The following is a 288,358-nucleotide window of genomic DNA, read 5'->3' as shown; positions in this document are numbered from 1 at the left end:
TGAATTTTCATGCGAAGGCTAATGCTCTGAACTTGTTCTCCTAGAACTCTAACCACATCATATAAAGCTGATAATCTATCTTCTATTTTTTTATCTATATCTTCTTGTGTTCCCATTACTTTAGTAACATTATATGACAAGGAATCTACAGCATGAGCAGCTTGAATGGATTGTGCTAGAGATACAGAAGCAGTAACAGCAGTTGCTATAAGGGTGATTAAGGATACTATACCCAGAATAATCAGGCTCACACTTCTTTTAGTGCGGCTAAGAGCCGTGTTAATGCGTTGTAGCAATTCTAAAGCAGTCTCGTCATACCAAGCTTCAGTTATTTCAACAGGTAGCATTACAAAAGCAGGTTGTTTTACTATTAAAACTTGTTCTCCTTTTGCAACACCTCTTATGCAATTGGTAAGTATGCAATTAGAACAATTTAAATGATAAATATTTGATGACAATGTTATTTCCATAAGGCCTTGTATCAGCATGAATGGGTAAGGGACACAAGCTCGGGGATATAGAAACCCCGTAACTCCTACATTACCATATTTACTCCCACTGACATTGGGTTGCAAATATAGACTATTACCATGACCAAAAGCAGCCAAAAGTTTCCACAGTTCTGTTTGAAATATCTGAGCAGTGTTTACAGAGAGAATGGGTGGATGCTGTCCTCGATATTCAGGAAAATTAGGCTTTCCCCCAGGTGCCCAATCCCATAAAAAGGTGGTATTGGCATTGTTTATGTTGTACACCGACGCAACCCGGGCTCGACATAAAGTCCAAGGAATGTCTATTCCCATGCGGATGCTTAGATGTTTGTCACAAAACGGAATGTCGAGAGGTCCCGCCCCGTCACGGTGCGATCTTTTTCCGGTTTTTTCATCGATGCCAGAAATAGTCACTCGAGGATAGGATATATCAGCTGACACCTGTATACAGTGAGGATGCTGTAATTGATAAGAAAAGCACATAGGATATTGCATAGTAAGACCAAAAAAGGAAATATTAGCTTGCTGAGGGGAAATATGAGTATCGGATTTTCCTCCTAAAAGACTTGTGTCGTTGACATAGACAGGTACTATTTCTTTATCCCAGCCTAATGATTGAATCATAGGCGGGTCAGGGATGTATGCCCAAAAAGCCGTAGCCTCTCCGTTTTGTATCCGCTGTAACAACAACAATAACATGAGCAAGATATTGGTAGGTGTTGCTGGAGGTTGTACATGAGCCTCATTCCAAGCATGTCGCATTAACGCTTCAATCTGCCTTTGGGTAGGCAGCTCACTCGCGGGCTCATCCAATGTCATGCGGTTCATTTGATATGTTAGGGAGTTCCTCCGTCGCGCGTACCAGCCTCTCCGGGATCCAGCGCGGCGCTTCGGCATTCTGTGGAAAAACACAAACATGTCCCCGTCCCCATATTAATACAGGGTCTGGCCCATACCACAGATTGGTAAGTGGATCCTTCCATCGTACAAGTGGTTTTTTGCAGGAGGGCCGTTCTCCCCAAAAACGTTGGGCTGCTGAATTGCCTTCTGCGTCTAAAGTTAAAAAGTTTAGAACAAAAAGAGCATGATTTAAGGCGTTATGCGGTGAGGGACTATACAGTTCATTCCCCTTTTTTTGTTTTAATAATTGATGTTTAAGGCGTTGATGGGCTCGTTCCACAATACCTTGTCCCTGTGGATTATATGGAATTCCTGTCTTATGATGAATTTGAAAAGAAAGACAAAAACGTTGGAAAGAACGGCTAGTATAACCGGGTCCATTATCAGTTTTAAGGGTGTGTGGGGTTCCTGAAATAGAAAAGCAAAAAAGCAAATGTTGAATACAATGACGAGTTGATTCTCCAGTATGAAGGGAGGCCATAAGAAAATGGGAAAAAGTGTCGATAGAGACATGAACATATTTGAGACGCCCGAATTGAGGAATGTGAGTGACATCTGTTTGCCAAAGGTGATTAGGGCGTAAACCTCGAGGGTTAATTCCATATTGAGGGAGAACAAAGAATTGAGGACAGGTAGAGCAAGATTTTACGATTTGTCGTGCAGCTTCACGGGAAATCTTAAATTGCAACCGTAAAGAATGACTATTTTGGTGATGTAAGTTATGAGATTTTTGAGCCGCATCGATAGCTGATTGAAAAAACACCTGTTTAGTAAGAACGTCCGCAATGTGATTGCCTTGTACCAGGGCACCAGGAAGGGTGGAATGTGCACGAATATGTCCAAAAAAACACGGGTATTGACGACGGTGAAGTGCCTGTTGAATTAATGTAAATAAGTTAAGAACGTCAGGAGAGGTTGTGCCAATAATTGGAACAGTTTCAATCATCTGTAAAGCACCGACCACATAGGAACTGTCTGTAAATAAATTGAAAGAAGTGGGTACAGTTAGTAATGCTTGATGGACTGCAAATAATTCTACAACCTGGGCAGAAGAGAAACTGGTATGCGTATAATAGGTTTGATGGTTAATAATTAAAGCTGCAGTACCATTAGAAGATCCATCTGTAAATATAAGTGTTGCTTCAGGAATGGGTTGTCGGCGAACTATTTTTGGAAAAATAAAGGCATGAAGGCTAGCAAATTGTAGCAATTTATCAGAAGGATAATGATGAGTAATCCGTCCTGGGTAATTTGCGAAAGCTATAGGCCAATTATCTGAAAATTGAAAAAGCCAATCTTGTTGTTCCAAAGCATAAGGAATACAAACGAAAGGGGGTTCCATACCAAAATATTGGATGGCTTCATGACGTCCTTTTGCTACAATTTTTGCAACAAGCTCATAATAAGGAAGCAAATGTTTAGTTGGAGTAGCCGATAGATATATCCATCGCAAAGGCTTATCTTGATAAAGAACCCCTGTAGGTGCTCGTGGGGTGGAAAGTATATACAGACCCCATGATCGTTGGTAATCAAGATAAGTAATCTGTTGTTGTCTAATAGCTTCTTCTATTGATTGTAAGGCTGATCGTGCTTCTAAAGAAAGTGTTCGGGGTGACGCAGGGTCAGAGTCGCCTTTAAGGATGTCAAATAATGGTTGCAAGGTGTAAGTGGGTAATTTTAAATAAGGGCGTATCCAATTAATATCTCCCAGGAGCTTTTGAAAATCGTTTAGAGTTTTCAAATGATCAGTCTGTAACTTGACTAATTGAGTACTATAAGCCCGAGGATATAGGGAGAAGCCCAAATAATTATAGGGAAAGTGAGTTTGAATTTTTTCATCAGCTATGACAAGACCATTAAGACTCAAGTGTTGTTTTAGAATAAAAAAGGCTTGATACAATAGATGTTCATCAGCATGAGCTAATAATATATCATCCATATAATGCACTAAATATAACTGAGGAAAACGCTGACGAACAGGAGCTAACGCTGCGGCAACAAACTTTTGACACAATGTAGGGCTATTAGCCATTCCTTGTGGAAGGACTCTCCATTGATAACGTTGCATAGGCTCTCTAAAATTAACAGAGGGCAAACTAAAAGCAAATCTTTTACAATCTTGGGGTGCAAGAGGAATAGTGTAAAAGCAATCTTTTAAATCTATAATAATGATAAAAAATTTGTCAGGTATAGCGGAAGGAGTGGGTAGCCCAGGTTGTAGGGCTCCCATATGCATCATTGTTTCATTTACCTTACGAAGGTCTTGTAGTAATCTCCATTTTCCTGATTTCTTTTTAATAACAAAAATTGGGGAATTCCATGCAGAGGTAGAAGGTTCAATATGCCCAAGTCTCAGCTGTTCCTGCACCAGCTGTTGTGCGGCAGAAAGTTTTTCTTGTGTTAGGGGCCACTGATCAACCCATACCGGTTCCTCAGATTTCCAATCAATAGGATCGGCATGTGCCACAGGAGAATCAGAGGTCCCTAGGGAAAACACCCTAAGCCTTTTCGACTCTGATTAGATTTTAAATCAGGGGGTAAAATGATGCCTTGATGTTGTTTGCCTAAACCTTGGTTAGGGAGTAGACCCTGATCTAACATTAAATCTGTTACAGTGGGTGAAGGACTATATAAATATACACCCATTTTACTTAATATATCACGCCCCCACAGATTAACTGGAAGATGGGGCAGAATATAGGGTTTAAATTGGCCTGAATGGCCGTCTTTATCCTTCCAAGTAAGAAGGGACGAACTTTGTTCTGGATTAGTAGTTTGGCCAATACCTTGAAGAGTAGAAATGGCTATTTGTTTAGGCCATGTAGTGGGCCAGTGTTTATCAGAAATAACACTAATATCAGCCCCGGTATCAAGCACTCCGCGGAAAAGCTTACCATTGATGTGCAGTTCAAATTCTGGTCGTGCCTCGGTAACATTTTGCACCCAATAGGCGTCAGAGGACCCGAAACCTTTGTCCTGACGATCTCGGTTAATTGTTCTTCCTTGTATAACTAATGGAACTAAAAGGAGTTGAGCTATACGTTGTCCTGCATTAATTACAATAATTTTATGAGGAGCGGAGGCTAATATTTTTATCTCTCCGGTATAATCAGAGTCAATTATACCAGGATGAATAAGTATCCCTTTTAAAGACGCACTGCTACGCCCCAAAAGCAGTCCAGCAGTTCCTGGAGGTAAAGGCCCAAACACCCCTGTAGCAAGGGTTTGAACCCCCATCTCCGGAGTTAATACTGTGTAGGAGGTGGCACAGAGGTCCAATCCCGCGCTGCCTCTTGTGGCTCGATAGAGGTCTGCAATGGTTCTTTGGGAACCTGCAGTGTTGCCCCATAACATTGTTTCGGGGCCAGGGGCTGGCCCCTCACCCAGTTTCCCGAAAGCGGAGGTAAGGGATTACCTTGAACATCCGTCTTAGAACGACAATCTCGAGCCCAATGCTTTCCTTTTTTACATCGTGGACATGGAGTAGGAGGATTAGCAGGAGTTTGTTGCTGTTGTTTTTGGGGGCACATTACGGCCCGATGACCAAATTGGCCGCAAACAAAACAACCTGAATTACCTGACTTTTGATATCCTTTTCTGTTCTTGGCTTGTTGCTGAAAAAGTACCTCTTTAATGCCTTTTCCTTGTAAAGCCGCTGCCATGGCAATGCCTTGCATATAGGAGGGTCCAATGTCAGCACAAATGCGAATATAATCAGACAGATCTGCCTTCTTTCTATAAGGTCTTAAAGCAGCTTGACAGGCAGAGTTAGCGTTTTCAAAAGCCAATTGTTTTGCTAATACTATCCCAGCCTTTTCATCTGACATTATCTTACCTATAGTATCTAAGAGTCGTGCCACGAAGTCCTGATAAGGCTCATCAGGTCCCTGTCGGACTTTTGAAAGATCTTCTGTCTTAGTACTGGAGCTAGGAAGTTTTTTCCATGCCTGTCTGGCTGCGTTTGATATTTGTGGATATGCACCAGGCAAAAAATTAAGTTGAGTATTAGTAGCCTGGAAAGCGCCTTCACCAATTAACATTTCATAGGAGGTTTGTATACCTTGCTGCCGATTAATATCAGCTATGTGGGCACATTGTTCAAAATATTCAGATTTCCATAATAAATAATCTCCCCCTGAAAGACAAGCTCTAGCTATTTGTTTCCAATCATTTGGGGGTAGATTTTGAGTACCCAGATTTTCTATCATAGCAATAGTGAATGGAGCGGTAGGACCGTATTGTGAACAAGAGACCTTTAACTCTTTCAATTGCTTGAAAGGCAGTGCTTCATAGAAACGCTGGTTATTATTTTCAAAGACAGGAAAAGCAAGGGAAAAATCGGAGACAACCTCACCAAGTCGTTGTGCTTGTCTCAATGCCTTTTGTAGCGGAGACACCATCTCAGATGGAGGAGGAGGAGGAGGCCCCGGAGGGGGATCGAGACCAGCAACTACGGAAGGAGCATAGGCAGGAGGGAGAAGGGGAGCAGAAGGAGATTTTAAACTGTTACTAGGAAACTTAATTCCTAAGTTCTGCAAGGCAACAGTGAGATTTTTTATACATTCAACTAAATCATCTTTAGATGTTGACGCCCCCTTTTCTTGTGCCAAAAAACCCCAATCTTCTTGATGGTATTTAGCAGCCTCTTCATCTAATTCTGCCTCATCTGTGGAGGAAAGTGAATCATCATTTTCTGGCGGACGCGATAAGTTACAAAAGGGAGGGTCACCTTTAATTCCCTTGGGAACAGCATACGTGGGCTCCGAATCAGGAACATGAAGAGGATTTTCTTCCTGTTTTAATAAATTTCCTAAACGTTTTAATTCATCATTATCAAAATCCAAGCAATCCCGAATTAGTGTCCAAAAAGATAAAGTTTCTACAGGAACCTTTTCAGGGCCATGTAAAGTATAATGAGCCCGAATTTGTTCCCCTACCTTTTTCCACGTCTCTAAGCTCACCGTGCCTTCTCTGGGGAACCAAGGACAAACTTCTTCAATAAATGAAAGAAAATTGGTTAATTTAGGTTTAGAAATAGTAATTCCCCGGTGTTTTAACATTACAGATAGCATATGTACAAAGAGTTGACGACTATGCGTCTGTCCCATATTTATACTCTCAACGATATACCTTACTGCTCCTTCCTTGATAGTCGCTAGTATACCTATATACTCACTCTTTTCGACTTAATATGAGCAGTGGCGAGGAGAAGCTGTCGATCTCGAGCCCCACGTTGGGCGCCACCTGCCGCGGCCAGCACAAGCAAGAGTCGCACCTGCAAGGGGAGAGAAACGGAGCGTCCCCGCGTGGAAAAAAAAGAGAGAGAGACAAAAGATGGGGTTGAGAGGATCAGACCCACTATGTCTGATGCCTTCCTTTATTAGGCCACGGTATTTATAGGGTAAAGTACGTGACTTAAGACATGTATAGGGATATTCTTTAATCTCAAAATACAATCACCAGACCCCTATAAGTACTCTATCTTTTAAGACATGTTGCAAGAGCTAGACCTCCTGGAGCAAGACGGCCTGGAGCCTTAAGGGCTGTAAAAATTCCTGAGGGTGGCGGGACAGGGAGCTTAGGTCAACGCCTAAGGCTCCGCATACCTGCGGAGCAGCTCCCAGGATTTAACCCTTCACGGGTCGTCCCCCGCACCTTTCCATAGAGAATGCTTCCATCTACAATGTGTGTCAGTCACTCAGTCACGTCCGACTCTTTGCAACCCCATGGACCCCATGGAGACCACCAGCCTCCTCTGTTCATGAAATTCTCCAGGCAAGAATACTGGAGTAGGTTGCCATTTCCGTCTCCAGGGGAATTTCCCATCTCAGGGATCCAACCTGGGTCTCCTGCATTGCAGGTGAATTCTTTACCATTCGCCAATTGAAGCGAATATGAAGATGGGGGAAGCCCAAATATCAAGATGAGGGTACTGGGATTGAACCCAGGGTCTTATACATGCTAAGCATGCACTCTACCACTGAGCCACACCCCCAGGCTCCATCTACAATACAAAGGGTATAGTTTAGTGGCTAAGAATATGGGCTTTGGAGTCAGACTACTGCCAGTGTGAGGAATCCCACCCGTGACAAGGTCATGCGGAAGGAAGTCTGACAAAACACAAGGATGTGATCGGCTTCAGGGATTCCCCTTGGAAATTCCTGAGCATCCACCTACCAAGACCAGAATCTGCCTGCTTTACTGTGTTATGCTTTCCACCTATTCTTCTGTCATTAACAGGGGACTGTTCCCCCCTACCCCCACCCCCGCCACCCTTTTCTGGAAAAAATTAGAGCTTTTAGATAATAAATCTCCTGGGCATAATACGAGTGTTTCAATCCAAAAACCCCTCTGATGGCTTTTTAGTCTGCCTGCAGGACTCGTACAGCTGCGCATGTGATTGTTTGAGGCCTCCTGACTGCCGGAGGCACAGGAAGCTTAAAATATCCTAGGAATGTAGGGGCTTCCGAGGAGTCAAAATCATTAGAATAGGACTGATTAAAGTTTCATTTGTTGAGCCAATACTTGCTGCCAAATTTCATATTCTCTCTTTTTAGATATAGTTGGTATATAGAAAAACAGGTAGTAGACCTGGTATTTGCAACATTAGATCTTTGAGTTAAGTACTTTCTTTTTTATAACCCACTGCCCCTTTGTTCTACAGGAATGTAACTTTATTTAGTACTTTGAGGGTGACACAGAGTAAAGAAAAAAACACTTCAAGGGAAAAGGAGTTTTCTGGTTGATAGACAATTATCCAGGAAGAGAGCCATAAAAATGTTAACAAGTCTCTTGGCCAGAAGATAATGTAAACCACCTGAGACCTTTTGTATATGGGAGGGTTTGCAAAAAGAAAGCCTTGTCTCAATGAAGGTCAGGACTGCTGCCCCTGTATAACTCTGCATATTCCATTATGTACAACTTGGGGTATATAAGCTGATTTTGAAAAATAGTTTTTGGAGTCTTGCACCGATGCTAGGCTTCCCCATGTCGTTCTTTTCTCCCCTTTTCGGCTGAATTCCCATCTGGAGCAGGGAGGCTCACCACGTCTACTTACTTGCCCTGGCTGCTAAGACCCACGCAAAAGGGAGCCTAAGGCGGGGCACCCTTCGATATTCAAGTGGGCGACGATGGCCCAACATAGATGGTGCAAACCTCTTGTCTTGAGGTTTTATTGGTTTTCCCCATAAACCAAGTTATTCAGCCTCTTTTTCTCCACTTAAATTTTCCTACTACACTATTTCTTCCTAATCTAATCTTATATCTCTAAATAAATAAGTTTCTCCTTGCCAACGCCGTCCCCGCTTCGAATTCCCTGGATCCACGGGGGCTGGACCCCGGCAGACTACCTTAATTAGAATTCTGCTTTCACAACTTCCTGGTTGTGTGAGATTCGACAAACAAGTTAACAACTCTTGCCTCAGTTTTCTCACCTACTAAATGGGGTTGGTACTATTACTAAGCTCACATTATTGTGTTAGCTACTGTGAGCATTCATTGGATGAATAAGGAATACTTTTACCAGAAAATAGTTCCTACTTTTACATGTAAGTGCTAGCTATTATCCTATTATCTTCTTAGGTAAGTCTTCTTGTCCCGTAAAGTGAAAATGTGATTCATGAAGCGAAGGCAACGTGGTGAATCACTGGATTCACATATGTAGACTTTGCTTCACCCAAAGAGCATGCATTGTCTTCTCTGCCCTAATTGGCAACCTTATTGTGTCCAAGTGAGGATATTAAGATTTTTAATATCTCTGTTCCTGCATTCCATTAAAATATAACAAAAACATTACAATAAATAAAAAGATCTGTTGGCAACAATCTTTAGAATATTCCACAAAATAAGTCAAATACAGTAGTGAACCTCTCTCTCTCTCTCTTTTTTTTCCCCCCATATGAGAATGGAAAATATCTGACATCCATGTGTATGTTTCTGTCAGACAAAACTAATCCACCATGGGGCTCTTTCCCAAAGACTTCAGATTTGAACACACACTTCTCATCAGAGTGGTTCAGAAAGATACTACCTTATTATTGGAGTTGATCCATATATTGAAAACTATTATTTAGCTATTTTCTTATCTGTTAACTGTACTATCGCTCTATCATACATGTTCAAAAATCTCAGAGCCATCTTCAATTTCTTTCTCTCCCAGGATAGAGCATTAGTTTCAATATCCAGCCAATTATACTCCTATAATGTCTTTTGAAATGGCCTCTTTCTCTCAGTTTTCATTGTCTTTGCCTTGGTTTGGGCTTTCATTGCCTCGAACTTAGGCAGGGGCACCGACTTCTAAAAGCTTCTCTGCCTCAAGTCCCCTTCAGGTAATTCTTCCCAAATTGATTTTCTAAGAGTACAGGTTAAATCATGTCATTCCTTCCTTTGTGACCCCTCAGTGTTTATTCTATTTCCAGCACAATTATGGCCCAATCTACCTGGTATTCAAAACCTCCCAAGATCTGCTTTCAACTTCCATCTACAACTTTATCTCTAAAAACGGTCCTTGAATCTAGCCACAGTTTCTGCACTCCATTTCTTCAACGTGGCTTTTAATTATTCAGTCCTTGTTTGTTCATGACTTGTCTCTGTCTCTACATTTATATATATGCTCATCTGTCTAATATCTATGTCTCTATAAAGTACCTCAAACAGTTATTTCATAAGAATATATTCCATGGATTTTTATAGTGTACTGTATATGTTACCTCATATATAGTTATATATCATATTATATTATAACTAGTTATGCATAACTCAAACTCTAAAGGGAAAGAAATCATGGGCTAGCAAATATTTCTGAATGTCAACTTTGTTTATATCTGCATTTTCGAGTGTATAACCCATGTATTGCCTACAAATAGAGATGGGAGAAAAAGTAGAAGGTGAAACAAACTAGTTTTGCTTTTTTTTTTTTTTTGCAATATTGTGGTGAAAGGGAAAGCGTTAAGTTACTTAGTCATGTCCAACTCTTTGTGACCCTATGGACTGTTGCCCACCAGGCCCCTCTGTCCATGGAATTTTCCAGGCAAGAATACTGGAGTGGGTGGTTATTCCCTTTGCCAGAGAATCTTTCCAACCCAGGAATCAAAGTCAGGTCTTCCTACATTGTAGGCAGATTCTTTACCACCAGAGCCACCAGGGAAGCCCCAAACTTGTGATGATTCTGATCAATTATTAGGTGGAAGAGAATAGGAAGATGTCTTACTATTTCATGTAAGGAAAGAATTTTGTGTAATTTTTAATTTTTTAAATTAACATTTCTTTGGCTCATGCTACACAGCTTGTGGGATTTCAGTTTCCTGACCAGGAACTGAACTTGGGTTATGGCAGCAAAAGCCTGGAATGCTAACCACTAGACCACCAGGGAACTCTTTTTTTTTGTTTTGTTTTAGCAGTTTTTAATTATTCAGGTTCTGACCCTTTCAGTACAAATATGGAATTGTTTGATCTAATAATAAAGTTATTTCAGTCTCACTATGTATATTTCTCTTCAGTAACTAAATTTTATCTTTAATTTTTAAAAATAATAGTTTATTTCAATATAGCCCCACTAAGAGCACCAATTGGAAACATCACTGAACTAGCATTTCTACAACTGGTTCAGGATAGTAACTGGCCTCTAGTTTTTATTTCAGATTTATGAGGGCAAATGCTTATCACTTTCAATCACTCATTTTCCTGGCATTCCTCCAGTTTAATTTAAAGCTGCTGCTGCTGCCGAGTCGCTTCAGTCATGTCTGACTCTGTGAGACCCCATAGACGGCAGCCCACCAGGCTTCCCATCCCTGGGATTCTCCAGGCAGGAACATTGGAGTGGGTTGCCATTTCCTTCTCCAATGCATGAAAGTGAAAAGTGAAAGTGAAGTCACTCAGTCGTGTCTGACTCTTCATAACCCCAAGGACTGCCTACCAGGTTCCTCCGTCCATGGGGTTTTCCAGGCAAGAGTACTGGAGTGGGGTGCCATTGCCTTCTCTGAATTTAAAGCAGGACAACCAATAAAATTATAGATCAAGGGGTCATAAGAGAAAGAGAATATAAATCATTTACAAATTCTGATAGTCTTTCAATGACCCCTTTCATCCTTTAGTCTTCATATGACAATGAATGGTGTAGATGCATGATTTTTTTCAGTTAGCAATTTAGACATTCTGCATGTGTCTACAGTATTTTTTCAAACAATTTTCAGTTCAGTTCAGTTCAGTCATTCAGTCGTGTCCGACTCTTTGTGACCCCATGAACCACAGCATGCCAGGCCTCCCTGTCCATCACCAACTCCCAGATTTTACCTAAACTCACATCCATTGAGTCACTGATGCCATCCAACCATCTCATCCTCTGTTGTCCCCTTCTCCTCCCGGCTTCAATCTTTCCCAGCATCAGGGTCTTTTCAAATGAGTCAGCTGTTTGCATCAGGTGGCCAAAGTATTGGAGCTTCAGCTGCAACATCAGTCCTTCCAATGAACACTCAGGACTGATCTTTAGGATGGACTGGTTGGATCTCTTTGTAGTCCAAGGGACTCAAACAGTTTTATGCACATGTAAATAAAATTGATGCACCTAAAAGCACTCTTAAATATTTGTAAATAGGTAATAAAATTATGCTCCTCTAAATCTGAAAGTGGTGATGATCATATAAGAAGTTAGCTAGATCTGAAACTAGAAGACTATTCTCCACCTTGAGTAGCTGTGGGATGCTATGAAAGACTGGAGTTTCTCATAGATTAAAGCAGAGAACTTGTTACTGAAACCAGCATAAACAGAAAAGGGAAGGAACTCATTTATTCAATTTTCCTACAAGAAGGGAGGAAGGACTTAAGCTGTAGGCACATGAAGGAGATGGGTCAAGAAGCTTCAAATGCCACTTCCCATGTTGCCAATACACACACATATATGCCCATAGATGCAGTGTTTTCTGTAATTCATGCAACAGGTTTCACATAGTCAAACATTCTCTTCTTAAAATTTCAGAGCAGCAGCCATCACAGTATTTTCCCATTATTATTATTATTTTTGCCTTTATTGGGGAATCATTTTACTTTCAGGAAGGAAAATACAATAATGTAAGGTATAGATTTCAAATCCTTAGTTCAGTGGATAGATCAGAAAATGTATAATGAATTCGAGTTTTTAAAAAATGGACATAGTGATCATATAAAAGTACACAAGAGAAATATTTTGGTTTGTTTTTCATAATTTGAAAGGTGCAGGGACTGTGTATATGCAATGTAACATTAATTGAATCTTCTCTAAAGTTTCATACATTCTTATAAGATTCTTATACATTCTTATAAGTCACTTTGGATTCTCAGCTATTAAGCTTAACAGACAGTTCATGAAACAAGATATCAATTGGACAGTTAACACAATATAATACCATCAAACAGAGTTAAGCACTCAAATCACTACAAAGTCAAGACTAGTCTAGCCATTCTTGGCTAGATGTGAAGTTCACCACTCTAGTAGACGTGGCTACACTCTGGTGAACTCAGAAAGGCAATCATTATATGCTGCTTTTTTGGGAGTTACAACCAGTACAACACGCAAGACTTGGAAAAACAACATCAGTGGTGTCCTCAGGCTGACAAAATTTTTCTTAGCTTGCCAAATTCTGTCAGTCTGTTTCCTTCTTATGCCTTATCATTTTGCAGTTCATCCTAAGTATAGAATATCCATTAAGTAGTCTTGCTACAAATCAGACACTACAGATGATATTTGAACATTTCCACTACCTAGCACTTAAAATGTTAATTCATTCTTGCCCAGAAGCAAATGGAACATCTGGAGCTACTTCCAAGTGAAGTCACGAGTGCAGTTTGCCTTCTGAATAGGAATGTGATGGGTGGGCTAGAGGGTAAACCAGTGGCATATGTGGCAGAAACCAGGCACAGTGGAAAAAAGAAGCAGAGATTTTAGTAACATGCTTCCTAGAAAAAATGGCTAAAATAGTCACTAGATCATTTCATTTGCAAATGACTCTCATCCACTTTAAAGACAATTTTGAAACATTGACCTGTGACTACTGAATAAATCAAATTATTCATCTGTGGTGATGAGGAATCTATTAAAGCTATCACAAGGTAACAATTTGCATCTTTCTCACACCATATGGCTTGTCACTACACCCAAAGTTGGGCACTTGAGTTCAAACCCACTGGAAAAGCTGTAGGCATTAATGATTAGAACTCTGGGCTGCTTATATTCATAAAGAGAAGAAAATAAAAGGAGACATTAATCTGAAAGGTATGAGATATTGTGGATAGTATTAAAAATGAGGATAATTTGATAACAATTTACAAATCCACACTTAATAGCCAATAAGAGACATTATTGTTCATGCAACACATATCAGAAATCTTGGGACCTAGGTTTTTGAATTTCTATATAAACTTATTTTCAAATAATTCTAAAGTTCAGAGGTAGAAGACAGTCTTTCTGAAACAAGAAAGGAGCTCCTTTATAGCTCAACTGCCACCCCTTTCAGTGTTGATGTCACAGAGTGATACTTTTATAGATTGTGTGTGCAACCATATTAACTGATAATATTTTAAATGCATTAGTCTTTTATATTATGCAGAAAATAAGATTTGGAATGACAAAGCAAGGTTACAATAATATTAGCTTTTACACTAACAATCTTCTTTCTTTCTTTTTTCTTTAAAGCCATTAGTCTCTGAAATCAGGTAGGGAACAAAATGTGAAGTTACAAACCAGTGTTATAATATTTCCTTCTCTAATTGCCCATGTACTTATCTTTACTGAAATCTTTACTTTCCCATACAGCTTCAATTTACTATCTAATGTAGTTTCACCTTTCCTTGCAGGACTCCTTGAGTGTTTCTTACAAGGCAGGTAGAATGGTCATAAACTCCCTCAGCTTTTGTTTATCTGCAAATGTATTAATATCTCCCTTACTTTTGAAAGAGAGTTTTACTGGATATGGAATTTTTGGCTGAGTCTGCCACCCCCACACCCCCCACCCTTTAGGATTTTGAATACATTGACTCATTGTCTTCTGCCTTTCAAAATTTCTGATTAAAAATCTGCTGATATTCTTATTGAGGATCCTTTTTCTGTGTGTGACAATTTGCTTCTTTCTTGCTGCTTTCATGTTGCTACTCCTGATGATGTCCCTTAGGTCTCTTAGGCTCTGTTTGTTTTTCCTCAGTACTTTTCTTTATGTTTCTCAAACAATCATTGTAATTATTCTATCTTCAAGTTCACTGATTCTCCTTCTGTTTGATCAAATATACCTCTGAATTTCCCTAATAAGATTTTTATTTCACTTGTTATACTGACAGCTCCAGATTTTCTATTTTGTTTCTTTTAAATTTTCTATCTCTTTACTGACATTTCCGTTTTATTTATAGATTGTTTTATTGACCCTTTCCACATCTTCATTTAGTTCTCTGAGTACCTTTAAGACAACTGCTTTAAAATCTTTGTCTAGTATATCTGCCATTAGGTCTTTTTTCACAGTTTCTATTTATTTATTTGAATGCACCATGCTTTCCTGTTTCCTTGTATGCTCTGTGATTTTTTGTTTATTTGTTTGCTTGTTTAATATTTAAATCTAATAATCTGTATGTGTGCTCACTCACTCAGTCAATTCTTTGTGACCCCATACACAGACTGTTCAGTTCAGTTTACTCACTCAGTCGTATCCAACTCTTTGCGACCCCATGAACCGCAGCACACCAGGCCTCCCTGTCCATCACCAACTCCCGGAGTCCACCCAAACCCATGTCCACTGAGTCGGGGTTGCCATCCAATCGTCTCATCCTCTGTCATCCCCTTCTCCTCCTGCTCTCAATCTTTCCCTGCATCAGGGGCTTTTCCAATGAGTCAGCTCTTCACATCAGGTGGCCAAAGTACTGGAGTTTCAGCTTCACCATCAGTCCTTCCAATGAACATAGACTGTAACTCTACTCTATCCATGGAATTTTCCAAGCAAGAATACTGGAGCGGGTTGCCATTTCCTACTCCAGGGAAAATCTGATAATATAGTACTATGACTCTGGAAATCAGATTCTACCTCTTCCATGGGTTTTCTGATTTTGTTATTTCTTTGGTTTATTTGATTTTTATAGGCTGTCTCTTATGCCAAGGATCAGCCTGAGGTGTAAAGTTTTTCAGTTCTTTTCTGATTCTTTCTCTGGACATGTATGGTTACTCTCTGCTTTTCTCTGCTTATGTAAGTTGTTTTTGAATGTTCTAGTCTTTAATGTGTGGTTTCTAAAAGGGGAAAAAGCAAAAAAAAAAAAGAAAGAAAGAAAGAAATTCTGTGGGATGGGAGAACAGTGGCCCTTTAAATCCTCTAGAAGTCACTTCACCTCAAGGGGAGGGGTGCTTGTGAAAATGGGGGAGGTGCAAAAACAATGGCTGCCAGCCTCTTTGTCTGCACAGATTTCTCTGTAATCAGAAGCAGAAACCAGTGACAAAGAAGAGCTTCCCAATACTTAAAGGGCAGGGTTCTTTCTGCCCACACTGACTTCCACAAGCTGTGTGCAAGCTGCTCCTTGTGCATGTGTGTGAACACATGCGCAGCTGCTTGCCTACCATGAGGCTGAGGGAGGAGAATGGGCAGCTGCTACTTGGCTATGAGATAAAATTGACCAAAATCAGTGCAACTTACCAGCCTGGGTTTTCCCTGGAAGTTGCAAGCCTTCAACAGACTTCAGACTTCCAAACTAGTTATATTAGATGGTTCTGCAAGTGTAATTATTGTCTAGGTAGGGAGATATATTCTTAGTGCTAACTACTTTACCATTTTCCCATAATCTTCTCTAGTTTCCACATCTTTTATCTGTATATACATGTATCTGTATAATAAAACATTGCAGTACATGATTAGGCAAAATTGAGACTGACTTTTTCTTTTTTAATATACTGAAGGCAGCTATTAAAAGTGAAATGCAAGAGAATAAAATGGTAAAATTTCATTAACTGATAATATCACTTAAATTTGGTTATCAGTTTAACAACAATGCTCATATACCATGAGTTGCCAAGGTGAATCTCATTAGAGTTCAATAATAAACAATGTCTGTTGCCAAGACTTTTATTTATTATAGCTCAGTTATAGATAGAAACTGAATTTTTAAAAGCAGAAATGATCATTTAAAACGGTTGTGTTAAGTGATTACCGAATAACACAGGGTTTAAAACTGAGATAGATTTCAGATGGCAGAGTATTAGGAGAAGAGTCTTTGAGGAGAGTGGTGCTTGGCCCAACTCTTAATGGAAATAATGAGCAGAGAGCATATTGCAAACAACATTTGAAGTGTGCCACCAGTGTATAAAGAACTGCATAATTAATTTCTAGCATTCTTTCTTTCCCCCTAACAAACTAGATAGTGTATTCTATTTTTTAAAAAATTTTATCCCAAATGAATATCTCTCATATCTCATTTCCCCAGATCCTTAAGTATGAATGACTAGTTAATCTTGAACTACAGGGTATTAATGCAATAGAAGCTCAAAGATGAATTAGAATATGGCTGCATTTTGCCTATGTGATCGTAAGCAAGTTGTTCAAGTGAAAACCTGAGACAACTGAATCTACCCTTTTCATGTGAACATTAAATGTGACAATGCATTTAGGTTGCTTGACCTTTCATCGCCTATGTATATATTCATATTTTACACACGCATGGCCCTTTCTGGAATTTTGACAGGTAGAAACATTCTTTTCTAACAGTGTTCCTCGGAAGTAAAATATTAAAGACAGATGTGTGCTAAATTGCTTCAGTTGCGTCCAACTCTTTGTGATCCCATGGACTGTAGCCCTTCAGGCTCTTCTGTCCATGGGATTTCCCAGGCAAGAATACTGGAGTGGGTAGCCATTCTCTTCTCCAGTGGATCTTACCGATCCAGGGATCAAACCAACAACTCTTATGTCTCCTGCATTGGCAGGCAGGTTCCTTAACACTAGTGCCACCTGAAAAACCCTTAAAACAGATATTCATGTTGTATATTCATATATTTGAACTACTCTCTTTTTGAGCACAGCACAGTGGACTATCCAGGACACAAGGACTTGGCCTAAAAAGGTTTCCCACAATTCCAGACTATGATAAAAACCAAAATATGTAAGAAACCAAGCCAATGGAAACTTTGAGCTATAGAGGGAAGCTCAGGGAAGAAGTAGCCATTAAAAACTTTCAGTAGCCTCAAGGATGGTAAGGATAAAGAAATAAGAGAAGAAAACTGTGGACCAGGAATTCAGTAAATTAGAACAGAACTTCTTAGAAATCAACATTCTGTTTGTACTTCTCATGACATAGAGGGGCTAACTTGTTGAAAATGCTGGGGATACAGAGAATATTTATGCAAAAATGAATTCCACTAAAGAACACAGCATATAGTGAAATAAAGATATCAACTAGTTTACAAACTGTAACTTTGAAATAAATGCCAAATTGTAGCAGACTCTCCCCATGTCTATACTTGAAAATAGGCTTCCTTGGTAGCTCAGTGGTAAAGAATCTGTCTGCAACACAGTAGACACAGGAGACTTGGTTCAATTTCTGGGTTGGGAAGGTTCCCTGGAGGAGGGCATGGAACCCACTCCAGTATTGTTGCCTGGAGAATCCCATGGACAGAAGAGTCCTGTGGGCTACAGTCCATACAGTCACACAGTCAGACATGACTGAAGGGACAGCATACAGGCACACATACCTGAAAGCATTAGGCATGCTCTAGAGTCCAACAGTTTAACCTGAAGCATCTTCCAGAATTTCTAGAGTGTGTTTTTAACTATGTTACTTGTATCACAGCCTCTATTCATTCTTCAGAGGCTTCTGACAGAAAAAAATAAAAATAAAAAAAGAAGGTGGGGGTGGAATTCCTATTCCCAAATGATACATTTACCCACTGCTCATCATCTTTTCTGGCCATGAATTATTCTTTGTATGTTATATAGTTACTTTATTTCTATTTGGGTACCTTTTTCTTTCTTTTTTTCTTTTTTTTTTTTCCATTCTGACCTCTGGCCTCCTTTTTTGCAAAGAATCAATTCAGTTTAGTTCAATCGCTCAGTCATGCCTGAATCTTTGCGACCCCATAACTGCAGCACGCCAGGCCTCCCTGTTCATCACCAACCCCCGGAGTCTACTCAAATTCATGTCCACTGAGTCAGTGATGCCATCCAACCTTCTCATCCTCTGTCGTCCTTTTCTCCTTTTGCCTTCAATCTTTCTCAGCATCGGGGTCTTTTCCAACTAGACAGTTCTTTGCATCAGGTGGCCAAAGTATTGGAGTTTAGTTTCAGCATCAGTCCTTCCAATGAACATTCAGGACTGATTTCCTTTAGGATGGACTGTTTGGATCTCCTTGCAGTCCAAGGGACTCTCAAGAGTCTTCTCCAACACCACAGTTCAAAAGCATCAGTTCTTCAGTGCTCAGCTATCTTTATAGTCCAACTCTCACATCCATACATGACTATTGGAAAAACCGTAGTTTGACCAGACAGACATTTGTTGGCAAAGTAAAGTCTCTGCTTTTTAATATGCTGTCTAGGTTGGTCATAACTTTCCTTCCAAGGAGTAAGTGTCTTTTAACTTCATGGCTGCAGTCACCACCTGCAGAGATTTTGGAGCCTCAAAAAATAGTCTATCACTGTTTCCATTGTTTCCCCATCTATTTGCCATGAAGTGATGGGACCAGATGCCATGATTTTAGTTTTCTGAATGTTGAGTTTTAAGCCAACTTTTTCATTCTCCTCTTTCACTTTCATCAAGAGGCTCTTTAGTTCTTCACTTTCAGCCATAAGGGTGGTGTCATTTGTGTATCTGTGGTTATTGATATTTGTCCAAGCAATCTTGATTCCAACTTGTGCTTCATCCAGCCCAGGGTTTCTCGTGATGTACTCTACATATAAGTTAAATAAGCAGGGTGACAATATACAGCCTTGAGGTACTCCTTTCCCAATTTGGAACCCACCAATTGTTCCATGTCCAGGTCTAACCATTGCTTCCTGACCTGCATACAGATTTCTCAGGAGACAGGTCAGGTGGCCTTGTATTCTCATGTCTTTCCTAATTTTCTACAGTTTATTGTGATTCACACAGTCGAGGCTTTGGCATAGTCAATAAAGCAGGAATAAATGTTTTTATGGAACTCTCTTGCTTTTTCAATTATCCAACAGATATTGGCAATTTGATCTCTGGTTCCTCTGCCTTTTCTAAATCCAGCTTGAACATCTGGAAGTTCATGGTTCATGTACTGTTGAAGCCTGGCTTGGAGAATTTTGAGCATTACTTGGCTAGCGTGTGAGATGAGTGCAATTGTGTGGTAGTTTGAGCATTCATTGGCATTGCTTTTCTTTGGGATTGGAATAAAAACTGACCTTTTCCAGTCCTGTGGCCACTGCTGAGTTTTCCAAATTTGTTGGCATATTGAGTGCAGCACTTTCACAGAATCTTGTTGTACAGAATATTCTTATGTTATAGATTTTATAGATATAGATACATTATTCAGAATAGATATATACAAAATGTTCCTTCTTGGGACTTTTAGGGTAGCCCAGTGGCTGCAACTCTGTCCTCCCATTGCAAGGGCAGAGGCAAGGCTGATCCCTGGTCAGGGAACTAGATCCCACATGCTGCAACTAAGGTTTCACATGCTACAATGAAAGATTCTGCATGCTGCAACTAAAGATCTTCCATGCTACCACAAAGATCGAAGATCCTGTGCCTCAACTAAGACCTGAATAGATAAACCTAAATCCAAATAGATAAATAATAAGCAAAATAAATATTTTTTAAGTGTTTCTTCCTGCTTCCTCCTTATTTTGCTTAGGTGTGTCTGGACTGAATGAATGAAGAATATCTCAAAGAGGCTGTTAAAAACGTTTTTTTTTTTTTTTTCCCCCTCTGCATAGCAGAGAATAGTGCTCCATGTGAAATGACCAAACTTTATATTGTTTGATACAATAGTTTTTTACCCATCATTAAGTTTAATATTGGAAAGAGTCTTAAAATATGAGAATATTATAACATATATTTAGAGACAAGAAAATAATTATATATTTGTAGGTCAGTCAATGAGTTCCTAAATCACATACCATCAGTACTTTAACTTTCAGGTGAAACACTGGATTTTGCTATATAGAATATCCAATACATTTAAATGATCCTACTTTCCAATACAGGGAGGTAGTTAGAAGCAAAAGGTTAACTATCACAGTGGCAAACAGAGATTTCAGAGTCATAGGTCCAAGTCCAAGTTCTGTGATTTACAGATTTTGTGACCTTGAACGATTAATTAACCTCCTTTAAGCTTTAGATTTCTGTATGTCAGGAAAATAGTTTAAGGCTATTAGGGGAAAAGAAATAAAATATTTATTTCTGGACTCCCTCCTGTGCAATCTGAGCAGAAGAGTTCTCAATGCATTGCCTTGGGGAGTTGGGATGGAACAGGAAGGAAGTCAGGAAACTCTTCTAGTCTTTGGTTTTCAACAGCTTTGTCTACTACTGAAAGGTTAGGTAAGGAGACTATGCATTGTGGCTCTGAGACCAAAACACACAGAGAGAATGTGATTTTAAGTAGAAAGAAAAACAAAAGAGTGACATTTAAGATGGATTTAAGGAACATCTCTACCATGAAGACCAGGGCCCTACCTTCCACTCTCAATCCCTCAGGCTGGTGGCTGAGGTTGGATATGCATAACTGGGAGGAAAAATTGAGAGACTTTGACAAAAGTGTCCAGAGAGATTAAGGGCTAAAAATTTACCATGTGTGTAGAAACAACCAGGAAAATATCAGCAACATTTGATCAGCAATTGAGTAAAATCAAATTCCATACATGGTTCAGTCTTCTCCAAACAATCATAGCAAACTACGCTTCACACCAGTGACCTGTGGCCTCAGGAGCCAGCTCCTTGCCTGTGACACTCAGCACAGTGATTCCAGGCCTACCCTGGGATTTTGTGAGAGAGGACTGCCTGTGTGGATTCAGTTGGGTTAAGTCATCTAGAGACTAAGGTCCCAGTACAGTAATCAACCCCCAAATATATCCCAGGATATTGTATGTGATGGGCTTTCCAGGTGGCACAATGGTCAAGAATCTGCCTGCCAATGCAGGTGATGCAAAAGATGTGAGTTCAATCTCTGAGGCAGGAAGATCCGCTGGAGTAGGAATCGGCAACTCGCTCCAGTACTCTTGCCTGGAAAATCCCATGGACAGAGAAGTCTGGTGGGCTACAGTCCATGGGGTCACAGAGTCAGACACAACTGAGCAACTGAGCCCACACATTGTATGTGACAGGAGGAATAAGGGAAGTTCTTCATTTCTAACTGGGTTAGGCTAACAGAGCAGCTTTATTAGGATTAGTACTAGGATTACATTATATTGAGAGATAGAAACAGCAGCTATAGATATAAGCCAGCATCCATATATGGTGAAAATATGGTATGCTAAATATGAAAATATGATACCAAATATGGTATCAAATACATGTTCAATAAATGACTTTTGTTGTTGTTGTTGTGGACTATTTTTAAAAAGTCTTTATTGAATTTGTTAAAATATTACATTTAACGTTTTGTTTTTTTGGCTGCAAGGCATGTGGAAGTTTAGCTCTCTGACCAGGGATTGAACCCTCAGTTTCTGCATTGGAAAGCGAAGTTTTAACCACTGGACCACAATAAAAGTCCTGACATCTTTTTTTTTTTTTTTTAAATAAACTGCCTTTGCCATCATCATCGTCACTGTCATCACCACAGATAAGAACACCAAAGTCTACAAAGGAGAAAAGTAACTTCTCCAACAGCACGTATCATATAAGAATGCATTGGAGAAGTACTGAGTGATGAGAATAAAGATCCCTGAGCTGGATACCAAAGTTCTGATGTACTGCGGTTAATTGTCCAAGAAATTACACAGTTCAGCTTGATGTATGTGCAGCTTTCACATTGAAAACGAAGACAAACCTCTCAAAATACAATCAGTTGTGCTCTGTATTTGTTTTATGCATTTAATTTTCTGATTATCAGAACATTCAGCCGTCATACCTGATGAATGCCAACATCTGCTACTCCATATTTAATTTTCCTAAAAGGAAAAGCTCATCTGTGTGCCAGAGTGTCAGAAACAAGAATATTGAATGTGTGTGTCTGGAAGGCAAAGCTGACCTTTGTTTCTCTGGCCAGGAGAACCTCTTTGATTATATATCAGCCTATGATGGGTCAGCTTGGGGCCCCAACTGGATTCTCATGAATTTAATCAGCTGGATGGTACCAGTTCTCATCAAGAGACTGAGATAATAAATACCAACATGCTTCTCTCCCAAATCTAAATTATTTGTATTCAGGACAATATAGCCAGAGTGGTCATCGATTGTTCAGGCTCACCTAGATAATTTTTATACCCTATTTTGCATCTTTTGAAGTCTACAGAGGCTTTCAGTGCAAAAAAATAAATAATGTTCAGCTTCTCTTATAGCTAGAATGTGGATATGTAAGTTGGGTTCGGCCAACCAGTAATGGCTGAGGCAGCTTGGTTCTGTGGTCTATGTTATTGCTGGAAGCTTCCAGAATGCTGCAGAGGTACAAGGTTATTAGTGATGACAGCAGCTCTGTAACAAGTTGAATCTAAAGTGTGGTCTGGAGCATAGAGAACAGGCTTATGTTTGCCAAGGATGAGAGGGGTGAGGGAGAAATGGAGGGGGAGGTTAGGGTTAGTGGATGTAAGCTATTATATATAGGATGGACAAACAACAAGGCCCTACTGTATAGCACAAAGAACTGTATTCAGTATTCTATGATAAGCCATAATGGAAAAGAATATTTTAAGAAAAATGTATATATTTGTGTGTGTGTGTGCACATGCAACAATCATTTTGCTGTGCAGCAGAAATTAACATATTGTAAATTAACTATTCCATAACAAAAAAACACACACAAAAAACAAAAAAGCACAGTCCAGAAATTGTTCCTATTAATTTAGCTTCCAGCAAATGCTTTTAGTCTTTCCCAAGATTCTGCACAATACTCAATAATTGTGTGAAATCTCTTCTAACTATAAAGAAAAATTCACAAATATGTAATACAGTAGTGATAAAGTGTTCTACCAACCAAGGACTTTTGAGTTGAATTCTTTGCTTTTACAAGAGGGTAAGGGACTGATAGGGCTTCACAGGAGGCCTTAATGGAAAAGAACCTACCCACCAATGCAGGAGATGTAAGAGACTGGGGTTCAATCCCTCCAGGTCATAGGTTGGGAAGATCCCTTGGAGAAGTGCATGACAACTCACTGCAGTATTCTTGCCTGGAGAATCCCATGGACAGAGGAAGCTGGCAGGCTACAGGGTCACACAGACTCGGACACAACTGAAGCAATTTAGCATGCACATGCACAGGGGACTGAAAATGGGCTTCTGAATTTAAAGAGAGAGTGAGAGAGAGAATTCTTATCTTTCTTTCAGCTCTACTTACCCCCTCAAACCTGAAGTTTCCAGGCCCTCACCTGGACAGAGTTCACCTGTAGCCTCACAATTCAGCAACCTCAGTTCAGTTCAGTTGTTCAGAGTCAGTGTCTGACTCTTTGCAACCCCATGGACTGCAGCACACCAGGCCTCTCTGTCCATCACCGACTACTGGAGTTTACCTAAACTCATGTCCATTGAGTCGGTGATGCCATCCAACCATCTCATCCTCTGTTGTCCCTTTTTCCTCCTGCCTTCAATCTTTTCCAGCAACAGGATTTTTTAAATGAGTCAGCGCTTCACATCAGGTGGCCAAAGTACTGGAGTTTCAGCATCAACATCAGTCCTTCCATTGAATACTCAGGACTGATCTCTTTAGGATGGGCTGGTTGGATCTCCTTGCAGTCCAAGGGATTCTCAAGAGTCTTCTCCAACACCACAGTTCAAAAGCATCAATTCTTCAGTGCTCAGCTTTCTTTATAGTCCAACTCTCACATCCGTACATGACTACTGGGAAAACCATAGCTTTGACTAGATGGACCTTTGTTGGCAAAGTAATGTCCCTGCTTTTTAGTATGCTATCTATGTTGGTTATCCTGGAGAAGGAAAAGGCAACCCACTCCAGTATTCTTGCCTGGAGAACTCCATGGAAATAGGAGCCTGGTGGGCTACAGTCCATGGGGTCACAAGAATTGGACATGACTTAGTGACTTAACTACTATTACTAACTATGTTGGTTAAAACTTTCCTTCCCAGGAGTAAGCCTCTTAATTTCATGGCTGCAGTCACCATCTGCAGTGATAATGGAGTCCCCCAAACTCTGACACTATTTCTCCATCTGTTTGCTATGAAGTGATGGGGCTGGATGCCATGATCTTAGTTTTCTGAATGTTGAGCTTTAAGCCAACTTTCGGAGAAGGCGATGGCACCCCACTCCGGTACTCTTGCCTGCAGAATTCCAGGGACGGGGGAGCCTGGTGGGCTGCCGTCTATGGGGTCGCACAGAGTTGAACACGACTGAAATGACTCAGCAGCAGCAGCAAGGCATATGAATCATGAGTTAACTTTGATTGTATCTTTCTCTTCCTTTGTTCAGACTAGTTTCAGGGAATTTGGGGAGGTGGGTTTGGGAGAAGCAGCTGTCTCCTAAGAAGAAATAGTTTTATTCCCTGAATAAGAGGAAGTTGATACTGAGCAGATTCAAACAACTGATTGATTCTAGGTATACGAGGATGCTCTCTGCTTCCATCTTGCTGTAGCCATGATATAACCAGGGGTGAACCTGATCTCTCTGAGTATATTCTCTAATATGGTGCTTTTTCAACAATTATTAAGATACTGTGTTAGACAGATGACTTTGATCTCTGATAAAATGATATTAGATAAGGCACTTTGAAAGCAAGCCTACAAGGCAGCTAGAGAAGATGGTTAAAGGATGATACTTTTTACAGGACAGCTGCCTGATTATTAGAAATGCTAGCACCCTCTCCATGCTCTTCAGGTTTTAGAAGCTAAACTAATTCATTCCCTTGTCTTCTCCACTTTTTTTCTGAGTACCTTGAACCCATTCCTTTCTACCATGAAAATAAGAACTTAGGGAAACAATGCAGATTAGGAGGAACTGGTCTATATTAAAAATAACTGTAAGCAGTGACAGATTTTATTATTTTGGGCTCCAAAATCACTGTGGATGATGACTGCAGCCATGAAATTAAAAGACGCTTGCTCCTTAAAAGGAAAGCTATGACAAATCTGCTGCTGCTAAGTTGCCTCAGTCGTGTCTTGACTCTCTGCCACTCCATAGACAGCAGTCCACCAGGCTTCTCTGTCCCTGTGATCCTCCAGGCAAGAATACTGGAATCGGTTGCCATTTCCTTCTCCAATGACAAACGTAGACAGCATATTAAAAAGTAGAGGCATCACTTTTCTGACAAAAGTCCATACAGTCAAAGCTATGGTTTTTCCAGCAGTCATGTACAGATGTGAGAGCTGAGAAGGGGTTGGCAGAGGATGAGATGGTTAGATAGCATCACTGACTCAGTGGTTATTAATTTGAGCAAATTCCGGGAGATTGTGGAGGACAGAAGATCCTGGCCTACTACAGTCCATGAGGTCACAAAGAGTCAGACACAATTTAGTGACTGAACAACAATCCTCTCGCTAGGCTCCAAGTTTTAAGAGGTCTGTAATTATTGGTACTGTTATTATTCTTTTTATCACCACCAGAAAAGACTAAGAGATCAAATTTACTGAAGAAGTTAAGGCTTGAATGTACTAAACATGTACATCTGTCCAAATGCATTTATCCTTTGTGCAGGCAGAATGGGACAGAGTCACACTCGCACTTGTATGGTTGTGCGTATGGACCTACATGTACTTTACAATCACTTTTATCGGTAATAAACTCTTAATTATTCAGAAGGAGAGGAGCTACACCAGGTACAAGGCAGGTAATCCAGCTAACTTATGGCACCAGAGCACTTACTCTAATTTACACTTTACAAACAAGCCTAAATATATCCTCCCCTGAGCTGAAACAGTAATTCAGCTTGCACTCACTGTGGAGCTGAAGGTAACATTCTCTTTCTGAGGTTAGAAATTATGCCTAATAAATGCAATGTTTCTCTTTTGTAATGCTAATTAAAACAAAGGCTGAAAGAGACAACCAATTTGTGTTGTTTATGCTGAACTACCTCCACCGCCCTTCATTTTCATCAGAACAAAATACCAAACGGGCTTTGGTTTGCACAGAGCTTTACCTTTGTTCCCTACATTTTTATATGCAACACTTTAAAGAAAGAAATATTTGAATGTGATGTTAATTGAATGCTAATTGTCAGGTTTAATCCAGCATCTTATAGATGTTTATATACCACTGTGGTTTGGATACTCAGTGAAATTTTAGGTGGTGAATCTGTCTGCTAATTTATTGCTTAAAATGAGAACCTTCCTGTCCCTTAGCATGATGTAATGGAAATAGCCCTGATTTGGGAGACAAACGATGTGGACATGGTAATGATACTTGTCTTGACTGCTGGTTAAACCCGGGATTTGGATCAGGATGTGATTATGTTCTGTCTTTAAACTGAGGATTTTTTAACATGTCATTGTTATTTTCTTTCTTATTAAGCATAGGATGAGCAAGTAATTTCCTCCTGGGTTGTTCCAGAGAGTTTGACTTGTCATGGTGTCGTAAAGGAAGTTGCTATGGCACCTAGGCTTCTGCCACTCATGGTACAGAGGGCACCAATTTCTCTCCTGATAAAGGGAGTAGAATAAACAGTTACCTACCTTAACAGCAGCGCAGGCAGAGCCAGCCAGGGGGCAGCATCCACAGAGGGGAATTCAAGCTCCAAGGAGACACAAACAATGATTCCACTCTACTGCTGATTCTACTCCAACGCCACTCTAGACTCATTTCCCTCTACTTGACTGTCTCTAGCTCCATCTACATTTCTTCAGGTGGCCCATTTCGTTTCTTTCTATGGCTGAGTGATAATCCATTGGATATATGTAGATGTATCTTTTTTGTTCGTTCCTCTGTCAGTGAACATTTAGGTTGCTTCCTTGTCTTGGTTATTGTAAACAGTGCTGTGGTGAACATTGAGGCACATGTATCCTTTTGAATAGGCAAAAAGGAGGATTTGCTTCACAGCATTTTGATCAAAAAGATGCTGTGCTGATAGGAGATCTTTGTTTCAAACATTTATTTTAGTAAATAAGTGTCAACTAAAATTAGATATTTATTTGCTAAAATTAAGTAAATTAAACACTTTATTTCAGTGTTTGCTCATATTTGTTTACTTATCTCCACCCACTTTCCAATATCAGAGTACATAATGGGAGATTCTATGGACTGGACCAGGGATACCCTGGGGACCTATGTAGAGTATCTGAGGTCCATCAAAATCCTACAGGACCGTCAAAGTCCATTATCAGAGGTACAGAAGCAACAACCATTGTGGTGGTGGTGACAGTTGTGGTAAAATTAATAATAGTGCTATCACCAGTAGCAAGAGCTAACATACATGGGAGGGATGTACTTAAATTGTACGAGGCACCAAATTATGTATTTTATACAGATTATTTCATTCAATCCTTACCCTAACTCTATGATATAGATACTATTATACCAATTTAGTGGCTTCCTAGGTGGCTCAGTGTTAATGAATTTGCCTTTACCAGGAGACGCAGATGTGGGTTCGATCCCTGGGTCAGGAAGATCCCTTGGAGGAGGAAATGGCAGCCCACACCAGTACTGTGTGGGAAATTCACAGACAGAGGAGCCTGGCAGGCTACAGTTCATGGGGTCATGAAGAGTCAGACACTGCTTAGCAAATGAGCATGGTAGTATACCCATTTAACAGATATGATATCTGAACCTAAAAGGTGTTAAATAGTTTTCTAAGGCTGTATAGCTACTTGGACAGTAACCAATATCTGAACTTCTTTGAAATGGCATAAAGACAATATTTTTCAATGGTAAGGGGTGCTTTAAGAAGACTGAGGCTAAAAGTGAAACTAACTCAACAAATTCAAGATGTACTGAGGAGAATAACCACTTGAGTCAATCTGAGAAGACAAAATTAAAAATGAACTGTGGCACGTATGGAGAACAGCATGACAGTTCCTTAAAAACTAAAAATAGAACTTCCCTGTGACCCAGCAATCCCACCATTGGGCATATACCCAGAGAAAATCATAATTCAAAAAGATACCTGCACCCCAATATTCACTGCAGCACTGCTTACAATAACCAAGACAAGGAAGCAACCTAAATGTCTATTGACAGAGGAGTGAATAAAGACGGTGTGGTGCATAGAGACAATGGAATACCACTCAGCCATAAAAAGGAATGAAATGGGTCATTTGGAGAGGTGTGGATGGAACTAGACACAGCCATACAGGGTAAAGTAAGTCAGAAAGTGGAAAACAAATATCATATGTTAATGGATATATGTGGAATCTGAAAAAAAAATTGGTAAGATGATCTTATTTACAAAGCAGAAATAGAGACAAAGAGAACAAACACAGGAACACCAAAGAAGAAAGGGGGTTGGGATGAACTGTGTATTAAATCCCCCCACACGAGCTTTAGACACAATTTATTACTCTATGCTCACTTCTGATCAAAGTTGACTTCACTAGAAATCTAGAATTGGGGTTATGAAATACTAGAATCTAGCTTCTTATGAACAGTAAAAATTCAAGTTTTCTTTTTGGGAGATTCTTTCTTACAGACTGACTACAACAGAGCAGGAGGAAATTTCACATTAGTTCTAGTTTCTATTTTCTTATCCTGTCTACATTCCTGCTTCTGAGTTTCATAAGATATCTTAATAATAACATCCGGATTAAAAAAATAGCCAGTTTAGGTTGGTTTCTATAACTTGAAAGAAAAAAAAAATACATCAAGTGACACAAGGGATTTAAACAGCATGGTTTCTCACAAAGTATATTATTATTATCATTTTGAGGAAGAGGCTAAGGCTTTCTCAATAACACTTTCTCATCCTTTATAAGATTGTAAGGTAAGGAACTTTGCCAAGTCGTATAATGAGCAGACATCTGGACTATGTAAATTTCACATAACTATGTAAGATTAGATTCTGGAGCTTAATCAGATAAGGTTTATTCTTTTCAAAATGCTGCTTTTTCAAAATGTAGGATGTGCCAAATTTCATATTATTAAATGCACAATTTAAAAATTCAAAGATGAAGGAAGAGCAGTTGATGCAATCTATCACCTTTTCCAAGTATAAAATTTGGTTTTAATTATACTAATTAGAAAATAGACTAAAAACTGTGCACATTTTCCACAAGATAGTAACATAACTTTTTATGTTTCATAATCAGTTACAGAACTGTGAAATTCCCCACTGGTATCATTGCTAATATATATGCCTCATACTTAAACAAACTTTAGCTCTGATAAAATGCCCACTTGCATTTCTTTGTATGACACACAGGGATTAAAGGATAAGTAGACTCTCATTGGAAAAGACCCTGATGCTGGGAGGGATTGGGGGGCAGGATGAGAAGGGGATGACAGAAGATGAGATGGCTGGATGGCATCACTGACTCGATGGACGCGAGTCTGAGTGAACTCCAGGAGTTGGTGATGGACAGGGAGGCCTGGCGTGCTGCGATTCATGGGGTCGCAGAGTCGGATACGACTGAGCGACTGAACTGCACTGAGACTTTCATCCAGTGTGTGTTCACTCTGCTGCTGCTGCTGCTGCTGCTGCGTCACTTCAGTCGTGTCCGACTCTGTGCGGCCCCGTAGACGGCAGCCCATCAGGCTCCCCCGTCCCTGGGATTCTCCAGGCAAGAACACTGGAGTGGGTTGCCATTTCCTTCTCCAATGCATGAAAGTGAAAAGTGAAATGAAGTCGCTCAGTGGTGTCTGACTCTTCGCGACCCCATGGACTGGAGCCTACAAGGCTCTTCTGCCCATGGGATTTTCCAGGGGAGAGTACTGGAGTGGGTTGCTATTGCCTTCTCTGGTTCACTCTGTAATGTAGTAGTTAATCCTGAAAACAGTTACCTGCTCTTTGAGAATATTATCATCTATGATTTCAGTATGATTGGTTGTTGACTGTATCTAACAGTACTGCTGTCTTGATTATGCCACCATGTAAGTTTCTGGTTCCCACCAACCATGTTTGTATCTGTTGAAGCCATCATGCCATAGTCAATGGAGATACGACCCTTGAAAGTATCTAAATGATTAAAATTCAGTTTTTACCTATTTTTCCATTATATTAAAATGACTGATGATCCTAATACCTGTATTTACATATTTAATTCAGCCAATTTTGATAGAATCTTTCAGATGGACTGAAAAAATATGTAGGTTATAAGATACACATGAAATTCACTCTAGGGTAGTGTTTCTCAAACCAGGGAGAAAATTTTGCTTCTAGAAGCCATTACCAATTTTCAGAGACAATGTTTCTGATGTAAGTAGGGTGGAGGACTAAGACTGGTATCTAGTGTATGAAAGTCAGAGATGCTGCTAAATAGCCTCCTTTAAAACACAGGGAAGAAACCTTCTACCTACAAAGGTAACAGTACTGAGGCTGCAGAAACTCTGCTGCAGGGGAGCCCTCTATGTACCCTAAGCAGGCATTTTTAGTTATTTGGGTCAAAGACTGAGTGAGATGTGAGACAATGTCTTGCAGTTACTCATGGATAGGAAATTGCATGGTGATGTCAGATATGAGTCTCTTGGAACATAAGGGCACTCTAATTAAATAAATCGTCTTTTGATCAAGTTGCTTCTCCTGTGGTCAGATCTTGCAATTTACCTCAGAAAGAGAAGTAATATTTTTTCTTTAAATTTAATGATGGTTATTGAGAAATCTCAAGAACAAGGGGAGAACAGTGAATATTACTAATCAATGAATTAATTGCTTTCATACAGTATCAAACGTTAGTCTCAAAGTACTTATCAGATTTTTTTTTGTTATTTACATACTGTAAGATGTATTAATTGTGAGAAAAATGGGTGACTTTACTCCAACTTTGCACACGACAATTATGAGTCTCATATGGGTAAAGAGCCAGGACCCTGAACTACTTTTGCAAATAGGGTAATTTAATTGTGTAACACTTGAAGTGTCATGGCCCTATGCAAGAAAAGATGATTTTCATTTGAAATCCAAAGCAGGAACTGACTCAGCTCATTACAGGGTGAGACTATAAACTTTCCCAAGGGATAATGGGGCAGAAAAATGTTGATTGTGACAGAGAAGGTGACACATGGAGACAAATATTTCAGAACACAAAATAGCTGCAGTACAGTGAAGCCATTCCTAGCCTGAAAAGTAAAACAGGCAGCGGCTGTTTGCGATTGGAAGGTAGCAAAATCTCCATGGTAATTAAATGAGAACGACTATATTTAAAGTGGACTCTATGCTGATGTTGGTCATTTCCTTTTTTATGTGAACATTTGCAGATAATTTTTGGTCTATGCTAGCTCAACATTCAGAAAACTAAGATCATGGCATCTGGTCCCATCACTTCATGGGAAATAGATGGGGAAACAGTGGAAACAGTGTCAGACTTTATTTTTGGGGGCTCCAGAATCACGGCAGATGGTGACTGCAGCCATGAAATTAAAAGACGCTTACTCCTTAGAAGGAAAGTTAAGACCAACCTAGATAGCCTATTCAAAAGCAGAGACATAACTTTGCCAACAAAGGTCCGTCTAGTCAAGGCTATGGTTTTTCCTGTGATCATGTATGGATGTGAGAGTTGGACTGTGAACAAAGCTGAGCGCTGAAGAATTGATGCTTCAAAAGCATCAATTCAAAAAAAAAACACAGTTCAAAACTGTGGTGTTGGAGAAGACTCTCGAGAGTCCCTTGGACTACAAGGAGATCCAACCAGTCCATTCTAAAGGAAATCAGTCCTGGGTGTTCTTTGGAAGGAATGATGCTAAAGCTGAAACTCCAGTACTTTGGCCACCTCATGTGAAGTGTTGACTCATTGGAAAAGACCCTGATGCTGGGAGGGATTGGGGGCAGGAGGAGAAGTGGATGACAGAGGATGAGATGGTTGGATGGCATCACTGACTTGATGGACATGAGTTTGAGTGAACTCCAGGAGTTGGTAACGGACAGGGCGGCCTGGCGTGCTGTGCGATTCATGGGGTCGGAAAGAGTGGGATATAACCGAATGACTTAACTGAACTGAACTAAAGGCTCAGAAAATGTTAAAAAAATATGCCCTAGTGCACAGTGGGAAGAATAGCTGTGACACTAGAAAAAATGTGATATAGGAGATATACTTACTTTCCTCACCTTCATGAGCATTGGAGTACCATTCTGATTCAGATCCCTGTCATCCCTTACCAAAATTCTTGGACAAAATGGCCCCTAATGGTTTGGTTTGTCTACCTTCAGGATGCCTGTCTCTTTCTTTCACACTTACAAACACACACAATTTTAAATTGAAACCTGGTGACTCAACAGTAAAAGAATCTGCCTACGATGCAGGAGGCATGGGTTCAATCCCTGGGTTAGGAAGATCCCCTGGAGAAGGGAATGGCAACCCACTCAAGTATTCCTGCCTGAAGAATTCCATAGACAGAGGAGCCTGGCAGGCTACAGTCCATGGGGTTGCAAAAGTCAGACACAACTTAGCAGCTAAACAACCACTGCCACTGAAAGGCAAATTCATCATTCTAATAATTTACATATATGTCCCCCCTTTTCACTGCTTTTCATTATTTCTGTTCTAATAGTGTGCTGCTCAAATAATTATTAATTGTAATTTGTTCTCTTACTATATAATAACATTTCTGTTTGCTTTATAATCTCCACTACTAGAATTTTTATGGATGTATAATTTTCAATATAGTTAATATGTCACAAATTTATTACTGATAAGAACATGTTAAGGAAATCCTGCGTATTGCTTTTCCCATTATTTTTAGATAAATATGCTCATTACAGTGTTACTTATTCTGAGCAATTAAGAAGTTTCTAAGAATTTTCCAACAGAAGATCAGGATTATATGGTCAACATATATAGGACTTCTCCCCCACTGTTTCATAAAAATAACCAAACTGTTCTCCAAGAAATGATATATCAGTTAACATGGGATTCTGGTAATACATGTTTTTAAGTATCTCCATTTGCACTTACCTTTACTGTTAACTTTTACTTAATTAAAAAATTAACTCATTAATTTTAAATTATTAAGTTTACTATTAACTTCTATTATTAACTTTTATTAATTTAAAACCATGATTTCCCTCATGGTCTAGTAGCTAATAAGTGTCCATGCTCCCATCATAGGGGGACCAGGTTCAATGTCTGGTCAGGGAACTATTAATAGATCCCGCATGCTGTAATGAGTTTGCGTGCTGCAACTGAAGATTCCAGGTGCCACAACTAAGGCCCAGTGCAGCCAGCCAAATAAATAAATATTAAAAAAATAAAACAACATTTTTACCTTAACTGTTATATTACAGTTTAGCATTGTGAGCCTAAAGATTAGGTCTACCTTAGAAAAACTCATGAATACTCAAGGTTTTGTTTGCTATAATTTTTTGTTTGTGACCATTCATCAAAAATAACTGCAAATCACATATATGCAAAACTCAGTGACAGTCATACAAAGAGGAAAAACATGTGGTCTCTGATTTATATAAGTTTGTGACTGGTAGGAATGCCAAGTTGTATGTTCAGATAACTATGATGTTGTGAAATACAATAAACGACAGAAGATAGATGGTTATAGCAATGAAAGTTTAGTAATGCAGAGTAAATCAGAGAAGCCTTTAGGAAGTTATAGCATTTAAGCTGGCCCTTGAGAAAATACTAATTTAGGAAACGAAGACAGGACATGCAAAATGGAAGAAGGCTTGTATCCTCTAAAATTATAGTGCAAAAGTGTGGGTACTTGTGCAGTTTCTAAAGTGGTATAAAAGCTTTCATCACATTTTCAGAGCCATCACTAACTGCACCACTATATATATAGTGGTATATATAGGCTTGTAAGGTATATGTAAGTAGTAAGTAGAGGGAAGGACGGAGAAGGCAATGGCCCCCACTCCAGTACTCTTACCTGGAAAATCCCATGGACGGAGAAGCCTGGTGGGCTGCAGTCCATGGGGTCGCTAAGAGTCGGACACGACTGAGAGACTTCACTTTCACTTTTCACTGTCATGCATTGGAGAAGGGAATGGCAACCCACTCCAGTGTTCTTGCCTGGAGAATCCCAGGGACGGGGGAGCTTGATGGGCTGCCGTCTATGGGGTCACACAGAGTCAGACACAACTGAAGCGGCACAGCAGCAGCAGTAGAGGGAAGGAATTCTAAGATAAGCACATATTTATTCAATTTATAAATTATCAGGGATAAAATTAGCTAGTAACACCCAACATCTTGAGTTTCTTTTAGTACCCAACGTTTCAATTTATTTTGATGTTAATGCTTGAGGAGGTAGATTGAAACTCATCCCTTGGTGAAAATAATGTCTTAGTCATGATAACTATATTTTTTCTTTAAAACTTTTTTCACTTAGTTTTTTGCTTTTCCATATAGATCTTTTGAAATAGACTCAACTCAAATCCCATAAAGGAGAATATCACGTACGTACACACACACACACACACACACACACACCTGTTAATAAACTAGTGGATGTGGTGGAATTCCAGTAGAACTAATCAAAACCCTGAAGGATGATGCCATCAAGGTGTTGCATTCTTTAAGTCAGCAAATCTGGAAGACCCAGCAGTGACCACAGGACTGGAAAAGGTCAATCCTTATCCCAGTTCCCAAGAAGGGTAGTACTAAAGAATGCGCTACCCTTCAGACAAGTTGCACGCATCTCCCATGATATTAATGTCATGCCTAAAATCTTGCATGCTATGCTTCAGTACTATGTGAACCAAGAATTTCCAGATGTCCAAGCTGGGTTTAGAAAAGGAAGAGGAACCAGAGATCAAATTGCCAACATTCACTGGATAACAGAAAAACCTAGGGAATTCCAGAGAGACACCTACCTCTGTTCCATTGACTATGCCAAAGCCTTGGACTGTGTGGATCATAACAAACTGTGGAAAGCTCTTAAAGAGAGGGGAATATCAAACCATCTTATAAGAAACAGTCAGAACCCTGTATGGAACAACTGATTGGTTCAAGATTGAGAAAGTACTAACACAGGGCTCTCTGCTATCACCGTGTTGTTTAACCTATACACTGAGCACATCATGAGAAATGCTGGGCTGAATGAGTTACAAGCTGGAGTATCAAGATAGCGGGAGAAACATCAACAACCTCAGATATGTGGATGATACCACCCCAATGGCAGAAAGCAAAGAGGAACTAACGAGCCTCCTGAGGGTGAAGAAGGAAAGTGAAAGAACTGGCTTAAAACTAAAACAACAACAACAACAAAAGAAAAACTAAGACCATGGCATCCAGCCCTATTACTTCATGGCAAATAGAGGAGGAAAACGTAGAAGTAGAGACAGATATCCTCTTCATGGGCTCTGAAAACACTGTGATGGTGACTCAGTTCAGTTCAGTTCAGTCGTTCAGTCGTGTCCGACTCTTGGTGACCCCATGAATCGCAGCACGCCAGGCCTCCCTGTCCATCACCATCTCCTGGAGTTCACTCAGACTCATGTCCATTGAGTCCGTGATGCCATCCAGCCATCTCATTCTCTGTCGTCCCCTTCACCTCCTGCCCCCAATCCCTCCCAGCATCAGAGCCTTTTCCAATGAGTCAACTCTTCACACGAGGTGGCCAAAGTACTGGAGTTTCAGCTTTAGCATCATTCCTTCCAAAGAAATCCCAGGGTTGATCTCCTTCAGAATGGACTGGTCGGATCTCCTTGCAGTCCAGGGGACTCTCAAGAGTCTTCTCCAACACCACAGTTCAAAAGCATCAATTCTTTGGCGCTCAGCCTTCTTCACAGTCCAACTCTCACATCCATACATGACCACAGGAAAAACCATAGCCTTGACTAGACGGACCTTAGTTGGCAAAGTAATGTCTCTGCTTTTGAATATACTATCTAGGTTGGTCATAACTTTTCTTCCAAGGAGTAAGCGTCTTTTAATTTCATGGCTGCAGTCACCATCTGCAGTGATTTTGGAGCCCAAAAAACCTGAGGAACGGTGGCTGCACAAGCACAGGAGGGCCTAGAGAAGCTATCCCACATTGAAGGTCAGGAATGGCGGTGGTAAGGAGATACCCCTCTTCCAAGGTAAGGAGCAGCAGCTGTGCTTTGCTGGAGCAGCTGTGAAGAGATACCCCATGCCCAAGGTAAGAGAATCCCAAGTAAGATGGTAGGTGTTGCAAGAGGGCATCAGAGGGCAGACACACTGAAACCATACTCACAGAAAACTAGTCAATCTAATCACACTAGGACCACAGCCTTGTCTAACTCAATGAAACCAAGCCATGCCTGCAGGGCAACCCAGGATGGGCAGGTCATGGTGGAGAGGTCTGACAGAATGTGGTCCACTGGAGAAGGGAATGGCAAGCCACTTCAGTATTCTTGCCTTGAGAACCCCATGAACAGTATGAAAAGGCAAAATGATAGGATACCAAAAGAGGAACTCCTCAGGTCATTAGGTGCCCAGTATGCTACTGGAGATCAGTGGAGAAATAACTCTAGAAAGAATGAAGGGATGGAGCCAAAGCAAAAACAATACCCAGGTGTGGATGTGACTGGTGATAGAAGCAAGATCCGATGCTGTAAACAGCAATATTGCATAGGAACCTGGAATGTCAGGTCCATGAATCAAGGCAAATTGGAAGTGGTCAAACAAGAGATCGCAAGATTGAACGTCGACATTCTAGGAATCAGCAAACTAAACTGGACTTGAATGGGTGAATTTAACTCAGATGACCATTATATCTACTACTGTGGGCAGGAATCCCTCAGAAGAAATGGAGTAGCCATCATGGTCAACAAAAGAGTCTGAAATGCAGTACTTGGATGCAGTCTCAAAAATGAAAGAATGATCTCTGTTCATTTCCAAGGCAAACCATTCAATATCACAGTAATCCAAGTCTATGTCCCAAACAGTAACGCTGAAGAAACTGAAGTTGAACGGTTTTATGAAGACCTACAAGCCCTTTTAGAACTAACACCCAAAAAAGATGTCCTTTTAATTATAGGGGACTGGAATGCAAAAGTAGGAAGTCAAGAAACACCTGGAGTAACAGGTAAATTTGGCCTTGGAATGTGGAATGCAGCAGGGCAAAGACTAATAGAGTGATGGTGACTCCCGCCATGAAAATCAAGACATTTGCTTCTTGGCAGGAAAGCTATGACAAACCTAGACAGTGTGTGAAAAAGCAGAGACATTACTCTGTCAATAAAGGTCCATATATTCAAGGCAACTGTCTTCCCAGTGGTCATGTACGGTTGTGGGAGCTGGACCATAAAGAAGGCAGAGCACGAAATAATTGATGCGTTTGAACTGTAGTGCTGGAGAAGAGTCCTGAGAGTCCCTTGGATCAAACCAGTCAATCTTAGGGGAAATCAATCCTGAATACTCCTTGGAAGGACTGATACTAAAGCTTAAAGCCCAGTATTTTGGTTATGTGATGCGAATAGCTGACTCACAGGAAAAGTCCATGATGCTGGGAAAGACTGAGGGCAGAAGGAGAAGAGGGTGAGATGGCTGGATGGCATCACTGATGCAGTGGACGTGAACTTGGCAAACTTCAGGAGATGGTAAGGGACAGAGAGGCCTGACGTGCTGCAGTCCGTTCGGTCTCAAAGAGTTGGACATGACTAAATGACTGAACAATACACACACACACACCTATGTATATGTGTGTGTATGTGTGTGTGTGTGTGTGTGCATGCATGTACGTGAAGTCCGTGCATTGCAACAAAAGATCCTATGTACTGAAACTAACATCTGATGTAGCCAAATAAAGAAGTGAATGTTAAAAATTTAGAACACTAAGATAAATATTATTTAATAACTTCTACACAATGGTAGAGTTGAACTTATCTCTGGAAATCTGCCTCCTAATTCCGTTCCCTTTATACTATATTACCTGCCCTGAGGCCAAAGTTACTTGGAGTTCAGGGGTTGGAATTATGGGTTCTTAATATACTTGAAGGTCACTACTTTAATGCTACTTCCATCATCTCACATTTCTTGCATCTACATTCCCTGTGCCTTCCCCCATTTCCTGGTCTTTTGCACTTTGCTCCTTCTCCATTTGTTTTCTATTTCTTTTTTATTTTTAAGAACTCAAAAATCATTTAATTTTTTACTGTAGTAAGAACACGTAACATGATATCTACCTTCTGAACACAATTTTCAGGGTACAGCACAGTGTTGTTAACCACAGATCCAATGCTGTAAGGCAGATCTTAGAGGTCATTCATCTTGCAAAACTGAAACTTTATATTGGTTAAACAGCAACTCTCCCTAGCCTTTGACAACCATCCTTTACTCACTGCCTCTGACTTTGACTATTTTAGATACCTCATATAAGTGGAATCTTGTAGCATTCGTCCTTCTGTGAATGGTTTATTGCACTCAACACAGTGTCCTTCAGAGTTACCCATGTTGTTGCATATGGCAGGATTTCTTCCTTCAAGGCTGAGTAATACCCGATTGCAATATCCCAAGGCTATAGATATAATACAGATATGTATCATAAGAAATCTGTCTCCCGTATGGGTGGATAAAGAAGATGTGGTATACACACACACACACACACACACACACACACACACATATAATGGAATATTACTAAATCATAAAAGGACTGAAATTGGGTCATTTGTAGAGATGTGGTTGGACCTAGTGTTTGTCATACGGAGTGAAAGAAAGTAAGTCAGAAATAGAAAAACAAATACCGTATATTAACACATATATGTGGAATCTAAAAAATGGTACAGATGAACCTATTTGCAGAGCAGAAATAGAGATGGAGGTGTAGAGGACAGATGTGTGGACACAGGGTGGGGAAAGGGAAGACTGGGTGAACTGGGGGATTGGGACTGGCATACACACGGTACTCTGCATGCAATAGCTAGCTGGTGGGAACCTGCTGTACCGCACAGGGAGCTCCGCTCGGGACTCTGTGATGACCTAGACGAGTGGGATGCAGGTAGGGTGGGAGGAAGGTCCAAGAGCGAGGACATATATGTATGCATACAGCTGACTCATTCATTGTACAGCAGAGACTAACACAGCATTGTAAAACAATTACACTCCAATAAAAAGTGATATCCATCTCTTTTCTTACAGGGGATTTGACTCATTTCCCTTCTATTTCCAACCACCATGCTACTTGATACCTGATGATTATAAGCCCTTAAGCAGATTTCTTCTTGTAAAATGTCTGTCCCTATGCACATGTCACTCCTTCATTTATAGGATTCTTGGAAACTAACATGATTAATCTCTTCACATATAAGATGTGGAATAGATTGCAGGTATTGTGTATTTTTTGAACTAGAGAACTGAGTAACCGGAAGGGAAGAGATCTGATGGACCACTGAAGAATGTAATGGAAGCACAACTATGCATTTCTAAAGTGTCTCAAATACAATGAAAAGAAGTTGCCTCTTGACAATTTAATGATACAGAATAGAATAAGTTGGTAGAATTGTCATTCGCAAATGGAAAATTGGGGTTTATAAAATTATTATTTGATCTTGGTTATTATTCAGCTCTACTGTAAATTCACAAGATCTTTAGCACCCTGGGAATTCCAAATACATATATTTTGTCAGTCTTCAAAAAAAAATTCAGGTTTTATATTGATGTCTGCCAATGATGCTGGGAAAGTCCATGATGGAACAGGATGTGAAAGCTTCTTCAATGTTTAGTTTATGAGTTTAACTATAGCTTCTTCTCAGATTTATTTTTTACATTTTCTCAAGGTGGAAAACAACTCTTGTATAAGCTTAAAGTACACAGTGTTCACATAGTCTGTCAAAAAAATTCCTTTGACAGTGTTGATAGAAGAGTACATTTTTTTTTTTTTTACCACTGCGAAGAGTGCTTACTACTTTTAGAATTTTACCTAATTCTCCCACAACAAGGACCAGATAAAATGAATCCATATCTAATTGTGAGGATAAATGACCCAGGTTGATGCTTCTTGGGACACCCCTGAGAAGACAAGCATGGGGTCATCAGGCGCCAGGTAGCAGCTAGGCATGCCTAGATTAAAAGTTTAACATCACAGGAGTTGGACTAGCCATACAGTTGCCATGTCATTAAGCTCCAGGTAAGGTAAGGTAAGCAACTTGCCTGGGTTTGCTAGCATTTTCCACATTTGGTGCTGAATACCGCATGTGCTGGGAAGACATTCAGTTCTGGACAAATTTAATACATAGAATGTCACTGACTTAAGATGATGCAAAAGCAATACTCATTCAGTAGAAAACATACTAGGAATTTTGATCTTTTTCAAGCTGGTGATAGGTGGTATGATAATCTCTCATGATGCTGGGCAGGGCAGCAAGCCTGCAGCTTGCAGTCAGCCAGGTGATCACAAGGGTAAACAAGCAATATGCTTACCTCACAGCCATTCTGTACTCAACCATTCTGCTTTTCACTTTCAGTACAGTATTCAATTAATTACATAAGATATCCAACACTTAACTATAAAATGAACTTTGTGTTAGATGATTTTGTCCAACCATAGGCTAATGTAAGTGTCCTGAGCATATTTAAGGCAGGCTAGGCTAAGCTATGATGCTGGGTAAATTAGGAATATTAAATTCATTCTCCACCTATGATATTTTCTACTTACAGTGAGTTTATTGGGCACATAACTCCACTGTAAGTCAAAGAATATCTATAAAGCATCCAAGTAAATATATTAGTACACATATATTTAACAGTTGGAAAGAATATAGAATAAATTGTAATTCTTATTCACAGTGGTTGGATTATACATTTCCTTTTTTTCTTTGATTGAGATGGAGGGAGATGCCAAAAAGTGAACATTTCTGTAAAAAAGCAATATTTTTTAAAACTTAGACATTCTAAATGGTACAGTTTTGTGGCAAAGCTCATTTGCATCAGTGATAGCATGAAAATATTTGTAGTGAGAGTTTTTAGTGAGAATTTAATCAATATTTACATATTTCTTTTAATTGAGACTTTACGTGTATGTTTATTCAGCTTTAGCAAAGCCAGATCCAAAAGTGGTACAATTTCTGTAAATCTGGTCATGCACTTTAACACAGGCCAATTTTGTTTGGTCAGCTTTTGGAGTCTAATGACTACCAATTCTCACTTTCCATTTGGCCTTGCACAAATCAATTTCCCCTTGGAATCTCAATTTCTTGTCCTTTCAGATATAGGGATGAGAGTAAATGGGTTTCAGAGTCTCAAATATTCCATTTTTTGTTTTTCTATTTTTGTGTAGAAACAAATTATACAACCCTGCCTTTATACCATCCAAGAAAGGAGCAAGGAAGTGGCTCTGGGGAGGGATGGAAACGAAGAAAATAATAAAAGTCCCATAAATCACACAGAATGTGCTGCAAAAAAAGTATTGTGATGCTCTGAAAGAGAAAACTGCCCTTAGTTGGGGCAGGATTTGACCTTTTAACCTTTTCTGCAACTTTGACTCCCAAGTTCACATAATCCTTCTTCATGTACTAGAACATACTAAAAATTGGTTAAGAAATGAGATCGTCACTGAGGTGCAGAGGTGCCAGGGCTCCACAGATTCCAAGAAATAAAACTGACTTGGCTAAGACCATAGACAATGGTGGCTTGGAAAAGATTTACTGAAATTTGGTCTTAGGATATTTCTACAATGCATTAAGAAAAGACAACAGAACAGAACAGAAGCATAGGCTGGGAGCACAGGAAGGGGAAAGGGTGAGAAGATTTCTGACACAGATGTGACTCTGATTGTTGGAATATGCAGATCCCACACTGGAGTGGAGGGTTACTGCCATTATGTGTTTGAAACATTTATTTGCTATTTCATTACGCAACAGGCACTTGTTGAACATCTATTATGTTCCAGACAATGTGTGAAGCACTGAAGATACAGATACCATGAAAGGCTTTGAAAAACTGATGGCAGAAGAAAAGAAACTAACAAGTATTATCACAATGATATGTTGTGAACAGCAGGATAAATATAAGTTTTTGAATTAAAATTTTGGGGAAAAAATTTGGAGGGAAGCAGAGTTTTTGGCAGAAATAATTATTTGGCAGTGTTTCAAGGGAGAAAAGATCTACGGTGTACACCATACTAGAAAACTGGAGCCGGTAGTCAACCCAGGCAATTTGTTTCAGAATTCATGTCCTTAATCACTCTGCTGTGATCCTTTATAACTATCAGTAGCTGTCATTTTCTAACAGTAATAATAACAATAACTAAAATGTATTGAGCATTTACATGTATACTCACACTTAATTATCACATTTAATCCTCATTACAATTTTATGATGTAGGCAGTATTTTAATTTTTATTTTCAAATGGAAAACAAATTAAGAAAGATTAAATAACTTGACAAGGGTCAACAGAGCTCAAAGTCACAAATCCAGGATCCCAGCCCAGTTCTGATTAACATTAGGAACTATGCTTTTAATAGCAACTTATATTATGCTGCTGGCATGTCACATAAGCCATTTCCCCTCATAATCTGGGCCTCCTTCCCTCCTATTGAGTATATATATATGTCTAGTAGATGTTTCAAATTCTGATTTTTCAAATATGTCATCTTTATATGAAAATATTAATTCAAATTTACAGTGTGTTTATGCTATTATGAATTATGCTACTTTAATGAAAGTACATTTAGTTTTGACTTTTTGTAAAGTATTCTGTGAATGGAAACCGCAACGTTTATACACTTGTTAACGTATATACACAAGTCCATTTGCTTTGAGTCAAGACTACAAGAAGGCTGACACAGGTCACTTTGAAGAGGTCAGAAATAGATATTTATTTGCAATCCACAGTTACCATGTATAACAGGGAAGATTGTCTCATGTCCTCTGATCAACCCATTACTATTCCCGGAATAATTTATGTCCTTTGACCTTCACCTTGTTGCTGCTGCTGCTGCTGCTAAGTCACTTCAGTCTTATCCGACTCTGTGAGACCCCAGAGATGGCAGCACACCAGGCTCCCCATCCCTGGGATTCTCCAGGCAAGAACACTGGAGAGGGTTGCCATTTCCTTCTCCAATCCATGAAAGTGAAAAGTGAATGTGAAGTCACTCAGTCATGTCCGACTCCTCAAGACCCCATGGACTGCAGCCCACCAGGCTCCTCCATCCATGGGATTCTCCAGGCAGGAGCACTGGAGTGGGGGCCATCGCCTTCTCCGGACCTTCACCTTAGACCTTTCTTAACATTTTCCAAAGAAGACTTTCCTGATACTTATTGTTACTCATTCAGTTTCCATCTTCCCCACCTAACTAAACACTTCATTAGGGCAGAAGCTTTATCTGACTTGTTCCCAACTGTATTTCCAACATTCAACAGTGTATGATACCCCTACAATATGCTTTAAATTGAACCATGACTCTTCCCTTTCACATCATCATGATTTCTCATTGTCTGCATTTCTACTCTGACTCTTTAACAAACACAGAGCATCCCACAGAGTATCTGGAGGGACTTTTTAAAAGCATAAAGCAGATCATACCACTCCCTTAAAGCCTCTAGTGACTTCCATTTGCACTTGGCATAAACCCAAGCTCGGTAAGCTAGCTTAAGCAGAAAGATCCTTTTGTCCTCTTCAACTTTACATCCTCCACTGGCACCTTCTTCACACAATCCTCCAGCCATGTCGATTCCTCAAACAAACCAAGGCTACGTTCTCATTTCCAAACATTTGATCCTACTATGTGTAATGAAACATTCTTCTTCCTGATCTTCACTTGACTGGGTACCTCTCACCATACAGGACATACAGTATAGTTCACCTCTCCAGAGTGGTCTTCTCCGATAACCCTTTCTAGACTCTCTACCCCCTTGCTCAGCTGATCTTATTTACATCATACATGTCTTATTAACTAAGAAAATAAGATGATTTTGATAGTGATATTTTATTTCACCAGAATGTATACTGAGAACAGAAAATCTGACTACCTTCTTCAGAGCACTTGAAGAGTTCAAGGGTTAATAATGCCTGCTGCTGCTGCTGCTGCTGCTGCTAAGTCGCTTCAGTCATGTCCGACTCTGTGTGACCCCATAGACAGCAGCCCACCAGGGTCCCCCATTCCTGGGATTCTCCAGGCAAGAACACTGGAGTGGTTTGCCATTTCCTTCTCCAATGCACGAAAGTGAAAAGTGAAAGTGAAGTCTCTCAGTCATGTTCGACTCTTAGTGACCCCATGGACTGCAGCTCACCAGGCTCCTCCGTCCATGGGATTTTCCAGGCAAGAATGCCTAACAAATAGCAAATAGATATTCAAATGGTGATGGACTTATTTCAACATGAATATAAGTATATCCTAGAAGTATGTTCACATGAAGTACCACTGATAAAAGGCCAGGTGGATAAGTGGACCTCAGGTCATGCTTGGCTTCAGATGTTCACTATGTCTTCTGTAGGGGTGATAAGTTCTGCCTCTTTGCCTATACTCTGTTGCTCTACATGAACATGCAATATCAGTTAATTTTAATCATATTTTCTCTCCTAGAAATGAATATTTAAATTGAGTACACAGTTACAAGAGGCAGCTAGAACAATCTATTTGAAGGAAATAAAAGCAGCAGAAGCTCACAGACTGAGATTTGCTCAGCTAGCAGTGTCTGCTTTCTTATGCCCCACATACTCAACGCATGTCTTTTACATGTGGAAGCTTATCAGAGTTGTTTTCTGTTGCTAAGAACCATAAGACTGCCATGTCATGAGAGAAGTATGACCTCGAGAGTTTTAGGTGGAGCAGAGGAATTGCAAGATCAGGAAAGTTGAGTTGGGGTAACAGGTGGACTGTTGAAATTGTGTCAGAGGTGTTTCAATGACTCTAGTAGATGCTGAGATAGTTTAAGCAGGATCTGTATTTCTGTGGGCAAACAAGTTTTATTTAAAGGGGCATAAAGTGACGGACAATAGGAGGCATGACAGTGGCCTCCAGTTAGTGTTTCAGGTGTACTACAATATTTTTTTTTTTTTGGAAAGCAAAAAAGATAAACTATGAAAAATAAATCTCTTTTTAAAGTTTCTTGTGATTTTTTATTTTTTTGTATCATTCTTACACTTTAAATAATGCTTCTGAGTAAGTTTTCCTTAGATCTCCTATTTACATTTTATATAGTCAAAGAATGCAAATATCTCTAATCTGCTCCTCTAAAAATGTATGATTCACAATCAAAATGAGCTTCCTTGGGACACTCAAGTCAGACTTCTCTTCTTCTTGATAAGCCCATGTTTCCCCAAAGTCTCTATGACTTGGGTCAATTGATTATTGACACTTAATATCTTCGTTCTTCAGATGGGGATTTGATATAAGCAGGGCCTACTTAGAACAAAGGCAGTTTCATTATGCTGGATAATTACATTTTTGGATATAATTGTCTCCACTGGGATCTCATGAAAATCTAAAGCAACAGAATTATTAAAAGGCTATGGATAGCCTTCTATTAATCAAGATGGTTTTTAATAGAGAAAATTTCTATAATAAAAGAAAATGTTTCCTTGTATCATGTGTAACTATGAAACAATGATTTTCCTTCTCCCATTCATTTACTCCCTTCCAGTTGTGTTGTGTTTAATTACAGCCCAGGTAGCAGTTTAACCCTATTAAAGCTATTAATATAGGTAGGCAATTAAAATTCACTTAACAGATAAGAGTTTCCTTTATATGCTTGCTTCTCTCTTAATTATAACATGGAGAAAACAGACCTTCAACATCAGTATAAGAAAGATTTGTATAGTGTTTTCTGGTTTATAATGTGCATTCACTTCTATTTACTCACATGATTCTCTCCTAAAATCTGTGCTAAATATCAGTATCTCCATTTTGAAAGTAAACAAAACAGGGCTCAGGAGTTATAGGATCATGTAGTCATCAAATGAAAGAGCAGGGATTTGAAGTGAAGTTTACAGTGTCTCAAAGTCCACATTATTTCCCCTAAATCATAGGAAAGCTATGGCCATATAAGGCTAAATTGTATTTAGAGAGAGAAAAGAGTGGTCAATAAGCCAATTCCCCTTGCTCTACTTTGGAAAAATAAGTTGCTATTTCTCATTGAAATAGTTAATCCATTGTCCTTGTAGAAATCTCATACTGATGTCCCATCAGTAAATAGTCATCTCAAAATAGACTTAGAGTCTCTAAATTTTATCTCATTTTATTCTTGTTACTATTATTATTTTTTAGGATAAGTAAGTATAATCCTAACAGTATAATCCTAACAATAATCAGATACAGTGATGAGCGTCTTATACCCACATGACTGAAAGACAGATGAAACCAGGGAAGCAGGTTAGTATACCCCACTCAATCATATCATTTCAAATCTCCAAGCTGACTTGCAGCACACAGCAGCTTCTAGTGGTTCATGGAAGGAGAACAGTAATCCTGAATGTTATAAATAGGTTGTTTGGTCAAGATATTGACAACCTAATTGAAAAATATATATCCTACTGTTTCACTGTTTGCTAGCCAGAGAAATGAGACAGAAACCCCAAGGAATCACAGAAGGCTTCATATGACCTGCCACTTTGACTTATGTAACCGCATTACCCCAGTGAATGAAAGACCTTGTTTATTTTTAGTTTCTTATTTTTCCCATCAACTTGGTCTATGAGACAACTGTAAACAACAAATGTTGAGAAGACAGAAAAAGTTGTTAAAACTTTCTTGGCTCAAGTCTTCATATAGGTTCTTTTTAAAGAGACAGGAAAGAAAATTGTTGGTGCATCTTTACCTTTCCCAAAATCCACGTGAAGGAGCAGGGAACATTTCCATGGTTGCAAATAGAGTACTGAAGCTGCTAGTGAACAAAATTAAGGTTGTTTAAGAGAATGGGGCCTTGGAGTGTCCTTCGCATTCTGATTGATTCATGACTAATATCTATATCTGTGTATATTACAAAAGTGGAATTTATTGACCAGACTACTTGGTCATTCTAAACCATGTATTGAGCACTTTAGAGAAAGTAATGGAGAGATTCACACTTGAAGGAAAGTGAGAGGCAGTGATAATGAGTGCCTATGAAATCTCGCTACTCAAAGTGGGCTTCACAGAGGAACCACACAGACACATTACATAATTTCTCTAAGCCAGGTGTCCCCAATAATGGGGATCTCATGCATGATGATCTGAGGTGGAGCCGAAAGAAACAAAGTACACAGTAAATGTAACACTCTTGAATCATCTTGAATCCATCCCACCTTGCCAGCCCTGGTTCATGGAAAAACTGTCTTCCATGAAACAAGTCCCTGATGCCAAAAAGGTCAGGGACCACTGTTCTAAGCTATAGAAAGGAAAAGTGAAAGTCTCTCAGTTGTGTCTGACTCTTTGTGACTCCATGGAATTCTCCAGGGCAGAATACTGGAGTGGGTAGCTCTTCCCTTCTCCAGGGTATCTTCCCAACCCAGGGATTGAACTCAGGTTTCCCGCATTGCGGGAGGATTCTTTACCAGCTGAGCCACAATGGAAGCCCAGGAATATTGGAGTGGGTAGCCTATCCCTTCTCCAGCAGATCTGCCTGACCCAGGGATTGAACTGGGGTTTCCTGCAGCTCTAATCTATAGTTTTCTTCTATTAACTGGGGATAAATCATATTTACTTTAAGTCTTGTCATGAGACAAACACAAATATATCACTCCTCGTATATCATGTCCAACACTTTCAAATCATGCCTAACTAACCCTACACCTGACACTATTTTATAACCACATTACTACTGTATCTTAAATTAATATTCTTAAGTTCCTTTTGGGCACACCTTGCAATTCTTCCCCCAAGCTTCTTGCCATTATGTCTTTTGTTGTTTAGTCTCCAAGTCATGTCCGACACTTTGCGACCCCATGGACTGCAGCACGTCAGGCTTCCCTGTCTATCACCAACTCCCAGAGCTTACTCAAACTCATGTCCATTGAGTCAGTGATGCCATCCAACCATCTCATCCTCTGTCATCCTGTTCTTCTCCTGCCTTCAATCTTTCCCAGCATCAGGGTCTTTTCCAGTGAGCCAGTCCTTAGTATCAGGTGGCCAAAGTATTGCAGTTTCAGCTTCAGCATCAGTCCTTCCAATGAATATTCAGGACTGATTTCCTTTAGGATGGACTGATTGGATCTCCTTGCTATCCAAGGGACTCTCAAGATACTTCTCCAACACCACAGTTCAAAAGCATCAATTCGTCAGCGCTCAGCTTTCTTTATAGTCCAACTCTCACATCCATATATGACTACCAGAAAAACCAAAGCTTTGACTAGATGGACATCTGTCGACTTAGAGATAACTAAAATATTCATTGTTCTTTCTTTTAATTAATAACAGTACCTGAGCTTTTAGTGAAACTAATGTGCTTAATTAAGATAAAGGAAAATAAAACCAAATGCATAAAAACACTACATTTGAAAGCAATTTCATGGAAGTCCCTTTTGGCAACTTCTGTTTGCATCAGATTGTCCAGAACCTTGACACATGCTCCTGCTAAACTGAATAGAGGGTGGGAGATATGGAACAGCAGATAGAATAATCAGTGGACACCACTATCTTTGGTACATTAACTGATACAAATGTTTTCAACTTTTTCTTGAGTAAATTTAAAAAAAAAGTGTTACATACATTTTGCCACAATAACAAAGACAACATAATCAAAGTTAAAAAAAAAAAAAAGTACCTGAAGCATTGGAACTTGAAGCCCTCTGAAGAAAAAATGTGTGTGTGTTTTTTTTTTTTAAGAGAAGTCAATATAAATAAGAGAGAAGGCTTTCAGAAAGAATATCTTTCCCTCTTTCTCCCACATCCTGTATAGAATGTGGGTATAATGCCTGGAAACACATCATTTTTTGCTTCTTTTTGAGGGGTATAGTTGCTTCTGGGCTTCCCTGGTGGCCCAGAGGTAAAGAATCCACCTGCCAATACAGAAGACACAAGGCTCGATCCCTGGATGAGGAAGAACCCTTGGAGAAGGAAATAGTACTCCACTCTACTATTCTCACCCGGGAAATTCCATGGCCAGAGGAGCCTGGTGGGCTATAGTCCATGGAGTCACACAGAGTTGGACATGACTGAGTGACTAAACAATTGTTGCTTTACAATGTTGTGTTAGCTTCTGCTGTACAATGAAGTGAGTCAGCTCTATGTATACATAGGCCCCCTCTTTCTTGGACCTCCCCTGACCTCCATTCCATCCATCTAGGTCATCGCAGAGCATCCATCTGAACTCCCTGTCCAATACAGGAGGTTCCCAATAGCTGTCTGTTTTACAAGTAACAGTGCAGACACGTCAATCCCAGTCTCCCAGTTCAGTCCCCAGCGTGCCCACACATCCATTCTCTAGGTCTGTGTCTCTATTCCTGCTCAGAAAATAGATTCATCTGTACCATTTTTCTAGTTTTACTGTGATCAACTAAAGTGAGGGAAATTTCAATTAAACTGCAGAAATGCCAGACCTTACTGACTTTGGTTGGTGAACCAACGATAGCAGCCCCATATTTGGAATGAATGTTGTAAGACCTATAGGCCCTTACTTATTGAAGCTGCCAGTTCTTAAAGGTGTAACCATTCCTAGTGAATACACTTAGTTATTCGGGCTGTACTGGATCCCTAACAAACTTCTGTTTCCAGAAACAAGTTCCAGTCTCTATGATACAACTCTTAAGTTGGTTAATCTTTTTCCTTTAAAGGCTCTGAATTGAGATGCCTATCTCTTCTCAGTTGCAATTCACAGAGCCCAAATAAGTAAGGAAACAGATATGATTTCTTGTTTAACAGAGGCCATCTTCAGAGTAGGCTGATTGTCATAGGAGAGTACTGTATAGGTCACCAAATCTTAGAGCCTGATATTAGGAAGGGCTCTGTGGTTACCTGATCCAGTGTTTCCCAACCTGATAACATAAGTATAAACACTGAGTATCATAAGGTGTTAAGGGGGGGAAGGCAGGAAAGGAAGGAGGGAAAGAGAGAGAGATATTTCCTGGCTTCTCTCCAAAACAACAGAATTCACGGTAGGAGGAGATAGTTGATGGCAGGCAATCTGAAAGAATAAGACACACATTTATTTTTCAGAAACTTCTCCAACGGGGTCAGTGGTTTCCAAGGTCAATCTGACAGTTGAAGGAACGTAAGCCCAAATAAGGGAATTGGCAAAACCTTTGGGGTCAAAGTGATTGATGGCAGAATCAACATTACAAACCTATATCCAGGCTACCTATCTCAGATTTATTCCACTGAGTGCCTATCTGGTGAGGTTTTGGGAGATATTTCTCCGGGTCCCTTCTCTGTGAGGTAACTGAAAACTGAGTATTGGACTCTTATTTGCACATCTCCCGTGCATATCTTGCATGCATACAATAAGACCCAGGTTTTTTTTTTTTTTGGTCTACCTATTAATAGAAAGTGAATGTGAGGAGGGGAAAATTCAGGAAATGTTAAGACCCAATATGTGAGGTATGTGAACGTGAAAGTCGCTCAGTAGTGTCCAGCTGTTTATGACCCCATGAACTATACAGTCCATGGAATTCTCCAGGCCAGAAAACTGGAGCGGGTAGCTTCCTTCTCCAGGGGATTTTCCCAATCCAGGGATTGAATCCACATCTATAGACCTCATTAGATTTCTTCTTAGTTGAGCAAAGTAAGACTCAGTCAGTTCAAGAAAATTATCGAAATTCACAAAGCTGGAGAGCAACAAAGCAAGGGTTACAAATAATCTGAACGCCTTCAACCTTTTGTTGCTTTGTCAGTAGTGTGCAGTTACTAATGAAGGACACGGCCTGGTGCACACACTGTTTAAACAAATATAGGACTACTGAAATTGCGATATGAAATCCAAATCAGCCTTGGTCTTCTTTACTTGAATGTCCCTCAAAGCAAACTGAAGACTACGTGTCAGAGCTAGATATTATAATTATTTATGTCCAAGTTAGAAATCATATACTTATTTGCTTAACATTTGCACTGAGCTTGCAAAAAGCAGAACCTCCATATTGATACTGTTTTCAGGGCCTATATTTTGGTTTTTCTTCCGTATTCTCCCCTAAATTGCAGCCCACAGTTCTCCCAACTGTGTAGAAGTTATGTCAAAAGCAAGAAGATGAGAAAAGACAGTATACCTTGGAGTACTGATACCAGATTCTTTCCAAATGAAATGGTCAAACATGAACTTCTAGACAGAACAGTTTTGCCAGGGGTAGGGACAAGACATGATAGTCAATTAAGATAAATATTTTTCTAAGCCCCATTCTGCCAGTGTTACATAATTGTCAGTCCTTTCTACTCTTCCACAGAATCAGATAATTATTTGATGAGTAAATTTTGATTTCCCAGCTCTCAAAGAGAAAGTCAAACTCTGTGATTTTGCAAGGGGATATAATTTACCAAAGTCACATGAGGGCACCTCATTCTCTAGTTTAGAATGATGAAGCAGAACCTAATTAGAGTCCCTAGTCCTGCTCCTACCCTCATAAAACTCTTTCTACAGCAGCAAGAGCTTTAAAAAGTGAATCAGATCCGAGTCTTCTTCTCTAAACCCTCCACTGGTTTTCCATCACTCTTCATATTGAATCCATACTCCTTCCAATGGTCCATGGTGTATGACAATTTGGCCTTGAAGCCTTCCTTGCCCTCTTGTCTAATCCCATCTGCCTTTTTTTGCCCCAGTAAACTCACTTTCTTTTCTTCAACACAATGAATTGGTTCTGTCTCAGAGTGCCTCACTATTCTCCCTTCAAGGAAAGTTCTTCCCATCTCTCTCCCTGGGTGGTTCCTCCTGCTCAGATCTCTGGACCCAAGTTCCTGCCACAGGGAGACCATCTCTGTCCACCTAACATCTTCCCCCTTTAAAAAAAATCTGAGAAAATATACCTAACATAAAATCACCATCTTACCCAAATTGTAATATATAGGTTATAAGTGTGAAGTATATTCATGTGAAGTATATTCACATACTTGTGGAACCAGTCTCCAGAATATTTTCATCTTGCAAAACTGAACTTCTGTGCCCGCTAAACAACTTATTTCTCTCTCTTCAGTCCCTTGTAACCACTATTGTACTTTCTGTTTCTGTGAGTCTGACTACTCTAGATACCTCATACAAGTGGAATTGTGCAGTTATTTGTCTTTTGGGGATTGGAATATTCCCCTTAGCACTAGTCCTCAAAGTTCATCCATATTGTAGCATGTGTCATAATTTCCTTCTGCTTTAGGCTTAATAATATTCCATGGTATCTATTATCACATCTTGCTTATCCATTTGTCTATTGTTAGACCTCTGGGTTACTTTCACCTTTTGGCCTTTATACACAATGCAGCTATGAACATGGGTACACAATAGATATACCAAATATCTATTGGTAGGTCTAATTTTTTGAGGAATTGTTTTCTTCTATGGTAGCACCATTTCATATCAATACCAACCGTGCACAAGTGTTTCATTTTCTCCACATCTTTGCCAACACTTGCTACTTTCTATTTTCATTATAGCAGCCATTCTAGTGAATGTGAAGTGATATTATGATTTTGATTTCCCTAGTGATTAGTGATGTTGAGTATTTTTTTGTGTGTGTGTTAAAGGTTGATATATTTTCTTTGGCAAAATGTCTGCTTAAGTCCTTTTTAATGATTTCATGACAGCCTGCATCTAATACTGGTAAATGTAGGTTGTTCACAGTGTTTTTCTGTTATAGTTATTGATTCAATAATACCATTGTATATAAGTAATGATTGGCAATTCTGATATTCCCCCTAGAAAAAAACTTTTTGGAGGAGAATTACAAATATTAGATCAAGATGTATAGACATTTTATAAGATCTTTTATAAAATTTTATATCTGTAATATGTAAATAAATAAATAAGAAACAGGTGGAATTCCAGTTAAAAATTAGTAAGGGGCAGATAATTGACAAAAGAAGAAACAGTCAACAAGTCTAATGATGTAAAAATGTTTTGACCTCATTAGCAGTCAAGGAAGTGCAAACAGTGAAAAGTTATTTGCAACTAGTCGAATTGTAACCTTTTCCTAAAAAACACTGTTGGTATTGATAAGATGTGAAGAAACTGGCATACTTATACACTGCTGGTAGAATGTAACTATTTGTGTTTTTCCTAAGGATAATTTGATAATGTATATCAAAAGCCTTTAAAACCACCCTTTGACCCAATAACATCACTTCTAGAAATTTAGTCTCAGGATTTAATGATAATTAGAGATGTATACAAAACTTTGCTATAACAAAGTTTTGATAAGAGGAAACCCCTGGAAATGATTAATTAAAACATGGTCCATCCAAAGCAAGGAGACCATGCAGTATGTCACAAAGATTTTGATTCATGCTTCCAACAACTTTTCAGAAGTGATGCACCAATTTGCACTCCCACTAGCAGGTTATAAAAGAAATGCCTCAACTTTAAGGACACAATAGTAGGGTGTTATGTGCAAAGCTGAAAAAAAAAAAATATATAAGTAGTTCCTAACTTAAGAGATAATGAAATGCCATCCCATCTTACCCTAACTCACTAGAATGTTTGCCATTTCCTTTCTGCAAGTTGCCTTTATTCATGTCGATAATGTGGAAAATGTGGCATTATGAGACCTCTGAAATTCACACATTAGTCTGTTCTATGCTTGTTATCATTATTTAGACACAATTTTGAAAGCAAATACAGGGATTCAATCCCACCATCATCTGGAAACAGTAATGACTGATATCTTCTCAACTGAGCATGTTTTCTGTCTAGTCTTGGAACAGGTCAAAGCCAGAGACTGATTCTGAGAAAATTTTGAGAGAATCTGAGATTACTGATTGTCTTTGGCAATTTAAGATTCAAACTTTTGGGTTTGCATCACACTCTCAAATATTGTTCTAGAATTTCCTGTGGCATTATGAAAGGGATTAAAAACCAGCCATGGATAAGACAGTGTTATTAAATGTAACCTATCTCATAATGTCTATAAAAATAATTCACGGCCATTTCACTATTCTCTGGGTTGCCATAATGCCTTATGCACCAGTTGGTTTGCAGCCAGGGCAATAAAGGACACTAGTCACTCCATTACTTCATATGTAAAATGTGAATACTGAACTGCATTTACAATTCTCAAACTGAGTTCCTTAAAGTCACAAGGGTGATGCAGTAGAGTAGGTTATTCTATTTTGGGGGGAGTGGGGGATAATCTATCTAAGATCCCATAAACTGCATAATCCTTTTTTTCAAAAACAGCAATAATCTTGGAAATTACTAGACTAGTCTCTTTCTGAGTCTATGGCTCTACGCTTTCCCTTCCACACTTCATTACATGTAGAAGTGGCTAATGTTCATGATAGTACAGGCAATAGAGAAAAGATGAATTTCTAATTATTTACATATTTTTCTCTTTTTAAGTGCTGATATGTATTTTCATGATACTCGTGTTACCTATATAACTTACAGATATATCAGCTGGAGTTTTCTAGAGCCTTTCAGATAGATATCATTAAATCCACTCTTCCATCCCAATGGGAATCCAAAGCCCTCTGGTAGGCAGATGTCAGCCAACAAATGTTGGATGGCGAACAAGGGAGAGTAGAGAGTGGCCATCCCCTGATGACTCTGGTTCTGAACCAGCATCTGCGTACGCTGTCTCCATTCTGAAAAGTATTAGATGAAATCATTTTCTTGGATCTCTTAGGAATCTGGTTTCACAGAAGGAACTGCGTAGTATAGTTTATTTTATAAAATATAGAAGAATGGGCTTCTGCTGGGATTGTGGGAGTTGGGGCATAATAGGAAATCGGCTTAATCACAACCACAACAATATAAAAATGCACATTAAATTTATGGCCTTTAAAAAAGGTCATAAAAAAAGAGAAAACTATTTTTTGGTCATAAGTGCCTATTTCATATTCTCTCAAGATGAACTTCCTTTTCTTTTTTCCTCATTTCTCTTCTTTCCGCACTCACATGTGGACTGCAAGGTAGTTAGTAGCTCTTCTTACTAAATAAGGAGGAATCATTCATTTCCCCTGCACTTGTCATGCTGTAATCTACTGCAGCCCATCTTTATACATCCAAACCAAAAGCAAACAAAGCTGGAAACTCCCTGGTGGTCTGGTGGTTAAGTCTCCAGCTTCCACTGTAGGGGTCCCTGACTAGATCCCTCTTTGGGAAACTAAGATTCTGCAAGCTATATGGTGAGGGTAAAAAAAAAAAAAAAAAAAAAAAAGCCACACAAAGAGACTCAGAGATTTTCCATTTAACGGGATTCACTCCTTCACAAAATATTTTCGTTGTAAATAATTATGTCTTAATTTTATGGTTTTTTTTTTTTTACTTATTTTAAAAAATTCTAAGTTTTTTAAGGAAAACCCATATATGATACCCATAATCCCGAATCACATGGTTATTATCATACCCACCAGAGACGATCGGAGGGCTCAAACAAAACCATGTGAGCATTAGGAGACCCCACAGAGACTGAGCCAGACCTGCCTTTGAGTGTTTGAGTGTTTCCTGCAGAGGTACAGGTCACCAGTGGCCTGCACAGGGGCAGGGGCTCTGGGTGCAATAGACCTGGGTGTGGCATAAGCCCTCTTAGAGGAGATTGCCACTAACCCCACCACAGAGCCACAAGAACTTACACAGGCCTGGGGAAAAAGACTCTTGGAGGATACAAACAAAATCTTGTGTGCACCAGGACCCAGGAGAAAGGCACAGTGACCCCAAGAGAGATCGACCCAGACTTGTCTGTGAGTGTCCAGGAGTCTCCAGTGGAGGTGCTGGTCGGCGGTGTCCTGGTACATGGTCAGGGGCACCGAATGTGGCAGCACATGTGTGGGATCTTTTGAGGGAGATCACCATTATCTTCATTACTTCCACCATAGCAGACCCCAGGTAAATAGCAGGGAGGGAACACAGCTCCACCCATCAACAGAAAATTTGATTAAAGACTTACTGAGCATGGCCCGGCCATCAGAACAAGACCCAGTTTCCTCCACAGTCAGTCTCTCCCCTTAGGAAGTTTCCATAAGCTTGTTATACTTATCCCTCAGAGGGCAGACAGAATGAAAATCACAATCAGAGAAAACTAATCAAACTGATCAGTGCATTTTCTTGGCAAAACTCTATTGGCCTTTGCCCTGCTTCATTCTGCATTCCAAGGTCAAGTTTGCCTGTTACTCCAGGTGTTTCTTGAGTTCCTACTTTTGCATTCCAGTCCCCTATAATTAAAAGGACATCTTTTTTGGGTGTTAGTTCTAAAAGGTCTTGTAGGTCTTCATAGAACTGTTCAACTTCAGCTTCTTCAGCATTACTAGTTGGGGCATAGACTTGGATTACCATGATATTGAATGGTTTGCCTTGGAGATGAACAGAGATCATTCTGTCATTTTTGAGATTGCATCCAAGTACTGCATTTTGGACTCTTTTGTTGACCATGATGGCTACTCCATTTCTTCTGAGGGATTCCTGCCCGCAGTAGTAGATATAATGGCCATCTGAGTTAAATTCACCCATTCAAGTCCATTTTAGTTTGCTGATTCCTAGAATGTCGACGTTCACTCTTGCGATCTCTTGTTTGACCACTTCCAATTTGCCTTAATTCACGGACCTGACATTCTTTCTTAGAGACTTCAGAACGGGCTGGTTGGATCTCCTTGCAGTTCAAGGGACTCTCAAGAGTCTTCTCCAACACCACAGTTCAAAAGCATCAATTCTTCGACACTCAGCCTTCTTCACAGTCCAACTCTCAAATCCATATATGACTACTGCAAAATCCATTGCCTTGACTAGACGGACCTTAGTCGGAAAAGTAATGTCTCTGCCTTTGAATATGCTATCTAGGTTGGACATAACTTTTCTTCCAAGGAGTAAATGTCATTTAATTTCATGGCTGCAATCACCATCTAGGTAATTTTGGAGTGCCCAAAAATAAAGTCTGACACTGTTTCCACTGTTTCCCCATTTCCCATGAAGTGATGTGGTCCACTGGAGAAGGGAATGGCAAACCACTTCAGTATTCTTGCCTTGAGAACACCACGAAAAGTATGAAAAGGCAAAATGATAGGATACTGAAAGAGGAACTCCCCTGGTCAGTAGGTGTCCAATATGCTACTGGAGATCAGTGGAGAATTAACTCCAGAAAGAGTGAAGGGATGGAGCCGAAGCAAAAAACAATACCCAGGTGTGGATGTGACTGGTGTTAGAAGCAAGGTCCAATGCTGTAAAGAGCAATATTGCATAGGAACTGGAATGTCAGGTCCATGAATCAAGGCAAATTGGAAGTGGTCAAACAAGAGATCGCAAGAGTGAACATCAACATTTTAGGAATCAGCAAACAAAAATGGACTCGAATGGGTGGATTTAACTCAGATGGCCATTATATCTACTACTATGGGCAGGAACCCCTCAGAAGAAATGGAGTAGCCATCATGGTCAACAAAAGAGTCCAAAATGTAGTACTTGGATGCAATCTCAAAAACGACAGAATGATCTCTGTTTGTCTCCAAGGCAAACCATAAACTGCTAGACCATTCAGATATGACCTAAATCAAATCCCTTATGATTATACAGTGGAAGTGAGAAATAGATTTAAGGGACTAGATCTGATAGATAGAGTGCCTGATGAACTATGGAATGAGGTTCATGACATTGTACAGGAAACAGGGATCAAGACCATCCTCATGGAAAAGAAATGCAAAAAAGCAAAATGGCTGTCTGGGGAGGCCTTACAAATACCTGTGAAAAGAAGAGGACTGAAAAGCAAAGGAGAAAAGGAAAGATATAAGCATCTGAATGCAGAGTTCCAAAGCATAGCAAGGAGAGATAAGAAAGTCTTCTTCAGTGATCAATGCAAAGAAATAGAGGAAAAGAACAGAATGGGAAAGACTAGAGATCTTTTCAAGAAAATTAGATATATCAAGGGAACATTTCATGCAAAGATGGGCTCGATAAAGGACAGAGATGGTATGGACCTACCAGAAGCAGAAGATATTAAGAAGAGGTGGCAAGAATACATAGAAGAATTGTACAAAAAAGATCTTCACGACCCGGATAATCATGATGGTGTGATCACTCATCTAGAGCCAGACATCCTGGAATGTGAAGTCAAGTGGGCCTTAGGAAGCATCACTATGAACAAAGCTAGTGGAGGTGATGGAATTCCAGTTGAGCTATTTGAAATCCTGAAAGATGATGCTGTTAAGTGCTGCCCTCAATATGCCAGCAAATTTGAAAAACTCAGCAGTGGCCACAGGACTGGAAAAGATCAGTTTTCATTCCAATCCCAAAGAAAGGCAATGCCAAAGAATGCTCAAACTACCGCACAATTGCACTCATCTCATATGCTAGTAAAGTAATGCTCAAAATTATCCAAGCCAGGCTTCAGCAATATGTGAACCGTGAACTTTCTGATGTTGAAGCTGGTCTTAGAAAAGGCAGAGGAACCAGAGATCAAATTGCCAACATCCGCTGGATCATGGAAAAAGCAAGAGCATTCCAGAAAAACATCTATTTCTGCTTTATTGACTATGTCAAAGCCTTTGATTGTGTGGATCACAATAACCTGTGGAAGATTCTTCAAGAGATGGGAATACCAGACCACTTCACCTGCCTCTTGAGAAATCTGTATGCAGGTCAGGAAGCAATAGTTAGAACTGAACATGGAACAACAGACTGGTTCCAAATAGGAAAAAGGAGTATGTCAAAGCTATATATTGTCACCCTGCTTATTTAACTTCTATGCAGAGTACATCATGAGAAATGCTGGACCAGAAGAAACTCAAGCTGGAATCAAGATTGCCAGGAGAAATATCAGTAACCTCAGATATGCAGATGACACCACCCTTATGGCAGAAAGTGAAGAGGAACTAAAAATCCTCTTGATGAAAGTGAAAGAGGAGAGTGAAAAAGTTGGCTTAAAGCTCAACATTCAGAAAATGAAGATCATGGCATCCGGTCCCATCACTTCATGGGAAATAGATGGGGAAACAGTGGAAACAGTGTCAGACTTTATTTTTTGGGGCTCCAAAATTACTGCAGATGGTGACTGCAGCCATGAAATTAGAAGAAGCTTACTCCTTGGAAGAAAAGTTATGACCAACCTAGATAGCATATTCAAAAGCAGAGACATTACTTTGCCCACTAAGGTCCGTCTAGTCAAGGCTATGGATTTTGCAGTAGTCATGTGTGGATGTGAGAGTTGGACTGTGAAGAAGGCTGAGCACCGAAGAATTGATGCTTTTGAACTGTGGTGTTGGAGAAGACTCTTGAGAGTCCCCTGGACTGCAAGGAGATCCAACCAGTCCATTCTGAAGGAGATCAGCCCAGGGATTTCTTTGGAAGGAATGATGCTAAAGCTGAAACTTCAGTTTTGGCCATGTCATGCGACGAGTTCACTCATTGCAAAAGACTCTGATGCTGGGAGGGATAGGGGGCAGTAGGAGAAGAGGATGACAGAGGGTGCGATGGCTGGATGGCATCACTGACTCGATGGACGTGAATCAGAGTGAACTCTGGGAGTTGGTGATGGACAGGGAGGCCTTGCGTGCTGCGATTCATGGGGTTGCAAAGAGTTGGACACGACTGAGTGACTGAACTGAACAGAACAGAGAAGGGAATGGCAAACCACTTCAGTATTCTTGACATGAGAACCCCATGAAAAGTAAGAAAAGGCAAAAGTATATAACACTGAAAGATGAACTCCTCAGGTTGGTAGGCTCTCAAGATGTTACTGGAGAAGGGTGGAGAAATAACTCGAGAAAGAATGAAGAGACAGAGCCAAAGCAAAAAAAAACAACACCCAGTTGTGAATGTGATTGGTGATGGAAGTAAAGTCCAATTCTGTAAAGAACGATATTGGTTAGGAACATGGAATGTTAGGCTCATGAATCAAGTTAAATTGGAAGTGATCAAACAGGAGATGACAAGAGTGAACATCAACATTTTAGGAATCAGTGAAATAAAATGGACTGGAATAGGTGAATTTAACTCAGATGGCCATTATATCTACTACCATGGGCAAGAACCCCTTAGAAAAAATGGAGTTGCCATAATAGTCAAAAAGAGAGTCCAAAATGGAGTTCTTGACTGGAGTCTCAAAAATGACAGAATGATCTCTATTTGTTTCCAAGGCAAACCATTCAATATCACAGTAATCCAAGTCTATTCCCCGACAAGTAATGCTGAAGAAGCTGAAGTTGAATGGTTCTATGAATACCTACAAAGCCTTCCAGAACTAAGACCCAAAACAGATGTCCTTTACGTTATAGGGGATGGAAAGCAAAAATAGGAGGTCAACAGATACCTGGAATAACAGGCAAAAAAATGAAGCAGGGCAAAGGCTAATAGAGTTTTACCAAGAGAACGCACTGGTCATAGCCAACACCCTCTTCCAACAACACAAGAGAAGACTCTACACATGGACATCACCAGAGGGTCAATACTGAAATCAGATTGATTATATTCTTTGCAGCCAAAGATGGGGAATCTCTATAGTGTCAGCAAATACAAGACTGGGAGCTGACTGTGGCTCAGATCATGAATTCCTTATTGCCAAATTCAGACTTAAATTGAAGACAGTAGGGAAAACCACTAGACCATTCAGGTATGCCCTAAATCAAACCCCTTACAATTATACAGCAGAAGTAACAATATTTTTAAGGGATTAGATCTGATAGTCGGAGTGCCTGAAGAACTATGGATGGAGGTTTATGACATTGTACAGGAGGCAGTGATCAAGACCATCCAAAAGAAAAAGAAATGCAAAAAGGCAAAATGGCTGTCTGAGGAGGCCTTACAAATAGCTGTGAAAAGGAGAGAAGGTAAAGGTAAAGGAGAAAAGGAAAGATTATACCCATCTGAATGCAGAGTTCCAAACAATAGCAAGACAAGATAAGAAAGCCTTCCTCAGTGACCTGTGGAAGGAAACAGGAAACAATAGAATGGGAAAGACTAGAGATCTCTTCAAGAAAATTAGAGATACCAAGAGAACATTTCATGCAAAGATGGGCACAATAAAGGACAGAAATGGTATGGACCTAACAGAAGCAGAAGATATTAAGAAGAGGTGGCAAGAATACACAGAACTATACAAAAAAGATCTTAATGACTCAGATAACCACGATGGCGTGATCACCCACCTAGAGCCAGACATCCTGGAATGTGAAGCTAGGTGGGCCTTAGGAAGCATCACTATGAGCAAAGCTAGTGGAGGTGATGGAATTCCAGTTGAGCTATTTCAAATCCTGAAAGATGATGCTGTGAAAGTGCTGCCCTCAATATGCCAGCAAATTTGGAAAACTCAGCAGTGGCCACAGGACTGGAAAAGGTCAGTTTTCATTCCAATTCCAAAGAAAGGCAATGCAAAAGAATGCTCAAACTACCGCACAATTGCACTCATCTCACATGCTAGCAAATTAAAGCTCAAAATTCTCCAAGCCAGGCTTCAGCAATACATGAACCATGAACTTCCCGATGTTCAAGCTGTATTTAGAAAAGGCAGAGGAACCAGAGATCAAATTGCCAACATCCGTTGGATCATTCAAAAACAAGCGAGTTCCAGAGAAACATATACTTCTGTTTTATCGATTACACCAAAATCTTTGACTGTGTAGATCACAACAAGTTGTGGAAAATTCTGAAAGAGATGGGGATACCAGACCACCTGATCTGCCTCTTGAGAAATCTGTATGCAGGTGAAGAAGCAACAGTTCGAACTGGACATGGAACAACAGACTGGTTCCAAAGAGAAAAAGGAGTACATCAAGGCTGTATATTGTCACCCTGCTTATTTAACTTCTGTGCAGAGTACATCATGCTAAATGCTGGAATGGATGAAACACAAGTTGGAATCAAGCTTGATGGGTGAAATATCAATAACCTCAGATATGCAGATGACACCACCCTTATGGCAGAAAGTAAACAACTAAAGAGCCTCTTGATGAAAGTCAAACAAGAGAGTGAAAAAGCTGGCTTAAAACTCAACATTCAGAAAACTAAGATCATGGCATCCGGTCCCATCGCTTCATGGCAAATAGATGGGGAACAATGAAAACAGTGAGAGACTATTTTTGGGGACTCCAAAATTACTGCAGATTGTGACTGCAGCCATGAAATTAAAAGACATTCCTTGGAAGAAAAGTTATGAACAACCTAGACAGCATATTAAAAAACAGAGACATTACTTTGCCAACAAAGGTCCATCTAGTCAAGGCTATGGATTTTGCAGTAGTCATGTATGGATGTGACAGTTGGACTGTGAAGAAAGCTGAGTGATGAAGAATTGATGCTTTTGAACTGTGGTGTTGCGAAGTATCATGAGAGTCCCTTGTATTGCAAGGAGATCCAACCAGTCCATCCTATAGGAAATCAGTCCTGAATATTCATTGGAAGGACTGATGCTGAAGCTGAAACTCCAATACTTTGGCCACCTGATGCATCGGACCCATTAGAAAAGACCCTGATGCTGGGAAAGATTGAATTCAGAAGAAGAGGACGATCACTGACTTGATGGACTTGAATTTGCTACTTGATGGACACGAGTTTGTGTAAGCTCTGGGAGTTGGTGATGGACAGGGAAGCCTGGCGTGCTGAAGTCCATGGGGTCACAAAGAGTCAGACATGGCTGAGTGACTGAACTGTATTGATGGGTCATATTTCAAGCAAGCAGAATGTTGTTCTACTCATTATTAAACACTTTGTTTCAAATAGTTTTCCATAGGTATTTTCTCCTTCAGTGACCTAATTGTTTCTTTTAATAACCTTCTACCTTGATCTCAAACGATTCTCTATTTTAAGTGGGCATTGAAAAGTTTCAAATTCATTTGTAAAAGCTTTATTAAGTTTAACAGCAAAATCTCATAAGTTTGGCTTGGTTAATCTATCAATTTAAGGCTCATTAAGATAATGGATGACAAATCTGGAAGAGGATGCCTCTCTTTTCTTTGAAAATGCTTATAAAATCAAGCTCTCAGCTGTTTCCCCATTGTATGCTGCTTTAGAAATGTCAGGCAAGTTTTAACTGTCAAAGCCATCAAAAATACTGCTGAAATTGCAAAGGAAACAATGACTCCCTAGGGAAAACACAGTAAACTGTAGGACCCAGGAGCCTGCTTTTTCCACAAGAAGGGAAGTAAATCGTGAAAGGGCAAAGCCGGAGAACCACCTTCTCCCATGTGAAGTCTACAGAAGATTTATCAGTGTGGGGCTTTGTAGCGAAAGACAATACACTGTTACAACATAATTGTCTTATTAATATAAAGACTCTCCTTGCTTTGGGGGATCTTTTTTTCTACTCTCTCCTGCCCATCTCTGCCAGTTGTGTCTTAGCTAAAAATTCAGAAAATGTCTCTTTGTCTCTCCACTCCCCAAATTCTTTAATTGACTTCTGGTGAAGATTTTCCTTGACACAGTGCAAAGAAGATGATCATCTGAGTGAAGTAAACAGAAAGTTCTGGAGGCTGGATCCAATCCTACATAATGAAACTTCTAATAATTGTCCAGATGCTCTGGATGTTTCAAGGTTTTCCTGAAAGCAGAGTCTGAGGCAAGGTCTTTGTTCTCACTGTTGACTACTCAGGGGGCTCAATCTTTCTAGCTAATTTTGTAGTACTATGTGGAATGTGTCACTTTAAAGGATGACATATAGAAACATTTGTCCATGACTCACATCAACATGGGTAGAGGCTGACCACTTGGCATGCCAATTCCTTTATATAGTTGGGTTGTTCCATGTGTCAGCTGAACTAGTTCCCAAGAATTTGGCCAAGGGCCCAAAAAGGTGAAACTAGTGAAATACAGCAGAAATTTTAGATACAGTATTCTCACGAAACATGAGACATGCTTCTCTGAAATCAGAGATTGATCTGAGATATGTGGCACATATTACCAAATGTGTTTGCTATAGTGTTCTTCATATTTTACCTATTATAGACTTAATAAGTAGTCCTATAGCACCCTGAGGATTAGAAATCATTTATGTCAAGTGTACACACTGCGAATAATACATGAAGGTTGCTCAGTAAAGACGTCATAAGTTTGGAGTTTTAAGCATAGCATTGAAAGTCCTTTGCTGGCTAACATTTGGTTTTCCTCCGTTATCTATTCCTGATTCCTCTTTAATGTGACCATTGCCCTAATCAAACTGATCTATTTAAAGTCCAGAGTCTTTCTTCTTGATAATATTTATGGATCTAGTATCTTACCAAAAAAGCTCTGGATTTTGCTGGACCTATCAGAGAAGGGAGAGTGAACACTTACAAGCAGCTCCAGTTCATAAAATGATGCTCATAATTTTTTGTCCTGAAATGCTTAGAAATCTCATTTTGTTAAAATCAGACTAACAACACAGCGCCCATTAATATCCTGGTCATTGACAAGTTCAATGGTTGTTTTAAATTTCTCCTTTTGTGAATAGCTGGTGGAATTTGATGCAGCCGGCTTCACTCTTTTCTTTAAAATGCTCTAGTCTCCATTCTATTCTACCCGAGTCTCTTTTATTTCTGTCTATAACTCTTTGTTTTCTTTCAGACTTCTCTACTTTGCCTACTCCTTAATTTTAGTGTTGACCAACATTCCATCCTTGGCCCTCTACTATTCTCTGCAAGTTCTTTCCTAGAGAGCATGGCAATGGAAGAAATCATTTGATCTGCAGATTATTTGGAGGTCTTATTATAAACGGCCACCTGCTGACAACAATGCACTAAATGCTTGAACTAGTTACTTATAAGCTGAATCCAGTAAGAAACATGCCTTATTTTATCCATGTAGGCTTCCAGAGAAAATGGAATATATCACAAACAATCCAGATTTTTCTGCTCCTCAAAAAAAATTGAGACAAAACTAGGTCAACATCTCTGTACACAAAAATGGTTTTGACTGAATGGCAGCCTTCTAACTTTAGACAAATGAGCTCCCCAAATATGTATACATATCTACTTCTTTACCCATGTATGCTTTCATTTTATTCCTCACCACTTTCTGCAAACTTTAAATAGGATGATAAAGAACAGAAAATAAGATAACTTTCTATCCAATGTAACTTCAGTCTACTATCCTATCATTAACTTCATGGTCAAATTAAATACTGTTAATTGGTTCTTCTGAAAGTCTGACTATCCTTGGATTCCTTGACTTCATCTTCCTAACTTTTCATACAACATTGGAATTGTTTCTTAGTCTTTTTTTTCTCTTGAATTCTTAGTCTTTATCCCCAGTATCCTGAAACTACATCCTTAAATTCTGGCATTTGTTAAAGATTTATTTTTGGAATAATTATTGATCTCTACCTATCTATCTGTCTGTATATTCACTTGTAGATAACATTTGTGGAGACAGTCTGCCTTAGGGAAAACAGCCCTGGATTGGAGTGATGCACTGTATGTCCTAATCTTTTCCTGAGTCAGTAAGTAAGCCCTTTGGAAATCACTTCATTCCTCCGGGGACTTTGCAAATTAAGACTTAGTGTTAAAATAGATTATCATGAAGGGTTATTTTGTCTAAACAGTTCTAATTTTCCTACCTTTTTAACCTAGAGAAGCTAGGTTCTCAAAGTGGAGAAGGTCTCCTAAGTAAATTTTAAGCAGATTTATGGTGCAATTTACTGTGCTTCAGACAATTTTATGTAATTTTACATTTAAATTCCTAATAGCCCTATTTCAGAGTTCATTGACAGTTCAGATATTTTTGACAAATACTTACATCCTAGTAAATATAACTGGGCTGATATGCTTTTCAAAAACTCCTTTTCCCTCATGTATGCCTGAGGGAAATTACCTTAGAAGTGAAAGAGTGGTCTCCAAGGAATTAAAGCTAAACAATTCTAAACAATGAACTATATCAAACCCTTTTTTTTTTTTTTTTTTTTTGCAACAGAGTTAGAATAAAACTGCCTGTTTCTTCCAGGTTTCCCCAAGGGGTCAATCTCAGAATCTGGGCTTTGATCTAATGGTACTGACCCTCCCTAACTTTCAATTCTCATTTTAGAGTACCATAATGCTTCTGAGAGGAAAGAGGTAGAAATAGCCCTCTGGTGGCTTTGAAAAAATGCATTCAACATACCTAGTACAATCCTAGACATAAACCAATAACTCGGTGCATATAGTTTTTTTTGTTTGTTTGTTTAATCCTTATTATTTTCATCACTGCTCAGGCTTGTATCTTTAGTTCTGTTGTAGCCAATGACTATGAGATTCATTGTCAAGTTACAGAACTTCTGTTCCAGGGATGAATGATATTCATCACCAGGTGTTTGTGCAGATTCAGTCCTAGGAATGGTATAGCTTTATAACATATATCATCTGTGGACGTGCCCGCTGCTTTAATTTATTTGGGCCTCAGTTTCTCCAGGAGATAAAACAAGGCATTTGCAAAGAAAGATATTTCATTCTAGTCAGTCTCTCTTTCTCTGTTCTATGATTTTAGCATATTTCATGGAGTTTTCTCCTGGCATGTAAAGAAGATTCATGTCTTTATTTCCTATAAATCCTAAAGTTCTGTGATTTATTCCCTTAAGTTTTATGAAGTAATTACTTGCAAGAGCTCTTCCTTGTATGAACTGTAATAAAAATGACTTAAGAAAAATGGTTAGTCTTTGCATAAAATTAGGCAGAAATTAAATTAAAAGGCAGGACATCTGTTCATTTTTACACCAAGCCTTTGAGGATGTTCCCAATGAACTGCAAAGTTTGTGATGATAAGGAAAATTGGGACAAATTTGATTTCTCTAATTGACCTTTCCTACCTCCATGACATGGATGGCTCCATTTCCTATTCTCTGCCTAGTCTGAGCCCGAACTTCCAATTGTGATGCAGAAAGTTCTACCAGTTAATGCATCAACTGGTTCAAGAGGAATTTTCTCTCTTTAAACAGATCTTATGAAGGAGAAAAAGAGTAAAATATAAGCTTATGCAGACAGAATGAACTATAATAGCATCATTAATTGAGTTTTTAATTTATGTAAAGACCTGCATTTACATTTATATTCATTAATTTAATAATTCTTTAAAACAAAACAGAAATAAATCCAAAGGGTCATTTTGAGCCATGGAATCATCTTTTTCAGAAAGGTACCAAAAGACTGACTGGTTCAAAATTGGTAAAGGAGTATGACAAAGCTGTATATTCCCATCCTGTTTATTTAATTTATATGCAGAGTACAATATACAAAATGCTAGGCTGGATGAATCCTAAGCTGGCATCCAAATTGCTGGGAGAAACATCAACAACCTCAGATATGCAGATGATACCACTCTAATGGTGATGTGAAGAGGGACTAAAGAGTTTTCTTGATGAGAGTGAAATAGGAGGGTGAAAAAGCTGGCTTGAGGTCATGGCATCCAGTTCCATCACTTCATGGCAAACAGAAGTGGAAAAAGTGGAAACAGAGTCAGATTTTATTTTCTTGGGCTCCAAAATCACTGCAGATGATGACTGTAGCCATGACATTTAAAGACACTTGCTCCTTGGAAGGAAAGCTATGACAAACCTAGGCAGCATATTAAAAAGCAGAGATATCACCTTGCCAACAAAGGTGCATCTAATCAAAGCTACAGTTTTTCCAGGAATCATGTGTGGATGTGAGAGTTGGACTACAAAGAATACTGAGCACCAAAGAACTGATGCTTTCAAATTGTGGTGCTGGAGAAGACTCTTGCTAGTCCCTTGGAGATCTCTCAAGAGAGCAAACCAGTCCATCCTAAAGGAAATCAACTCTGAATATTCACTGGAAGGACTGATGCTGAAGCTTAAGTTCTAATACTTTGGCCACCTGATGCGAAGAGCCAACTCATTGGGAAAGACCCTGATGCTGGGAAAGATTGAGGGCAAAAGGCGAAGCAGTTGCAGAGGATGAGATGGTTAGATAGCACCACTAACTATGGTCATGAATTTGAGCAAAGATAATAGAGGACAGAGAAGCCTGACTTGCTGCAGTCCACGGGGTCTCAATGAGTCAGACAAGACTTAGTGGCTGAACAACAACAAACCACCAAAAGACTGGCTAAAGATATGAGGTAATAAGATCTAAAATTAATGAGCATCTATTATATGTAGTATATGATGTGTTTTTGACCTAATTTTTTTCCTAAATGTCAGAAGATCTCATGAAGTATAATATCATTAATCTTAGCATTTTAGATTAGAAAAATAATATGAAGACAAGTAATTAGCTCCAGGTCACATGACAAGGAAGTTCACATTGTATTAAAGATTGATAATTAATTATAATCTTGCCTCTCTAAGGTTCAGAAACAGATATCGCTCCACAGTGCTTTCCATGCCAGGGGTGATTGCGCCTTCATGGAGATATGAGTACATAGGGAACATTTTCTCTAATACTGGACACAGAAGCATTTGCTCTTATAATATCATCATATAATTTCCAAGAAAAACAGAGAGGAATAGTGATCAGAGGCTATTTCTGAGACTGATGTAATCTGGAAGGAGGTAAAGACAAAGGCAATATTGTCATTGAATTTTAATATAACTATAAAGTCACTTTGTTTTTTATAGGTTCCTTTGTTATATTCTCAGCATGTTAGGGAAGACTGGGCTTATTTCTTTTATCAAACAAATTTCCTCCACAACAGAAAACCATTCACATAAGAGAGGTAGTATTTTTTTGGAAGCATATAAACCAATTTTACAGATTACCAAGTATTTTATAATTCCATTTCCTTCTTCTAATGTAGTCTGGAAAAGGAAAAATAGGTGATGGGTATAGCAAGGGAACTAAAATAGCAGAGAAGGTGAAAAAGAGTGAGAGAGAATAACTTCAGGAAAGAAAAGTTTTCCTGCTAAGAACCCTGAGAGTTCAAGGAATCAGCTGGCAATGGTCACTGCTGAAGGATTAATACAGAAGGCATCTGCTGGGGACAGGTGGCAGCCCAGCAGAGAGGGAAACAGAGGCATTTGGTATTGGAAAAAGAAAATATAAATAAAAATCTTTCAATCCTACCCTTCTATTTTTGCAAGAAAACAACTGCTTGGTGTGTATTAATGCCAATATCTCTATTTTCAATGAGGATAGGAATTATGCAAGGCAGTAGCCTCTATGTGTTATTAGCATATGAAATTTTGTTCAAGAAAATGATGTAATCCAAACTGTTGATACATAATCTGATGCTATATATAGCAGGCATTCCCAGAAGTGTTGAGAGGAGAAATGCCACCTTACGTAGAGATTTTTAGAAACTGTGACTAGAAGGAACTGAGCGAAGTATGCTGGAAGGAGTTTCCTCACATCAGCAAACCAGGGGAGAGAAAGGGGATTCCCTTTACAGAAACAATCTTGTAAAACAAGGAAGAAAAAAAAAAAACAATTTTTTTCTTTATTAAAAAAACAAAACAAAACTGGTATAGTTATTTTATAACCTGTTAGTTTCTGCTGTACAATAAAGTGACTCAGTTATATGCATGCATATTTCCCTCCCTCTTGAACCTCCCCCCCCCACCCAGCCTCCTATCCCACCCACCTCGGTCATCACAGAGCACTGGGCTGAGCTCCCTGGGCTGTACAGCAGGTTCCCACTAGCTAGCTATGCCACTCACGGTTAGGTTTACCTATCAGTCTTACTTTCCTTCCCCCTACTGCGTTCACAAGTTTATTCTCTACATGCGCATCTCTACTCTTGCCCTGCAAATAGGTTCATCTGTACCACTTTTCTGGATTCCACAAATAGGCATCAATATACGATATGTGTTTTTCTCTTTCTAACTTACTTTGCTCTATATGACAGACTCAGGTCCATCCACATTTCTACAAATTACCCAATCGTGTTCCTTTTTATGGCTGAGCTGAGTAATATATACGATAGAATATTACTCAGCCATGAAACACTCTTGCCCACCGAGACTCTAACACCAAAACTCTTCCTGCCTTTACCAGCACAGGGGTGAACACCTCATTGCCCTCACAATCCCGTTGACACCACCACTGATGAAGCAAAGTTCTGCTGAGGATTCTCCCAGTCCCTCTTTCTGGATAATATCCTCTTCAAGCCACATTTTGATTATGAATTTGTCTATTTCTACTGCTTTAATTATTTGCTGCAGGAAGTATAGCTGATAAACACATTTTTTAAAAGGGGATGTAAAAAGTAGAAATCAATAGAAATATAATGATGAGGGTTCTCTATATAGGGGTATTGACAATACAAATCTGTAATTTTTGTTTGTTTCTTAAACTGATTTTTTTACATTGGCATCTAATCTATGACTATATTACCAAGTGTCAAGTGAGACCTCCTTTGAGTGAGTGTCCTGTGGTTTTAAAAATTTTGTCTTGCTGCCATGTGACCTAATCTTTTGATGCTGGGCCAAGATAAAAATATCCATGTTCCAAGAATTTCTGGGAGATCCAAGAAACTTTATCTTTTGAATTTTTTTTCTTTTCTTTTGCATTACATTTCTACCTGGCTATTGCAAACTAACAGGAAACAAATAGCCTTATTGCAAACAGCCCTATCCACAGTGCCTATCGAGGCATTGGAAGTTACTAGCTCACACTGGGAATCCTCTCATGAGCACTGGGGATCTGGTGTGTGTCAAGACACACCCTCTGTGCAGGCCCAGGTCCCTGGGATTGAAAACCTCGACAGACAAACACAAACACAAACACTCTCTATGGGACGAGAGTGTTCTGGCAGAGCCAGGGACTGCATGCTTGCGACTGAAGCCTGTACCTGCCCTGGGAGAACTTATCAGTGTCTGTCTTCAGACAACAGTGTCCTAACCTCGGTCCTGTGCTTGAGTGCTCATCTGGCTCTGGAAGACAGTTTGCTCTCCTTTGAAACAGATATGCAGGTAGCCAACAGGCACCTTAGGACTTTTTAGGAACAAGGTGATAAGAGTATATGAGACGGGCTCTGGTCAGCACCAAAGAAATGTGATTAAAACCAGCCTTGAGCCCCTAGAGGCCTGGCTGGGGAGCTCCGCATGGAAAGGGGATCTCTGTACTTTTGGCTTTAGGGAGCCTGAGTTATTAAGCTATTGTGTCCAAGAAATTATTTTGGCAGCCCATTAGCAGACTGTGATAAGGAAGAGAAATGGAGTTCCCTACTGTGTCACAATACATCAACCCTCAATATTGAGAGCAACGTGATTACCTTTTCTGTCTCAGTATTGCTTTGTTTCTAGGCTAACTTTGACTTCTTTGGTTTTACTGCTTAAAGTGGTAGGTTCTATCACTGGAAACAGCTTCGTTCCATGTACAAATTAAATGGTGGGCAAGCTTGAGAGTCCCTTGGACTGCAAGGAAATCCAACCAGTTCATTCTGAAGGAGATCAGTCTTGGGTGTTCTTTGGAAGGAATGATGCTAAAGCTGAAACTCCAGTATTTTGGGCACCTCATGCGAAGAGTTGACTCATTGGAAAAGACTCTGACGCTGGGAGGGATTGGGGGCAGGAGGAGAAGGGGACGACAGAGGATGGGATGGCTGGATGGCACCACTGACTTGATGGACGTGAGTCTAAGTGAACTCCAGGAGTTGGTGATGGACAGGGAGGCCTTGCATGCTGCGATTCATGGGGTTGCAAAGAGTTGGACACGACTGAGTGACTGAACTGAACTGAAAGCCCATCATATATCTTTGTCTCATTCAGCCTTTTTTGGGATCAAAAATAACTAGGCACTGTGACAACTCAAACAATCTCATTTTCCCAGGATCTATGTAAAGATGCGGTATAAATATATACAGGAAGAGATGCATAGAGGCTAGAAATGGAGTTCCCAGAGCATACAGATATATCAATGTTTCAAGCATTATCCACTGAGACAACATAGGGCTATGAACTCTGATATACCTACTGCTTGACAGATATAATTCCATACTAGAGATAAAACTGCCAGACTCACAAAATCATAGTAATCCCAAAGAGTAATGTCCCTGAGTTAGTACCTTTTGTTCCGATTCCATCTAGTTACTATCTATTGCCTTGTTCCAAGGGCTTCCCAATTGGCTCAGTGGTACAGAATTCTCTGCCAATGCAGGAGATGTAAGAGACTTAGGTTCAATCTCTGGGTCGGGAAGATCCATTGGAGGAGGAAATGGCAACCAACTCCAGTAATCTTGCTGGAAATCCCAGGGACAGAGCAGTCTGGCGGGCTATAATTCATCGAGTCACAAAGTGCCTTAGTGGCTGAGAATACGTACCCTATTTCAATTGTCTCCCCTGTCAATCATATTCTAAAAACTTTTCCAGGTGTAGGGAATACAGTGATGGATGACATACACCATGACGTCCGCACATTCAAGGAACATCCGTTCTTATAAATGAAGCAAACAAACAATCAGTAAGTATATAACACATTTGTCACCCACACAGGGAGAACAATGAACTCTGGCAAGAAGGATGAAGAATGCTGAAGGGTTGCTGCTGCTGTTGCTGCTGCTAAGTCGCTTCAGTCGTGTCCAACTCTGTGTGACCCCAGAGACAGCAGTCCACCAGGCTCCCCCATCCCTGGGATTCTCCAGGCAAGAACTGGAGTGGGTTGCCACTTCTGCTGAAGGACTAGAGGCTTTATTTTATATGGGATTAACAAGGAAGTCTTCACCAGCAAAAGGGGCATCTTAACAGTGGTCTGAAGAAGTGAGAAAGTAGTCTTTCTCACTGGAGAAAGAATGACTCCAGCAGTGTGTGCCCAGTTGCTCCAGTCGTGCCAGACTCTCTGTGACCCTGTGGACTGTAGCCCACCATACTTCTATGTCCCTGGGGATTCTCCAAGCAACAATTTTGGAGTGGGTTGCCAGTTGCCATGCCCTCCACTAGGGGATCTTCTTGACCCAGGAATTGAACCCAGATCTCTTCTGTCTGCCGCATCAGCAGGCAGGTTCTTTACCACGGATGCCAGCCTGAAGAGGGAAAAAGCCGGAGCTCTTCTGTCAATCAAAAAAAAGGAATGAAATAGTGTCAGTGAGGAGAAGTGAATAAGAGAGAAGTGAATAAGGGAGTGAGGGAATAAAGGGTGAGGGGCAATATCAGAAAGCAGCTGAAAGACAAGGCATGTGGAGGCATTTGACCGTTGCAACACACTGCCTTTGCTCTGAGATGAGACTTTGGAATGTGTAGAGCAGTGGAATTCCATGGTTTGATTTACATTTGTGACAGGATCATTCTTTCCAGGAGTTTGACAAAAAGGCCACAAAGAAATGAGGTGGGAATGTGATGGGGAGGCAATAAAATATTTGTTGTGGAGAAATTAAAAACCTTTTTTGGGTGAGTTTGGAGAAAATTCACCAGAAGCAAGGAGAGTCAAGTTTTATACTACAACAAAGGCACAGAATAATGATCACAATGATAAAATGAGAGGAGGGATAGAATTTAGTACATGGGTGGGAGGATTGACTTATGTGAGAAGACAATCTAAATTAACTGACAGAATGCAGACCTATATAGGGGACTGTACAGAGAGATGTATAAACATGACGATTTGGCCATGTGGAAGTCCTAGCTGCATTTTCTTAGTGAAATAAAAGCAAGGTTTTTAGCTGATATATGTGGACTCTAGAAAACGGCATAGATGAATGAATTTGCAAAGCAGAAATAGAAACACAGATGTAGAGAATAAAAGTATGAACACGAATGGGGGAAGAAAGGATATGAAATGGATTGGGATTGACATATATTCACTGCATGCATGCTAAGTCACTTCAGTTGTGGCCACCTCTTTGCGACCCTATGGACTGTAGCCCTCTAGGCTCCTCTGTCCATGGAGTGGGCTGCCATTCCTTCTCCAGGCGATCCTCCCAACGTGGGGATCAAACCAGTATCTCCTATGTCTCCTGCATTGGCAGGCAGGTTCTTTACCACTAGTGCCACCTGGTGTAAAATAGCTAGCTAATGAGAACCTACTGTATAGTGTATAAGCACAAGGAACTCTACTCAATACTCTGGTGACCTAAATGTGAAGAAAATCCAAGGAAGAGGGAATATAGGTATACCTGTGGCTCACTTAGTTTGGTGTATAGCAGAAACTAACACAATATTATAAAGCAACTACATTCCAATAAAAAAAAAGATGTGAAACTATTAAAAAATGGTTGTTGATAAAGTTCACATTTTGTGTATTTTACAGCTCTTTACAATCCTAAATTAAGCCAACTCCTTCTCTGTGGGAAAAAAAAGAAGAAAGAAAACAAGATTGTTATCCAAGAATGAGGATTAGGGAGGTCTTATGCAGTTGGAGCCCCTAAATGCTACAGTAGATCAGTGGAGAAATAACCCCAGAAAGAATGAAGGGATGGACCCAAAGCAAAAAAACAATACCCAGTTGCGAATGTGACTGGTGATAGAAGCAAGGTCCAACGCTGTAAAGAACAATATTGCATAGGAACCTGGAATGTAAGGTCTATGAATCAAGGCAAATTGGAAGTGGTCAAACAGGAGATGGCAAGAGTGAACGACGACATTCTAGGAATCAGCGAACTAAAATGGACTGTAATGGGCAATTTAATTCAGATGACCATTATATCTACTACAGTGGGCAAGAATCCGTTAGAAGAAATGGAGTAGCCATCATGGTCAACAAAAGAGTCTGAAATGCAGTACTTGGATGCAATCTCAAAAACAACAGAATGATCTCTGTTCATTTCCAAGGCAAGCCATTCAATATCAGTGATCTAAGCCTATGACCCAACCAGTAACACTGAAGAAGCTGAAGTTGAATGGATCTATGAAGACCTACAAGAGCTTTTAGAAATAACACCCAAAAAAGATGTCCTTTTCATTACAGGGGACTGGAATGCAAAAGTAGAAGTCAAGAAACACCTGGAGTAACAGGCAAATTTGGCCTTGGAATATGGAATGAAGCAGGGCAAAGGCTAACAGAGTTGCCAAGAGAACACACTGGTCATAGCAAACACCATCTTCCAACAACAAAAGAGAAGACTCTACACATGGACATCACCAGATGATCAACACTGAAATCAGATTGATTATATTCTTTGCAGCCAAAGATGGAGAAGCTCTATACAGTCAGCAAAAACAAGTCCAGGAGTTGACTGTGGCTCAGATCATGAACTCCTTATTGCCAAATTCAGACTTAAATTGAAAAAAGTAGAGAAAACCACTAGACCATTCAGGTATGACCTAAATCAAATCCCCTATGATTATACAGTGGAAGTGAGAAATAGATTTAAGGGCCTAGATCTGATAGATAGAGTGCCTGATGAACTATAGATAGCAGACAGGGATCAAGACCATCCTCATGGAAAAGAAATGCAATGAGGAGGCCTTACAAATTGCTGTGAAAAGAAGAGAAGCCAAAAGCAAAGGAGAAAAGGAAAGTTATAAATATCTGAATGCAGAGTTCCAAAGCATAGCAAAGAGAGATAAGAAATCCTTCCTCAGCAATCAATGCAAAGAAATAGAGGAAAACTAAAGAATGGGAAAGACTAGAGATTTCTTCAAGAAAATTAGAGATACCAAGGGAATATTTCATGCAAAGATGGGCTCGATAAAGGACAGAAATAGTATGGACCTAACAAAAGCAGAAGATATTAAGAAGAGATGGCAAGAATACACAGAAGAACTGTACAAAAAAGATCTTCACAACCCAGATAATCACGATGGTGTGATCACTCACCTAGAGTGAGACATCCTGGAATGTGAAGTCAAGTGGGCCTTAGGAAGCATCACTATGAACAAAGCTAGTGGAGGTGATGGAATTCCAGTTGAGCTATTTCAAAACCTGAAAGATGATGCTGTGAAAGTGCTGCCTTCAATATGCCAGCAAATTTGGAAAACTCAGCAGTGGCCACAGGACTGGAAAATGTCAGTTTTCATTCCAATCCCAAAGAAAGGCAATGCCAAAGAATGCTCAAACTACCTCACAATTGCACTCATCTCACATGCTAGTAAAGTAATGCTCAAAATTCTCCACACCAGGCTTCAGCAAGATATGAACCGTGAACTTCCAGATGTTCAAGCTGGTTTTAGAAAAGGCAGAGGAACCAGAGATCAAATTGCAAACATCTGCTGGATCATCGAAAAAGCAAGAGCGTTCCAGAAACACATCTATTTCTGCTTTATTGACTATGGCAAAGCCTTTGACTGTGTGGATCACAATAAACTGTGGAAAATTCTGAAAGAGATGGGAATACCAGACCACCTGACCTGCCTCTTGAGAAATCTGTATGCAGGTCAGGAAGCAACAGTTGGAACTGGACATGAACAACAGACTGGTTCCAAATAGGAAAAGGAGTATGTCAAGGCTGTATATTGTCACCCTGCTTATTTAACTTCTATGCAGAGTACATCATGAGAAACACTGGGCTGGAAGAAGCACAAGCTGCAATTAATATTGCCAAGAGAAATATCAGTAACCTCAGATATGCAGATGACACCACCCTTATGGCAGAAAGTGAAGAGGAGCTAAAAAGCCTCTTGATGAAAGTGAAAGAGGAGAGTGAAAAAGTTGGCCTAAAGCTCAACATTCAGAAAATGAAGATCATGTCATCTGGTCCCCTCACTTCATGGGAAATAGATTGGGAAACATTGGAAACAGTGCCTGAATTTATTGATTGATTTATTTATTTTGGCTCCAAAATCACTGCAGATGATGACTGCAGCCATGAAATTAAAAGACGCTTACTCCTTGGAAGGAAAGTTATGACCAATCCTGAAAGCATATTAAAAAACAGAGACATTATTTTGCCAACAAAGATCCATCTAGTCAAGGCTATGGTTTTTCCAGTGGTCATGTATGGATGTGAGAGTTGGACTGTGAACAAAGCTGAGCGCTGAAGAATTGATGCTTTTGAACTGTGGTGCTGGAGAAGACTCTTGCAAGTCCCTTGGAATGCAAGGAGATCCAACCAATCCATCTTAAAGGAGACCAGTCCTAGGTGTTCATTGGAAGGACTGATACTGAGACTGAAACTCCAATACTTTGGCCACCTCATGCAAAGAGTTGACTCATTGGAAAAGACCCTGATTCTTGGAGGGATTGGGGGCAGGAGGTGAAAGGGTGGACAGAGGATGAGATGGCTGAATGACATCACTGACCCGATGCACATGAGTTTTGGTGAACTCCGGGAGTTGGTGATGGATAGGGAGGCCTGGCGTGCTGCAATTCATGGGGTCGCAAAGAGTGGGACATGACTCAGTGACTGAACTGAACTGACTGATTCACTTTGATCAGATGGCTTTTTTCTTTCAAACCTCTTCCTTTCCCCAGGCACCCTTCCTGGGATGGACAAGAGGCACCCCCAGCCCTCTGCCAGTTGTAGCCCTGGGACATCTGGGTTCCTCAAGAGCTTACCAAGCAATACTGAGTGAGTTTGCTCAGGAAAAGTCACTGGGACTTATACTGCAGTCATATTATGAAACTTTCAACATGAAGTGATTTTTTTTTTTTTTCCCAGCCAGAGGTGCCTAACCTTCTTTAAATGTTCTTCACAGAAGCAATCAGATCCAGAATTCATATCTTTAGAAAAGCACCCTTCCTCTTTCTCAAAGCAAACCAGGCACGTAAGAAGCATTTTTGCGATAGCCAGCCAGCTAAGCCACATAAAACTGGGCCATTATTGCTTGTGTCCTTGTAGGTATTTTAGCCTTTAAATGGTGATACTATCATTTTAATTAAAGCCAAGTTTTCTTCAGCATTCAATTCAAAAAGAGACTGCAAAGTTCCATTCTACAATAGAAACTAAATCCTCAGTCCACGAGTAAAACAAAGTGTATATACGAAGGTAGACAGAGTTGGATGGTTTCAAAATTTGATGGTGGGAGATTGATGTTACAAAGGCATAACAGAGATACTCCCAGGACTATGAAATTATACTCATAAAATTCCTTTTATGAGGCATATGATGAAATACAGAAAAAAATCTAAAAATCAGGGACCATGTAGGGATGAGATAGACCTTGTGGAAAATCTTACCCTATCGGCTTTTATCTCTGAGTGATATGAGCAATTTAATTAATATGCCCATTTTAGACATAGGATACATAGATACTGAGATATGCAACCTACACAGTACTGGAAAAAATTAATATAGACCAGAGTGTTACAATATCAGCATTATTCACATGCACAGCTGGTAGGAGGCAATCCTGTACATCATATTAATAGAATGTACAGTGGCATCCCTGGCCTAAACCCGTGGATGTCAGATGTACCTCCTAATAGTAACAAACAAAAATGTCATCAGGCATTGATGACTGCCCCCTGGAAAGGTAATATAAACCTTGTCCTTGATGGAAAACCACTGCTACAGATAAACTACCCAGCAGAGTTTATGGAACATACTTGTAGTCCTGCAAAGAAAACTCAATAAAAAACCCTAGAAAGTCAGACCTTAGGTATGCAGGCTTCAGTAGTTGTGGCTCTCAGGCTCTAGAGCACTGACTCAATAGCTGTGGTCATAGGCTTGGCTGCTCCATGTGTAGGATCTTCCCAGACCAGGGAGGGAACCCATGTCTCCTGTATTGGCAGGCAGACTCTTTATCTTTGACTCGCCAGGGAAGCCCCCTGTATTATTCTTGAAAAAAAATTTGGATTTGGAAACTGTGGGTTCACTTTGAGCAGCTATGCACTTAAATGCTTGCCTTAAAAAGGTTTGTCTTCCAGGAGTTTTCAGTGATTTGCAAATTTCTCTATGAAAGCTTAACTTTTTTGTGGATAATTTGTGGCATACGTGGAGATGGACCTATTTATAGATGAGCCAATAGTTTCGGGGTGGCAATGATATATTTTCCATCTTGTTTAAATCTTAACAAAAGTTTGATCTTTCAGAAACATCCTTGGACTCCTCGTCTCTTTCTGAAAAAGACTTACTTTGATACCAGTCTCCTTACAGTGAGTAAGAAACTCTGGCATATCTGTTTATAACTCCCTGCAGCTTACACATCAGATTGTTGTACATACTAAAGATTTAACTAGGTCATATCATTTTTGTGTTCCTGAATTTCAAATGTTAATATTTCATTGGAGGATGTTCAGTTAAAGTTCTCACCCCACATATTTTGTGACAGTTGATTATTTGTACTATTTAATCTGTGACATTCTCTTTCAGTATACTCATTATGTCAATGATATGTCTCACTCCTACAGCTTTGCAGGGTAGGTTTCAAATTCCGTTATTGTTGCTGAAGGTTTATTAACCCATTTTCAATAAAGCAGTACTCTCTCTTTTACCCTGAAGATGCCTGTGGTCTAGCATGATTTACCATATCCTAGGGTCAGGTTAGAAATCAGACACTCAAAAAATCTTGGAGTCAGAAGGAGAGCTAACATTTATAAAACATCAACAACAGGCCGAATGAAAATCTTCCTCATACTTTTCAGCAATTCTGTGCTGTAGGTACCAGCAATCCTGATTTAAAGGTGATGAAACTAAGGTTCAAAGGAACACTGGTTGGTTACTTCAAAATATAGAAGCAAACTTCCTATCTATAGGTCACCAAAAAAGTGAAAGTGAAAGTTGCTCTGTCATGTCCAACTCTTTGGAACCCATGGACTATATGGCTTGTGAAATTCTCTAGGCCAGAATACCAGAGTGGGTAGCCTTTCCCTTCTCCAGGGGATCTTTCCTAACCCAGGGATTGAACTCAGATCTCCCACATCGCAGGCTGATTCTTTACCAGCTAAGCCAACCAAAGCACATGTATTTCCTTAGGTTATTCTGAAATATTGCAAAAGAGAAAAGAAAATAATAAAAAAGGTCTTTGTTGGGAAAATAAAGGTCAGGAACCACAGGACCATCTGGCTGTGGTCTTACAAACCCATGGAGTTTATTAAATAATAATCGACTACCGATTTATTATTAATCAAAGGCATACACTACCCACAAATCATATTTTTTGTTTGTATGAGAAAGTCAAAGTTATCAGGCTTAGTTCAAATGAGAGCACACATATTAACAAAAATACAAGGGTGCTTTGATTGGCACATCCCCATTACATTTATGACTCTTAATAGATTTTTAAAATTTGCTCTAGAAAATAGTGTGAAGAGCCTCATTGTTAGCTCTGCAGACTTCTTTTTTTTTCTTTTTTTTTTAGGAATTTAGGAACTTGACTTAGAACCAATAACTGGTTGACTCTCTACTTATTTGAGTAAATGAAATTTATTTTCATTAAATGTCGTAAGACAAATTCTGTTCCCCTAGATCATTATTCTCATGATTATTTCGTCCCACTTGCCTCTTCTTTCATAACCAGAATGCAATCTAACATTAAATCAATTTTATTCTTTTAATCTTGCATATATATATATATATATATATATATATATATATATATATAGAGAGAGAGAGAGAGAGAGAGAGAGAGAGAGAGAGAGGCTTCCCTCATGGCTCAGACAGTAAAGAATCCACCTGCAATGTGGGAGACCTGGGTTGGGAAGATCCTCTGGAGGAGGGCAAGGTAACCCACTGCAGTATTCTTGCCTGGAGAATCCCCATGGACAGAGAAGCCTGGTGGGCTATAGTCTATGGGGTCACGAAGAGTCAGGTATGACTGAATGACTAAGAATAGCACACACACACATATGTGTATATATATATATATATATATATATATATATTCACAAAAAGTATTATTATGAAATCTAAGACAAGAAGTCAGAATAAAGAAAGGTCATATCTAGCCAAAGGAATTCTAGATAATTTTTCTCACTTTACTTAAGACAGTTTAAATGAGAAATCCTTCTCTAATGAATTAAAATGTGTACTCATTTTAGAAAGCTGCACAGGAATAAAATAGAAGGGAAGGAGAAATGCGTTGGCTTTTATAACTCAACAGTTAAGGGATAGTTTGCCTTCCACTCAGCTGGATCTAGGTGCTCTAGAAATGCTTTCAGGGCTCTGCACATCTTTCTGCATTTCTTGATGATATTCTCTTCTGTGGAGACTTCATTCTTAAACAGACCTTCATCACACAGTTTGGAAAATAATCAAAAGCACTAGCAGGCTTAAGTGGTTTTGAAACTTGGATTTCCAGATTTAGTAGATTGTGTCTTTGGAGATAACTCTGAAGGGTATTCCTCTAGTCTCGTCTACCACACTTAGACCAGTAGTTGTGGCCAAAGGGTTATCATGTTTGCTCAAAACCAAGTTACTCATTCACACCCACAACCATAAGTGCACTGTGATTGGCAGTCTCTAAAAGCTATGCGATGGGGGAAGTGGCAATTCCTTAAGCTAAGGGAAACAGGGCAAACATCTTTCCATTATAGCCTTCCATAGAAAAGACTACTGAGATTATAAAAGGACATTTATTTGACAAAACACCATCACCTATTCAACAACTACAATTTGCTTAAGATTAAACTACCTCTAAAAATAAAGACCACATATTTTATTTCCTTAAGCAGTTAGAACGTATAATGTATCTCTTTTCCTAACACAGTCAATGGAAAATTATGTGGCCTGATCTCTCATGTAGTAATGATCATATCAATGATACTTATAATATCATTACCAATGCACCTTCCACAAGAGCTGCCTCAAAAAATCTTGCTTTTACTGTCAAAATCTTTTACATGTTTCTTATTATAATATGTAGTTTAAAGCTTAGAAAGGTCGATTCTCTAGGTGAAAATCAGTTTCTACATGTGGTTTCTGTTTCTTATTTTAGATTCCCTTGGATTGGTAGCTAGCAAGGAGATATTAGCCCAATGTCCCTCAGTCCCTGAAGGAGAAGGGGGGAACAATTTGCATTTTAACAAGTACCACTGTGTACTAAGCATCAGGGATGAAAGAGAGTGAAATTCAGATGAATGAGTTACAGGTTACCTGTCCTCCTCAAGTTTTAATCTTTTCTTCATTCACCTGCATTTATTCATCTCTCAATCCCTAAGCGTCTAAAGCAGCTCCAGGCATTGACAGAGGTTCAGGAAGATGTACTCATTTCTCTTAAGGAAGGAGAGCCTGACAAGAAAATCAATGATTATAATGCAGAATATCAAGTTCACTGATGGAAGAAGTAGAAGAGAAGAGGAGAACTAATCAAGCCTCAAGAGGTTCCATGAAGTATTTACATAAGGAGCGATGGGAGCCAATTCACAATGGACCTCTTACACGCCTACACATCTTTCTGAGTATGCAAAAACTGCAAGGCCCTGCTCTTGATGGTTCTTTCACCCAGATCACTTCTCAGGATTGAGTATGTAGTTACAAATTCTGAAAATAAAAAAAAAATACAGCACAGGAATGCACTATGGGACCTGCACTGCACCTGGTATTGCTCTGTACAAATTGCTTACATTTGCTATAAAAGGAGAGGAAATGTACCGAAAATGATACCCACTAGTATGGAGATATATATGTACAAAGTGTTTCAATGTAGCATTGTTTTCATTGTTTGTAATCTCCTACATCCCTTCACATGGAGGAGTTGTTGACAAAATTGTGTATATTTACAAAAAGAACTACTGTTATCTCCAACATTATGAAATTCTATGAACCAATATGGAGAGATTTCTAGGTATATTATTAAGTGTAAAAAGTAATGCATATAAAAGTATCTTTAGAAAAAATAGGAAAATATATTTCCAGCTGCTCTTTTTTTAAAGGTGATGAAAAAATAAACAGAGACTGGTAGAATTGCTTAACTACAAGAGGTTGGTTAAAACAAAGTGAAAATGATAGAAGAAATGTGGAGAATGGATTAAGAGACTTCTTTGAACATACCTTTTATATAATTCTGACTTCTGGAACCACGTTTTGGAATAATGTTTTGCAAACTCAAGAATTCCATGTTTTAAAAAAAATCAGCAGGACTGGACATAAACTGCAGAATCACAAAACAAATAAATCAAACCATATTTCAAATGACTAACATAACCTCATTGAAAGAGGAAAACAGAAAAACAACGTTTGAATATAATATTTATAGAACTGTAAACAACTGTTGGACTCTAATCAATGGTACAGGTTAATAATTCTGACACTAGTTTCTGACTTTCTGTATATTATAGGATTAAACAAATTAGCAAATATACTATACACATCTACAACTTAGTTTCAAATGATTCAGAATAAAATTTGTGATTATGTTTATATGTATTTTAAGGTCAAATACTAATTAAAAATAAGAGGCATAATTTTCCTTGATGAAAATAAGGAAACGGGACACTTTCCTTTTTTAGAACATTTATTTTAGAGACTATGTAATTGTAGGTTCTTTCTCTGTCATTTTAAAATGTATATAAATCTTTCAAAAGGCTAAATATTACTCTTACCAGCTGGAAGAAGATGCGATTATATATATGAATATGACATAAATACGATTTATATATGACAATATATATGCTGCTGCTGCTGCTGCTAAGTCACTTCAGTCGTGTCCGACTCTGTGCGACCCCATAGACGGCAGCCCACCAGGCTCCCCCGTCCCTGGGATTCTCCAGGCAAGAACACTGGAGTGGGTTGCCATTTCCTTCTCCAATGCATGAAAGCGAAAAGTGAAAGTGAAGTCGCTCAGTCGTGTCCGACTCTTCACGACCCCATGGACTGCAGCCTACCAGGCTCCTCTGTCCATGGGGTTTTACAGGCAAGAGTACTGGAGTGGGTGACATTGCCTTCTCCGACAATATATATGAGGGTGTTACATTAGATATAATATATAGAATATGTATCTATATATAATATATGCAGAATAATATAGCTTATTTAGTCATGAGAAAAAAGGAAATCCTCTCATTTGCAACAACACATCTGAGAGCCTCATTCTAAGAGAGCTTGAGAGCACTATTCTAAGTGCAAAAGTCAGCCAAAGACTAATACTGTATGAGATAATATATGCAAAGAATCTAAAAACTGAACTCATAGAAACAAAGAGTTGAATCATAATGGCTGCCAAGCACTGATGGGTAGAGGATATGGCGAGATATATTGGTCAAATTGGACAAACTTCAGTTATAAGATGAGCAAGTTCTGGGAAAGCTAATGTACAGCATGGTGACTACAGTTAACAATTCTGTATTATGTCCTTGAAAGTTGCTAAGAGAGTTGATCTTAAAAGTACTCGCTGTAAAAAAGAAATGGTAATTATGTGACTTAATGGAGGTATTTAACTAACTCTACTGTGTTAATCATTTTGTAAAACATAAGTGTATCAAATCATTATCTTTAATGATATATGTCAATTATACCTCAAAATAGCTGAAAGTTTGTTCTTTTCTTTAAGAAAAGAAGATTTCTTGTGCTACCTATGCTATCATTTCCTCTCCATAAGGCACCCTGTTGCATATTTACGCTTCCCCTGGCCCTTCTATCTGTGGATCTGGATCTTGAGTAATCAGTATGAGTGGACAGCTTTTAGGAAGAATTTTAATGAATGTAGCATGATCATATCAACTGATATTATTAGCATATGTGTTAACAAAGGCTTGCAATGAAGCAGGTACAGTGAGTGAGAAGAAATCGCTCTTAATAAAGTAAAAATGATCACAAAGAGAATGAGAAAGTAGGATTCTTGACACTTTCCATGTCCCAAAGCTTGGAAGACTACGTCAGGTCTCAGACCTGTAGTTGATGGTATAGTTCTAGTAGGGACAGGTATAAATGATGTTTTCATCAAGAAGATGACTGAAGCATACTTTACAGGAGGAGCAACACTTCCTGAATAGCCAAGGGGCTGCTAACACTGTAAATCCTCTCAGTTAGACCATATCTCAAGTTTCAGTTTTAGACATATGCATTATCTCATGTAGCCATATTATAGAAGTGAAAATAATGTGAAGGTTAAGTAAGTGAATGAAGTTCAGCATACTTAATACTGCACTTGGTGTGTAACAAATATTAATATTTTAATAGGTAGCTTATTATTATAATGAATAGATGATGATTCTATGGTTACCTACAGAAGACACTGAATAACAGACATAAATAAAATATCCCTAAACCTATCAAAGTTCTTGCAAGATGATGAAAAACACTTACACTTTAGGAAGCAGACTCGGAAATGTTAATTGACTTGCCCAAGGTTACACACTAATGATTGATGAAGCTGGAATTTGAGTTTATATCCATCTCAATACAAAGACAGTATCTTAATGGCATTTTGCATATCTATACAGAACTCTATCATCATTCAAGTGTCTTATGCAGCCTAGGCAAAAGTCTCTCCTCCTTCCCATGTGGCTAACCAGAATAACTTCAGAGTATTTGGTTCACACACATAAGTGTCGTTTTCTTAAAACAGAATTTCTGCCTTTTAAATAGGATGAATATGCTTTCTCATCTCACAAGTATATCTGCGAGAGACACGGTTAAGCCCTGACATCTGTTACTAATTTATGACTTTAGGGATCAAAACACTTTAAAAATGGATAAAGCTCAATCAGATGTGTTTAGATGGGGAAGTTAGGAATAAATAGTTCCCCTTTTCTATCCCCACTTAGCACTTAATAATAAATCACTGTTATGCACCAGCCTCTGACAAAGGTTGTACACATTTTGTCTCACTTACTATTTTAAAAACACCTTCTCACTTGGTTATTTTAACATAATAAATATTTAAAATGTAAGACCAGTATTATATCTTTACTAGAGGAATTCAGAATCTTACTTTCAGTAATCACGTTTGTGCACACACATATGAACACACACACAAATATCATGCCAGTAATGAACTTCTTAACACAAGTTCAAGACACCCTTTGTGAAGGAAGAAGAACAAAAGTTGCCAATCTAATAGTTAACTGATCCTCACCTTCTCAAAAGATGTGTGTCTAGATTTTGGGTTATTCTCACTGGTCTTTATCATTAATTGATCAAGACAAATTATACCTCCTTGGACCAAAGGAAACTAACCTCTCTAGTCTTTTCTCACATTATATCATGTTTTTCCTCTTCATCCTATTCAGTTTTGTTTCACTAAGCACCACTCTGAACAAAAGTGAAATATGTTAAAAAAGAATTGATACCAATAATAATAATAGTATAGTGCTTGCAACTAAGAAACTTATGAACACATTTTAACTAAACTATCATACCTCATTTAATCCTTACCATTTTATATATGGAAATGTGAGGTGAGAGGATTTTAAATCATGCAACTATAAGTATCTACATGTAGAACTATTAAATCCAGATCTTCCTTACTTTAGTTGTGATATTATTGAGCTTTCCAGTGGTTATTTAACCCTAGTCATTTATTCCAGCTAAACAACACTCAATATTTGGAAAGAGTTACTGGTATATATAAATTCCTGAGGAAGTATGACATTTTTTCAAAGGAAGTATGATAACTTTATATCTCAATATAACCTATAGGCCAGGTTCAAACTGGGATTCAGGTCACCAATAAAATATTGAAAAGTATCAGTCACTCAGTCATGTCCAACTCTTTGTTACCCCATGGACTGAAGCCCGACAGGCTCATCTGTTCATGGAATTCTCTAGGCAAGAATACTGGAATGAGTAGCCATTGCCTTTTCCAGGGAATCTTTCCAATCCAGGGATCAAACCCAGGTTTCCTTCATTGCAGACAGATTCTTTACTGTCTGAGCCACCAAGGAAGAAATAAAATATTAATAATCATAAATAATTGGTCATACATTGATATCAAATTTCACTTGTTAGAATATTTAGGTGATTAAGACTCTCAGCTTTCAATGCAAGAGGGTGCAAGCTTGATCCTGGGTCAGGGAACTAAGATCCCACACACTGCTAGTTGCAGCCAAAAAATTAAGAAGTAAAAAATAATTGATCATTGCATAATGATTAAGAAAAAGAAAAACACTACTCTTAGCCAGTTGGAGTTTGTAGGTCTAATAAAACCAATCTAATTTTAATTATTTTGAAAGGTTTTTATCTGCAACAAAATTGCCTAAAGAGGATAAAACAAATATGTCAGAAACCTCAAGGAAAAATATGTGTCACTTAACCATTAGGGAGACAAGGGGGTAAAAACTGCATTTATGAAGATACTGATTTTCTAAGATCTACATCTTTCACTGGCAGTTAAGTTTATAAATTATTAGAAAAATCAGGAGAACAGACTCTTTGCTTTTAGAAGTTGAAAGGATGAATAATGATCCTAATTATTCATTCATTCATTCATTCATCTATCCATTCATTCATGATTCATTTGTTCATTAAATATATATTAAATACAGTGTGCCTGGCACTGTGCTAGCTGTTCCAGAAGGATCAGGAAATCAAACAGGTCCATTGGACTGGGATCTCAGGAAGGACTTCTGACTTTGGGGTTTGTCTGGATGGGGTTGAGTCTAATGGTCATGGTCTTGACATGAATAGGTGGCACTCTTCAACTAGGTAACTTGAGAATAGTGTTAAAACAGACTATTTGAAAAGCCTACCAGTAGCATTTAGAAAAAGAAGATAACAGACAGTGTACTATGACAGGGCATGACACAGTGGAAAGATATTACTACCTCTAGGCTTGAGGGAACAAGGATAGAGATCATTTGCCACAATGCTAAGAAAGGTTATAAGAGAGCTGCCCAAAAGAGCTATGGCCATGAATAGCCAGATCATGGAAATATAGGAGTGAAAGCACCTGAGGAATAAAGGCCTCAATTCACTCTCCTATTACCCTCTGATTTTTCCCATATTTCTCATTACTCCAATGCAACCACAATTGGAACATAGGAAAATCCAGTGAGGCACTGTCCACATTAGCTTTCTGGGGCAAACAGCAAGGAAAGATAAAGAGAGAGTAAGGAGAGCTAGATGGAAGAGATCCAGCATACTGAGTGAAACATTTACATACATGGAACTTAATTTTGCTCCCAGGCATGCAGGCAAACAGCATTTTCTGTCTCCTCTATCATCTCCTGGTGGCTCAGACAGTAAAGACTCTACTTGCTGTGCGGGAGACTGTGGTTCAATCCCTGGGTTGGGAAGATCCCCTGGAGGAGGGAATGGACAGTATTCTTGCCTGGAGAATCCCATGGACAGAGGAGCCCGGTAAGCTACAGTCCATGGGGTCGCAAAGAGTCAGACAAACACCATCATCTCCACCCAACATTTAGCAATGTATAAAATATGCTAGAGTAACAAGCAAATCCCATGGACGGAGGAGCCTGGTAGGCTGCAGTCCATGGGGTCGCGAAGAGTCGGACATGACTGAGCGACTTCACTTTCACTTTCATGCACTAGAGAAGGAAATGGCTACCCACTCCAGTGTTCTTGACTGGAGAATCCCAGGGATGGGGGAACCTGGTGGGCTGCCATCTCTGGGATCGCACAGAGTTGGACACGACTGAAGCAACTTAGCAGCAGCAGCAGCAGCAACAAAAAAGTAATATGCTGTTCTCACTTTTGAGTTGCACTATAATTACCTTTTTAAAACACTACTGTGGTTGTGATCCCTGATGAAAAAGGTCCATCTTTGTTTTGCTAAAGTTTCAAGTGAAAGTGTTAGTCGCTCAGTTGGTTTCCAATTCTTTGCGACCCCATGGACTGTAGCTAACCTGCCAAACTCCTCTATCCATGACATTCTCCAGGCAAGAATACTGAAATCGGTTGCCATGCCATCCTCCAGGGGATCTTTCCAACCCAGGGATCGAATCTGGATCTCCTGCATTGCAGGCAGATTATTTACTGTCTGAGCCACCACAGAAGCCCACAAGTGTCCAATTAATTGGTATTAGTATTATTCTGAAATTAAAAATACCTACTGATGCTCATAAAATATTCACTTTTATTTACCTTAAGGCGTTTGTTATGTGTAATTCTAACTTATTATTATATATTTTTAGTCTATAAAAAATGTTCGTGGCACCTTTGCTTCATGCACTAAATAAGTTGGGGGACTATATATATATATAAAATTTATTTATTTAATTGGAGGAAAATTACTTTTCAATACTGTGAATGTTTTTGCCATACATACCCAATATATTTATCAAAAGTGTAAGAAGCTATTAACATCAAAGGAAAAGATCTGGTTGAGCACTATACTTAGTATTTCAGCATCAAATGCAATCCCCAGAACAGGGAATGTATATGATTTTCAAACTATTAACAGTATGGTTAATATATCCATCCATTACATTATCAAATTTCACTTTGCAATAATTGATGTTTGCTGCAGAATGTTCCCTTTGCAAATTTTATTTTGAATGCTAAACTTAATCTTATAATTCTGTGATAATTAATATTTTAATGGACATGGAAATAAAAAGCAAATTTTCTTTCATCTACTTATGTCACTCCCCAGAATTAATTCTTTAAGTTTATAGGTGTTATAACACCTACCCAGAGTGACCATTTTAAGGACTTCATCAAGAGAAGAAAACTCCGATGCTCAAAGACTTTGGGTATCTTGTACATTACCCAATTACTAAAGTCAGACATTAAACCCAAAGATTCTAATTCAATGGACTGCTCTCTTAGCTATCACCCTATATTAGTTTCATGCAAATATGATTGTATTTATTTGTCAAAGCATATAGATCTATGTCATTTTTATAAGCTGTACATTACATATTTTTAATGTAACACATTTTGTTTAAACAGTGAAAATCTTGGAAATAATTTAAATGTTCAATATATAACAATTACAATGTCACAAGGAATGTCCTTATACATTTACTGTTAGAAATGGGCAAAGATGTTTCTAGAATAAATTGGCACTTGTAGATTTACTAACAAAAAAGCTGTGTGAGTGTAAACTTTGATAAATAATCCTCAATTGTTCTCTGAGAAAGTTCAGTGAAGATATATTATCAGCGGTGATGTTTGAGAATTTACATTTCAGCATATCTGCTTCAACACTAGGTATTACACATCAGCTATTTTTTTAATCTATATTAGTTGGATTCATTTGGAAATGTAGGATAGCTGTAGGTGTCTCAGAAAAACAAACAAAAGACACTGAAATACTGATAATAATTTCATCAATAAGTACCTCTCGACAGCAGGAAAAAAAATGCCTTTCAATGTTTTTTTACTATGACTTTGAAACTATTAATACTTCAGAATCTTTGAGACTTTCCACTGACATATTTGTCTGTGGTACATGATTTTTCTCACTGGCAGAAAAGGAAGCAAGAAAATATCACTTAAACACCTCTTTTCAAATAAAATAGCATAAAATGGTAACAAATGAAGTTTCCTTTTAGATGCAAGCTGTCCGCCCAGAATATGACCTTTCCTCTGAACTTTTTTCTCATGCTGCCCTAGAGAGAGCCATATAAAAGAGCAAGGACTCAGTAGAATCATGGTGAGGACTGGGGGTCGTGTGCACATCTAAGCCAAAAAGACACCAGACAGCCTCTTTACAACAAGAAAATACCAGCTTCCAGACCTGCTTTTAGATTGCAAGTATGAAAAAACAATGCTGAGAAACCACACTGATATCAAACTGTCCCATAGCTATTACGCCTTGTGACAAAAGCGTGATATATGTACCTTATGGCCTATATGGATACGGAAGACTGGAAAAGAGCAGTATGGCATATTCACTTTGCTTAGGAGGTGGCTTGACTACAGGGATTCCTCAAATCATCCACGACTGTCTGCTGCATCACATTATATATGCATTTTTTTAAAAGAGGAAAAAGTCTAGTGACGTGGAATATTACTATCAGCTGCAGTTAATGATGCTTTCTTTCTAATTTAAACGTCTTCAAATTTGGAAATAAACTATAGATGCGCTTTAGGGTTTTTTTTTTTTTTTCTGTAGAAAACAATTCTTGGTTGAGTGTAATGCTGTAAAACATTTATCAAACCAAGTTACAAATAAAAATGAAGACAGAAGTCTGACTTCTGTACAGTGGCTGTGGGGTAGGACACAGAAAAATCAAAACCAGCCACCTGTTATGGACTGAGACTATGGGAGCAGCAGCCGAAGTGCCCTTTTATCCTGGAGTGACTTTGATGGGTCTTGAAGCTCCCTTTGTCCCTCAGCACTCTAAGTATCAGAATGGAACAATTTCAGGAACTGAAGTGGGGTAAGTAGCAGGGGTCAGAGTCAAGAACAAGAGCCAAAATCAAGCACAAAGGGAAAGTCCTACATTTCTCCACTTCATGAACCCACACTGCTAGTGAGACAAATGGTCGTTAAGTTAGATTTAAAGCAACAGAATCACCTAGGTCTGATGTCTAGCATGGCCTCCTCAGTGTTAACATTCTCATAAAACTGAAATAGGACTGTCAAATATTGTCACATCGCAGCCACTTGGTACAAATAACCTGTCTGCAAAGGTTCCGGTTCTTTTGGTAGCCTTGCTGGCTGCCTTCCTACCTAGCCTGACACAGCCACTATCAGAGGGAGGAGTCAGAAGAGGAAAACGTACAGGCTGAAGAAAGGAAAATACTGATGTTATTTTGCTGATGTTCAAGTTGTGTTTCTTCAGTCTGGCACGACACTGAGTGTCTCACTGCAGCAACATGCCCATTCCCTTATTAAAACCCAGCTGCAGCACTTTTGCTTGTGTGTTCACGGGCTAAATTCAGTTCACTTTTTCCTACAAAATCAAGATAAATTTACCCCACTGAAGATCATGGGGAGTACTTTAAGAGATAATAATACTGCAAAGAGCTAATATTTATTAGGAGCTTCCAAAGTTCCAAGAAATATGCAAAATGCTGAGATGAGTTTTATGATTGTCGCAGTTACTCTGTGAGGCAGATGCCATTATCCTTGTTTTTTAAGTGAAGAAATGAAAGCTCAAGGAGTTGTAAGTGACTGGCTGAATCACAATGAAAAGAAGCATTTAAGCCGGCATGCAAACCCAACTCAATTTTTAATCCCTAAACTCTGACCTTAATCCTAGACAAAATGTTTTATCACCTCAGGTTCCAGGATACTTCCTTGATTGTGTAGATATTATATGTATGTATATATGGTGTATGTATCATTTACAGCATATGTATCATTATATGGTGTTGTGTTGTGTGTGTGTGTTCAGTCTTATCCGACTCTTGGTGACGCCATGGACTGTAGGCCTCCAGCCTCCTCTGTCCATGTGATTTCCCAGGCAAGACTGCTGGAGTGGGTTGCCATTTCCTACTCCAGGGGATCTTCCCGACCCATGGATTGAACCTTCCTCTCCTGCATTGGCAGGTGGATTCTTTACCACTGCACCACCTGGGAAGCCCCACTATACGGTAGCTTCATGCTAGTGTCTTTTTACTGTCATTGGACTAGAAAAGAAGAAAAAACTACCATGACAGACAGAGATAATCCTTAAAACATTTTCTCTTTTATAAAGTTTCAAAAATATTGAATGCTTTCCATATTATCACTAATTATATTAAGAGATTTGTGGAAACAATGTAATGGTTTCATGTAGCATTAATGCGCTAATGGATGTGCCAAGCTATTATTGTCATTAAAACTGATAAGGTATTTTGTCTTTAATGGCTTTCAATGTGCAGCTCCTTGAGAATTTTTAGAGTCCATACTACCTCGTGTTTTAATATAAGCTCTTCCTGTTGACTTGACATTTCACAATTAAATGGAAAACACTTCGTGACTAATGTGTTTAAAAAGTCGTGATCAGTATCTTATAGAAAATAATAAGTCAAAATTTTGGAGTGTGTTTACTGACTTGCAGTTGTCAAAGCCAATTAGTATTTAACTAGGGGGTATATTTTGTTCGTGATTTGGAAACACCTTACCTATACAAAGGGTAATGGAGGTAAAAAGTAACAGTCAAGTTTTGCTTTCTATATGAAACAACTATTTCAAAAGTGTTGGAAAAAGAAAAGCATTAGTTTGTGTCTGACATTTGTGTCCAACTCTTTGTGACCTCATGGACCATAGCCTACCAGGCTCCTTTGTCCATGGAATTCTCCAGGCAAGAATACTGGGGTGAGCTGCCATTCCCTTCTCCAGGGGATTTTTACAACACAGGGATCAAACCTGGGTCTTTTCCATTGCAAGCAAATGTTTTACCATCTGAGCCACCAGAGAAGCCCATTGGAAAAGGAAAGAGACCAAAGGAAAAACAAAAAGAAGAAAGAGAGAGAGAGAGACAGATAAATTATTACTGAACTGGCTCAATCTGTTCTTATTTTCTAGAATCTAACAACTAATCCTAGAATTACAAGAATGTTGTCATTATAGGCTACTCTCTATCAAAATATGCAAGTGGATTTATTTCTCTTGTTTTGACTCTAACAGTCATATTGTAGATTGATAATTATAGACACATTGGTTAAATACAATGTGATATCAATCATAATAATTAAACAAATATGTTTCTCTGTGTGTGTTCAAGAAAGAATCATCTCTATTTCTGAAGGAAATATTTGTACCTGAGCTTGTTCTAAAGAAAGCCAAAATTTCTTTAAAAATCTCATAACAACCAACTATAGTACTATCCTAGAACACTGATAAAGAACTTGGAATACATTTGGGTAAACTAAATAGTTTGATACTCATAAAATTTTCAAACTTGAGAATTAAACCTGTTGGAAAAAGCCTTCTGAAACTATGTACATGAATAAGACTCTACTATGTAGATTCTCTACACAGGGAACTCTATTCCATGTTCCATAGTGAACTAAATGGGAAGGAAATCCAAAAACGAGGGTATATGTGTACATATGTGTACATATGTATACAGCTGATTCACTCTGCTGTACAGCAGAAACCAATACATTGTAAAGCAATGATACTCCAATAAAAATTAATAAATTTTTTAAAAATGTGTAACTTACAGGTAAAACAATTCTCTAGTTTAGTTACTTCCAATAATTTTCTTATGGATGCACAAGTTCAGAAAATACTATGGTCTAAATATTTAATAAAACACAAGAGCATTAATATTCACTTTAAGACATAACACTTTTTTGAAGAGCAATGAAAATAATTTTCCTCAAAGTGTGGCAAATGCTCAAATTAATTTTATCATGATCAGAGATGCTTAAAACACTCTCCATGCACATTAAAAGTACTCACCTCTTCTTGTTTTGCCTATTTAGATCTATATTCAATTTTGACTATCTTAATTTCATTTCTAACAATTTAAGCTTAATGAGTCATTTCCAATGAGTCAACTCTTCACATGAGGTGGCCAAAGTACTGGAGTTTCAGCTTTAGCATCACTCCTTCCAAAGAAATCCCTGGGAGGGATTGGGGGCAGGAGGAGAAGGGGACGACTGAGGATGAGATGACTGGATGGCATCACTGACTCGATGGACGTGAGTCTGAGTGAACTCCGGGAGCTGGTGATGGACAGGGAGGCCTGGCATGCTGTGATTCATGGGGTCGCAAAGAGTCGGACACGACTGAGAGAGTGAACTGAACTGAACTGAACTCAAGCTTAATGAAAAGATTTCAAGAAATGACAGTGTCCAAATTAAATTTTCAGAGAAATATCCAGTATTATCTTGGATTCAATAGGTTTATGAATTGCAATAATGGGCAATAAATGTGTCTGATACATCAAATACAGTGTGCAGACACAGTCTCTGGAAAGTTTGCCCAAAGTAGCACAGCACCAGATATCAAGTCCAGGGAAGACACATAACTTCTGTGTCTGCATCTAATAAAGACCAATACTGGGCAAGGGCTTTATCATATCTAGACCAATGTAGACATTAGGTGACTAGATCAGGTATGTGGTCTTACAACCAGGAGTTCTTCAACACAGAGTAAGAAGTAATTCCTCAAGGACTGACTGTGAGTGACACTTCATTAGGTGCTAAGAACACAGAGATAAATATCTAAAGATATGATTTTAGAGATCTTAACATCTGACTGAAGAAAACAACAAGAAAATCAACCATCTATAAACATCATGGTCACCACACTATTAGCGAAATAAGAGTAAGGGATTCATCATGAGCTAGGGATATAAAACAGGAAAGCTGGAGTTAACAGAGTTGGAAAGCTGAATCCTTTTGGTGGCAATAGGATGATGGGGGGAGGGGCTATTCAATAGGCAGTAGAACAAGTGAAGCGTTGCAGTCACTTATGAAGATGCTCTGCCTTATAGAGAGAAATGGGGCTATGCTGGATTCTCCCCATGCTCCACACTCTAAATTCCTGACTGGACCTCTATCGTACAGAAAAAAAAAAAAAAAAAAAGGAAGCCAGGTAGTAAGGGAGACTAGGAAATGTAGATTTCAGGATGCTTCCCTCCACCCAGGACAGAAAAAGTACAAGGAAGGTATGAGAAAAAGAGAAAAAAAATGACTTTGACTAGTGCAGACAAATTACTTAAAATCTCTCAATTCTGCTAAAAGTTATCCAATGGCTTCCCATGGCATTTAAATTGACATATGAAACCCTCCTTACCCCACCCCCACCCCCCCACACAATCTATTTATTCCATTTCTCATAGATTTCCCCAACATCTTTCAAGTAGCATCTGGTAATCCCAGTGAGATTTTATTTTCATTCTTTTGTCAGATGCTTCCTGTTCAAGACCTACTCTTCTCGCTTCTTGGAATGGAGTTCCTGGCTCTGCCTGGTTGATTCCATACTGCAGTGTACATTTCTGTTTAAATACTCTCTCCTAGTAGAGTTCTTGGTCATTCCGTAGAGTTCTTCCTGGACCGCTGGTCAAGAGCAGTCCCCTATCCACTTTCACAATAACCTCAATGTGTTTCTATTCTTTGCAAAGCTCTTTTATTGTTTAATATCAAACAATGAATTCTGAAGCAGTATTTTAAAATTTAAAAACAAGAATGTTTGCCTGTTCCTATAGAATATAAATTCCATGTGAACAGGGACTTTACTTCATTATTTCATATCTAAAGAATGCCTCTCACACAGTTGCTCCTCAAAGTATATATTTTTTAATAACTTGGGTGAATCAGTGCGGCTAGTGAGAAATATCAGCTATGCTTTGTAGGAAGAAATTGAAGTTCAGAAAGGTTAAATATAATGAGATATGTGAATTTGCATAGTAAACGCTTAATTTTTTAATTTTTAAAATTGAAATATAATGATGTACAATATTGTTTGTTTCAGATGTACGACATAGAGATTTGACATATTTATACCTTATGAAATGATCACCAGCTCAGTAACTATCTGTATTGTACATGCATTTTAACTGCAGAATCTAAAATAAGAAATTATGCAATCAGAAGAAATTTTCTTTCTTCTTCATGCCAAAGAAAAAGAGAAAGATAGACTTATCTGTATAAATCTGTCTTACCTTCCAGAATGATAGTGGAAGAGAATATTTCTAAGGATTTGAATAATTCCTCAATAAAATATATTTTACTCTAAAATATATTTTATAGCAATACTTTAGAGGACAATCTCCTTATTTAATTATAGAGATATTATTACAATTTTGATTCATTTTATTATTAAGATTTACCAGGATCGTTGTGATTTATTAATGATAGGAATTTATTTCTTTAGGTTGGGCAATTTATTGTAACGTATGCAAAGCATGATGTATGGTTTCCTTTTAATGTTTATCATCTATCAGATCAGATAAGGTCTTGTAATCTGAATAGGAAGTCCCAATATCCTTTCATATTTTCACTTTTTATTTCTGACATTTCTTCTTTCACTACTCACAATGGCTTCCAAGAACAGGTGTATTTTAGTTTGATTTTCAATGAAAGTACGTATTTCTTTTATTTTAGAAGTAATACATTGTATATATGTACCACACCTTCAAGAGGGAGGGGATACGTGTATACGTAAAGCAGATTCACTTCATTGTACAGCAGAGAATCACACAACATTGTAAAGCAATTATACTATAATAAAAAATAAAAACAATGTACTGTACTTCCATACAATGGAAATATGAATAACATAATAGAACACTTTAAAAAAAATTAGCACAGATCAACTGGCCTTCTAAATTATTGTCCAATAGAATGTGGTCAAAGTGATATTGTGTTAATTCTGGGTTTAATTCATATGAGTTGGAGGCTTCTGATTTTGCTCTTTTAGAAGCCAGCTACCATGTGAAGAAACTCAAGCTAGTTTACTGAATGATGAGAGGGTACATAGAGAATGAATGAGAAAGGTCTCATGGATAAAGGTCATAATTCACTATCTGGCTACCAGCAGCAATGTCTCAGACATGTGAGTGGGCCATCTTGGATATTACAGTTGTGGCCAAAATCACAGTTGAATGATGCCACTTAAGTGACCTCCTCACCCCAAGTGGAGAGCAAATGGAACAGAACTGCCTAGTTGAGTTCAGTCAACATACAGAATTATTGCATCATTATTTTAAGTCATCAGAGGTGATTTATTATGAAGCAATGCAAAGTTGAGAGGTTGGTTCTGTTTATACTCTCAGGATGCAGCTGGCTCAGACACAAGATGGGGATAAAAATAGAAGCAGAGGTATTTCATATATAGAAGCCAAACCTCTGCCAATCTTTTTCATTAGAACTCCCTTTCTTCACAGGGAATAATTTCTCAGACTTTATATAATGTAGCAAACAGTCACCAAAATTCACTTTGGCAGTTCAACTAATATAATGCATGATGTCATCTTCTTTTTTTCAAAATATACACTTTATTAAGTAGGCTTTATTTGACATCTGCATTATGAAAATTAAATGATAAAATCTGAGTGACCTTTATTATTTTCCATGGGGCTGCTCTCATCACCTTATCTCAGTTTTTAAAAAGGTCATCACCAGTTGTACTTGGGGATCCATTAATAATGTATTAATATTTGCTTTGTAGACCAAGGAATTATCCACACATCCAAACACATAAACATTATGAGATTGAATTTACAACTATGTGTGGGATGTGTGTGGTATTTTTATATAGGTTTATTGCTTCTCTGGTGGCTCAGTGGTACAAAATTTGCCTGAAATGCAGGAGACCACCTGCAGTGCAGGAGACGTGCATATCATCTCTGGGTCAGAAAGATCCCCTGAAGAAAGAAATGGCAATCCACTCCAGTATTCTTGCCTGGAGAATTCCAGGGACAGAGGAGCCTGGTGGGCTATAGTCCATAGGGTTGCAAAGAGGCAGACATGACTGAAGTGACTAAACCACCACTACCACCGTTACCTGGCAGTAATTATAGGAGATGAACAATATGGATACAAAGTGCTACCTCTTTGTAAGCAGAAGCCATGTTACATAATAGAATGATAGGGAAGTCACTGGGTAAAAGTCCAGACAGCCTGGATTCCAGTGCAAGTTCTAACATGATCGTATGATTGTATCCTGGCTTCTTTGTTTAATTTCCTTATCTACGAAAGGGGAGAAAGCTCCTTTCCAGACCTAACAGTAGTATGGCTGTGAAAGTCAATCACAGCACTATTCAAAATGTTTGTGAACTGAAAAGTTCTTTACTTCAAAACTTGCTCCAAAATATTAATAATAAATGTTCTCTGTTCAACTGGGGTTATCCCATTACTCTTTTGTCTTTTTTCAGAGAAACTGTATGTGGTGTCAGGGCAAGTAGTGGTGATGTTGGGCAAAGCTGGAATTGAACTGGAGCCTCACCAATGACTAGTTGATCCCAAGCTGAACTTGGGTTGTTACTCTTCCACTCTGAGTCTCAATTTCCTCAAATTAACTACAGGATAATCTTAAGGGTGTGATGGGACTTCAACGTCACACATGATACAGGTTATCCTCCACTTCCCCTGAATACTCATATACCTTCTCTGTCTCAAGCCCCAGCTAGACGATCTCTATGAACAGCACAGTCTGGATTCCCTGTGCTTCCCAGCTTCTTGATGCGTTGAGCTAGTGAAAACCACTTACAGGAGATTGTATAATAGAATAGGAGGGAAAGGTGGTCTGATTTTTTATGCTCTCATTGTCTGAGTCCTTCCAAGGCTAAGATTCCTGATGGAAGCTCCCCCTGTGCTGATCAGTCTCTCACTGGCCTCCAATAACTATAATCTCTTGGTTTGCTTCTTCAATCTTTGGTGTATAAAAGATTTCTTATGTTAGTCCCACCCCTTCTTGATTCCTTTAACTCTCTACAGTCCCTTAATTTTGGAAACAGTTTCTTTATAAACCCTTTTGAGCATCCCATCTGTTTTCCTGATAAGACTTTAATGTTTTTTAAGGTTCCTATTAATATAATAATTTATTAGAGTATACTTGCTTTACTATGTTGTGCTAGTTTCTGCTGTACAACAAAGTGAATCAGCTATATGTGCACACATATCCTCTTCCTCTTTAGCTGCCCTCCCACTCATCCCCCATCCCACCCCTTAGGACATGGCAGAGCCCCGAGTTGAGCGCCCTGTGCTGTATAGCAGCTTCCCAACAGCGATCCAGTTTACACACAATGTGTCAGTCACATACTAACGTTTAAAAGCTGTTAACATATTTTATCACAATAACTGCAGTATTTTGGGTAAAAAAGTCTGACCTTTATGAACCCACCCTTTTATTTCCTTCCTTTCTAACTGTAATATTTTTAACTTTGGAGGGGACATCAATTATCTGTAATCATTAGGGAAAGGAAAAAGAGACACAAATTTGTGGAATACAATTGAGTAAGGAAGAAAAGTCAAGGAAGAATGTTTGTCTTCAAGGAACCAGACAGAGATATTGATATCCAGATATCTTAGGTGATGGTTGTGAATGATTTGTGAATTTAAAAATATATATATATATATTTGCATTCAGTCGTGTCTGACCAATAGGGACTCCACGGGCTAATGTAGTCTGTCTAACTCCTCCGTCCATAGGGTATCCCAGGTAAGAACACTGGGGTGGGTTGCCATTTCTTACTCCAGGGGACATTTCTGACTCATGGATCAAACCCACATCTCTTGCACCTCCTGCATTGCAGGTGGATTCTTTACCACTGTGCCACCTGGGAAGCTGATTTGTGAACATGTATGACTAAATGAATATGCACTATTAGAATAGCTTGACCCAGAACCCAAGTTTCCATGTTATCTATGCCCCTCTTCGATGGGGGCTCTGAACAGAGACATATCAGGAGTTAGACTCTTCCTACTCATACACTGATCAAGTGTGCACGACTGTTGAGATTTAACTATCATTTTTTGGTTCTATGATCACATTAAAATGCCTCACAGTTCATTGAGTCTTTTAAAAATCCCCCTAAATTGCTCCAAAGTTTTATCAAAGCTAATATAGAACTAACACCCAAAAAAGAGGTCCTTTTCTTTGAAGGAGACTGAAATGCAAAAGTAGGAAGTCAAAAAACACCTGGAATAACAGGCAAATTTGGTCTTGGAGTACAGAAAGAAGCAGGGCAAAGGCTAATAGAGTTCTGCCAGGAGAATGTACTGGTCATAGCAAACACCCTCTTTGAACAACACAAGAGAAGACTCTACACATGGACATCACCAGAGGGTCAATATTGAAATCAGGCTGATTATATTCTTTGCAGCCAAAGATGGAAAAGCTCTATACAGTCAGCAAAAACAAGACTGGGAGCTGACTGTGGCTCAGGTCATGAACTCCTTATTGCCAAATTCAGACTTAAATTGAAGAAAGTAGGGAAAACCAGTAGATCATTCAGGTATGACCTAAATCAAATCCCTTATCACTATACAGTAGAAGTGAGAAATAGATTTAAAGGACTAGATCTGACAGACAGAGTGCCTGATGAACTATGGAGTGAGGTTCGTGACACTGTACAGGAGACAGGAATAAAGACCATTCCCAAGAAAAAGAAATGCCAAAAGCAAAATGGCTGTCTGAGGAGGCCTTACAAAGAGCTGTGAAAAGAGAAGAGGAAAGCAAAGGAGGAAAGGAAAGATATAGGCATCTAAATGCAGAGTTCCAAAGAATAGCAAGAAGAGATAAGAAAGCCTTCTTCAGCAATCAATGCAAAGAAATAGAGGAAAAGAACAGAATGGGAAAGACTAGAGATCTCTTCAAGAAAATTAGAGATACCAAGGGAATATTTCATGCAAAGATGGGCGATAAAGGACAAAAATGGTATAGACCTTACAGAAGCAGAAGATATTAAGAAGAGGTGGCAAGACTACACAGAAGAACTGTACAAAAAAGATCTTCATGACCCAGATAATCATGATGGGATGATCACTCACACTCACCTAGAGCCAGACATACTGGAATGTGAAGTCAAGTGGGCCTTAGGAAGCATCACGACAAACAAAGCTAGTGGAAGTGATGGAATTCCAGTTGAGCGATTTCAAATCCTGAAAGACAATGCTGTGAAAGTGCTACACTCAATGTGCCAGCAAAATTGGAAAACTCAGCAGTGGCCACAGGACTGGAAAATGTCAGTTTTCATTCCAATCCCAAAGAAAGGCAATGCCAAAGAATGCTCAAACTACCACACAATTACACTCATTTCACATGCTAGTAAAGTAATGCTCAAAATTCTCCACACCAGGCTTCAGCAATATGTGAACCGTGAACTCCCTGATGTTTAAGCTGGTTTTAGAAAAGGCAAAGGAACCAGAGATCAAATTGTCAACATCCACTGGATCATAAAAAAAGCAAGAGAGTTCCAGAAAAACATAGATATCTGCTTTATTGACTATGCCAAAGCCTTTGACTGTGTGGGTCACAATAAACTGTGGAAAATCCTGAAAGAGATGGAAATATTAGACCACCTGACCTGCCTCTTGAGAAACCTGAATCCAGGTCAGAAAGCAACAGTTAGAACTGGACATGGAACAACAGACTGGTTCCAAAGAAGAAAAGGAGTGTGTCAAGGCTGTATATTGTCTCCTTGCTTCTTTAACTTATATGCAGAGTACATCATGATCAACACCGGGCTGGAGGAGGCACAAGCTGGAATCAAGATTGCTGGGAGAAATATCAATAACCTCAGATATGCAGATGACACCACCCTTATGGCAGAAAGTGAAAAAGAACTAAAGAGCCTCTTGATGAAAGTGAAAGAGGAGAGTGAAAAAGTTGGCTTAAAGCTCAACATTTAGAAAACTAAGATCATGGCATCCGATCCCATCACTTCTTGGCAAATATAGGGGGAAACAGTGGAAACAGTTACTGACTTTTTATTTTTAGGGTTCCAAAATCACTGCATTTGGTGATTGCAGCCATGAAATTAAAAGACACTTACTCCTTGGAAGGAAAGTTATGATCAACCTGGACAGCATATTAAAAAGCAGAGACATTACTTTGTCAACAAAGGTCCATCTAGTCAAGGTTATGGTTTTTCCAGTGGTCATATATGGATGTGAGAATTGGACTGTAAAGAAAGCTGAGTGTCGAAGTATTGATGTTTTTGAACTGTGGTGTTGGAGAAGACTCTTGCGAATCCTTTGGACTGCAAGAAGATCCAACTAGTCCATCCTAAAGTAGACAGTCCTAAATATTCATTGGAAGGACTGATGCTAAAGCTGAAACTCCAATACTTTGGCCACCTGATGCGAAGAGCTGATTCATTGGAAAAGACCCTGATGCTGGGAAAGATTGAAAGCAGTAGGAGAAGGGGACAACAGAGGATGAGATGGTTGGATGGCATCACCGACTCAATGGACATGGGTTTGGATGGACTCCGGGAGTTGGTGATGGACAGGGAGGCCTGGCGTGCTGCAGTCCATGGGGTCTCAAAGAGTCAGACACGACTGAGCGACTGAACTGAACTGAATCTTCATATTCTTCCCATTCACCAAGTTAAAACAGAAATTTATGTGACAGATAGTAACACAGAAAAATACATGCAATAATTTAGCTAGCAAGCTTATTAGATAGACACATGAGATAGATAGGGAGGTAGCCAGGTAAGATTATATAGTAAGATGCTATGTTTTTTGTATGAATATCTTTTAAATTATTTCAGTTCAAATGTCTTTCCCTCACAATCTTATTAAGAAAGAAACAAACCTCCTATCTCTGTTCAGAAATTTTCCACGCCAGTATACTGCTGTTGCCATGGGGTCATTCAGACACTGTTTTCTTTAAGGGATATAATTTCCAGAGGGTAGTATCTTTACCCTCAGCACCCAATCTTTTCCAAAATGCCCATTAAATATCATCCAAAATACTTTATTTTGATCAACCCATATCTTGGCTCCTTTCTTTTTGTTTGCATCTGAGATGGAGCAGACATCTTGTTTACCAGAGACCACAGGAAAGTGAATTCACTTATTGATTGACATTATCAAGCAGTCAGACAGACACTGTAGCAGGTAAGATTGCTTTTTTTGTGTTGTTGTCTGCCAAACTTTAACAGAGAAAGTGATGTGCTTCTGCCAGGCAAGGCTACTATAGAAGCAGGTAATGGGTCTTAAAAATGTTGCAAATGTTAATGGTGTTAGATCAATAATATTACTACCACAGGTAAAATTCTATTACATATATTATTAAGACATTGCTCAAAATGGAGTGACTCAAAGGACTTGGAGAATGTATGAGTAATTGCTGCACCATTGATATTATGAAATGCTAATGGAAGTTTCATCATACAACATGCTGTGTATATTCTTTCCCCAAGATTTTACAAATAGCAGTTTTGCAGTAATGCATGATACAGACCCCCAATTTCTCCATCACACCTCATTTTCCTCCTAAACATCCTGCTGCTGCTGCTAAGTTGCTTCAGTCATGTCTGACTCTGTGCGACCCACAGACGGCATAGATGGCAGCCTACTAGGCTCCCTTGTCCCTGGGATTCTCCAGGCAAGAACATTGGAGTGGGTTGCCATTTCCTTCTCCAATGCATGAAAGTGAGACATGAGCCAATTCAGAATGCAGAAGATTGGAGTCATTCTCTACTCATTCATTCAATTTCCCCAAAATCTCTCATGAAGTAAAAGGGAAAATAGTACAGTATAACTTATTATGTTTAATTTTTCTAAATATTTAATGCATTGTCTAAATAAAACTGGCCTTAATACTGTCATCTGAGTAGAGTATATCAAAAGCTAGCTCCAGGAGAGCATTAAAATTTTTTTTTTCTATTTACTAGTTAGTCCCAAAGATAAGTGATTATGCTTAATCTTTAACATAATCTTTATTTATTTGCTAGCTGGTCCCAAAGATAAGTGATTACGTTCTTTCAATGAAGTCACGAAAACATGAGATAGAGCTAAATTACTTCAATGTGTTAAAGGAGTTTTACCCAAATGCTATTTTTTTTTTATTAACTTGGTCCTTATATGTTTTATACAGATAATATGTACACATGGATGATAAAAAAATTAAATAGATGAATGGAGAGCTGGACAGATATGTGAAGATCTTTGATTCAAACTGTGTAGCTCTCTTTCCCCAAAGTTTTACACAGTTGCTTACTTTTCTCTACTGATTTAAATATGTACCATTAGAATTATTTTAGTTAAAATTCTACCTGTTGAAGGAAAAAGTAAAGATAAAAAAAGAAGACAGAAGAGAAGGAAAGTGGAAGGATGAATGGAAGAATGAAGGTGCAAAGAGAAAGGAAAAAAAGAAAAAGGAAAAAATGAAAGAAGGAAGTCAGATAACCATTTACATAAGGGGGGAAAATGCCTTAGCCAAAATATGCAAACAAAGGCCAGATATGAGTGAGATCATGTTATAGGCTTTCAGGAAGACTCTTTCCCCATAACTTATACTCAATTCTATTTCTAGCTCAAACAACTTGAGCACTGTATTCCCGGTATCAATTTTAGCTCTTGCAAAATACAGCTGTCTAATTGCTAACTGAGAGGGGAAAATATATTTTTTCTTCAAATTTCTGATGATCTCCATTGGTTTCTAATCCTGTCACATCTTTATTTAAAAAGTGCACCCCTTTTGTCTTTCTTAATAACTGGATGTGTTTGTTATTGGAATAGATTTCTATTATTTGAGTATTCTAAATTATGGTGCTTATAAGAGTATACTGCTGGTGGGTAGAAATGGGAAATGATTTTTCAACTTTTCAGAACTTTCATCCTATAAAATATCAAGGCAGATGTATGTCTGTTCTGACTACAAGTCAGACAAGCACAGAGACAGATTACTCTATAGGAAAGGCAGCAGTGAACTCCAGAGCTTCAACAGGGGCGTTTTCAGAACTTAGCTTTCAGTACCGACGGGCTGACCCATACACATGCCAACCCTGCATACCCCCTGATAGTAAACCCAGTTTAACCAAAGAGATCCCCAGCCCAAAGCAGTGGAAACAAATAGTTTCAGGTGCAATCAGGTAAGACAGAGTAACCAAATTTTAGGAGGGGAGAGTAACAATAGGTGTATAAAGCGAGACAGGTAGAGATGGTCAATTAATCTGTATGTTAAAGAAGGCTGTCAGGACAGCTGGCCAGCTGAAATGATGTGGGCTGCATGATATCACATATATTTATATAGCTTTTGTGATCACTGAAATAGATCATCCCTGGGGGTATTCAAAGATACAAATGGGGATCAGATGTCTCAAATGACATGTCTGTTTGTATTTGTATTTGTCTTCATTTTTATACATGCCACCTTAGTTCATATCAAATTCCTTCTGGAAATAAAAAATATGTAATCAAAATAAGAATAAAATTATAGAGCTTAGTCATTATCAAAGGAGGATTCATATACTAAAGAGGGTTGACGAAGAAACGTGGCCTGGATTTAGCAGATATTACCTTAAAGCTACTGGCCAGTGATAACAAAAGGGAAATGTGATGATACACAGGGCTTTTGTCATGAAATAACAGAAATAGATGTGGACACATTTTTAAAATTTGAATTATATTAAAAAATTGATTCAAGGGTGAAAGCACATAAATTGAGAATTAATAATAATCATTTTAATAATTAAAAATAATGATTTTTATGGTCTAGGGACCTTGTGTGGGTTATTTCATTTAATTCTCAAATAAGGTCTGTGACACAGATTTGAATGATATCCCCATTTTTAAAGGTGAAATGAAGCACTTAAAGTCTCCTTCTGTCTGAGTGTGCAGAGCAAGCATGGCTGGCACCAAAGCTGAAGGACTTTACAATGCACTCCATAAGTTCAAATTTCAAAATGCCCATCTTAAAATACTGGAGATTAACCAATCCAACAAATAGATGCAATTTATGGATCAGTTCAAAGACCAAGAATTCCTTGTCTTTGTTTTTTAAAACAACACAAAGTTTTTAAAAAACAATGGTGGTTTTATATTTTAGAAACAATAACATTATTTGCATGATCCAACTTTAACATATATTTATAAATTAATACACATAGCTTATTTCTGGAAGGAACTTCAGATTAGTATCTGGAGAATGGAGAATGAACATTGCCTCTTTTCTGAACTCCACAAGGGGCCATTTTGGAACCAATAATGTATCTCAGCCTTGGTAATTATTAAGTGTGTCCAGGGGCAATTGCCATTTCACACAATTGCTCTGTTTAAACTATCTTCTAAAGGCTGTTAGTCTCATTACTTTAATTATTTTTGCAATTGATTCCCAAATTTTACTATTAGGTAATTTAATTAATGATTTCATTGGTAACCCCATGTTGTTAAACCATGTTTCAGTTTGGGTAAACAAATTCTGGATTTAAAATTTTTCCTTAATAATTATGAAATTTGTACCCAGAGCACAAAAATGACCCCTGAGGAATTTTTCTCTTATTGTAAAGTAGATAGCATTAAAAGAACTCTGAGCATTGATCAAGTGGAACAGTTCTCCAGTGATTAAAGCATCAATGAAGATAATTCTCTACCCTCCTCTGACGGGTAAAAACAAGAGCAAAGATAATTACAGTCCAAGAGTGATCCTAACCATTAATCAGCTGCCTCTTCTAAGCAGGTTTATATCTGGGAGGAGGGGACTGACAGCTATTGTTTTCTTATTAAAGCATGTATCTGACCGGGTCGCTCCCGTGCTGAAACCCTGTGAATGATGTGCCATTGCACCAAAGATGAAGTTGAAAATGCTTAGTTTCCTTAGAAGACTCTGCCTAGTAGTCCCTGCCTATCTCTCTACACTAATGCTCTCTCTGCTCCCTTGCTATAGATTCACTGGGCTCTTCATTCACAGGACTACTCCTTTCCTCCTTCCTGTCACAGAGCATCTGTTCTCAACAATAATGTTACCTGTGCATGGAAATCCCTGTCCTCCAGCTTCCACTGAGCCACTTTATCATTTCAAAGTGAAATCACCCTTGACCATTCACATGGTGCCAGATTTCCTTATTACTAACATCTGAGAGTTATGCATACCTTATTCTTAGCAATTAGAATTATAACATTACATTTGTGTGTGACTATGTAATTAAAGCATGTTTTCTCCATTCAACAGTGAGCCATGAGAGTCAAGATCATGTCTGTTTCTACTCAGCAATGATCATAAAACATAGCATATTGTGATTATTCAAAAGATTCACAGAAATGAATGAATGCACAGCAAGCTTTTGGATATTCCAAGAGTAGCATTATAGTACAGTGAATATAGTCTGGTTGAGTGGAAGGTTAATATAACATGTGTTTTAAAGAAAGAAACAATTGTGTTCAAACGATGCCTCTTCAATTTGACAAATGTCTCATTTATAGAGTGGGCATATTACCAAATGGGACAATTCTGAGGATTAAATGAGTCAATTCTGTCATTGTGCTCCAACCGAATTTAACTTGATTCATGGAGTGTTGTGAAACAAGTATTTTATTGATTGATTCTTTCAATAAATTTTTATTGAACATATATGATACACATAGCTAGCTTTGTACTATGGGTTTTAAAGTGAAACTCTTTAAGACTACTCCCTGACTTCACAAGATTTTCTGACCCTACACTAGTTGTAATGCCACTGTAGCTACCAACAGACTATAAGAAATGCACATGAACCAACTTGAGATCATGTAAAATGGTAATACTTTACATTCATATGCATGATGAAGTACTGCCTATTATACCTTTATTGTGTGATGATATTATTGTCATATTTTAATTTTTGACATCCTGGGCTCTTTAATTGAGTTGCGATCCACAAACCTAGTATGCTAGTATGACCCCACTGTTTTATATCTGAATTGCTCTTATTAGAAATTTACTCAGCAAACACAGTGTTTTCTTGTTTGTTTTTGCTTTTAATTTCCCTTGATTGAATGATTGCCCATTGAGTCAGTGACTATTCAGTAAAGATAGTGGGAAAATGATGAGTGCTGTGAATCATTTCCAACAGGTTACTAAGTGACCCAGATTTCAAGTACAAAAATAGCAAACTACACAACACTGGTGAAAGTTCAGGCTGGATTCTGAGCTGGTTGATCTGCTGATAGGATGTTCTGAGTAGTAGAAGAGAGAGAATCTCTGTGGTGACAAGGTCTGAGATTCTGCATCCCATTTTACAAATAGGGTTTGGTACTCTAAAAAGGGACTGATTTTACAATTAATTTCTTATTTTATTTTTTTGAATATAAAATTATTTTGCACATGTATCCTAAACTATATTTTGAGGTACACTATGATATTTTTCATATCAATAGTCAGACAAAGTATAAAGTGATATCCAAGGCTTTGAAAATGGCATTTAAGATGAAATCAAGAAAGGGAAATAGGGATTTCTCTGATGGTCCAGTGGTTAAGTATCTGCTCCGCAATGCAGGGAATGCCCGTTCAATCCTTGATCTGGGAAGTAAGATCCCACATGCCATGGGCAACTAAGCCAGCATGTCGCAATGGAGATCCCACGTGCTGCAACTAAAACCTGATATAGCCAAGTAAATAATATTTTTAAAAAATAGGAAGGGAAATAGTAGTTACTCAATTAACTATAACCAGACACTTAACTGTGGGTAGAATCTCCAATGATCCCAACTACTATTAGACTGGCAAACTATTTTTTCCCATTTTATCGAGAGGGAAATTAAGACTCAATTGTAATAAGTAACTTGTGTAAGTAACATGGCCAACTAATTATTCATTATTACTATTCTCTACTAATTATTACTATAATCAGTTATTATTGATATTATTAATTAAACAGCTAATCATTTATTACTGTTTCTCTGAAATAGAATGCCACCTCCATGAGAGCAGAAACACCTTCATGGTTATTAAATCACTGAAAGTTTCTTAGCACCTATAGCTTGTTAAAACCAAAATAGGTGTTTAAGGATATTTTCTTGAACTATTTAAATATTTTAAATACTCATGACAAACTATGACTGTGAAATAACAGAAAGGGGCTACACAGCCTAACAAATTTAATTAATAATTTTATTTTTATTAATTCCATTCTTCTGAAACTGTTAGCACAGTGCAGTGAAAGCGAAAGTCACTCAGTCATGTCCAGCGATTTGTGACCCCATGGACTATGTAGTCCATGGAATTCTTCAGGCCAGAATACTGGAGTGGGTAGCCTTTCCCTTCTCCAGCAGATCTTCCCAACCCCAAAATCAAACTGGGGTCTCCTGCATTGCAAGCAGATTCTTTACCAACTGAGCTAGGTTAGCACAGTAACCTCCTTTTTAATAATTAGTCTAATTTTAAAAATTATACAGTATACTAATGCATATATATGGAATTTAGAAAGATGGTAATGATAACCCTGTATGAGAGACAGCAAAAGAGACTCAGGTATAGAACAGTCTTTTGGACTCTGTGGGAGAAGGAGAGGGTGGGATGATTTGGGAGAATGACATTGAAACATGTATAACATCATATATGAAATGAATCGCCAGTCCAGGTTCGATGCATGATACTGGATGCTTGGGGCTGGTGCACTGGGAGGACCCAGAGGGATGGTGTGGGGAGGAAGGAGGGAGAGGGGTTCAGGACGGGGAACATGTGTATACCTGTGGTGGATTCATGTTGATGTATGGCAAAACCAATACATATTGTAAAGTAATTAACCTCCAATTAAAATAAATACTTTTATATTAAAAAAATTATATACTGTGCTTGAATTTAACCATTTCTTTAAAATAAATCTATCAATTAAGCCTTTTATCAAAACCTTTTTTTTTTCTAATTTTAGAACTTATAGCTACATTAGCCTAACTTGAAAGCAGTTTAATTTTCATACTGCCTCCTGATGTTTCCATTTGCTTCTGCATATAGGACTTTTTATATTTTTGTTCCATCACATTAAAAAATAATCCACAAAATGGGCTAATATCATTGTGTTTTCACCAGGGTTTAAACTATTTAGCGTGGTATTGGTTGCTTTCTACTTTGGAAATAGGTCTTTTAATCACCAGAAGTTATAGTAATCTATTCTTCCATGTGTGATAGGCCCATGTTGTGTGATAGGCCCACTTATTCTTCTCTAGACATGTTACATCCATCATTAGTTTATAAGCCACCACTTTAATAACAGAAGAGAGTTAATCTGGATCAGCTGATCCAGAGGAGGTACAATTAGGACCAAGTCAACATCAGTCCCTGCAGGAAGGAGCGATTCCTGAATAGTTGGATTCTATCTACTTAAAATAGGTGGTAGTTGCAAAGAGTCAGACACGACTGAGCGACTGAATAGAACTGAACTGAATCACTAGACAACAGCATGAGTTCATTAAGTGAAAGTCACTTCATACTAGCTCTCTGTTAATAGTCTTTCCTTAAATAGCTTTTTTTTCAAGTATCTCTAGTTATAGTTAAGTAACTCAACCCATTAATCATGGAAGCAAAATGACCTGAGAGGGGAACATATTTTACAGTTGACAGAGTCTAACTGATATTCTGAGGAATGAAGAGAATTCAGTTTGTCAGTAAAGGAAAATTTCCGAAATGATACAGGGATGTACTGTTTACTGCCCATTTTAATACTTTTGAGTGGCTGGTTTTACTTGGATCCTCTTATGTGTCAGGCACTGTACTAGTCAGAGAATAAAAGCCAGACTGGATGACTCACAAGCTGGAGTTAAGATTGCTGGCAGAAATATCAACAACCTCAGATATGCAGATGATAGCACTCTAAAGTCAGAAAGTGAAGAGGAAGTAAACACCCTCTTGATAAAGGTGAAAGAGGAAAGTGAAAAAGCTGGCTTAAAACGCAACATTCAGAAAACAAAGATCATGGCATCTGGTCCTATCAGTTCATGGCAAATAAATGGGGAAAAAGTAGAAACAGTGATAGATTTTATTTTCTTGGGCTTCAAAATCACTGTCAAAATCTCTGGGACAGTGACTTCAGCCACAAAAGATGCTTGATCCTTGGAAGAAAAGTTATGACAAACCTAGACAGTGTATTAAAGACATCACTTTGCTGACAAAGGTCTGTATAGTCAAAACTATGGTTTTTCCAGTATTCATGTACAGATATAAGAGTCAGACCATAAAGAAGGCTGAGCACCGAAGAACTGATGCTTTTGAACCCTGGTGCTGGAGAAAACTTTTGAGAGTCCCTTGGATTGCAAGGAGATCAAAGCAGTCAATCCTAAAGGAAATCTGTCTTGAATATTCATTGAAAGGACTGATACTAAAGCTGAAGCTCCAATACTTTGGCCATCTGATGGGAAGAGCCAACTCACTGGAAAAGACCTTGATGCTGGGAAAGACTGAGAGCAATGGGAGAAGGCAGCGACAGAGGATAAGATGGTTGGATGGCATCACTGACTCATTGGACATGAGTTTGAGCAAACTCCAGGAGATAGTAAAGGACAGGGAGGCCTGGCATGCTGCAGTCCCTGGGGTCACAAAGAGTAGGACATGACTTAGCAACTGAACAAGAACAGAGTAATGGAAGAAATCAATTCACTTAGTCAGTGGTGTTGATCACACTGTGGTTCCCAGATCTTTCTGGTTCTCTTGGCAAGACCATAGCTCTCATAACTGTTAAGAGTATATATCAGGGCTCCCAAATATCCGGGCTCCCAATTCAACACTGTCCTCCCTTCTGGGGATTTAAGTTTTTATCTATTATTTCATATAATGACTGGCATGAAAGCACACTTGAAGTTTAAGTTCAGTGACCTCCACAATGTTCACAAACTACTGTAAGAATCATGGCAATTTAGTCATAAAAGGTTAATAGGGTGAAACACAGGAATGTAACTCGTGATGTGGCAACTTAGATATATAAAGTCCTTTCCTCACAAATGTTTATTAGGGTAGATGTTTCCAGCTTTCAGAGGAGGGAATGAAAGGTCAGAGGCAGTCAGTGACTAGTCCAAGGACAAAGACTCTGCTGTGACACAGCAGGTCCCAGTACCCTCCATTTCCATCAAGAGCATTGGGGAAACACTAACCAATCTTTTCACCGAGTGATCTGAGAGGACACTGATGCCAGCCCCATTTGCATGTGAGGAAAATGAAGAGTTCGCTAAAGCGAACGAAGGCACTTCTATTGTTGGCAGAACCCCCGCAACAATTTCTGAGATGATACTTAATAACATGAGCTTTTGAGTCAAAGGAAAATACCTTAAATCTTAATTTCTTATCTTAATGTATTATGTACTGATTATTAAGTGTATGAATATGGAAAATTACTTCCTTCCCTTAACCTTCAACTTCCTCTTCTATGATGTACAGATTTTAAAAACTCCCCTATAGAGCTATTGCTTAGGTGAAAAGTTAACACTATCAATAAATAGCCTAAAACAGTGACAAGAAAACAGATGCTAGTTTCAGGATGTCTGCTTCAATTTTTCTATTACATCTATGAATATCACACTGAGTGAAGTCAGACAGAGAAAGACAAATATATTGTATCACATATGTGGACTCTATTATTAAAATGATGCAAATGAACCTATTGTAAAAACAGAAACAGACCCACAGACTTGGAAAGCAGACTTATGGTTACCAGGAAGTAAGGGTGGAGGTAGGGATAAACTGGGAGCTTGGGGTTGACATGTACACACTGCTATCTATATATGAAACAGATGATCAATGGGGATCTACTGTACAGAACAAAGAACTCTACTCAATATTATGTAATGACCTACCTATATGGGAAAAGAATCAGAAAAGAATGGAGATATATATATTTATATAGGTATATATAGAGAGATATATGAATAAATCACTCAGCTGTACACCTGACACATTTTAAGTCAATAATACAAACTAAACATTTATATATATATTTATATATATATATAAATCCCAGTATTTAGAGTCAAAAGTGTACTTTGAAATCTTCAGAGGTGCTCAAAATGTTCTTTGATTTTTATTTGTAATACAGGCAAATTGGGAACAATGTAGGTGTCCAAAAATACAGAAACATTTATACACATTGTTTTTATTGTAGATCTACAATATTGATATTACTAAACTAGATATTGTCAATATCAAATGAAATAATTTTAAAATGCATAGTTTTATGTCCATAATGTAAGATATATATGTAAAAATTGACCTTAAACCTATGACCGACAGAGTCCAGTGAAACTATTCTGAAATTGCTTAGACATTAAAAGTTACCCAGATAATGACTCAGTGGTCCAAGTGAACAACGGAACCAAGGCAGAGTCTGCTGGGAAGGGACTACACAAAGCTGTGACAGTATGGATGAAACAGGGGACTTATGACGATGTATGCAAATAAGCTATCCTCAAATGAATAATAATAACACTTACTTTACAGAGTTTTGTAGATTCAGCAAAATAAAGCATAAAATGATTCTAAGGACAGGATATTGACTTGGAATTTTCCTTTATTGCATATATATTTAAGCTAATGTTGATAATGATATAATATATTTTAGCTAAAAAAGAGAAGACATGTAGAATGTAAGAATTGCCTTCGTATATTTAAATAATCATTCTTAACGTGGCCTAACCTTCCCAATTGCTTGTTTTGACGTCTGAAAGTATACATGGGTGGGGGGGGGAACAAATTTTACTTCAACATCAATAAATATAAAGCCTAAAATATGGCAACATAAAAGCTTGTTTTACCATGAATCATCTTATCTTTAATACTATGGTCAAGACCCCATGCTGGAGTCTGAGCATGGATTTGAGTGACTCTACAACTTGTTTTCCCTCCTTGGATGTAAATATAATGCAAATTAGAGACTGACTTTTGTTTTAGGAATACAGCCAAAAAAACCATTCAGGAGAATGAGCAGAGAATTCATGAAAGGAGGGGCAGTTAGGGCAAGTAGAACACCTGAAAATCCCTTGTCTATTCCATAGTCACATACTTCTTACCTGAGCTGACGCTTGAAAGTACCGAGAGGGACTGGAAATAAAATTAGGACTAATTCTTTGGTATTACTCTTGTCCAAGTGAGGTGGTAGAACTAAAGCAATTTTCTGTGGAAAAACGTAGGAAAAATAGGATTTTATAGAGACCTTTTATTTTCAAATTTGGAGAAACAGAAAAGGAAGGGCAGTGCTTGCTAGGTACTAAACTATTCATGAATAAAGCCAATACCTTTCAATTTTCCCATCTAGAAACTGGACAGCTGTGGTCAAAAGCCAATATGTAGTGCTCCTTTCGGAACATGAAGCATCAAATTAAATGTCAGCCCCCAGCCCTGCAATAATAGAATACTAGCATCTGATTCAGACCTACAAAAATGGGTCCACTGCCACACCCGACCTCACTATGTAAAGCAGTTCATATGTTTTGGACACACAGATTATGCTCTGTAGGGTTTATTCTGAGAATCTTACATGATCAGTCCAGTGGTCCCCTTGCGCAGGTCACTTCTACAAACTTATCCTCCCTTAACCAATATTTCAGTTCAGTTCAGTTCAGTCACTCAGTCGTGTCCGACTCTTTGCGACCCCATGAATCTCAGCACGCCAGGCCTCCCTGTCCATCACCAACTCCCGGAGTTCACTCAGACTCACGTCCATCGAGTCCGTGATGCCATCCAGCCATCTCATCCTCTGTCATCCCCTTCTGCTCCTGCCCGCAATCCCTCCCAGCATCAGAGTCTTTTCCAATGAGTCAACTCTTCGCATGAGGTGGCCAAAGTACTGGAGATTCAGCTCTAGCATCATTCCTTCCAAAGAACACCCAGGACTGATCTCCTTCAGAATAGACTGGTTGGATCTCCTTGAAGTCCAAGGGACTCTCAAGAGTCTTCTCCAACACCACAGTTCAAAAGCATCAATTCTTCGATGCTCAGCTTTCTTCACAGTCCAACTCTCACATCCATACATGACCACTGGAAAAACCATAGCCTTGACTGGACGGACTTTTGTTGGCAAAGTAATGTCTCTGCTGAAACAGAATTTTAAATTTTTAAGGAATTAGATTAATGCTCTCTTTCAATGTGACTTGAACAAATTTTCCATCTTGCTATAAGATGACTAATCACAAAGGACTCATCTGTAATGTCCTAAATAATGAATTATTTTTTATTATGCTTTTGCTCCAAAAAGTGTTTTTTAAAGCCCCAAATGGCACATGGTTCCCATACTATGAAAATTATGTGGGATGATGGTAAAATGCTTGCTTAGAAGTGAGGTTGATGCTAAGTTACTAATTAAATCTTGCGTCAGAATTCCTTATTAATTCCTATATGAGGAACAGTATTATCTGTATTGTTTAGGATTCATAGGCTTTGCTATGCATTGTACAGTACCTGAAAAATATTTCCTATGCAAAGCACCATTAAAATTAATGATGTAAGGAAGCAGTCCCATAAAATTATGCACTCATGTTCGCATAAAAAGCAATGACAATTGTGATCATGTTTACCAGGCGGTTTCTAGGGTATAACTTACAATACTGTGGGGGGATTCATTCAATAGAGGTCTCTGCAGCATATCTGATGCAGAACTTCTCTTGGGGTGTATTAATTTTCTTCTCCACAACATTAAGTCCCTTCCCTTTAACATGGCATACATATGGTCTTTTATACGATCTGAATGGTCTGACAATCACTTATAAATTCATTAAATAATTACTCAAAGTAATGTCCCAATTTGTTAATGAGTATTTGACTCTTAGTCAAGGAATTAGTACAGCCATAATATCACAGTGGATAAGGACAGTTGATAAGACACTTAAAGTTCCACCATGTTTGAAATACTCTCTCTTACATGTAGGAAAGTATCAAATGGGATTTGAAGTACTGTTTCTGTCACTAGTACTACAAAAATTCAAGTGTAGACTCCTAACATTTACCACATTTGTGGTTCTGAAAACTGGGAAGGTAAACTGATCAGTGTCCATACAAATAGATTTTAGTTCTGAGTGTCTAATCCAGAGCCCAACGATTTATAAATATTTGATAGGAAAAGTGATCCTCTGGAAAGATGGCCTTTTAAGGCCATCCCCCAGGGTAAAGTCCAAGTATGAGTGAGGGAGACAGATGAATGAAATCATCTCTTCTGATTATGCTAGTTAAAAAAGAAAGAGAATGGTACAGCAACAACCGAAATAGTGACTTTCCTACAAAGAAACTATTTTGTTTATTTGATTTGATATTAAAAGTCATTCTCATGAGGTTCTTATAATTGGTTTTGATTTTAAAAACTTGTTCAGGGCAGAAGTTCAAGAGGGAGAAGATGTATTTGTACTTATGGCTGATTCATGCTGTTGTATGGCAGAAACCAACACGATGCTATAAAGCAATTATCTACCAATTAAAAATAAATTAAACAAACAAACAAACCTTGAATCAGGACACTTTGATGTACAACCTACTGTGTTGCAGGTCATATGTTAGTCAACGGGGATATCAAGAAGTGCAAGAAGTATTTCTTGTCATCATACAGCTCACATTCTCATGGTAAACCAGGCACAGAGTAATATTCTCAAAAGCCAGGCCCACTGTTTCTAAAAACCACATGTCTATATTTGGTGTCATCTGTATAGATAAAGTTTTAAAAGATTTTCAAATATTCCTCTTGTTCCAGATGGGTTTTAAGTAAGTTTGGTTAGTAGCTAAGAAAGTCACTCAGATAAACAGCTACTAATTAACTTATGTGCAAGTCAAAATAAAGTTCTAAATCTTCCTGTAGCACATTTAGTCCATAACTAGAAATGATAATCATCATTTTATTTTAATGTATTAATATTTTGTTCCTCTATCATAAAAGGAGAAAATTACTAGCTCATAGTGTTGTTTATTTGACCCATTATTAACACCTGTTATAGGTCAGGCATCATGACAGTCACTAGGATGCAGTGATGATTTAAAACTAGTATTTCTCCTGATGCATGAAGTGTGTGGGCTTCCCAGGTGTTGCCAGTGGTAAAGAACCCACCTGCCACTGTAGGAGACATAAGAGATGTGGGTTTGATCCCTGGGTTGGGAAGATCCCCTGGGGGAGGGCATGGCAACCCCCTCCGCTATTCTTGCCTAGAGAATCCCATGGACAGAGGAGCTTGGCAGGCTAGAGTCCACAGGATCGCAAAGAGTCAAACACGACTGAAGCAGCTGAGCATACAAGCACGCATGAAGTGTATATTCTAAGGATTATGTGCATGTAGCACCCCTTGGTTATTGGCAAATATTTTAGACATTTAGACATGATAGGTTTTCCTCCTTTTATCTGCTTCTTCTCAAAGTGTGAGAGACTCACCTCAAAAAAATAAATTCTTATATCTCATTCTCCTGTGGATACCTAGGGGATAATTTATTACACATTGTATATGCTAATCTTTTAAAGTTGTGCCTTGCTCCTTATTCCTCCTTTGTTTTGGAGTGATAAAAATTGATTGCTACAGAGTAGGTCAGATTTTCAGTGTAGACTGAGAATCAGTGATTTAAATTTGTCATCTACCCTTTCTATGTCAGACCAACTGGTCAACTTGAAGCACTCTGATCCCTGCCTGGGCTTTCCCTAACAACTCGTCTGAAAAAAAATACAGAGGAAGAGACAAGATAAAGGGACCAGGGAGACTAAGTCGAGTCAGGTTGAGAGAAAAAGCATGTAATTCTGTTCAACTCTTCATTTATTATCTTACTGTAACCCTATGGTCATTAATGATTGATTACAACATTTTGACCTAGCAACAGTTTGTCATTGACCCTAATCACCAACTGCGTCTGTCTTTTAAGGCCTAGCTCTTACATTTGCTCCCTAACACAAATATATATTATCAAAAGAAGAGACTGAAATACATTATCTTTGCAGAGACATCATTTCCCACCTTACTTTAGGAATCTACTTTTCTCATAAAACGCCACATGAGCATCCCTAGACAATAGAAGTTGAAGGTGCATTCTTCTTCTTCAAAATTTTTGCTGTCTGGGCTCAAAAATCTATAGTTTTAAAGTGACCTAAGGGATTCTACTAATCAGTTGAGATTTGTTACTTTATTTTTAATTTTAACAAATAATCTCAAGGGAATTATGTTGAGTTTCACCCCCCCCTCCCCCGCTGCCTCCCACTGGGCAAAGGGTATCTAAGACTTCTCATACATTTTTTTCACAACTTTCCATGAATCAGTAGTCATTTTAAAACAGAAAGTTTTTTAAAAAGCAACAAAAACAGAAAGTTTAAAAAACACATTATAAAATAAGAAAGAATAAAGCAAAAAATATAAAGAACAAAATCTCCTTGTTACCAGTAATTTGACTAGGCAACCAACGTAAATGATGACTACAGACAACGTCCACATTCAACATAAATTAAACTATAATATGTGCACCTTTTCATGCCATAACTTTGAAATTCCCCAGTGCTCTTGACATCTTATAGAACTCATTTATTCAAGTCACAGTCTGCTAATAACTATTCAACTCATACTAATGCTACAGAATAAAATTCTAAGAAAAAAGTATACAATTTATGACCCAGTCTCAGACAGACGGTTAAATGATTATTCCTAAAAGGTTCAGCTCTGTGACAAGATCAATTGCTATTGCAAATATATATGGTGTTTCACACCTCACTCAACTCCACTGAGCAAAACTGAATATGGGAAAACCACCTAATACTGAATATATCCCATGCTTGCCCCGATTAAAAATGGATCTGAACATTCAGGGATGTGGGTCTCTCCCCTGAATTTGGAAAGATAAAGAGAGCTTAATTAATGGCACAGAGGTGTGAAAATATTGCTGTGTGATGGGAAGCACATGGAGTTTTCAACCGTGCAACCAAAGAACTGGCAAGGATTTTCACGTCCACTGCCAGCAGTCCTCTTCCTCAGTTCCTCCAGATTTTGCCAGCTGGAAAGCATGGGCCGTGCTGTCTTTCTGCTTTCCCCCAAGCAGTGAAGCTTGCTCTGCTGTTAGACACTCAAACCAATTCACACAAATAAACCCTGCCTGGGTTTCAAGAAATCAATAATTCAGAGAGTTGAAAATGGTTAAAAGCAACATCTAGAACTGAAGGAACAGGAATTTGTTACTAATTTATTTAAGCATCTTTCCCTTGGTCATTTGCTCACCAGGAAAACAGACCTACTGCCCAGCTACAGAATAGAGTTTCATAGTAGCAAGAGTGCTAATTTTCGTCAATAATTTTGCCCATGGCACATTAACCTTTCAGCAGTATTTGACACAGTTGCTTACACTTTCTTCTTTAAATGTTTTCTCCTCTGTCATTAGTGACAAAAACTTCCTAGGAAACTTTTTCTAATTTTATGAACTCTCCTACTCAAACCCCACCTCCCTTTCATCTGTCTCTCTCTCTCTCTCTGACACCCACACACAAACACAGATACAAAACGGTTTTAAATTTAGAGAAAAAATGAGAAGATGGAAGGAGTTCCCATATACCAGCCACTCAGTTTCTCCTGTGATCAACATCTTGTATCAGTATGACACATTTGTCCTAATTAATGAATCAACATTGTACATTATTAGTAAATAAAGCTCATGCCTTTTAAATATTACATAATTTTGTACCTAATATCCTGGAGTCCTACGAGCTCTTAAATGATATTTTAAAATTTGCATACAACAAGGATCATTCTTTGCGCTGTAAAGTTCTATAGATTTTGATAGAACCACTGTGTCCTGTTTTCACCATTACAGAATTATAGAATAGTTTACCACCCTAATAATTCCCTGTGTGTCACAAAGTCACCACGTTGCCTGAATCCCTTGCAACCAGTGATTTGTTTACTGACTCCGAAGTGCCACGTTTTCTTGACTATTATAAAAATGGAATTTTACGGTTTGTAGCATTTACACACAAGCTTCTTCCTCAATGGCAATGCACTGTGAAGATCATCCATATCTTGCTCAGGCTTGACAGCTCACTGCTTTTTGTCACTGAGTATTGTTCTGTTGTATGGATGCATCAGAGGTTGTTTATCCATTCACCCATTGAAAGATACCTTATTGCTTCCAGTTTTTGATGATTAGGGAAAAAGCTGCCATAACATTCACATGTAGATTTTGTGTAGACATAACTTTTCAAATGAGATGAGCAAAGACCTATGGGTGTGACAGCTGGATGGCGTTGAAAACCATGTTTTAGTTTAGGAGGAAACTTCCACACTGTGTCCCAAAGTTACTGTGCCATTTTGTATTTCCATGAATAATGAATGAAAGGTCCCATTGTTCACACATTCTCAGCGACTAGCACTATTTTTGAAAAGTTTGAGTTATTTTAGAAAGTGCATAGTGATATTGCATTGTTTCTTTAATTCACATTTCTCTAGTGAAATATGATGCTGAGCATCTTTTCATATGTTATTTGCCATCTTCATATATGTGATTGTGCTGATTAAATCTAGATGTTGGTCAAAACCCAAATTGATGATGTATACTCCATTGTTTCTATTTCTCTTTTCTTTTAATGTTAGTATATTGAAAGTAAGTATTATTTATTTGTATATACTGCTAAGTCACTTTGGTCGTGTCCAACTCTGTGAGACCCCATAGATGGCAGCCCACCAGGTTCCCCCATCCCTGGGATTCTCCAGGCAGGAACACTGGAGTGGGTTGCCATTTCCTTCTCCAATGCGTGAAAGCGAAAAGTGAAAGTGAAGTCGCTCAGTCGTGTCCAACCCTCAACGACCCCAAGGACTGCAGCCTTCCAGGTTCCTTAATCCATGGGATTTTCCAGGCAAGAGTCCTGGAATGTGGTGCCATTGTCTTCTCCATTATATGTATATAACGAGTGGCTTATTTTGTTAACAAATCCTTTGAACCTGAGACGAAAAGTGAAAACTCGGCACAACGCTAGGTCATCCGAGAGTGCCAGGCGGGGCTCCCCGCATTACACAGCAGCTCCCCACTGACTAGCTATGTTACACATCGTAGTGTATGTGCGTCAATGCTACTTTCTATTTGTGCCACCCTCTCCTTCCCTTGCTGTGTACACAAGTCCATTCTCTACATCTACGTCTCTATCCTTGCCCTGTAAATAGGTTCGTTACTATCATTTTTCTAGATTCTATATCATGTATTAATATATATGGGTGCTTATTTTCTTATTGTTGAGTTTTCAGAGTTCATTGCATTCATTAGAGTCCTTCGCACTTTAAACAGATAGTTAAAATTGCTTCTCTGATAATTAGCAACTGTGTCATATCTGAGTGTGGTTCTGGTGATTGCTTGGTCTTTTCAGATTTTATCTTCTCTTGCCTTTGGCCTGTCTTTGAATATTTTTGTTGAAAACTGGCATATAATATCATGTAACTGCGACTGAAGTGAAGGAGGAAACAGAGAGAACAGGCTCCATCTTGAAAGCAGGACTCCATCTTGGGCTGCACTATGGTCTTTGAGCTATCTGCCCAGTATCTATGGAAACGATATACCAACTGGAAAACCAGACCTTCTTCCCTCCCCCCACCTCCCAGATGGAAGAGCCCCAGGGCTCGTACCTAGACTCTCCATTGCCTAAAAGAATACCCTAATTATCTGTGTAACCAAATAGAATCATGAATTCTATTATGCTTATTGGGGTATGACCCCAAAGGCCTATTGATATTTGTCCACTGTTAATTACCTAGGCTTAAGGCATATGAATCACTGGTTAACTTTGATTGCATCTTTCTTTTCCTTTGTTCAGACTAGTTTCAGGGAATTTGGGGAGGTGGGTTTGGACACGTACACTTAGGGTATATAAGGTTTTCACAAAAACTGGTCAGGGTCCTTGGCTAAGAGGAGACTCTGCCTTGGGCCCCCTGGTGTAATAAACTGCACCCCACTATCTGCATTGTCCTTCTGAGTGAGTTTGTTTCCTGGAATGTGTGGCTACAACAGAAGTACATCTTCATTTTGTATTTTATATTTTCCTGGCTAAGCACTTGGATGAGCACAACATTTTTCGTAACTAGGTTCTAGGGCCTTCACCTTCCTTAGATGACTTTTGTTGTTGTTTCTCTTATTTATTCTGGGCCATCCTATGTATTCTTCTTCAAGGATAGTCTATGTCTTGCTACTCTTTCCTCTGCAGTCCACTGTTAATATGTTGGATTCCTTTTGTAATACTAAGATTCTGGAGATGGGAACATTCTCTAATTGTCCAATTAATGTTCCACCTTTTGGTAGACTATGGCTCAAAGTTGTGACCTTAACAATTGATTCTACATTGGGACAACTCTTTTTCCCTAACCCATATTCCCTTCCCTGGCTGCAACATTCCCAATCTATTTTGTTGATTCCCTTACCCCTATTAACAACGTTTCTTTTCCTTTTTTATCTATGCAGGAAGAACTGTAGTGGCTGGAGTGGGAAAAAGTAGCTCTTTCTCTATAGTTTGGATAAGGCTGTGGCAAAATTTTGTTTGGTCCCTCCACTTCTGTACATTAAGACTTTGACATGAAAAAAGTTGTAGAAATATTCATATCAACAACTTATTTTTTCATCTCCCTCCTCTACTCCCCCACCCCTTCATCATAAGAGAGTCAATAGGGAAACTTTTTTCATGTTCCCACTGCAAGAAGCTGGTGGGGTTCCTGCAGATAAAGGCTATAAAGATGTGGAAACCCTAAGTCTGTGGCGCTAGTACTTTCTTACTCTTAGGCTAGTCCACAGTCATCCTACAAAAATTCATAAAGAATTACCATTTAATTTTGCCCATCACTTCATGGCTCCAATAGCTTCTCCCCAGGTTGAGCAGCCCTCCACTGTGTCTCTGCATCTTTCTCTCTCACCAGGTTTTGGTTTGGCGATTTGCCCATGTAACCTCAGTTCTCTGATGGGTGCAAGAGATTTGATTGCTGATTTTCAGTTTGCCAATCTTTTATTTGCTTGTAATAAGAACAGTGATAACTTTCAAGTTCTTTACTTGTTGAAGCTGAAAGCAGAAAAGTCCTCTGTCTAACGTTTTATATATATATATATATAATGATGCGCTATACCATATGACTACACCATATCCAATCTAATAGGTTTAATTCTCTGTATTATACATGCATCTGTCTCTTATCCCTGTAGCAGCAAGCACAGTTTCTTGTACCTCATATATACTTAAAATAATTTTGAAGGATAAGTGAATTTAGAACACTTTTTATAAGTTTAAAACTAAATCTGAAATTATATACATTGCTGAATAATAAGTATGGCAGCTGAAATAAAGGGACAATAAAGAGAATAAAAATAAAATGAGACAAAACCCAGGGGTTTCCTAGCCTACAGATGCCAAAGGCATACACTCAAGATATATTTACAATCCAACTTTAAAAACGCTTAGTCATTTTAATCTTTTGATATGGGAGCAAAATAAGATATCAAAATTCTGAAGGTGTTTACGGTGACCGTTTGTCTTGAAACGGAATCAAGTGTTGGAAAACATATGGGTGGTCCTGCAGAGGAGAAAGGGACCATCCATAAATGGCAAAGAAGTGTTTAAAAACTCACAAATAATATCTCTCAATAAGAAGGATAAATGCAATTCTACGGAATTCTTGGAGAACAACAGCAAACTTATTTAAAAACCTACAGTGACAAAGACTATGGTCTATGATTTTCTCATTAACTTGTCTCAGTAACCTTGACTGTAGAAGGATATATCAGTGAGGTGAGGATTTTTTCTTGCCCAGTTTTCTGTACAGAAGTGAGAAATAATAACCTTGGCAATGTTCTGAAATAATTTTTAAGGAGACACTCAGCCTTAATTTAGAGTGAGTCTGAGTTCTATTTATCCAAGTGGGGTTAATGAAACATGAGAATATCTGTGAGTCTGTCACATGTACTCTATGTGAGTAATACTAACTGGTTATTATCAGTGAACCAGTCTATTGCTCTGATGTTAGCACATGTCTTAAAACTTTTTATCACAGTTGAATAAAATGTAATAATTAAATATAGCAATGGAAAACTCAAATGTTGTCATCTATAGAAACCATGCTCATGGCAATGACATTCTTCACATATAATTTAGACCCACATTTGTATTAAAGATAATTAGCTTGTCTGAAGAATTAATCTTTCAAAGAAATATTCACATCAAAAAGTTACATGTTTTATAGTGTCTGCAAAATAGTACCTTAGTATTAAAAATGCAGGCCTCATACTAATTATATATGAAGGGCTCTCAAAGCATATCAGAGACCTCTGAGGAGGAAAGTTGTGGGGACAAGAATAAACAAAGTTGAATATTCTTATTCCCATGTCTAAAGTATAAAGATGAGTTCTGTTTAATGCAGGGCATGATAAAGCCTGCCAAGGCAAATGCAGATCTATGAGGCATTGTGAAATTGCACTCATATATTTTTCCATGCCTGTGATTATTTGCTGATTTACTGTTGTCAAACTCCGGTGCTCATTCATTTAATCACAAGTCACTTCCCGACATAATTTAAGGTGAGAATGAGAATCTAGGGTGTGCCAGGAACTTGAGGAACCATGCTAAGTTACTGCTCTTTTGGATTCCTGGAGGAGCAATGAACTCCACTCCTCAAAATGTCCAGAAAACTGAGGTTAGTGGCCATGTGTGCTTGCACAGTTTCAAACACTGAGATACATTTTGGCAGACTGGGTAAGATTTCTTTTCAAGAGACTCCTGGACCTAGATTAGCAGGCTGATGAAGCCCAAAACTACAAAGTTTCTGAGGGCCTATGGCCAGAGCATTGGCAGAGCTGTCCCTTTGCCTATGTCAAGAGACTTTAGGCATCAGATTCATATGCTCCCTACTATTTTTCAAGAAAGAATGAAAATAGACTCCTACTTCCAAAAATAATCCTTAACTACTTGTGAGATTAAAGGGATAAACAAATTGTCATCAAAAATTGATATATCAGGCATTTTCCCTTTTCCCCACACCCTCTCCAGCACTTATCATTTGCATATTTTTTTGATGATGCCTGGTTGATGGGAGTGTAAATTGATACAGCCATTATGGAAAACAGTATGGAGATTCCTTAAAAAAATAAAACAAGAACTACCATATGACCCAACAACCCAACTCAAGGGCATCAGTTCAGTTCAGTTCAGTCACTCAGTCGTGTCCGACTCTTTGCGACCCCAGGAACAGCAGCACACCAGGCCTCCCAGCCATCCCCAACTCCTGGAGTTCACCCAAATTCTTGTCCATTGAGTCGGTGATGCTATCTAGGCATCTCATCCTCTGTCATCCCCTTCTCCTCCTGCCCCCAATCCCTCCCAGCATCAGAGTCTTTTCCAATGAGTCAACTCTTCGCATGAGGTGGCCAAAGTATTGGAGTTTCAGCTTTAGCATCATTCCTTCCAAAGAACACCCAGGACTGATCTTCTTAAGAATGGACTGGTTGGATCCCCTTGCAGTCCAAGGGACTCTCAAGAGTCTTCTCCAACACCACAGTTCAAAACCATCAATTCTTCGGCACTCAGCTTTTTCACAGTCCAACTTTTGCATCAAGACATGAGCACTGGGAAAACCATAGCCTTGACTAGATGGACCTTTGTCGGCAAAGTAATGTCTCTGCTTTCAAATTGGCTATCTAGGTTGGTCATAACTTTCCTTCCAAGGAGTAAGTGTCTTTTAATTTCATGGTTGCAATCACCATCTGCAGTGATTTTGGAGCTCAAAAAAAAATAAAGTCAGCCACTGTTTCCATTGTTTCCCCATCTATTTCCCATGAAGTGATGGGACCAGATGCCATGATCTTCATTTTCTGAATGTTGAGCTTTAAGCCAACTTTTTCACTCTCCTCTTTCACTTTCATCAAGAGGCTCTTTAGTTCCTCTTCACTTTCTGCCATAAGGGTGGTGTCATCTCCATATCTTGAGGTCATTGATATTTCTCCCAGTAATCTTGATTTCAGCTTGTGCTTCTTCCAGCCCAGCGTTTCTCATGATGTACTCTGCATATAAGTTAAATAAGCAGGGAGACAATATACAGCCTTGACACACTCCTTTTCCACTTTGGAACCAGTCTGTTGTTCCATGTCCAGTTCTAACTGTTGCTTCCCTACCTGCATATAAGTTTCTCAAGAGGCAGGTTAGCTGGTCTGGTATTCCCATCTCTTTCAGAATTTTCCACAGTTGATTTTTATCCACACAGTCAAAGGCTTTGGCATAGTCACTAAAGCAGAAATAGATGTTTTTCTGGAGCTCTCTTGTTTTTTCAATGCCATAATTCAAAAGATTCGTGCATAATTCAAGATTCATGCACTCCTATATTCATAGCAGCACTATTTACAATAGCCAAGACATTGAAGCAACCTAAAGGTCCATCAACAGAGAACTGGATAAGGAAGATGTGATACACATATACAATGGAATATACTCAGCCATAAAAAAGAAGCAAAAATTGGGTCATTTACAGAGATGTGGATGGATCTAGGGAGTGTCATACAGAATGAAGTCAGTCAGAAATAGAAAATAAACGCATACATGTAGAATCTAAAAAAATGGTATAGATATCTTACCTGCAAAGCAGAAATAGAGATATAGTGTAGAGAAAAAAATATATGGATATCAAGGGGAAAGGGGAGGGTAGGAGGAATTCGGAGATTGGAATCGACACACATACACTACTGATACTATGTATAAAATAGATAACTAAGGAGAACCTACTGTATAGCACAGGAAACTCTACTCAGTGCTCTATGGTGATCTGAATGGGAAGGAAGTCCAAAAGGGAAGGGATATATTCATATATATAGTTGATTCATTTTGCTGAACAATAAAAACTAACACAACATTATAAAGCAACTATACTCCAATAAAAATTAGCTACAAATATACACTTATATGTCAGGCAGAGACCAGAGTTTTAAGACTTCTTAACTTGGAAGAAAAGTTATGACCCACCTAGATAACATATTCAAAAGCAGAGACATTACTTTGCCGACTAAGGTCCGTCTGGTCAAGACTATGGTTTTTCCAGTGGTCATGTATGGATGTGAGAGTTGGACTGTGGAGAAGGCTGAGCGCCAAAAAATTTATGCTTTTGAACTGTGGTGTTGGAGAAGACTCTTGAGAGTTCCTTGGACTGCAAGGAGATCCAACCAGTCCATTCTGAAGGAGATCAGCCTTGGGATTTCTTTGGAAGGAATGATGCTAAAGCTGAAGCTCCAGTACTTTGGCCACCTCATGCAAAGAGTTGACTCACTGGAAAAGACTCTGATGCTGGGAGGGATTGGGGGCAGGAGGAGAAGGGGATGACAGAGGATGAGATGGCTGGATGGCATCACTGACTCGATGGACGTGAATCTGAGTGAACTCTGGGAGTTGGTGATGGACAGGAGGCCTGGCGTGCTGCAATTCATAGGGTCACAAAGTGTCAGACATGACTGAGTGACTGAACTGAGCTGAATTGAACTTCATGTTTGTGGTTGGCAAATGATGATGCTTCCAAAACCTTGGATTAAGGAGCATGGCATTTTAGCTGTATTTCTAAGGATCCATAGTGCTTATAAGACTATTTCTCTGGTTCCAATCATTTTCATCCAATGTCCATCCCCTCATCATTGTCAAGGCCTCATTGTGAGCCGCAGATTCAATGATATTCTTATTCAACCTATCATTTTTGGCAGATATTTTAAGAATTCTTACTAATTCCCTAATTCACCATTAAGGAAAAGATATTTCACAGAATTTAAAATCCATAGTATATTTGGGAGACATTAGAGTAGTAAAATATTTATACAATCTTCTCAGAATCTTTAATATGATAACATGCTTCCTGAATGTCCAAGAGGAAAATATATACACTTAGATATATTTAGAAAATACCGCAAATTATTCTGAGCTTTGTAGGATCAAGTGTTCAGGTCTTACAATTCAAAGATAATTAAGTCATAATTCTCTTCAGCGTGATGAGCCATCAACAAATTAAATAAGATAATATATGCAAATGACTTAAAAGTGGTCATTACTATTAATCATTATTATTGGTAACATGGTACTTTTTGTTTTTCAACATTTTAATCTTTCTGATTTCATTGTATCTATAATAAAATGTATAATCCCTAACTACAGTTTGATCTCACTTTTCCTTCCGATTCCTTGTGTCTCACCTCCATTTCTGTCTTCTTTCTATTCATATACATTTCTTTGAGTCCAAATTCTTCTTGATTTAGTATCTTTACACCTACTACTTTCTTTTAGCTGAGCATATCCTACAAATCTACCTTTCTCTTTGCCTGGTTAATCTCTATAGTTATGTCCAATCCCAAATCACAGGCCACCTTCCTAGAGAAGTCTTTCCTATACCTCGGCACTTGATATCAAGTATCAGGTACATAACATCATGCCAGTAATTACAAAATAAGTAATTCCAAGTCATATACATATATGCATATATGTATATGTTTTCTTATAAGCTTGGCAAGGGAGGACGAAATTGTGTTCTGGTCATCACTATATTTTTAGGGTCAGCATAATAACTAACACATAGTAGCTGCTTTACAAACATTTGTTTAATTAATGAATGACTGAAAATAGAGGTAGGTTAACTGGTCAGCAGGAATGATCTAAAATAATCCCAACCACTGTTTAGAAAGAGAGAAACTTATAGACTCTGAAGGCTTGAGACTATGAAGGCAGTATTCCAAATGATCTCTTTATCGATAAAACAGTTTTCTACTGTGACAATTTTTAAGAGACATTTTTGCATTGTAAGAGCCTCTCAAATGCTTTCATTTTAAGTTCATTGAAAAATCATCTTGGTTCTCTGATAGGTACTTTTTTCCAGCCCTTTCAATGTTCGGCACTTTAATGGGCACCTGCCTATATTTTTTCTGTTCTGCTTGTCAGTCTGCAGGCCAATTTCTGATATATTCCATACATTTTACTTCTATTAACATTTTTTCAAGCAAAATATCTCCTTATTTGTGATGACTTTGACTTCTCATCTACTCTTTCAATTTTCTTGCACAAATGCTCAGGGAAATCTATATTTTCTATTTGAAAATGTATTTTATCCATTTAGATAAAAAAAATTCCTTTCCATATCTCCCATAGAAAGCACCACTTTCTTTTTGTTCTGCTTTTGAAGATTTTTTCCCTTGAATATTTTTGCCAAAAGAAGTATAAAATTCATTTTAACTTGCTTGAAAAGTGACAAAAGATATTCTTAAACCTTCTGAGGTATGTTTTTGTTGAAATTTACCTGGACAAGTTTTTGCATCATAAATTAAAAGGATTATGCTTGCCCTTATGTAGGAAATATCTCCTAAAGGGTTTCAATCTGATTCACAAATATTCAGATTCAGTCTCCCCCGGGGAGTTGACAGTCAGCATCTACCTGAGGTATTTGTATACATGAAAAAAAGAGGAACAGTTGAAAAATCACCTCAAAACCAAACTGTATGGAGAGAGCCTCAGGCTCCTACAGCCTGTCTGCTGTACAAACTGGATTGTGCATGTAATTACGGAGAAAAAGGTGCTAGTGTTTTACCTTGGCCATATTCATTGGGGAAAATGTATTTCCTTGATTTTCAGTTCTTAGGATGAAATCATTGCAAGTTTTCCTACTGGTTTTTCACTGGTATTAAAAGCTTTGTAGACAATTGTTAAAGGAAAGACTTTGTATTTTATTAAAGGACATATTTTACGGTAACTTTTTGATTGTAGATAATATGAAAAATAAACCTTCATTTTTTTCTAAATGAAGATCGTAAGGGGAAAACAGAAATCATCCATAATCTGTGAATCTACTGACACTGATTTCACCAAAATAGTTTTTTTTTTTTTTTTTAAACACAAAAGTACACCTCGCTACACACCTCTCTCCCTTAACCCTTGTTGCAGGCCATCTTATAAATGTGGTTTTGCATCTCTTTTTCTTATTTTAAGAATTTTATCATGTGAACCTTTTGACATATCAAATATTTCATAGATTTATGAAACAAAAATATGTTAATAGGCCTCCAAATGCTGTAAGATATAAAATCCATATCCTTTATCTATGACTGTCCTATTTGTTTTAAGCTAGTTATTTATGAAATTTAGGAGACTTTCCTCATTATCTTTATCCATCCTAAAATTCTATGAAATGAAAATGCTCACTTTTTATAAGTATTTTTCTCCATAATTGTTGAAATAAACTACATATCAAAGATAACTTGCAGAATAAGTCTTTCCAAGTACCAAGTGAAAATTAACATTTGATATTTGTCCATTGAAGAGGGTTTTGGTATATGAAAGTACAAGTAGTTAGACCCTATGAGTTCCAAATACCTTTCTAAAATATTCAAGCCAGTCCTGTTCATATGAGCTACATGTGAATTTCTAAATTTATTAGTGCCTATACATACAAATAAAAAAAGCATAAATTCACTTAAATAATATTGAACCTAATACATGAAAATCCTATATTTTAACATGCAACATATATTAAAAATTATTGATATATTTTTTCCAAGTCTTTGGAAACCAGAGGGTATTTTAACTTTTATAACATGTGTCAATTTGAACTATACACCGTTCAGTTGCTCAATAATTACAGGTGGCTTGTGGCTACCATACTGGACATTACATGTGTAAACATTTTTCTTTCATGCAGAAGAAATATCCAATGGGGAAAAATTAAGGTTCTAATTCAGAAATAAAATTTGAGGGTAAAAGTAAAAGTTTCTGATGCTTCTACTGTTTTCTTCTAAGGTACAGTCTTTTCTAATTTTTTTTTTTTTAAACATAAAGAGGATCACGATAGTGACCCTCCAAGCTAAGTTTGCTAATTTTTGACAAAAGTTATTCAGGCAGTCATTTATGTCTAACTTTTTGCACCCCATGGACTGTAGCACACCAGGCTTCCCTATCCTTCACCATCTTCCGGAACTTGCTCAAACTCATGGCCATTGAGTTACTAATGCCATCCAACTATCTCACCCTCTGTCATCCCCTTCTCCTCCTGCCCTCAATATTTCCCAGCATCAGGGTCTTTTCTAATGAGTTGGTTCTTCATATCAGGTGGCCAAAGTATTGCCACTTCAGCTTCAGCATCAGTCCTTCCAATGATATTCAGGATTGATTTCCTTTAGGACAGACTGGTTTGATCCAAGGGACTCTCAAGATCTTCTCCAACACCACACTTCAAAAGCATCAGTTCTTCGATGCTCAGCCTTTTTATGGTCTAACTCTCACATTTGTATATGACTACTGGAAAAACCATAGCTTTGACTAGATGGACCTTTGTTGGCAAAGTAATGTCTCTGCTTTTTAATATGCTGTCTAGTTTGGGGATATCTTTTCTTCCAAGGAGCAGGCATCTTTTAATTTCATGGCTGCAGTTACCATCTGCACTGATTTTGGAGCCCAAGAAAATAAAGCCTGTCACTGTTTCCACTGCTCCACTATCTATTTGCCATGAAGTGATGGGACTGGTTGCCATATTTGTTTTGTGAATCTTGAGTTTTAGTAATTTGTCTTTAATTACATATTTCTCCAAAGGAGACATTTTAGATATCCAAAAAGCACATGAAAAGATGATGAATGTCACTATTCAAGATCAAACTATCTCAACATCACAACTCTCAGAGAAATGCAAATTAAAACTACAATGAACTATTATCCTATACTGATCAGAATGGCCATCATCAAAAAGTCCACAAACAAATGCTGGAGAGGGTGTGGAGAAAAGGGAACTCTACTACACTGTTGGTGGGAAGGTAAATTGGTAGAACCACTATGGAGAATAATATGGAGATTCTTTAAAAATCTAAAAATAGAATGACCATGTGACCCAGAAATCCAACTCCTAGGCATATATCTGGAAAAAATAATACTTTGAAAAGATATAGGCATCCCAGTGTTCACTGAAGCACTATTTACAATAGCCAAGACACGGAAGCAACCTAAATATCTATCAAAGAAGGACTAGATAAAGAAGATGTGGTACATAGTAATGGAATATTACTCAGCCATAAGTAAGAATGAAAACTGCCATTTGCAGCAAAGTAGATGGACTTAGAGATTATCACACTAACTGAAACAAGTTAGACAGAGGAGGACAAATATCATATATCTCTCATATGTGGAATATAATTTAAAAGGTGATACAAATGAACTTATTTCCAAAACAGAATCAGACACGTAGATAGGAAAATAAACTTATGGTTACCAAAGAGGAAACCTGGTGGGGAGGAATAAATCAGGAACTTGGGAAGATCATACACACAGTACTATATATACTTATATATATAAGAATACTGATAGTATCTTATATATACTACAGTATATAAAATAGATAACCAGCAAGGGCTTACTGTGTATCACAAGGAACTCTATACATTACTAAATGATAACTTATATGAGAAAAGAATCTAAAAAGGAATGAATATATGTATATGTATAACTGAATCACTTTGCTATACACCTGAAATTAATACATTGTACACCATCTACACTCTAACAATTTTTTTAAAAAGTAATTTATCTTTAACATAAACAAATCTACTTGCTCTTTTCTTTATAATATTATTCTTTACTTATTTAAAAGATTTCACAATTACTGAAAGCACAGATCACTGACCAATTTAGTAAAAATTGAATATTATTAAAACTATAAACTATAAGATTCTACACATGGACATCACCAGAAGGTCAATACTAAAATCAGATTGATTATATTTTTTGCAGCCAAAGATGGAGAAGCTCTATACAGTCAGCAAAAATAAGACCCAGAGGTGACTGTGGCTCAGATCATGAACACCTTATTGCCAAATTCAGACTTAAATTGAAGAAAGTAGGGAAAACCACTAGGCCATTCAGGTATGACCTAAATCAAATCCCTTACAATTATACAGTGGAAGTGACAAATAGATCCAAGGGATTCAATCTGATAGGCAGAGCGTCTGAAGAACTATGGAAGGAGGTTCATGCTATTGTACAGGAGGCAGGGATCAAAACCATAGCAAAGTAAAAGAAATGCAAAAAGGCAAAATGGTTGCCTGAGGAGGCCTTACAAATACTGTGAATAGAAGAGAAGTGAAAGGCAAAGGAGAAAAGGAAAGATATACCCATTTGAATGCAGAGTTCCAAAGAATAACAAAGAGAGATAAGACAGCCTTCCTCAGTGATCAGTGCAAAGAAATAGGGAAAATAATAGAATGGGAAAGACTAGAGATCTCTTCAAGAAAATTAGAGATACCAAGGGAATATTTCATGAAAAGATGGGCATAAGAAAGGACAGAAATGGTACGAACCTAACAGAAACAGAAGATATTAAGAAAAGGTGGCAAGAATACATAGAACTGTACAAAGAAGATCTTCACGACCCAGATAATCACGATGGTATGATCACTCACCTAGAGCCAGACATACTGGAATGTGAAGTCAAGTGGACCTTACTTAGGAAGCATCACTACAAACAAAACTAGTGGAGGTGATAGGATTCCTGTTGAGCTATTTCAAATTCTAAAAGATGATGCTGTGAAAGTGCTGCATTCAATATCCCAGCAAATTTGGAAAACTCAGCAGTGGCCACAGGACTGGAAAATGCCAGTTTTCATTCCAATCTCAAAGAAAGGCAATGCCAAAGAATGCTCAGACTACCATACAATCACATTCATCTCACAAACTAACAACGTAATGCTCAAAAATTTCCAACCCAGCCTTCAACAATACATGAACCACAAACTTCCAAATATTCAAGCTGGATTTAGAAAAGGCAGAGGAACCAGAAATCAAATTGGATCATCGAAAAAGCTAGGGAGTTCCAGATAAACATCTACTTCTTCTTTACTGACTACGAGAAAGCCTCTGACTGTGTGGATCACAATAAACTGGAAAATTCTTCAAGAGAAGGGAATGCCAGACCACCTGACCTGCATCTTGAGAAACCTGTATACAGGTCAGGAAGCAACAGTTAGAACTGGCCATGGAACAACAGACTGGTTCCAAATAGGAAAAGGAGTACGTCAAGGCTGTATATTGTCACCCTGCTTCTTTAACTTATATGCAGATTACTTCATGAGAAACACTGGGCTGGATGAAACACAAGCTGGAATCAAGATTGCTGGGAGAAATATCAATTACCTTAGATATGCAGATGACATCACCCTTCTTGCAGAAAGCAAAGAAGAACGAAAGGGCCTCTTGATGAAAGGGAAAGTAGAGAGTGAAAAAGTTGGCTTAAAGCTCAACATTCAGAAAACGAAGATCATGGCATCTGATCCCATCACTTCATGGCAAATAGATGGGGAAGCAGTGGAAACAGCATCAGACTTTATATTTTGGGGCTCCAAAATCACTGCAGATGGTGACTGAAGCCATGAAATTAAAACATGCTTGCTCCTTGTAAGAAGTTATGACCAACCTATACAGCATATTAAAAAGCAGAGACATTACTTTGCCAACAAAGGTCCATCTATTCAAAGCTATGGTTTCCAGTGGTCATGTATGGATATGAGAGTTAGACTAACTGAACTGAACTGATTATACTTGGAATAATTTTTCTTCTTTTGTCAAATTAAACGGGAAAACACTCAGTTGATTTTGATATTTCTTAAAATACAATTTTGTTTCAAAGTTAATACATGGATGAATAAAAATTAAATGTTACAATGTGCTCTTTTTTTAATTTTTATTTTTACTTTATTTTACTTTACAATACTGTATTGGTTTTGCCATACATTGACATGAAACCACCATGGGTGTACATGTGTTCCCAAACACGAACCCCCGTCCCACCTCCCTCCCCATAACATCTGTAAATGTTATGAGAAATATACTACCAGCATCAAGAACTAGTATTAAAAAAAAGAAATCTGAGCACCTAAGTGTGGTGTTGGAGAAGACTCTTGAGAGTCCCTTGGACTGCAAGGAGATCCAACCAGTCCGTCCTAAAGGAAATGAGTCGTGAATATTCATTGGAAGGACTAATGCTGAAGCTAAAACTCCAATACTTTGGCCACCTGATGTGAAGAACTGACTCATTTGATAAGACCCTGATTCTGGGAAAGATTGAGGGTGGGAGGAGAAGGGGATGACAGAGGATGAAATGGTTAGATGGCATCACCGACTCATGTGAGTTTGAGTAAACTCTGGGAGTTGGTGATGGACAGTGAGGCCTGGCATGCTGCAGTCCATGGGGTCGCAAAGAGTAGGACACGACTGAGTGACTGACTAAATGCCAGGTCTCCCTGTCCATCACCAAAATTCTAAAAGCGTCATCCCCTTCTCCTCCCGTCTTCCATAACTCCATGGTAACTCTAGATAGTCTTTAGAACTTTGGCAGAGACTAACTTCTCAAAACCAGGCAAACAACCACCACCAAATATTGCCAGCTGTTTATAATTATTTTACTGATATTTACAAATTAAAATAGGAAGTGGAGGGATAAAGTGTGTGAGCTTTTTTCTCTTTCAATTAGGGAAAAGAATTGAAAACATTTAATACTAAACCATATGAAGCATTATGCATGATGTCCTTTTAAGTCAACTAAACACACATAGAATTACCTAAATTACCTAAAAATTTATTTTGTTCTTGTTTTTCATACATATACTTCGTGTTTTCATTTGCTGAGAAATAGTGTATATAATATCCCTGGTGGCTCAGACGGTAAAGCGTCTGTCTACAATGCGGGAGACCTGGGTTCGATCCCTGGGTCGGGAAGATCCGCTGGAGAAGGAAATGGCAATCCACTCCAGTGCTATTGCCTGGAAAATCCCATGGACAGAGGAGCCTGGTAGGCTACAGTCCCTAGGGTCACAAAGAGTCGGACACGACTGAGCAACTTCACTTCACTTTACACAGCTATCCACATTTCTCTGAGCTTTGGTTTCTTTGTGTGCAAAAGATCATATCCCTGAACTAATCATTTATTTGGTCTTATAACTTGAAACTTTATAAATGTCTCTTAATATCTAGATTAAAGATTAATATTAAGTTAAAATTGTCCCACCCCTGATTCATTTTTAACTTATGTTTCTTTCTAAAATTCAGGATACTTTCTTATATCTTTATCTATACTTGAAATAAACTAAAGGAAAAACAGAGACACTTTGTTGTGATATAGAGCTGAATGTTATTTGGTATGAAGATTTCATGAGAAGATGCAATGGAAAACTCATTTAGACATGCACAATATTGTGCAAATGTAAGGATTATTTTCGTGAAAAATGTGTTCTGCCATTTGGAGACCAAGAAAAATTGTGTTTATTTTCTGTCTTTATCCTTAGTTTGCCTTCCATTGGGCATCCTGAACTAGGAAGCAATGTATACATATCAGGCAAAGACTGAGAAAGTGTTCCATCTTCCCTGTGTGAGTTTTACTTTGTACAGTAGCTGACACTAAACAAGTTGGCTTACCACATGTCTATTCAAGCTGATCTTTGCTAAAGGCTGATTATTCCAAAAATTTCTTTTTGCTGAAATATCATGTCAATTTCTGTCTCTCTGGGGGAAAATTGTATACAGGGAATTACTCTCTTTTTAAAGCAAATGTGACATTCCTTTTTGGAGAGGAAAATTGACCAGTTTGGGAGAGAGGGCTCAACTATGTTCATTATTGAAATTGTGCCTATGTGCAAAGCTTGTTATTAATCCTACCTCAGTGTGTGGTGAGAACAAGGGAAAACCTGAGCACTCATCTGTATATGTTTACAGTATCAAGTCAATTTGCATTAATAAAGATTTAAAACTATCAAATTAATTTGTGAGGTGACTTGTTTGAGGGAAGGCCTTTAAACATCCTCAAGAGAGCTATTTTGAAATCACTAAACACAAGGCAGTATATTTAGAATGTGTGTTGTATCTCTAAAAAAAAAAATGAGCAGTTATAATGGGCCGATTTCTGAAGTGAGGACTGCCTCCTTGTAGAATTCCATTGTGTAGAGAAGTGACAAGGTGCCTGAAACAGTGGTAGATGGAAGAATTATTCTAACATGGTCTTCAAGGTCAATCAAAGATCCCTTCATTATTATTTTTTCAATAAATATTTAATATGCATCTGTTTTTCTGCGGGTCTATACGCTAGACTCCGGGAAGATAGCAGAGCCAAAATAGATCATACTCTGTCCCCGTGGAATTGCATTCTAGGGCAGTTGGATTCCTGGGTGGGGAAGGTCCCCTGGAGGAGGACATGGCAACCCACTCCAGTATTCTTGCCTGGAGAATCCCCATGGACAGAGGAGGCTGGCAGGCTGCAGTCCATAGGGTCGCACAGAGTCAGACACAACTGAAGTGATTAAGTAGCAGCAGCAGATGGTAAAGAATCTGCCTGCAATGCGGGAGACCTGGTTTCAATCCCTGGGTCAGGAAGATTCCCTAGTGAAGGGAATGGCAACCCACTCCAGCAGTCTTGCATAGAGAATTCCATGGACAGAGGAGCTGGTGGGCTACAGCCCATGGGTCACAAAGAGTTGGGCATGACTGAGCAACTAACACTGTACTGTAGCTACTCAAATAAAGAAAATAATTTTTGATTGTGAGAGTTACACAGAAGGAAATCCACAGGTGAGGAGATAGAGTAATAAGGGAGATTTAACATTTTTTACTGTTTTCAGAACACTTAACATGAACTATGTCTTCCCAACAAAATTTTAAACATATAGTGTAATATTCTTAACCAGAGACACAAGGGTGTACAGCAGATCTCCAGGACGTATAAAATTTAAACCAATTAAACAGCAACTTTCCATTCCTCCTCCTGGAAGCCACTATTCTACTCCCTGTTTCTATGAGTCTAACTTTTTCAGATATATCTTAGAAGCAGATTTGCCCTCTCTGACTGGCTTATTTCACTAGAGGTTTTATATCCTTCGTAAGTTTAGTCAAGCAAGGTATACTATAGAGATCTGCCTGTTAAAGAAACCAGGCCATCAGATGAGAAACCTGGAATGAGTTTTATCATTAGAGGGTCCACAACTTCATTGAAGTCAGAAAGAACTCTGTGTTTTTGATAATCAGATATGAGATCATCATCTTAGCCTATATATATATATATATATAAATTTTACTTTATTTTACTTTACAATACTGTATTGGTTTTGCCATACATCAACATGAATCTGCCACGGGTGTACACGTGTTCCCAATCCTGAACCCTCCTCCCACCTCCCTCCCCATACCATCTCTCTGTTATTTTTTGAAGTTTGAAATTCATATGCAAACTAATAGATGGTGTTTAAATGATTATTTTTCCAGACAGGTTTTAGTAACATTCACTCACTCTGTGTGGAATGGTTTGGAGCCAGAAGAAAGTGGGAGAAGAGGATCAAAAACCTCCAGATTGGTGACACAGTGGCAACTTGGACTACGGTAGTAGTCATGATGATGGATCACAATAAGAGTTTTCAAAATGTGGTTGGAACAGATAAAGAATTGGATGTGGAGGGTGAAGATAGGAAGGGACTGAAATAACTCCTAAGTCTTGGGATGAGCAATTGAGTAAGTGGTGATGGCACATATTGGGTTAAGACTGCAGGAAGAAGAGGCATGAAAAATAGAAATCAAATACCATTTTTGACATAGTAAGAGATAACTATTTTATATTCAACTTCCAACTGGATATGTAAGCCTAGAGTTCTGGAAAGACTGTAGTCCTCCAAGATAAAGGTCTTGGAGATGATTCATGTTTAGTAGAGAAGAACAAATTCTTCATAGCTTGGTAGTCAGTGTTAACTGTTATGTGTGTGGCTAGAATCCAATGTATGATGAGTCCCGAGTGCTTGATAAATACTGAACTATTTGCGGGCAACAGAAGATTTTAGTCAGCATGAATTCTGTACTCTCCAGGGAACAGTACTGAGAATGAGGTGATCACTTCCCTGACAGGCAGTGTATCTACTAATATCCATATGCAGGCAAGAATTGTATCTCTCTCATGCACTGCTGTCATGCCAAAGTCTGGCTTAGGACTTGAAGCATCATAGTTGCTGGGCAGGTATTCATGGAATAAAGATGTGAAGCAGAGGTCAGTCTCAGAGAGTGATACTTGAATCATTAACTTTCTCCATTTAGGAAAAGAATTTTGAATCAAAGCCTACTTAAATTAATTAACATATCTGTATGTGTCATCCTCTTTTCCTTCAGTGTCAAAAATTATTTGAAGTAACATCAAAAAGTCTGTAAAAGAAACAAATAAGATGGATATTGGTGACTGCAAATTAATATCACCCAAAGCCCCTCTTCAGTGCTGGGTAGCTAGAGGCTTCCTGAACATTGCCAGGAAGAGGACAGCTGAATCAACTTACGCTTCCTTCAGTATTTCTCTCTTCAGAAGAACAACTCTCAGATATTGCTCATTGCTGCTTAGAGTCCCTAGGATGTTTTAGTTTTCTCAATATGATTCATCTTCAGAAACCAAAGTTATAGGTATTTTTTCCTTCCTTAAATTAGTTTCTGCAAAACAATCTTCGTTTATTCCAACGGCACTGGTTAGACTCAGAGAACACTTGGGGAATCTTTTATTATTATTCCAGCTTATGACAGTGCTTTATGTGTTTATAATCTTATTGTATCTTCAAGTAAAGACAAAGCTCCTCAAATTTGACCCACTATAATATTCACCTACATGATGGAAGAGGGTATTTGCTATTTCCCAAGGTTACTTCTGATCATCAGAGAGGGGCTCAAAAGGACTAAAAAAATGTTGTACTGATCCCTAGCACAATTAATTTGCTCACTTGTATGATGAAGAGGATTGCACCACCCCTACAGTCATAGGCATTTCAGGGCTCACGTTCTAAGTTTCCAAAGCTCCTAAGAACCTCCTCTAGGCTAGCAATTGTGTGTCCTTAACTAATCATCTAGAGGAACTGGAAAACCTGCAAAAGGGGTTTAAACATGTTTTACGAGTAATATCGGAATAAGTGTATGCCAACCAATGGGGTTACTTGAGAAAAAGGACAGACTCATTTTGGAGTTTCATTTTTAAAGGTCTTTATTTTACTATATTAGTCATTTTTTTTCTTTAAAATTGTTATTGAGCTCTTACTAAATGCAGGCATCAAGTGAAGAGAATCTTGTGGACCCCAACATTTATCACAACTTTCTTGCTTCAACTCTTACTCTATTCTAGAATGTGCTCATAATTACTCTCCATTTCCTAAAAAGAAAACAGCAAGTTCTGTTTCTATTATTATAAGCATTAGAGGCTTATGTAAAAGATGCATTAAAAAAAATCACACCCAAGTACAACAACTGACAGTTTGTGACAATCTAATTGCATTTCTGCCATCCCAGAGAAGCTATTTATTGTCACTAATAATGATGCCATAAATTAACAATCAACTGGAAAGAGACAGTTTTAAATCAAACCTCTTCACAATTTAAAGCAGGTCTTTGGTACTAAACACATTACTAGGACCACTAAGTATTCTTAGAAAGTAAATGTATTTATTCTCCTCATTTACACCACATGCTATAATCAAAAGAGGAATTACAAGGTGGCAAGACCTCCTCAGAAGCACTAACAGTGGGGAAATGATGGGTGACATTCTCTGCGTTTTTTTCTGTGTTGGTGATAGTCCCCACCATGTCAAAGAGCATGGAAAGAGCTACTAATGTAGCAGCTCAGAAATCCCTCCCTTGAATCTTTTAAGTGATGTGCTTTAGAGCAGTGGTTAAGAACACGGATTTCTAAAGGCATGTTGGTTTGATTCCAATTCTTTACTTTGTAGTGTGGCACTGATCAAAGGAGAAACTAGTAGCCATGCATGGTTAAAGTTTAAATTAATTAAAATTAAATTTAAAATGTAAAGTGAGTTCCATGGTCATACTAATCACATTTCAAGGGTTTAAATACAGAATATGTCTATTATCCCAGAAAAACTTTACTAAACAGTGTTATTCCACAATGATCAGTTTCCCTTCCACCAGACATTTTTCTTTTTTTCTCCTGAAGTTTGCCCATCACATTTTTCTTTTTTTTTAATTTATTTTTAATTGGAAGATAACTGTCTTACAAATAGGAAAAGGAGTACATCAAGGCAATATATTGTCACTCTGCTTATTTAACTTATATGCAGAGTACATCATGAGAAATGCTGGGCTGGATAGATCACAAGCTGGAATCAAGATTGCCAGGAGAAATATCAATAATCTCAGATATGCATATGAAGTGAAGTGAAGTCGCTCAGTCGTGTCCGACTCTTTGCAACCCCATGGACGGTAGGCCACCAGGCTCCTCCATCCACAGGATTTTCCAGGCAAGAATACTGGAGTAGGCTGCCATTTCCTTCTCCATATGACACCACACTTATAGCAGAAAGTGAAGAAGAACTAAAGAGCCTCTTGATAAAAGTGAAAGAGAGAGTGAAAAAGTTGGCTTAAAGCTCAACATTCAGAAAACTAAGATCATGGCATCTGGTCCCATAACTTTATGGCAAATAGATGGGGAAACAGTGGAAAGGTTGTAGCCACACCTTCTGGGAAACATACTCACTCAGAAGGACAATGCAGATAGTGGAGTGCAGGTTATTACACCAGCGGGCCCAACGCAGAGTCTCCTCTTAGCCAAGGACCCTGACCAGTTTTTGTGAAAACCTTATATACCCTAAGTGTACGTGCTAAAACCCACCTCCCCAAATTCTCTGAACCTAGTCTGAACAAAAGTGAAGAAAGATAAAACCAAAGTTAACCCGTGATTCGTATGCCTTAAACCCATGATTCATATGCCTTAAGCTTAGGAAGTTAACAGTGGACATTATCAATAGGTCTGTGGTCATACCCCAATAAGCATAATAGAATTTATGATTCTATTTGGTTACACAGATAATTAGGGTAATTTTTTAGGTGATGGAGAGTCTAGGTGCGAGCCCTGGGGCTTTTCCATCGGTGGGGTCAGATTTTCCAGTTTGTATGTCATTTACATAGATACTGGGCACATAGCTCAAATCCCACAGTCTGGCCCAAGATAGAGTCCTGCTTTCAAGATGGAGCCTGTTCTATCTGTTTCCTCCTCCAGAAACAGTGGCAGACTTTATTTTTGGGGGCTCCAAAATCACTCCAGAAGGTGACTGCAGCCATGAAATTAAAAGACACTTAATCCTTGGAAGCAAAGTTATGACCAACCTAGATAGCATATTGAAAAGCAGAGACATTACTTTGCCAACAAAGGTCCATCTAGTCAAGGCTATGGTTTTTCCAGTAGTCATGTATGAATGTGAGAGTTGGACTATAAAGAAAGCTGAGTGCTGAAGAATTGATGCTTCTGAACTGTGGTGTTGGAGAATACTTCTGAGAGTCCCTTGGACAGCAAGGAGATCCAACCAGTCCATCCTAAAGGAAATCAGTCATGAATATTCATTGGAAGGACTGATGCTGAAGCTGAAACTCCAATACTTTGGCCACCTGATATGAAAAACTGACTCATTTGAAAAGATGCTAATGCTGGGAGAGATTGAAGGTGGGAGAAGGGGATGACAGAGGATGAGATGGTTGGATGGCATCACCGACTCAATGGACATGAGTTTGGGTAAACTCCAGGAGTTGATGATGGCCAGGGAGGCCTGGCCTGCTGCAGTCCATGGGGGTCACAGAGTCAGACATGACTGAGGGACTGAACTGAACTGTCTTACAATATCGTGTTGGTTTCCTCCATACATCAACATGAGTTAGCCACAGGTGTACTATTTTTCTTGATTTATATTTTTCACCTGGATCTGAATGTTTTACAATGATGTCCATATAAAGAAAACCTCAAAATATATTTTGTATTTACAGTCCTATGTAAATATGCACAGATTACTTTGATCTTAATTGCTCCATAAAATACTTACACCATTTTTCTTATCTGCTATAACACTGTTTTCTTTAAAGGTGAAGGTATTTTTTGTTAGTGTGGTTCCCTATTTTTTTTTTTTTTCAATTATACATACACATATGCCTGTTCTTTTTAAAATTCTTTTCCCATTTAGGTTACTATGGAATATTGAGCAGTCTTCCCTGTGCTATGAAGTATGTCTTTGTTGGTTACGTATTTGATCTTTTATTTTTATTTTCTTTGGCCATGCTGCAAGACATGTGGGATCTTAATTCCCTGACCAGAGATTTAACCAGATAAGGCAATGGCATGCCACTCCAGTACTCTTGCCTGGAAAATCCCATGGACAGAGGAGCCTGGTGGGCTGCAGGCCATGGGGTTGCGAAGAGTCAGACACGACTGAGTGACTTTCACTTTCATGCATTGGAGAAGGAAATGGCAACCCACTCCAGTGTTCTTGCCTGGAGAATCCCAGGGACGGAGGAGCCTGGTGGGCTGCCATCTACGGGGCCGCACAGAGTCAGACACGACTGAAGTGACTTAGCAGCAGCAGGGATTTAACCCATGCCTCCTAGAGTAGAAGCATGGAGTCTTAACCAGTGGACTGCCAGGTTAAGTCCTCACTTATCTGTTTCAAATATAGCAATGTTAATATGTCAATCCCAAACTCTCCGTCTATACCACCCCCATACCTGTCCCCCCGGGGTAACCATAAATTCATTCTCTAAATCTGTGCATTTGTCTTTATATTTTAAATAAGTTCATTTATATGTGAACTTATTTATAAGTTTACTTCTTTGTGAATCCACCACTGACATTCTCCTTCAACTCATCCTCATCATCAATCTCTCTCCTTTCTCTTTAGCTCCAGTATAATTTTTTCTTCACTCAGAAGCCATTGACATAATTTTAAAACTTAAGTTTCCTCCTTTATACCTTACCACCACATCCTACAAATCCAAATCTCACTCCTCAACCCCTAGTGAAGTCGTTTAGTCATGTCCAACTCTTTGCAATCCCATGGACTGTAGCCTATCAGGCTCCCCTGTCCATGGGATTTTCAAGGCAAGAGTACTGGAGTGGGTTGCACTGGAGTGGGTTGCCATTTCCTACTCCAGGGGATCTTGATCTTCCTGGCCCAGGGATCGAACCCGCGTCTCCCACATTGTAGGCAGACGCTTTTACTGTCTGAACCACCAAGGAAGTCCCCCTCAACCCCTAGACCATCTCTTATTTCTTTCAAGCCACAGTGACTTCTTCCTTGTCTCTGAATGCCCCAAGCATGGCAGTCCCCTCAGGTTTTAGCCTAGATATTACCCTTGCTAGAAACATTCTTCCCCCTTTACGGTCATGTGATTCACCTTTTCTCTTCTATAAGATTTTAAATTGAGGTTAATTCCCCCTGGGAGAACTTGCAAGACAACTTGCTTATTTTCTATCACCTTCAATTCTTTAGTTACTTGTTAATTGATTATTCATATATTTTCTTATTTATCATTTGTCTTTATCTGCTGTAATATAATCTCCACAGAGTAGGGCTGTTGTATGTTTTATTCTATGCTGAACCTTCATTGCCTAGCAAATTGTCTGACACAGATAGGTGCTCAATTACTAATTTTCAGTGACAAAATGTGAAATGCAGAATACCTCTCTGAGTCATTGAAAATTTTAGGTGAATTAGATTTAATTGTCATGATTTTCTTCTGAAAGAGGTAATAAAAATAATGCACTCTTTTTTAGGTTAAGGCAAGTGAATGGCCAATATTCACTATTCTTCACATGTTTAATAAATACTGCTGCTGCTAAGTCGCTTCAGTCATGTCCAAATTTGTGCGACCCCATAGATGGCAGCCCATCAGGCTCCACCGTCCCTGGGATTCTCCAGGCAAGAAGACTGGAGTGGGTTGCCTTTTCCTTCTCCAATGCGTGAAAGTGAAGTCACTCAGTCATGCCCGACTCTTAGCGACCCCATGGACTGCAGCCTACCAGGCTCCTCTATCCATAAATACTAGTGTATAGTAGTTTCCCTACCAAATGCAAGTTAGAAATCAAAGCTCCTATACAGTCCATGGAATTCTCCAGGCCAGATACTGGAGTGGGTAGCCTTCTCCAGGGGATCTTCCCAAACCAGGGATCAAAACCTGGTCTCCCACACTGTAGGCAGATTCTTTGGCAGCTGAGCCACCAGGGAAGTCCAGTCTTTAGTGACTTCCCTAGCAAATGAGGCAGTTAGAAATCAAAGCTCCCAGCTTCTGCCTCATCTGTCTAATGCTAAATTACATCTATGTGGTCCCTCCTGTCACGCAATTGCCTCAGCTCTGTCTGATGCCCTTCATACCTCCAACCCCACAATTGACCCATCATTTCCTGAGTATATCACATGCTTCCCCATTTTTTACTTTACTCTTACAGAACTTCTCTCTTAGATTTTTCATTTACACATTTATGGTTAAGGTGAGTCTGAGAGGTACGTCAGATTTCAACATTCAGAGAAGTGGAAGAGAGAAGTACTTTCTGTCCCAAGGCATTAAAACTAGCAAGACTTCCTACAGTATTCTCAGCAGAAGGATGATGGTCCTGTTCTAGTACTTCCTTAAGTCATTTAACAGTTATGAAATGCTTGCTGCTGCTGCTACTATGTGCTAAATTAATATGTTATTAAGCCTTACAATTACTAGTGAGAAATTTGCTTTACCCACAGAAATTTAAACGCTTCTTAAAGTCAAGGAGCACACCTTATTCATTTTTTAAATAGCCCACACCTATTAATGCCATTCCATAAACATGTTGTGGTTTTCCAGGTGGCTCCAATGGTAAAGAACCTGCCTGTCAATTCAGGAGTCGTAAGAGACACGGGTTCAATTCCTGGGTCAGGAATATCCCCTTGAGTAGGAAATGGCAACCCACTCCAGTATTCTGGCCTGGAAAATCCCAGGGACAGAGGAGATGCGGGCTACATACAGTCTATGGGGTCACAAAGAGACATGACTGAGTGACTAATGCTTTCACTTTCATGAACATGTTAGGAGCTCAATGCATATTAAATAAACAAAAGCATGAGCCATTAGTTTCAAAGTGATTCCTGAGCCAGAAGGAGCTCAAATAAACTGCTAGCCAACATGAACAGCTCAAATCCACTGCAAACTGTGGCCAAATGCATGCTTCACTTTCACAAATACTGAATCTGGGTCATATATTTGGATAAATCTCAGGCATCAGGAAAGTGACTCACTGTCTGGCATCTCCCCTGGAGTTAAGCAAAGGCAAATTGATTTGAATACCTGGCCAAACAGGAGCATTCCTGTGGAGTAGGAGGAGTTGAAGACTTTGAGAAGATTTTGATCAGCATGAGCATCTCCTCAGGAAGAGAAACAGGAGGAAATGGTATCGGTTAGGTAGTTTATGGATGGATAGGGAGCCAAATAGCTTGATGGGATAAGAAGAAATAGTTCTAAGGACACCCATCTCTCCCCTCAAATAAATTCTCCCATCCATATGACATAACTGGGCTATTTTCCAGTTGTTTGGTTTACCAGACTATGGGTCTCTTGATTCCTATATGGAAAAGAAATGCCATCACTGGAATTTCATTTAAGATGTTGATGTAGTTATAAACATGGATTAATATAGCTATATCTATTAACATTGCTATAGATAATAAAACTATCATTTGATTATCTGTAGAACAGAAATTAGCATACAACAGAGGGCATCAGAATCTTTTGTAGAGTTTCCAACATAGATATCATCTGAATAATTGATATCTGAAGCTCATAAAATGAGCATGCCAAAGAAGCACCTCCTATAACTACCATGTAAATTCCTGGAAGACCTTGTAACATGCATCCATTAAGGTGCTGTAGTTCTCTTTTCTCCATTTCTCTCCTAAAATGATACTTGCAACCAAATAAGTCCTCTAAAAAGAAATAATAAGCTCATCTTTAGCATTTCATACATTTTTACAGCATCAACATTAAAAATCATGTTGAATTTTATCCTTTATTATCAAATTGTAATATATCCTAAGTATGCCTTAAATATTCCTATAGTATACATATACTATATACATGTATTTAGTATATAAGTATGCAGTATAATAAATATAGTATAAATATATACACTCATACACAGCATATCTTTAGGTGTCCCATCCATTTCCTTTGAAATGGCATATATATACACATGCAGATATATAGATATAAGTAGGTACATACCCTGCTAAAATCTATTTCTAGATCACTTATGTCTATTGACTTTAATAATTCACTATTTAATTTTATTTAAAATGAGGCAAAATTTTCTTTCACAAGATGGCACATAAAATGTTAAGATACCTCCCACCTATTTACCTATGATGTTTCTATTCTTTTACAAATTATACATCCCCAGTACACAACAAAAATGGTTTTTTCATATCAAATATAAAATTTTTGTGTTTGACAACCATTTTAAACTCACAAAGGCAATGATTTTATGTGTTTCAATCTAACATTTATAACATGTGTAACCCATTACTTTCAAATATTAGAGTCAGACTAAATACACTATGATCCCAACATGCTGATTTTTGTGTTAAAGATTGTTTTAAAGACAATACACTACCATTTAGTAGGCTTAGAAAAGTAGTAAGGTGCTTACAACGTTAGAATTAGAGTGAGGAAGGAGCAGTTTACCCTCTCAGGTTTCAGAAGGAAGTCCAGAACGCACAACAAGAATATTCAAATGGTGTTTTGAAGAAAGAATATAAGTTTACTAGAGAGGCAGCAAAGCTATGACATTGTAGCCAAAGCTGCACATACAATGGAATTGACCTTCATGGATCACAGCCTTATCATGACAAAAGGGCTTGCATAGCTCAATGAATCTATGAGCCGTGCCATGGAGGGCCACCCGAGACAGATGGGTTTTAGTGAAGAGCTCAGACAAAATGTGGTCCACTCGAGGAGGAAAGAGGGCTGAGTGCAACAATTGATGCTTTAGAACTGCAGTGCTGAAGAAGACTCTTGAGAATCCCTTGGACTGCATGGAGATGAAACCAGTCACTCCTAAAGGAAATCAACCCTGAATACTCATTGGAAGGACTGATGCTGAAGCTTCAATACTTTGGCCACCCAATGTGAAGAGCTGACTCATTAGAAAAGACCCTGATGCTGGGAAAGACTGAAGACAAAATGAGAAAGGGTGGCAGAGGATGAGATGGTTAGATAGTGTCACTGACACAGTGCGCACTAAGTAGATTATTAAATAGAGGACAGAGGAATCCATGCGGTCACAAAGAGTCAGACACACTTAGCAACTGACCAACAACAAAGGAACTGAAGTATCATGCAAAGAGTGAGTTCAGCAAATGAAAAAGAGTTTAGTTTTGCTGGAGCAAAAATGTGTATGTGTCTGTGTGTCAGTGAGTGTATTCAATTTAGACAGCTGGGATATGAAGGTGAAGAAATAGTCTAGGATTATTTTGTAATGTTTTATATGTTATATTATGGGGCTTGATTTTATGGAAGCAATAAAAATCTTTTTAACCAAGGTAGAGATTTTATCAGACAAATGTGTAAGAATACTGCAATTGGCAGCCCCATGCGGGTTGGGTAAAAGGGTCAAGGAGGGGACTTCTCTGGTAGTCCAGTGCTTATGACTTTGCCTTCCAATGCAGGGGATGAGGGTTCAGACCTTTGTCAAGGAGTGAAGATCCCACATGCTGCTGCTGCTGCTGCTGCTGCTGCTAAGTTGCTTCAGTTGTGCCTGACTTTGTGCGACCCCATAGACGGCAGCCCACCAGTCTCCCCCGTCCCTGGGATTCTCCAGGCAAGAACACTGGAGTGGGTTGCCATTGCCATCTCCAATGCATGAAAGTGTAAAGTGAAAGAGATGTTGCTCAGTGGTGTCTGACTCTTCATGACCCCATGGACTGCAGCCTACCGGGCTCCTCTGTCCATGGGATTTTCCGGGCAAGTGTACTGGAGTGGGTTACCATTGCCTTTTCCAATCCCACATGCCTTATGGCCAAAAAACCAAAACATAAACAACAGAAGCAATATTTTAACAAATTCATTAAAGACTTCAAAAATGGTCCACATTAAAAAAAAAAATCTTTTTTAAAAAAAAAAACAAAGGAGAAAGACAAAGGAATCATTAGAGAATTTTTCCATATTTTGCACTACCATCGGTGCTTTCCTGGGGAACTGATGAAAAGAGTAAGTGATGGGTTTAAGTAATACTTAGAAAGTAAAGTCAACAGAAATTGATGTGATCGGATATAAGGAATAAAACTGGATGGAAAAGGCAAGGGCACCCCACTCCAGTTCTCTTGCCTGGAAAACCCCATGGATGGAGGAACCTGGTAGGCTGTAGTCCACGGGGTCGCTAAGAATGGGACACAACTGAGCGACTTCACTTTCACTTTTCACTTGCATGCATTGGAGAAGGAAAAGGCAACCCACTCCAGTATTTTTGCCTGGAGAATCCCAGGGACAGGGGAGCCTGGTGGGCTGCTGTCTATGGGGTCACATAGAGTCGGACATGACTGAAGCGACTTAGCAGCAGCAGTAGCAATAAAAATGGAAGAGCAGTCCTAATTAACACCCTGTCCTGGACTGAGTGACTCAGCTGTTTCTTGAAATAAGGAACTCTGGGGTTGAGGATCACCAAGAGTTACTATGCTGACAAAGTGATGACATCACAGCCTTCACTTTTAATATCCTGGGATCCTCTTTATATCCACAACTCTTTCACAAAGGAAATAACACAGGATAGTTACTTCAGTCACTCAGTCGTGTCTGACTCTTTGTTGACTCCATGAACTGCAGCACGCCAGGCCTCCCTGTCCATCACCAACTCCCTGAGTCCACCCAAATTCATGTCCATTGAGTTGGTGATGCCATCCAGCCATCTCATGCTCTGTCATCCCCTTCTCCTCCTGCCCACAATCCTTCCCAGCATCAGGGTCTTTCCAAATGAGTCAGCTCTTTGTATCAAGTGGCTAAAGTATTGGAGTTTCAGCTTCAACATCAGTCCTTCCAATGAACACCCAGGGCTGATCTCCTTTAGGATGGACCGGTCAGATGTGCTTGCAGTCCAAGGGACTCTCAAGAGTCTTCTTTAATGCCACAGTTTAAAAGCATCAGTTCTTTTGCACTCAGCTTTCTTTATAGTCCAACTCTCATATCCATACATGACCACTGGAAAAACCATAGCCTTGACTAGATGGACCTTTGTTGGCAAAATAATGTCTCAGCTTTTTAATATCCTGTCTAGGTTGGTCATAACTTTGCTTCCAAGGAGTAAGTGTCTCTTAATTTCATGGCTGCAATCAGTATCTGCAATGATTTTGGAGCCCCCCAAAGTAAAGTCAGCCACTGTTTCCCCATCTATTTCCCATGAAGTGATGGGATCAGATGCCATGATCTTAGTATCCTGAATGTTGAGCTTTAAGGCAACTTTTTCACTCTCCTTTTTCACTTTCATCAAGAGGCTCTTTAGTTCTTCTTCACTTTCTCCCATAAGGGTGGTGTCATCTGCATATCTGAGATTATTGGTATTTCTCCTGGAAATCTTGATTCCAGCTTGTGCTTCCTCCAGCCCAGCATTTCTCAGGATGTACTCTGCGTATAAGTTAAAGAAGCAGGGTGACAATATACAGCCTTGATGTACTCCTTTTCCTATTTGAAACCAATCTGTTGTTCCCTGTCCAGTTCTAACTGTTACTTCCTGACCTGCATACAGGATTCTCAACAGGCAGGTCAGGTGGTCTGGTATTCCCATCTCTTGAAGAATCTTCCACAGTTTATTGTGATCCACACAGCCAAAGGCTTTGGCATAGTCAATGAAGCAGAAATAGATGTTTTTCTGGAACTCTCTTGCTTTTTCCATGATCCAGCGGCTGTTGGCAATTTGATCTCTGGTTCCTCTGCCTTTTCTGAAACCAGCTTGAACATCTGGAAGTTCATGGTTCATGTATTGCTGAAGCCTGGTTGGAGAATTTGAATCTTAGGACTCCTTAGTCTAAAAATATCACTATTTTGTATGAATAAAGGGATATTACGTAGTGAGGCAAGGATTTATTTATAGATTGAAGCAAGAAACAAATGACAAAATAATCATTGTTGAAATAATCCTGATTCTTTTGAACCTTATGCTGGTACATTTGGGTAACGCTGATTTCTTTATTATAATCATTTAGGATAAAAATAATATTTATTTTTCCTGTGGATGCAGAGAATGAGAGGGTTAGTTCAGATTCTTGGAAGGATTTCTGCAGATTCTAAAGAATGTAATAAAAAGATATTTTAAGATCAAAGTATACTGAGATTTCAGGGAGAGGAGATGGAAAAGAACTAATATTCATTAGTCACCAACTATAAATCTTCAACTTCGCAAAGAGAAACTGACACAAACTAAAAAAAAAGCTAAAAAAATTATATCCAGTTTACATATTAATACACATCTGTAGAAAGTAACTTTTTAAGATTTTTAGATTTCAACTAACATTTCTTGGGTATGTCGTATGTGTTAGGAGTATTATGTGCCATGGTAAACAGCCCCTAAAATGAACCAATAATCCAAATCTTGGGGGAATTCACGCTCTTTTATCATCTCTTTTCTTAAGTGGGACCTAGACTTCCAATGAATGTAATACGGCATAAATGTTTACATGTCACTTTTGAGACTGGGTTCTATAAAAACTCTTGCTCCTGTTTGGGTGCTCCATGCATGGCCATCCTTATTTTTCAGCACTTTTCTCTCTTTTGGAATACACACTCTGGGAGATGTGTACAGCCCTGCTATGAGCAGCCAAATGGAGAAACCCACACGATGAGAAACTGGGCTTTCCTTCCAACACTCAGCAAGGAAATAAGTTTTGCCAACTGCTCTGCAAGTAAGGTTGGAACCATATTCTCCAGTTCCAGTCAAGTCTTGATACAATTGTATTCATCACTTCATGAGAGGGGCTAAATCAGAATCACTCATCTAAAGGCACTCTGGATTTCTGACCTTCAGAAACTATGTGCAATCATAAATATTTAGTTTTTTAAGCTGCTAGATTTTGGAATAATTTGTTAGAAAGCAAAAAATTTCAAATACGTATGAATTAGCTCATTTTATCCTTAAAAAGTTTGGATATAGTTAATTAATATTCCCATTTTACAGAAATCACTGTCTCACAGAGATGGTATTTTAACTTTCAGTCTGACTCCTAATTCTTTCTGTCACACCAGAAAAAAAAAAAAAAAAAGCCTTTGGGAATTTAGGGCCCTCTAGAACTAATTGTGGTAGTTGATGTTTATGCAACATCTATTTCCTTGGTTTTATTTCTGACTATTTTCTGGTCACTCTTGCAGGGACAATCCAGTTAAGATTAGGTGCTAATATATTGTACAGCCGCTTCAAGCAACCTGCTGCTTTGGCTGCAGCTGGGAACAACTGACTTTCCCAGCAGGCTCTGATTAGCATTTTGATCTTGACAAGCACTTTTCCCTCTGACTGCCAAAGCAGGAGTGATTGTTGTTACCGCCACACCTTAGGGCTTCTGCTGTAGCATCCTCTGTGGTTTGCCTCTGCTTACTGAAAACACAGGCTCTGCTACTGACGCACTCCACATGTGAGCTGTTTCCCCTGGATTTCAGGCATATGTGACCTTTGAGGGGGAGTAACTATGCAGACTGTGCTTACTATGTTTTTGAAAAGTGAGTGAGGTTGGCATTATTTAGTCCCTTTTTATGTGCTTGGTATTTATGATATATTAATTTATTTAATACCTACCTGACAAAACTTTTGAGGACTATTTTTCTTCCTTTCCCTCATTTTTGTACCAACAAAGTGGAAATAGTAACATGTGTTTATAGATGATTGATCTAAATTTATATGACTCACCCCTAAGATAGAAAAAACAATATCATTAATTATTAATTTCCTGTGGCCTGTGGAATTTAGCAATACAAAACACTATGCCAGCATTTTGTGACCACTCACAGTATATGTTGTTCTCCTTTAAGATGTGACAAGGATTGGTCAACATATTTGTTCCAGAGATGGAGATATCTTTTATGTTCTGCATTAAAGGACTTAAAATTCTTAATTTTTGTTTCAAAAAATGACAATAAATTCTACTAGGATTTATGAAGAGGCCCAATTCACATTTCCATAAATACATCTGTTCTACTCTTAAATGAGCCTCCCCAAAATGTATACTTGTATAGCAGTGTGCTGTATGCGCATGCCAAATTGCTTCAGCTGTGCCCGTCTTTTTGCAACTCTATGGAGTGTAGCCCACTAGGCTCCTCTATCTATGGAATTCTCCAGGCAAGAATACTAGACTGGGTTGCACATCCTCCTCCAGGAGGGGATCTTTCCGACCCAAGGATTGAGCCACATTTCTTAGTTTCCTGCAATGGCAGGCAGGTTCCTTACCACTAGCGCCAATTGGGAAGCAGCATGCTAAGTGATTCCGATTGGTGAAAAGATCTGAGGAATATTAGTGGAAAAGCTGTGATACCAAGTTCAGTTCAGTTCAGTTCAGTTGCTCAGTCATGTCCAACTCTTTGCAACCCCATGAACTGCAGCACACCAGGCCTCCCTATCCATCACCAACTCCCTGAGTCCACCCAAACCCATGTCCATTGAGTTGGTGATGCCATCCAACCATCTCATCTTCTGTTGTCCCCTTCTCCTCCTGCCCTCAATCCCTCCCAGCATCAGGGTATTTTCAAATGAGTCAGCTCTTCACACCAGGTAGCCAAAGTATTGCAGTTTCAGCTCTTAACAATGAACACCCAGGATTGATCTCCTTTAGGATGGACTGGTTGGATCTCCTCGCAGTCTAAGGGACTCTCAAGAGTCTTCTCCAACACCACAGTTCAAAAGCATCAATTTTTCTGCACTTTCTTTATACTCCAAATCTCACATCCATACATGACCACGGGAAAAACCATAGCCTTGACTAGACGGACCTTTGTTGACAAAGTAATGTCTCTACTTTTTAATATGCTGTCTAGGTTGGTCATAACTTTGCTTCCAAGTAGTAAGCATCTTTTAATTTCATGGCTGCAATCAGTATCTGCAGTGATTTTGGATCCCCCAAAAGTAAAGTCAGCCACTGTTTCCACTGTTTCCCCATCTATTTCCCATGAAGTGATGGAATTGGATGCCATGATCTTAGTTTTCTGAATGTTGAGCTTTAAGCCAACTTTTTCACTCTCCACTTTCACTTTCATCAAGAGGCTCTTTAGTTCTTCACTTTCTGCCATAAGGGTGGTGTCATCTGCATATCTGAGGTTATTGATATTTCTCCCAGCAATCTTGATTCCAGCTTGTGCTTCATGCAGCCCAGCGTTTCTCATGATGTACACTGCATATAAGTTAAATAAGCAGGGTGACAATATACAGCCTTGACGTACTCCTTTTCCTCTTTGGAACCAGTCTGTTGTTCCATATCCAGTTCTAACTGTTGCTTTTCGACCTCCATACAGGTTTCTCAAGAGATGGGTCAGGTGGTCTGGTATTCCCATCTTTTTCAGAATTTCCCACAGTTTATTGTGATCCACACAGTCAAAGGCACCAATGCTACCCTTTAAAATATACCTCTCTTTTCTTTGTGTGGTATAACAGCCATTCTTTATTGATAATTTACCATGTCCAGAATATTTTGTCTTTGCTTCTTATATCAGCTCTTCCTGATAACATATAGCTTCTCTGTCTATAAAATGGTGATGAGAATTTAGATAAATTCCCCAAGGTCATAGACCATCTGTAGTACTTAAAACACAAACATTTTTTTTTTTTTCTCTCCTTGATCCCAACACAGAACCCTATTCACTATATTCATTTTGCCCTTACTATTTATGATAAACATCACAAAGGTTGAAATCATAATGGAGAAAGTAACTAAAAAGAATGAAACTAGGAGAGGATTATTTCAATGAAATGAAAGGATGAATAAATAAAAAAGAAATAATTAAGTTAGTGAATTAATTAGTTGTATTCATGAGTAATTTTGAGGGGTTCTAGAACAAAAGAGTCGGACACGACTGACATGACTTAGCAGAAGCAGCAGCAGAACAAAAGAATAAATTCTGCTCCATGAATTATAGGTAGCAAAATCATAAGTACTTACTATATAGTGGGTACTACTCCATTAGGATTGTTGTAGGAATTGTAAAAGATGATCTGCATTAAGTATTGTCATTATGTCTATTTTATACATGAAGCATCTAGGGTTTGGGGAAGATAAATAACTTGCCAAAGGCACCCAAAGAGACATCAAAGGGATACCGGTTTACCAAGTAGCCTGACATCTAGGTCATCATCTTAATATCTCCAACAACACTTTTCTTGGGGTCAAATGTTGCTGTTTCTTGTCAAGGAATGTTTTAAGGGTATGTACAATGGGTTAACATAATATTCTCTTTCAGGTGGAAATAAGATCCCCTAAAACCAATAAACTATTTTATAATTCATAAATGAATATTATTTATAAATAATAATAAACTGCTTCAATTGTGGCTCAGCTGGTAAAGAATCTGCCTTCAATGAGGGAGACCTGGGTTCTATCCCTGGGTTGGGAGGATCCCCCTGGAGAAGGGATAGGCTACCCACTCCAGTATTCTGGCCTGGAGAATTCCACGGACTGTATAGTCCATGGGGTTGTAAAGAGTCAGACATGACTGAGTGATTTTCATTTTCAGTAATAAACTAATGGTCAACACAAGACTATGTTATTAATAGTTTAAGTTGAGCCCAGGACAGTCTGCCTCCAATATGGCTCAATGACATATTGATAATTTTGAATTAAAGTTACTTGAAAAACAGCCAGTGGAAAAACTTTTTAAAATAAAAACACTGTGAACTCCTTTTTACCCCTGAAATGGAAACTAAATCTCTCATGTGGAGGGATCCTCGCTACACTAGGAAGATAGAATGCATCCTTACCATCAAAGGTAGGAAATTCAAGACTAAGTTATCTATCTATACAGACTCTGTTGCTTCTTTATTAGTGTGCTCCACCCAAAATAAGCCCCTCTGTTTTGTTAAATCTTCACATGTTAATTATTTCATTGTCTAAAAATTATGAGAGAGAGTAGAGAGACAGAGAGAGAGAAAGAGAAAGAGAGAGCCTCCTCTAATCACTTCACAGATCTCATTTCCATAAGACCTCAGAGAAGGCAATGGCAGCCCACTCCAGGACTCTTGCCTAAAAAATCCCGTGGACGGAAGAGGCTCGTAGGCTGCAGCCCATGGGGTCGCGAAGAGTCAGACACGACTGAGCAACTTCTCTTTCACTTTTCACTTTTATGCATTGGAGAAGGAAATGGCAACCCACTCCAGTGTTCTTGCCTGGAGAATCCCAGGGACGGGGAGCCTGGTGGGCTGCCGGCTCTGGGGTCGCACGGAGTCAGACACGACTGAAGTGACTTAGCAGCAGCAGTGAATATAAATAAATGTTTTTTTCTCTTGTTGATCTGTCTTGTGTCAGATTAGACCAGCCGAATAAACTCAGGAGAGCTAGGGAGAAAATCTCTCCCTACCCAACAAAGGTAATTTTCCCTTCTAGATTTCAATACTTTTAATCATTCTGTACTAATTTAATCAACTGTATTGGTTAATGGCAATGGAGTACACAGACCATACACTCAGGATGACAAGACATGACAAATGTAACCTGACTGTGCCCTTGCGAGATCAAATTGAAAGACACCCTGCTCTGAGTTGTTATGATCATTGTTTCACTGGACACCGGTAGTATTGTTTAGATAACTACTTTCTCATTATCTAAATTCTATTAATAGATATTGAGTTTCTATAATCTTGCAGCGGGAATTGTTATGGCTTAAGCTTACCGTGCTAAACCAGTATGCCACTGTAGAAAGTATGCTGGAATTTGGAGCTTCCTACATGGTGAAGTGGTAAAAATCCACCTGCAGTGCAGGAGATGAACATGACGCAGGCTCAGTCCCTTGGTCAGGAAGATCACCTGGAGGAGGGCATTGGAACCCACTCTAGTATTCTTGCTTAGAGAATCCCATGGACAGAGCAGCCTGGTAGGCTACCATCCATAGGGTCGCAAAGAATCTGAAGCGACTGAGCACATGCATGAATTTGTGAATCACTTGAATTCATACCACATTTGTGATGTCACATGAATTTGTGATGTGAATTCACACCACATTTGTGATGTCACATGAATTTGACATCAAAAGACATGCTTCTGAATCTTATAGCTCTATTTTGATTCTGGGTATATCTGCCAGATAATATACAGAATCACAGCTAAATTTAAACCTTATATAACATTAGATATTACTTTTTGTTTTACTGTAAGAATATTCCAAATGCTTACATTTATAGGACATGCTTACATTAGAAATTATTCATTGTGTCTCTAAAATTCAAATTTAAACAAGAATTTTCTGTTTTTATTTGCTAAATGCGATCAGGAGAAAGTTCCTGGGCTAAATTTTTATCAGCTGAATAACGTAAATAAATAATTATTTCTTGCCTACTTCATATATTTGTTGAGGTAATGTATCAACTTCCACCATTGAAGTCAGTAGCTGTCTCAACAACTTTTGAACTTATTTAAATAAAACAAACATCTTGTTACATTAAATAACTCTTACCCTTGACTATGACATTCTTTGTCCCAATGATGTAATATAACCTTTTGTTTCATTTAGATAAATGGTTCATGTTGTTCATTTACATATTATTCTTAGATTCACGTACATGAATAAAAGTATAAAAGTTGGATTGGTAGGACACAGACCCTTTATGGTTGGCATATGCCAGAAGGTCATAGGGGCAATGGTAAGTAAAAGGGTAATAGCAAATTATCTCTACCTTTAACAAAATACCTTGAAACAAAGGTGCTTTGTTGGGCTGTGTTTTGTGATGTTCAGTTCAGTTCAGTTCAGTTCAGCTCAGTCACTCACTCGTGTTCAACTCTTTGTGACCCCATGAATCACAGCACGCCAGGCCTCCCTGTCTATCACCATCTCCTGGAGTTCACTCAGACTCACATCCATCGAGTCCGTGAGCCATCCAGCCATCTCATCCTCTGTCGTACCCTTCTCCTCCAGCCCCCAATCTCTCCCAGCATCAGAGTCTTTTCCAATGAGTCAGCTCTTTGCATGAGGTGGCCAAAGTACTGGAGCTTCAGCTTCAGCATCATTCCTTCCAAGGAAATCCCAGGGTTGATCTCCTTCAGAATGGACTGGTTGGATCTCCTTGCAGTCCAAGGGACTCTCAGGAGTCTTCTCCAACACCACAGTTCAAAAGCATCAATTCTTCGGCGCTCAGCCTTCTTCACAGTCAAACTCTCACATCTGTACATGACTACTGGAAAAACCATAGCCTTGACTAGACGGACCTTAGTCGGCAAAGTAATATCTCTGCTTTTGAATTTGCTATCTAGGTTGGTCATAACTTTTCTTCCAAGGAGTAAGCATCTTTTAATTTCATGGCTGCAGTCACCATCAGCAGTGATTTTGGAGCCCCCAAAAATAAAGTCTGACACTGTTTCCACTGTTTCGCCATCTATTTTCCATGTTCAGTTAAACCAGTGAAAAATCAAGTAAGAGAGACTGCAGGAGATACTTGTTCATAATGTGGATATTAGCAGCTGCCCAGTGAATTCAAGCCTATAAACAAAGTGAAAAACAGTGGTTCCTAAAAAGCTGCATTAGCTCAGTATTTCTATTAAAATAAAGGCAAAAAAAAAAAAAGGAAAAAAACATCAATCTGAGGTCCTTAGTTATCCAAACTCAAAAGTGGTAGCAAAACATAGCATACTGCTTACACAGTTAGATAAAAGGGAACATTTGGATTCAACTCTGCTCTGTTGGTGATTCAGTTGGTCCATATCTACATAAATAGAACCAACAAATGGTGCAGATGTCAGCAAAATATTAAATGGTCTCTGACATACTTTTCTATCAGTTGTCACTGGAATACTGGGTCTATTTCCAATTCTAACTTCTAATGGTCATAATTAAATCCTTTAAAATTCTTTCAGCTTGAACTATTTTGCATTAACTTTAGATTTCATGTTAAAGATGTTTTTTTGGTGTGTAAAAATGCTGAAGTCAATAGACACTTAAAATATTGAAGAGCAGTAAGAGCCAGATTGAAAATAAGAGTAGTAATAAGTTAATCTTCCAGTGGACCTTGCAAAAATTTAAATAATTGAATTTTATTGTTCTTTGATCAGTGATTTCTATGTCTCAAACATGCTTGTCAGCTGAAATTTATTTTCCAACTAGGGAAAAAGACCAAAAAAGTGTTATTCATTGCTAGAATGATCATTTTTCAAGCATATTTGTAAAACTACAGAGCTAATTCAATAATTTATTGAAATTATCATAAAAGTTCAGCAAATCATGCATTGCGTTCAGATCCTGATATATGCTAGATGCCCCGTTTTTACAAGTCAGCAGCTTTATAACTATAACCATTTGAATTTCAAATGATAAATTTATATCTACCATAGCTCTAGAATGCATAAAAAATGATAAGAGGGCACCCTTTAGAGAAATTTAAAAAGTTTTGTGCATTTTGTAATTTGATATATGTAACATAATCCATTATACACCAGGATTTGTATTGTGCCAGCAAATATAAAAGACAATGCAAATTTTTGTCTGTGCCCAGCACAAGGCAACGCAACAAAGACGTTTCCTTGAGTTACGAATCACTGGTTTCACTGAATGCAATGATCTCTATCCTCTTCGTAAGAGGTGCGTATGTAACACACTGAACGGCTCTGTGGGCTTAATTACTATGTTAGAGTTTGGCAGAATGAGAAAGAATAGATGCCAAGCAAAATCAGAAAAAGAACTCTGTAGTCATCTCCACAGAGCTGGAGGATCCACAGAAATATTCCACAGCTGAGGGAGATCCCTTCTTTCCTGTGTATTTTGGGATCCCTTCTTTCCTGTGCCTCTCTTACCAAGCCCATTTACTACTCATTTAATCTTCCCCCAAAGTAATTACTATCTTATTTAAATTTTCATTGAACTTTCCCTATTGAGTTCCAATAACAAAGGCATGCACAAACAGCTACTGTCAACAGGATGTTTTCTCAGCTATGTTAAACATTAAATTCTCAAGTACTGGGACTAATTCTTATCATCATAGTACCCCCAAGTACTTTTCCAGTGTCTACAAAGGTGGTAGGGGTCAGTAATCACATGATGATGACTTATGGAGCCACAGATATGGAGGTTTGAAATCCAGTTAACTTTCAAATCCAGGTTTGAAACCCAGTTAACAAAATGTGTGTATGGTCAAGTTAACTGAGTATCAGTATGCTTGTGTATAAGAAACATACAAAAAGAGAGATGTCATGATGATTAGAGAAAAGTAACACAATGAGAGTACATGGCATATTCATCAAGTGTTAGTGTTGTAAGATTTAACCCTCTGTCTTCTGCCTCTCTATTCTTACCTCCACAAATGTTACCGAATTGATTGTTTACATAGATTCTTAATTGCATATCATAATAAACCCAAAATTCATGTCTTGAGAGTTTGGGGTTCTTGATTTCAGGTTATTAGTGCATGAGTGAATCTTGGATTAAGCTAGATAGGTCCTACTTATTTCATAAATGGATGACAGTCCAGGTAAATAAAAAACTGTCCAAGACACACAGTGAGTTAAAGAGGAAGCTGAGTCTAGAAGCTTCTCCTAATGTTCCACTTTTTTTTTCTGTATAGGTGTTTGATCAAGGAAAAATCTATATTCTATTCTAGCTCTCAAATCAGTTGATCATTAAGTCAAATGTTTGACATCATGATAAGTAAAATTGCTCCACATCACTTTTTAAAGTTTAAAGGTATATATGTGTGTGTGTGTGCATATAAGATAAACTTAAGCATTTAAAATATTTATTGAGATACTATGCAGATTCACAAGTATTCTATTTTGTAATCAATTAACGATATGGAATACCCTATACAAGTCACCTGCAGTGTAGTACCAAAAACCAAAGTCAAACAAGTCAGATAATGTACACAAATACCTAGCACAGTCCCACAATTACTAGGTGTTAAATAGTTAATTGCCAGATTGAGTCATGGCTTCCCTTTCTTGGCGGATTCATGTTGATGTATGGCAAAACCAATACAATATTGTAGAGTAATTAGCCTCCAATTAAAATAAATAAATTTATATTAAAAATAAATAAAATGTTTAAAAACCAAAAAAAAAAAAACAACACACACACAAAACTGCAACCAGTCAATCAATACCAAAACAAACAAAACAAAAACCTAGAAAATATATTCAATGCATTTTGAAAAAAGAGAAACCATTGAGATAAAAATGGTTGCTGTTGTAACTAAGCTGAACTGGAAAGGAAGGGCAGAGCCCGACATTCTTCTGTGTGTGCACTAGTAATTCAGTATCTGTGAGGCTAAAAGACTCTGAGGTCTGTTTCAGGGTTAAGGCATCCTGTGTGAGGAGGCATATTTCTCTCTACTTCCATTTTATATCGATGGTGGTTTTACTTTATTTTTCTCACTTTGGAAATCCGTGTCCTTCCCGTCCCCCCAAAAGAAGCCCACTAAACATTAACATGGAAAGCAATGTTTTCATAAATTCTGGATGATGTGAGTGAAGTGAAGGGAATCACAGTGCCTATGGATGCTGGAGGAAAGGCAGAAAGACTTTTCAAATCAGGGCAAGCACATAGTTGATGCAGATAAATCGCTGAACAGTACCCAAATGTAGAGAGTTTGCCTTGCCTGCATTCATATCAAAGTCACCATTTGCTGCCCCCAGAACTTGCCAAAAATTCCATCTTCTCTTTCACCTACACTTCTTTTCCTCTTATAAATAGCCTAGGTTGTAGAAGGTGAGATGATCTGCTACTGAAACCATCAACTACATTTTTTTTAAAGCAAGCAAAATCAGCAGATGAATGGATAAGAAAGCTGTGGTACATATACACAATGGAGTATTACTCAGCCGTTAAAAAGAATTCATTTGAATCAGTTCTGATGCGATGGATGAAACTGGAGCCAATTATACAGAGTGAAGTAAGCCAGAAAGAAAAACACCAATACAGTATACTAACACATATATATGGAATTTAGAAAGATGGCAACGACGACCCTGTATGCAAGACAGCAAAAAAGACACAGATGGGTATAACGGACTTTTGGACTCAGAGGGAGAGGGAGAGGGTGGGATGATTTGGTAGAATGGCATTGTAACAGATATACTATCATGTAAGAATCAAATCGCCAGTCTATGTCTGATGCAGGATACAGCATGCTTGGGGCTGGTGCATGGTGATGACCCAGAGAGATGTTATGGCGAGGGAGGTGGGAGGGGTGTTCATGTTTGGGAACACATGTACACCCGTGGTGAATTCATGTCAATGTATGGCAAAACCAATACAGTATTGTAAAGTAAAATAAAGTAAAAATAAAAATTAAAAAAAAAAAAGACAGTAAGTTTTTCTTAAGGAGACTGGCTTCACTGTTTCCAAGTGTAAATAGGTTTAGCTAATTAGAGCCTTCAATATCTCCCCTCTTTCAAAAACAAACAAAAAGAAGACCTCTGTTATGAATGTGCTTATGCCCAGAGTCAAAGCCAGTATTTGGGAACTGGCTGCTGGGGTGTCCCTACCTGCTGCAGCTGTCATAGGCTAGCCTGCGGAGGCCACTGCCTAGTGTGCATCTCGTGCGCCTGTATGCTGGAATCTTCACTCTGGAACTGTCAGCTAGTGAGACACTCTGAGGTCACCTCTGACCTCTGCCCCTAACCCACCCTGACACATTCCAGGCAGTCGCACTGGATCATTCTATCTGGTTCATCGCACACCATTCAAGCCAACAGTCGGCATGTTCTTTTTCCCATCTGTGTGTTCCAGTTTAGACTGGGTCAGGAGAGATGTCACTGTTTTTCTACCTCACTCCTGACAGTGCTCTGATTTTCAGCATTTAACTTTATAAACACTAACTCGCAAAAACCTGAAGTTAAGTGACAGATATATTGGTAAATTCAGGATGGTGAGAGTATTTTTGTTTCTTTATTGGTTTTGAAGGGCACCAGAATGCCCTTTTAAATACAGGCTACCTCTGTGTCATCTAACCACCCTTTCTACCTTCCTGCACAAATACAAATTACCATTGTCTTTACCATTATCAATTCTTCAATGCTCATTTCCAATGACACTTGCTTTGAAAAGCTTTCCCCAATTGCCCCACAGCAAAGGAAGATCAACCAGTCTTATGTCATCTATAAATACCCTATGTATCTCCTTTATCCTTCCAAATAAAAGTAAAGATTTACTTACTTAGTATATCCTCTACTCAGATATCTCATTAGGTACAAGCTATATGATGGTGAATAAGTAGTTTGAACTCTCAGTCTAGTAGGAAACCCACAGGATAATCCACAGTTTAAAAATATGAGAATAAAGGAAACAAACAGCTGTTTTAGAGATTCTCAGGAGAGAATTATTAATTATTCCACAGAATATCAGGAAAAGTCACATGGAAAGAAGGTATTAATTATAAGCATGAACAGACTTATGTTTGAATTTCCATTGCAATAATGACTAGATCTTAGTTTTGAGCAAGGTGTTTTATATATTTGGCCTGGTTTATACTCACTATCAGGCTTCTCTGAGAGCTCAGTTGGTAAAGAATCCACCTACAATGCAGGAAGCCCCAATTCGATTCCTGAGTTGGGAAGATCCGCTGGAGAAGGAAGGGATAGGCTACCTACTCCATTATTCCTGGGCTTCCTGTGTGGTTCAGCTGGTAAAGAATCTGCCTACAGTGCTGGAGACCTGGGTTGGGAAGATCCCAACCCTGGAGAAGGGAAAGGCTACCCACTCCAGTATTCTGGCCTAGAGAATTCCATGATGGGGTCAGAAAGAGTCGGACATGACTGAGTGACTTCCACTTTCACTATACTCACTATCAAAATGGTGAAAGAGAAGACATACAGGTGGCTAACAAACATGAAAAGGTGCTCAGCATCACTCCTTATTAGAGAAATGCAAATCAAAACTACAATGAGGTATCACCTCTACCAGTCAGAATGGCCATCATCAAAAAGTCAACAAACAATAAATGCTGGAGAGGGTGTGGAGAAAAGGGAACACTCTTGCTATGTTGGTGGGAATGTAAATCGATACAACCACTATGGAAGATGGTATGGAAATTCCTTAAAAAACTAGGAATAAAAGTACCATATGACCCAGAAATCCCACTCTGAGGCATATACCCTGAGGAAACAAAAATAGAAAAAGACACATGTATCCCATTGTTATTGCAGCAGTGTTTACAATATCTAGAACATGGAAGCAACCTAGACGTCCATTGACAGATGAATGGATAAAGAAGTTGTGGATACATATATACAATGGAATATTACTCAGCCATAAAAGGAACACCTTTGGGTCATTCTAATGAGGTGGATGAACATAGAACCTATTATACAGAGTGAAATAAGTCAGAGAGAGAAAGATAAATATCATATTCTAACGCATATATATGGAATCTAGAAAAATGATACTGAAGAATTTATTTACAGGGCAGCAGTGGAGAAACAGACATAGAGAATAAACTTATGGACATAGGGAGAGGGGAGGAGAGGGTTAGATGTATGGAAAGAGTAACATGGAAGCTTACATTACCATATGTAAAATAGTTAGTCAATGGGAATTTGCTGTATGGCTCAGGAAACTCAAACAACCTAGAGGGCTGAGATGGGGAGGGAGATGGGAGGGAGGTTTAAAAGGGAGGGGATATATGTATACCTATGGCTGATTCATGTTGAGGTTTGATAGAAAACAACAAAATTCTGTAAAGCAATTACTTTTCAATAAAAAAATAAAATTTAAAAAAATGGTGATAACAATAACCAGGATGCACATTCTAATGACTCAGTTCTATAGTTAAATAAGATAATGTGTAATGTGTATCAAGCATTTAGCACCCACCTGAAAGGTTGATAGAATATACTTCATTCATTTTGGGGAAAAGAAGCCACAGTAAAATACAGGTCAAACTGAGACTGTGAATAATTTTCGTATAGCATGGACAGCTCATAAATACACTGCATCAGTGGTGCTGGCAACAGCAGGTCCAAAGTGGATGAAATTAAGTGACCAAGGTGTTTAACAGTGATGGAAGCACCATCATCCCTGTTTGACTTCAGTCGCCCCACCTTATATCTCATTGCTCTGAAAGAAAGGCCTCACCTGCAAACCACAAGGAATCCATATGTGTATGGAAGGATGGTAGTGGTAAGGGTATATCACACTAGACAAGGTGACCAAAATCCATGGATGCTCCCTTGGGGAGTATGCATGTGTACAGTGATGGAGAGTAGTGGGATATACTCTATATAATGCTTCTATGATGTCTAGAAGGAAGAGGTTTTGTCCCATTTTATTAGAGTTTTTTTTTTTTTCCCCTCCCCCACATTTAAGAACCATTTGTCTGCTAAAGAGCTAAATTTTTGTTTTAATCCTATCTTTAGGCAAAGAAGGAGCTGGTGAAATTATCTTGCTGGCGGGAAGGAGGTAGTCTTCAAAGAATACCCATTTTCCCAAGCCTACTGGATTCTCAACTGCGGAGTTAAGAGAAATCAAAAGAATCTTGACTTCATCATGGTCCAGGTTTTGGGCCAGATTATGGTGGCCAAGGAAAGATGAGTAAATATCTGGCCTACTTTTTCGACTAATTCTCTCATATGGACTCATCCCTCTTACAAAATGGTGGTCTGGGTGGCAAGGAAAAGTAAAATTCTCTTATTTATTTTTTACTCCATTATGTGTGTTTCAAAGCAAGGATTTAACCCTTTCTGTTCAGTTTAACTTTTCTGCTAAAGCAAGTACCTATTTGTAATAAGGGAAAAGAATGTCTGAAAGAAGCATTTTATAAGTCTGAAGGTTAACAAAGTTAGAAAGAAAGCAGAGAATTTGGAGCAAAGGTCTGGCAGCAGACTTTTCAAGAATTGAGTTACAGTTGCTTTGTATTTCTTTGCTCTAGTGGTCACTTCTAGCCAAACTGTTTAAACTGTGAATCACATATCTTCACCTACAAAAAGGGACTTGTAACACCTGCCCTGTTGGACTAAGGCTTAGATGCTATGCCATGTTATATCTGATTCATAGTCAGGACTTGATGTATTTTGGTATCTTAAGTTGTTTTTTTCCTTCCTCTTTTCTCCCAAATCAGTGTCAGTCACCTATTCTATAGGTGATATGAGGCATAAAAACAGAGTATGATAGAATAGGAAAAGTGAAGAAAGATGTGGAGCAATGATTCAGAAGAGCTAGCACTCCACTGTTGGCAAACAGGTTGTAATCTAATATTGGGTGGCACAGAGGCGTCTAGCTGAGATGTGATTTTTAAGTTGAGAATGAGATAATATCTAGAGCCACAGCATTATGAGGATGGTAAATAGTTGGTAAACTGGACTTAAATGAAAGCTTGGCATCATGAAGCCAATGTAACATTGACCCCATCAAAGAATTTTTATCTTTAAAAGTAGCCACCATTAGAGTGCCCACCTGGTAATATGTAGGATATCCCACTTTACTTTCTTTCCAAGATCTGTTTTCCACATGGGCCAAATAGATATGGTGAATAGATGTGATGGGAATCACTGCCCTTGGGTCTTTTGAGTTCTTGATTGTGACTCTATTCTCTACAATCTGTTAAGAAATGCAGAAAGGCTTTTGCTTTATTTTTAACATAGAAAAAAGGAGTTATAGAGTCTTGTACTTTCCTACCATAATACCCTTCATTCCACAGACATTAATGTGAAGATTTTGCCAGTTGCATTTCAACCATGCATTCTAGAACTGGAGAAATAGCAATGTGACACATCAAAGCCACCATGTAATGAAACATTCAAAATACTATTAATCACAGCCTCCATTATTTTGTAGTTGGGCTGGTGAACCATACTGTGTTTTGTATATGATTGAGAGACAGAGAAATGCTAGCAATCTTAATAAGACTGGTATGCTGTTTTTCCTAATGCACATTTTTGTAATTGGTCACAGGACTCTTTAGTAAAGGCAAGGAGAAATGACTTTAGTATAAAAATTTTGATGGTAAGGTGATACAGTCTTCCTTTCCTCCATTCAAGAGGTTTTGGGTCTATGAATTGGCTTACATCTTGAAATTATATGAGAACTTGTGTTTCTTTATTGCACCTATTCAATTCATACTTCTGTTCACCCACTTCGAGAATTTTCTGCTACTCATTTTGATAACTATATCCGCCTTATGTCTGGCAAGTAGGTTTCACCACTTGGCCCCTGCCATTCTAATATCCCATCACCTTCACTGGATTCAAGAAACAGTTAGACGGCAGCATTTTCCAGTGTTTTTCCTGGCCTATTACAGAGTTTCTAAAAAATGTCATTTTTCCCCTTATTGATATATGTTTCACACTCTTACTGCAGAGAATATTCCCCAAAATCTCCCAAGGGTCATAGTTCAGAAGTGGACAAGCAGGTAGACACCCACTAGAATTCTAATCTCTCTAAGCTTTGGGATAATTTTCTACAATAAATCAAGAAAGTCTAAGCATCTCAGCTGAACTTGGTATAAACCAACCTTGAAACCAGGTGTCACTCACTCACCCAAGTAAATTGTAAACCAAAGATGCTTTTCAAAGCAATGTGAGATACAAACAGACAAAACACTTTCATTTTTAAAGACTTTCCTCACATAGGTTCAAGTGGAAAACAGAAATGGCACTGACTCCTGAGTCGGATGGATACAGTTTAACACTGGCTTCAACATATATTAGTTTCGTACCTTGAAAATAGGCTTCCTTAGGATATGGTTATGTGGATTAGCCATCTCAATTTTAATAGAAGAGAAAGGGAATTAATGAGATAATGGATATAAAAACATCTCAGACAGTACACTAGGAACATCCCTGGAGCTAATTTAGGTCTCATTATATGCTGCTCCATTCCCTGAAAGTAACCTTAATGATTACACATTCCAATTCCTCATTTTAATAAAAATACCCTGAGGTCTATCCTGAAAGGAGAAGGTAATGGTAACCCACTCCAGTATGCTTGCCTGGAGAATCCCATGGGCAGAAGAGCCTGGTGGGCAAGAGTTCATGGGGCTGCAGAGTCAGACACGACTGAGCAACTAACACACACTATCCGGAAAGGATGGTATAGATTTTAAGAATTGAAAACTTGATAGTGCATAAAGAAATGATTCCTTAACCCATAAAATTCCTTGTGAAATAATCTCAGATGATATTTGAAGCAAATGGTTAAATTTGAACTCTCTTAAATTGGATAAAATACATGAAGACAAGTTTTAAACAACAGTTAAGTGATAGCTATGTGCCTAGTAATGTCTGGGGAGAAAACAAAGTAAACTTGATTCAAAGATGTTATATTTTATCACGAATATGTATGAGAGAATGTTAAAAATCCAAGAAAAAAATACTGAGCAATTCTCATTTCTGACCGCATGAAATGTTGTATAAGTCAATACAAATGTCAAAAAATGTACAAATTGTGATTACTGTGTCCACATGGAAACTTTCAGTGTGGCATAGATGCTGTTGTTGACAGAGCATTTGCTTATTTGTTCATCAGGTATTTATCGCACACCTTCCATGTGCCAGGCACCATTAGTTTATGTGGTGGAAATTAAGTAATGAACAAACATGAATCCCTGGTCTTGCAGACTTTCAACTGGAGTTAGGGGGTACTTAACAGATAGGAAACAAATAAATATGTAAAATCTGTATATTTTATATGATGGGATAAAAGCAAACAAGTTAGGGGGAGAGAGAGTGGTGGGAAGGAGAACATTCTTTGATGAAGACTGATTAAGGAAGCCCTCACTGATACTGACAAGGCAATGTTTGTACAGAGATATGAAGGAACAGAAGAAATGAGAAAAAGCCATATAGGCAAATGTCCTGATGTGAGAGCTTGGCTAAAATGGTCTAGAAACAGCAAAACTACCAGTGGCAGGGTTACAGTGAATCAACAGGAGAGTTGTTGGAGATGAAGTCAGATATGCAATGGATTTGTAGTCTGAGGGGAGGATAGCAGTGGACATATCATGTGCAGCCTCACAGGTTAAAGCTTATACTCTTCATAATATGTAAGTTGCTGGGGAGTTTTGAATAGAAGAATGACATCTAATTTACATCAAGATCATTATGGTTGCTTATTAGGAGGAGAGGTTACTTACCAATGATGCAATGACGAAGCACACACCATTTCTTTGTTGTGTGATGTTAGACAAACTGACAAGCCCACATTTCAGTAACTGTACATACCTAGAAAGTGGAGAAGTTGACATCCTAACATAACTGACCAGAGTGTTTGCTTGGATAATGCATGTGATCTACCAATTTGAACTCAAGCTAAAAAATAATAATAACCACATGGGCAAAGCACACTGATCCCACTGGAAGCCTCTGGGTATATTCTGTTCTTCGAATTAACTACAACTGTTTTTTAAAAAGACTCATGGGAAAATGGATATCTAGTTAGGGCCACGTTTTCATCCTGGTCTCAAGTGTTTATACATTTAATATTTATTTAACAGGCAATCTATAGCTAGTTAATTAGATAGCATGCTTAATATCTCATTTTCTTTAGTTGTATGGGTACACGCTAATTAAATTCCTGAGCATTCCTCACAAGTGTAATGTAATAATAGGAACATCGTCACACACTTATTGGTTCTGCAGATTTGAATTAATTACATTGCAAGTAGATTTATCTTTCATATATTTATATACCTCAATAGGTGCTCTTCCCCAACAATCATGGGGGATTTAATTTCCGTAACACCGCCTTATTAATTCTAAATTAAATATATTTAGTAAGAGTTTAATACTTCCTGAAGCTCTGGTTAGTGATACTACTTCCACACATCTGGATTTTGAAATTTATTTTGCCTTATGCTGCTGAAAAGGAGTAAGGGCAATTAACAGGATAATAAGAGGGACTGCAAAATGTAATTTGGAGACAATCCAAGGAATCTGCTACTGTGTTTCATTAGCATTTTGAGGAACACCTCTTGCAGTCAGATCTACCATTTTCCTTCTTTTCTACCTCTGGGTATAAGATGATACTCTTATAAAAAGCAAAATATTTATCTGTATCTTTCACTTTCACCCTTTCTCTCCATTGTCACCGATGCTGCTGTCAACTCCATCATCTCTCACCTGAGCCAACTTAAAAGCCTTCTCCTCACACTCTACATGTCAAGCTAAGCCTTCCATCCATTCTGCCTCAGCTACCAGAGTGATATTTCACATATCCAAATTATGAGCTTGTCACTCCTCTCCTAAAATGCTTTATTTCCAGAATACAACACAAATTCTTTACCAATGACGGGAAGATTATCTTCTTTTTCCTCCCACCTCATTCTTCACCTATGTTCTCATTACTCCCCAAACCAGACTGTTACATGAAATTCCCAATACGCAAATGCTTCCAAGTGTCTGCCTGAACTTTCTCCTCCTTTTCCTGGCTTATTCTGATGCATCAGTCAAAATTCAGATGTATGCTAATTGAGTGAAGGATCAGATATTTTTGTTGATTTTGAATTATCTAATGCCTAGTCTATTTGGGGGGTGGGCAGGGATCATGGCTCCCAGGATATGGATTCTGAAAAGAATGGGAAGCTTGTCCTTTCTCTCATAATCAGCTTTCTCTTGAATGTGCCCTAGAGAACTTCTCTCTATCATAGGAATGATCACACATATCCTGCTTCCTAATATGTCACTCTTCTTGAACCCAGAGACTATCTTATAGGAATTTAATACATTTATTCAATATGCACTTACTGAATCCCTCCCGAATACTAGGAATTATGCATGTTCAATGCTGGAGAAAACATATCATATTGTAATAAAAGGGAGTAATGAATAAATTAACACAAGAGTCATAGTAAGACTAACTCTATTCAGACCATCAGATAGTGTTTTAGAGTAAAACATCCAGGGCTTCCCTAGTAGTTCAGGTGGTTAACAATCCACCTAGCAATTCAGGAGACACTGGTTTGATCCCTGGTCTGGGAAGATCCCACATGCCATAGAGCAAATAAGCCCATGCACCAGCGCTACTGAGCCAGGGCCTTGAGCACGTGCTCCACAATAAGAGAAGCCATCACAATAAGAAGTCTGCACACCACAACTAAAGAGTAGCCCCTGCTGTCTGCAACTAGAGAAAGCTTGTGAGCCTGGAGCAATGAAGAACCAGCACAGCCAAAAATAAATAAAACCTGAAAAAAAAAAAAAAAAAAGGTAAAGGGTCTAGAGTCAGACTGAGTGAGTTATTAAATAGTTCGACCCTAAACTCTTCATCACAAATGGGAGCAGAGGGGTGCTCCGTGATTCTATGGGGAAACAAAATAATCCAGATAATAATAATAATAGTATATAGTCCAGATATGACACCTGGATTATATACTCACCCAAGTTATTTGAAAGTGATTATTTCAACCACCTGATGAGTTTGGGAAATTTTAGATTTTAATAAAGGTAAATGAATGCACACAGTAGGTACTCTTAAATGCAAATTTATATTAGGATATACAATTTGCTTAGATTATAAATGAGAAAATAAAGGTTCAGTGTCTTTTCGCAAGGCAAGTAGTGTATAACAAATAAAACAATGCTTGTCCTTTCATTTACCTACCAATAAATGATAAAGGCATATGACATATAAATAAACAAGAAAAATAATAAATAATACAGAGCCTGTAGTTTCATAAATAAATCATACGTTTCTCCCAGGTTGAAAGAGAATTTACATTTTATTTGGTGATGGGGATGACTGTGATAGCCTGAACATTTTGAAGAAAATCACAGATATTTCAAAGGGAATTGCTGTAAATGAAATGACAATAATTTATAAGTGTATATATTCTAAATTATGAATTTTTAGCAAAAATTCAGAGAGCTGAAGAGATAGCAGAGGAAAAAGGGCAAGACTGGTTTCAGACTAATTTTCCCAATAAAACTACACCTAGCCCTTTGCAATCTTAAAATAACTTTCTCAAGGGTTATTGCACTTAACGCTGAGGCTTGTAGAAGAGTAAGGACTTACCTTGTAATGAATAAGGAAAGAGAAGCTTAAAGGAAGGAAAAGACCTTACCAAAAGTCACAGAAATAGTGATAGAACCGGGGCTACAACTCTGTGTTTTTATTTCTTAATAGAGGGCTCTTTTCACTCCACCATGGCTACACCTTTCCACACACACACACAAGCTCTTTGGAAAGTATCCATTTCAGCCATCTGCTGAATTTGGGAAACATTCTGTGTTTGTGAATTTAAATAATTTAAATGGTAAGACTCTCCTAGGTTTTATTAAAGAAGTTATTCAGAATTTTAGAACAACAAAAAGCCCATTTATACTTAATAAGAAAAAGGTAACAGTGCTTTATGTTCTTCAATAAGTGATTTTTTATGTTCTTTGCCAATAGATTTGTTGGAGAGAGGAAATCCTGGCATTTGAGTATGGGATCACAGGGCTCACTGTTGAAGGTCCTTTTAAGGTCAGAAAGACTCCTCCTCTCCTAGTCACTCTGTCTATATCAGTTATTCTAGATTACCAATTATTTTCAGCTCTTATCTGATTTCTTTTTTATTTTCCTGTAATTGAGCTAATGTTTGTATACAGTCTTTCCAAGATCCATTTTTAAGTTAGCTTCATTCCACCCTTCCTCATCTCTGAATCATGTCTGGTTCATAGTATTTCACCTGAGCCCACTTTTACCTCTATTCAGCTTTAGAGTCTGCTCTCCCTGGTCTAAATCAGGCATCCACATCTCTGTAAACCTGTGATGAGGCAAGAGTATATCCAGGTGGGAGACCTGAATTGCTTCATTTACTGAGACTAAGCAGGGCAGATAAATCAATCTTTTTGTCCTGTTAGCCCTATGATTAGAATCAGTGGAATGCTTGAGATGTTAATTATATCCTTGATGGTATAATCTGAGTTGGATAGTATAATTTCTAAGACCCAGATAATCTGAATTACCTTTTATTTTTTAAGCCAATGGTTCTCATACTTCAGTGGGCATCAGAATCACCTGGAAGATTTATTAAAACACAGATCAGTGAGACCTGAATCAGGGGCTGTCATTCAGTATGTTTGGGTAGGACCTAAGAATCTGCATTTTTAACAAGTTCCCAGGTAATGTGGATGCTGCTGATCCAGTAGATCCCACTTTGAGAACTGACTGCTTTACCAAAGATACTTTGATCTCTTTCACCTCTATCATTTATGGCCATATGAATATGACTTATGAACATCTTTGAACTCTATTGCCATGATGTCAAATCAACCTATGCACAAAAACTCATTTAAATACTGTCCTCATTCATCCACTTATTTATTGAATATATATTAAGGTTCTAGAATGTGTTAGGCACTGAGTTTGGTCTCTGCCACAAGAAGATTAGAGTACAAAGCCATCCTTAAACTCTCCTGCTAGAATCGGCTGATAACTTGTTCCTAATGGCCTGACTACTGTCCTCTAAAATGTTGTGACTCAAAGGCTTGTCCTTAGACCACAACATTGGCAACACTTGGAATATGACAGAAATGCAACCTCAGACCTTTCTTCAGATCTACAAAATCAGAATCTGCATTTTATTAAGATCCTAGTTGAGTCACATGCAAATTTGAACTTAAGTATTTCTTTAATATACTATGGATTTCCTTAGACAAAAATCCAGGCTGTATTCAGCTGTGAATTTCCTAAAATAACCTAGCAAAGTGTTTCACTCTGTGATGGGAAGGAAAAGGCAAGAAGAAGCAGACAAAGATCACTGTCATTTTGTTGAGATTTACTAGTGTAGGTAAAGCTTTAGCACAGTGCTTGACACAAGCTCATTTAACCTTTACAACAGAAAGTAACTAATGATTACTTATTGTATTGAATCAAATTGACTTTATTTGAATTTATTCCAGAAAAAGGCACATCCAATTGAAATTGCAGAGGAGGAAGAAAATATCTAAAATCCTTATACAAAAGACACTGCTTTAAAAGTTATATTTTGTCCAGTTAAGAAGCATAGTGATTATTATTAACAATGTGTGTGTGTACTCTGATACTCCATGAACTGTAACCTACCAGGCCCTCTGTCCATTGAATTTTCCAAGCAAGAATACTGGAGTGTGTTGCTATTTCCTTTTCCAGGGAATCTTTCTGATCCAGGGTTCAAATCAGTGCCTCTTGTATCTCTTGCATGTCAGGCAGATTCTTTACCACTGCACCACCTGGGAAGCCATGGTTATTATCGACAATAGTCATCATTTGTTGAGAATGTGTTAACAACAGTGTTAGGTGCTTATTAGAGTTTTGTTATCATGGTTAATTTTGGAAATGGTATTATTTTTCCTACTTCTTTAATAATGAAAGAAAAATGACAGACTCAAGATTATGCAATTTTAGATGGGAAAACTAAATAATAAAATAGCCAATACCATACTGTCTTGATGACTGTGGCTTTGTAGTAGAGCCTGAAATCAGGCAGGTTGATTCTACCAGTTCCATTCTTCTTTCTCAAGATTGCTTTGGCTATTCGAGGTTTTTTTGTATTTCCATACAAATTGTGAAATTATTTGTCTTAGTTCTGTGAAAAATAACGTTGGTAACTTGATAGGGATTGCATTGAATCTATAGATTGCTTTGGGTAGTATAATCACTTTCACTATATTAATTCTTCCAATCCATGAACATGGTATATTTCTCCATCTATTTGTGTCCTCTTTGAGTTCTTTCACCAGTGTTTTATAGTTTTCTATATATAGGTCATACCTGAATGGACTAGTGGTTTTCCTTACTCTCTTCAATTTCAGTCTGAATTTGGCAATAAGGAGTTCATGATCTGAGCCACAGTCAGCTCCTGGTCTTGTTTTTGTTGACTGTATAGAGCTTCTCCATCTTTGGCTGCAAAGAATATAATCAATCTGATTTCGGTGTTGACCATCTGGTGATGTCCGTGTGTAGAGTCTTCTCTTGTGTTGTTGGAAAAGGGTGTTTGCTGTGACCAGTGTGTTCTCTTGGCAACTCTGTTAGCCTTTGCCCTGCTTCATTCTGTATTCCAAGGCCAAATTTGCCGGTTACTCCAGGTGTTTCTTGACTTCCGCTTTTGCATTCCAGTCCCCTATAATGAAAAGGACATCTTTTTTGGGTGTTAGTTCTAAAAGGTCCTGTAGGTCTTCATAGAACCACTCAGCTTCAGATTCTTCAGCATTACTGTTTGGGGCTTAGACTTGGATTACTGTGATATTGAATGGTTTGCCTTGGAAATGAACAGAGATCATTCTGTCGTTTTTGAGATTGCATGCAAGTACTGCATTTCAGACTCTTTTGTTGACCATGATGGCTACTCCATTTCTTCTAAGGGATTCCTGCCCACAGTAGTAGATATAATGGTCATCTGAATTAAATTCACCCATTCTAGTCCATTTTAGTTCTCTGATTCCTAGGATGTTGACATTCACTCTTGCCAACTTCTGTTTGACCACTTCCAACTTGCCTTGATTCATAACCTAACATTCCAGGTTCCTATGCAATATTGTTCTTTACAGCATCAGACCTTGCTTCTATCACCAGTCACAATCACAACTGGGTATTGTTTTTGCTTTGTCTCCATCCCTTCATTCTTTCTGGAGTTATTTCTCCACTGATCTCCAGTAGCATATTGGGCACCTACTGACCAGGGGAGTTCCTCTTTCAGTATCCTATCATTTTGCCTTTTCATGCCATTCATGAGGTTTTCAAGGCAAGAATACTCAAGTGGTTTGCCATTCTCTTCTCCAGTGGACCACATTCTCTCAGACCTCTCCACCATGACCTATCCATCTTGGGTGGCCCCAGAGGGCGTGGCTTAGTTTCATTGAGTTAGACAAGGCTGTGGTCCATGTGATTAGATTGACTAGTTTTCTGTGATTATGGTTGCAGTGTGTCTGCCCTCTGATGCCCTCTTGCAACACCTACCATCTTACTTGGGTTTCTCTTACTTTGGACGTGAGGTATCTCTTCACGGCTGCTCCAGCAAGGCACAGCCACTGCTCCTTATCTTGGACAAGTGATATCTCCTCACTGCCACCCCTCCTGATCTTGAACGTGGAGTAGCTTCTCTAGGCCCTCCTGCACCCACCCAGCCACCGCTCCCTGGGCATGGGGTAGCTCCACCCAGCTGCTGCCACTGACCTCTGACAAGTGGAAGCTCCTCTTGGCCACTGCCCCTGACCTCGGTCATGGGGTAGTGAGAAATAGATTTACAGAACTAGAACTGATAAATAGAGTGCCTGATGAACTATGGAATGAGGTTCGTGACAATGTACAGGAGACAGGGATCAAGACCATCCCCATGGAAAAGAAATGAAAAAAGCAAAATGGCTGTCTGGGGAAGCCTTACAAATAGCTGTGAAAAGAAGAGAAGCAAAAAGCAAAGGAAAAAAGGAAAGATATAGCATGTGAATGCAGAGTTCCAAAGAATAGCAAGAAGAGATAAGAAAGCCTTCTTCAGTGATCAATGCAAAGAAATAGAGGAAAACAATAGAACGGGGAAGATTAGAGATCTCTTCCAGAAAATTAGAGCTACCAAGGGAACATTTCATGCAAAGATGGGCTCGATAAAGGACAGAAATGGTACAGACCTACCAAAAGCAGAAGATATTAAGAAGAGGTGACAAAAATACACAGAAGAACTGTACAAAAAAGATATTCACGACCCAGATAATCACAATGGGGTGATCACTCACCTAGAGCCAGACATCCTGGAAAGTAAAGTCCAATGGGCCTTAGAAAGCATAACTATGAACAAAGCTAGTGGAGGTGATAGAATTCCAGTTGAGCTGTTTCAAATCCTGAAAGATGATGCTGTGAAAGTGCTGCCCTCAATATGCCAGCAAATTTGGAAGACTCAGCAGTGGCCACAGGACTGGAAAAGGTCAGTTTTCATTCCAATCCCAAAGAAAGGCAATGCCAAAGAATGCTCAAACTACTGAACAATTGCACTCATCTCACATGCTAGTAAAGTAATGCTCAAAATTCTCCAAGCCAGGCTTCAGCAATATGTGAACAGTGAACTCCCTGATGTTCAAGCTGGTTTTAGAAAAGGCAGAGGAACCAGAGATCAAATTGCCAACATCTGCTGGATCATAGAAAAAGCAAGAGAGTTCCAGAAAAACATCTATTTCTGCTTTAGTAACTATGCCAAAGCCTTTGACTGTGTGAATCACAATAAACTGTGGAAAATTCTAAAAGAGATGGAAATACCAGACCACCTGACCTGCCTCTTGGGAAACCTATATGCAGGTCAGGAAGCAACAGTTAAAACTGGACATGGAACAACAGACTGGTTCCAAAGAGGAAAAGGAGTGCGTCAAGGCTCTATGTTGTCACTCTGCTTATTTAACTTGTATGCAGAGTACATCATGAGAAATGCTGGGCTGGAAGAAACACAAGCTGGAATCAAGATTGCCGGGAGAAATATCGATAACCTCAGAAATGCAGATGATAAAACCATTATGGCAGAAAGTGGAGAGGAACTAAAAAGCCTCTTGATGAAAGTGAAAGAGGAGAGTAAAAAAGTTGGCTTAAAGCTCAACATTCAGAAAATGAAGATCATGGCATCTGGTCCCATCACTTCATGGGAAATAGATGGGGAAATATTGTCAGACTTTATATTTTTGGGCTCCAAAATCACTGCAGATGGTGATTGCAGCCATGAAATGAAAAAAACATTTATTCCTTGGAAGAAAAGTTATGACCAACCTAGATAGCATATTGAAACGCAGAGACATTACTTTGCCAACAAAGGTCCATCTAGTCAAGGCTATGGTTTTTCCAGTGGTCATGTATGGATGTGAGAGTTTGACTGTGAAGAAGGCTGAACACCGAAGAATTGATGCTTTTGAACTGTAGTGTTGGAGAAGACTCCTGAGAGTCCCTTGGACTGCAAGGAGATCCAACCAGTCCATTCTGAAGGAGATCAGCCCTGGATGTTCTTTGGAGGGAATGATGCTAAAGCTGAAGCTCCTGTACTTTGGCCACCTCATGTGAAGATTTGACTCATTGCAAAAGTCTCTGATGCTGGGAGGGATTGGAGGCAGGAGGAGAAGGGGGCGGCAGAGGATGAGATGTCTCTTTAGCATCACCGACTCTATGGACATGAGTTTGAGTGAACTCCGGGACTTGGTGATGGACAGGGAGGCCTGGCATACTGTGATTCATGGCGTCGTAGAGTCGGACACGACTGAGTAACTGAACTGAACTGAACTGATATATAGGTCTTTTGTTTCTTTGAGTTCAGTTAGTTTCTTTAGGTAGTAATACTCCTAAGTATTTTATTCTTTTCCTTGCAATGGTGAGTGGTATTGTTCCTCAATTTCTTTCTGTTTTCTCATTGTTAGTGTATAGGAATGCGAGGATTTCTGCTTGTTGATTTTCTATCCTGCAATTTTACTATATTCATTGATTAGCTCTAGTAATTTTCTGGTGGAGTCTTTAGGGTTTTCTATGTAGAGGATCATGTCATCTGCAAACAGTGAGCGTTTTACTTCTTCTTTTCCAATCTGGAATCCTTTTATTTCTTTTTCTGCTCTGATTGCCATGGCCAAAACTTCCAAAACTGTGTTGAATAGTAGTGGTGAGAGTGAGCACTCTTGTCTTGTTCCTGACTTTACGGGAAATGCTTTCAGTGTTTCACCATTGAGGATAATGTTTGCTGTGGGTTTGTCATATATAGCTTTTATTATGTTGAGGTATGTTCCTTCTATTCCTGCTTTCTGGAGAGTTTTTATCATAAATGGATGTTGAATTTTGTCAAAGGTTTTCTCTGCATCTGTTGAGATAATCCAGAGAAGGCAATGGCAACCCACTCCAGTACTCTTGCCTGGAAAATCCCATGGGTGGAGGAGCCTGGTAGGCCACAGTCCATGGGGTCGCAAAGAGTCAGACACGACTGAGTGACTTCCCTTTCACTTTTCACTTCTATGCATTGGAGAAGGAAATGGCAACCCACTCCAGTGTTCTTGCCTGGAGAATCCCAGGGACAGGGGAGCCTGGTGGGTTGCCGCCTATGGGGTTGCACAGAGTCAGACACAACTGAAGCAACTTAGCATTGAGATAATCATATGTTTTTTTTTTAAATTAATTAATTAATTAATTAATTTAATCATATGGCTTTTATTTTGCAATTTGTTAATGTGGTTTATTACATTGATTGATTTGTGGATATTGAAGAATCCTTGCATCCCTGGGATAAAGCCCACTTGGTCATGATGTAAGATCTTTTTAATATGTTGTTGGATTCTGTTTGCTAGAATTTTGTTAAGGTTTTTTCCATCTATGCTCATCAGTGATATTGACCTGTAGTTTTCTTTATTTCTTTTTTTTTTTGTGGCATCTTTGTCAGGTTTAGGGTGATGGTGGCCTCATAGAATGAGTTTGGAAGTTTACCTTCCTCTGCAATTTTCTGGAAGAGTTTGAGTAGGATAGGTGTTAGCTCTTCTCTAAATTTTTGGTAGAATTCAGCTGTGAAGCCGTCTGGTCCTGGGCTTTTGTTAGAAAGCCCAGAGTTAAATCCACACAACTATGGGCACCATATCCTTGACAAAGGAGGCAAGAATATACAATGGATTAAAGACAATCTCTTTAACAAGTGTTGCTGGGAAAACTGGTCAACCACTTGTAAAATAATGAAACTAGAACACTTTCTAACACCGCACACAAAAATAAATTCAAAATGGGTTAAAGATCTAAAAGTAAGACCAGAAACTATAAAACTCCTAGAGGAGAACATAGGCAAAACACTCCGTGACATAAATCACAGCAGGATCCTCTATGACCCACCTCCCAGAATATTGGAAATAAAAGCAAAAATAAGCAAGTGGAATCTAATTAAAATTAAAAGCTTTTGCACAACAAAGGAAACCATAAGCAAGGTGAAAAGACAGCCTTTGGGATGGGAGAAAATAATAGGAAACAAGCAACTGATAAAGAATTAATCTCAAAAATATACAAGCAACTCATGCAGCTCAATTCCAGAAAAATAGACTACCCAATCAAAAAATGGGCCCAAGAACTAAATAGACATTTCTCCAAAGAAGACATACACATGGCTAACAAACATATGAGAAGATGCTCAACATCACTCATTATCAGAGAAATGCAATTCAAAACCACAATGAGGTACCATTTCATGCCAGTCAGAATGGCTGCAATCCAAAAGTCTACAAGCAATAAATGCTGGAGACGGTGTGGAGAAAAGGAACCCTCTTACACTGTTGGTGGGAATGCAAACTAGTACAGCCACTATGGAGAACAGTGTGGAGATTCCTTAAAAAACTGGAAATAGAACTGCCATATGACCCAGCAATCTCATGGCTAGGCATACACACCGAGGAAACCAGAATTGAAAGAGACACGTGTATCCCAATGTTCATTGCAGCACTGTTTATAATAGCCAGGACATGGAAGCAACCTAGATGTCCATCAGCAGACAAATGGGTAAGAAAGCTGTGGTACATATACATGATCGAATATTACTCAGCCATTAAAAAGAATACATTTGAATCAGTTCCAATGAGGTGGATGAAACTGGAGCCTATTATAAGAGTGAAGTAAGCCAGAAACAAAAACACCAATACACTATACTAATGCATATATATGGAATTTAGAATGATGGTAACGATAACCCTGTATGCGAGACAGCAAAAGAGACACAGATGTATAGAACAGTCTTTTCAACTCTGTGGGAGAGGGCAAGGGTGGGATGATTTGGGAGAATGGCATTGAAATATGTATATTAATATATGTGAAATGAATCACCAGTCCAGGATCGATGCATGATACTGGATGCTTGGGGCTGGTGCACTGGTATGTCCCAGAGGGATGGGATAGGAAGGGAGGTGGGAGGGGGTTTCAGGATGGGGAACACGCGCACTTCTGTGGTGGATTCATGTCAATGTATGGCAAAACCAATACAATATTGTAAAGCAATTAGCCTCCAATTAAAATAAATAAATTTGTCTCTTTCAATTCTGGTTTCCTCAGTGTGTATGCCCAGCAGTGGGATTGCTGGGTCATAAGGCAGTTTTATTTGCAATTTTTTAAGGAATCTCCACACTGTTCTTCATAGTGGTTGTACTAGTTTGCATTCCCACCAACAGTGTAGGAGGGTTCCCTTTTCTCCACACCCTCTCCAGCATTTATTGCTTGCAGATTTTTGGATCGCAGCCATTCTGACTGGTGTGAAGTGGTACCTCATTGTGGTTCGATTTGCATTTCTCTAATAATGAGTGATATTGAGCATCTTTTCATGTGTTTGTTAGTCATCTGTATGTCTTCTTTGGATAAATGTCTATTTAGTTCTTTGGCCCGGTTTTTAATTGTGTTGTTTATTTTTCTGGAATTGAGCTGCATAAGTTGCTTGTATATTTTTGAGATTAGTTGTTTGTCAGTTGCTTCATTTGCTATTATTTTCTCCCATTCAGAAGGCTGTCTTTTCACCTTGCTTATGGTTTCCTTTGTTGTGCAGAAGCTTTTAATTTTAATTAGATCCCATGTGTATAGAGGACTTTTGGACTCAGAGGGAGAGGGTGGGATGATTTGGGAGAATGGCATTGAAACATGTATACTATCATGTAAGAATAGAATCGCCAGTCTATGTCTGATGCAGGATACAGCATGCTTGGGGCTGGTGCATGGGGATGACCCAGAGAGATGTTATGGGGAGGGAGGTGGGAGGGGGGTGCATGTTTGGGAACGCATGAACACCTGTGGTGGATTCATGTCAATGTATGGCAAAACCAATACAGCATTGTAAAGTAACATAAAGTAAAAATAAAAATTTGATTTTAAATAAATAAATAAATTTATGTTAAAAAAATAGCCAAGATCTGAACACATCAAAGGCAACTTCGTTTCGTTGGCTGATCAATATTAAGAGTTAAGGAACCCCTGGAGGGTCATTCAATTTTTACTATTTCATGAGATATACTTTTATCCAAAACTCTGGTTGTACTTTCCAGAAAACTAACAATTTTCTTAAGAATAAGCTTCATGAGGCATATGTCTCTTGAGTATCACATAGCTTAATAGTTACTAGTTCTTAATGAGGATGGAGAGATGGTATTTGCCCTCTAGAGACACATGGCAATGCCTAGAGATATTTGTGATTGTCACATCTGCAGATGGGTGTTCTACTGGCATCCAGAGTAAAGAGACCAGAAATTCTGGTAAACATTCTACTATATGCAAGACAGTCTCGCCTATACTCAAAATGTTAATAGTTCTATGGTAGGAAACTATGATCTAACTTAATGCATTACACAGGACAGATATATAAAAACAACATTTGCTGGAAAAAAAAAATTGATACCAGAAACTAACTTCTGAAGGAATATAACTTGAATAAATTAATACAGAGTTTAAATGACTTGATCAAAGACAAACTGGTAAGGGCTAGAGCCACAACTTGAATCTGTGTTCCAGCTTAATGGTTCATTTCTTATTCATGATAGAATGCATAAATACACAGTTCTGATAGATATGGATGTTACCAAACATTATGATAGATATCTCATCTCTCTTAAATCACACTATAATGTATTTTTGTGATTAAGCAAGGGAGTTCGAGTCAGATTATTTAAGTTTTAATCTTGACTCCGTTACTTACTCATTTGATGACTAATTATTTGGATTATCCTTTTCCTTTTCCTCCTCTTTGTCTCAGGATCATGATCTGTTAAATGGGAATAATAATGTTCAATCTTCAGAACACAATAAAACAATAAAACCAAGTTTCTGGCACATGAAAGTAATGAATGCTTATTCAGCATGAACTTTAATGCCATTAATATGACCAATGTATCAAATACTTTACTTATTATGCCTGGCTCCCATATTCTCTGTAAACATTTCAACTCCAATGTTGGTTATGACCAATAAGATGCAAGAATCTGAAAGTGCATAGGATTTAAATAAACATTGAAAAGCCTTTGACTAACAGAGAGTATGTCATGTCAGGTCTATGAATCAAGGCAAATTGGAAGTGGTCAAAAAAGAGATAGCAAGAGTGAACATCGACATTCTAGGAATCAGTGAACTAAAATGGACTGGAATGGGTGAATTTAACTCAGATGACCATTATATCTACTACTGCGGGCAGGAACACCTCAGAAGAAATGGAGTAGCCATCATGGTCAACAAAAGAGTCTGAAATGCAGTACTTGGATGCAATCTCATAAATGACAGAATGATCTCTGTTCGTTTCCAAGGCAAACCATTCAATATCAGAGTAATCCAAGTCTATGCCCCAACCAGTAACACTGAAGAAGCTGAAGTTGAATGGTTCTATGAAGATCTATAAGACCTTTTAGAACAACACCCAAAAAAGATGTCCTTTTCATTATAGGGGACTGGAATGCAAAAGTAGGAAGTCAAGAAACACCTGGAGTAACAGGCAAATTTGGCCTTGGAATGCAGAATGAAGCAGGGCAAAGACTAATAATAGAGTTTTGCCAAGAAAATGCACTGGTCATAGCAAACACCCTCTTCCAACAACACAAGAGAAGACCCTATACATGGACATCACCAGATGGTCAACACCGAAATCAGATTGATTATATTCTTTGCAGCCAAAAATGGAGAAGCTCTATACAGTCAACAAAAACAAGACCAGGAACTGACTGTGGCTCAGATCATGAACTCCTTATTACCAAATTCAGACTTAAATTGAAGAAAGTAGGGAAAACCACTAGGCCATTCAGGTATGACCTAAATCAAATCCCTTATGATGATACAGTGGAAGTGAGAAATAGATCTAAGGGACTAGATCTGATAGATAGAGTGCCTGATGAACTATGGAATGAGGTTCGTGACATTGTACAGGAGATAGGGATCAAGACCATCCCCATGGAAAAGAAATGCAAAAAAGCAAAATGGCTGTCTGGGGAGGCCTTACAAATAGCTGTGAAAAGAAGAGGACTGAAAAGCAAAGGAGAAAAGGAAAGATATAAGCATCTGAATGCAGAGTTCCAAAGAAGAGCAAGGAGAGATAAGAAAGCATTCTTCAGTGATCAATGCAAAGAAATAGAGGAAAACAACAGAATGGGAACACTAGAGATCTCTTCAAGAAAATTAGAGATACCAAGGGAACATTTCATGCAAAGATGGGCTCGATAAAGGACAGAAATGGTATGGGCCTAACAGAAGCAGAAGATATTAAGAAGAGGTGGCAAGAATACACAGAAGAACTGTACAAAAAAGATCTTCATGACCCATATAATCACGATGGTGTGATCACTCACCTAGAGAGAGACATCCTGGAATGTGAAGTCAAGTGGGCCTTAGAAAGCATCACTATGAACAAAGCTAGTGGAGGTGATGGAATTCCAGTTGAGCTATTTCAAATCCTGAAAGATGATGCTGTGAAAGTGCTGCCCTCAATATGCCAGCAAATTTGGAAAACTCAGCAGTGGCCACAGGATTGGAAAAGGTCAGTTTTCATTCCAATCCCAGAGAAAGACAATGCCAAAGAATGCTCAAACTACCGCACAATTGCACTCATCTCACACGCTAGTAAAGTAATGCTCAAAATTCTCCAAGCCAGGCTTCAGCAATACGTGAACCGTGAACTTCCAGATGTTCAAGCTGGTTTTAGAAGAGGCAGAGGAACCAGAGATCAAATTGCCAACATCTGCTGGATCATCACAAAAGCAAGAGAGTTCCAGAAAAACATCTATTTCTGCTTTACTGACTATGCCAAAGCCTTTGACTGTGTGAATCACAATAAACTGTGGAAAATTCTGAAAGAGGTGGGAATACCAGACCACCTGACCTGCCTCTTGAGAAATCTGTATGCAGGTCAGGAAGCAACAGTTAAAACTGGACATGGAACAACAGACTGGTTTCAAATAGGAAAAGGAGTACATCAAGACTGTATATTGTCACCCTGCTTATTTAACTTATATGCCGAGTACATCATGAGAAACGCTGGGCTGGAAGAAGCACAAGTTGGAATCAAGATTGCTGGGAGAAATATCAATAATCTCAGATATGCAGATGACATCACCCTTGTGGCAGAAAGTGAAGAGGAACTAAAGAGCCTCCTGATGAAAGTGAAAGAGGAGAGTGAAAAGTTGGCTTAAAGCTCAACATTCAGAAAACGAAGATCATGGCATTTGGTCTCAGCACTTCGTGGGAAATAGACGGGGAAACAGTGGGAACAGTGTCAGACTTTATTTCTGGGGGCTCCAAAATCACTGCAGATGGTGACTGCCGCCATGAAATTAAAAGACACTTATTCCTTGGAAGAAAAGTTATGACCCACCTAGATAGCAAATTCAAAAGCAGAGACATTACTTTGCCAACTCAGGTCCGTCTAGTCAAGGCTATGGTTTTTCCAGTAGTCATGTATGGACGTGAGAGTTGGATTGTGAAGAAGGCTGAAGAGTGCCAAAGAATTGATGCTTTTGAACTTGGTGTTGGAGAAGACTCTTGAGAGTCCCTTGGACTGCAAGGTGATCCAACCAGTCCATTCTGAAGGAGATCAACCCTGGGATTTCTATGGAAGGAATGATGCTGAAGCTGAAACTCCAGTACTTTGGCCACCTCATGCGAAGAGTTGACTCATTGGAAAAGACGCTGATGCTGGGAGGGATTGGGGGCAGGAGGAGAAGGGGACGACAGAGGATGAGATGGCTGGATGGCTCACTGACTCGATGGACGTGAGTCTGAGTGAACTCCGGGAGTTGGTGATGGACAGGGAGGTCTGGCGTGCTGTGATTCATGGGGTTGCAAAGAGTCAGACATGGCTGAGCGACTGAACTGAACTGAACTGAATAGAGAGTAGCAGCTAGAAGGCAAAACTCCCATATTCTATCTTTTAGGCTGACAATCATTATATATATATATATATGTGTGTGTGTGTGTGTGTGTGTGTGTGTATATATATATATATATATATAAAATGTTTATTTGTCTGCACTGGTTCTTAGTTGTAAAACACAGGAACTTTGGTCTCCTTTGAGGCTTGCAGTTTGTTTAGCTGCAGCATGTGGAATCTATTTTAGTTGCTGCATGTTGGATCTAGTTCCCTGAGCATGCGGAACCTGGGGCCCCCTGCACTGGGCACACAGTCTTAGCCACTGTACCACCAGGGAAGTCCCTGAGCTGATCTGCTTAGTTCCTAAAGCCCTAGTTGCATACCAGGTAGAACAACTTAACCACGTACCTTTGGATTTTAAGTTTTTCTCCTCCACTGATTGTTCATCTTTTTTTTTCCCCTTCTACTATCGTTCTTTTGAATTTCTTCTCAAGTAATAAACTACTGTGCAAAAGTCCCTAACTCAGGAATACTTTAGATGGAAAGGGCAGGGTTAAGAGAGCAAGGCTCCACCTTTTTTCCCTCACCAAATTAGAATTCAGACCTGATGATTTAAACTTATTGAATGTTGTAAACAGCCAACTGTCAGTAAAATGCTATAACATGGCTGATGACAATAGTACTAGCCTTCATGCTTACATTATCGTCTCTTTTTCCTTCTTAATAGAAGAAAACTTAGAGAACTTTTAGATGTGGATATTGTTGAAAGCCTCTGTACTATCATACAAAAATATGAAAACACACACACATAGTTTCCCGCAGTTATTTAGCGAAAGAAAAAAAAAAGAGAGAGAGAGAATACCCATTTTTAGGAACAGATGAAGAAACTGTATCACAATAATGTTACATAGGTACAACTGATAAAACCCAAACTTCCCACACTTCAGTCATTTCTCTGTAGTTGTATGCATATGTCTGTGTATTTTCCTCCTTAAAATGGTGATTGGAGAGCATTATTTATCCATTTGCTGGGAACTTAAGACTAACAAGTTTCTCCTTTGGGTAAACTGAAAAGCTGCATCATTAAGTCGTGAAGGAACCCAGATTGGTTTATGTTCACTAATTCCAGGAAGTTCCAAGGTCACTGAGAACAAATAGTCTGGTCACATTCGGTCATCATTAGGAACCGGCCATCACTCCATGTCTGACAGGAACACACTCAGCCAACATCAGATAAAACAAATGCCTCTCATCTTATGCTTAAGATATTTGACTGTTGAGACAGGATTGGTTTTGCGCCCCAGTTACAGAATAACAACGAAATCCAGGCCTTGCCATCAATGTTAAGTTTGGAAATGCGGTGCAAAGTATTTTTGAGAAATGATTTATTACCAAAACATGTTTCAGAAATTATAATAAAAGTCAGATAGAGAGTTTGGTTTGATTTAGAAATGTCTGATTTATGAATACAAAAGAGAAAAATGCCAAAGGCAAGATTCACACATAGATTCACTGATCATTAATAAATATTTGAAAATTGAAAATCAGCTACAGTTGGGCCTAAACATTTTTAGAAGAATATTGAGTTTTACAAAATTGAGGAAAATAACTTACAGGATAAAATCAGAAAGTTAATGAGTACCTGAATTGAAAGAAATCTGGGAGAATTATCTGGCCAGTTTGTCTCAGTTCATTTTACAGGTGAGAAAACTGAGTCTGCCACACAAGAAAGTGGCTTTCTTGAATCGACAACAGCTCAGCTCGGATTAGGACTCAGGTCCTTAGAGTCCCTCTTCAGTGTCCTTTGTGTTACACCAAATATATTGGGTTAACCCAAGACACTAAGCACGCATCTCTCCTTCACCCTCTACTGCTCTTTCACCCTCGCTCCATGCTCACCCTTCAGCTTTCCATCCAAATTTTCCTTACTGTTCACACTGCCTTCCACTGCTGCATAACATACTTCCTTAAAGCTTACTCACAAACCAGCTTACGGGAAATTGCAGGACTGAATGTTTCAGAGATGCCTCAGGGATATATTTGGTTATTGATGCTCTGAGAAGCATGAGCTGTATCCTTTTGAAATGGACTAATGATGACAAGCTTTTACTGAAGTGGCATATTCTTCCCTGAGAGCATAAATGCAGGAGGTATGTGAAATATGAAAGGATTACTTCATTTTGTTTATTAATTTATTTAGTTTTTTTTTTTTTTTAAACAATCTGTGGCCATTGCCTTCTCTCATCAAACTCTGACCTACAGATTCTATTAGAGAGCTTTCCTGGAAGTTTGCTCTTTCTTGAGGTTCACCTGCAGGGTAAGAAAGAATATATGTTGGCCAGAAATCAAAGACAGTGCAAACATCCTCTGCTTAAATTACTTTGAGTCCATATTTCTATTAAATTTCCAGTAAAGTATGCTCAATAAATCATAGCATTTGAAATTAATTGTTTCAATGAGGCATTTAATTTTGCACAATCCATTGCTCTGGGTGTATATTAGCTAAATATTTATGAGTTGATTATTTCCAAAGCAGTCAGATTTGTTAAGGACAGAAGACAACTATCTTCCCGTATGATTTGCTCAAGACTTTTTCACTAAGTGATTACTAAAATGTCAAAGTGGTAAGGAACATTTTGTACATTTTACACAAATGGAAGTATCATGTGTTAGATTCGCAATTAGTGTTCCTGGTTGTTTCATAGAGCATGACAATTTAAAACTAACTTGGACATCTCTATACATCAAGTTCTTAGAGCTCAACAACTAAGGGAGTCCTCTGGCGAGCCGAATGATGATCGCAGGGACCCAGTCAAACAAACTAAACCCGAAGCAGTAAAACCCCGCTCAAATCTCTGAACAAGCAACCAAGTATACTTATCATAGGGTATTTTTAAAAATTAAAGACGCAAAGGAAATAACTGTGCACAAATGTTTATTTCCCAGTCACTGATTATCAATAGGTATATAATGGAAAACATGAGGCAAAGTTAACGAGTTTCTGATAAATCCTCTGGTATAAACCGCTTGTAGCTGATTCATGAGATTAAAGAGGTCATAGTTTGTCTTTCTGCATTCCTTCTCTTTTTCCTCACTGTAAATTCTTCTTTGGTAAAGTGTTGTCTGTTCAACACTTATTTATACTGAGAAATATTTAGCGTCTGGACATGAGTGCATGCTTAGGAATAGAGGGGAGCAGGGTTGTTTTAAAAGATTGGACGGACTAAATCATGGAAAAATGATAAAGATAGCTAGTGGATTATAAATTAATGGTGGCAAAATCACCACAACAATTTGGAAGGAAAAAAAAAAAGCCCCTCGTGCATAATTCAGGCAATCGATCCATAAAGATGAATAAAAATGTACTTAGAAAATCAAATTTGAAAAGCCAACACTGATTAAGTTTCAGAATAAAAGATGATGAGCTAGAAAGATTTCCAATTCCTTTTCTCTCTTCAGCAGCGTCAGAGATATCTGACGGCCGCTGACAAAATGGTTTGAAATATCTTACACATTCTTAAATTAAAAGATGAATATGCAGTTGTAAACATGATTAGAATGCCAGGATATTTTAACTGCTGACATGTGCCTAGTTCTTTTTAATAGTGAGGGTTCCCATTACAATTAATATGGAAACTCAGGGTATATTCTTTCTTCTTCCTTTTCTTTTTTAAATTATTGATTGATTGATTGATTTGGCTGCATCGAGTCTGAGTTGTGGCATGCAGGATCACTTGTGGGGCACAGGCATGGATTCCAGAGTGTGCAGGCTCAGTTGCTGGGCAGCTGAGTTCCCAGGTCAGGGATCAAACCTGCATCCCCTACATTGCTAGTGGAATTCTTAACCACTGGACGAGCAGGGAAGTCCCATCTCCTCCCTTTTCTTAACAGCATAAAAGTGACTCTTAATTCATATCTAGTTTACCTGCTAAGTTATTTCCCATTTGTCTTCTCTTTATCCCACAAGTACTGCCAAAGTTCAGATCTTTATTAAGAAAGTTATTAATTTCTCCTGTCAATTTTTCACCTGGCCTTTTACAATATCCTCCTAACTGGTCCCTTTATCACCTAATTCACCACCATCTCTCCATCTAGGCTACTCAGAGTATCTGAGCAGCCTCTCTAGAACACCAGAATCATTTGCTCAGTACCTTTCTCTGATTCCTCAAGGATAACAAAGTGACATATGGGAGGTTTAGCATGGCAAAAAACACCCTCTGCAACTGGTCCTAACTCTCTACCCTTAACCTGCTCACCCTTTGCTTAAGGTGTGAGCTTGAGAAGTTCCCCAGTTTTCCCTTCTGACTATGTGTTTATACCTCTTCCTTTCTTGAATTCTTTCTCCTCATTCTTGTTTACCTGGTGGCTTTATTCTTATCTTTCAGGATTTAGCTCATGCATAACATTTGTCTGATATAAAGTGTTTTCTGATCCTGAACACACCATAATTCCTCTCTCTCCCTCTCTCGCTCTCTTTTGTTTGTCTCCTTTTTCACCTGTCTTTATTGTCTTCATGGTTACATCCACATAGACCTCTATCTTTTATAAACTGTAAAGCCACAAGAAAGTCACTTAATTCCTCTGAAAACCTTTTTTATCCAAGTGTGCTACAATACATGACTTAAGCCAGTTACCTCATTTGTAGATCAGAGATCATACTCTAAAGCACTATGGCACTAAGGTATCTATGATATGGAGTGGTTGTTATTACAAAGTGTTAACTTTGGTGAATGAAAGATCAGTCATTATTATTAAATTGCTCTCAGTCTTCCCTGAAACTCATTTTTTCCTATAAAGCAATACAAATATTTAACTGTTCAAATTTTCTAAATTAATATATAATTTAAGAAGGACATCATGTTAATATTCTGTATAACAGAAAAGAAACACAGCCATCTCATTGCTATCAATAGTAATGTTTATATGTTTAATAGTATTTAATCTATCTTGTCCTTTGTGTATTATTCTATTTCTTGAAGGAAATCTCTTGTTTAATAAGTCTGATTTCCACAGTGATTAGTACTAAGCTATATATCTCACTCTATATAAGAATTTTATCAATTAATATCTACATTTATCCATCCGTTTACTCACTTATATATTCACCAAAATGTATTCATGTTATTTGTATATGGCAGTTTTTTCACTTCCAGATATGTTAGAAGACATCTAAAAACATCCGTGTATCTTGGCCACAAAATGAGCAGTATGATTAAACTGAGGATGCATCTACCTTTTTATTGACTACATTATTTATTTAGAAATTAAAAATTTCCTCTTTGATTATACCTGTATTTTCTTCTTTGCATGCTAAGTCGCTTCAGTCATATCTGACCCTGTGCAAACCTATGGACTTTAGCCCACCAGGCTCCTCTGTTCATAGGATTCTCTAGGCAAGGATACTGGAGTGGATTGCCATGCTCTTCTCCAGGGGATCTTCCTGACCCAGGGATTGAACCCGTGACTCTTAGGTCTCTGAATTGGCAGGCAGGTACTTTACCACTAGTGCCACCTGGGAAGCCCATTTTTATCCACCAGCTAAAATCTTCATATATAAATATATTTATTTCAGAGATATAAAAATACTATAATATTTTAATATTTTAATTTGGCATGAACCAATTATTTACTTAATTACAAATTATTTAATTAATAGCTATTATTTATTTAAGTATAATTAATTACTAAAATACTAATTTAATAACCATGATGTGCCAGACATCTTACTAGGCACTGAATATTAAATGCTAAATGGCCACTTCCCTGAAGTATCTTCCAGGGGGCTTGAGGAGATAAGTAGCTTGTTCTATGATTATTCTGGAGAAGGAAATGGCAGTCCACTCCAGCACTCTTGCCTGGAAAATCCCATGGACGGAGGAGCCTGATAGGCTACAGTCCATGGGGTCGCAAAGAGTCAGACACGACTTCACTTTCACTTTCTATGATTATTAAATGCAATGCAGTTTGTTACATGAAGAGTGTGTGTATGTGGGTGGGGTGCATGTGTGGGTAGGGCAGTGATAATCTCTACTCATAGGGGTTATGGAAGTCAGCTCAGAAATGAATTTCTTTGGTCTGAGTCATGGATCTGGGTCTAGAATGTGTGAGAGTTTTCTGAATAGGGTAAGTACTAGAAAAGGATACTACTGTACATATATGTTTGTGAAATACAGAACTTTTAGAAATTTTAAAATAAATTTTAGAATTTAGAAATGCTAGTGGTACATGTGTGGCACTGGAACAAAACATTATTTTTAAAATTGTTAAAGCTCCTTTTAAAAAAATCACTTAAAACCCATTAAAATTTTTTTGTATCATCTAGATTGTTACAATAGAAAAAACACACTTACCTTTAATAATGATAACATTTATGAAAACTTGAGAAAATTTCATGGCCTGTGTCAGTTACATTTCCCCCATCTAAGCAACATTTTTTAAAAAATCTGATAAGAAGCTTTATAGCGACACCTAACTCGCTTAATTTCCAGCACAATTAAATGAGGCAATCAACGGAAACCATAAAGTACAGTCTTAAAATGAACATTAAATAAAAGTTTTGACTAGACCAAAAGGACCTTTGTTGGCAAAGTAATGTCTCTGCTTTTGAATATGCTATCTATGTTGGTCATAACTTTCCTTCCAAGGAATAAGCATCTTTTAATTTTATGGCTGTAATCACTATCTGCAGTGATTTTGGAGTCCCAAAAAATAAAGTCTGACACTGTTTCCACTGTTTCCCCATCTATTTGCTATGAAGTGATGGGACCAGATGCCATGAACTCAGTTTTCTAAATGTTGAGCTTTAAGCCAACTTTTTCACTCTCCTCTTTCACTTTCATCAAGAAGCTTTTTAGTTCCTCTTCAATTTCTGCCATAAGGGTGATGTCATCTGCATATCTGAGATTATTGATATTTCTCCCAGCAATCTTGATTTCAGCTTGTGCTTCTTCCAGCCCAGCATTTCTCATGATGTACTTTGCATATAAGTTAAATAAGCAGGGTGACAATATATAGCCTTGACATACTCCTTTTCCTATTTGGAACAGTCTGTTGTTCCATGTCCTGTTCTAACTGTTGTTTTGTGACCTGCATACAAGTTTCTCAAGAGGCAGGTCAGGTATGGATGTGAGAGTTGGACTGTGAAGAAAGCTGAGTGCTGAAGAATTGATGCTTTTGAACTGTGGTGTTGGAGAAGACTCTTGAGTCCCTTGGACTGCAAGGAGATCCAGTCAGTCCATCCTAAAGGAGATCAGTCCTGGGTGTTCATTGGAAGGACTGATGCTGAAGCTGAAACTCCAATACTTTGGCCACCTCATGTGGAGAGTTGACTCATTGGAAAAGACCTTGATGCTGGAAGGGATTGGGGGCAGGAAGAGAAGGGGATGACAGGATGAGATGGCTGGATGGCATCACCGACTCGATAGACATGAGTTTGGGTAAACTCTGGGAGTTGGTGATGGACAGGGAGGCCTGGCATGCTGAGATTCACGGGGTTGCAAAGAGTCGGACATGAATGAGCGACTCAACTGAACTGAACTGACTGAAATAAAAGTCAGTTCTGTTTTCTTCATGGCTTACAAGCTATATCAAGAGGAGTTCATTGTTATATAACCATCAAAGTGTATCCCCAGGAATGTTACTTGAAAACACCTATTTTTGTTATTGAAATTTAATTTTATACCTTTTGTATCCTAGTTAAATCCTTATGCAAGATATCTCATTTAGTTAAAGTCTTGGTAATTTCTGGTGAGGAGACAATTATGTTATCTTACACTTCAGAGGACCAAAATGCAACCAATGATTTTAAGGACACAAGCTATAAATGCAATTTGAGATGGTATTTTCATCAATGTTCAACGGTATGAATTTATAGGCAGTTAATAAAGTTAGATTTCTGGATGGAAATTTTAGGTTAGATAACCAAAGTGAAAATTTTTTGGAATCATCAGTCAGAGAAACATTAGTTTTATTGTCATTGTTATGTAAAAAGCCAAATTTGGCCTCACACGCTCATAGCACTCTTTGGAGAGGCTGACAGTTGTTTATCTCACAAACACACAGAGCTCACCCCGCTTTTCACCTTTCCACACTTGTTCTGTCAACAGCAGACATTTATTATCTGCAGGAAGAAAGAGATTACCTTAAGCATTGCTTTTACTATGATTAATGTGAAGAATAATCATTGAAGGGTACAGTTTCACAAAGGAAACAAATGTCTGTCTTATGGATTATTGAAAATCATAATGTTTCATCTTCTGTAGGAAAATGAAATGATCAAATACCAGTTTGCAGTATTCAAAGGAAATATAGATACCATTTAGATATAGCTGCTGTTCATCTATAAAGGAGGTAAAGCATTACATGGCATTCATGCATGTGTTAAGACTACTGAACGAGATGCACTGCGCCGCAGAGGAGAGAGCTAGAAGCAGAGATGAGCAGATCTGCTTCAAATTCGTGATGTGTCAGTAGACATAAACCGGCATCATAATTTAAAAATATTATTTATAAAGCACTTACACATCCCTTATTTCATTTGACCTTCTTAAGATTCACGCAGATAGAAGTGGATACTTTTCTTTGCTACATATCTATTTTATCATCAAGTTCTGGCTACTCTCACTACCTCCAAAATGTATCCTGAGCCCATCCACTCTGTATCTCCACTAATACCACCTCAGTCAAAGGCTCCACAGAGCTCACCTGGAACATCACATTAGTCTCCTAACTGATCTATTTCACTTTGAATTAATGGAATCTACCCTCCACATGAAAGCTAGAGTAATACTTCTAGAGTATAAATCATACCACAGCACCCCATTGTTTAAACTAGTTAGTGGCTCTGCACTGAACATACAATAAAACCTGCCTTCCTAATTTAGGTCTAATCATCCACCTGATTGGAGTCAATGCGCACAGGTCCTTGCCCCTGGTATACAGCTCAGTCTAGGGAATGATTTTTGCTCCATCCTAAGCCTTATACCTCTCGCGTGGTGTAAGAGAGGTAGCAGGATGGTTGCCTACCTCCTCCACGTGGTCTGGGGGCTTCCCTGGTGACTCAGACAGTAAGCCACCATGCAGGAGAGCCAGGTTTGATCCCTGGGTCAGGGAGATCCTCTGGAGAAGGACATGGCAACCTACTCCAGTATTCTTGCCTGGAGAATTCCATGGGCAGAGGAACCTGGTGGGCTACAGTCTGTGGGGTCACAAAGAGTCAGACATGACTGAGTGGCTAATACACACACAAGCCTCACAGGGACTTCCCTGGCAGTCCAGTGGGTAAGCTTCCCAATGCAGGGTGCACAGTGATTGGGGAAATAAGATCAGGTACGGTGCATGTGAAGCAAAAAAAGAAAAAAAAAGAGCCTTACAGAGGCCTTCAGGATTTCACTAATAGTCTTTTCTAGTCTCTTTATGTACTTACTGCTTCCTTAAGGAGTGAATAATGCAGGTCCTTTCAGCCTCTATTTACTACCTAGGTCCCATCACCGGTTTTAGTGTTGGTTCTGTGGCATCCTACTTTCAGGTACCAAGATATCTTCCTGTTATCTAGTGCTGTGTAACAAATTACCATAAGATGAGATGGGTTAAAATAGAAACAACATACACTAGGGAGAGTTCAAGATAGCAGCAAAGAAAAATCCTGAACTCATCTCCTCCCATAGACACAACAAATTTACATACAGGATGATTTCCTCCACAGGGACCTGGAAACTGGAAGGGCAGTCTCCACAACAAGGAGTACAAGGACAGCGTTTAGACATGAAGGAGAAACAGAGATAGAGTCTCAGAAAGGAAAAACAACAACAGCAAAAACAACTGTGATTATACACTATTAAGAAGGATCACGAAAGTATTCTGTGTAAGGGATTCAAGCTCTACATCAGGCACCCCAACGCTTAGATCCTGCACAGAAGAGATGAGCCCTCAAATAATTGGCTTTGAAAACCAATGGGGATATGTCTAGAAAAACTATAGAACAGGGAACAACAACCAAAAAACCTGCTCTCAAATATCTCCCATACAGATTCATTCAATCCCCAAACCAGTGCCAAGACATCAGATTGAAAATACATGGATCATACTTTCTAATCCTGAAACATCTGCTGGGGGTGGAAGAGCTAGTTGAGATGCTCCCCAGGGACTAAGAAACAGGCGAGAGCCACTTTTGCCGTCTCAGGCTACCTTGCTAGTGCCAGCGCCAGTTGGTGCCATTTTGGATTTCTCCTTCCAACTTTTTGGCACTAATGGGTGCCACCTAGCTAGAGCTTTGCCCACCCCTTCATCTCAGCCAGCCCTCGCATCTAGGTGATAATCCCAGACCTCATGTCTGTTCCAGGGACCCTTTTAATTTTAGCCATCTTAGATAGTACATAGCATTTTTTTATAGATAGTACATAGCTTTTTAAATTTGGATTTCTCAGTTCATGCAATTTCACCTGCATTCCTACCACATTTTGCTTTTCCTATTCATATGGTTACTTAAATGGTTTAACTTTTTAATTTAGTTGCTTGTCTTATTATTTGTAAGTGATGCTTGTGTGTTCAAGATACAACGCTTCATAAATAAATATCTTTCAAATTTTCTTTTTTCCAGTCACTATTAAAACTGGAAAAATTGTAAGGCATGCTAGTTAGCACTGACTAACATCCTGTATGGAGAAGGCAATGGCACCCCACTCCAGTACTCTTGCCTGGAAAATCCCATGGATGGAGGAGCCTGGTAGGCTGCAGTCCATGCTAAGGGTCGGACACAACGGGAGCGACTTCACTTTCACTTTTCACTTTCATGCATTGGAGAAGGACATGGCAACCCACTCCAGTGTTCTTGCCTGGAGAATCCCAGGGATGGCAGAGCCTGATGGGCTGCTGTCTATGGGGTCGCACAGAGTCAGACACGGCTGATGTATGCAAGCATTGCAGTAGTCACTTTTCTTTGAACTTTTTTGTCTTTATTGAATTTGTTACAGTATTCCTTTGCTTTTTTTTTTTTTTTTTTTGTTGCTACAAGGCATGTGAGATCTTAGCTCTCTGACTGACCAGGGATTGAATCCTCACTCCTGCATTGGAGGGCAAAGTCTTAACCACTGGACCACCAGGGAAGGTTTTCTGCTTTACATACTTTTATCTCTATCATTTTTATATCTGGCAACAAAATACAACTACTTGGAGAAAATGTAAAAATTACTGATGCTCAGTAGTCATTCAGTTCAATTAAGTTAGAATCTCTGGAAATGGTACACATGTGTAAGTCTTTAAAAAAAGAATTACCCAGGCATTTTTAATGTATATTCATGGTTGAGAACCTTGCCCTACCTATCAAAGTTGCTGATAGGATGGATGAGATTACGTTTCTTATTTCTATCTTATGGACAAAGAAACTGAAATTCAGATAGGTGATAAAGAAAGGATTCAAGTCAACATCTATTTACAAAGATGTAGCTTTTATTAGATCACTCTATGCTTAAAATGGGGCTTCCCTCATAGCTCAGCTGGTAAAGAATCCACCTGCAATGCAGGAGACCTGGATTCGATTCCTGAGTCGAGAAGATCCGCTGGAGAAGGGATAGGCTACCCACTCCAGTATTCTTGGGCTTCCCTTGTGGTTTAGCTGGTAAAGAATTTGCCTACAATGTGGGAGACCTGGGTTCGATCCCTGGGTTGGGAAGATATCCTGGAGAAGGAAAAGGCTACCAACTCCAGTTTTCTGGCCTAGAGAATTCTGACTCACAAAGAGTCAGACATGACTGAGTGACTTTCACTTCACTTCACTTCATGCTTAAAATGGGATAAAACCTGGTCTGTGAAAGTAATGAGTAGAAACACATCCAAGGCACATCCAGTATAGCAGGTAGACATTCAGATGAAGCTAAAGAGTGTTGCTCAAACTTGGCTCCCATTAGTCAATAATTTGGAGAAGACAATGGCACCCCACTCCAGAACTCTTGCCTGGAAAATCCCATGGACAGAGGAGCCTGGTGGGCTGCAATCCATGGGTTCGCTAAGAGTCGAACACGACTGAGCAACATCACTTTCACTTTTCACTTTCATGCATTGGGGAAGGAAATGGCAACCCACTCCGGTGTTCTTGCTTGGAGAATCCCAGGGACTGCGGAGCCTGGTGGGCTGCCGTCTATGGGGTCGTGCAGTCAGACACGACTGAAGCGACTTAGCAGCAGCAGCAGCAGCAGTCAACAATTATGTGCAAAATACTGACAGTATGTGGGACGTGGGAAAACTGTCTCAAGTAGCCTCATAAACAGCTTATCCCATTTTAATGACATCTTTCCCTTGAAGATTTCCTGCCTGATATCTTCCTTGAGTTTAACAATAAAAAAGGCCTTTCACAGTTGTCTCTTCTTTTCTGCCCATCACTTGTTCAGTCTGTAGAACCCCCCTGACAGCTAGGGGAGTTCCATTTATAGGCTAGCTGCATGATTTGTTTGAGAGAGAATCTTATGGTACATTAGATACAGTTTATCATCTGCTTAAAAAGATAATTTCAGCACAGAGATTCACCTACCAAAAATGCCCCCCACTTCTCTGTTCATTCAAACCCTGCCTACATTTTCAGGCCCTTCTCCAATTCTACCTCCTTATAAAAGACTTCTTTGACCCTCTTCAAATCCTATTGGAGTTATTGTCACTGCTACTCACACAGTAATCTATCAGGAGTTGCCTGATAACATCTCCTCTACTATTTTCTTCAAGGTTTATTTTGTACTGCATCATTTAAACTATTTGAATATTTAAATCTCATCCTTCCCTGATCATTAGATGGAAACTATCCTTGTTGGACAACAGGAACCACAGACTTAAGTGTGAGTGGAAAGGTTATGCGTGCAAAAGGGGCTCACTTCAACATAACATCAGATCACATATATCAGGGGGCATTTTTAGGGGGAAAGTGTGGGAAACTGCCTCATGAAACAGCTGATTTTAAGATGTTTCAAGGGAAGTTTAGTTGAATTGGTCTGATGAATGCTGCTATAGTATAAATTATGTCACTGTATCTAAGGAAGGAGTGGGTCAAAAGATAAAGCATGGAGTTTCTGAGGAGTAAATTGTCTAGTCCTGATTCAGACCTGTCTGTATTATGGAGATTTAGGGCATCATCCTGAGAACCTGATGCAACCAACATCCTGTCTGATGCGAGGCATACCAAGCAGGTTCCTGATGATGGCATGAGTTCTCTTGGACTATAGGCATGGAATGTTCCCCCAAATAAATCATTTCAGTGATCATACTACCTTTCCATCTCTTCTTTCATATAACTGCTAAAACTAGCCATCATCTGTCCCCTGCTTATGTCTCCGGCTTTACCTTCCATCACTTCTGCCACTATTTCATGGCACCACAATGTCTCTTCTTGTTGCCTGAAGATGTCCTGCTCTTTACAAACCCAAGCTGTTCTTTCAGCCTGAAACGTACCTTTATAGTTTAGTTGTATTTCTAAAGTATGAGATTACACAAAACTCTCTCCTTGATTCTGTCTTGAACAGTGAAGTTCTCTGAGCAATAAATAAAAGGCAGACAGTGACAGGATAAGAAAGGAACAAAAGGCATGGCAAATGCCAGGGGTCACTGAGCACCACAGGCAAGATTCTGTTTTCCCTCATTAAAAATGGAAAGCATTTGAAGGACTCTAGGCAAGGGAAGAATGCAGGCTAGAAATTCTTTGATTCTAGAGAATCCATATATATACATATAGGTGTGCAATTGATTAACAATGTTGTGATCATTTCAGGTGCACAGCAGAGTGACTCAGTTTGGGTATATATGTATCCTTTCTCCCCCAAACTCCACTCCTATCCAGGCTGTCACATAATGTGGAGCAGAGTTCTCTGTGCTATAGTGTAGGTGCTTTCACTTCACTTCACTTCATGCTTACAATGGGATAAAACCTGGTCTGTGAAAGTAATGAGTAGAAAGTAGTTATCCATTTTAAATAGAGCAGTGTGTACATGTCCATCCCAAACTCCCTAACAACCCCTTCCCTCCACCCTTCCGCCCTGGTAACCAGAAGTTCAGTCTTCTGCAGAGAATTCTTGGTAGGTTAGTTATAAGTTGTCACCACTGTTGGGTGAAAAGTAGCTGAATGAGGACAGTGATAATAGAGATGGAGAGATGGTGGGGATACAAGATATATTTACCAAATGAAATCAGAGGTATCTGCTAATTGATTACATTCATAACAGCTGGGTTGGAGCTGATGCTGCACAAGACGAAAACAAACCCATTCATTGATCCTTATCTTGAAAAGATAAATAGAACTATCTGAGTGTTAGTGGGTCTTTACGGAATATAAACTCAAGTGATACTTCTTGAATTGGTTTCTTCAACACCATACATCTTGCAATCATTCTCACAGATGCTAATGTTCACATCCTCGAGAATTTCTAAGCATTGGTTAAATACTTTAACTGTCTAAAGTAATTGGCTTCAAGAACTTGAACACATCAATATTAATAAAGAAATTAGGCTTTGACGTTCCTTACAAAAAGAATAATGATAAAAAGAAATTCGAGGAGTACAGTGTAATGCGTGCTAACTAGAGAGAGAGTGATGGTCTGAGCCCTGTGTTCACTCTCCTGTGAGGGCTGATTAATGGATGCTTGTGAGCTTCCCATTGAAATGCAGATACAGGCATGTTTCAGAAAATGAGAGCTCGGGTAAAGAAATATGAAGCCTACATGCTCTAGCAGCGCTGGTTTCCTCTAGATTTAAGGAGTATCAGGGTCTCTCTCCAGTACTCAGTGACTGGGGAGATCAAAGCCTATCCTTCATTCTACAAAATCACAAGGGATGATTCTAAGCATAAGGTTAATTATTCTGATGTAATCATACAAGGTCTACAATCAGTGGCCAACTATAAGATTTTGAGGGAAAACAGACACAATGCTTAAGAAAGAACAGAATTTCAGAGGTCAAAAAAGCTCAGATGTCATTTAGTTTATTTCTCTCCTTACCCAATAGAGAAATTGAGTCACAGAGAAAATAAGACACATAGAAGATCAGAAAAATCATTCAGTTCTGATGTTTAACCATGGTTCTGTCACAAATGCCAAAATATTTTCCTATCTCTTTGTGAAAAGAACTTCCTTTTTCTTTGTTACACGTATACAAGAATACCTACTTAAGTAAATTAAAATAGAAAACCGATTTAAAGTACACATAAAGGGCTGGAGACACCATAAATGATTATTTCCTCTTTATTCAATTTCATATCGAGGAAGTAATAAGCATTTAACAATGTCTGCTTCCTAGTTGGCTTTTCCTCCCTCAAATCTCTAGAGAATTTTAACGGCAGCCCGTATGATATTCTGCATTCCCTCTGTCTCATGATTTTACCTAGTCTGTGAGCATGTGTGTGTGCTCAGTTGCTCAGTCATATCCAGCTCTTTGCCGCCTCCTAGACTGCAGCCCACCAGGCTCTTCTGTCCATGGATTATCCAGACAAGGATACTGGAATGGGTTGCCATTTCCTCCTCCAGGGGATCCTCCTGAACCAGGAATCAAACCCATTATCTTCTGTGTCTCCTGCATTGACAGGTGGATTCTTTACCACTGAGCCATCTGGGAAGCCCTTTTATCTAGTACAAAGGGCTCGATTCCTATCGCTTTCTCTACACCTATTTTTGTTCTCTTTCTCAGAACCACTAACACCCTTTACAAGGTAACCACAGTAGACTCCAAATGGGGCTCTATGCACCTACTCCTCTCCACTCCAATATGTCCTTCAAAGTAGCTTCAGGTAGTTCAACAAAATGCAGATGTCGTCACGACACAACTGCAATGTTTGAAATCCTCCCATGCCTTTCCAGTGTTTTACAGTGTACTCCAAAATCTTGCTGATGTGCCCTTCCACTAGTTCCTTGCACTCACCTTGCCGTTTCCTTTGTGTTTCATCCATTCTGGTCTTTTTGTTAGTGATCAACTCTATGGGGCTCCTTGCCACTACTAAGTTTTTGCACGTGTCTTCTCTATTCCTGAAATCTATGTTGTTTCCACTTTCTCTCCAGTTACCTCCTGAATTTCTTCCCAGATTTTTTTATGTGGCAGGCCCTCAGTGTCCTAGAGTTTAGGTCAGGTCATTTATCATATACTTCCACAGAACCAATTCCTTTCCTCGTCAGTGGTTTTTCCCATTTATAATTATATTGTAATTTACTGCTGGTTTTCAAGAGGGCATGGCACCAGTGCATTTAATTGGGCTCACCACAATGTCTGACTCATGTTAGATACTCAACTTTCATTTATGTAGCAACTTTCAGAATAAAATAATTTGTGTACAAGGAACCTGGGATTCTTTTAGTTTGCACCTTAATTATAACTGTTAAAGAATCAAAGTTAAAGACCTAAAGAGATGTGTCAAAAAGTCAGATCTGGGGACTTTATCTAGGCCTCCTCATCCAATGATGTTTCTCCACTTTATGTCCTTACACATCTTATGTGTATTAGGTGAGCTATATATTCCTAATAAACCGTCACTACTTTTTCATCTCTTTCCGTGAACATTTGGTTAAAGATAATAGAAACTCAACAGTAGATGTGTCCAATAGATCTTTTTTCAAATATTTAATTATTTCCGGCTGTGCTGGGTCTTCACTGCTGCATGGGGGTCTCTAGTTGTGGCTGGCGGGGGCTGCTTTCTAGTTGCAGTGCACGAGCTTCTCATCATGGTGGCCTCTCTCATTGCAGAGTGTGGGCTTTAGACAGAGGGTTCAGTAGTTGTGGTCCATGTGTTTAGTCGCCCCAACATGTGAAACCTTCCAGGATCAGAGATCGAACATGTGTCCCCTGCACTGGCAGGTGGAGTCTCAAAAACCAAATAACCACAGAAGTCAACAGATCTTACTACAAGGTCAAGCATGATTATATCTTTTTTTGTTGTTCAGTTGTTAAGCCATCTCCAACTCAACCCCATGGACTGCAGCATGACAGGCTGATTTTATCTGCCAGGTTTCTATTAAATTTCCCCAAGTAAAAGCCTGTCAGGGCATATTTCAAATAAAATATCATTTTATTTTATGGAGTGATTTTAGTTTTCAGGGCTTTTATTGTGTGTGTGTGTGTGACTCAGAATTCACTTTAGATGTTATTATCCCTTACAGATCCTTTTGTACAGGCTTAAAAAAAAACCAACAACAACTGGAAATCATACTACTCCAGAGACAGCCAGGTACATTGGAAGGCAGCTATACTTCTTCTATCCTTCAGTTCTTCTTGGCCAGACTCTGACTAATTTCCTTAGCATCTTCATTTATATGTACATGAAGGACTGGAAAGGTTCACATCTTTCCAATCAGAACTGTTGCATGGATCACTGACTCTGAAAGGGAAGTCAGGTACTCAACCTCTTTCTGCTCTGACAGGTTAAGGAAAGTCTTTCAATTCAATCTCAAGTTATCTGGAAACTCTTCTCTGCAGCATGTTAATTGGCTGTTTCAAAGGACGCTGATTCAGAAAAAATAAGAATAGATGTTCTAGCTGCTGACAATCCACACATTATCACCTAAAGCTTAACCTAATTAGACTGAATCACTAGTTAGAAGTTTTGACCTTCAGAGAGAACACTGTTACTGTCTTCAGTCAACCATACATATATTTCCTCCTGAATATTACATCTTAAAAAAGGAAGGTAAATTCACAGCATGTAGCCTATGAATACACTTGACTCAGTCACTGCCTATTTTCCCAAGAGGGTGGAGGGAAATAATCTTTATAACAGAATATTAATATCAATGGACATTTTCTGGTTGTTCTTTTTGTTTGTTTGCAGAGTGATTTCACAAACATTATGAGGTCTAGTTAAACAGTAAAACCCCAAGCTGCAACTGTCTCATTTTTGGAAATATACAAAGATGTAAATTATGGAAAGAAGTAGAAAATGTACCATCTCAAATACTGCAATGTCATGGAAAAGTCCAGGAAGAGCAGAAACATGCATAAGACACAACCCCAAATTGATGGAGGTATGCTGAAGTTCTTCTGGATTATCTCCAAATACGACACAGAGAAAAGGAAAACGGTATGACTTTTCTAGTAGTGGGCGCCTTGTGATTAGGACTGTTTGAGCAGGAATTGGGCAAGTCCAGGACAAGTTTTTGGGGAAGGAGAGTCTCAACAGCTTGTGTGGACAAGGTAACTTCTAAAACTTAGGCATAGGCTGGGAAGAAAATTCCTTCTGGAAACCTATGTCCAAGATGAGAGACCCATTCCCAATGGAAAATTTGCTTCAGATCAGCCAGCTCTGCTTCTTACAACTGAGGCTTCTTTGTGTCCGTCTACTCTTTCTCCAAGGGTTCTATCATGTTTAGAAAACATTGGGTGAGAGAGAAAAAAAAAAAAAGAGGGCTAGAGGAGTGGAAAAATATTGAGTATCCTGCCATGTGTTATGGCAAGTATAGAGTAGATTAGTGCACAATGCCTGGAATATAACACACAATAAATGGTAATTATGTTGCTATTATACTTATTGTATCCTTTGGTGCCAGTGTTTATCAAAGCATATCCTTGCTTAGCCTGCATTAGAATTACTCAAAAGGCCTGGAAAAATGTAGATTCCTGGGCTTCAATCAAAGCTTATTCAATCAGAATCTCACAGGGCAAACCCCAAGAATCTGTATTTTTAACAAATATGATCCTGATTCACAATATAATAACAATGGAGAAAGCACTGCTGTACATGCTATGCATTTAAAAAATTTTTGTTTCATTTATCCTTTGCAGAAAAATCTGATTTTACTGAAGCGAAAGGAGAGGTTCACACAGTTCTGGTAAATCATCATAGAGTTAATACGCCAGGACAGTTCTGCTTGATCTCAAACCCTGTGTCCTTTCAACTATTTGAAACAATGAGTTGTGAAAAAAAAAAAAAAAAAGGTGATCCTGGGAATTAACGATCTGGGAGAATGTCGGGTATTGCTTCAGCCCAGGCACAAGCAGAGAAGGAAAGAAATTAGCAACACGGAGACTGCCCACTACATTGGTGCTGAGGAAGGCACTAATTTAGTGCTCATCAAGGAAGAAAATATTAGCTGGCTCTCTCAATCCCCCACATTTATATGGTAAGCCTTACTTCAAAGTCACCCTGGAAAATTACATGACATTTTTATCACAGTCATTTTCAGACTGGGTCATTATCTTTAACCAAACATTTGTGCCACGCTTTGAACAGACACATATATCAGGCGGGCAGTAGATCATGCTAGCAAATTCAGGAGGAGACATTTTCACAATCTTCTCAGGGTTGTCAATCAAGAGATGATGATGATAAGGGAATGAGGGAAAGAAATGTCAGAGGAAAAAGTCCAACCAAACAGCAAGCCCAGTTATCAACCCAAGGAATTGAAACTGGGGACTGGAATTTCAGCAAAATGGGCCGTTCCTCTTGGTATAAATGTCCCTCTTCATTTAGGAGATGATTCTAAATAGTCTATCCCAAACTAGAATCTCAGTCCTATTATGCATTAGTTATATACATTGAGCAAGTCAATCGAATTCTTAGGATCCCAGTTATTTAATGGGAACAAGGCACAGCTTAGTTTATCTCTATGCTATATATCAATTCTGCTTACTGGCTTTAAAAACCTGTGCACAATTTGTCAACTTACTAGCTAGTAGATGTCAAATGTTTGGCCTGGAAATTTGACCTTCCGCCTACCTTTGTAAGTACCTAAAAGGTCTTTTTAGCCTAGGTTGACACTCAACCCAGTCTCTGCTTGCAAGTCCAGTCTGCACTGACACATTCATCAGAAGAGTTTAAAGCAACAAATACCACAGGTAGAGCAACAAGATCTAAGTTTAGAACTTGCTTTTATCCATTCTGCTCTGTGGGAGTTTAAGCTGGCTGTCTGAGTCATCATTTGCTCAATATAAAGAGAACTAATAATATTTAATTTCCAAGATTTCTGCCCAATAAATAATGTGATACAACAGGCTTGTTGCTAAGCATAGTGCCTGAAATATGTGCTCAAATTGTCACCTGAATATGTATAGGTTGTTCTAGTCTTTTAAAATAACAATCCATAGTTACTCCCTAGAAGCAAAGACATATTAGTGTTCTCTTATATCAGGTAAAAACAAACCTCTTCTCCTGGCCTGCCTGGTCTCCCCTAGAACAGGCAGAGTGGCTTCAGCCCTTTGCAACCTTTTTTTCCCCCGCTCTAGTGGATTTTGCTACAATGTACTGCAGTCATGACATTGTACAAATGATTCCAAGGTGGTAATTTATGGTGCACTGGGCACAATTCATTTTTAGATGTCCAATGAAACAAGGTTTCAACAGTTTATCAATCTCAAACCAAAGGATATAGATCAAGCTTTTAGGAAATATAGCTCTGTATTCTTATGGTGAACTTAGGCAGATGTATGAAGAGTCTAAGAGGTTCAGAGAAAGCCTAGAGAAGTTTTCTGACTACAAACTGGGCTCCAATATTTCATATACATGTTATTTCATTTGAGAAGCATTTGCTGATGTCTGAGCATAAAGCCTAATGTTGGAGCCTAGGACTACAGACAGAAATATGACATGATCCCAAATATCAACTTAGCAAAATCAGATAGAGTTGTAAGATGATAATTGATTTGAGCATTGAGTTCTAAACACAGTCATGCTTGAGGTAAAGCAGATAGAAAGGAAGAAGGGCAGATGTTTTCTAGGTCCTGAAATTGGTGCTATAAGTACAATGATGGACACGTAGGTTACATTAGTTGTGCTTGCTATCATGGACCTTAAAATTAAGAGTGAAGCCTGGTATCAAACAAGAAAACACACAACTGAACAGCATGATTTATAATCACTTGAAATATGTGAATAAAACACATGTAGTTGGAAGGATCAATACTTTATATAGAGTGGTCATGGAAGGCTTTTTCGAGAAAACAGAGATCAGGAGGCTAAGGCCAGAAGAAGTTTTCATTTAGTCTCCTTGCAGATGCAGAAGGACACTGCTTTTACTCAAGCACTCTGTTAAAACAGATGAATGGATATGCTCTGATGTTTTTTACCCTTTCCCAAAGAAAAAGGCTGGGATAAGCAATTCTGGGTCCAGGTAGTTAGGTATAAGAATAAGGAAGCCCAACTTAATTAAAATGTCCACCTACACTCAACAGTTTATTTCATTGAGATTTATTAAAACAGATACTTGTCATTAATCAAAAGTCAATTGATTTCTCAAAAAACATTTATAGAGATTTAACAACTCAGTTATGTGTGTTGTGTGGTTGTCAAGGTCTCAATAAATCTGTTTTTTCAAATCAATGTGAATTTAATTAAAATGCAAAAAAAATCTCTTATCTGGTTTGCTTCAAATCCCTATTTTATACAATTAATAGGATGCTATTAAGAGCCTGATTTAGTGACTATAGGGCAGGCGGATTTAGTGTCCATTAAAACAGCCAGTGAGTACCAGAGCAGCAGGAGGAGAGGAGGCTGGGAGAGAGAACCAGCAAGATGTCTGCTGAGGCCATCAGACAGCAGTGGGAGTGAAGCTGAAACATCACAAGATTTGGACAGACCTTAAATCCTAATTAGTGAGGACACAGACATCCCAATACATACAGGTCATGTGAAAGGCAGATCACACTACTTCATTCAAATATTTGTGCTATTACTGTCCCATAACCATATTGCATTAGGTTGAACAGACACCCTCCTCCTCCAAATTTCTGCTCACTTGGAACCTGTACATATGACCCTGTTTGGAAACAGGGTCTTTGTAGTTGTGATCAAATTAAAACAAAGGACTGCTGTCCTTCTAAGAGGAGGGAAATTTGAACGTGAATACACAGAGAAGACCATGAGAAGATGGAGGTAGAGACAGGAGTGATATATCTACAAGTGAGGAACTCCAGGGATTGCTAGAAGCCAAAAGAAGCTGGGAAGAGGCAAGGATGGACTCACCTCTAGAGCTATCCAAGAGAGCATGATCCTGCCAACACCTTTATTTCAGACTTCTAGTTTCCAGAAATGAGACAATAAATGTCTATTGTTTGTAGTACTTTGTAACAACAGATGAAGAATACCAGTGTAAACAGATCTGTTGGAGTAGAGCTAACCTTTATTATACACCTGCAACTTCAGTCATATCAGAGTTCTCAAGAAATGTGAACCTAAGACTCCTGTCTATCTATCACCTGGAAGACCTTCGTCATCAACTCTTCTTCTCTCTTTATTGAATATTTACTTTTAAAAGTCAGTTCTTCTTCAGCCTATTGCATGAAGCATTCCCTATAGAGTCATCCAGAATGGATCTCTCATTCTAAACTTCTGCTTCAAAATTTCTTCTTTTAAAAGAAAAATTAAAAGAAATAATGTAGTCATGACCTCACTGTCTATTTTGAAATTATATCGTAAAGGCTGATTTGGGGACTTGAATTCATTCAACAAAATTGTATGAGGTGTCTATTTTATGTCAGATACTGTGTTAGATATAGAGAACTGCCATGATTAAAAAGTCACTAAATGGTCTTATGATTTTTATGCTTTCATTATTCAGACTACTCACAAGCCATAGTTATATGCACAAAGAAAGAACTAAATGATTATTTTTGCTCTAACACTCAATTCTTTCTACTTCTCCATGGGCAGAGAGGCATAACACAAAGACTCAACCAATCTGGTCAAAACCAGACTCTGCCAGATCATATTTTGTGACTAAGAATATGATTCTTAACATTCCTGATTTTCATCTTCCTGATTTCTAAAGAAGAGATCATTTCAGCTTGGCAAATTATTATATATAGAATGGGTAAACAGCAAGACCTACCGTATAGCACAGGACATTCAATATTCCGTTCTATACTATAGTGGAGGAGAAAAAGAAGGTGGAGATAGCAAAATCCACTTTGTGGGCTTGATATATGGATTTACTGATTAACAATTGCAATAATTTAACAAATATTAGCTGCCTTCCGGGCTTCAGCAGCAGTAAACCCTCAGTCTTTGAACGGCTTTTCCTGCCTCCTTTCACCGGCTCCTTCTATGCAGTGTGTGTGATCAATCATGTCCGACTCTTTCTGACCTGCCAGGCTCCTCTATCCATGGAATTTTCCAGACAAGAATACTGGAGTGGGTTGCCATTTCCTACTCCAGGGAATCTTCCTGACCCAGGGATTGAATGCATGTCTCTTGTGTCTCCTGCATTGGCAGGGAGATGCTTTACCACTGTGCCAGTTGGGAAGCCAAGATTAGTTCCTGGCACTTATTCCTTGAATAGACAAAAAAAAAAAAAAAAAAAAAAAGAAAAAACCTGGGAAGGCAATAGTTTCTTCTGATGATATTTCAACAACAGAATTCTTTCTTATAAGGACATCCTAGAAAGCTGATGTCAGATACTGACAAAAAAAATAAGTAGATACGACAGGTGAAAGGAAGGATGATCTTTTGAGCAAAGCCAGCAGCAGCCATTAGACTAGATCACAGAAAAGCATTTAACTTCCAGTTGTTCTTAAGCGTATTGATCTCCCCCAACCCTGGAGCCCCTGTAGCCTGCCTGATGGGTAGCTGACCTCGGTGCCCAGCTAGAGTAGTCTCTTCTGCAATTTAATAACTGTCAGTTTCTCACATTTTGCTCAAAGTATGAGTTTGGGGAATGGAGAATGAACACTGAAAAACTCTCCAGCTCTTCCTTCCTAATAACCTTGTGTTGCCTCTAAAGATTGAGCTCATGTGCGCGGGAATTAATGAAAGAAGAGCAAAGAACACTGCAAGTAATCCATAGGGTCAAACAGGGTGGGAACACCTGGCATCGTGTCTAATTAAGCTTCACAAGGGAAGGAACAGCAGTCATTACACCCATGTCCTCTTCACAAATATGCATTCAATTATGAGCCTCCCCAAGGCCCTGCTTTGCCTCTTTGTCATTCACATACTAGTTTTCTAATTTCTAGTATCCACTCCTTTATCAGGTCATTTCTCTTCTTCTTGTCTTTGCTCTCACATCCTGTCTATCACTGGGACAGACATAATAGGAAGAACAAGCAATCTGAAATCTCCCTGATGGTAGCTGTAATTCTGTTTCTGATCACTTGGAAACTTGTTTCCAACTGTTTCCAACATTTTGTGGAATTGTTCATCCTTTTTCTTAAGATTTTTTTTAACGTGGACCATTTTTGAAGTCTTTATTAAATTTGTTACAATATTGCTTCTGTTTTATGGTTTTTGGCTGCAAAGTATGTGGGATTTTAGCTCCTCAATCAGGAACTGAACCCATGCTCCCTGAATTGGAAGGCAAAATCTTAACCACTGGACCACCAGGGAAGTCCTAGATGTTCAAGCATTCACTCTTTCAGTAAGTTCTGACTTAGTGCTGACAATGTTCCAGGCAATAAGAGAGAGAGAGACATCAAAGTTCTTACCCTCAAGGAGCCACCAATCTAGTGAGAAAAGATTAAAGAAGCCACTTCTGGAAAACAGAATGTAAGTTCCACAGTAAAAGTCATATTTTTAGAGTTTTCATCTTTTGTCAGATACCTACTTTTTCTCCCAGTGGTCCTCTGAAGCAGGCGATTATTGTACCATTTTATAGACAAGGTACCCAAGGCTCAGTGATGTTAAACAATAGAGGTAGAGTGCTACAATTAAGAATGTGCACTTAAAGTCATAACCTCTGAGTAAATTTAAATCTTTCTGTACCTTTTATGGTTCCAAATAGGAAAAGGAGTATGTCAAGGCTGTATATTGTCACCCTGTTTATTTTACTTATATACAGAGTACATCGTGAGAAATGCTGGGCTGGAAGAAGCACAAGCTGGAATCAAGTTTGCTGGGAGAAATATCAATCACCTCAGATATGCAGATGACACCACCCTTATGGCAGAAAGTGAAGAGGAACTAAAAAGCCTCTTGATGAAAGTGAAAGTGGAGAGTGAAAAAGTTGACTTAAAGCTCAACATTCAGAAAACGAAGATCATGGCATCCGGTCCCATCACTTCATGGGAAATAGATGGGGAAACAGTGGAAACAGTGTCAGACTTTATTTTGGGGGGCTCCAAAATCACTGCAGATGGTGACTGCAGCCATGAAATTAAAAGACACTTACTCCTTGGAAGAAAAGTTATGACCAACCTAGATAGCATATTCAAAAGCAGAGACATTACTTTGCCGACTAAGGTTCGTCTAGTCAAGGCTATGGTTTTTCCAGTGGTCATGTATGGATGTGAGAGTTGGACTGTGAAGAAAACTGAGTGCTGAAGAATTGATGCTTTTGAACTCTTGAGAGTCCCTTGGACTGCAAGGAGATCCAACCAGTCCATTCTGAAGGAGATCAGCCCTGGGATTTCTTAGGAAGGAATGATGCTAAAGCTGAAGCTCCAGTACTTTGGCCACCTCATGTGAAGAGTTGACTCATTGGAAAAGACGCTGATGCTGGGAGGGATTTGGGGGATGGAGGAGAAGGAGACAACAGAGAATGAGATGGCTGGATGGCATCACTGACTCGATGGATGTGAGTCTGAGTGAACTCCGGGAGTTGGTGATGGACAGGGAGGACTGGAGTGCTGTGATTCATGGGGTCGCAAAGAGTTGGACACGACTGAGCGACTGAACTGAACAGAACTAAACTGTACCTTTTATAAGCCCTAAGACTTTGACCAGTTTTTTCCCCCCTCCAGAGAGGAGTTGATTTCTCATTAAGATGAAATACATGGAACAAACTTGAGGTCAATCCCTAAGCTCTCTATTTCCCTCTAGACATATTTTCTCTTCTCAGTTCTGTCTTCATTCTCACCCCTCTCTCATCTATGAGATCTCTGTGTATGACATGGGGGCCAAGGATGAACAATTGTGCATTTGATGGTTTGCAATGCCAAGCATTTCACCCTCTTGAATCCGGTAGGGAAACTTCTGCTGGCCCCCTCGGGCTGCAGTTGAGTGAGCTTTTGCTGCAGACATGGCGGGTGGGCTGCTGGCCGTCATCGGGCCAGGCTGGAGCGGAGCGTCCTCTGGTGCTCACTTGCCCAGGCCAAGAAGGACCAGGAAGATCTTTTGGAAGTAAAGATAGAGGAAGAGGAGCTGGAGGAGGAGCATAAATATGCCACTGCTCAGGATCAGAACCTGCAAAAGAACAACACCCACAGCAGGGAGGTCTTCCGATGATACTTCAGGCACTTCTGCTACCAGGAAACATCTGGGCCCCATGAGGCTTTGAGCTGACTCCGGGAACTTTGCCATCAGTGGCTGAAGCCAGAGACCCACACCAAAGAGCAGATTCTGGAACTGCTGGTGCTGGAGCAGTTCCTGACCATCTTGCCTGAGGAGCTCCAAGCCTGGTTCCAGGACCAGTATCCAGAGAGTGGGGAGGAGGTGGTGACTGTGCTGGGGGATTTAGAGAGAGAGTTGGATGAGCCAGGATATCAGGTCTCAGTCCGCAGTGAGGAACAGGAAATGTTCTTACAGGAGATCGTACCTCTAAGAACAGAACAAGAACCCAGAATGTGCCTTCCGTCTTCCGTCTGTGCAAGCCCAGCCAGAGTGTGAATCTGCAGAACTTGAAGCCCAACAGAAGCAAGATATTGAGACTGGAAATGAGTATAGCAATTTAAAGCAAGAAGTTTCTTAAGAAATGAAACCATATGGGAATATAGCTAGCAAATTTGAAAATGAAATGTCTCAACCAGCTAGGTATGAAAAAACATACAAACCTGAAGAAAAAACAGGAGAGTCTTCTGACTATTCAAGGGAAGATAAAGAACCTACATGTGATGAAAATGGAGAGGTCCACCACAAAGAAAACTGCTATCAGTGTAAGGAATGTGGGAAGTCCTTCAGTCAGAGCGGCCTTCAGAGTAGCATCAGAGAATCCACAATGGAGAGAAACGCTACAAATGTGATGTATGTGGAAAAGCCTTTATTTAGAGGACAAGTCTTATAGAACACCAACGAATTCACACTGGAGAGAGATCCTATAAATGTGATAAGTGTGGGAAGGCTTTCACTCAAAGATCAGTCCTCAAGGGACATCAGAAAATGCACACCGGAGAGAGGCCCTATAAATGCGAGGGGTGTAGGAATGCCTTCTGAGGAATCATCAGCCTCATTCCGCATCGGAGAATCCACACTGGGGAGAAACCCTACCAATGTGACGAATGTGGCAAAGCCTTCAGACAGAGGTCAGATCTTAGTAAACACCAGAGAATCCATAATAGAGGTGATCCCTATACACGTAAAAGGCGTGGGGAGTCATTTACACAGAACTCAGCTCTTATTCCTGGAGAAGGCAATGGCAACCCACTTCAGTACTCTTGCCTTGAAAATCCCATGGATGGAGGAGTCTGTGGGCTGCAGTCCAGGGGGTCACAAAGAGTCGGACAGGACTGAAGCGACTTAGCAGTAGCAGCAGCAATGCCAAGCAGGAGTCATTGTGGGTAACCTTTCAGACTTGGTCCTTGCTCATCTCTCTGGAACTGAGACAACAGGGCATCTTAAACTCAATAAAAATAAAAGTGTGTGTGTGTGGGGGGGAATTATGGGTTGCATTGTGTCCCCCCAAAAGATAATACTGAAATCTTAACCACTGGTACCTGTGAATGTGACTGTATTTTGGAAAAAGGGTCTTTGGACATGCATTCAATTTAAGATGAGGTCATTTGGGTGAGCTCAAATCCAAAGATGACTGGTGTTCTCACAAGAAGGGAAAAGACACAAAAGGAGGATTTCATGTGATGACAGAGGCAGAGAACAGCACGATGCAGCTGCAGGCTGAGAAATATCAAAGGTCAATGAGCACCATCGGGAGCTGGGAAGAAGTTCAGTAGGACTTGACCCACAGAGTCTCAGACGGAGCATGGCCCTACTAACACCTTGAGCTCAGACATGTCACCTCTGTATCTATGACAGAATGAATGAATTCCTGTTTTTTTGCAATCAGCCAGTTTGTGGTACTTTGTTATTATGGACATGTAGGAAATGAATACCAGAGGTCTCGAGCCGATTATACAGAGTGAAGTAAGCCAGAAAGAAAAACACCAATACAGTATACTAACACATATATATGGAATTTAGAAAGATGGCAATGACGACCCTGTATGCAAGACAGGAAAAAAGACACAGCTGTGTATAACGGACTTTTGGACTCAGAGGGAGAGGGAGAGGGTGGGATGATTTGGGAGAATGGCACTCTATCATGTATACTATCATGTAAGAATTGAATCGCCAGTCTATGTCTGACGCAGGATACAGCATGCTTGGGGCTGGTGCATGGGGATAACCCACAGAGATGTTATGGGGAGGGAGGTGGGAGGGGGGTTCATGTTTGGGAACACATGTAAGAATTAAAGATTTTAAAATTAAAAAAAATAAATAAAGAACATAAATAGTAAATAAAAAAAATTTCTTAAGAAAACACTTGGACATATGTCCCAGTATGGTGACCATTTCAGACAGTCACCATATTTGTTGTTTCCTTGAGTATTTTTCTGCCCCACATACTTACCAGAAAGTGCTGTTTCTATAGAATTATAAAATGTTTGAGCTGAAATGAACACACTCGTAATCATCATGACTAATTTGTTCTTGTTATGAAGGAATTTTAGTCCTGAGGAAAGCAGTAACTTCTCAAGAGTCAAAGATCAGGATAGGAAGAGATTTCCTGTCTTCCTTCTCTCACGCTTGTGCTCTTTCCTTTAATAGACTGTTTCTTTGGCTCTTCTAATCCCTCAAGTTTTTAAAATAGAAATCTGTGGGCACAATCCAAACATAGCAGTATACTCTTTCATTCTCCAAATGCATAAAATGATTCTTGGGTGTAATAGTTATAACCGAAGGATGGATACATTTGGCACTTTTTTCCCTTTAAATTAGAACACATATGTACAGAAGAAATTTTTGTAAAGTTTAGAAGTGGTCAAACCTTTATACAAAACAGCAACAAAGTTTATATAATCACTAAAGCTGTTAATAAATTCATAACTCTAATTTTGGATACAATTAATATTCTTAATGTTTGTGCTAATGATTTGTATGACAACCCCATTTGTGTGAAATGCCATTTGAAATGGTAATTGACTTGCACAATTCAAAAGATAAGTGCTGCTGCTGCGACTGCTAAGTCGCTTCAGTAGTGTCTGACTCTGTGCGACCCCATAGACAGCAGCCCACCAGGCTCCCCCATCCCTGGGATTCTCCAGGTAAGAACACTGGAGTGGGTTGCCATTTCTTTCTCCAATGCATGAAAGTGAAAAGTGAAAGTGAAGTCGCTCAGTCGTGTCCGACTCTTAGAGACCCCATGGACTGCAGCCCACCAGGCTCCTCCATCCATGGGATTTTCCAGGCAAGAGTACTGGAGTGGGGTGCCATTGCCTTCTCTGAGATAAGAAGTGAGTGCTTCACAAATGTATGGAAAACTTTATAAAAATAAGTAAATGCAAATTAAAAAACATGACATTTATTTTTTTCCTATCAGATCATTGCTTAAAAAAATAACATAAAAGTCTGGCAAGTCTATCTTAAAACAAATAACTTTATATTCTGTGGTCAAGATTGTATATTAGAAAATAACCAATCATTATGAATGAAAAACATTAAAATGTGCACATATTTTGACCCTGTAATTCCAGTTCTAGAAATTTATGTACAGGGAAAAAGCTTATATATTGTAATTCCTTGACCCCAAAAGTTTGCAAGATGAAGTATAAATAAATGCACAGCAATTGAGGGGAGTTTAAGTATACTATATTGTAGGATATTATGTGGGCATTAAAAATATTCACAAAAAATTTTAATAGCAGGAAGTGAAAAGTGAAAGTGTTAGTCACTCTGTCATGTTCAACTCTTTGCAACCTCACAGACTGTAGCCAACCAGGCTCCTCTGTCCCTGGAATTCTCCAGGCAAGAATACTGGAGTGGGTTGCCACTCCCTTCTGCAGGAGTCTTCCCAACTCAGGGATTGAACCCAGGTCTCCTGCATTATAGGCAGATTCTTTACCATCTGAGGTACCAGAGAAGCCATGTAACAGCATAGAATGCTTAATTTATGGTACCAACTGTAGCAAGAAAGGGTAAAAATAAAAATACAACAGCTCATCTATACTTACTTAAAGCCATTACAAAGAGATGCAAAAAATAAACTGTTCCCACTGCTGCTGCTGCTGCTAAGTCACTTCAGTCGTGTCCGACTCTGTGTGACCCCATAGATGGCAGCCCACCAGGCTCCCCCATCCCTGGGATTCTCCAGGCAAGAACACTGGAGTGGGTTGCCATTTCCTTCTCCAGTGCATGAAACTGAAAAGTCAAAGTGAAGTCGCTCAGTCGTGTCTGACTCTTAGCGACCTCATGGACTGCAGCCCATCAGGCTCCTCCGTCCATGGGATTTTCCAGGCAAGAGTAAACTTTTCCCACTACACTGCTGCAAATTTGGTGTCATCCTCCTCTCGGACCATCACTCTGCATATATGCTCAGGGAATGTGCACACATATATATGAACTGAAAAAAAGAAATGTTGTAACCCAGTTTCTTTTTCTCTCTCCATTCCAAAAATGTGTTCTATTGTTAGAAAACAGAAGTTACCAAGTGGTTACAAAATAGATAATTATGCATGTTTAAAAGAAGAGAGATCTAAGCTCGCCAGACAAGCTAGCCAGACAGACTGAAACATGAAAAAGGCATCTGTTTGGGGTGACACCTAGAGAGGGTGTTGATGGAAAAGAAGAAGATATCTCTTTGAGGTATAAGTCCTTATTTCTCTTCCCCACTGCTCATCCTCTCTTGACTTTGGTAAACTGTTCCTCTCTCACTTCGACCAAAAGTTTTCAGCTGGAACACCCATATTTCTTTTAATAAGATCTTGACCTGCCTTTGATGTTAAAGTGCTGTATTCTTCATTTATGGCACCAACTGTGGCAAGGAAGGGTAAAAATAAAAATATAACAGCTAATCTATGCATACTTAAAGCTGTTACAAAAAGATGAAATTGATACTTTTGAACAGTGGTGGTATTGGAGAAGACTCTTGAGAGCCCCCTGAACTGCAAGAAGATCAAACCAGTCAATCCTAAAGGAAATAAATCCTGAATATTCATTGGAATGACTGATGCTGAAGCTGAAACTCCAATACTTTGGCCACCTCATGTGAAAAGCTGACTCATTGGAAAAGACCCTGATGCTGGGAAAGACTGAAGTTGAGAGGAGAAGAGAATGACAGAGGATGAGATGGTTGGATTGCATCACTGACTTGATGGACCTGAGTCTGAGCAAGCTCCAGGAGTTGGTGATGGACAGGGAAGCCTGGCATGCTTCAGTCTATGGGGTCACAAAGAGTCAGACATGACTGAGTGACTGAACTGAATTCAACTGACCTCCTTCACTGACAATCTAGCAGTCAATAGACTACTGATCCAAATGGGTCAATTCAAATACTTTTTGGGGTTTTAAAAATAGAACTGTAAAAGAGACTTCACCATTTCTAGTAACAGAAGCTTAAGACTGTGATGTTCTTCTGCATGTTTTGGCAGCTCTGCTTCTCAACACACCGCAGGGGAGAAGCCAGTGTTCAGTGAGAGAGGATAATGCCAGCAGACAGGGGAGGCAGAGACTTATGCCAGAGAGAGATCTGGCTGGATTCTCATCTCTGGGAAAAGTAGTATCAATACTTTTGCCCTCTGTATGGTTTACTTATTGAACTTTCAATTCTCTCCGAAACTCTAGAATCTTTCTGATGAGTACCTGTTTCCTTACACTAACTTGACTTTTGTTTCTTGACAATGTAACAACAGAAATAAGTTTCATGAAGAAGCATGACATCTGCAAAAGATAACATTGTGTCCTGGAAAAGGCAGAATATACACAGTGCCTGCAGAGCAAGATATGATGTTGAGAGATGAAACTAGAGACATGGACCAGGATCAGATGCTAAAGGACTTCAATTGCCATTCTTAAAAATGAGAAATATAGCCTGTTGACAACATGGAAATTCTGAGTGACTTTCAGCTGAGGACTGGCATGATCAGTTTGTGGTTTTAGAAGCACCTCTCCAGTGGAGGTGTGGAGAAAATATTGGTACATAACAAAAGCAAAGACAACAATTCAATTTGGAATCTATTATGATAGTTACTGTGAAAGACTATGAAGGCTAGATGTAGTGGAGTACCATGAAAAAATGTAGAAGAGGCAACTGAAAATATTAAGCTACTGTGGCAGGTCATGACTGTGTTTGTGTATATCCACCATCCAGTCTGACAAGATTCTAGGGTTAGGGTTAGGGTCTGGCTTCCCAGGTGGTGCTAGGGATAAAGAATCTGCCTGTCAATGCAGGTGACTTAAGAGAGGCAGGTTTAAGGCCTGGGTCAGGAAGATCCCCAGAAGGAAATGGCAACCTACTCCAGTATTCTTGCCTGAAAAATTCCATGGGAAGAGAAGCCTGGAGGGCTACAGTCCACGGAGCCACAAAGAGTCAGGAAATGATGAAGTGATTGAGTGCACAGGGTTATGGTCATATATTAAAAGAACAATCCTGGGTAACATCATTTCTCTTAAGATGAATTTTTATTGTCAGACTTTAGAAACATTGCATTTTAGATATGGAACACAGATTTCTCTCCCCTTATAGACTCACAGTAAGTCTGTACAAAGCATGTTGTGATCAATGCATCTGAAATAAATAATCATTTTTGTTGTTGGACTGATAATCAAGAAGGAATGTTGCCTTTTACAAAAAGGAAAATTATGGAAAATAAAAATGAGCTTAAAAATTTAAAAAAGAGCTTTAAATTAAAAGATGGTTGCTCCTTGGAAGAAAAGCTATGACAAACCTCGACAGCATATTAAAAAGCAGAAACATTACTTTGCCAACAAAGGTCTATCCAGTCAAAGCTATGGTTTTTCAATAGTCATGTATGGATATGAGAATGGGACTATAAAGAAAGCTGAGCGCTTAAGAATTGATGCTTTTGAACTGTGGTATTGGAGACGACTCTTGAGAGTCCCTTGGACAGCAAGGAGATACAACCAGCCCATCCTAAAGGAAATCAGCCCTGAATATTCATTGCAAGGACTGATGCTGAAGCTGAAGCTCTAATACTTTGGCCACCTGATTTGAAGAACCAACTCACTGGAAAAGACCCTGATGCTGGGAAAGATTGAAGGCAGGAGGAGAAGGGGATGACAGAGGATGAGAAGGTTGGATGGCATCACCGACTCAATGGACATGAGTTTGAGAAAGCTCTGGGAGTTGGTGACGGACAGGGAAGCCTGGTGTGCTGCAGTCCTTGGGGTTGCATAGAGTTGGACACAACTGAGCAACTGAACTGAACTGAAAAAAGAGCTTAAATATGGCTCTAAAGCAAATTAAAGATTAATGACAAGCAAAATCAAATTTCTTTTGTGACCCATCTTCCTCCGCCTGCAGATAGCTCTACATAACACTGCAGAAGGAATCACATCAGTTTCCAATTTAAAGGGAATTACGCTAGCAAAGTAGTTGCTAAACCTCCAGTAGCACCTGTCTCCAACAACTTCCTAGTTTATCCAAATGAGTAGGAGGAGGAGCATCAGCCAACGTGCCCTGGCTCTTGCCTGGCAGTTCAGAGAATTGCGTGACCTTTGTTCTTGGAGAGGAAATTGCAGTTTGTAAAAGCACATCTACGGAAAGAGCTTGCTACTCACAGTGCAATCATACTTGCCAGCTCACTGCTGTCATCCATCTCCAACAGCATTGATTTCTTGGAAGAAATGAAAATAACCAGGCAAAATAGTTGAGAAGATCTTTTGCCATAACATAATATACCCAGCTGCAAACACAATCTCTATTACTTGTCATTAGTAACTTCCTTCCTGCCATTTTCCACGATGTACTCAAGACTATAAATGCCACAGAGGGATATTTGGATTTAGTATTTTCTCAGGTGTTTTTTTTTCTTTTTAAGAGTTTGTATCCTTAATATTCATTAAAAACTAATAAGCAATAGCAAACGGTTGCTTGCTTCCTGATTTTCTCTTCAGTAAGAACTGGTGTCTTAGGCAAAAGGCAACTGGATTTAGGAATCTACCGAGGAGCATTTGAATAGCAATGGTAAGCAGCTTGATCTGGAATAACTTTTCTGTGCCTCAGGTTTCCATCTGTAACAGTAGCTTAAAAACTGGGCCCAGATCATAGTATTGTTGGGGGATGCAATAGAAGGTTCAAGGGAAAACTAGAAGCATTTTTCCCACATGCTGGAACTGAAAATAGGTATCTAGTATGGTATTCATATTTTCTATGATTAACTCCAGAATTAGCATATCGTGGCTTCTCATTACATTTTTGATAAAGGCCAGATCAAGGAGTTTGAGTTTCATCTGGGAGGCAATAAAAAGCCATCTTGCCTCCTAAGCATAGATATTCATGCCAAATGCTATGATTGTATCAAACTATAGTAGCTAAACCTATCAACTAGAAGCTTAGAGATAGTCAAGAAGGGGATGTAGCAACAATCCAAGTGAACAGAGTTGAAAGACCTGGTTACAGTGACAATTAGATATCAAAGGGAGGATAGATTTAAGAGATCATTTGGCAAAAATCTGATAAATTGCTTCATAGAATCAAGGGAATTTAAAAGTTAATTTCAATATATCATTATTTCTGCAATAACTCTTTTGGTGCCCAGTCTATGGCACCAAGGCTAAGGTTTTTCCAGTAGGCATGTATGGATGTGAGAGTTGGACTATAGAGAAAGCTGAGCACTGAAGAATTGATGCTTTTGAACTGTGGTGTTGGAGAAGACTCTTAAGAGTCTCTTGGACTGCAAGGCAATCCAACCAGTCCATCCTAAAGGAGATCAGTCCTGACTGTTCATTGGAAGGATTGATGTTGAAGCTGAAGCTCCAATACTTTGGCCACCTGATGCAAAGAGATGACTCATTTGAAAAGACCCTGATGCTGGGAAAGATTGAAGGAAGGAGGAGAAGGGGACAACAGAGGATGAGATGGTTGGATATCATCACTGACTCAATGGACATGAGTTTGGGTAAACTCTGGGAGTTGATGATGGACAGGAGGCCTGGTGTGCTGCAGTCCATGGGATTGCAAATAGTTTGACACAATTAAGTGACTGAACTAAACTGATGGCACTGGGAACTCAAATGCACGCTCAGTTGTGCAAGAGCTCAACATATGTTTGGCTGGGTAAGAATTTCAGCTGGAGAACTTTCTGAACAATTCCTTTTCAGTATACATGGATTTCAGCAAGATGCCAGTTCTACCGGCATTTGCTGTTTTCTTGGAGGGCAAGTTTATAAAAGCCAGGAAAAATATCTGCCTTCAGATTAGGTGGTCATTTATTAGCCACGCTTTAATTAAATTAATTTTTTTTAGAGTGGAAATTTGATGTCAATCATAATAGATCTCAGCAAAGGAAGGAGGGGAAGACAAGTCATACCATGTGAGAAGCAATTCAGAGAGGATTTCCTGGAGATAAATATTTGTAATGTAATTATAGATCTGTCATCAACACCACTATAATTTACTGTCAATCACCACACTGATAGGATCTTACCTTTCAAGGTATAACTTTCCTTCATTGCAATTATCTCCAGGATGAATCTTCATGCTCAAAGCCCCCAACTTAGAATTATTTTGACATAAGTTTTAAAAATTGATATTTCCATGCCAATACACAATGAGGGGGAACATTGAAAGGTCTCTGAATCTATCACTTATGTGGCTGAACATTAGTTGTAAATTGTTAGGAATACACATTGGTACTTTTACCACATTCTGCCTTTTCCTGACATACCTCACCTGAATGACCGATTTGGGATAGAGGCAGGGAAAGTCAGATAAAAGGTCTCACACAATCCAAACATTTAAAACTTTTATTTAAAGAATTTTTAATGTAAATATGCTAGATATTGGATTTAAACCTAAGTCCTTTCAATTTTCTCAACCCAGTCTCTCTAAATTATGTTTTTGTTTTTTTTCTTTTTCATTTATTGCTGCTATTCAATATCCATCATCTGGGCTACTCAACAGCTTCCTAAATTATATTTCTGCCCATAATATTTAGCTATCCATTTGTGAGTGTGTGATAAGTCCCTTCAGTCATGTCCAACTCTGTGTGACTCTATGGAGCGTAGTCTGCCAGGCTCCTCTATTCATGGGATTTTCCAGACAAGAATACTGGAGTGGGTTGCCATGCCCACCTCCAGGGGGTCTTCCCAATCCAAGGATGGAACCTGTGTCTCTGATGCCTTTATTCTTTATCACTAGTGCCACCTAGGAAGCCCTTGGGAAGTAAATCCATTTACTACTCTTTCTTTTTTTCCATGAAAGGGGTTAGAATTAAAAAATAAACCGTAGTTCATTTGCATGACAATTAATCCTCATAGATTTGAGGGACAGATTCTTAACCACCTTGGTAGTTAAGAAGCAATGGCGAATCGAGGAGGAGACAGAGGGGACTTCTTAGAGTAAGAGCTGCAGAGATGGCTCTGTTTTCACGGACTTTTCAGAAACCTAGAAAAGTCTTGCTCATCCTCTGCAACTGTGCACAAAGCAGACAGACCATTAGTGAGGACTGGCTAGCCTATTCTTAGCCTTACTACATAGCACGTTAGCCTAAGCCAAGAACTGCAGAGCATATGTTATGAAATGTTTTGACCTCCTGTCTACCTTCAACATCATTCTTATCATTTAGTTAACACTATTATGTTCTAGGAATTTTTCTAAGACCTTCACGCATATGTGAAATCGCTCAGTCATGTCCGTCTCTTTGCAACCCCATGGACTGTAGCCTACCAGGCTCCTCCATCCATGGGATTTTCCAGGCAAGAATATTGGAGTGGATTGCCATTTCCTTCTCTCGGAGATCTTCCCGACAAAGGGATTGAACCCGGGTCTCCCGCATTGTAGGCAGGTGCTTTACCGTCTGAGCCACTAGGGAAGTTCAAGGCCTTCATAGGCATTATCTTACTGAATCCTTAAAATATTTCTAGGAGTTGATACTATTATCTTTATTTTATGCATGACTAAACTAAAGCCATGTTTGACTCCACAGCCTATCTTTTTTCCCCTTAATTTTATTACACAGTCACCCCAGGCAACAAATTAGTAAATTGTTCTAGGAAGAGTCTGAGTAATTATGACTAATTATTTCACAAAACCAAAAATCAAGTTTGTCTTCAACTCACTTGCATGATTTTCCAATCATGTGCTTGCAAAGTTGGAGGGGATGGAAAACTATTACTGTATGAAAAACAATCTTCTAATTTAAACTCTAAAGCCTTATCTCCAGCCAATATTCCTGAGCAAATTCATTAGAAAATAACATCTCATTTGAGTAATTTGTGATATCTTTAACTGAGATTAATAATATAATGAATATAATGTTCTTAAAAATAAGAACATAATAAGTTGAAATTGACCTCAACACTGCACTTAAGTCTTACGGACATAGGGAATTTGTTTGGCCAATGTTTTCTTATTCCCAAGAAATGGTTCATGCTTTCTATACTCTGAGGAGAAGAAAACAGAAAAACTAAGAGATAAGTGGGAGGAGAGAAAGTTAGAGAAGGGTGTAGACTGGAGTTCAAAATCCTGTTATTTTAATATTATTAAAATCAATATTCTTCTTAAGTAGAAAAAATGAATTACCCTAATGCTCATGAAAACATAATAAATAACTCCAGGATACCTTATAATGCACATCTACAAAAGTAATGTACTCTGTAATGATGACAGAGCTCATTGTCATCAGTAATGTGGCATGTTTATGAAGGACATCCAAATTTTAATTAGCCTATGCTAAACGGCTTTAGTATCAATTTAGGTGAAATGTGACACTTGGTAGAACCATTTAGATGGCTGCTAGGAATAACTCGTAGACCAGAATACCCAAGAGTACACTATTTCATTAAAGGACAATAATTCTGATAGGAATTGAGAAAGGATCTGAAAATGGGACAGGGAAAATAGGAGAAATCACTTGAAAATACCGTACAGGGGTAACAATTTGGCGTCTCTTGTTTGTAGCAAATTAAAGGCATCAATTTCCTATACTAAAGAAAATAATTACCACTCTAAACAGTCACATAAATACACACATGTTCATTGTGTTCACAATAAACTTGATTGTATACAGATCTACTTCATATGAGCTCTGTTTGAATAAGCAGTATATTATGTTCACATTTTTATTAATCATGAAGCTTTGGACAATAACACTCTCCTTGATGAAGATATTGCAAGTCTTTGCATGTACACGGGTAAAATTCAAATTGTGGTTCCACCACTAGTTACTAGGAATATGAGTTTGAACAAGTTATTTCACTTCCCAAGTCTTAATTTGTAAAAATATCATCGTTGTTGGGAATAATAAAGAATAAAGTGAAAGTGAACATATCTGATTTAATAAGTTCTGTATACATTAAAACAGTAGATGGAAAATAGCTATGCTTAAAGATGAAAAGTATATACATGTGAGTATGCTTCATGCTCTGAATCAGCCTGACTAGCCTCCAGCTTTCACTGTGTATGAATTATGTGAATAACATTATTTCTCTAAAGCCTATTTTTTCCCATCTGTAAAATGAGTATGCTAAGACTGGTTGTTTAAAATGAGCATATTAATACTAGTTGTTTAATCTTGTTTGTGTATGTTTAGGTATATGCCATTTTCATTCTATATATCTCTAGTTTTTGGAAACTCTACAGTAAGTCTGAGTTCAAGAGTGGTTTTAAAAGTGACTGTGAGAGAGTTCATGGAAAAGAACCTCTTGAATTCATGAGATGCTTAATAAGTAAATGCCAAGGGTTGGGGGGGGTGGGATCTAAAAGGTTTGTGGTTGCCTTGTAGAAGCTCAGAGTTTTCTGGAAAATTCAGTATGTAGTAGTATAACAATTAAAAAAAATACTCATGACCAAATTGCTATGAGAGCATACAGCAGAGCACTTTGGAAGAGGATGCAATCAAAAACTAGGTAGAGTCAGACATGACTTAGTAACTAAACAACAACAATTTTCAAGACAGGGAACAGAGTTCAGAATTATCCAGAGGAGAACACGTATTACAAGGAGACATCATTGTGTTGTGACCAGCTTAGGAAATATCTTGGTGTTCTGGCAAACCTTGAAAATTGGGCTTGAACAAATAGGTGTATGTGGGTGGTATGGAGGCTGACAATAGGTTGGAGCAGGCTTTAAAGTGTAATTGTGTGTCTGTGTGTACATGAGTTAAAAACACTTAACATGAGATCTAGCCTCCTAAATTTATAAGTGTTGAGTATAGTATTGTTAATGATAGGGACACTGTTGCTGAGAAGGTTTCTAGAACTTATTCACCTTTCAGAACTGAAACTTTATACCCCTAGCACAACATCTTCCTGTTCCTTTGCCATCCCCCAACCCCTGGCAAGCACTATTCTGCTGTCTGCTCCCAAGAAAGTGACTGTTTTCAGATAATCTCACGTAAGTGGAATCACACATTATATGCCTTTCTGTGGCTGTCTTATTTCATCTAGCATGAAGTCCTCAAGATTGACCCATATGCATAGGCAGGATTTCCTTCTTTTTAGGGCTGAACAATTAATTCAGTTGTATGCAAATACCACATTTTCTTTTTCCATTCGTGAGTTGAAGGGAATTAGCTCGTTTCCAATTCTTGGCTATTGTGAAAATAATGTAAAATGGCAGGACTCTTTGCGACCCCATGGACTGTAGTTCACCAGGCTCCTCTGTCCTTGGGATTCTCAGGCAAGAATACTGGAGTGGATTGCCATTCCCTTCTTCATGGGATCTTCCTGAGCCAGGGATTGAACCTGGGTCTCTTGCATTGCACACAGATTCTTTACCACCTGAGCTACCAGGGAAACCCGTGAAATGGATAGGCACTATAGAAAACAATATGAAGGTTTCTCAAAAAATTAAAAATAAAAGATTTGGTTAAGGAGCTTTTTATTTTCTTTGTGGCTTTCTCTTCATCTGTTGAGTGAGAGCAAGAGAAAAAGAGAGAGAGAATTAGGGAGACTGTGATATCAAAGTGGGGTGGAGAAGACCAAGAGAGAGAGAGGGAATGAATAATTTGTCTAACTTGTATTTGGATCATCACTGTACTAAGCATATTAGGTTTCTCAGTTCAAGTTGACGCTGAACTTCTTATTACCCCCAGGAATGTAGACAAGCCTCACAGTCTCTGTGTTTTCGTTTACCAACCCCTAGTGAGGGTATAATGATTGTACTTCTGTGTGTTCTTTGGATGATCACATGAGATCAACCCACTGCATTACTCCTGCGATGCAGGTTCGTGTTTACAAGGCCTTTTTTCATGTTATTATTATTCTACACCTGCTTGGGCATATTTTGTAATGGCAGAGACCAACCAAAATATCTATCAAAGGTTTCCTTTCTGCTTGCATGAGGAGCTGAAATATGACCACTGAGATTGCCTGCTGAGACAATCAAAACGAATATTTACTTAGGCTAGTAATGATCAATGTCTTCTGAGTAATATGGAAATTGAGTTCAACACCAGAAATAAAGCCGAGGCTCTGAAACTAAGCAAAACAGTATTACCTAATGTACTCCCCCACATAATTGCTTGTCTTCGGCTGCAATTTGCACAATACAGGGATCATTTATGTGCACTTATATATTTTACTGTTGACTGCATGACTGTGCAACACGTCCGGGGAAAGGAAGCCCCAGTAATAAGAATTCATCAAACATCCACAATTGCTCCTTTAAAAAAAAAAAAAAAAAAAAAGCCTCTAAGGAGAGTCTTAACACCAAATCCATTTATGAGCTGTCAGAAACTGTCAAAGACAAAGCCTGGAAACTGGAATTGGGGCTGAGTTCTGCTCTTACCTCACCTGCAGGGATCTTAAGCAAATTGCTTCATAAAATCTCCAGGGGAAAGAGCAGGCCAAGCAGAGTGTTATCACCCACATTCTCACAGAGAAGTTCAAGAACTCCTGGTAAAGGTCATCAGCCTCACACTGTGAAGCAGCCAGCTCTTGTAGACAGAAGATAAACTGGGTAGATTTGCTTCAAACCTCCCTGTGGGGAGCATGATCCTTAATGAGGCCCCCAAACCAAAGGCAACTGAAGATTTTGAAGATGGACTGAAATCAGATAGGTAATGGCCCCAGAGCACAGCTGGTTACTCCTTTTTTCCCCTACTTATTCACAGGAAACCAGCAAGGTATTACTCTGTATTACTGTTAAAATTACTTGATAAAGATATCGGTGTGTGTCCTGCCACTAACCTATTAAATTGTGTGTTCCCAGAAAGGCTGAAAAAATATTCAGTTACTAAACCACTTCAGAGTTTCAAGGCATAGGAAGGACAATGGAGGTTTTACTTTTGCTGATTTTTTTTTTCATACAAAAAAAATTATTTCATAAGCTAAATCCCAATAAATAATTATTTATCCTGCCAAAATATGTTGTATTTCATAGACCTTTGGAACAAAAGGACACATAACTGTAAGAAGGAGTGCTTTTCATTTATTGTGTTCCTAGTATCCTATAAATAAATGAACTCATTAATATCAGGCATTATGCATGCTAGTTTTTTTAAATAAGTATAAATTGAAAAAAGAACATTTTGGATGTCAAGTAATCCTTAACAAAACTGGACACCTACATGTAAACAAATAAAATTAGATCACTCCTTAACATTATATGCAAAAACTCAAAATGGATTAAAGACCCAGATGTAAGAGTGGATACTATAAAACTCTTAGAGAAAAATGTAGGCAGAACACTCTTTGACATAAGCTGCAGCAAGATCTTTTTTGATTCACCTCCAGAGTAAATAAAATAAAAACAGAAATAAAGAATTGGTTTCTAATTAAACTTAAAGGCTTTTGCACAGCAAAGGAAACCCTAAACAAACTAAAAAGACATTTCTCACAATGGGAGAAAATATTGGCAAACAAAGCAACAGACAGAGATTAATCTCCAAAATATACAAACAGCTTATGCAGCTCAATATCAAAAAGACAACTCAACCAAAAAATAAATGTAAGATCTAAATAGATTTTTCTCTAAAAGAAGACATACATGTGGCAAAAAAGCACATGAAAAGATGCTCAACATCACTGATTATTAGAAAAATGCAAATCAAAACTACAATGAGGTATCACCTCACACCATTCACAATGGCCATTATCAAAAAACTTACGAACAATAAGTGCAGGAAAGGACATGGATAAAAGGGAACTCTCCTACACTATTAATGGGAATGTAAACTGGTAAAGCCATTATGGAGAACAGTATGGAGTTTCCTTTAAAAGACTAAAAATAGGACTACTATATGACCCATCTAAAGCTGCCGCTCCAATAATTTGGCCACCTGATGTGAAGAACTGACTCATTGGGAAAGACCCTGATGCTGGGAAAGATTGAAGGCAGGAGGGGAAGGGAACGACAGAGGATGAGATGGTTGGATGGCATCACTGACCTGATGGACATGAGTTTGAGCAAACTCTGGGAGATAGTGAAGGACAGGGAAGCCGGGCATGCTGCAGTCCATGGGGTGGCAGAGTCTCATATGACTGAGTGACAGAACTGAATTGATGACCCAGCAACCCCAATCCTGGACACACACCCAGAGAAAACCATGATTCAAAAAGATACATACATCTCATGTTCACTCCAGCACTATTTACAACAGCTAGGACATGGAAGCAACCTAGATGTCCATCAACAGAGGAACGGATAAAGATGTGGTACATGTATAAAACGGAATATTACCAAGCCATGAAAAAACAACAAAATAATGCCATTTGCAATAACATGGATGGACCAAGAGATTGCCAAACTGAGTGAAGTATGGCACAGAATGACACATATTGTATGATACTGCTCATATGTGGAATCTTAAGAAAGGGTAAAGTGAACTTATTTACAAAAAAAGACACAAAATAGAGTCACAGATGTAGAAAACAAATTTGTGATTACCAGGGGATAAGAGAGGAGTGATGAACTGGGAGATTGGGACTGACATGTACACAGTACTATATATAAAAGAGATAACTAATAAGAACCTACTGTATACCACAGGGAACTCTACTCAGTACTCTGTAATGGCCTATATGGGAAAGTGAAAGAGAAGTCGCTCAGTCGTGTGGGACTCTTTGCGACCCCATGGACTGTAGCCTACCAGGCTCCTCTGTCCATGGGATTTTCCAGGCAATAGAATCCACTGGAGTGGATTGGCGTTTCCTTCTCCAGGGGATCTTCCCACCCCAGGGATCAAACCCAGGTCTCCCATATTGTAGACAGATGCTTTACCATCTGAGCCACCAGGGAAAGACCCTATAAAAAAAAAGAGTGGATATATTTGTATGTACAACTGATTCACTTTGCTGTATATCTGAATCTATCACAATATGCAAAGCAAATATAGGCCAATAAAAAGTTTTTTAAAAACCTAATTTTAAGTTTTGTTTTTTCTTGAATACTACATTTGATAACAATCAAGGTTAACAGACAAAATTCACAAAATTAAAATCTTTGAAACATAAGAAAATAAATGAAGTAAGATTTAAGATGACCTCAGTTTGAACTCTGGACTTTCCAAGCTGGAGTGCAGTAAGAGGAAACTCAGACAAAGCCCAGAAGATTCTCTGAGCTCGGGATATTAGGCTGATAGATTGGGAAGCTCAAGAAAGCTGGGACATACGCAGAGCAGAGTACTAGAGGAAAGAGCTCTGCAAAGGATTTAAGAATGTAGCAGGCTCTCATTAGAACATTTGTGCAAGGGTTTGACTCAGATACAAAGGAACCTCTTTGAAAGGACTAGAAGAAGCTTACCTGGGACACACTCAGAATCAGAAGCAGTGCCTGTTGCAAAATTAGAAATACCTTGTGATTGACTAGGTATCGGTAGAAAGGTCGTGCTTCAGTCATTGAGATTCTTCTAGTCTCTCTTAGCAAGCAGAGCAAAAAAATGAATATGTGTCCACTAACCGGCATACATAGACATAACTATAAACAGTTCTATTTGTAACCATTGTAATCTATAGTAAGGCAATGGCAAGTCCACAGAGTCTCCAGCTCTAATTCATTACCATGTTAAGTCACTCTATCCTCCTCCCTTTGCATGTCTGCAACCCCCCCACTCTAACAGTGAGAAACCTGGCTGGCACCAAGGATACCTATTTTTTTTGCTTAATTCCATTACAGATGCAGAATGTCAGAATTGTTAACTATATCCTCATGGGAACATTTTTATCAACAGGAATACAATGCTTCTGTACTTTTAATCTGAGTCTCTATACTTGAAGTGTATTTTTTATAGACAACACACTTTGAATATTTTTTTAATAATCTACTGCAACAATCTCTGACTTTCATTTCAAGGATTTGGATTATTCATCTTTTTTTTTTTTTTTTTTTTTTCTGGGCTGTGCCATGGAGCATGCAGGAAATTAGTGCCCTGATTCCCTGACCAGGCATCTATCAGGGGTCGAAACTGTGCGTAGTTGAAAAATAGAGTCCTAAACACTGGACTGCTAGGGAATTCCCTAGACCATTCATAGTTAAAGTGATTATTAGTATAGTCAAATTAATATCTACCATGTTTTACAGTAGCATTTACTAATTGTACTTTTTTATCTCTTTTTTTTTCCCTTTCTGCTTTGAAAGTCACATGATTCCATTTTATCTCCTCTCTGAGAAGATCAATTACAGTTGTTTTTTTTTTTCCTGCAAACTTTTTCATTAGAGTTATCATATGCATTTTTAACCTAACTTCAACTGTAAATAATACCACACTGTTTCTAATAAAGTGCAGGTTCCTTACCTGGTGGCTCAGATGGTAGAGAATCCGCCTGCAATGCATGAGACCTGCCTTAATCCCTGGGTCAGGAAGATCCTCTGGAGAAGGAAATGGCAACCCATTCCAGTATTCTTGCCTGGAGAATTCCATGGACAGAGGAGCCTGGTGGGCCTACAGTCCATGGGGTCCCAAAGAGTTGGGTATGACTGAGCGACTAACACACACACGCCTTATAACAGAGCATTCCCTTTCTGTCTGATAGCCTCTGTGATTTGGTAAGATTTATTTAACTTATCCATATTCTTTAATTACCCAAAACATTGCTCTTTTATATCTTTCAGCAGGCCTGTTTTACATCTATTAAAGAGAGAAAAAAATAAATATTTTATTTTACATTCATTTATTTCTTCTCTAACACTTTCCCTTTATTTATATAGGTCCAAGTTTCTGACCCATATAATTTTCCTTTGCCTGAAGAACTTCTAACATTTATTACAAGTAGTTCTGCTGGCAATGAACTAGTGAACATAATTTTGCTGGATATAGAATTCCATACTAATGTTTTCTCCACACTTTAAATATGTTATTATACTCTTTTTGTTTGCACAATGCCTATTATTCTTGTCCTTGCTCTCCTATAAATAAGGAGTTACATTCACACATCCCTGATTTCTTTCAAGATTATCTCTGTCTTTTGTTGTCTGCAGTTTAAATATATTTAGCTAGCTAGCTAGCTATATAGTATTTATTCTGCTAGTGTTTCTAAACTATTTTTCTTTTTTTCTCTCTTGAGTTTGGACACTCTTCCCAATCTATCCTCGAGCTCATGGATTTTTTTCCTAAGTAATGCTGTCTCTACTGACAAACCAATTGAAACCATTATTTGTTTTAGTGTTTTTGCTTTTAACGTTTCCTTTTGATGCTTTTTTTCTCCCATATTTTCCATCATCTGTTCTTGAATAGTGTCTACTTTTGCCATTATAACACTTGACGTATTATAGCAACTTTAAATCTCCTATCTGATCATTCTAACATTATGTCATATCAGAATCTGACTCTGAGATTTGCTTGCTGCAATATCCTGTGTGTATGTATGTATCTGTGTGAGACAGGGAGAAAGAGAGATACACACAGAAAATCATACATACTGTATCAGGAAACAGGAACTGAAGCAAATAGGCCTTTAATGTGAGGATTTATGTATTTATTTTAGTGTGGCTATAAGCTGGGCTGTCTGTTATAGCTAAAACTGACAAAAGCTTCTATTTCTCTTACATGCTTTTTGTATTCCTAGTCTTGATTGTAGAGTTCTTGATTTTTCCTGAAGTTCTCCTCCCAAAGAGATTCCGTGTCTTGCAGCCTATTCCCTGAAACACTCTGTTATTACATTGAAGCTGGGCTGGTATGCTGGAGAAGTGTGGGGCTCGGTAGCATTATGTAATCCTCCAATTAAGTCTCAGTTCTTTAATGTGCCTGTGTTTCAGGTCACAACCGACACAGACGCTTCTTCTGCACTACAAGTTCTGGTTTGTTTGTTTTCCTTGCTCTCTATTCACTTTACTGGCTGCAGTGTTCCCATCATAGCTTCCTGAAGCCCTGACAGCAGTTGACTGGCTTACCCTGCTGGATGAGACATGGAAGCGAAAGGGATCAGGACTGGGAGATCAGGACTGTTCCCCCGTGGAGAAACAACTCTGGCCAAGTCTTTCGCTGGGAGAATCAGCCATTGTGAGGAAGCTCTGAACACATCTTACAAGGATTACTCTTCCCATCATAGTGCCAGGACCGCAAGGGAGTCTTCCTTGGTTCTCTAGTGTGAGGTCCTGGGGTGGTTCCTGGAGATAAAATCCACAGAAGGGTGAAGGCTGTGCTAAACCAGTTCCCCAGGGAATTCTCACTGTCACCTCTAGTCCACATTCAGCTCTCAGCATTTGTTGACTATCACCATTTAAATGATCTTATCATTTTTTCGGCTCTAGCAACTTCTGATCTAGGAAAGCAGATACCAGTTGCTATATCTCTCTGAATACTCTGTGTCTACATATTTCAGGGTATTAGTTTGTCCTATGATGGGTCTAGTAAAAGTCACAAGATTTCAGTTTGTTCAGGTTTTCTTGTTTTAAGGATGGGAGAGAAGACATCTAAGTTTTTTAATATGTTGGAGCTAAAACTGAAATCTCATTTTTTTCCTCAAGATTCATATTTTTGCTATAAAATTCTACATTGACAGACTTTTTCTTTCCTTTCTTTCCACAGCTTTATAAATATACCTTGATAAAAACATTGATCTAAAAATTGATTATTTCCAAAATCAATAATTAACCTAAAGAAAGGAGAGTGGACAAGGAAATGCTTCTTCACCATTTATGACTAATTTATACACCTTTTGAGTCATCAATATCTGAACTTCATATAGAGATTTTAATGAACAGAATGCCTGAAATAACATTTTCAGAGGCTTAAAAAACAGGAAGTAAAAAACTTCCAGCAAAACATTGTGCTGGAGCAAAATTTTCAAAAGTGTCAAGAGATTGTAGAGGGTATGGTCAACAAAAACAAAAACAAAAAACAAACCAGGAACTGAAGAGGATTGGTTCATCTGCCGATTGATAGAAGGTGGCTTTGGACATCTACCAGTTCCCAGGAAACTGGTATAGAATAACAGACTAGTGTAAAATTTACATCCAAATCCCCTAATATCACAATCACAGTGCCTTATATGGAATTGCTTTGCATATTCCTTAGACACTAGGGAGGTTTATAAATTACTGAAAATTTTCTTTTGCTCTTGTTTTGTTTGTTGTTTTTAATAGACTCTTTAATCACTTTATTCCCTTATTAATTGCATGCATGAGGGTTAGGGAATACATTCTGGGTCATATGGAGAGAGCTTATAAATGCCAATATGTCTTTTGGTAAAAAGTAGAATTGTGGCGTTTGCTTTATGAACATTCGGAAGTGCTAGAACAATAGCTCTTGCTTTTTTTGCACTAGGAGACAGTATAGAATCCATGTTTTATTTCATATTTCTATTGACTTTTTGTCTGCTCAGTGGTGCATAAAACAGTCATAAATCAAGCAAAGTTACATGTTAACACTCTCAATTACATTTCAAGAAAAAAATAAAAGAATGTATGTGTGTGGATGTATGTGAGTATGTTTCTGTTGGTAATGCATGTTAAGACAGCTCTAAGTTTTCTAAATGTGTGGCACTACACGGTAAAGAGAATATTTATAGCTATTTATTTTTTGGAGAAACTACAGAATTATTAAAGCACATAACTAAGAGATTAGGGCATGAGTTAACTTAATTACTGCCCCATCCCCTCAATTTCATACCTGACAAAACTGCCCTAAGCTTTAAAAATTTGGCCCTGTCTGCTTCATCTGTACACACACACACACACACACACAGAGACACACAAAAACACTCACTAAGAATGTATTCAGCAAACTGCAGTCTTGATAACACGTAAGATCTTTGAAGCCTCTCACTTGAATTAGGCAGTCTGGCTTACAAGCCATTTCCTGTCACTGCTCCAGATTTACATAATATCTGATCCTTCCTTCACTTCCTGTTTCCTGTCCCTCATTAATGGACTGTTAAAAATTATATCCCCTTAGAGCTTCTTAGAGCTAGTAAAGCAATGCTCAAAATTCTCCAAGCCAGGCTTCAGCAATACGTGAACCGTGAACTTCCTGATGTTCAAGCTGGTTTCAGAAAAGACAAAGGAATCAGAGATCAAATTACCAATATCCACTGGATCATGGAAAAAGCAAGAGAGTTCCAGAAAAACATCTATTTCTGCTTTATTGACTATGCCAAAGCCTTTGACTGTGTGGGTCACAATAAACTGTGGAAAATTCTTCAAGAGATGGGAATTCCAGACCACCTGACCTGCCTCTTGAGAAACCTGTATGCAGGTCAGGAAGCAACAGTTAGAACTGGACATGGAACAACAGACTGGCTCCAAATAGGAAAAGGAGTACGTCAAGGCTGTATATTGTCACCCTGCTTATTTAACTTCTATGCAGAGTACATCGTGAGAAATACTGGGCTGGAAGAAGCACAAGCTGAAATCAAGATTGCCGGGAGAAATATCAATAACCTCAGATATGCAGATGACACCACCCTTATGGCGAAAGTAAAGAGGAACTAAAAAGCCTTTTCATGAAAGTGAAAGAGGAGAGTGAAAACGTTGGCTTAAAGCTCAACATTCAGAAAATGAAGATCATGGCATCTGGTCTCATCACTTCGTGGGAAATAGATGGGGAAACAGTGGAAACAGTGTCAGACTTTATTTTTTTGGGCTCCAAAATCACTGCAGATGGTGATTGCAGCTATGAAATTAAAGACGCTTATTCCTTGGAAGGAAAGTTATGACCAACCTATATAGCATATTAAAAAGCAGAGACATTACTTTGCCAACAAAGGTCCATCTAGTCAAGGGTATTTTTTTTTCCAGTAGTCATGTATGGATGTGAGAGTTGGACTGTGAAGAAGGCTGAGCACCAAAGAATTGATGCTTTTGAACTGTGGTGTTGGAGAAGACTCTTGAGAGTCCCTTGGACTGCAAGGAGATCCAACCAGTCCATTCTGAAGGAGATCAGTCCTGGGTGTTCATTGGAAGAACTGATGCAAAAGCTGAAACTCCAGTACTTTGGCCCACCTCATGCGAAGAGTTGACTCATTGGAAAAGACTCTGATGCTGAGAGGGATTAGGGGCAGGAGGAGAAGGGGACAACAGTGGATGAGATGGCTGGATGGCATCACCGACTCAATGGACATGAGTTTGAGTGAACTCCGGGAGTTGGTGATGGACAGGGAGGCCTGGCGTGCTGCGATTCATGGGGTCGCAAAGAATTCAGTTCAGACTGAACTGAACTGTACTGAGAGTTTCTTTAATAAAGAAATGGAGAACCTCACCCAAGGGCACAATACAGGAAAATGACAGAGTGCCTAGACATTCAGGGAAAGGTAGATAACTGATGCATGCCTTAGCTGTTTTACACACCAATTCGAGTAAATGATGGAACTTCTTGCTGGCTTAGACAACCTCCAAATGCATCCTCTTTCCACTTTATAATATGATCTCTCAGTTTTCAGCATATTTTTTGATTATTCAGTGTTTGCTGCTACTGATAATGTTATTTCAAAGTATAGCCCTATCTTAAAAAAATTTAAATATAATAAGTAAGTTTGAAATTTGGATTTTTCAGACAAAATTAATTTGGAAATCCTCAGAAGAAACAGAAGAATAAATATAATTTGCCCATTAAATTATAAACCAAATGGTGATTTCATCTAGAAATACTACCTATTAATATTATTTCTGAAAGCTAGTAAGTTCATAAAATTAATTTAGAATATATTGTAGAAATGTGTTAAGTCACATTTTTCTTTAAAGTCAGGGTATTATATCTCTTAACTAGGAAGAGTAACTATTCAAAAGGATTTATTAGACAATGATCACATTCTTAACAATCTCAGATGATTTTCTCAAAATATCAATAAGCTATTAAGATAGCCTGGAACTCTTTCATTATCTATATCCTTAAAAATAGACTAAATATTTCAGGTCAATTTCATTCTAGATTTGGCAAATGAACAATTGGAAAAAGAAAATATAGAATCTGATATTAGACATAACATATATGGTGTTTCAGTTTTTCCATTTAAATTCAAGGGGGTTAAAAACCTATACTCTTTAAATTCAGAACTCTAAGTCTAAAAAAGTGGAAATATAATAATTTCTATCACAAAAAGTGGTTGCAGGCATGAAAAGTAATAATGAGTGCCAAATACTGTTTCTATTGCCTTGTACAGAGTGAATGTCTCATATATGATTTAATAATTTGAATATTCATTCATTTTTAAATATTTGATTCTCCAGAATGAGCACTGTTTCAGGCACTGGGGATACAGTAATCAAGGAATCAATTAAAATCTTGCTCTCAAAGAGGTTCCATTCTGGAGGAGGGACAAAAGACAAATTATATAAATACATAAAAGTGAGAGTTGGACCATAAAGAAGGCTGAGCACTGAAGAATTGATGCTTCCAAATTGTGGTGTTGGAGAAGACTTGAAGAGTCCCTTGGACAGCAAGGAGATCAAAGCAATTAATCCTGAAGAAATCAACCCTGAATACTCATTGGAAAGACTGATACTGAAGCTGAAGCTGCAATACTTGGGCCATCTGATACGAAGATACATAGAGCCAACTTATTGGAAAAGACCCTGATGCTGGGAAAGAATGAAAGTGGGAGGAGAAGGGAATGACAGAGGATAAGATGATTGGTTGACATCACTGATTCAATTAACATGAGTTTGAGCAAGCTCTGGGAGACAGTAAAGGACAGGAAGGCCTGGCGTGTTGCAGTCCATGGGGTGGCAAAGAGCTGGACAGGACTGAGTGACTAGACAACAACATAGTGTGTTAGTAATAAAGACAAAGAAGAAAATACAAAGCAAGGAAGAGCAACATGAAATTTGAGGGTAAGGCCAGATAAAATACAAGATGATCAAATTTGACTTTCCAATAAACAACACATTTTTTTTTTTGCATAAGCATGTTTTATGCAGTATTTCCTATGTAATGTCAGGACATACTTATACCAAAACATTTTTCACTGTTTGCATGAAATTAAAAATACAATGTGCATTCCATTCTTTTCTAAATCTGGAAACCCTGGAAGTAATATAAATTTTACATGAAATTGCAAGAGAAAGTGACTTGAGTGAGTCACAAAAAGAAACAAAGGAGCCAGGTAAGCATATTGGGGAAGAACATTCAGAAAAGAGCAAGTGCCAAAACCCTGAGCGGGGAGGATGCTGGGTTGGAACATGGTGGCCAATATGGCAGGAGCTAGGAGGCTGACTCCAGAAGAAGAAAACACCACGGATAACAGGGTATCTGAAGCAATAAGGCTTTGTCGGCCAGAGAAAGGATTTTGTCTTTTATTCCGAGTGAGATGAAAGCTACAGAGGGGTTCTGCACAGACAACTAGCACAGCGTTTCTTTTGGTTTAATGGGCTTGCTTTGGCTTCTATGTTCACAGTGTACTACAGGAAAACTAAGAACCAGAAATCAGGTAGAAGGCTCTGATAACAATTCAGGCAGGAGATAGGAATGGCTTGAGATGTTCTGGTGGCAGTTGGGATACTGACAGGTGGTCAAAATCTGGATATATGTTGAAGGCAGATGCGAGAGCATTTCCAACAGACTGAATCTTGAAAATAAGACAAAGATGGCTTCAAACTGAAGGTGAAATCACACATCATCAGAGCTATGCTTTTGACCCCAGAGTTGTGTTTTTTTCTGGGGTAGGGGGTTAGAACTAGTCTCTTACTTTAAGGAAGATGAAAGGAATATTTCAAAGACTGTTCTTTTTCCTAAGGGATCTACTGTTTAAGGGGACTAATATTACAATGATTGAATACAGATTTTGAAGAAATACTATCTCCATCACTTATGAGATTTGTGATTTTGGACCAACTCGATTTTTTCTTTGGATCTCAGAATCTTCATCAATAAAACAGGTATGATACCACCTACACTGAACCTTCTCAGCCTCCAGAAGTAAATATTTGTTCTATGACATTTTTATATGTAGCAAACTAAACAGTCTAAAGTAGTTCAGTCACTCAGTCATGCCTGACTCTTTTTAACCCCCATGGACTGTAGCCCACTGGACTCCTCTGTCCATGGAATTTTCCAGGCAAGTATATTGGAGTCGGCGGCCATTTCCTTCTCCAGTCTAAGGTAGTAGATATACACATTTTGATTTTCCATTCTTTTGCTGACGGAAGCTTGGGTTGTTTCAGCATTTGGGTAACATGACTAATGCAGCAGAGGATATTGACATTAAGTATGTGTTTGAGTTTGGATGTGTCGCCTCTTCTTATATACATTTTTGGAAAGTCTAAGAAGAATTGGCATTACTTTTTCTTTCAGTGTTTGACAGAATAACCCATGAAACCATTTAGTCCTGGAAATTTTCCTGTTTGGAAATGTTTATTTATTTTTTTATTGAATTAACTCTTTGATTTTTGCTGGTCTATTCAGGCTTTCTATTTCTTCCTGATTCAATTTTTATATTTTCTTTTAGGTTATCCCATGTGTTGGCATGCAATTGTTCATAATATTCCCTTTCTATTTCTGAAGCAACTGTTGTAATGGCTTAATTTATCCTCTCTCTCTAGTCTAGCTAAATGTTTGCTAGTTTTCTTTATTTTTTTTTCAAAAAATCTGTTTTTAATACTCTTATTGTTGAAGGCTATAGCAGTGCATATGTTTAGAGATTATTTCAAGCTACTTTTGTAAAGACTATACTCTGTCAGGGTGGCCAACTGAGTCCTCTGTTTCTTAGTGTTTGAACAGAAATTTCCTTGAATGAGAGCTGCACAACAACAGCATCATCATCAACAACAAAAACATAAAAACAACTCAAGTGTTTACAGTTTGGCTCTGTGCTAGAATACTCCTTCAGTCTCCTAGAGACTGGCTAAAAGCAAATGTTTATGGGACTTCTTGGGATTCCTTCATATATATGGGTGCTTTTGACTGTCTAACTATCCCAAAGGATTTCCCAGTTTTTTCTCTTGTGTTTTGGACAATCTATTGTATGTCTCATTCATAATCTTTTGCCCCATGTATCTATGAGTTGTTAGTTCCCCTACAGTTTTTTTTTTTTTTTTTTTCTCTCAAGAAATGAACACTGCTTTTTCTACATGAGTTTCAGAAGAAGTGAAACTGGGAAGAGCCTTGCATCCATCATTCAGCTAAGCTCCTGGACATGTTCAGTTCAGTTCAGTTCAGTCGCTCAGTCGTGTCCGACTCTTTGCACCCCATAGATTGCAGCAAGCCAGGCCTCCCTGTCCATCACCAACTCCCGGGGTTTACCCAAACTCATGTCCATCGAGTTGGCGATGCCATCCAATCATCTCATCCTCTGTCGTCCCCTTCTCCTCCCACCTTCAGTCTTTCCCAACATCAGGGTCTTTTCCAATGAGTCAGCTCTTCACATGAGGTGGCCAAAGTATTGGAGTTTCAGCTTCAACATCAGTCCTTCCAATGTTAGAAGAGAGATATACAACAGTTTGTGAATAAGGTCTGCTCTGCTTCTTCTGAAGCCAGGAATCAGGGTCCCACACTGAGAATGTGGGCTGCCATTTTCAAGACCGACACCACACCCATGCAGAAGGTTTAAGACAAGTTTAAGTAAATATTCCACAAGGGTTTTCTACCCTTTATATTTTTAACTTTTATTGGAGTATAATTGATTTATAATATTGAGCTAGTTTCTGTTGTACAGTAAAGTGAATCAGTTATACATATACATATATCCACTCTTCTTTAGATTTTATTCTCATATAGATCATTGCAGAGTACTGAGTAGAGTTTCCTATCCTATAGAGCAGGTCCTTGTTAGTTACCTCTTTCATATATGGGTGTGTGTATGTCAATCCCAATCTCCCAATTTATCCCTTTCATTTGTTTTCTACTTTTAAAACTATATTTGTTTTATAAATAAGTTCATTTGTACCTTTTTATTTAGATTCCACATATTTGTCTTTCTCTGACTTATTTCTACTTTTTAAAAATTGCTTCCTTCTTGATTTAGTGTTCACTCGTGTTCATTTGGTTGTTAGAAATTTTTGTTTACCAAAATTTAGACAAAGTTGACTCTAACAGCGTTTTTATTTTTTTGGATGTTTCTATGAGTATATGGGATCTTGGGCTTCCCTTTCCACCATTTTTGTGAAGTAACTATCCTACAGATATTTTTAATCTTTTATTTAAAACTTGTTTTATATTTAGAGACGAGTTACAAACATAGTTAGTTCAAAGAATTCTCATTTGTTTTTCCTAATGTCCATGTATAGGTTTAAGGGCTTCCCTGGTAGCTCAGCTGGTAGAGAATCTGCCTGTAATGCAGGAGACCCTGGTTCGATTTCTGGGTCGGGAAGATCTTCTGGAGAAGGGAAAGGCTACCCACTTCAGTATTCTGGCCTGGAGAATTCCATGGATAGTCCCTGGGGTTACAAAGATGCGGACACGGCTGAGCGACTTCCACTTTAGTATAGGTTTATTTTTATTACCATGCATGTGAGGGACAGAGTCTTAGTAGAGGAGATGGTGAGAGGAAAATATTTAGAAACTGCATTTCCAGATATAATATTGAAAGTATAGGAATGGCATGGAAATAAGGCAATAGCAACAAAAATGAACCAAAACCTCACTTTGTGTCAAGGTATTTGTATCTCCCAAAGAGAACAGTTGACAAATTGGCAAGTAAATCTACACTATTTTATCTTGCCCATACTTAATTGCCTGGGGCTGTCTATCAAGTTTTGAAAATAATTTAAATACACAATTATTTTGCTTATAATCATAATTGTTTTATATGCATGTATTATTTTTGTTATTTTATAGCCATTATCTTAAAAATAAATGCTATAAAACATGAGTAATATGCTATTATTATCATTTCTTATTTATAACAAGTAATTCCATGTTTTTTTTTGGTTTATCATGTCAAGGTATGAATATTTAAAGACACAGGAAATCAGAATCAAAGTAATTTTTATGAAAATTAAGTGCATTAGGGATATAAATCCTCTCAAGCAAAGATTCAGACCTCATGACACATATTTAAACATTAGGGTTTGGATACATTCGTTTGTGTGGTGTGTGTGCTTAGACAAGATATATTTCCTAAATAATACTGAATGATCATACATTAGGTAATCATAATTCCTTGACAAACTTTTCTATTAACCATTTAAAATTTGCCCCCAAATTCATGTATCACTTGAATTTATTAGTAACTTCTACCTTTCTATAATTAAAATGCTTTTTGGTTATATAGTTTTATCTCTGTCCTAGATCCAATGAAGAACTATAAAGGAATATGGGAAGTGAGAGTGATAGTGAGACATTTAACCCTAGCACTAATATATTTGGAACCCGTAATATTTAGAACATGATGAAATAGTATAGTATAGCTTGATTTTCTTTGGTAGTCTCTTTGGCATCCTTGTCACATTAACTTGACTGAATTGAATGTTTTATGACAATACATGGTAGAGGAAATTCAATCATATTTATTACTGAATTAAAAAGAAATGAATGTTGAAGTTAAATTGGATAAGGGAAACATGAATACTCTAATTGAGACATACATTAAAAGGCTATTAAAGAAAAATCAATATTAATTTCTTCCTGAGTCTGAAATTTTAGGGAAATTGAATAAATATCATCTTGTCAGATTTATTCATTTTTAGGTATTATTCGTGCAGAGGTTCTGAGTCAACTAGATCGATTTTCATATTCAGCAGCACACTTTAGCTTCTCTATGACTCAGTTTCCTCATTTGTAAATTTAAGGAAAAATTTCCACCATGAAGTAATTTTAATAGGAGTATATTTTAATGTTTAACTATGTAGAAGTATAACTGTGTTTATAAAAATATGAATACTTAGGAGTCAAAATGGGAGATTTTCATACATTTTGAGTCAGTGTGGAAGATGGGACACTTTTAGTCATAATGAGCAATGAAACTCGACTTTCAGTAAGAAAATGAAAGCAAAATCATTATCATCAAGTTTAATCTTAAAAAACTTAATAGAACCATTTATCAATCCACATAGATATATATATACTTACATGTATATAATTAAAATCTAACACATTATATATAATACTATATACATATAAATTTTTATCTTTAAAATCACAATACAATCTCAATGAATACTAAAAGTCTAACAATATATGTCTCTAATCACAGTGCATTAAAAGTGGAATTTAATAGTAATATAACAAAATAAAACATTATAAAGAACCTTATGTGATTAGAGTTTCATAAAACAAGGCAAAAAAAAAAAAAAAAGGAAAAGATTAGTATAATGGAAACAGTGACCAACATTATGCAAGTGGAAGGTGTTCTTGGTTTTCTGGCCTTTCCTGTGGCCATTTGCAGAATTCAAGGTGGAAGCACCTTTACTGGGTCTGATTAAAAACCCAGAGTTCAAATAAAAACCCAGATAATCTGCATTGGATCCATAAAGAAATCAAGGAAAAGACAAACAAACAAAACAAAAATAGATGAGTTTTGTAGTAAATGTATTAAATCCCAATTTAACCTACCATATTTGCTAATATAACTTCTTCTCAAAGGAGAGAGACAAAGACAGGGAGAGAGATGGTCAGGAAGTAAACAAAGAAAAAAAAAAAGGAAAGAAAAAACAAAAAAAAACAGACCCCATGGGAAGGAAGGAAAGAAGAAAAAACAGAATTGGAAAGGAGGGAGAGAAATGATGCTATCTAACCAAATGCCAAACATATCGCTATGGCTTTAACCATGTTAGACAAAATGTAGAATCAAGCCTTACAATGCCTACTTGTTTCACTTCCAGACTAAATCTGCAGATTGAATGAGTGCATGCAAATTATCAGGAACATGTTTCGTTGTCTGTAACCTTTGGCAGAGCCTAGTCTTTGGCTCACATTTTACTCAGCAGAGGTAAATATTTGCTTATAAACTTCTGAGTTTCTTGACTTGCATTGAAGCACAAAAATTTCACCAATGGATGAATTTATCCTCGCTTTTCTTTTTAACCCTCCCCTACATTTTTCACTTTCCCATTTTATAATTTGGAAATAAGGATTAATGACTAAAGAGTCAGTCATTTAAATATTTTCAGAAACTGTTATAAAGGAATATAATAAATATTTGAGGCCAATTTTTTCATTGGCAATTTAATTCTATGCACTGCCTCTTTGAAACGAATCTAAAATATCATGTACATTACATTAATTGGATTGCATCTAACCACATTCTGAGCACTTGAATTATAGGGGAAATGTTTTTGAATTGCTATCACATTACAAGAGGTACCTCTGAGTCAATCAATGTAAATATGCTTCTTTATATATTTACTTTTCCCCCAATGCATACTACAGTGAACCATATTTATGCTAATCACTGCATTTAGATAAGCTTGCACTTACATTGTATGTAACATTAGTCAGAGAACATTAAATACGTATATTCTTCACAGATATACTATTGTAACGTTAAAACAGGATCATTACTTGAAGAAACACAATAGACTGCAAACTTAAAATATATTTCCTCAAAAGGATGGCTCATAAGAAGAAGTCAAAAGAGAGAGTGAGACAGCTGCTTATATAGCTGCACTACCCCATCAGTTTATTACTGTCCCCTTGTACCGTCTCAATGCACTCTTTGTAGTCCCCATCTTCTGGGTAACTTTATCAGTTTTCCTTTACTGGAGTGTAAGAGAGTTGTGTTATTTTCTGTCACTCCATCAGTGGTTAAAACCAATGACATCTTTTCCCTTTGTCCAAGGCTAAAAGTATCCTCATTTATCTTCAGAAAACTAAAGCTTCGTTCAAGATAAGACAAGACATGTAGTCAGTGTACAATACAGCTTGCAAACGAAGACAAGGAGAGAATCAAGAGTTGATGCTGCAGAATTGCTGTTTCGGAGATGGGGATCTAAAAACAATCAGGGGACTCTACTGTTGTGTGGCTCCTGCCTCAGTGTATCTGTGTATGTATGTGTGTATGTGTGTGTGTGTGTGTGTGTGTGTGTGTGTGTGAGTGTAAAACTATGAAATATTAAAAAAAAATAGTGACTCCTAGAATATGTGACACAGATTAGTTTCTATCACCCTTTCTTTATTTCTGCTAATAATCATGAAGTGAAATAATGATAATTGACTGACACACAGAAACTAAGCTGTATTTAATTTTTGTGTACAAATAAACATACAAATAAAATAATAAAATATACATAAATATAAACTATAGAAATAACTATTTCAGGATAAGAAAAAGGGTAATGAATTAATATTTAAATTACATGAATATATTTTATAAAAAAGAATGAAACTACACATATGTATTTGTTCATGGCAAAAATATTATTTTAAATTCTTGGGTTAATTTTTGCAAATTTGCCCATTATATAAATAAAATAATTATTTTCTTTATGTTTATCAACAGGAAAGCTGCATTTTTTAAGCTATCTTCATTTATTATTGACCAAAACACTTTTTATTAATTATAGTTTTGAAAAATTTAAAATGAAATGCTACACACACACATACTTCTCACTTTACTATTAGTTCCAAAACTTGCAGTATTAGCCATGATTTTTTCCTTTAGGATTGAGTATGTTGCTTTCAAATATCTCTGCAGTCAAACGTTTCCACTAAAATATTTTCAACATGAAATTTATTATTGATTTCAATTCTACTTGGTAAGAACTTCTGAAGCTATTCTTTGTGGAATATTCTGAGATAATGGCTAAGTAATAATGAACACTGACATTATTTAATTTGTTGCTTTAGAAAAAGTGTTTGTTCTTGATAAATATAATCTTTCAATTATAGGCTTTAAAATGTGGCCCTTCTGATTTCTTCTGGCAATTTAAAACTAACATTTTTCATAATTCTTTCTGGGTGTTTAAAATTTTGATTATTTTGCCTATGTAAATGTTCATTTTCAACATTTTATTTTTCCTTAGTTAATGGCTTTCTAAATAATTTATTTGTGGAGAGCTTAAGGGAAGAGATTTAAAGCTCTTGGTTAATGATGAACATTATTTATTAAATATATTATACACATAACATAGTATATAGTATTTTATATATACTCTATAAAATTTATATGCTATATAAACTAAATATGTATGTTAAACACACATATATATGTATATGTATATATATGTATGTATATATATATCTTTCTGTCTTTTTATACAGCTCTTAAGGTTCTCATGGCAAGAATACTAGAGTGGTTTGCCATTCCCTCTTCCATTGGATCATGTTTGTCAGAACTCTCCACTATGACCCATTTATCTTGGGTGACCCTACACAGCATAGCTCATTTCAAATTGTGCTGGAGAAGACTTCTGAGTGTCGCTTGGACAGCAAGGAGATCAAACCAGTTAATGTAATACTCACTGGAAAGACTGATGCTGAAGCTGAAGTTCCAATATTTTGGCTATCTGATGCAAACAGCCAAATCACTGGAAAAGACCCTGATGCTGGGAAAGGTTGAGGGGAGAAGGAGAAGAGGGTGTCAAAGGATGAGACGGCTGGATGGCATCACTGATGCAATGGACATGAACGTGGGCAAACTCTGTGAGATTATGAGGAACAGGGAGGCCTGGAGTGCAGCAGTCCATGAGGTTGCAAAGAGTCAGACACGATTGGGCAACTGAACAACAATATATATATGTATATGTACATATGTATGTATATATGTATATATGTATGTATATGTATATATATATGTATATATATGGGCTTCCCTGGTGGCTCAGCTGGTAAACAGTCCACTGCAATGCAGGAGACCTGTTCAATCCCTGGGTTGGGAAGATCCCCTGGAGAAGGAAATGGCTACCCATTCCGGTATTCTGGCCTGGAGAGTTTCACAAAAAGTCGGACATGACTGAGCAAATTTCACTTTTACTTTTACTTTTCATTTTCATAGAGGTGTGTGGGGTGTGTGTGTGTGTGTGTGTGTGTGTAGGCTTGTCTTTGATTCTTTGTATGTGCTTTGATCTCTGATTATACTCACTGTAATCTATTCTACAAAGAAAACAACACAGAAAAAATAGGAGTTTATGTTGATTCTATTACTTAAAAACAGGAATGTATAGCGGTTAAAAAAATGAACTGCAGCCAAAGAAAGCTCTAAGGATTTTGAAGTCTAAAATCTTTACCCAAAAATAAATCTATGTGGCAGAGTCCAGTGTGTTGGGTGTTGACTAGATAATTGAGATTTTTTTTTTCAAAATAATTTCTATACAACATAATAGTATACGCACATATATAGTACATCCATGTACAATTATGCATATATCTAGATACAGATATACTGTATATAACATTTTATAATATATACTTTTATAACATATATATATTTACATACTATACACTCCTTCCCTCTGTCTCTCCCTTCTTTCTTTCATCCTTCTTTCCCTCTCTCTTCCCCCATTCCTTTTATATATCATTTATTTATTAAACATTTATTGTACTCTTACATGTACCAGGAAACAAGTTCTATGAAAGATACATAAGTTAGAATTGCTCATAAGCTAGGGGAGAAAATGGACCCAAAACTAACAATTATGGTTAATTATAGAGATGTCCAAGGAGATACGAGGACATAGTAAGTTAATGAATATCAGTTCTGAATTCATGGTAGATCAATGTGACTGTATTCAAGAAGACAGTGCACAAATAATCAGTTGTGAAATTAGCTTCTAACTGAGAAATTTGAGAAGAAACATTGCTTAAATCAATACGGAATACTTCCTATTTGTTAATAACAAGATATATTCATAAATGTATTTATCTTTTATCTTTGCCACCAGGAAAATTCATGTTAAAGATTAACTGCATGTATTTTGCTGCATTTCCCTGAATTGTGATTGTGTTTTATGTATTTTAAGTTCCTGAATCTTGCGCATTTTATTTGCATAAGAGCAAAGAAAATACCATGTATTTAATAAATATGGCCTATTATTTATGTGATGAATTTCACTTAAACTAAAAATTCTCAACTATTTACCAGTGGAAAATTGCAAGTAACATGCATATTGAATATGTACTAGGTTTTACAATAATGTATGTTATTTGAATTAATATACTCTGCACTTTGGGCTTCCCGGCTGACTCAGTCTGTAAAGAATCTGTCTGCAATTTAGGAGACCTGGGTTTGATCCCTGGATTGGAAAGATGCCCTAGAGAAACGAATGGCTACCCACTCCAGTATTCTTGCCTGGAGAATTCCATGGACAGAGAAGCCTGATAGCTTACAGTCCAAGGGATCTCAAAGAGTCAGACAAGAAAGACTAAGCGACTAACATTCACTTTTCAATTCACTCTGCACTTCAAAAAATACTAAATTATTTAAAATAATATGAAAGTGAATGCACAACAAGTCTACACAGAATAAATAAAAACACCCTCACTTAAGGAAAAAATTCAAACAAATCCTCTAGTTTAGCCTCTAGAAAAAATTCTACTTCACTAATGTTCTTTCTTTCCCTTCCGTTACATCATCACTGCCTGAATTTTGTATTTAAGAATTCATCTACACTAATAAGTTGTTAGCCTGAGTCACTGTGAAAAGTAATTGTCCAAAAGATATTTTTTGGTTTCACATAAGAGGTGACAAGTGGTCAAAGCAACAGAGTGTAATTTATTTGGAAGGATGTATTAGAGTGTCATTCGTTGCAGCTTTTTTTAAAAGGTGAAACACAGGTATTTAAATAAGCATATTGCATTAGTGAAGGTTTATAGAATAGTAAACACATTGAGCCGCCATTATTTTGGTTATTAACACTAAATTTCAGAATTAACTTAGAGGGAAAATAAAAGAAACTTTAAAATGAAGTGTAAGATTAATACCAATCTAAAGACTAGTTGAAATTTAAGCTTAAATCCTGATGTTTTTTCCAACTAAATTAATCTTAAGTGAAATTTTTTTTTCTCTATGAACAGAACGCTAATTAACCTTAGTACCTTACAGCACAAATAACCAGAACAATATAACAAATTGGCTAAAAATCTTTATAATTTAAAAGCAGAAATCATTCTTATAATCATCTGACACATTTATGCAGCAAGAAGGATAATTAAAACATAACATTAATTACTGCTGGAGATATGAGAAAAAGTGAAAGATTATAAGCTACGTTAGTTAACAAATTGTGTGGCCTTTAGAAAGTTATAATATCCCTCTAGTTCTCACATTTTTTAATGTAAAATGAGATTGAGTAATCCCTATAGTTCAAATTTTTAAAAAGCCCCTAAAATATGGAGGTTCAGGCTGAGAATGACAAAGCTGTTTAAATCTGGATTGCATCACACAGTAGAAGACAAAGCTAAACTGTATTTTAATAGCTACCAACTAGTTCATATTAAAAAAGCAAGGAAGAGAGAAATCAAAGAATAGACACATATTACAGACTAACACAAGGGAATAATCCAAAATGTCTTTACTTAGGTAAAACTTTGAAACCCACAAATGGAATTAGCTATATGCTAAACATTATAGCAATGGAGATTTTAATAAATGATTTGCTCTCAAATAAGTCAGTTTTTATAATAGAGAAAATAATTATGTTAATCATTTTTTTGCATTTATATTTGTGTGTGTTTTAAATCTTATACAAATTACAATTAAACTCAAAGAGAAGGAAGATATTCATACCCGGAATGGAGAAGATGGGGAGAAAAGAGAAACTTGAGGGGTGATATTTGAGAAAAGCCCTAACAGACCTGTATCTTGCCATTAAATTTTAATTATTTTCATAATTTATGCAAATAGCAACTAAAAGTGGCACTGTTCCTTTGTTTTCATTTCATTTTTGTCTCTCATGACAATATATTCTGATAACATGTGATTAAATATTCCAAAGCTAACATAGCTCATGACTGCATGTACCTGGAATGATTATGTATTTTAAGAATGAGATTTAGTTAAATTTTAGGACAATATACAGTCGACTCAAAGGAAAAAATAATTAATTTCCTGAAAATTTCTATTTTTAATATATTATTCAAATTCTGCAGTTTTTACAAATATACATTTAACTTTCCTCCCAACTGCAATTTTCTCATTGTTCCTATGTATATAAAGTAACACTACTTTTGATCTCACTCAGCTAGTGATTTTGAAACTTATTTTATGTATTTCTTTTGTACTTGAGACTATTCAAAATTATATGATACTTCAATTATACTGAATTTTCTATTAAGGTAAAATACAAGTTAGTATAGTACGTTACATTTTATAAATCTAATAAAATTATTTTAAATGAAAGCTTATTTTGTCATGACCCTCAGTTTACATGAAGTGAGTGAATGATTATTTACAAAAATAAAAAACATCCTAATTACTGTGTACAATATTCAGAACCACACAATGAAGATAAACAATAATAGGGAAGAGTGGATGGTAGCTTCACAACTGTGACACAGAATATTGGAAGATGAGACAAATTGTGAAAGAGGATCATATTTCTATTTCAACCTGTGTTTGTTTTGAGAACATCTCTGTGGAGATATTTAACAGTGCATTTGTACTTCTAGAAAAGAATACTGATGAATGTTAGAAGCTATTAACATAAAGGTAGAAATGTAGTCCATGAAAGTAGATGAGGTTGTCCAGCGAGAAACTTTATAGTAAAAATAAAGATTACAAGAAGAGGTATTAACAGAAAGCTTATTAGAGAGACTTGTACACTAATCTAGTTTTCAGAGATAAGACCAGGTATTGAATATCTCAAAACACTTTCAGAACAGAAACCAATGATCCACTCATGAAACTGAAAGCACTGAACCTGGACTTTCCATGGCTCTTTTGAGCAGTTCTGCAGAATTAAGGAGAAAAGCATGTTGAGGAGATTCAGAGAATAATATATCTTTGGAAGGAATCTCATTAGAGATTCAGAAATCAAGTGTGAGAACTCTCAACATTCTCAAATGTGCAGAGGCAAATATGACAGCTAAGAAAAGAGGTAGAAAACAATAGTTCTATTCTCTAGAACAGGACAAGCTAAAAAAAGGCACCACAATAAAGTCAAAATTGAAAACAAACAATAAATTAGTGTGAAAAAAGGAGACAAGGAATATAAAAGTAATTGTGAGCTGCTGGCTCAGAGGTTAAAGTGGCTGCCTGCAATGCAGGAGACCCGGGTTCAATCCCTGGGTTGGGAAGATCCCCTGGAGAAGGAAATGGCAACCCACTCCAGTACTCTTGCCTGGAGAATCCCATGGAGGGAAGAGCCTGGTAGGTACAGTCCACAGGGTCGCAAAGAGTCAGACACAACTAAGCTACTTCATACACAAAGTCATTTATTTGACACAATAAAGTCAAAATTGAAAACAAACAATAAATGAGTGTGAAAAAAGGAGAAAAGGAATATAAAAGTAATTTTTGAGGTAATAAGAAATTAATCAGATGGTATATAAATGAAGGAATGGCGTAGTTAATATGGATGTCACAAAGAGTAAAATGAGTAACATAGAGAGGATCTCTCTCAAAGTTGAAGTGAAAAAAAAAAATCATCAAAAGAGAGAACAGTTTAGTCTACCAGGTCAAATAGTAGGGGGCAACACAAAGATAATTAGTTTTCTCAAAAAGAAATGTGGTTAAAAAAACAAAGTACACAAAATTATGATAATGGAAATCTCAAAATATACAAAAGAAGAAAACTTTCCAGATAGCCCCTTAACTCTCATGAGTAAAATGCCACTCAATTTTGCATTACTTCATTAGGTTCTACAATCCATAAGTACAGAGAATAAGTCCTATTAAGCCACTTTTATACCTCCACCACTTACCTCAATTCTGGACATCTAATACAGTCCTAAGGGAGAGGGGGGAAAAAATCACACACACACTCACACACATGCCTCAATAAATTTTAGATTCTATTTGCTGTCAAGAATTCAATGGGAAGAGAAAGGTAGCCAAGATGGCAAAGAAGACCTTAAATTCACCTCTACCCACAGACATATCAAAATTACAATTACTTACAGAGCTCAAACTGTCTATGAGAAGAACCTTAAGACTAGCAGAAAAGATTTTGCAGAACTAGAAACATACAGACTGAATCAGAATGAGAAAGGAGGGGAATAAATTCTACTAATGAAGTAAATGATCAGCACTTAGAAAATATATGGCAGTAACAAAAGAAATTGAAGATGTCACAAGCAGATGGGAAGATATACTGTACTCATGGATTGTAAGAATTAATATTATAAAAATGACCATACTACCCAAACAATCTATACAGTCAATGCAACCCTGTCAAAATATTAGTGATTTCTTTTTTACAGAACTAGAACACATATTTCCAAAATTTTTACAGAACCAGGAAAGACTTCAAATAGTCAAAGCTATCTTGAGAAAGAAAAACAAAGCTGAAAGTATCACATGTGTTGATTTCAAACCATATTACAAAGCTGTAGTCATCAAAACAGTATGGTACAGACACAAAAATGGACACACAGATCAGGGGAATAAAATACAGAATTCATTAAAAAAAATCCAGAAATAAACCCATGCTTACATGGTCAGTTAATCTATTAATACAATTAAGGAGACAAGAATATGCGATGGGGAAAAGATAGTCCCTTTAATAAATGGTGTTAGAAAAACTGGACAGTTACCTGCAAAAGAGTCAAAGTAGACTACTCTCTTATACCATACACAAAAATAACATAAAAATGGATTAAGTCTTAAATGTTAAATCTCAAAACCGTAAAGTTCCTAGATAGAAACATAAGTAGTATGCTCTTTGACATTGATCTTACCAATGCTTTTTGGATCTGCCTCCTTAGGCAAGGGAAACAAAAGCAAAAGCAAACAAATATGACTACATCAAACTAAAATACTTTCACACAGTGAAAGAAACAAAATGAAAAAGCTGCCTACTGAATGGGAATAGATATTTACAAAGGAAGTACCCAATAAGCAGTTAATATTCAAAATAAAAATAACTCATACAACTTAACATTCAAAAAATTTCAAAGGGCAGAGAAGTTGAATACTTTTCTTTAAAAAAGTTGTACAGATGGCCAACAGGCCCATAAAAAATGCTCATGATCATTACTTATCAGAAACATAACACTAGCAATGTAGATATCACCTCGTATCTATCAGAATGACAACAAATAACAACAAATAAAAGACAACAAACAAGTGTTGGTGACAATGCATTCTTTGTGGGAGTGTAAATAGGTGCAGCCACTATCGTGAAACAGTATGGAGGTTCTTCAAAAAATTAAAAATAGAACTGCTAGCAATTTCACTTCTTGGTATTTACTCAAAGGAAAAAAATAGCTAAAAAGATATGTGCACATAAATGTTCACTATCATATTATTTTCAACAGCCAAGAATGAAAGCAATCTAAGTGTTCACCAAGCAATAAATGAATAAAGATGCTGTGGTATATATATACAATAGAATATTACTCAGCCATTAAAAAATGGAATCTTTGTCATTTGCAACAACATAGATGAATCTAGAAGGTATTATCCTAGGTGAAATAAGTCAGACAAAGACAAATACCATATAAATTCACTTACATGTGGAATCTGAGAAACAAAACAAAAACAGACTCATAGATACAAAGAAGAAATTGGTGGTTGCCAGAGTGGAGGAGAGTAGGAGAGAGAAATACACAAAGGGAATTAAGAGGTAAAACTGCCACACAGAGAATAAATAAGTCATGGGGATGTAATACACAACATAAGAAACATGATCAATAGTATAACAACTTTCTATGGGGACAGATGGTTACTAGACCCCTCACGGTGATCATTTCATAATGTATGCAAATATGAAATCATTATGCAGTACACTAATACAATATTCTATGTGAAGTGTATTCAATTTTAAAAAAGTTCAATTAATAGCTGACTTTAGCAAAAAGCAATTCCTCATAGGACTCTAAAGATTAGAGAATCTAATGTTTATATTGAATATGGGGACTGACAAATGAAATAAATGGCCATTTTATGCAGCAGAATTTAAATTCTGCAATAACTAGAAGTGGCCTGGTATCAGGGGTTATTCTTAAGCTCTAGGTTCAACATTATTTTATCAGTATAACATTGATTTTCATTATCTCTATCATGGTAAGATAGTGGACTAGCAATTAACAAGGAGGAGCAAAAGTTAAAGCAGTTCTTGAGAAATCATAAAAGTTTATAGAGTCTGTAATTCTGGAGTAAGAAACTTGGTTTTACTTGTCTTACTGAGACAAAGAGAAAAAAATTATTATGGCCTGGATATACAATTTTAAGAAATGAACCGCTTTGTGAAATGCCTTACAAAATTATCTTCATTAACACAAAAATGTTACTCTGGGTTAAGGTGTTTCTAGTTCTGTTGTCTTGAAAACTGGATGAAGATAGAATGTCAGCTGTATTTCCAGGCAACATTTCTTCTGCTAAAAATTATACATGGTAAAGAGTCTTATATGAACAGGAAAGACTGTGAATGAAGTATAAACACCCGCAGAGAGACTTCAAACTTCCTCAAATAAGGTTACTCTTGTGGCTGGATTTTTTTTTTTTTTCCAGGACTGTAGGGCTTGCATATGCAAAATGTTATAAAATTATCTTATATTTGGAACATGGGATTTCTAAGCAGGTAGCTTTGTTTCCATTAGTGTGAATTGCCCCCTTTCACTTGCGCTTTTACAAAGCAAGAGGCAAAGGAAATGGCCCCTTAAAAATGGTTTTTACTCTTGAGAACAACCACTGAAGAAACTCTCATTAATTCATTTTGATTGAAGGGCTTTCATTACTATTATACTGTGGTTCTGTCCATGGGCCCACATGATTTTTTTGAGTTTGACTGTCTAATTGAGCCAAGGCTACCCAGAGTGAATCATACCACTGGGAAGTATCAGCAGTGAGTTCAATTTTCTGATACCTGACCAAGTTTGGGTAAGATATAATATAATTAGCAAAAAATATACTGGAAACTTTTATAAGACTGATGCCAAGATTGGGAGTCAATCCATCTAGTATCAATAATAAAATTCTTACAACACGGGACAAATAATACACTTTCCTCTTTTGGGTACTGACGGAGAACAGGAGTGAGGCAATTTTTTTACCGAGAAGAAATACTGCCCACTTCCCCCAATCAACCTTGATGCTGACTTGACCAGGAATTCAGTGACAGTTTGTGTGGAAGGTGTAATTCTGCTATTGGACTGGTGCAAATGGGCCAGTGCCGTTTGTGGAGATTATAGTAGATACGTAACAAACCATGCACTGACGCCTCAATGAGGAGACAGAGCAGACACTCACGTCTGCAGAAAATCCCCACTGGCTGTGACTGTGACTGCAGTCAGGTCGAGGGGGCAGGGCTGTCATGATTGCACACAGGCTCCACTTATACTGAGACGTGTCGGTGAGCCCCTCAGGGCTGAGGATCAGTAAATGGAAGCAGAAGTTCAGTGTGCTGGAGCAAGATGCCAAGAAGGCTGCACAGCCGCTGCACATCCAAAGAGGCTTCAGCAGCATTGGTGGCAACTTGACAAAATTCTGATACTGCAGAGATGTCCCTTTGTGGAGCATGTCAATCCCTTGGCACAGCCTGTAACCCAGCTGCATCTTGGGCATTGTCTTAAGGATGGTGACAACAGTAATACGGAGGCATTTCTGCAGCTGTGTGGAAACATCTACTGCTAAACTCAGGAGTGCCAACACTGCACCTGCAGAGTAATCTCTAACCCTGAGTTTGCACACTCATGTAACCCTGCACCCAGTATACAGGTTGGAATTTTAGTTTGAGTTTTAAATCTGATGTTTCATGAAATCTGAAAGCACACTGATAGCCCCATCAAAGCAAAAATGCCGAACCAGAAGAACAGCAGTTTTGTTTTGATGGGGCTATCAGTGTGCCTTCAGATTTGATGAAACATCAGATTTATCCCTGTTACATTTGAAAGACATTTGCTAAAGAGACTAAAACAAAACGATTTACTCTCTCTGCTTGCTGTATTCTACACTTTAATGTTTAATGTAAAACTTCCTTATAAACATCAGGATATGATTTTCCAGGCAATAGTAGTGGAGTGGATTGCCATTTCCTTCTTCAAAGACATTGGTAGGTTCTATAATATTAATTATCCCTCCCCACAAACAATCCGAGTGATTAGGGGATGGAGAAGATACTAATACCCTTTACATAGTTCAAATCGTGATGTCAAATGTGTATTGACTCAGTTTTTATATGTCAAAGGGATTAGTGTTTGGAGGTGGACTTTGAGTAAAGGGTCACCACATCCTTTTACCCTTTTACATGAAAAAATTGACCTTTGCTCAAGATACTTCTATCTCTACTTTCCTGGAAGCCCAGGGAAAATGAAATATCAGTTCTGTTTTGGCAATACTGCTTAATAGTAAAGTCATACAGAGATTGGGAGACTGCATCTCATCTAAGAGGTCTAGGAGTCAATTGTAAATAGCTTGTGGGAAAGCAGAGCTTTGGTTTTGCTTGAGTGAAGTGTCTTTTAGCTGGGAGCCCTTGGTATGCAGAGCTTCTTCATATGGCTCCAGTTCCCACCAGTGTGGTCTCATATGCTAGAGGACACTTAGGGTAGGGCACAGAGAGGGGCTCCTGACACAGTATGGACTGCAGTGAGGAATTCTGTCCTGCTAGCATGTTCTGTTTTCTCTCCTTATATCTGTCCATACTAATTATAGCTATTTAATTCTTATAAATGTATCTTGTTGAGCCAAAGACCCCCAATAGTGGAAGTTATTAAGTATATTAGGTGTCATAATGGCATTTTTGTTGTATAACAAAATTTCTCTTCAAGTTTTATAATACATATGATAGATAATAAATAGATATTTCATATATAAACAGATATGTACACTAGTTAAGTAAGAGTTAAATGCTAAGATGCTTGAACTGAATTTCCAATACTGAAAAAAAGTTTTCTAAAAAGAAAGCAAAAATAAAGTAGTTTAAGAATATGGAGAAATGCTTGTATACTTATCAAAATGGAATAGTAGGTAAATGGAGGTTCATTATACAATCTCTTCGATATTAATTTGATTTATTTTTGATATAAAATTATTTTAAGGTAATAAATTTTATAATATAATATTTATTTTAAATGAGAGTGGGTGACATTATATTTTTATTTTTGAAAAATTCTTATGTGGAAAAAATTACACCGCAGTTTCTCGAGAAAAAGAATAGATCATATGTTATGATATAGCCTTAAACCTTTAAAAGCTGATAATATTTGAGAAAGGAGATCTTGAGTCTGTGCATACAGATTTTTATAAGCATGAACTTATTCACATTATGAACTAGTAAAAATAGTAGCAAATAATTCATCTTGAAAAGTAAAGACCTCAGAAGTTTGAATAGCTAAAACACACACACACAAATACACACAAACATACCCCGTTATATTGCTCCAGAATCAGACTGTGTATATCATTCATATATATTTGAAAGGGTGTAAAATAACTTTGTATCTTAGAAAATATAATGCTAAAAAATACAAAAATGATATATCTAGTTACATATTTTCGGGAATCCAGATTCTAAAATGAGATTTCCCATACCTTCAGAGCATGGATACAAGTGGAAATTTTGGCTCTTTAAAAATAGTGTTTACTCAAATGTACTTCTTATTTCACAAAATGTTCAAAACATTTTAAATTCTCTGAAGAAAGTCCTATTTCAATACAGTGCATCATAATTCCCTTTGGAGTAAACTAAACTAGCAATTGTTCTTACTAGGTTGTTTTTTAAAATCTTGCATTTAAAAAATTTCCTGTAATAATAGTTTATGTCACAAATGTACATACATCACAAATTTAATATACACACAAAAAAATACTAAATAATTAAATCAGATGTCTAATTATATTTATTTTGAAATTAAAATGTCTCTGATTTTCTCTCAAGAGATTATTTAAACATAAGTTCAGTTCAGTCGCTCAGTTGTGTCCAACTCTTTGCGATTCCATGAACCACAGCACGCCAGGCCTCCCTGTCCATCACCAGCTCCTGGAGTTCACTCACACTCGCGTCCATCAAGTCATTGATGCCATCCAGACATCTCATCCTCTGTCGCCCCCTTTACCTCCTGTCCCCAATTACTCCGAGCAACAGAGTCTTTTCCAATGAGTCAGCTCTTCACATGAGGTGGCCAAAGTACTGGAGTTTCAGCTTTAGCATCAGTCTTTCCAAAGAACACCCAGGGCTGATCTCCTGTAGAATGCACTGGTTGGATCTCCTTGCAGTCCAAGAGACTCTCAAGAGTCTTCTCCAACACTACAGTTCAAAAGCATCAATTCTCCATCACTCAGCTTTCTTCACAGCCCAACTCTCACATCCATACATGACCACGGGAAAACCATAGCCTTGACTAGATGGACCTTTGTTGGCAAAGTAATGTCTCTGCTTTTCAATATGCTATCTAGGTTGGTCATAACTTTTCTTCCAAGGAGCAAATGTCTTTTAATTTCATGGCTGCAATCACCATCTGCAGTGATTTTGGAGACCAAAAAGATAGTCTGACACTGTTTCCATTGTTTCCCCATCTATTTCCCATGAAGTGATGGGACCAGATGCCATGATCTTCGTTTTCTGAGTGTTGAGCGTTAAGCCAACTTTTTCACTCTCCTCTTTCACTTTCATCAAGAGGATTTTTAGTTCCTCTTCACTTTCTGCCATAAGGGTGGTGTCATCTGCATATCTGAGGTTATTGATATTTCTCCCAGCAATCTTGATTCCAGTTTGTGCTTTTCCCAGCCCAATGTTTCTCATGATGTACTCTGCATAGAAGTCAAATAAGCAGGTTGACAATATACAGCATTGATGCACTCCTTTTCCTATTTGGAAACAATCTGTTGTTCCATGTCCAGTTCTAGCTGTTGCTTCCTGACCTGCATACAGATTTCTCAAGAGGCAGGTCAGGTGGTCTGGCATTCCCATCCCTGAAGAATTTTCCACAGTTTATTGTGATCCACACAGTCAAATGCTTTGGCATAGTCAAAAAAGCAGAAGTAGATTTTTCTGGACCTCTCTTGCTTTTTTGATGATCCAGTAGATGTTGGCAATTTGATCTCTGGTTCCTCTGCCTTTTCTAAAACCAGCTTGAACATCAGGAAGTTCATGGTTCACATATTGTTTAAGCCTGGCTAGGAGAATTTTGAGTGTTCCTTTACTAGTGTGTGAAATGAGTGCAATTATGAGGTAGTTTGAGCATTCTTTGGCATTGCCTTTCTTTGGGATTGGAAAGAAAACTGACCTTTTCCAATCCTGTGGCCACTGCTGAGTTTTCCAAATTTGCTGGCACATTTAGGGCAGCACTTTCACAGCAACATCTTTCAGGATTTGAAATAGCTCCGCTGGAATTCCATCACCTCCACTAGCTTTGTTCGTAGTGAAGCTTTCTAAGACCCACTTTACTTCACATTCCAGGATGTCTCTCTCTAGGTGAGTGATCTGATTATCCGGATTGTGAAGATCTTTTTTGTACAGCTCTTCTATGTATTCTTGCCACCTCTTCTTAATATCTTCTGCTTCTGGTAGGTCCATACTATTTCTGTTCTTTATCAAGCCCATCTTTGCATGAAATGTTCCCTTGGTATCTTTAATTTTCTTGAAGAGATCTCTAGTCTTTCCCATTCTGTTGTTTTCCTCTGTTTTTTTGCATTTATTGCTGAGGAAGACTTTCTTATCTCTTCTTGCTATTCTTTGGAACTCTGCATTCAGATGCTTATATATTTCGTTTTCTCCTTTGTTTTTCGCTTCTCATCTTTTCACAGCTATTTGTAAGGCCTCCCCAGACAGCCATTTTGCTTTTTTGCATTTCTTTTCCATGGGGATGGTCTTGATCCCTGTCTCTTGTACAATGTCACGAACCTCATTCCATAGTTCATCAGGCACTCTATCTATCAGATCTAGTCCCTTAGATTTATTTCTCACTTTCACTGTATAATCATAAGGGATTTGATTTAAGTCATACCTGAATGGTCTAGCGGTTTTCCCTACTTTCTTCAATTTAAGTCTGAATTTGGCAATAATAAGCTCATGATCTGAGCCACAGTCACTTCCCGGTCTTGTTTTTGCTGACTGTATAGAGCTTCTCCATCTTTGGCTGCACAGAATATAATCAATCTGATTTCAGTGTTGACATTCTGGTGATGTCCATGTGTAGAGTCTTCTCTTGTGTTGTTGGAAGAGGGTGTTTGCTATGACCAGTGCATTTTCTTGGCAAAACTCTATTAGCCTTTGCCCTGATTCATTCTGTATTCCAAGGCCAAATTTGCCAGTTCCTCCAGGTGTTTCTTGACTTCCTACTTTTGCATTCCAGTCCCCTATAATGAAAAGGAGATCTCTTTTGGGTGTTAGTTCTAAAAGGTCTTCATAGAACTGTTCAACTTCTGCTTCTTTAGTATTGCTGGTTGGGGCATAGACTTGGATTACTGTGATATTGAATGGTTTGCCTTGGAAACAGAGATCATTCTGTCATTTTTGAGATTGCATCCAGGTACTGCATTTTGGACTCTTTTGTTGACCATGAGGCTACTCCATTTCTTTTAAGGGATTCCTGCGCACAGTAGTAGATGTAATGGTCATCTGAGTTAAATTCTCCCATTCCAGTTCATTTTAGTTCGCTGATTCCTGGAATGTCAACATTTACTCTTGGCATCTCTTGTTTGACCACTTCCAATTTGCCTTGATTCATGGATCTAACATTTCAGATTCCTTTGCAATATTGCTTTTACAGCATCAGACTTTGCTTCTATCACCAGTCACATTCACAGCTGGGTATTGTTTTTGCTTTGGCTCCATCCCTTCATTCTTTCTGGAGTTATTTCTCCACTGATCTCCAGTAGCATATTGGGCACCTACTGACCTGGGGAGTAACTCTTTCAGTATCCTAACATTTTGCCTTTTCATACTGTTCATGGGGTTCTCAAGGCAAGAATACTGAAGTGGTTTGCTATTCCCTTCTCCAGTGGACCACACTCTGTCAGACCTCTCCATCATTACCTGCCCATCTTGGGAGGCCCCACAGGGCATGGCTTAGTTTCATTAAGTTGGACAAGGCTGCAGTCCTAGTGTGATTAGACCGACTAGTTTTCTGTGATTGTGGTTTCAGTGTGTCTGCCCTCTGATGCCCTCTTGCAACACCTCCCATCTTACTTGGGTTTCTCTTACCTTGGACATGAGGTATCTCTTCACAGCTGCTCCAGAGAAGTGCAGCCGCTGTTCCTTACTTTGGATGAGGGCTATCTCTTCACCGCCGCCCCTCCTGACTTTGAACGTGTAGTAGCTCCTATAGGCCCTCCTGTGCCCATGCAGCCACCGCTGCTTGGACATGGGGTTGCTACTCTCGGCCACCGCCCCTGAGCTCGGGCTTGGGTAGGTCCTCCCCGCCGCTGCCCCTGACTTCGACATGGGGTAGCTCCTCTGAGCTGCTCCTCTGCTCGCAGCCTGGCACTCCCGGCCACCACCCCTGACCTCGGACACGGGGTAGCTCCCCTTGGTTGCCGCCCCTTGGGCATGGGGTCCTTATTTAAACTTAGAAATACAATTTTAGGCCTCTCTTATGAGCTCAAACTTTGCTGTACATTTAGTCAACATGCATCAAGTGGTTTCTAATGATAATTTTTTTCAAAAGTTTCCATATAAATTTTAAGATAACCCTATTTTTTAATGGATTTATTTTAGCTTTTTTTTAAAATTATATACACAAGATATATTTATACTATAAATATTTCAACACATTCCACTTTCTATGATGAGTTCAATCTTCACAAAAGTAGGATGAACAGCACCTGTTTCCACTAGGATCCATCGCATTGCACAAAGTGACAGTGAGCGTGAAAATCTTAATGATGACCACCAGAAAGAATGTCAGCACGGTTGATATCACAGATTTTTCAGTGTTCCAATACAAGTTCTACCCAAATCCATAAGGAAAGACGTATGCATAGGAAACTACACATTGAAAGCAAGTCTATTGAGATAAATATTGGACATCAATTGTATGAATCTTTAAGGCATAACTGCAGACATTCTTCAGACATTCTTCAAATTCATAGAATGACAACAAAGTATGGCTACGTACACTCCATTCGGTTTCATAAACCACTCATGAATAACCTCACAAGCCATTGAAAACCAGATGACAATTTCAAATAGCTTTGATCTACAAACAAGGCTGTAAGACAGAAAGTTAAAATCGAAATACATGAAGTAAATCCTCAATAGATAGGAAAACATCCCATGGTAGTGAAGTCAATTAACATTGGTTATTAGGGCTTTCATGCACAGACTCATCTCCGATCAATGTGATCTCAATTCATATTTGGCAAAAAATATGAAAGCTGATCTTAGCAGTCATATTATTTTTCTTTGTACCCCTAAAATGAACATGAAAAACTAAATTAAACCTGGAGGCTCACATTTCCCAATCGGTATACAAAGCAACAGCATGTCAAACTTTCTAATTCACATATGCATTTACATGAAATTGGATTAAATGCCCCTAAATAAACACATACTGCTATGCCCAATGTTTCACAAGGCAGAAAACACTCAATGAATGAAACTGAGAGGGTAACAGCCAGGAAGGCCAGGGGTCTCCAAAGGGAGGAGATGGGGTGCAAGTGTCAGACAGTTGTTATCTGTCACTTCTGAGGCAGGAGGAAACAAGCTGTTCTCTTCTTTCCCCTTCTCGATACAAATTTAAAAAAAGGTTTTCTCTTACAATTCTGTGTTGCTATAATGACACCTGGTTCCACCTGAACTTCACTTTTCTCATACTTTGAGCTGACCAAGGCATTTTTCTTATGGAAAGGTTTGCCTTAAGCTATGTGAATGTACCATGTATTTACCCTAGACTCTATCTTCAAGTAGGTTCTGCCTAAAGGCTCAGAACTGACTTGACAAACCAATATGCGTTACTCATACATGGTTCCCCTGATCTATGTGAACGAAGCTAAAACGATTGTTATTTTAGCTTTTTAAAAGTCAGGTGAATTAGATTGGCATTCATGTAAATACAAAACTTACTCATAATTACATCCATTTCACACATTTTTACTTTTAGTGACTAGGGTAGTCTAATATTTGGGGGTAAATAATGTTCAAGCTGGTTTTAGAAAAGGCAGAGGAATCAGAGATCAAATTGCCAACACCCACTGGATCATCAAAAAAGTGAGAGAGTTCTAGAAAAACATCTATTTCTACCTTATTGACTATGCCAAAGCCTTTGACTGTGTGGATCACAATAAACTGTAGAAAATTCTGAAAGAGATGGGAATACCAGACCACCTGACCTGCCTCTTGAGAAACCTATATGCAGGTCAGGAAGCAACAGTTAGAACTGGATATGGAACAACAGACTGGTTCCAAATAGGAAAGGAGTATGTCAAGGTTGCATATTGTCACCCTGCTTCTTTAACTTCTATGCAGAGTACATCATGAGAAACACTGGGCTGGAAGAAGCACAAACTGGAATCAAGATTGCTGGGAGAAATATCAATAACCTCAGATATGCAGATGACACCACCCTTATGGCAGAAAGTGAAGAGGAGCTAAAAAACCTCTTGATGAAAGTGAAAGTGGAGAGTGAAAAAGTTGGCTTAAAGCTCAACATTCAGAAAACGAAGATCATGGCATCTGGTCTCATCACTTCATGGGAAATGGATGGGGAAACAGTGGAAAGTGTGTCAGACTTTATTTTTTTGGGCTCCAAAATCACTGCAGATGGTGATTGCAGCTATGAAATTAAAAGACACTTAGTGCTTGGAAGAAAAGTTATGACCAACCTATATAGCATATTAAAAAGAAGAGACATTACTTTGTCCACAAGGGTCCATCTAGTCAAGGCTATGGTTTTTCCAGTGGTCAAGTATGGGTGTGAGAGTTGGACTGTGAAGAAATCTGAGCACCAAAGAATTGATGCTTTTGATGTATGGTGTTGGAGAAGACTCTTGAGAGTCCCTTGGACTGCAAGGAGATCCAACCAGTGCATCCTAAATGAGATCAGTCCCAGGTATTCATTGGAAGGACTGATGCTAAAGCCGAAATTCCAATATGTTGGCCACCTCATGCAAAGAATTGACTCATTGGAAAAGACTCTGATGCTGAGAGGGATTGGGGGCAGGAAGAGAAGGGGACAACAGAGGATGAGATGGCTGGATGGCATCACCAACTCGATGGACATGAGTTTGAGTAAACTCTGGGAGTTGGTGATGGACATGGAGGCCTGGCATGCTGCAATTCATGGGGTTGCAAAGAGTCGGACACAACTGAGCAACTGAACTGAACTGAACTGAGTGAGTGCCTGTGAAGGGACTGAGATTGATTAAAATGCCACAGCTGGTGAACAATACATAAGCTATCAAGAAATGTAGCAAACATTTTCACCTCTGTCCCAATGTGTTCATCAAGTCTCTGAAGCTTACCCTCTAAAGCTCAGACCCACAAAAAGTAGAAGGAAGATTGCAAACAATTGTGTATATTTTTAGGACAACCATTATGTAGAATGAATAAGTCATACAAATAGATCTATTTTAAAAACAGAAATAGAGTCACAGACATAGAAAATAAAATTATGGTTACTAAAGGGTAAAGGATTACTGTAATATTGAATGGTTTGCTTGGAAACGAACTGAGATCATTCTGTCGTTTTTGAGATTGCATCCACATACTGCATTTTGGACTCTTTTGTTGACCATGATGGCTACTCCATTTCTTCTGAGGGATTCTTGCCCGCAGTAGTAGATATAATGGTCATCTGAGTTAAATTCATCCACTCCAGTCCATTTTAGTTCACTGATTCCTAGAATGTTGATGTTCACTCTTGGCATCTCTTGTTTGACCACTTCTGATTTGCCTTGATTCATGGACCTGACATTCCAGGTTCCTATGCAATATTGCTCTTTACAGCATTGGACCTTGCTTCTATCACTAGTCACATCCACAGCTGGGTATTGTTTTTACTTTGGCTTCATCCCTTCATTCTTTCTGGAGTTATTTCTCCACTGACCTCCAGTAGCATATTGGGCACCTGCTGACCTGGGGAGTAACTCTTTCAGTATCCTAACATTTTGCCTTTTCATACTGTTCATGGGGTTCTCAAGGCAAGAATCCTGAAGTGGTTTGCCATTCCCTTCTCCAGTGGACCACATTCTGTCAGACCTCTCCACCATGACCCGCCCGTCTTGGGTTGCTCCGCAGGCATGGCTTAGTTTCACTGAGTTAGACAAGGCTGTTGTCCTAGTGTGATTAGAATGACTAGTTTTCTGTGATTGTGGTTTCAGTGTGTCTGCCCTCTGATGCCCTCTTGCAACACCTACCATCTTACCTGGGTTTCTCTTACCTTGGGCTTGGGGTATCTCTTCTCGGCTGCTCCAGCAGAGAACAGCCACTGCTCCTTACGTTGGATGAGGGATATCTCCTTCTGCCGCCCTTCCTGACCTTCAACGTGGGGTGGCTCCTGTAGGCCCTCCTGCCCCTGCACAGCCACCACTCCTCGGGCATGGAGTTGCTCGTCCCAGCCACTGACCCTGGCCTTGGGCGCCACCCCTGGCCTCAGACGTGGGGTGGCTCCTCTTGGCCGCTGCCCCATTCAGTATCACAGTAATCCAAGTTTATGCCCCAACCAGTAATGCTGAAGAAGCTGAAGTTTAATGGTTCTATGAAGACCTACAAGACCTTTAGAACTAACACCCAAAAAAGATGTCCTTTTCATTATAGGAGACTGGAATGAAAAAGTAGGAAGTCAAGAAACACCTGGAGTAACAGGCAAATTTGGCCTTGGAATGCGGAATGAAGCAGGGCAAAGACTAATAGAGTTTTGCCAAGAAAATGCACTGGTCATAGCAAACACCTCTTCCAACAACACAAGAGAAGACTCTACACATGGACATCAACAGATGGTCAACACTGAAATCAGATTGATTATATTCTTTGGAGCCAAAGATGGAGAAGCTCTATACAGTCAACAAAAACAAGACCAGGAGCTGACTGTGGCTCAGATCATGAGCTCCTTATTACCAAATTCAGACTCAAATTGAAGAAAGTAGGGAAAACCGCTAGACCATTCAGGTATGGCCTAAATCAAATCCTTCATGATTATACAGTGGACGTGAGAAATAGATTTAAGGGCCTAGATCTGATAGATAGAGTGCCTGATGAACTATGGAATGAGGTTCGTGACACTGTACAGGAGACAGGGATCAAGACCATCCCCATGGAAAAGAAACGCAAAAAAGCAAAATGGCTGTCTGGGCAAGCCTTACAAATAGCTGTGAAAGGAAGAGAAGTGAAAAGCAAAGGAGAAAACGAAATATATAAGCATCTGAACGCAGAGTTCCAAAGAATAGCAAGAAGAGATAAGAAAGCCTTCTTCAGCGATCAGTGCAAAAAAATAGAGGAAAACAACAGAATGGGAAAGACCAGCAATCTCTTCAAGAAAATTAGAGATACCAAGGGAACATTTCATTCAAAGATGGGCTTGGTAAAGAACAGAAATAGTATGGACCTACCAGAAGCAGAAGATATTAAGAAGAGTTGACAAGAATACACAGAAGAACTGTACAAAAAAGATCTTCATGACCCAGATAATCATGATGATGTGATCACCCATCTAGAGCCAGACATCCTGGAATGTGAAGTCAAGTGGGCCTTAGAAAGCATCACCACGAACAAAGCTAGTGGAGGTGATGGAATTCCAGTTGAGCTATTTCAAATCCTGAAAGATGATGCTGTGAAAGTGCTGCACACAATATGCCAACAAATTTTGAAAACTCATCAGTGGCCACAGGACTGGAAACAGTCAGTTTTCATTCCAATCGCCAAAAAAGGCAATGCCAAAGAATGCTCAAACTACCGCACTATTGCACTCATCTCACACGCTAGTAAAGTAATACTCAAAATTCTCCAAGCCAGGCTTTGGCAATATGTGAACCGTGAACTTCCTGATGTTCAAGCTTGTTTTAGAAAAGGCAGAGGAACCAGAGATCAAATTGCCAACATCCGCTGGATCATCGAAAAAGCAAGAGAGTTCCAGAAAAACATCTATTTCTGCTTTAGTGACTATGCCAAAGCATTTGACTCTATAGATCAGAATAAACTGTGGAAGATTCTTCAAGAGATGGGAATACCAGACCACCTAACCTGCCTCTTGAGAAATCTGCATGCAGGTCAGGAAGCAACAGTTAGAACTGGACATGGAACAACAGACTGGTTCCAAATAGGAAAAGGAGTATGTCAAGGCTGTATATTGTCACCCTGCTTGTTTAACTTATATGCAGAGTACATCAGGAGAAATGCTGGACTGGAAGAAACAAGCTGGAATCAAGATTGCCGGGAGAAATATCAATAAACTCAGATATGCAGATGACACCACCCTTATGGCAGAAAGTGAAGAGGAACTAAAGAGCCTCTTGATGAAATTGAAAGAGGAGAGTGAAAAAGCTGGCTTAAAGCTCAACATTCAGAAAACGAAGATCATGGCATCCCGGTCCCATCATTTCATGGGAAACAGATGGGGAAACAGTGGAAAGTGTGTCAGACTTTATTTTTTTGGGCTCCAAAATCACTGCAGATGGTGATTGCAGCTATGAAATTAGAAGACACTTACTCCTTGGAAGAAAAGTTATGAGCAACCAAGATAGCATATTGAAAAGCAGAGATATTACTTTGCCAACAAAGGTTCATCTAGTCAAGGCTATGGTTTTTTCAGTAGTTCTGTATGGATGTGAGAGTTGGACTGTGAAGAAGGCTGAGGACCGAAGAATTAATGCTTTTGAACTGTGGTGTTGGAGAAGACTCTTGAGAGTCCCTTGGACTGCAAGGAGATCCAACCAGTCCATTCTGAAGGAGATCAGCCCTGGGATTACTTTGGAAGGAATGATGCTAAAGCTGAAACTCCAGTACTTTGGCCACCTCATGGGAAGAGTTGACTCATTGGAAAAGCCTCTGATGCTGGGAGGGATTGGGGGCAGGAGAAAAAGGGGATGACAGAAGATGAGATGGCTGGATGGCATCACTGAGTTGATGGACACGAGTGTGAGTGAACTCCAGGATTTGGTGATGGACAGGGAGGCCTGGTGTGCTGCGATTCATGGGCTCACAAAGAGTCGGCCACGACTGAGTGACTGAACTGAACTGATTTGAAAGCGGAAAGAGGAAGGTGGGAGGGATAAATTTGGAGACTGGGACTGACATGTCACTTGCTCTTTAGAGGAAAATCTATGACAAACCTAGACAGCATATTAAAAAGCAGAGACATCAGTTTGCCAACAAAGGTCCATATAGTCAAAACTATTTTTTTTCCAGTAGTCATGTATGGATGTAAGAGTTGGACCATAAAGACGGCTGAGTGCTGAAGAATTGATGCCTTTGAACTGTGGTGTTGCAGAAGGCTCCTGAGAGTCCCTTGAACAGCAAGGAGATCAAACCAGTCAATCCTAAAGGAAATACCTGAATATGCATTGGAAGGACTGATGCTGAAGTTGCAATATTTGGGCCACCTGATGTGAAGAGCCAACTCACTGGCAAAGAATCTGATCCTGGGAAAGACTGAGGGCAAGAGGAGAAGGGGGCAAGAGGGGATGAGATGGCTGGATAGCATCACTGACTCAGTGGACATGAGTTTGAGCAAACTCAGCGAGATGGTGAAGGATAAGGAAGTGTGGTGTACTGCAGTTTATGCAGTTGCATAGAGTTGGACTGAACAAAACTACTATATATAAATAAATAGTAGGAACATACGGTATCCTACAAGGAATTCTACTCAATACTCTAATGACCTATGTAGGAACAGAATCTTAAAAAGAGTGGATATATGTACATGTATAATGAATCACTTTGCTGTATAGCAGAAACTAACACAACATTGTAAATTAAATATACTCCAATAAAAATTAACTAGAGAAAAGACAAATACAGAATGAGGAAGTGGTGTTAGAATGCTGTTGTATGATGTAAAAACAGGTACCCTCTTAGCTGTTGCCCAACCAGGCATGTTATTTCCATTACCTTATTGGAGAGGAGATGCTATCTGGCTTCTGCCTTACCCAATGAGGTAAAGGAAATACCATGACTGTTTGGGTAATAGCTAAGAGGTACAGTACCTGTTTTTACATCATATAACAGCATTCTAACACCACTTCTTTGTTCTATAGTTGTCTTTAATTTTAAAGGACTATAATTTCAGTAACTATCAGTTCATTCTAATATTTGTCACTTTAGCCTTCTGGACTTCTCTTCCTTTCACTGAATCTAAAATCTACCTTTCTGTAACTTCAACCCATTTATTTATCTGGCCCCCTCCTCAATATTCAAGTCTTATTATGTTATTTATGTTAGTTCTTCTTTGGGCTTCCCTAGTGGCTCAGACTGCAAAGAATCAGCCTGCAATGCAAAAGTCCCGGGTTCAATTCCTGGGTCAGGAAGATCCCCTGGAGAAAAGGATGGTAACCCACTCCAGTATTCTTGCCTGAAAAACCCCATGAACAGAGGAACCTGGCAGGCTACAGTCCATGGGATCGCAAAGAATTGGACATGATTGAGCAACTAACACGTGTCATTCAAGACCATATCATGATGATTTCTACCATCTCACTTAAAAAAAAGTGTCCTTGCAAATAAAATGAAAGTAAATTTATATTCACAATTTTTCTTTCCAGAAGTTATAGGATGTTCCTAGATCTAGTGAGGAGAGAGAAAATATTAACACATAAAATATAAATTGTAGTTTTATACAATACTAATCTCAGATTCCTCCTTCTCTGGATTTAGTGATTTAGGGAAACAGACTTCTGATTCAGAAGCAGGGTGATTAAACTTGATTATCTTTGTAGATAAACCTTGCTTAGTTCTCTTCTACTGCACTTGGGGGAAGCAGATCTTTGCTGGTGTTCAGGAGATATTCAAATATGCTTTGAACCCAAATCTAGAAGTATCAATACCCCTGTTTCTTGTTCCAAGAGTTTCTAAACATTTGTTCCCAAGATGGATAAGTTAAGAAAACTGACTTGTTCTCAAACCTTAAAGATTACCTTGTAGTGGAAAGACAGTGTTTCTAAGACAGGGAAATAATTTCAATTCATTAGTGATAACCATTTGGAAAGCCAAAATTATGTTCAGAAAGCTGCACTGAAATTAAAAGAAAGCTTTGATTACCCTAGAAAAATGCATTGTGTTAATTTGATTCTCAGATTTTACTGAACAAAATAAAATCACCTGGACTGCTTACTAAAAATGCAGATCCTTGGGACGTAAAACCAGATTTCTATGTAGCCATCTTTGTTGGAGTCCAAGAATCTTTTATTTATAATGTGATATTTAAATCCCTAAATGATTCTTACTGACATAATTAACCTGCTGACTTAATTTTAGGAAATTTTGTTCTAACAAAAAAAGAGCTCTTGCAATGCTTATAATAGTTTGATTTTTTTTGAAATAGTGCAGAGAGGGGATGAAGGTTGGGAGAGAATTTTCTTCATGACAAATCATATATTCTTAAAGGGGGTTTTCCTTCCAGGAGAAGTGCAAACATTATTTTATCACTTATATTTTGAGATCAGTTATGAAATTGCCTCAGATGAAAGTTAATAAGAATGATTGTTTCTTATATACACATTTTCTGGCACCCTGCTCAATGATAATTTTTTTTTTATCTCATGCTGAACCATTTCATTCTCTTCACCTTTGTAACCTCCAGCAGGTAGTTAAAACCTATAATTACAGCTCCAGCAGCAAATAACATTCAGATTCATTCCACTCCTTACCAAATTCTAAATGTGATTTCCTTGGTTTCCTATGGTAACTTGGTTACATGGTTACATTTCCTGTTTGTCCAAATGAATTCTGATAAAGCAGAACAATGTAAGCATGCTCAAATGTTCGTAAAGCAAGACCTCTAACCATAGGGGTGTGTATCCTTACCCCTTATCTTTGTTTTCAAAACTAGAAACTGACAAATATTGTATGTTTATCAGATATATTTTGAGTTTAGGAAATGGCATAGATTATCTTATATAAAAAGCAGAAATAAAGACACAGATATAGAGAACAAATATATGGACACCAAGAGGGAAGGGGAAGTGGGAGGAATTGGGAGATTAAGATTGATACACATACACTGAAAGTGAAAGTCGCTCAGTCGTAGCCGACTTCTTGCAACCCCATGGACTATACAGTCTGTGGAATTCTCTAGGACAGAATACTGGAGTGGGTAGCCTTTCCCTTCTCCAGGGGATCTTCCCAACCCAAGGACAGAACCCAGGTCTCCCACATTGCAGGTGAATTCTTTGCCAGCTGAGCCACAAGGGAAGCCCAAGAATACTGAAGTGGGTAGTTTATCCCTTCTTCAGCAGATCTTTCTGACCCAGGAATTGAACCAAGGTCTCCTGTATTGCAGGCAGATTCTTTACCAACTGAACTATCAGGGAAGCCCTGATAGTGATACTATATATTACTATATATAAAATGGGTAACTAATTAGAACATACCCTATAGCACAGGGAACTCAATGCATTGTGGTGATGTGAATGAGAAGGAAATCCAAAAAAGTATATATATTTATGCATGGTTGACTCACTCTGCTGCATAGCAGAAACTAACGCAACACTGTAATACAACTATACTCCAATAAAAGCCAATTAAAAAATACAAGCCAAAATAAACTTTTGTATCTTTTTTAATTTCATTGACTGTCGAAATAGAGATTCCTATTCTGTGAGTCGAGATATACAGTTGGTGATTGACACTGTGCATCCTAGTTCCCTTTCATTCTTTCCTGTCTCCTTCATCTCTTTTTTTCCTTCCCTTTTCTCTCCTTACCTATTCCCTTCACCTCCATCCTAGTTACCACCAGCAGCAGCTCCTGGGTGTGTTGTTTAATTTGTATATGCACATTTTTTCTCATAGTAAACTCAACATAATAACAAGAGTAACTTCACAGTATTACTATAAGGTCTAAATGAGTTAATATATACCTGGTACTTAGAACAGTGCAAAAGAAAAAGCATAGAATCAGTACTGACATTAAGATTACCCTCATTATCACAATAAGTATCCCCTGCTATACTTCTATTTATTGCAACATGAGTGCCATGTGTGCACAAGTAACCACTTTCTACACTATCTTATTTAATCATTATAAAAATTCTGTGATGATACAGAAAACTTATGTTTACCAAAAGGAAAAGGAGAAGGGGGAGGGATAAATTAGGAGTTTGGGATTAGCAGATACAAACTATTACATATAAAAGAGATAAATAAGAAGGTTCCAGTATATAGCACAGGAAACTATATTCAATAATCCATAGTAAACCATAATGGAAATGAATATGAAAAGGAATGTATATATGTGTGTGTATACATACCTATATGGAGGCGGGCATGGGAACCCACTCCAGTATTCTTGCCTGGAGAACCCCCATGGACAGAGGAGCCTGGTGGGCTACAGTTCATAGGGTCGCAAAGAGTTGGACATGACTGACCTACTAAGCACAGCACAGTATACATATATACACATATATACACATAGATATATAACATTTTAATTACTTTGCTGTACACCAGAAACTAACAAAAAATTGTAAATCAACTATACTCCAATAAAAAATTCTGTGATATATATTTATTTATATTTTTAGCAGGAAAATTAAAACTGAAACCCAATAAATTAAGTAATGATGTATTTTCCTGCAGTGTCCCAGCTAAGCTGATGTGTCTGATGTGTTTGAGCAGCCCATGTGTCTCTCAACACCAGTATAAAATGAGGGCACTGCCTGAACTGATGAAACTGGATAAGGATCTACAAGTCAGAGGTGGTTCCTCTCCAACTTGTGGCAGAAGCTTCACAGTGAACCCACCTCATTCTTTTGTTTGCAGGGACTGAGAAGCTGCTGGAAAAGCGAGGTAGAGAAACAGAAGTATGGATGATGTGAACTCATCAGGAAGGTGGTATCTTAGAGACCTAGGTCTCCACTCAGAGGATAGACTGGTAGCATGTTAGCACGACGAGCAAGACGACTATCCATGGGCTTGTGATTAATTCTACACCTGAAATGGGGGACTGTGCACGCTACTGTATAAGCTCTTAAAACTAAGGGATTCTCACAACCTTTGGCTTCAGGACATTTACCTTCTACCATTTGGCAAACAGGTTATAAGCATAAATGAGTAAAAAGAACCAGACTAAAGGAAAACTAAGAAATGTATGCCTTCTTTTTTCCCTCCTGCTGCAAAGCCGGTGTACTAATCCTTACTTAATGAAACCCAGAACAATGGTGGCCGTTTGTTCACAGAACAATGAAGACTTTTTGATGGGACAAGGATAGTGAGAGGATCATCACTAAATCTTGGAAAGGAGGTCCAATTTTACTGGTAAACCAGTGATTACAAGTAATTAGTGGTAGAGTTGAGACCTGAATCCCAAACCAATCTGATTTTTAATTCATTTACTCTTCTATCTCTTTTTTTTTTTTTCATTCTTATTGTAGCCAAAACATGCTGTCTCACACCACACTCACATATATTGCACTCTGAAGTATTGTACATCTTCCCTCATTGGAGACTTCAGGGGGATTTGCCTTTCTCTACTCACTCAGAAAACGCATTGGAGAATGGAAAATGAATGATTATTCTGTTAGCTATTGTAGATTGCTGTATAATAAACCACTCCAAAGCTTAACGAATGAAAACAACAGCCACTTCACTTCACCTAATTTTTTTAAAGAATTCATGTACAACACAGGAAGATGATTCTTGCACACTCTCAGTGCCAACTAGCATCATTCAAAGGCTGGCAGGTGAATCATTAAGAGAGTTGAAGACTACTTCACTCACATGCCTAACACTTTGACGGAGATCACTGGGAAAGCTTGACTCATCTGGATTCTTCTGTATGTAAGGGCCCCTATACAAAGTCTCTTTATTCTAAGGTCTCAGAACTTCCAAAACAATGTTTTAGGAGACCTACATAAAAGCCATAGTACACTCATGACCTAGTCTGAGATGTCCCAGAGTGTATTTCTGCAGTGTTATACTGGTAAAGCAAGTTACAAGTCTAGATCAAATTTACGGGTAGGGATAGAAGACAAAACATGTCAATGGGAGGATTACAAAAACAAATTCCATCCATCTTTTATTCATTTCAGTCTTCCCTATGGCAACAAAGCATTTATATTCCCACCACATGCAAAATATATTTATTTCCTGTGAGGCCCTCCAAATTCTTATCTCATTATAATATCAACTCAGGCTCAAGGTCTAAGATAAGATTACCTAAGATCCAGTTTTTAAATGCAACTCTTTGGTTATGGCATCAGTTGACCTATAGATTGGTGACATGAAGGGATATATTATTTGCCACTTGCATCGTACCAATATAGAGTAGCAAGGAATGCAAAAGATATTTGCAAGATTGAAGTAGGTAATCTTATTCCCAAAAGGTGAAATGAAAGGAACACTGAAGTCCTGGCATAACAATCCCCTCACTGTTCTAGTCCTCATTAATAGCTTCTCCCCAGCCTTTTTGGTTTCTACTTGTGCTGCAGAGTCCCAAGGTCACTGACACATCTAAAGTTGGCACAGAATTACCTGGCTTTCCTTTACTGCAGATTCAAGAGGAGAGTGAAACTGTGGCTCTCAGTGGATGGACTGCCTAAGAATTTGTAGCCTCCATTAATCTACTACAATATTATACTGTGTTTATATAAAAATTAGAAAAATATAATTTGGTTACCTGACATCTCTTTCTTCTTTTGGGGGATATTCTCTTAAATTCTCTTTAGTTATTATTGTTGTAATGCTTACTTCATTATTTGTATCAAGATGTTCCCAGGAAAGGTTCTTTGGGCTGCAGTTTCAGGCCCTTTATTTAAATTTTTTTTTTTTTTCTCAATTTCTAGGTAAGAGGTTCATTCCTATTTTGGTTTCAGTTACTTGCCTCCAGCTCAAATTTTATTGGCTTTTCAAAGATATTATTCAGTTTCATTCAATGGCTATATGTTTGTGGCACAATGTTAGGGGTGTTTGCATGCCTGTATGTGTGTGTATATGTTTCCATGAGCAATTTGCCAAGCTGCTTTGTAATGTGCTAAGTCCTGAAGTGACTGACATTGAGTCAGATCTAACTATTGAACAGCTTATGGTTTCTTGAGGGTTCTCCCCCACCTTTTTTTTTTTTTTGTATATTTAGTGGATCCTGTCACATTAATAGAGAAATTTTCCCTTTATTTGTTTTCCAGATTGAATGAGCAGAGCTGAAAAGCACATAGTGGCTGTGTCTCACCTCTACTACTATATTTTCTTAAGCATCTTGGGTTCCAACACTAAGCTGCTTTATGCTGTGAATCTAATTAGTTTTTTTAAACAAGCAAATAAAGCTGATATTGAACCTTGATGTTAGCTGTACTGAAGTGGGACCAGACGTTCAAGGATCATGGCACTATCTATAAATCACCACTGGCTCCCATGTACCAACAGCACACAGATTCCCCTCCAGTCATATTAAAATGTGATTTTTGCATTTAAATGCCATTCTGTTAGTCTCCTTTAATTGCTATAATCACATAAAATTCTGTTCTTGCATTCTTAGGACTTTCAGTTCATAGAGTCTTTTTTCCTCCTTCAAAGATATTTTAAAATGCATTTTATTGTATATTTAAAATATACCTTTATCAAAAGGCAGATTTTCACATATTGAAAATGTAAGACTAGATGTCATTTTAGAAAGCAATTATGTTTAATTGTATCTATTTACATCATTTTTGGAGAGACGTTAAAATAACTCTGCAACAAACTTAGGTTTTACTTCATTTTACCCTGGTTCATTTGACCAGGGTATGGATATAGCTTCAAATTCTAATTCTGCTCCTTTTTAATTGTAGGACCTTGATAAAAGAACATTAGAAATCTGTATGACAGAATTGCTATAAAAATTAAATTATTGAAAGAAAATATTTTCAAAAGTATATCTGCTAAAGCAATTGTTTAGTGAAAATATATAAATGATTCTTATTAGAATACAGCAATAAAAAAGCAAGCAATCCAATTTTTAAAATGGATGAAAGGTCTTAACAGATACCTTGGCAAAGAAAATATACAAATGTCGAATAAGCCTAAGGAAAGATGTATCACATCTGTCAGCTTCAATGTGACCAAGTCCCTACAGAAGGCAGGGCCCATCCTGGACAGCAGTGCACCTCCAGAGCCAGGTCAAGCCCATCCGAGAGAAGCTGATCCAGGACCAAGATGTGGATATCAAGCACTTTGCCTGGGAGGCCTGGACTGCTCTCTCTCTTGCCTGATGCTGGGAGAGGGGCCAGTGCCGGCCTCTCTCTGGTGTCCACCCTCGCCCCGCCAATTCCCCGCCCCCCCCCTCCCCCGCCGAGAGACAGTGTGTGGGAGGATTTGGCTGCCACTCTCTGCGGATGGTCTGACCCCAGGCCCCTCCCCCAGCACAGTTTTTCCTCTCCCTTCCCAGCCCAGGAATCCAACTTCTCACCCTCTACTTCCCATGGGGCTCATAAGATGGGACAGGGCAGTCCCTGGGAGGAAGGGACTGCTCCTGCCAGAACTGACGGAGAGATGCGAGCATGCAAGGGAATTTTACCAGGTAAATGAAAATTTGAAGAACCATTCTATACCACTACACATCTATAGGGGGCGTCCCAGGTGACGTTAGTGGTAAAGACCCCGCCTGCCAATGCAGGAGACATAAGAGACATGGGTTCGATTCCTTGGTTGGAAAGATCCCCTGGAGGAGGACATGGCAACCCACTTCAGTATTCTTGCCTGGAGAATTCCATGCTCAGAGGAGCCTGGCAGGCTGGAGTCCATAGGGTCGCACAGAGTTGGACAAAGCTGAAGCAGCTTAACACATACACACATCTAGAATGACCAAAACTCAAAATACTGACATCACCCAATGCCGGTAAGAACAGTAAGCAACAGTATCTCTCATCCACAGCTACAGGGAATGCAAAGTGAGTGGTACAGCTACTTCACGAGAGAGTCTGGCGGTTTCTTACAAAACTGTATCTACTTTTGCTGTATGTCCCAGCAGTTGTGCTAATTGATATTTACCTAAAAGGGCTGAAAACTTATGTTCAAGCAAACAAATATGTGTATATATGTAGAGAGAGAAAGAGAATGATGGAATATTATTCAACACACAAAAAAATGATTGATCAATGTTAAAAAAAAAAAGATGTGTAAGAAACTTAAATGCATGTTACTAAGTGAAAGAAGGCGATCTGAAAAGGTTATATATACTGTATGATTCAAACTCTGTGACATTCTGGAAAAGGCAAAACAATGAAGACAGTAAAAAGAAGTCTGTGGCTTTCAGGGTTAGTGGGGAGGGGTGGATAAAAAGGCAAGGCACAGAGGAGTCTTAGGCTAGTGAAACTATTCTCTGTGATACCATAAAGATGGATGCCTGTCTTGATGTATTGCTCAAAACCCATAGAATGTACAACACCAAGAGTGAATGATAATGTAAACTATGGACTATGGAGGATAATGGCATGTCAATGTAGGTTCATCAGCAGAGTGTAGCACTTTCGTGAATGTTGATGGTGAGGATCTGCATGTGTGGGGAAAGGAAGTATGTGGGAAATCTCCGTATTTTCCAGTCAATGATGCTGTGAACCTAAAATTGCTCTAAAAATAAAATCTATTACAAAAATTTAATGAGATATTTAAAAAAATTATTTCTCCAATTTTATTGAGGTATAAGAACCCCATGAATAGTAGGAAAAGACAAAAAGATACAACACAGAAAGTTGAACTCCCCAGGTCGTTAGGTGCCCAATATGTTACTGGAGAAGAGTGGAGAAATAACTCCAGAAAGAATGAAGAGATGGAGCCAAAGTGAAAACAATGCCCAGTTGGAGATGTGACTGGTGATGGAAGTAAAGTTCGATGCTTTAAAGAACAATATTGCATAGGAATCTTGAATGTTAGGTCCATGAATCAAGGTAACCTGGAAGTGGTCAAACAGATGGCAAGGATGAACATCGACATTTTAGGAATCAGTGAACTAAAAAGAAGTGGAATGGGTGAATTTAATTTAGATGACCATTATATCTACTATTATGGGAAGAATCCCTTATAAGATATGGATTAGCCCTCAGAGTCAACAAAAGGTCTGAAACGCAGTACTTGGGTACAATCTGAAAAATGACAGAATGACCTCTGTCCATTTTCAAGGCAAACCATTCATTATCACAGTAACCCAAGTCTGTGCCTCAACCAGTAATGCAGGTAGAACCGTTCTATGAAGACCTACAAAATCTTCTAGAACTAAGACCAAAAAAGACGTCCCTTTTATCATAGGAGTCTGGAATGCAAAAGTAGGAAGTCAAGAAATACTGAAGTAACAGGCATGTTTGGTCTTGGAGTACAAAATAAAGTAGGACAAGGGCTAACAGAGTTTTACCAAGAGAATGCACTAGTCATAGCAAACACTCACTTCCATCAACACAAGTGATGACTCTATATGTGGACATCACCAGATGGTCAATACCAAAATTAGATTGATTATATTATTGGCAGTTTAAGGTGGAGAAGCTCTATACAGTCAGCAAAAACAAGACCGGGAGCTGACTGTGGCTCAGATCATGAACTCCTTATTGCCAAATTCAGATTTAAATTGAGGAAAGAAGGGAAAACCACTAGACCATTCATGTATGACCTAAATCATATCCCTTTCAGTGGAAGTGACAAATAGATTCAAGGGATTAGATCTGATGGATAGAGTACCTGAAGAAATATGGACAGAGGGTTGTGACATTGTACAGGAGGCAGTGATCAACCATCCCAGAGAAAAACAAACACAAAAAGGCAAAATTTTTGTCTGAGGAGGCCTTACAAACAGCTGAGAAAAGAAGAGAAGCTAAAGGCAAAGGAGAAAAGGAAAGATATGACCATTTGAATGCAGAGTTTCAAAGAATAGCACAGAGAGATAAGAAAGCCTTCTTTAGTGATCATTGCAAACAAATAGAGGAAAACAATCAAGTGGGAAAGACTAGAGATTCCTTCAAGAATATTAAAGATACCAAGGCAATAATTTAGACTCTTTTGTTGACTATGATGGCTACTCCATTTCTCCTAAGGGATTCCTGCCTATAGTAGTAGATATGATGGTCATCTGAGTTAAATTCACCCATTCCAGTCTAACTTAGTTTGCTGATTCCGAGAATGTCAATGTTCACTCTTGCCGTCTGTTGGACCACTTCCAACTTGTCTTGATTCATGGACCTAACATCCAGGTTCAAAGTACTGCACAATTGCACTATTTAACATGCTAGTAAAGTAATGCTCAAAATTCTTCAAGCCAGGCTTCAACAATATGAGAACCGTGAACTCCCAGATGTTCAAGCTGGTTTTAGAAAAGGCAGAGGAACCAGAGATCAAATTGCCAACATCTGCTGGATCATTGAAAAGCAAGAGAGCTCCAGAAAAACATCTATTTCTGCTTTAGTGACTATGCCAAAGCCTTTGACTGTGTGGATCACGATAAACTGTGGAAAATTCTGAAAGAGATGGGAATATCAGACCACCTGACCTGCCTCTTGTGAAACCTATATGCAGGTCATGAAGCAACAGTTAGAACTGGACATAGAACAACAGACTGGTTCCAAATAGGAAAAGGAGCATGTCAAGGCTGTATAGTGTCACCCTGCTTATTTAACTTATATGCAGAGTACATCATGAGAAACGCTGGGCTGGAGGAAGAACAAGCTTGAAAAAGATTGCCAGGAGAAATATCAATAACCTCAGATATGCAGATGACACCACCCTTATGGCAGAAAGTGAAGAGGAACTAAAAAGCCTCTTGATGAAAGTGGAAGAGGAGAGTGAAAAAGTTGGCTTAAAGCTCAACATTCAGAAAATGAAGATCATGGCATCTGGTCCCATCACTTCTTGGCAAATAGACAGGGAAACTGGAAACAGTGGCTGACTTTGTTTTTCTGGGCTCCAAAATCACTGCAGATGGTGATTGCAGCCATGAAATTAAAAGACACTTACTCTTTGGAAGAAAAGTTATGACCAACCTAGACAGCATATTAAAAAGCAGAGACATTACTTTGTCAACAAAGGTCTGTCTAGTCAAGACTATGGTTTTTCCAGTGGTCATGTATGGATGTGAGAGTTGGACTATAAAGAAAGCTGAGCACCGAAGAATTGATGCTTTTGAAGTGTAGTGTTGGAGAAGACTCTTGAGAGTCCCCTGGACTGCAAGGAGATCCAACCAGTGCATTCTAAAGGAGATCAGCCCTGGGTGTTCAGTGGAAGGACTGGTGTTAAAGCTGAAACTCCAATTCTTTGGCCACCTGATGTGAAGAGCTGACTCATTGGAAAAGACCCTGATGCTGGAAAAGATTGAGGGCAGGAGGAGAAGGGGATGACAGTGGATGGGATGTTTGGATGGCATCACTGACTCAATGGACATGGGACTGGGTGGATTTCAGGAGCTGGTGATGGACAGGTAGGCCAGGTGTGCTGCAGTCCATGGTGTCACAAAGAGTCAGACACGACTGGGCAACTGAACTGAACTGACCTGAAGGGAATATTTCATGCAAAAATGGGCACAATAAAGAACAGAGACGTTATGGAAGTAACAGAAGCAGAAGAGGTGGCAAGAATACATAGAAGAACTATACATAAGACCCAGATATCCATGATGGTGTCATCACTCATCTAGAGCCAGACATTCTGGAGTCCAAAGACAAGTGGGCTTTAGGAAGCATCAATAGGAATAAAGCTAGTGGAGGTGATGGAATTCAGTTGAGCTCTTTCAAATCCTAAAAGATGATGCTGCACTCAATATGCCAGAAAATTTGGAAATCTCAGCAGTGGATGCAGGACTGGAAAAGATCAGTTTTCATTCCAATCCCAAAGAAAGGGAATGCCAAAGAATGTTCAAAGTACTGCACACTTGCACTCATCTCACATTCTAGCAAAGTAATGTTCAAAATTCTCCAAGCGAGGCTGCAACAGTACTGAACTAAGAAGTTCCAGATGTTCAAGCTGGATTTAGAAAAGGTAGAGGAACTGGAGATCAAATTATGAACATCTGTTGGATATTGGCGGATTCATGTTGATGTATGGCAAAACCAATACAGTATTGTAAAGTAAAATAGAGTAAAAGAAAAAGAAAAAGAAAAAACAAGAGCATTCCAGAAAAACATCTATTTCTGCTTTATTGACTATGCCAAAGTCTTTAACTTTGTGGATCACAACAAAATATGGAAATTTCTTAGAGAGATGGGAATACCAGACCACTTTACCTGCCTCCTAAGAAATTCATATGCAGTTCAAGAAGCAACAGTTAGAACTGGACATGAAACAACAGACTGGTTCCAAATTGGGAGAGGAGTACACCAAGGCTGTATAGTGTCACCCTACTTACTTAACTTCTATGCAGACTATATTAGGCAAAATGCCAGACTGGATGAAGCACAAGCTGGAATCAAGACTGCCAGGAGAAATATCCATAACCTCAGATATGCAGATGAGTACCATGAGTACAGATGAGAACCATGAGTACCATGGTTCCATGCTGTGGTTGGCACTTACTACCACAATGAATGTATCCATTAAATCAACTCCTGTGAAAGGGAGGAATCCTTTCACAATGCACCAAATCACAATGTACCAAATCATATTATACACTCCAAATATCTTGCAGTTTTATTTGTCCATTCAGTTCAGTTCAGTTCAGTCGCTTAGTTGTGTCTGACTGTTTGCGACACCATGGCAGAAAGTGAAGAAGAATTAAAGATCCTCTTGATGAAAGTGAAAGAGGAGAGTGAAAAAGTTTGCTTAAAACTCAACATCCAAAAAATGAAGATCATGGCATCTGCTCCCATCACTTCATGGCAAATAAATGGGGAAAGAATGCAAACAGTGACAGACTTTATTTTCTTGGACTCCAAATCCACTGCAGATGTTGACTTCAACCATGAGATTAAAAGATGTGACCAACCTAGAAATTTAAAAAGCAGAGACATTAGTTTGCGAACAAAGGTTCATCTAGTAAAAGCTATGGTTTTTCCAGTAGTCATGTATGGATGTGAGAGTTGGACTATAAAGAAAGCTGAGCACTGAAAAATTGATGCTTTTGAACTGTGGTGTTGGAGAAGACTCTTGTGAGTCCCTTGGATTACAAGGAGATCCAACCAGTTCATCCTAAAGGAAATCAGTCCTGAATACTCATTGGAAGGACTGATGTTGAAGCTGAGACTCCAATACTTTGGCTATGTGATGCGAAGAACTGACTCACTGGAAAATCCCTGATGCTGGGAAAGTTTGAAGGCAGGGGCAGAAGGGGATGAGACGGTTGGATGGCATCACCAATTCGGTCCACATGAGTTTGAGCCAACTCTGGGAGTTGGTGATGGACAGGGAAGCCTGGCGTGCTGTAGTCCATGGTGCTGCAGAGAGTCGGATGTGACTAAGCGACTGAACGGAACTGAACTGAATGGACAAATAAAACTGCAGGATATTTGGAGTGTATAATATGATTTGGTACATTGTGACTTGGTGCATTGTGAAAGGATTCCTCCCTTTCACAGGAGTTGTTTGAATGGATACATTCATCCTGCTAGTCAGTGCCAACCACAGCATGGAACCATGGTACTCAACTGGCCAAGGTATCTTCCTGCAATTTCCTCCACAGGAAACTGAGCAGGATGGAAGTGCCTGGAAGTTAATACCACTCAGGCATCAGCCCTCTGTCATTGAGAAAAGGGAAGCCAAAGGTATATTTACTTACTGCAAGGGATACCTCTGAGGAGCAAGCCATAAGATCTACTAGAAGCAGGTGATGAGAATGAGCCCCAGCTGCCCATAAGTGTACCTGCTCATTAACATACTCTACACTGCTTTCCTTTTCTTCCCTGTCTGACTTTCCCACTCTCCTCCTGGTGCTTGAGAAATGATTTATCAAATCAGTGACTTGCGCTCAATCTGTATCTCAGCATCTTATTTTTGTGGGAATCCCTTCCAAGTCAATGTAATAAGTGCTTAATCGAACAGCGAGTTACTTAGACGATACCTTATAGGAAGTCAGAAACGATTCTTTTAGGAATCTAGCCGACAACCAGTACCACAAAGTTAATTTTTAGGTAGCACTGTGGTAAGCACTTTAATGAATGATCTCATTTTAAAAATCATCAGAACAAGTCTTCTGGTGCTGGCATACTATTTATTCCAATTTTAGAAGCAAGAAGGCAAAGTGCAATGAGACATTAGTAAAATTAGCAATATTGCACAACTTCTGAAACTCAGCTTATTTTACAATAAGGGTAAAATAGTACACTTTTCCTACGTGTTTCCCCAGGACAGCTTCTACTGCCATCTTCTATAATTAGTACCGTGCACACCAACAAACCTGTCAGTCAGATATACATGATCTCAGGAAGAATCAGAATCAAGATTGCCTCTTCCTGTATCACCTCTCTCCTGCCAGTGTGAATCCATTCCGTATATGATTCACCATGACAATACAGTAGAGGCTTCTAATAGAGTCTCATTTTGATTCCTCACAACTCTAAGTAAGTCAGGATCATCTTTAACAAGTCATGGCTTCCCTTTATATATTAAAACATGACTAAATCAATAGCTAGAGTACCAGCATACACATGTAAGAGAGTTTAAACTAAATAACCAAGATAGTTGAGGCTGTCTTTCACTCAGTGAATGTTTTGATACAGGACACAAATATAACCAGAAGAGGGGACAGGCTGTGTTGCTTGCTTTCTATTTCATTCTATTATTGTAAACACTAGATTCAAGAAATGATGAACTAGTAAAAAAAAATAACAAAACACTTATTTGTAGTGAGAATAAAATATACATAGTAAATTATTTTTATTATATCTATATTTTAGGGCTTCCAAGGTAGTTCAAATAGTAAAGAATCTACCTGCAATGCAGGAGACCTGAGTTTGATCCATGGGTTGGGACGATCCCCTAGAGGAGGAAATGGCAACCCATTCCAGTGTCCTCACCTGGAGAATTCCATGGATTGAGGAGCTTGGCAGGCTACAGTCCATAAGGTCACAAAGAGTTGGACATGACTAAGCAACTAACATACACACATATTTATATTTTAGAGTACCAAATGTTCCAGCATTCATTGCATTTATTATTATCAAAACATCATAGATGATATGCTTTCTTTTAAAGAAAGCCTTCTGAACAGAGATCAGAACAAAACTAGCTTTAACAAAATTATGACACTAGCTATTTCTATTTATTTCTTATCTTGGGATGTGGGGCTTATCAGACCCCCAAGACATTCTAGACGAAGAGATTACACAATTGAAGGTCAAAAAGATAAAGAGAAAAAATTATTCTGGAAAGTACAGAAGATTAAAAAGGCTGGTGATTTTTTAGAGAGAAAAGTGAAGGCATGGAGAAGTTATATGACCTCCTCAAGGTCACAAAGAGAGTTAGTGACAGAGCCAGGAACAGTGGCCAAATATTCTGGATTCATTGTCCAATGCTCATTCCACCATACTTTACTCTCTCCATGGTGCGCAATTTGCTTCTTAGCTCAATTCATTCAGATGTGCTCACTGGCAAAGTAGACTGTTCAAGGAAGTGAGAGACTCTTTCCCTTTCAAAGCCCCCCCTGCATCAGGACCAGCAGGGGGGCTGCCTTCCTTGCCACCCTTCCACAACCTGCCTACAGAGATATTCCACCAGGTGGGGCTCTGAGTGCCCACTGAGCATGTTAATTCTTAACTTACACAGTTTTCTGGTATAGAACATCTGTGGATTCCAAGAGTGAGCAGATGGTGCTGAGCTGTGCCAGGCTCAGCACCTCTCTCTTCCAAACTACATTCCTCTCTTAGCATCCTCAAAACCATGGCAGGAGGGACTCCATGCTTCTGCAAAACAAGAGGGCAGAACTGTAGGCAAAGCTATGCTTTGAAAGGAAAATATCTTACCTAGATCCTCTGCTTTCTGGTATTAAATTACACTAAGTTTGTGCCATCTTCAATTTCCTGAAGTCACCAAGCTGTGGGAGCATATGGCCAATGGAAAAAAGACTCATTTCATTGGAGAAGTCACTTTTCCCCATAGATATTTTTTTAATTATGTTCTCAAGATATGCCTGTTGGAAACTTCTAGGTCCATGTACTAAAGAAAGATTGCTAGCAGGGTACCTTCAAAATATGCTTATAATTATTTCATGCTACTAAATCTTAGTTTGGATAAAATAAAATCCCAATCCAATATTTGTTAACAAAGTAAGAATGTTTATCTTACTTCTGAAAAAATAAGTGAGAACTTTGAGAAATAAGCAATCCAACATGTGTGCATGAGGGGGGGTGTTTATAAATAATTTTATTCTTCATATTTAAAAGGCTGTTATTCCCTTTCAATTTGAAGGAAAAATGAAGCACTAAATTAAATATTCACATTTTATCACTAATATCTATCTTCAAGATCAGAACTAAAATGTAAGACTCACTGTCTGATAGCAAAGAAAAATAATGAGAGAATTTTAGAAATATTTACTTGAAATGTTAAAATCAAAATAGAAGAGCTAGGGAATCATGGTTTTCTGTTCCTGGACCCAAGTTAACCATCTAGCCTTTCTTCATCCCATCCATTCAATGTTTATTCAACATTCATTACAACCCAGGCTGAGCTGGAGAAACTCAAGTTTTCTGCCTGTGAGTCTTTCTGTCCTGTGTTGTCTCATCTTTTTACTCACAAAGAACACTACTCTCATAGCAACACTTTACTTCCAGTCCAAGGGTGTTGGGTTTTCATCAAACTTGCCAATTCTCCAAGATCCCCACTGGGGATCCAACAATTTAACTCAGTTTGACACTCAATATCTGGAGATAGTCGGGGACTCCACAGTTTAGAGGCTCATTCCCTCCAAGACTTCCTCTCCCCTCCTCCAATTTGCCCCACCTCAGATGCCAACTGCAAGCCCATGTAGTCACCTTTGTTTCCTACCAACTGGCTACAGACCAGAGGCTCCAATGACTGTCTCCTTGGGTTTGATTAGCTTTCCAGAACAGCTCACAGAACTCACGGACACAGTTTACTTACATTTACCAGTATTGACATGAATTTCTAGGCCCAGTATGGAACTGCTCCAGTCCTGGGTGCCACATCAGAAAACTGAAACTTATAGCATTTTCATATCCTTACAAAAGCTCCCTTTGACCAGAAACACAGGATGTCCAGGCAGCCATTCCCCAAATACCAAGTCAATTGTGGGTATCCTCACCCCAAACAGTTTACTATGTGGACCTAGCCAATGAGATATTTTCTATTTGTCTCCTATTTTTTCTTTATGCTATAGAAGTGTCCTCTCTTCTCCCTCATTTTGCAGTTCTCGGAGATGGTATGCTTCATAGTTCAGTTCAGTCACTCAGTCCTCTCTGACTCTTGACGACCCCATGGACTGCAGCATGCTAGGCCTCCCTGTCCATCACCACTCCCGGAGTTTATCCAAACTCATGTCTGTTGAGTCAGTGATGCCATCCAACTATCTCATCCTCTGTCATCCCTTTCTCCTTCCACCCTCAATCTTTCCTAGCATCAGGGTCTTTTCCAATGAGTCAGCTCTTCACATCAAGTGACCAAAGTATTTGAGTTTCAGCTTCAGCATCAGTCCTTCCAATGAACACCCAGGACTGATCTCCTTTAGAATGGACTGGATCTCCTTGCAGTCCAAGGGACTCTCAAGAGTCTTCTCCAACACCACAGTTCAAAAGCATCAATTCTTTGGCACTCAGTTTTCTTTATAGTCCAACTCTCACATCCATACATGACTACTGGAAAAACCATAGCCTTAACTAGATGAACCTTTGTTGGCAAAATAATGTCTCTGCTTCTTAATACACTGTCTAGTTTGGTTATAACTTTTCTTCACTTCATAAGGTGTTAAATAAAGTTCATATCACCTAAATTATTTTCTATAATCATTTGTTAACTTCAGTTTATTATAAAAGGGTGTGATAAAGGATACAGATGAATATCCAGATAGAATGGATGCATAATGCAAGGTTGATGGGAAGGAGCATGGACCTTCCATGCCCTCTCCCAGAACCTCTTAAAAATTTGCCAACCCAGAAGTTCTCTGAACTCAGTTGTTTCTAGGTTTTTGTGGGGGATCCATTACATAGGCATGATTAATTTTTTTGTTGTTGTTTTTGCATTCAACTTTATGATATGTTTATTTTGAATTTCCTTGCCCTTTTTAAGAGGCATGAACAGTACAGTTTGTGCATATATATGTGTTTTAAGAACACAATGATATGACTTTGTTTTAAAACTTATAGTCTAACACATCACTACTATATTACAATACTATAAATTTAAACAAAGGCTAGAACTATTTTTCGGAGAAGTCAATGGCACCCCAATCCTGGAAAATCCCATGGACAAAGGAGCCTGGTAGGCTGCAGTCCATGGGGTTGCGAAGAGTCGGACACGACTGAGACACTTCACTTTCACTTTTCACTTTCATGCATTGGAAACGGAAATGGCAACCCACTCCAGTGTTCTTGCCTGGAGAATCCAAGGAATGAGGGAGCCTAGTGGGCTGCTGTCTATGGGGTCACACAGAGTTGGACACGACTGAAATGGCACAGCAGCAGCAGCAGCAGAGCTATTTTTAAAATATTGACCAGCAGACCAAATGAATATCGTCTAATAAGTTATAACTACTGAATTTAATGTTTTATACACTGAATTATGCTTATTAACTGACCAAGATATGCAAACTCAAAAGAAGCACTATCTCACAGGAAGGCATGATTGATTAAATCTCCAGCAGTCTGTGACTGATTCAATCTCCAGCACCTCTCCCCTCCCCCCAGAGGACAGTGAGAGGTGGGACTGAAAGTTCCCATTCTCTAAACACTTGGTTAGCACCTCTGGCAAGCAGCTCTGAAACTTAGGTGCGTTTCAAAAGTCACTTCATTAACAAACGAAAGACTCATTTATCTCATCATTAAGAAAATTTAGGGTAATTTAGATGGGAATACCAGACCACCTGACCTGCCTCTTGAGAAATCTGTATGCAGGTCAGGAAGCAACAGTTAGAACTGGACATGGAACAACAGACTGGTTCCAAATAAGAAAAGGAGTACGTCAAGGCTGTATATTGTCACCCTGCTTATTTAACTTATATGCAGAGTACATCAGGAGAAACGCTGGACTGGAAAAAACACAAGCTGGAATCAAGATTGCCAGGAGAAATCTTAATAACCTCAGATATGCAGATGACACCACCCTTATGGCAGAAAGTGAAGAGGAACTAAAAAGCCTCTTGATGAAAGTGAAAGAGGAGAGTGAAAAAGTTGGCTTAAAGCTCAACATTCAGAAAATGAAGATCATGGCATCCGGTCCCATCACTTCATGGGAAATAGATGGGGAAACAATGGAAACAGTGTCAGACTTTATTTTTTTGGGCTCCAAGATCACTGCAGATGATGACTGCAGCCATGAAATTAAAAGATGCTTACTCCTTGAAAGAAAAGTTATGACCAACCTAGATAGCATATTCAAAAGCAGAGACATTACTTTGCCAACTAAGGTCCGTCTAGTCAAGGCTATGGTTTTTCCAGTAGCCATGTATGGATGTGAGAGTTGGGCTGTGAAGAAAGCTGAGCACCAAAGAATTAATGCTTTTGAACTGTGGTGTTGGAGAAGACTCTTGAGAGTCCCTTGGACTGCAAGGAGATCCAACCAGTCCATTCTGAAGGAGATCAGCCCTGGGATTTCTTTGGAAGGAATGATGCTAAGGCTGAAACTCCAGTACTTTGGCCACCTCATGCGAAGGGTTGACTCCTTGGAAAAGACTTTGATGCTGGGAGGGATTGGGGGCAGGAGGAGAAGGGGACGACCGAGGATGAGATGGCTGGATGGCATCACTGACTCAATGGATCTGAGTGAACTCCGGGAGTTGGTGATGGACAGGGAGGCCTGGTGTGCTGCGATTCATGGGGTCGCAAATAGTCAGACACGACTGAGCGACTGAACTGAACTTAGGAGCTTTGTGTCAGGGATGGGTCAAAAACTAGAAAGGCAGGGATGGAGGGACCAATAAGTATATTTTTTATACATACAGACACTGTTTTTCAGAATGGAGCAGAAAAAAAGACAGTTGAGAGTCTTATCCTCATGGAAACTACATCCCAATAGTAAGAGAAAGAAATAATAGACATAAATATAAGCCATACAAAATGATCTAGGAAGTTTCTCAAGAAATTTAGCTGTAAAGTTTCAGAGAAATGTCTCTCCATCACTCT

At 38.5% G+C, this 288,358-nt stretch overlaps 1 pseudogene; it reads left to right on the top strand.

The window, feature by feature from the left end:
• Positions 1-91,158: 91,158 nt before the first annotated feature.
• On the top strand, positions 91,159-213,531 carry LOC138096747 (zinc finger and SCAN domain-containing protein 12-like; annotated as a pseudogene).
• Positions 213,532-288,358: the final 74,827 nt, after the last annotated feature.

The sequence above is a fragment of the Capricornis sumatraensis genome, chromosome 20 (genome assembly GCF_032405125.1).
Source record: "Capricornis sumatraensis isolate serow.1 chromosome 20, serow.2, whole genome shotgun sequence".
In the NCBI taxonomy this organism is placed as follows: Eukaryota; Metazoa; Chordata; class Mammalia; order Artiodactyla; family Bovidae; genus Capricornis; species Capricornis sumatraensis.
The sequence above is the reverse complement of the archived record's forward strand: the minus strand, read 5'-3'. Positions and strand labels throughout refer to the sequence as shown.